The 288358-nt window shown below is 42.6% G+C and overlaps 5 protein-coding genes and 2 long non-coding RNA genes across 11 annotated transcripts in view; 3 read left to right on the forward strand and 4 right to left on the reverse strand.

The window, feature by feature from the left end:
* Positions 1–9464: 9464 nt before the first annotated feature.
* Positions 9465–13727, reverse strand: LOC119565881. Its single transcript, XR_005224985.2, has 3 exons — positions 12324–13727; positions 10779–10888; positions 9465–9598 (listed from the first exon to the last, which is right to left on the reverse strand). It is a non-coding gene; the product is annotated as an uncharacterized LOC119565881 (long non-coding RNA).
* A 150-nt stretch (positions 13728–13877) lies between these two features.
* Positions 13878–176542, forward strand: UBAC2 (UBA domain containing 2). 4 transcript variants are annotated; one of them, XM_037896392.2, is made up of 10 exons: positions 13878–14009; positions 45084–45211; positions 47743–47862; positions 48496–48602; positions 82081–82111; positions 121402–121525; positions 124504–124551; positions 138885–139015; positions 158539–158661; positions 172730–176542. In XM_037896392.2, exons 1-10 carry the CDS (start codon positions 13979–13981, stop codon positions 172835–172837), a joined length of 951 nt encoding a protein of 316 aa, XP_037752320.1. In that variant the 5' UTR covers positions 13878–13978; the 3' UTR covers positions 172838–176542. The 4 variants fall into 4 exon arrangements, with proteins under 4 accessions (XP_037752320.1, XP_037752311.1, XP_043390988.1 ...); XM_037896383.2 differs by lacking the exon at positions 82081–82111 and having other exon boundaries at positions 138770–139015; XM_043535053.1 differs by lacking the exons at positions 13878–14009; positions 82081–82111 and adding an exon at positions 21762–21789 and having other exon boundaries at positions 138770–139015.
* Positions 27743–31732, forward strand: LOC122463716. Its single transcript, XR_006287307.1, has 2 exons — positions 27743–29093; positions 29677–31732. It is a non-coding gene; the product is annotated as an uncharacterized LOC122463716 (long non-coding RNA).
* Positions 49968–55350, reverse strand: GPR18 (G protein-coupled receptor 18). The gene is made up of 2 exons (XM_007066233.4): positions 55140–55350; positions 49968–51360 (listed from the first exon to the last, which is right to left on the reverse strand). The coding sequence occupies exon 2, from the start codon at positions 51332–51334 to the stop codon at positions 50342–50344; it is 993 nt and encodes a 330-aa protein (XP_007066295.3). The 5' UTR covers positions 51335–51360; positions 55140–55350; the 3' UTR covers positions 49968–50341.
* On the reverse strand, positions 92984–107855 carry GPR183 (G protein-coupled receptor 183). Its single transcript, XM_007066232.4, has 2 exons — positions 107607–107855; positions 92984–96313 (listed from the first exon to the last, which is right to left on the reverse strand). Exon 2 carries the CDS (start codon positions 96307–96309, stop codon positions 95203–95205), a length of 1107 nt encoding a protein of 368 aa, XP_007066294.1. The 5' UTR covers positions 96310–96313; positions 107607–107855; the 3' UTR covers positions 92984–95202.
* A 14402-nt stretch (positions 176543–190944) lies between the features above and the next one.
* Positions 190945–198392, reverse strand: LOC102936517 (G-protein coupled receptor 183). Of its 2 annotated transcripts, none has more exons than XM_037896408.2 (2): positions 197937–198392; positions 190945–194581 (listed from the first exon to the last, which is right to left on the reverse strand). In XM_037896408.2, exon 2 carries the CDS (start codon positions 194565–194567, stop codon positions 193500–193502), a length of 1068 nt encoding a protein of 355 aa, XP_037752336.1. In that variant the 5' UTR covers positions 194568–194581; positions 197937–198392; the 3' UTR covers positions 190945–193499. The 2 variants fall into 2 exon arrangements, with proteins under 2 accessions (XP_037752336.1, XP_037752337.1); XM_037896409.2 differs by having other exon boundaries at positions 190945–194578; positions 197937–198345.
* An 82069-nt stretch (positions 198393–280461) lies between these two features.
* The window catches only part of TM9SF2 (transmembrane 9 superfamily member 2), a 63760-nt gene continuing 55863 nt past the window's right edge, over positions 280462–288358 (forward strand). Inside the window, exon 1 of the mRNA XM_037896410.2 lies at positions 280462–281059. Within this exon, the coding sequence (XP_037752338.1) occupies positions 280841–281059 (219 nt within the window). The 5' untranslated portion in view covers positions 280462–280840. The remainder of the gene's footprint in view (positions 281060–288358) is intronic.

Consider the following 288358-nt stretch of genomic DNA (forward strand, 5'->3'; position numbering starts at 1 on the left):
AAATTGGTTAGTCTCTAAGGTGCCACAAGTACTCTAATTACAGCCCTTTTGCAAGAAACTTAAAACAACCTGGGACATGTCCTTTGGCCATAATGTTGTTCCCTATGCTTTGATTCCTAGTATATCAGTTATACATTTGGAGTGTCTATAAAGTATTTTATAACTTTTTAGCCATAATGAAACACTTTTAAAAACAGGTGTTGTACTTAAAAATGATGATAAATTTGTAACTTATGGTGCAAAAAACCAAAATACACATCTCACATTTCAGTCAATTGTCACTTCAAGCTGAACCCACCAATTTTAATTTGATGACAAATCTGTGAAGTGGGAAAGTATCACTCACTTCTGGGGGAGGCGGGGAGAGAGAGAGAAAGAGAGAGAAAGCTCTCCCAGAGCTTGGAAGAACAGACTTCAAGTCTGCCGTGTTCTAAGTGCTATTTAAATTCCCATGCAATTCACTACCCTTATTATTGACTACAGCCATGAACCCCAAACATAGGAGACAGGTAGGGAAGAGGAAATGAACATTCCCCCACCCCCATTTTTAAATAAAGTAGCAGAGACTCTATTAAACCACACTGCAGACACAAAATCCAAATCTCTAACATGACAAACCCCAATGTTTTCCACTGCTCCACACACTAATCACTATGGGCATGTCGACAACTACAAAGTTAAATCAGCATAATTTAAATCAACATCCTGCTGCAGTAATTACGTCAGTCACGCGTGTCCACACCATGCTCATTGTGTTGGTGGAGTGCATCCTCACTAGCAGCGCTTGCATCAATGCACTGTGGGTAGCTATCTCATAGTACAGCTCGCCTCAGGGGGCTTTGGGAAGGGTTTGCAATGCCTCATGGGACCAAAACATTGTTGCAGCGGTAAATGGGAACATGGCTTTGACCTCTCATGAAGCAGTTTTTTCCCTCACTCCCTCCACTGATTTCAACGGCAAACAGCCCATATTTTTTCACGCCTTTTTTCAAAAGGCTGGCTTAGCCATGTGTATGCCAAAGCCCAAGAAGCATGGACCCTGCTCAGCTGTGCACTTTTGTTGTGAGCATTACACTTCATGTCTTATCCTGCAGTATTTCCAAAGCTGAGACAGGAGCCGCCACATGGAACATTGCAATGGCCTTCAAGCAGCCCAGCTGCAAGCCATACAACGAAACAATTCCCGGTTGCTGCTGGCAGTCATGCAGCAACTGAACATGGTGAAGTGCCGTTTCTGATCCCGAGAAACAAGCACAGACTGGTGGGATTGCATCATTATGCAGCTATGGGATGATAAGCAGTGGCTGCAGAACTGTCGAATGCGGAAGACCACTTTCCAGGAACTGTGTGCAGAGCTTTCCCCAGCTCTGAAGCAGAGCAACACTAAAATGGGACCTTCTCTGACAATGGAGAAGCAAGTGACAATCGCGTGTGGAAGCTTGCAATGCCAGACTACCACCAGTCAGTGGGGAATCATTTCGGAGTTGGTAAATCCACCACAGAAGCTGTTGTGATCAAAGTGAGGAGTTCCATTAAATGACTTCTGCTAAGAAGGGTAGTGATTCTGGGCAATGTGCAGGACATAGTGGATGGTTTTGCCATGATGGGGTTCCCTAACTGCAGCGGGATGATAGATGACATGCATATCCCTATCTTGGCACAAAACCACTTTGTCAAAGAGTACATAAATTGAAAGGGATACTTTTCAATGGTGTTGCAAGCGCTGGTGGATCACCCGGGGTGCTTCACTGACATGAATGTGGGATGGTTGAGAAAGGTGCATGATGTGTGCATATTTAAGAACACAGGTCTGTTCAGAAAGCTGCAAGTAGGGACTTTCTTTTCCAATTGCAAAATAACCACTGATGACACTAAATGCCAATAGTGATCCTGGGAGACCCCTTGCACCCATGGCTCATGGAGCTGTATACCAGACACCTGGACAGTAGTAAAGAGTTGTTCAACAATAGGCTGAGCAAGTACAGAATGGTGGTGGAATGTGCCTTTGGATGTTTAAAGGGTCACTGGCGCAGTCTGCTTACTAGGTTTGACCTCAGTGAAACCAATATCTGCATTGTTATCAGTGCCTGCTGTGTGCTCCATAATATCTTTGAGGCAAAGGAAGAGAGGTATCCACTGGGGTGGGGCGTGGAGGCGGATAAGTTATCTGCTTATTTTGAGCAGCCAGATACCAAGGCAATAAGAAGAGTCTGGTGAGAAGCACTGCGTCTTCGGGAGGCTTTGAAAACCCCTTTCATTAATGACCTGCAGTAATGTGTGCTGCTTATCTGAATTGTCTCTTCCCATAGCATCCCACCATTGCATCAGTTTCCCTGTCCCGCCCCTAACCCCCTTAACTCCCCATGCTAGGAATAAATAAAGAGTATTTCATTCTCAAAACATTAACATTTATTGCACAAACATAAAGAAACTCAAAGACTAATAAAAAATGTAACCTTGGACAAATGGTGTGATAAAACTGAGACGGGAGAAACCAAGTTAGCTTGTCTGTAAAAGCACAGTAGTCTTGCTCATCCACGGTCATCCAATGGCTGCTTTCTGTTCTTAATATCCTCCCCTGGTGATGAGAGGAGGGGATATTGCACTTCCTCCCCCGCCTCCTGGAACGTTTTGGGGAGGGAGATTACAGTGATGTTTGCAGTCATTCTGCAGGGGCTGCAGAGGGAGTCTAGCCTCAAGCTGTTTCTCCCGAAGCTCAATCAGACACCTCAACATGTCTGGTTGCTCCTTCATAATTGGCAGCATCTCATCCTGCGTGCCACGCTCATGCTCCTAGGCTGCTCTCCATGTCCATGTCCAGTTTTATAGACCGTGAAATCCTCCAAGCTTTTTTGCTCCATGTCTGCTGTCCCAAAGGTGTTCATTATCTCATTGAACATGTCATCACATATTCGGTTTTTCTGTCTTCTAACCTGGGAAAGTTTCTCCGCCAGTGTGTAGGATGAGTTGAAGGCCAAGATTTCCACTGTAAGGCATGCAAAGCACAAGGCAACCACAGTTGCTATTTAAAAATCACTCCCTTTATTCCATTGAAGTGCAAGCCAGAACATAATCAGAATCCCTAGCTATTCAATGAACAAGTTTGCTTTTCCAGCCATGGCCCAGTGGCACGGGCAACAGGCCTTGTGCTGCAACTTGTGGCAGCCTGTGTTGAGAGCACAGGTAGACAGGTGGACAATGCTCCCTCCCCTTAGCAACAAGGATGGTGTATGGAGACCAGAGACCAGCGTTGAGGCTCCCAAAGTGCGGTCTTTGTCCAAGGTGGCTCCATGGTGTGTGTGTTGCAGGTGCAGGAGAATGAAGGACCCCTGACTTCCCTTAACACTGCTGGTCGTAGTTGCCCTGGACTTGCAGATTCTTAGGTCAATGCTGATACCTGCCACTCAAGCTACCACCATGTTAGAGAAACCATGGTTGAGGGACCCGGAACACACCATGGGTGGGGGATCACATGCTCTATTGTTTGCGGTACAAGCACTTGTAGTGAAAACTACCACTATTTTCCCTAGGTGACCCTATGGGATATCAGTCTCCTGTGTCTGGGTACAGACCTGGTCCTTATGCGGCTATGCTGTGTGCTGCAATGATGCCAGCAGAATTAATACTGGAGTGGCATGGGAAATTGTCCTACCATGGTGGAAGAAATAAGGCTACCCTCCCCAGAAACCTTCTGCAAAGTATTGCAGAGTACCTCCATGACAGTTTCCTGGAGATCTCCATGGAGGATTACTGGGCCATCCCTGTGCACATAAACAGTCTTTTCTAGGGGACACCCTCTGCATAGCTGGAGTGGCCACTGGGAATGAGATAATCACTGCACCTCACTTTTTCTTCATATTAACAATAAAATATAAGAGCATGTAACCCCTAGAGTTTGACTGGAATTTCATACTCACCTGAGTGCCTTCCACAGTATCAGACTCAGCCATGATGCTGTCATGCAACTGGCTGGACTGCTCCGAGGTTAAAAATAGCTCCTAGCTCTTGGGGAGAATGGATTCCCTGACTCGCCTGTCTCCCATTCTCCTCCTCCTTCAAAACCTCCTTCTTGTTGTTGCCTGAGGTGGTCTGGGACTCCGACTCCGGTGAGGTAGCCATGCCGCTTGGTGGGGTCACCGCTGAGAACTGCATGCAGTTTATTGTAGAAGTGGCATATCTGTGGTGCAGAACCAGAATGACCGTTCACCACCCTTGCTTTCTGGTATGCCTGCTGAAGTTCTTTGATTCTCATGCAGCACTACGGCGTGTCCTGGGTGTAGCCCTTTTCCCCCATGCCCCAAGTGATCTTCTATTATATGTCAACATTTCTCCAGCTGGCTTGGAGCTTTGCCTGAACAGACTATTCTTCCCACAGATCAATAAGATCCTCCTGTGAACTCCAGGCTGGAGTGTGTTTGGGGTGTTGAATTGCCATGATCAGCTGGGCTGGCAAGCTCTCCATGCTGATCAACAAGAAATGGGAATTCAAAAGTTCCTGGGGCTTTAACAGGGGAGGGGCTGTTTCCTGTACACCTGGCTGCTGTCGAGCGGAGTTGAAAACGATCACAAGAGCGGTCATAGTGGAGCATTGTGGGACACCTCCTGGAGGCCAATTCAGTTGGCTTAACCAATGCCGCGTCTACACTGCTTCTCTGTCGACCCATCAACATCGAATTAAGCGTTATGGCTCTTGTGGAGGTTATAGGCCTGGAACTTAACTCATCCCCATACTAAACTAGCCTTGACCAGCCTTGGGTGAAACTCAGCGATTTCACCATTGAAATTAAGAAAAAAATGCTCTGTTCCTGCTAAGGCACCCTCACCTCAGGAATGCCCCTAACAAGATATAACACCCAGGGTTGTAAAGTAGAGACACCCAGGTACTGGAAAGTTTTAGGGAGGTTACAGAGGGACCCAACAAATGGTAAAATAGATAAGATAAGCTTTGACCAGCAAATTTATGTTGACCTTCTGCACAAATAATAAGGTCATAAATAAGTTCCAATTTGGGCATGAAAGATAAAGTGTAAAAAACTTAGGCAGGAAGGAGGATACATAGGTGCCAGTGTGTAATTGGTTAAATTTGTTGTTACTTAGGGGGACAGGATAATCTGATAGTTTTAGTGCATTTGAAGGAGGTAGCTAGTTTTACCCATATAACATGGGTAAGTGAAAAATAATACTCTTTGGGAACCATCTCCGGACTGCAGTTCACCATCAAGCTGCTAGAATTCTCACTCCTCTGTACGAGCACGATGTGTGGAGCCTGACTGGCTATCAGGTGAAATGTGTCTGTATATTGGGAGTGGTGAGCATAATAGATTTGCTTGACATATATATTCTGTATGTGTGGCTCATAAATAGATGTTTAGAGCACAGCTGTGTAAGGCTCTTTCCCTGGGAAAAGGTCCCGCAGAGTCCTGAGCCCTGTGGGCAGCGGTGGGTACTTAAAATTGACCAGGTTTCTTCCTGAGCCTTGTGGGTAAGGGTAGGTGTCTTACACTCTGAGCCCTCAGAAGAGGGTGCCTAAATTAACCTGGTCATGCCTTCAGCCCTTGGTAGGGTACAGGCAGAGAGCCGTAGATTCTGCGGGTAACAAGATGGAGTAATTAAGTCAACGTAACAATTGAGTTATGTCGGCGGAATGGACCTGGTAGTGTGGACACATATATTATTAGGTCGACGTAAGACAGCTTCTGTCAACCTAAGTTTGTAGTGTAGACCAGGCCTATAAAACCACCCTCCTCTTCCGCAGCCAGGAATAGTATTTAGCATTCCTGTCACCAATATTCTACTACTGACTAGTAAACAGTTTTTAACAGTGAGTTACACGTATGTGTCAAGTCCTCCTCCAGTGGCTGGTCTACAAAGGACCTAGCAAATACTTCTACACCTCAAAAATAATAAGGATCTAAGCTAAGGATCTGAAGGTCAAAGGCTTCAGATCCTGCTGCTGATCTGTGTGGGAAGATGGTATAGTTGAATATGATTCGTACGGTGAGAAGATCACTTTGAAAAAAAACTCTGAGAAATCTGTGAAACACCAAAATACACATTTCAGTCATTGTCACACATTTTGCTTGTTTAAGCCACTGTTCAATGTGTGTTGTGTTCCCCTTTGTGCCCAGTACACAGAGGATACATATAAGTCTGTGCTAGCTCTCTGCTTGAGACCCAGATTCTTTAGCACAAGCTAAAATGATTTTTAGCTTTGGAAATCGTAGTTTCAATCCCTGGTGCTGACCATCACACTTGCAGGTGCCCCACATTGGCATGTTGAGAAATGTACTTTATATTGAGAGATTTGGGGCACACAGGAAAGGGCAGCGCATTGGCAAAGCTGCTGGTGTAAAGCAGGCAAGCTTTAGCTGCTCCTGGCTGTAACCAATTTCTGGAAGTCCATGAGAGACTACAGAGTGTTTCAGGAAGTGAGTGATGTTCCCTCCAACTGAGAGGTTATGTTGTCATTGCTAAACTTGGAGGATTGTTCTTGGTGCTCTTGTTTTAAATGGTGATAAAATGTTATAGACACACTGAGAATTACTGAGGCAGGCCACAGCCTCTCACACATTTCAGAAGGGTTGACATAGTCAGGATCGGCTGTAGTAGTTTCTCTCTCTGATTCCCAGGGAGGCACAGCTCCCTTTCTCCCTGACTCTGAGGAGTTATCCACTGAGCTACCCCAACGCTTTATAAAAAAAAAAATTAGGAAATTAACAAACAAAAGCCATGTTTAGTGACAGTAAAGGTTGTGGCAGGGCACACCAGCTCTATGCAGAACTTTACAAGCACAAACATAAGAATTTAAGGGGAAGACTTGTGCATACTTTTCTCCTTTCATGTTTCCCACAACACTATCAAAAACACCTGCCAATGCTCCATAAGGCTTTCTTTCATCTCCAACAGATACTTAAAAGCAATATCTACCCCAACTTTTATCAAACTTGCACTCTAATGCAAAACCTAACACTGACCTCCTCCCTGGTAAGGCAAAATAATGCCCCAAATGCCTGGAATGTGTGTCAGTCAGATGTGCTGATCTGTTGAGATAGCTGACATAAACCACATGAGATCACTGTTAGGATTTTGCATTAGAGTTTTAGTTCGAACACCAAGTTGAGAACCTTTGCTTCAGACAATCACAGCAGCAATAATATTTCCATTCAATTTCTGTGAGAGAATGATACCACAACTCACAGCATTCACCTCCACAAATGTTCCCCCACCCCACACACGCGCAGAGCTCCAATCATATGGTGTTAGCACAGAGACTTTTATTTTTTTTAATCCTCTGTGATGTACAGCAGGGATAGCTGAACTGGCCCTTAGAGCTTAGATGTCTTAGTATTTACACTTGGTTCAAAAACATTGCATATGTAAGGGAAAAACAAGCTAGAAAATGTTCAGCTAGCCATGTTAGAAGGGTTAACAATATACTTTCTAATTACATTTTTTGGGGATACGGTAATTTAAATGTTTATTCTGAATCTACCAAATTGTTCACACTAGCTAAATATAATACGTAAATGATGAAATTTAAACTGACACATGGGCAGTGACAAACCCCTTTAAGCTTGTACTGAGTGGCTTAGCAGATAAGTACTAGCTTTCCTGTTCTGGGATCAATTCCAAGAGAAGTGTTAAGTCCAGTAATTTCAGACACCTAATTTAATTCCAAAGTGGACAATACATTTAAATAATGTAGAATATCTGCTTAATTCATATGTGATCATACAACACCACAAAACTCAAGAGAGAGAGATTATCTAGCTAGGCTTTTTAATAGTCTCCCATCACCAGGGTATCTACATGCAAAGTCTAAATTACCACTATGGTTTGGTCTACAATTGAAAATTTTACCTGTATAACTACGTCGGTTAGGGATATATGGGTGTTTTTTTTATTTTATTTTTTTATTGAAACGGACCAGTATAGTTACTTCCTTTCCCATATGGGAATAGCTATGCTGGTACAAACCACCTTTATACCAATGAGGAGTCCGGTGGCACCTTAAAGACTAACAGATTTATTTGGGCATAAGCTTTTGTGGGTAAAAAACCCCACTTCTTCAGATGCATGGAGTGAAAATTACAGATGCAGGCATAAATATACTGACACATGAAGAGAAGGGAGTTACCTTACAAGTGGAGAATCAGTGTTAATAAGGCCAATTCAGTCAGGGTGGATGTGGTCCACTCCCAATAGTTGATGAGGAGGTGTCAATACCAAGAGAGGGAAAATTGCTTTTGTAGTGAGCCAACCACTCCCAGTCCCTATTCAAGCCCAAATTAATGGTGCTAAGTTTGCAAACGCATTGTAGCTCTGCAGTTTCTCTTTGAAGTCTCTTTTTGAATTTTTTCTGTTGAAGGATGGCTACTTTTAAATCTGTTATTGAATGTCCAGGGAGATTGAAGTGTTCTCCTACTGGCTTTTGTATGTTACCATTCCTGATGTCTGATTTGTGTCCATTTATTCTTTTATGTATGTCCAGTGTCCAGTTTGGCCAATGAAACTGGCAGAGGGGCACTGCTGGCACATGATGACATATATCACATTAGTAGATGTGTAGGTGAATGAGCCCCTGATGGTTTGGCTCATGTGGTTGTGTCCTCTGATGGTATCGCTAGAGTAGATATGGGGACAGAGTAGGCAACGGGGTTTGTTACAAGGATTGGTTTCTGGGTTAGTGTTTCTGTGGCGTGGTATGTAGTTGCTGGTGAGTATTTGCTTCAGGGTGAGGGGGCTGTCTGTAAGTGAGGACTGGCCTGCCTCCCAAGGTCTGTGAGAGTGAGGGATCATTTTCCAGGATAGGTTGTAAATCATTGATGTTGTGCTGGAGAGGTTTTAGATTGGGGCTGTATGTCATGGCCGGTGGTGTTCTGTTATTTTCCTTGTTGGGCCTGTCCTGTAGTAGGGGACTTCGGACCAAATTCAGTTGTATCTTAGGGCTTGGCTGTAGACAACGGATCATGTGATGTGTCCTGGATGGAAGCTGGAGGCATGTAGGTAAGTATAACGGTCAGTAGGTTTCCAGTATAGGGAGGTGTTTATGTGACCATCACTTATTTCACTATAGTGTCCAGCAAGTGGATCTCTTGTGTGGACTGGTCCAGGCTGAAGTTGATGGTGGGGTGGAAATTGTTGAAATCCAGGAGGAATTCTTCAAGGGCCTCCTTCCCGTGGGTCCATATGACGAAGATGTCATCAATGTAGCGCAAGTAGAGGAAGGACGCTAGGGGACGAGAGATGAGGAAGCTTTGTTCTAAGTCAGCCATAAAAATGTTGGCATTTTGTGGGGGCATGCGGTTACCCATAGCAGTGCCACTGACTTGAAGGTATAAGTTGTCCCCAGATCTGAAATGGTTGTGAGTGAGGACAAAGTCACAAAGCTAAGCCACCAGGTGTGCCGTGGCCTCATCAGCGATACTGTTCCTGACAGCTCTGTAGTCTATCCTCACGTGGAATATTGGTGTAAAGAGCTTCTATATCCATGGTGGCCAGGATGGTGTTTTCAGGAAGATCACCAATGCATTGTAGTTTTCTCAGGAAGTCGGTGGTGTCTCGAAGATAGCTGGGTAGCGTAGGATCTGAGGAGAGACTTCAAAACAGACTTCAAAGAGAAACTGCGGAGTTAAAATTCATTTGCAGATTTAACCCCATTAATTTGGGCTTGAATAGGGACTGGGAGTGACTGGCTCACTACAAAAGTAATTTTCCCTCTCTTGGTATTAACACGTCCCCATCAATTATTGGGAGTGGACCACATCCATCCTGACTGAATTGGCCTTATTAACACTGGTTCTCCACTTGTAAGGTAACTCCGTTCCCTTCATGTGTCAGTATATTTATGCCTGCAACTGTAATTTTCACTCCATGCATCTGAAGAAGTGGGGCTTTTTACCCACAAAAGCTTATGCCCAAATAAATCTGTTAGTCTTTAAGGTGCCACCGGACTCCTCATTGTTTTTGTGGATACAGACTAACACGGCTACCCCTCTGATACTTTATACCAATATAACTCTGGCCACACTAGGAGGACTACTAGTGGCACCTTAGAGACTAACCAATTTATTTGAGGTGCCACTAGTACTCCTTTTCTTTTTGTGAATACAGACTAACACGGCTGCTACTCTGAAACTAGGAGGAATGTGCTGCTTTAACTATATAAGTATAGCCCTCAAAAGATAGTCCTCTTCCAGTTTCAGGTGAAATAATTTAGTATCCACTATATTTCTGTAAGGAAACTTCCACAGAGTTATTTTACAGCATATATGTGTGTAGTTTTCTCTTGAGCAAAATGTGCTTTTTATATCTACTGATCTAAAGCCAAAAAAAGGATGGCATAATAATTCAGAAATACAACATTTTTCATACAAGTGTGCTAGAACATATTTTAAAGATTCAGTAATATGTTTACAGAATTACACAACAACCTTAAATAATGGCAAATGGGTCAAAAGGCAACTTGTGACACCTGGGGGAGTCTCTAGCTTTTAAGGTGGCAATATTGACCACTGTGGAGGAGTTTGGTATGTTATGTGCCAGCACCATTACTAATTCTATTTCACTTTGCTTGTAGATTATAATAAATAAGGCCCCAATCAGCAAATCACTTAAGTACTTGCTTACGTGCATTCCTGTTCAACAAAACACAGGCTTAAATCCTTCAGAGATGTAATTGTATTGATTTCCATCCAACTCCTGAACTGAATGTTAAGAATCATTTGCCACACATTAAAATTGTCTGGTGAAAGAAAAGTTTCTCTCCACATGCCTACCTTGCAGGAGCAACAGTCTAGGGGAACCTTCAAAACTGAGCCTGAAGTCTCTGTTATCAGAACTGTAAGCCTCAAATTGGATTTTCTCTTGTCTCTCCATACTGCAACTCCTTACAGAGAAATAAAAACAGATGTTTTTATTTAGTGCAGCAATGTAGTGTTCTCTACCCCATTCCATACAGGTATTGCGAAAATTTCAGGCTATAATCTCATTTTCATTAAGGCCATTTTACAATATTTTGGCAGCATAAGATGCACAGTCTTTAACTTTTTATAGAGTCTTCCCATGACTGCTTTCAAACTTTAGTTATTTACAGCTAGTTCAGTATCTTATAGGAAAATTTAAGGAATGTATCTAATATTATGGTCTAAATTTCTAAATTTGGTAGTATTTGAAAATATATTACCTTGAAACTTTTTAAGTTTTTGATTAGTGGGTATTTTGTGCTGTACCAGATGAGATCCATTCTCAGTGCTGTATAGTGACATGCTAATATAACACACAGGTTTCCATTTTTATTGCGCACACAAACCCACACTTTCTTGCTCCCTTTCTACCATCTCCATCAGTCGGATACATATGTGTACATTGAACACAGCATAAGTCTTGTTCTCAGACCTCTAAGGATATATCTACACTCTACACCCGTGGCTGACCCAGGCCAGCTGACTCAAGCTCGCAGGGCTCAGGCTAAGGGAATGTTTAATTGCAGTGTAGACTTCCCAGCTCAGGCTGGAGCCTAGGTTTTAGGACTATGCAAGGTGGGAGGGGCTCAGAGCTCAGGCTGCAGCTCAAGCCTGGAAGTCTACACAGCAATGAACTGCAGGTTTTTATTTGCAGAGTAGACATATCCTAACTTACTCTCCAGCCTCTGAAAATTGCAATATGGTGGACTGTAACCAGTAGAAAAGTCTGATAGAAGTCTGATACAATAACTTCTTTATGTTAAATAATTACCTAGGGCTATTCTAACATGAGTAGTATTTCCACAACCCCTTGGCAACTTCATTCTAACTTGGTGTCATAAAAATATCAGCTTTTTGGTGATACCAAGTCTGAATGAAATTGGTTACAAAAGTCTGCAGTGTTGTAATTGCCTCAGCTTCAAATGAGACAATTACAAATGTTAATTTTAACTCTATTATTTTAATAAGATTCATCTTGAGAATGACAGAATTAAAGAAAATATTTTCTTGTAGAATGTGCATCAAGGATGAAGCATTATAATGGAAAGCCCAAACCTATATATTAATAATCTGGTCCTTTATGGGTGCAGTGAAATAATCTCAAAATTTCAAAAATCTATTTTTTTCTGTATTTTTTCAGGTCTGTGAGTACTAATCTGCATAATTCTCAGGCAGATGTAAAGGTCAAGTAATTCTTCATGAACCCTCCTGTTTCATGTACCATGTGCTGGGTAATGACAAGAAAAAGTTCCATGCTTGTAAAAGGAAACTGGCTCTATATTAAGAGAACTATTTGCAGAGATGCTGCAACCACAGCTAATGTTTCAGCCACGTGCATACAGAATGAAGTCCTGGTACCTCCTCCAAACTTTTTTGTTCTGCAACTTGAGCTCCTCCTTCCAAGCTCCATGCAGGTTGCTACAATTTTTATATTGCAAATCAGAAGAACTGAAAAAAATAGTTGAAACAGCAATTAATTCAGTTTAGGGCTGTATTTAGTCTGCTTTGGGGATCAAAAAGAATCCCCTGTACCAAAGATACTAAGCTGTAAAAATACAATTCTGCTGAAATCAAACAATTTCTTAGATATACTTCTTCTTAGTTCCAGTACATTCAGCAACAAAACAAATAAGGACAACAGCATTTTGCAGTTTATTTAGCAAACAACTTCACCAGATTATTTGTGTCCATTAAGGAAGTAACAGATCTGGCTTGGTGCGTCAGCCTCTATCAACAACAACAAATTTCTACTTATGCCTGTATTATCATCTTTGTCCTCTCATTTTTCAAAGCTATCTATGAAACACTTTTTCTCACTTACTTACCATACTATGAAAAGGCTATCAAGACTGATAGGCGAAATATTTGACTTATATGTTGATTACAACGGGAAGCATGAACACCAGAACATAACTCAGTGTGTCTGATGACAGGGAACAGGACTTTTGTACAATTCTACTTTGCTGTCAGCAAACTAAAACAGGGAAGACATCTGGGCATACCGCATAAAGTCCAGCATTCAAATGTACATGCGCATGGTTGCAATTACAGACAAAAAACTATCCACTGTTTACTTATTGAAGTGATAAAGCAAGTAGTTTTATTAAGTATTTTCTATTTATTATAGGCATTTGAATGGGGAACTGATTTTTAAAAATCAAATTTCATATTATGTGGTAAATTACAAAGGGTATTATTGCATCCTTCATTTTTTCATTTATGAAAAGCCCAAGGATGAAGTTAGCAGGGCGGCACCATGAACAATTTACTTCCTCTTTTGAAGTACCACAAACTAGGCTCTTACCAACCACTGCCTTTTTAAGTTTAAAAGAGGCCTATTCCGTATGTAAATATCTTTCCATCTTCAGGCTCTGATCATGTGAGAACTTAATTTGACTTCAGTAGGGCTAGTCACAGTGCATTAAGTTAAGCACCTGTGTAGCCTTTGCAGGATGGGGCCTTCGTCCGTGCACACATCTGCTGTCTAATATATTAAGTACAGTTACAGCCAGCTTGCCGGAGCCTCTAAAAGCCGGCGCCCTCCCGCCCAAAGCAAGGGTGCCTACGGCAGGGGCAGCGGCGGGGAACTCGTCCCCCTCGGGGAGTGGCTGGGCGTTGGGTCCGCACAGCGCAGGGGAAGGTCACAGACCCAACGGTTAGTAAGGGGGGGGGGGGGGAAGTAGGCCCAGGGCAGGGGCGATTCAGGAGCGTGACCCCAGTGCGCGGGCCGGGGAGCAGGGCGAGAGCGGGGGCGACGGCGGCTCCCGCCCTCTCCGCCTCTGGCGGCCTGCGGGGAGGCGGCGGGACCGGAAGAGGGCGCCGGGGATTCACTGACGGCCCGGTTTGGCCCATCCCGGCCGCCTTACAGCTCGTCCCCGGGCCCCGCCGAGCCTCCTCGGGCTGGCTCCGACCTCCTGGGGCTTCTCGGGAGACTCCCCGGCGGGCTGGGCCGGTCGTCATCGTCGCCGCCCCTCCTTCTCCTCCTCCTCCTCCCGCCTCCAACCCCGGGGACCATGTTCCCCAGCACCGGCTCCAACGGGCTGTGTAAGTATCGGGAGCCCCTGGCCCGAGGGGCGGGGCCGGGGCGCTTGGGGCGGCGGCGCCCCCTCTCGGGTGTTGCTGTGTCGGGGGCGCTGCAGTGTCCGCGTTCCGGGGGGAGGGGAGGCGCCGCGAGCCCCGCCCCCCCCCGCGCCCCCGGGCAGGCGGGAGTTTCTGGGGTGTCTAGAGAAGGCGCCCCCGCTTGGGGGCCTTTCCGCTCCGCTCTGCGTCTTGTCCCCGCCGTGGGCACTGGAGCTGGGTTTCACTCTGTGTGCGCGATCACCCGTGGTTCCCCTCGCAGCACCAGCATCGGTGGAAACAGCCTCCTCTCTCCTCCCCGCAGAGATGCTGCTTTGAAAGCGGAGCACAGTTTGGTTTAATTGTCCTAATCTAGTTCTCCGTCCCCCCGTCCCCCCCCCCCCCCCATTTCCTCTTACTGAAGTTAATTGTGTGTTACCCACCATCTGTATCACAATAACGCCTATGCCAGGAAAACTAGCTCCCATCTAGTATTGACGTGATCTTAAAACACTGGGTGACCCATGGCTTAGCCTGGATCTATATATGCCAGACAAGCTGGTTATAGACTACTTTTGCAGCCACATTTCAGCTTCATGTAAAGGGACTCTCAACTTACAAAAAAACAAAAAAAACCCACACTTCTTTCTGCAAATAAAGTAACTTACTGTTGTTCAGAGTTGACAAGGAGCTGACTGAGGAGATATCTGAGCCATTAGCAATTATCTTTGAAAAGTCGTGGAAGACAGGAGAGATTCCAGAAGACTGGAAAATATATATAGTGCCCATCTATAAAAAGGGAAATAAGGACAACCCCGGGGGGAATTACAGACCAGTCAGCTTAACGTTAGTACCCGGAAAGATAATGGAACAAATAATTAAGTAATCAATTTGCAAACACCTAGAAGATAATAAGGTGATAAATAACAGTGAGCATGGATTTGTCAAGAACAAATCATGTCAAACTAACCTGATAGCTTTCTTTGATAGGGTAACAAGCATTGTGGATAGCGGGGAAGTGGTAGATGTGGTATATCTTGATTTTAGTAAGGTTTTTGATACTGTCTCGCATGACCGTCTCATAAACAAACTAGTAAAATACAACCTAGATGGAGCTACTGTAAGATGGGTGCATAATTGGTTGGAAAATTGTTCCCAGAGAGTAGTTATCAGTGGTTCACAGTCATGATGGAAGGGCCTAAGGAGTGGGGTCCCGCAGGGATTGGTTCTGGGTCTGGTTCTGTTCAATATCTTCATCATGATTTAGATAATGTCATAGTATACTTATAAAGTTTGCAGATGATACCAAGCTGGGAGGGTTGAAAGTGCTTTGGAGGATAGGATTTAAAATTCAAAATGATCTGGACAAACTGGAGAAATGGTCTGAAGTAAATAAGATGAAATTTAATAAGGAAAAATGCAAATTACTCCACTTAGGAAGGAACAGTCAGTTGCCACACATACAAAATGGGAAATGACTGCCTAGGAAGGAGTACTGTGGAAAGGGATCTGGGGGTCATAGTGGATCACAAGCTAAATATGAGTCAACAGTGTAACGCTGTTGCAAAAAAAGCAAACATCATTCTGGGATGTATTAGCAGGAGTATTGTAAGCAAGCCACAAGAAGTAATTCTTCCGCTCTACTCCACACTGATTAGGCCTCAGCTGGAGTATTTTGTCCAGTTCTGGGCACCACATTTCAGGAAAGATGTGGACAAATTGAAGAAAGTCCAGAGAAGAGCAATAAAAATGATTAAAGGTCTGGAGAACATGACCCGTGACGGAAGATTGAAAAAACTGGGTTTGTTTGGTCTGGAGAAGAGAAGACTGAGAGGGCACATGATAACAGTTTTCAAGTACATAAAAGGTTGTTATAAGGAAGAGGGAGAAAAATTGTTCTTCTTAACCACCCTGACAGGAAGTTTTTCCTCAGGTCCAACCTAAACTGCCCTTGCTGCAATTTAAGCCCATTGCTTCTTGTTCTGTCCTCAGAGGTTAAGCACTGGAATAAATTGCCTAGGGAGGCTGTGGAATCTCCATCACTGGGGATTTTTAAGAGCAGGTTGGACAAATACCTGTCAGGGATGGTCTAGATCAGAGGTGAGCAAACTTTTTGGCTCGAGGGCTACATCAGGTTTGCGAAACTGTATGGAGGGCTGGGTAGGGACAGATGTGCCTCCCCAAACAGCCTGGCCCCTGCCCCCTATCCATCCCCTCCCACTTCCCTGTCCCCTGACTGACCCCCTCGACCCATCCGACCCCCCCCTGCTCCTTGTCCCCTGACCACCTCCTCCCGGGACCCCCTATCTGCCCCCTGGGACTCCGTCCCCTATCCAACCCTCCCTGTCCCCTAACTGCCCCGACCCCCGTCCACACCCCTGACAGCCCCCCCGCCCCGGGGACTCCCACACCTATCCAACTGCTCCCTGTCCCGACTTCCCCCTGGGACCTTTTGCCCCATATCCAACGCCCCCCCCCGCCCCCTTACCATCCTGCTCAGAGCAGCAGGAGCTTGTAGCCCTGCCGGAGCCAGCCATGCTGCCTGCGCTGCCTGGCAGGAGCGGCAGGCCAGAGCGCTGGCGGCGTGGTGGCATCGCTGTGGGGGAGGGGCCGGGGGCTAGCCTCCTCAGCCGGCAGCTCAGGGGCTGGGCAGGCCAGTCCTGCAGGCCATAGTTGGCCACCTCTGGTCTAGATAATACTTAGTCCAGCCTTGAGTGCAGGGGACAGGACTAGATGACCTCTCAAGGTCTCTTCCGGTTCTATGATTCTGTGAAATTAGAGGGGGCAGGTCTCTCAGTTTCACTGTGCATTTGACTGCACTTTGTACAATTGGTTCCACAGTTTCCTCCTGTGAAATATCAGCTATTTCCGGCCTTGTAACTGACTGTACATGGGTTCAGGAGTCCACCAATAAAGAGTCTGTTGCCCTGACTAGGCAAGTTCCCCTGTTGTTTGTGTGGGTCTTTCATGTAATAAGGAATAGAAAAATATTTTTGAAAATAGGAAAATGTTATAAAAACTAGTGTAATTAGCAGGGTAATTTAGGCATAAATGTAGTCTTTAACTTTTTTAAAGTGACTAGATGTCAAGTTATGTTAGAGAGACAAGGTGGATGAGGTAATATCTCTTATTGGATCAGCTTCTGTTGGTGAGAGAGACAAGCTTACAAACTTACACAGAGCTTTTCTTGAAAGCTTGTCTCTTTCACCAACAGAAGCTGGTCCAATAAAAGATACTATCTCACCCACCTTGTCTCTCTTAATATTTTGGCACCAAAATTGCCACAACACCACGTCAAGTTGATGTGTTATTTTAAACAAGCTCAGAGAAGATGTACGTTACAAAAAATTAACTGTGTTTAAAATGACAGTAAAGAGTTCAATTAGCTGACACAATGTGGATTCTGACATTATACTCAATGTAGACTAGAGCAAATTATGGTCAGGACTGTGTCATCTAACTGGATTCTTTACAACCCTGTTAAATGATACACACGTTTTTTAATGAAGACAAGCCCTTAGTGTGAGCAGATAAGTATTGCAGTTGATTCGAAATACAGAATATCTAGGCTCAGTAAACTGGCACTGCGGGGTGTGGGGGAATTTTTCCCCCCGATGATTCTCTTACTGCTTTACTTATTGAAAAAACTGAAGTTGCGAATCACAGATGGAGGGCAGACAAGAAGAGCCTTCACATGTACTTGTGTGTATGCACATGTGTGTGTATGCACATACACGTATGCATACAAAGAAGGTATGTGTGTATATATATGCACACATACTTATTTTATGTACACTTTATGTACTTTATGTACTAATCTGCGTTAAATTAAGAGCAGTAGTATGCACATATGTTTCTCTTAGATGGTGCACGTTAGGCTATTGATTTAGGACTGGTCTACACTTAAAAGTTTTGCTGGCATAGTTGGTTAGGAGTGTGAAAGAAATCACACTTCTAACTGACATAGCTATGCTAGCAAAAGCCCTAGAATAGATGCAGTTTATACTTTCAAAAAAAGGTTTTAGTCATTTATTTTATGTAATTTGCGGGCATAGCAAAACAACTCTTTTGTTGTTATAAGCTGAGTCTCCTCTAGAAATCTTTGCCAGTATAGCTTTCTACAGTAGACAAGGCTTTACAAAAAACTATTCAGTGCTTGTGATTGCTGATGGTGATGTTCTTGCATTTGTCACAACAATATAAGGTTAAATTTCTGTTTGAAATCGTCTAAAGCAAAAAATAGTTATCTTTAACCAATACTGCAATGCTGAAGTTTTTAATGCACAGCTATTAGTTATCTGATGAAGTAAAAACATTTTTAAAGACCACATTAGAAGTGCATCTGCTAGTGAAAACACTCATGTGGGTGAATAACTTTAAACCCGATGAATAAAATTCCTTCTGACTTTCAAAAGCTAAGATAATCTTGGACTGAGAATATGTTAGACTCAGAACTAACTTTCTGGGAAAGTAGCAAGTGAATGAAAACAGGGGGTTATAATGAAAAGACATTCTGAACCAAAAATGGAATGTTATGCCTATGACACTATTCACATATTAAAGGCAAATCCACATTACAAATTCTGTCAGTTTAGGAATGTGGTAGTTCCCTAATGTTTTGGAGTTGCCTGTGTAGATGAGACTAAACCATGTATTACTATTTTATCAAATTATGTTACCACCTTTGTCTTTTTATGGCCATGCATACAATTGAGATTTTTAGAGAAAAAAATTCACATCAGTGACATCTCTAGTGCAGTAAAGGCATAGACACAGTGGTAAAAATGTCAGGAGCTGCTGGAGCCTTCTCTAGTTTAGAGTTATCAATGGTGAGAATTTTTTTTTTTTTAATTCCAAGTGTACGCATGGCATAAAAAGACTAGGGTTCTAACAGTTTGGTAACATGGCTGTTCTGTTTGGTATAGATCAGGGATTGGCAACCTTTAGCACACGGCCCATCAGGAAAATCCTCTGGCAGGCCGGGACGGTTTGTTTACCTGCAGTGACCGCAGGTTCGGCCAATCGCAGCTCCCGTTGACTGCAGTTTGCTGTTCCAGCACATCCCTCTGCCCATGCCGCTTCCCACAGCCCCCATTGGCCTGGAACGGTGAATTGTGGCCAGCAGGAGCTGCGATCGGCCAATCCTGCGGACGCTGCAGGTAAACAAACCGTCACGGCCCGCCAGCGGATTTCCCTAATGGGCCGTGTGCCAAAGGTTGCCGATTCCTGATCTAGAGAACCTATTATACCAGTTCTTTCCAATCTATTTTCTTGTGTCAATAGGAGTCTAGAAAATGTTCTAAGAACCACACTGTAAGGTTCTGGCCATTCCCCACAAAGGACCCACTGCTACACCCAAAGTCTTTTCCAGGCACTTCATTTCTCAAATGTAGGTAAAACCCCTCACATGTGCCAGCAATGCCCCTCTGCCATGTACATTGGCCAAACCGGACAGTCTCTACACAAAAGAATAAATGGACACAAATCAGACGTCAAGAATTATAACATTCAAAAACGAGTCGGAGAACCCTTCAGCCTCCCTGGACACTCAATTACAGACCTAAGTCTCAATTATTCAACAAAAAAACTTCAAAAACAGACTCCAATGAGAAACAGCAGAACTGGAATTAATCTGCAAACTCGACACCATTAAATTAGGCTTGAATAAAGTCTGGGAGTGGATGAGTCATTACAGTAACTAAAAACTATTTCCCCATACTAATTTTCCCCCTACTGTTACTCACACCTTCTTGTCAACTGTTTGAAACGGGCCATCCTTATTATCACTACAAAAGTTTTTTTTTCTCCTGCTGATAATAGCCCACCTTAATCGATTGGTCTCGTTAAGAATTGATATGGCAACCCCCATTTTTCATGTTGTCTGTAATATATATATATCTATGTCTTCCTACTCCTACTGTATTTTCCACTGCATGCATCTGATGAAGTGGGCTTTAGCCCATAAAAGTTTATGCTCAAATAAATTTGTTAGTCTCTAAGGTGCCACAGGTCCTCCTTTTCTTTCTGCTGATACAGACTAACATGGCTACCACTCTGAAACCTCACAAACACAGTTCCTCAGCTGTCTTGGGGCTGTAGTTCTTAGGGGATTTTCCCTTTTGCTTCTCTCAATTCCTTCTGCTTTGGGGCCTATTACAGGATTCCCCCATAGTGTGTTAACTGAGAAACATTGCCTCCCAGTGCTCACTCCCTGGAGATCCTTTTCTTCCAACAGGCTTCCAGGCTCCCCATCCGTGGGGACTTCCAGCTTCTTCTGCTCCTGTTCCCACTACCCAGGCCTCCTGGCTTCTAACCTGTCTCCCTATTTCCAGGGAGCAAGTAGAGAGAGCCCCTTGTCTACTCCCTCTGACCCTTTCCTGACTGACTGTCAGGCATGATTTGCCCAGGTGCCTTCTCTTATAGTCCAACCGGGGCAAGTAGGGGAGTCACCTGACCAGTCTGAAAGGGGCCAGTGTCACACTCAAATGACACACTCAAATATAGTGTTGGCTCATTCACGTGTTCTTCTAAATCATGTTAGAATCTGTATAAATAATGTATAATGTAATGATTTAATAATTATTTGAAATATGTTTCAAATATGTTCCCCTGTAAATCTAAGTGGTTGCTCTGTGCTACAATTTTTTTATTCATTTCTGCGATAGTGACAGGAAGATAATCAATGACTCTTGCTAGACGTAATTAGCGCTTATGAATTGATTACTTTAAACTGTTCTCTCATCTACAACATTAGATAACTGAGTGATTCCTTTTAGATTAAAACACTAATGTGCATGTTCCTTGTATTTTTAAATCCTTTCTTTTTCCTTAACTAATTTAGAGTAAAACAGAATAAATAACAGGAGACTGCATTTATAAGGCTGTAATTCCATCCATGATATCTGTAGACAACATATAACATGGGTGAAGTAGCTTATGTAAAGCTCTAAAGTGAAAATACAGCCCAAGAATCCTCGACCCTCTTACTTTTACATAATGTATAGATTAAAGTTTTTAATCCATGCCTTATTCAGGCTTACTTTTGACCTTTATCTTAATAGTGCCTCTTTTTTTTTCCCCATCCCTCCCACCCTTGTCCCTCCAAGTTCACATGCTGCAGCCTCTGCATTCTCTAGCAGCGGTGTTTGATAACTAAATATCAGACAAAATTGTGTTGTAAATCATAGGGAGAGCATGAAGGGAATTAGATTTTTAGAAAGTAGCATGCTAAAAAAAGTAATTTTTTTCCCAGCATAAGCCCTGGTCATATAGAATAACATAATCACAATATCAAACTTTTAATGAAAGGAAAAGAGGTGTTACGGAAAACCATCAAATGTGGTGGAATGGAGAAATTAATATCCATTTAAAACAAATGAAGATTACATTCATATGTCTGTCTAAGTTCATTGTTTTAAATCTAAATTGAAGACTTGCCCTGTGGATTGTTGATTATCTCTGCTTTAGGGAGGATGCTTGATCTTTGTATTTATTCCTATCACTTTAAATGTTCATGGGAATGGCACTCATAAATAGTTCTTATTTATATTGAATTTCACATCCCAAAGCCTCTGGGTGCCTAACAAAATGTAATTTAAAAATAATAAAATTCAAATAAAATATAACAAAGTAAATGCTCTATTAAAAGTTAAACTACTAATGGACACTCCAAATATTTATTCGTCATGAAGAAGAGGAGATAATGATGAGTTTGCATTTGAATTGGCAGTTGCTGCTGGACTGTAAGCTGCCCACATGCTGTTTCCAAGTAAGCTTGGGATGTAGATTCTATAGGTTTTCTTGGTGATATGAAAGGAAAAGCAGTTAAAATTTGGGAGTATCTGTTGCTGAGAGCATTATGAAAGTCTCAGACATTTCTGGTGGGTAAACTGAAGAGCTTGGGATATTCTATCTACTATCCAAGATCCATAAACCCGGAAATCCTGGGCGCCCCATCATCTCAGGCATTGGTACCCTGACAGCAGGATTGTCTGGCTATGTAGACTCCCTCCTCAGGCCCTAAGTTACCAGCACTCCCAGCTACCTTCGAGACACCACTGACTTCCTGAGGAAACTACAATCCATCGGTGATCTTCCTGATAACACCATCCTGGTCACTATGGATGTAGAAGCCCTCTCCACCAACATTCCACACAAAGATGGACTACAAGCCGTCAAGAACACTATCCCCGATAATGTCACGGCTAACCTGGTGGCTGAACTTTGTGACTTTGTCCTTACCCATAACTGTTTTACATTTGGGGACAATGTATACCTTCAGATCAGCGGCACTGCTATGGGTACCCGCATGGCCCCAGAGTATGCCAACATTTTTATGGCTGACTTAGAGCAACGCTTCCTCAGCTCTCGTCCCCTAACGCCCCTACTCTACTTGCGCTATATTGATGACATCTTCATCATCTGGACCTATGGAAAAGAAGCCCTTCAGGAATTCCACCATGATTTCAACAATTTCCATCCCACCATCAACCTCAGCCTGGTCCAGTCCACACAAGAGATCCAGTTCCTGGACACTACAGTGCTAATAAAGGATGGTCACATAAACACCACCCTATACCGGAAACCTACTGACCGCTATTCCTACCTACATGCCTCCAGCTTTCACCCTGACCATACCACACGATCCATCGTCTACAGCCAAGCTCTGCGATACAACCGCATTTGCTCCAACCCCTCAGACAGAGACAAACACTACAAGATCTCTATCAAGCATTCTTACAACTACAATACCCACCTGCGGAAGTGAAGAAACAGATTGATAGAGCCAGAAGAGTTCCCAGAAGTCACCTACTACAGGACAGGCCTAACAAAGAAAATAACAGAACGCCACTAGCCGTCACCTTCAGCCCCCAACTAAAACCCCTCCAACGCATTATTAAGGATCTACAACCTATCCTGAAGGATGACCCAACACTCTCACAAATCTTGGGAGACAGACCAGTCCTTGCCTACAGACAGCTCCCCAACCTGAAGCAAATACTCACCAGCAACCACATACCACACAACAAAAACACTAACCCAGGAACCTATCCTTGCAACAAAGCCAGTTGCCAACTGTGTCCACATATCTATTCAGGGGACACCATCACAGGGCCTAATAACATCAGCCACACTATCAGAGGCTCGTTCACCTGCACATCCACCAATGTGATATATGCCATCATGTGCCAGCAATGCCCCTCTGCCATGTACGTTGGTCAAACTGGACAGTCTCTACATAAAAGAATAAATGGACACAAATCAGATGTCAAGAATTATAACATTCATAAACCAGTCGGAGAACACTTCAATCTCTCTGGTCACGCGATTACAGACATGAAAGTTGCGATATTACAACAAAAAAACTTCAAATCCAGACTCCAGCGAGAAACTGTTGAATTGGAATTCATTTGTGAATTGGATACAATTAACTTAGGCTTGAATAGAGACTGGGAGTGGCTAAGTCATTATGCAAGGTAACCTATTTCCCCTTGTTTTTTCCTACCCCTTCCCCCCCCCCCCCCCCCCCCTTCCTCAGACAGGTTCTTGTTAAACCCTGGATTTGTGCTGGAAATGGCCCACCTTGATTATCATACACATTGTAAGGAGAGTGATCACTTTAGATAAGGTATTACCAGCAGGAGAGTGGGGTGGGGAGAGGTATTTTTTCATGCTTTGTGTGTATAAAAGATCTTCTACACTTTCCACAGTATGCATCCGATGAAGTGAGCTGTAGCTCACGAAAGCTTATGCTCAAATAAATTGGTTAGTCTCTAAGGTGCCACAAGTCCTCCTTTTCTTTTTGAAGAGCTTGAGTACATTTCCTAAAAGAGATCAGCTGATTCCATCCCTAAGAAGTGTTCAGTTGTATAATTAATCTACCTTGACTGCCAGGTACTGAGAGGTTGAATTTTCAAATATCTAGACCAGGAGTAGTATAAGGTAAGGAAATGGTGATTGTAGGTCTACCTGAACTTATTTTGTTACTGTATAATGGGGCAGTTCTTGTCACACTATAGTTAGGGTGGAGCCAAGCTTTCTGTGTAAGAGCCATTTTTTCAAGAAATCCATGTGAGTATTGTGATTGTCTTGAAAATGGTTGTGCACCACTGGGGCCTTGGGTAAGGTTAGTGGGTCAAATTTGGGATCATTTGATAAAGGGGTTCCTAAGATCCTAATAGGATCTGTTGCTAAAAGTCTCAGATATTTCTGGTGTTGCCAGATGTTACTATCCTTTGAACCTTTTCCTAAGGGTTCCTACTGGAACATCACCTGCACTTACCCCCGAGTGAGGCCTGTAGTGCTCTGACATGTATGCTACCAGGCTGCTAAAAATCCCCACAGCAAGAATAGATTGTTGTGCTTTGCTACTTGCACAACACACACCAAGCTGTAGTGTAGTATGCATACTGACAGGCAGTTATGCAAGTAATAAAATCCCTCTAAACCTAAAGCATCAGATTATTGCTTTGTTTAATATTACTTCATATTTTGTTCAGTAGTACCAGGAAGCTAGTGTGGAACATGTTAGACCCCATGTTTCCTGCAGTGTATGCGAATAGTAAGAAAATGATATGTTCTGTGGTTGGAGACAGAGGGGGATGCCTAGATGAGTTTCTGTGTGTTGGCTGAATTTAGCTCTGTTCCATTTTCCATTGAAAAAATTTCTTTAAAAACAAAATGCTGTGCCTCCTTCAGCTCCTTACCAATTTAATCCTGCCACTTGGTAGCCTTGGTTGTAGTCTACATCTTTCTAAACAAGGAACAAATGGGAGGGGACTTGCTTCTAAGCTTAGCAGTATCTTTTTAAAAATGGTTAAAAATGATCACCTCTTCAGGAGCCAAATCTGTTGCCTCTGCAGCACTCCCAAGTCGAGCTGGTCAGAAATTTTCCAGTGAAACATAGTATAGTTGGAAAATGCCCATTCGTTATAGTTATGGATACAATTTTCTCATGGAGGTCACAGATTCCATATCTTTAAGAGATGTCCGTGAGTTCTTCGGTTTGGCTTCAGCCTCAGGAGGCAGGGCAAGGGGAGGGAGTGCCACCTCTACCCTGGGACTCATCTCAGTGGGCCACCCAGCCTGTGGGTCAGTGTCAATGCCTCTTCGTTACACTATAATACTTTATTGTTAAATTGTTACGCATTTTTTGGTCTCCCTGACCATACCCTGATTTTGTACATTTTTACTATGACTGTTCTGTGAATTTTGCCTAATTTTACTGTCACAAAATTGTATCCAGAGTTATAGTAAAATGTTTTGCCAGATCTGTTACAAATTTGACAAAACTTTCACAAAATCATTGGCAGGTTTCTGTTGGAAACCTGTCAGTGTTCCAGGGTCCACACCTCCAGGTGGGAGCTGGTAGGGTTAAGGGAGCCTGCCAGCTGTGAAATTGACATTTCTGCCAGTTCCACCTCTGCTATTCAGTGTTTAGCAGCCCTGAAATGGTCAAGAATGTCAGTTTTACATTTCATTTCAGGAACAGAATATTTCAGTGTTTCTTAAATGAAAAGTTTGGGGATATCTGGTTTTCCAGGACATTTTTGGTAAATTTGCTTTTGTTCCAAAATTGGAATAAAAGCATATTATTAAATACGGAAATTCCCTGTGAACCAAAATTCCCAAATTTCAGACAGCTCTACTTCCAAGCCCTTCTGACCTGGGGAACACAAGAGCAGGATGTAACCTAGATGTCTGACATGATAGTGCACATGTTAACCATTAGGTCACTATGCTGCTCCCCACATTTATAGTTAATTCACAAACTTTGGCTGAAAAAAACTGTTGCAACTGTGTCACTTCTCACTGTTTGCATTTGCCAACACTATAGTGAATCAGTCATCAAAATATGCTGTAAAGTGGTGACACCAGCAGCACCTGTATTCTTGTAAAAAGAAAAGGAGTACTTGTGGCACCTTAGAAACTAACAAATTTATTTGAGCATAAGCTTTCGTGAGCTACAGCTCACTTCATCAGATGCATGCAGTGGAAAATACAGTGGAGAGATTTTATATACACAGAGAACATGAAACAATGGGTGTTACAATACACACTGTAATGAGAGTGATCAGGTAAGGTGAGCTATTACTAGCAGGAGAGAAAAAAACCTTTTGCAGTGATAATCAAGGTGGGCCATTTCCAGCAGTTGACGAGAATTCCAGTTCTGCAGTCTCTCGTTGGAGTCTGTTTTTGAAGTTTTTTTGTTGAAGAATTACGACTTTTAGGTCTGTAATCGAGTGACCAGAGAGATTGAAGTGTTCTCCGACTGGTTTTTGAATGTTATAATTCTTGATGTCTGATTTGTGTCCATCGATTCTTTTACATAGAGACTGTCCAGTTTGGCTAATGTACATGGCAGAGGGGCATTGCTGGCACATGATGACATATATCACATCGGTAGATGTGCAGGTGAACAAGCCTCTGATAGCGTGGCTGATGTGATTAGGCCCTATGATGGTGTCCCCTGAATAGATATGTGGATGCAGTTGGCAACGGGCTTTGTTGCAAGGATAGGTTCCTGGGTTAGTGTTTTTGTTGTGTGGTGTGTGGTTGCTGGTGAGTATTTGCTTCAGGTTGGGGGGGGGTGTCTGTAAGCAAGGACTGGCCTGTCTCCCAAGATCTGTAAGAGTGATGGGTCGTCCTTCAGGATAGGTTGTAGATCCTTGCTGATGCGTTGGAGAAGTTTTAGTTGGGGGCTGAAGGTGATGGCTAATGGCTTTCTGTTATTTTCTTTGTTGGCCCTGTCCTGTAGTAGGTAACTTCTGGGTACTCCTCTGGCTCTGTCAATCTGTTTCTTCACTTCAGCCAGTGGGTATTGTAGTTGTAAGAACGCTTGATAGAGATCTTGTAGGTGTAAGTTTCTGTCTGAGGGGTTGGAGCAAATGCGGTTGTATCGTAGAGCTTGGCTGTAGACAATGGATCGTGTAGTATGGTCTGGATGAAAGCTGGAGGCATGTACGTAAGTATAGTGGTCAGTAGGTTTCTGGTATAGGGTGGTGTTTATGTGACGATCGCTTATTAGCACTGTAGTGTCCAGGAAGTGGCTCTCTTGTGTGGACTGGTCCAGGCTGAAGTTGATGGTGGGATGGAAGTTGTTGAAATCATGGTGGAATTCCTCAAGGGCTTCTTTTCCATGGGTCCAGATGACGAAGATGTTATCAGTGTAGCACAAGTAGAATAAGGGCATTAGGGGACAAGAGCTGGACACAAATCAGACACAAATGGACACAAATCAGACATCAAGAATTGTAACATTCAAAAACCAGTCGGAGAACACTTCATTCTCTCTGGTCACTCGATTACAGACCTAAAAGTCTCAATTCTTCAACAAAAAAACTTCAAAAACAGACTCCAATGAGAGACTGCTGAATTGGAATTAATTTGCAAACTGGACACCATTAAATTAGGCTTGAATAAAGACTGGGAGTGAATGTGTCATTACACAAAGTAAAACTATTTCCCCATGTTTATTCCCCCCCCCCCCACTCCCACCCCACTGTTCCTCACATGTTCTTGTCAACTGCTGGAAATGTCCCATCTTGATTATCACTACAAAAGGTGTTTTTTTCCTCTCCTGCTGGTAATAGCTCACTTTACCGGATCACTCTCGTTACAGTGTGTATGGTAACACCCACTGTTTCATGTTCTCTTTGTATATAAAATCTCCCCGCTGTTTTTTTCACTGCATGCATCTGATGAAGTGAGCTGTAGCTCACGAAAGCTTATGCTCAAATAACTTGGTTAGTCTGTAAGGTGCCGCAAGTCCTACTTTTCTTTCTGCGGATACAGACTAACATTGCTGCTACTCTGAAACCTGTATTCTTGTAGTGTGACTATGCTGTATGCCTGAAGCTAAGGAACTGGGAGCAGGAGTCACTTTCTGAACCAGGGTATTTCAGTTGGCCATGTAATATTTTGTGGCAGCGATAGGTTTAGTTTTTGCAGGGTCTGTGGGAATTATGTCTTTTATGTCTTATTCCATCCCTTTAATAATAGTAGGACACTTCTACTGTCTTGAACAAATTCTGGAAAGTCATTAGCCATCTCTGAGTAATTTCAGTTCTGAACCGGATCTTGGAGCCATATTCCTGTCTGACTAGTGGAGTATTTCATTGATTCAGTGTGTGTCAACAAAGCTCTCTTACTATTTTTATGAAGGGTAAGGCCCTGATGCTTAGGTTAGTGTAAAATTCAGTGGACTTACGCTGATCTGGAGTTTTTCATCCAGACTTCAGTGCTTCACTGCCTATTCCGCAGTTTCTTTTGTTTTTGGCAGAAATGTTTTGATTTATGCCCCTGGTTTATGTGTGTGTGTGTAAATTTTACTCAGAAATGAAATACTTTCAGAGTTTTGTTTTAGGAAGACTAGAAAAGTGGATTCATTCCAAGGAAAACTTTCAGTGCTTTCCCTTTCTTCCACAGTCCTAATGAGAACCCCAAGCATATGGTAGCTAATTAAACTTGTGCTGCTTGGGGATAGTTAGAATATCATGGAACTTTTAATGAGTAAAGTGTGATAATTTCTCTGTGATTCATTGTAACTGTGTAAAAATTTTTCACAGTTTAAATATAAAAATGGGTAAAAATGACTATTAAAGGCAGTGGAAACTAAATTTTTAAAATTAGTTTCCATTATGACATGGAGACCAGTGGAGTTTCCTATACTGAATTGTATGGTGTGCGACTATCTTCTGGAATAGTAACATGGATGTTTTTTGTGTTGCATTTAAATTACAGTTGGGAGTGGAGAGGAGGGGAACGGAAATTTATCTTTCTGCTTGGAAAAAAAGTGGGGAAGATGCTCTCTGAAGAGCCCATTCATTTCTGGGAAGCTTATGTTTAGTGATCCTACCAAATATTTGGCTGCAGTTTCTCCTTCTTCATCTCAATGTGTAAGCCGTGACTAAATGCTGCTCTGACCTGATGTTTGAAGGAATTGTCATTTGAGTGGAACTGTGGGAGTGCTATTGTGTTTCAAGACCTCTGAGCATCATCTCTGATGTTTGTAATCCCTTCTGGGCAAAAATGAGTTAGACCAAAGGTTATCCTTGCATCCAGAGGTGGCAGGTTTGTATAATTTTTTGTGGTGCCCAGAACAAGTCTTAAGCCTCCCCCCACCCCAACCTTGTAAGCCGATATATATTTTTTAAAATAGTGTAAAAATGGACTGGAAACAGTAAGCGTTTAACATTTTCCCTTTATTGCATAATATTACTATTGTAAGAAAAATTTATTTAACTAAGAATATCAATATAAATTAATACTCTTTTGAATACGGAAAGAACCAAGCACTCTTGGATCAATAACCCTCAAAAGAAAAAACTTTCTAAAACTAAAACAAATATAGCCCCTTCTTTTGCGATGTTCTTCAGGAAGCAGCAAACACTTTTTGTTGTTGTTTGGTTCCTGAAATGAAGTCATCCAGGAGACTTGCAATGTCCAATTCAGAGGTAGAGTTCTTATGAATGTGCAGAAATGCCAAGTAATTTAGACGTTCTTGTCACATTGTCATTTGCAAATAATTTTTCAGTCTGCGTAGGCAACTGAATGATCGCCCAACGGTGCAGGTTGTAGTCAGAATTATGTAGAATAATTTCAGGAGAATTGTAGCTTCTGACAATATGTCACTCAAGCCTTCGTTTTGTTTCAGAAATTGCTTCACTTCGCTCACCGAATTAAGCTGGCAATTTCTCGATCTGCAAATATCACTCAACATTTCTATTGGGACAATGTCCTGTTTCGAGCCATTTGCTGCATCAGTTATATGCTTCTCCAATTTTACTGTGAATGTAAAGCTTTCTGTTGAAAACCTCTGTTCAATGGCAGCTTTGCAAGCATCAATGATCCCGACATATATTCGATGAAAATACTCTTTGGGTCACTGAAGGTGTGAGGGAAGGCTTCCATGGTCGAGCCATCTCGGTGGCTTGCATTTTCTCAGGAGTGTAGGATCATCTAAATAAAGATTTCTTGCCTTCTCTACTGTTGTTTCCCAGAAGTGATTGTATGATTAGTCGGTGCCCATCCCACTCAACACCTCTTGCAACTGGCCAACTTTCTTCATAACACTTGCCAATGACATGTTTGGGCTTTGAATTTTTGCATTAACTTCTTCTACAGGATCCATGGCTTTCACAAGAACTGTTATTGTAAAGTACGTTGAAAAAGATTGAAGTTGCTTTGAGAATCCATTACATTTTGAGCCAAATTCATCGGAAGAGTAACTAAATTCCTTTAGGCAGTTCATCATGGCCTCATAGTTTTGGAGCAGTGATTTAATGCTACTGATCCTTAGTGTCCATCTTGTTGGGCACAATGGTCATAAAGAAGGCTCCCCTTTGCTGTGAAAGCTGCCATACACTTTGGTGACTCCCTGAAGGCATTGATGAGATCTTTCACCTTCAAAAACATATCACGACATTCTTGAATATTATGCAGGGCATCCTGCGTGGCAAGGTTAAGGGAATGTGCAGTACAGTGCACAAATTCCACTCTTGGCTCTCGATCCTTCACTCTGGCTTGGACCCCAGTAGATTTGTCAGACACATTACTGGCTCCGTTGTAACACTGCCCCAGGCATTCAGAAAGGGCAAATCACACCTGAGAAGTGTATCTTCCACAATTTTGAAAAGAGAAGCAGTATCCATTGCAACAGTTTGGTAAAACCCAATAAACTCGTAAATCTCCCAGTCTTCACTAGAAAAGAACCTTAAAGAAAAACTTATTTGTTCTTTTCTTGACAAATTGGTAGTCTCATCCATTACAATGGCATAAAACTGTGAAGACTTTATCTTTTGCACAATTCGCCTTAGTGCCATCCTTGCCATCATTTATATTATTTCGTTAATAACCTCATGTGACAGCCACTTGTATTTTGTGCAACTAATCCACTGTCTCAGTTCCTCTGAATCTGTACTGCCTAGCAACAAGAGCTGCATCAAATTTGTATCACTCTCATTATGTCCACCTAATACTATTCCTTGTTGAGCTAGGTACTGAACACTGTTCAAAATTTTGTGAAGTGCATTTCTAGCTGATTGTGATTCTTTTCTCTAACTGGCCGACATTAGTGCAGAAACATTGACCTGCGATTGCAGAGCAGAATACTTCATTACTGCTTCCTTGTGACAGCTGGATTTCCGTGTGATGTAAAACCATGCAGTGCGTGTCACCAATCTTGAAATCCGGATGAAATAAACGGTGGTTCGGCTTTCGTAGAAAATATTAAGATCTTCTTTTCAGAACAGTTTTTGCAGACTGAGCAAAAAGCTCTGTCTAATTTGCTATTGTACTCCAGCCACGTAAATCTTGATAGCCAAGATTGCTGAAAACTCCTTTTCTTATCTTGGAGATTTGCCACATCTTTCTTTTGTATAACTTCAGTTTGAAAGCTGCGTGTTGAGCTCAGGCCATCACTTGAGGAATTATCCTTTTTCTTCTTTTTCTCTGGGTAACTTTATTAAGAATATATCCATTGTTGATTATTACTGGTCCTACAAATCAAGAATTTGTTGCTGGGATAAAATGAAGCTAAAATGCGCCGGCACCACAAAATTACAAGGGCCAATTAAATGTGGAAAGTCAGAAGTAGCACTTGCCTGCTTCAATATATTATATTTTGTTCTACCTGTATACAACCAATTATATACTTTAAAGGATGTAAAATAATGAAGTATTGTGCTAAACATGATCATGCCCCAAACTGACCGCCAGATTTAAGTTGTGTGGTTTTTTTCCCCCCAGGTGAGGGCTCTCGGGTGGAGCTGGGGATGAGGAGTTCACAGTGCAGGAGGAGGCTCTGGGCTGGGGCTGAGGGTTGGGGTGCAGGGTATGCAGGTTCTGGCTGGAGGTGCGGGCTCTGGGTGGGGCGGGGCTGGGGATGAGGAGCTTGGGGTTTAGACAGGTTGCCCTGGGACTAGGGCTAGAGCGGGGGACTCCCCGCAACCCTCTCCCCGCTGGCATCAGCAAGCTCCGGGGGAGGGGCTCCCCTTCCCCACCCCTGGCAGCACACTCACCTCTGTCACTGCACGTGCTCCTAGGGCCCCTCTCAGGTCTAGGAAGCCCCCTCACCTCCCCTATGGGTGGGTGCCGGTGGGGAGGGGTGCTGCCCTCATTTGTGGCCTCTGCTGCTACCCCTCACTGTAGCCTCATGGGGGATGGGGCTGCCCCTTGCACAGAGTGGGGAAGGAGCGGTGACTGTGGGCGGGGGAGGCGCAGGGTGTCACAACACTAACCCAAGCTGCAGCTGCTCATGTCCAGGAAGCCCCCTCGTCTCCCCTGTGGTGGGCGAATGCTGGGGGGTGAAAGAGGGCTGCCATCACATGTGGCCTCCTCCCCTGCTGCAGCCCGCTGCCCCTCATGTAGCCTCACGGGGGATGGGGCTGCCCCTTGACAGTGTGGGACAAGAGTGGTGACTGTGGGCACGGCGGGACTGTGGCGGATCACAGGGTCAGACACTCATCGAAGCCCCAGCAGCTGCTCTGGTGAGTGAGGTCCAGATGTCTCCTGGCCGGAAGCGCCCTTGGCGTCACCTCCCGGTGGGTGCTGGGAAAGGGGAGGGCTGCCATCATGTGTGCGTCTCCTCCCCCTCCTCAGGTGTAGCAGCAGCCAGCTGCCTCAGCCTGCCGCCAGCGCCGCTCGTGTGCTGTAGCCTAGCCTTAGGCAGCAGCAGCCAGCAACGCAGGAGAGAGGAGAGCAGCGCGAAGCGGCAGGGCAGCTGCCTGCTTTCAATCAGGCAGGGATGCTCTGGGACCCCGGGGGAGGGGCACACGGGGGGAGGGGGCAGCAGGCAGGGGATGGGGGATGCTCCAGGCAGTGCCGGGGGAGAGATCTGGCTCCAAACATTGGTGGAGCCGGGCCCCTGGGCCCTGAATATTCCTGGAGCCCAGGCACCATGAGCCCATATAATTCACCGCCTCTGCTTGCATCCTGGACTTTCACATGGCATTCCACACACTCTACTTCGAACACTAGCCTTAGTGCCATACCTTACTTCTATATTTGGGAGACCTTGAGTCCCAGATGTACTTGTTTATTTAGATGAAATGCTGTGCAGTGTTTCAGAGCCACTGTCTAGACCAGATTCTTGGGGAGCACGGGGGGCATGTTTTTGTTTTATTTTTACCCTTAAATGCCTTGCTTCACATTTCTTTTTTGTTTAACTTTTACTGGTGGGTTGGAAGAAAAAGTACATGTATTTTCTTAGTAATTGACATTAGTGCTAATTGATGGACTTACTAGCTGAGAGAGTGGTGGCATGCCATAGGAGCAGCAGAATTGAATCATAGGCCATGTCTACACTACAAACTTTGGTTGATGGAAGTTACATTGGTGTACAGCTGCTGCAGTTTGTGTACCACTCAGGTGCATGCATACTTGGCTGCTTGCATTGGAGCTGTGTGTAATCACCAGGAATGTTTGTGTGCAAAGTGCAGTGGACGATGGATAGATATGACAGTGCGCCACATGCCACCATCCAGTGCAATACCTTTTGGGACATTTTTGCATTGTTGTGTGGGTTAGTAATGACTCGCCCCGGGATCCCTAGGAGCTAAGGGTCAAGTTCTCAGTGTGCAAATTCTTCTGTCGCATAATAGAATCCATATTCCATAATTTTCATGCTTTTTTTTTTTAAATCTCTCAAACCCATGTGGGGCTTTTTGGTCTCTGACAGGGGTATGGTGCTCACGTAGCTCTGTGCTACTCTCAAGAATGCTTCAAATACAAGACGTATGATCCTACAGTATTTGCAGACCTGCAAGAAGTACTGCAACAACTAGTTTCAGAGTAACAGCCGTGTTAGTCTGTATTCGCAAAAAGAAGAGGAGTACTTGTGGCACCTTAGAGACTAACCCATTTATTTGAGCATAAGCTTTCGTGAGCTACGGCTCACTTCATCGGATGCATACTGTGGAAAGTACAGAAGATGTTTTTATAGACACAAAGCATGAAAAAATGGGTGTTTACCACTACAAAAGGTTTTCTCTCCCCCCACCCCACTCTCCTGCTGGTAACAGCTTATCTAAAGTGATCACTCTCCTTACAATGTGTATGATAATCAAGTTGGGCCATTTCCAGCACAAATCCGGGTGGGGAGAAAACCTGGATTTTTTTTTGAAGATAGTTTGCTGAGGAACATAGCAAAGAACAATTAAAGAGTGCTAGTGTTTTCAAGGAGCAGTTGCAGATGGTAGAGCACAGCTTCTAGGCTTGAGAAATGAGCACTGGCTAATGGGATCACATTGTAATACAGGTTTGGGATGACACGTAGTGGCTTCAGAACTTGCAGATGCGAAAGGCCACATTCCTGAATCTGTGTGACAGGTTTGCCCCAGCCCTCCGGTGCAGGGACATCAGAATGAGAGTTGCACTGACTGTGGAGAGGCAAGTGGCAATAGCAGTTTGGAAGCATGCAATGCCATGTTGCTACGACTCTAATTTTGGAGTTGGAAAATCTACATTGGGTGCTGCTGTCATGCAAGCGTGTAGGGCTGCTAATCGTCTCCCGCTATGCAGGACTGTGACTCTCAGCAGCATGCAGGACATAGTGGATGGATTTGCAGCAGTGGCGTTCCTGAACTGCGGTGGGGCGATAGATGGCGCACACATCCTTATTTTGGCATTAGCACACCTTGCCACAGAGGGGCTACTCTTCTATGGTTGTGCAAGCATTTGTGGATCACTGGGGATGCTTAACCGATAACGATGTGGGCTGATCAGGGAAGACGCATGCCATTCGCACCTTTAAGAGCACAGGACTGTTCGGAAAGCTGAAAGCAGAGACATTCTTTCCTGACCAGCAGATTATCATTGGCAATACTGAAATGCCAGTAATGATTCTGAGGCATCAAGCGTATCACTTGTTCCCCTGGCTCATGAAGCTGGATACTGGCTACCTCGACAGACCCAAAGAAAGATTCAGCTACTGGCTCAGCAGGTGCAGAATGACAGTTGAATGTGCTTTTGGTAGACTGAAGGGACACTGGCAGTACTTACTGACTAGACTGGATTTCACTGAGAACAACAGCCCAGTGGATTATAGCTGCCTGTTGTGTCTTGCATAATATCTGAGGCAAAGGGGGAAAAGCTGCCACCAGGCTGGAGGGCCGAGGTTGAGCGGCTGTGTGACTTTGAACAGCCAGACACAAGTGCTGTTACAAGAGCCCAACATGGAGCTATGTGGTTGAGACAGGCTTTGAAAGAGCGTTTTAGCAGTCAGCCACAGTAATGTTCTCTGCTGCTTTGATGGATTTGTTTGTCTTGTGTAATCTACAATATGTATTTGTTTCAGAGTAGCAGCCATGGTAGTCTGTATCTGCAAAAAGAACAGGAGTACTTGTGGAGCCTTAGAGACTAAATCTAATAAATTTGTTAGTCTCTAAGGTGCCACAAGTACTCCTGTTCTTTAATATGTATTTGTGAGTCTTTGCCTGCTGGTGTCTGTTCTGTTGGGCCTGGAGCTTTGGGTGTTTCTGTGAATTGTGTGGTGCTTGCTGTACATTTTTAAATATGGCTGAGTGTTTTCATGAAGCTATGAATTTTGTGGGTTTTGGTGTGCATTTAGCTGTTTGCCTTGACAATCACTATGCATTCTGCAATATTTGTTGTGAACTAAGAAAGATAATTTGATTATCCCCAAAATAGCACTTGGAGTAGAGAAAAACAGTGTAGAAAATCCATGTGCGAAACCCCCCACATGCAATGTTATGCACATTTTTAGCATAATTTAACTAGAGTGAAAATTTTAAAATTAGAAAGTAAGGGTTTATGTCTGTTTGGCGTATGTGTAGCCACAACAGACTACATTTGTTTTCTCAATCGTGGTTCTCACAGGTCTGTATATGTGAAGCTCTGGTTTTCCTTGCTGTCCCCTGGCGTGGAGTGGTAGGGGTAATGGGGGTGTCCCACGTATGCCCCCAGAACACCTGACCCTGATGAGGAGAAAGAAGAGGACTAGGAATGGCATGGTCTGCAAGCCAGTAGTGCATCAGACTACGAACCAAGAGCTACAAGGGCCAATATGACCAACAGCTTGGAGAACAACAGAGGACAGGAGAAAGGCAGTGCTAGCAGGACAAGTAGTAGAAAATACAAGAGAACATGAAGGTTCTTCTCAGGCAGCAATTCCAAATGCTGCAGACCCTGGTTTGACGTACAGGATCAAAAGTCCCAAACTCTCCACCAGTTGCAGTCTTTGGAGAACTTCATGTTTGCTGCTCACTACTCCCCACAACATACCATGTGGCATCACAAGTCAAAGATGCCATGCCAGAAGCTGCTGATAAAAACAGACAGTTGTCCCATGGATTTACATCACATGGGAGTTTCCTTCCCCTTTATCCGGTTCATCCGCCCTCACGTGACGGGTCTGTTTAGACTTTGGTGGAGACTTGAACAGGCACTGGCTCATGGCATGACTGGGGTTCCTTGCCCCCTTCCTTCTCTTCCTTGCTGTTTGTGGCAGGGGTCTTGTGCTGCTCCTCTGAGGTATCGAGAATCTGTATGGTATTTTTGGGGTCTCCACCAAGTATGGCAAGCAATTGGTTGTAAAAGTGGCAGGTCTGTGGTGCAGCACCATATCTACTGTGGTGCTCCCTGGCCTCGTGTTATTCCGCGCAAAGTTCTTTTGCTTCCACACTTACTACTGCTGATCCCTGTCGTATTCCTTTGCATGGGAAATGTAGGCAATCTACTCATAGATGTTTACATTTCTACGGCTGGCCCTTGGTTATGCCTGCACAGCCTCTTCTCCTCACAGGCCCAGGAAATGCAGTATTTCTGATCTACTCCAGGCAGGAGAACATGTGGCTCCTCTCTGTGTGCGTGGAGGCAATATAGTTGGTTGAGTAGGTGCACACTACATAAATGATCTGCTAGGTGTGCTTGCTGAGGTAGGTGTTCCAAAAACATGCAGGGGGCTTTCAAGGTGTGGAGGTGGCTTCTGGGCTCTATGACTCCAGGGCAATAGAGTTTAAAATTGTGTCCATAGAAGTCAGTCACAGGGAATGGGGCGTTGTGGGGTAGCTGCTGGAAGACTGCTAGAGTCAACACAGGTCATGCTATGTCTACGCTCACACTGTGTCAAGCTAAGTAGGTCAGTCATAGCTTTACACCGTTCGGGATGGTGGTTTTACTACATTGCTGTAACATGGTGGTTTTACTACATTGCTTACGTTGGCTGAGACAAATTTAAGTGTAGACATGTACAAATAGGTTAATACCAGGCGACTTACATCGACTTCACTTCGTAGTGTAGACCAGGTCTGAGACTGTTGCTTCACCAATTTCCTATAAGCAGTCATTGTTAAGGACTGTCACAGGTTGGCTGGCCCCAGTAAATGAAGTAGGTCCAGCTACCTGTGCCAGGACAGGTACTCGCATTTGGCCAATTAAGAGGGCAGGGCAGTACTGAGGGGCTATAAAAGGTTGGGGTGAGGTCCAGTGAGAGAGTGTCCGGCTGAGAGTCAGTCAGAAGACTAGAGCAGGTCTGTGGGGTAAGCTGCCGAATGCAGAAAACTGTCTGCAGGCCTTCGCTGATAAGAGGGAGGAATTGACTTGAAGAGTATATGTTTGGGACCTGGGAGAAGGCTGAAGGCAGAACAGCAAGAGCCATTTGCTGGCTGGCATCCCCATGCCAGAGGGCTGGAGAGGACTGAAGGCAGAAGCCGTAGCAGATGGAGATGCAGATGCAGGCTAGCTCTGTAAGCTAGAGAGCTGGAGCCAAGGGTCAGAGAGGGCTGAAGACAGGGGAGCAGCAGAGGCGCTTGCTTGCTGTCAGTCCAGGGCTGGAGAGCTGGACCCAGAGGAACAGTGGTGAGTGAGGGATGCTCCCTTGGCAAGGATGATCTACCAGCAGAGAGGCTGTGGGGTTTCCTGCTGGGAAGATCAGGGTTGCACTCAGATTGGAAGGGCTGTGGTAGCTGTACTGGTGCAAGGACAGGAGAGCGCTAAACTAGAGAGTCGGGGTGTGGTGAGGGATGCGAGGACTGCATGTTGCATGTATTGTTTGGAATATGCTGATGGAAATCTGGACTATGGTTGTGGGACTTTTGTTATCATATATGTGCATGGGACTTTGTAATAAATGAACCCTACAAGGACAATCTTTGTACTTGGGCGGACCCTTGCACCTTTTCTCGGGACTCTGAAGGAGGGAAACTGAGGTAGGCGAGCTTGTCATGGCATGGTCTGCCACTTGAAGGTGTTCCAGTCAGGCCTGCCCTATGGAAAGGATATTTGGTTATAAACCTACATGTTGCTAAATGGCAGGGCAATATATACTGCCACTGTCCAGCTGGTTCTCTAACATTTTCAGTAAACTTGTAACATGGTTAATCTAGAAGTGTTTATCTTTCTTAATAGTTTACTTGGACCAGGCAATGATGACATTTTGAGGACTTTACAGAGAGCTGAGGTTACTGTTATTCATGTGATTTTCCCTGTGGGTGACTGTCATATTTACGGGTTAGTTGCTACTGTGGTTTTTTCACTTTGTGACATCTGTAAAAATAGCTAAATGCTTGTTTCCTCTATGGTAAGGTTGAAAAGTCTGAAGTGAAACCTAAATGCAGAGCAATAGTAAAAATATTTATCTACACTTCATGCAGATAATAAACACATTCAAAAGTTACTTTTGTGGCACATTCAAGGGCATAATCATTTGATGGTAAAATACTTACTGTGCATTAACTTCATTATAAAAATAGTTTGCCATTATGGAAACTACTTCTCTCTTGAGAGTTTTTAGTTCCTTTTTGCACTACATATTACATTGAACTGTGAAAAGAGTGTTAAAGTTTGCTTTAAACTCACAAAATTATTGAAATTCAAAGACAAATATCAAACCATTACCGGAAAATATAAATCACAATGGGAGACCATCTTTAACTACTGTCTAGCCAGCTATCTATCAGTTGTTACCTAGATTTTTGGTAACATCAACTTTAACGGTAAATTGTTACAGGGTTTTGAGAACTTTCTAATGTTTTTAAACTGATAAAGTAATCTAAGTATTCATTGTTAAAGATTAGCTCACTGGTATCAAAATGATAGGTGGGTGTTTTTGGGTAATGGTTAAAGAATGTCCTCCATTTTGACTAATAGTTGTACATGTTTGATCCTTGCTTTTGAATTTCAGTTACTTTATGGAGTGCATAGCTTACTGTTTCACATTGCAACATATTTTTAAGAATAAGATATTGTTTGTATCTCCCTGTGACATAAAAACTGTTTCACTATGTTCTTTTGCTTGATGTTTTCTCTCTTTTCCTTCTCTCTTCCCAAATTAAAATGCATGGCAGGAAAAGAGGAACGCTGTCCTTTTTCTGACAGTGGCCACTACAAGATACTTCAGTGGAAACCCCGTAATGAAAAAAGCTAGTATGAAAGATCAGTGTTAGTAAGTTAAGAAGTCATATTTGTAATAAAGTAGAGTTAATATTGATAGAATAATTTATATATAAGCTGCCTCTTAAATCTCTGATGCGAAGTGGAGGAGGAGCTGGATCAGGTTTCACCTCCAGCCAACATAAGTAACATGCAACAACACTTAATATCACCAATTGGCTGACACTCAAAGCTATGAGGTTCATGACTAAAGGATGTAGAAAGAACCATGCTGTTGATAGTAGTCACATATATGCAGTAGAGTGGAACAGATTGCATGTAATTTGGGGTTCTTCCATTTCTTGAGGTTCATTTTAGAACTATTCTGGATTTATGTGCTTAATGTACATTTTTTTCTCTGTGTGTTACCTGTGCAGAGGAAGGAGATCGTCTGTATCAGGGGTTCTCAACCTTTTTCTCTCCGAGGCCCCCCATGACATATTCTAAAAACTCCAGGGCCCGGCGGGGGGGCCCTTGGCGCACAGGCCTTTGGCAGAGGCGTAGTTTGACTTCTGTTTTCGGGGGCTGGAGCCAGCGGGGCTCAAGCCACCTCCACATGGCGGGGTCCAGAGAGGGAGTGCCACCTCCACTCCGTGACTCAACTCAGAAGGCCATCCAGACTGTCTGGGTTGTGGGGAGGGCATGCAACCAAAAATTATAACTCAAAGGAGGGGAGCTTAGCTCAAAAAGTTTGAAAACAGTTTAGGGTGCAGGGAGGAGGTAGCTAGGGGCTGAGTGTGGGCAGAGGGGTAGCTCAGGGTGCAGGGAGGTGGGTAGCTAGAAGCTGTATGCAGGCAGGGGATAGCTCAGGCTGCAGGGAGGGGGGTGGCTAGGGGCTGTGTGCAGGCAACGGGGTAGCACAGAGTGTAGGGAGAGGGGCATTAGGGGCTGTGTGCTGGGAGGACTCCCCTGTGGTCCCTGTTCCCGGAGGGGTCTGCCAGCCACAGAACTGGGTCTCCCCACCAGGGGGGCTCTTACTGGCTGCCTCTGTGGGAGCAAAGGGGGCTGGGAGCTGAGGAGCAGTTTCAACCTGGGGCACCAGCAGAGAGGAGGGAATGCTGTGCTTTGGACCATGCACAGAACCATGCACCAGCCAGAACAGCAACTGCCCCGCACTGTCTGGCTCCAGCTTCCCGCCTCCGACCGGACCAGGGGGCAGGGAGAGGAGATGTGGGGAGAGGTGTGGAGCTGCCCCTGGACTGCCTTGCACTTGCGCTGCAGTTTGAATGGGAGGTGGGGGAATGCCCTCTATGTCCCTAACTCTGTCCATGGGCTCAGGGCTTCTGCCCCAAAGAGAGCACCCGGGCTCAGGGCTCTGGGATTCAGCCCTGTACCTCCCAGTTTCAGCCTTGCGGGGGCACTGGGGATTGAGGTTTCAGCCCCCATGCCTCCCGGCTTGAGCGCCATGGGGGGCACCAGGGATCGGGGCTTCAGCCCTGCGCCTCCCAGCTTCAGCCCAATGCAGGGGGGAGAAAGGGGGGACGCCGGGGATCTGAGCTTCAGCCGTGGGGCCCCGCAGCCCCCTTTAAAGGGCTTGCAGAACCCCAGGAGGCCATGGACCCCTGGTTGAGAACCACTGGTCTGTACTATCTTCCTCCCCACTCATCACCATACTCTCTTTCCAGATATGCACCTTTCTAGTGTGCAGCAGGTGTTGTAGTTGGGGCATTCTCACAGTGGATCCATCTTGGTGCCTACTAGACATTTTTCAGGGTATATTGGTATATTCTTCCCCCCCCCACCACCACTATTTAGTAATTTAATAGGGGCCTTGTCATTCCTTCCATTTGAAGGCTTTCTCCCCCACACCTTCTCTGCCTCATTCTCCTTGTCCTGGCTGGGCCTGGCAGGGGGTGAGAGATTCCTCCCATTCACAGCCCCATCTCTCAGGGCAGTGGTTGGGGATCGGAGGAGGATGTGCCTCATGTAAAGGGTGAAGGTGGAGGGGAATGGGGCAGCAGTGACCCCCAGCCCTGGGAAGGGCAGAGATCCCACATGTTTGAACCAAGATCTGGGGGATCTTTACCCCATGTGTGTGAGCTGCGATTTGGCGCTGCCCTTCTATAGAGGTGGTCTGAGCCTTTCTATCTGCCCTTCGTGTGTGAGCCAGGATACTAAATGCCCAATGGAAGGGGAATGACCATTCCCACTGAGACGAATGGGAGCAATTCAGATGTCTGAGAGTTATTGTTTCAGGCTGTATCCATCTTTATCATGTGTTCTCATTTGGCTGAGAATAGCTCACTGAATGTTCACTTCACACCTCTGTGCGCCTCCTGTGCCTCAAATGAATGTGTACAGCCTTGTTCCCGGATACTAGGCCCTGATTTAGAGTAGAGATGATGCTGCACTCTCCTGTTCCTTCCTGCTTCCAGCTGGTACATGCACTCCTCACAGCCCCGTGACCCCTCTAAATTTACATGGGGCGGGTAGGGTCAAGTGGGAGTGTGGAGCTGGTGCGTGTATGGAGGGTTCTAAGTGGGGTGGGGGTGGTCAGATCAATGGTATGATGAAGCGAATGTTAGAGGAGCCAAGGTAGTGCTGGGGGAGTCTGAGCAGTTGAAGGTAATATGGGAGGGGTCAGAACAGTGGAATCTGGGGTGAGTAGGAGGGGATCTGAGTTGTGCAGTAGGAGTTGGTGAGGTTCGCCTCTGTCTCCCAAAAGTCCCCACATCCACGCCTCTCCATGTCTGTCTCCTGCCCACCAAAAATGTCTCTAGTGACTTCATGCTAGTCCTTGTGCTGCTGTTGCATCCTCCCCACAGCTCTTCAACCTGCACACCCTGTGCTGTCGCCTGCCTCTTCCTGGGGAGGATGGTTGAGGAGGAAGAACTAGTGTGTGCTGGACATGCAGAGAAATGGGAGACAAGGAGATGATGCAAAGCCATGGAAGAGATGGCCATGCAGCCAGTGCATTCTGTGGGTGGGGTAATCCTTGCTGAAGAGCCAAAGGCAATGGAGAGGGAGAGCTGGGCTGTAGTATGTGGGAAGGTGCCGAGAAACTTTTTTTTTTTTTTTTTTTTTTAAACCAAGGAAATTAAATGCCCCAAACCTTCATTAACACGGAGTTAAGGTTGCCTGGTGGTACCTCATGTCCTTCCAGAATGTGGAGAGGGCTAAGCTTAAACCTCTGAAAACCAAAAAATGAAAAGTTATAGTACATGCCACAATGCATCCTTAATTCTGTCCTAACCACATATTAGCAATGTACTGTCGTAGATGCTACAGAACACCCAGAGAACGGAACATCTGAGCACTGCAGGATAAAGTTGAACAACACCTCTTTGTCTGAGCAAAACTTGAGTTTAGGTCAGGCCTAACAAACAGGAGCTGCCTACACTCAAACACTGTGCCCACTCACACAAACCACCTCAGACTTGCTATATCTTATCGTCCCTTTACTCTTGTGTACCTCTGCACTCGCTCACTCACTCTCTTTCAACCCAGATCATCTTTGCAGACATGGAGTAGTACAGCGTTGCCATTCACTCCTGTCCATGGCTTGTTCTTTCATTAAACCCAGCCTGATTATGTCCCTGTGTACGATGTCCTACAGTATAGTCGGTCAGACTGATCTTGGTTATGTTTGCATTATTTTCTTTGGCATCCTATCACCTGTTTTCAGCAGTCTCTGCACCATCATAATCTTTTAAATTTATAGCCAGTCCTGTACTCTGATTTCACATTCTACTGTCCTTTTAACTTCTTCATTTGTCTTAAAAATCATTCCATTTTACACCTGCCATGTTTTGAAGAACTCTCATCTGTACTGCCTCCAACCTTCTGTTGTCTTTTTAATTTAATGCAGTTGCTTCCACGACTTCTCTTGGTAGCTTAACCTTTGCATCACCCTTATTTAACCCAGTGGCTATTGCCAGTTTATGGTAGCCAGAATTAAGTTTGTGTTGTAGGGGTACTTTAAGTCTTTTGCTAATTTTCAACAGGTCAGCCACTCTCCGTTCTGGAAGGGCATGAGGCACTACTGGGCAACCTTAACTCTGTGTTACGATGGTTTTGGGTAATTATAGTATCAATTCCCCCTTTTAAAGCATTTATGATGGGATTTTTTATTAGAATGAAATATTTTACATAATTTGTTTAAACCGTGGTACAGTGCAAAAATAAAACACTCTATCTGCTTCGAACAACAACAAAATGTCTGTCCTACTTGTGGATTGTACGTGGTGAGATAGGAAGACGTTTCATATTGCTTGTTAGGTAGATTACAACAATCCCATTCTATGTATTTGACACACTTGGCATATGGTTTAGTAATCTTCAGATTATTAATTTGGGGAGAGATTAGTAAAAGTACAAGTGCAAGTAACCATTGTAGTATTAATTTAATTGGAATATATAGGCCCAAAGAGTCAGAGGTGTTAACAAGATCCGGTCATTATCCAGTGTTAAACAAGGTTTGGTATACAGAAACCTCAACTTGCTTAGTACCACTGCAAACAGAGCATTAGAAATTAAGACTTTATTAAAGATACAGAAAAGAAGGAAAAACAGTTAAAGCATAGGACGTGTAAAGTATAAATAAGGCTTTCATTTTAACAACATCCCTTGTTCCCTTTCCCTTTAGCTGACAAGAATATTTAGAAGGGAAAAAAACTGGTTTGACAGTTTCTTGGGATGGTATTAAAGATGCTAACAAAGACATCCTTTTGGGGAAAAGAGAAAAAATTAGCAGAGCTGGGCTGGAGCCTTCATTGGCGGTGATGGTGTTAAAGTCTGATCCCATTTCCTAGAAGACAAATCAAGACAAATGCACACAAAAGGGGAGAAAAAAGAACAGCAGAGAGAAAATGCAGCTTCTGTCTGGTGGTGACTCTCACTTCAACCTCACTGCTGGAAAAACGCAGGCACAGGATATGATCTTTTCAGCTGCTCAGAAACATGACAAACTCACTCCAGAATCAAGCTATTTAGGGCATTGCCTTTAGCTGCCTCTTCTGACTATAGGCTTTCAGAATATACAGTGTTGGGCAGCTAAGCTAGATTCTTATTAATCAGAAGACAAAAGGAGAGAGATAGGAAAGAAAATAAATTAGGTGGGGAAGGAAAAGGATACATGGAGTATGGGGAAGAGAGAAACTTGCACATCCCACATGGAGTTTGGGATAGAGTTGGAGCTGGTAGAAAGGGCGGTATCATTGTGGTTCTTCTTTCTGGCCTGGGTCCAGTCAGAACATATTTCAGGACCAGGATTAAGAAGGGCCAGGGTGGTAACCATGATGGTGAAGCTCACTCCAGTAGCCAAATTTTCTTCCGAAGTCTCTTTCTTTAATGACCCCATAAAGGAATAATGCGTGGAATAGCCCTTCCCCTCATTATGTTGGCCACCATTTAGGCCTAGTTTCTGACAAACCGGTTTTGGTTCATTTATTTCCTATTCCGCGTTTTCCTTGTTTACTAAGCATGATCTTAACACAGTCCTTGAATTATATCCGCAGGCCTGTTTGTTTGGACTAATACAATCTTTCTGTCTCCCTTTCGTACCTTTTCCCATCAATATTTGTCATTGTAGGTTATTGTGACATCTTATGAACTTTCATGCTGATTCCAGTGCTATTTCATCCTCCTTTCACTTGTTTTATTAAGTTGCTTTTTAAATCTGAGGTCTCTCACTCTGAGGATTTGTTGTTGTTGTTTTTTGTTTTGTTTTTTAAGATAAAGCACCTCTATCAAAGAGTCTTTTGTTAGTTCCAAGTGCCCTGTCGGTTCTATTGACTCTGCTCTTCCAACATTATCAGAAGTTCTTCACATATAACCTACAAGCTGTAAAAGAGGATTTTCAGGTAAATTTTAATTCATTTATGTAGAAGGGGAAGGGATTTCTAAATATTAACTCTGTCCTCCTTGATTTCCCCAGTGTGTTTCTCCTGTAGTATTCTCCCCCCCCCCCCCCCCCCCGCCCCCATTGTCTTGGACTCTGGGCTTGTTTACTTGGGAAGTTAGTTCATAAAAAGATAGGGTGTGAATTTAAAACACAATTGTTTAGCCAAACTGCACAAAGGCACTTTAGTGCAGAATAAGTGTGTCCACCTGGCTAGTTAGTTAGCTGCTGTGCTAACTTCCTCTGTAGGCAAGTCCTTAAATCACCAATCTGTTACCATTACTACTCCCATTTAGGCCATATCGCCACCCATGAGAGATTTTTTTCACTTCTGCTAAAACAAACCGTCAGAGTACCTCTCATTTTCTTCTTCTGGGACGCTGATATTATTTCATCATCTGTCTTTCAACAGAGGAGAATGTGAGCCTTGTATAACTTGAGCATAAATTATGGTCATGTCTACACTGCCACTTATGTCGACAAAACTTGTGTCGCTCAGGGGGATGAAAAAACACCCCCATCCCCCTGAGCAACATAATTCTTGCTGGCATAAGGGGTAGTGTGCACAGCACTATGTTGCCAGGAGAGCTTCTCCCGCCAACACTGCTAGTGCCGCTCGTTGAGAGGGTTTTTTTATGTTGACGGGAGAGCTCTCTCCTGTCAGCATAGACTGGCTACACAAGAGATCTTACAGCAGCACAGCTGCATTGGTACATCTGTGCCACTGTAAGCTTGCTAGTGTAGACATGGCCAAACACATTTAATAGTATATGATACTTTGATGTGAATAGGAATAATTTTGTTGTGTTCATCGATTTATTTTGTGGTGGAAGGGAGTATTGTAATCATCTAGCCTGATCTGCATAACGCAGGACATAGATTTTCACCCAGAGATTCGTGCATCTAGCCCAATTACTTGAGCATCATTTTTAGAAAGACACAAAATCTCATTGTAAAGACTCCAAATGAGGGAGAATTTGCCATAAGCTTGAGTAGTCTGCTCCATTGGCTAATTACCCTCACAGTTAAAAAAATGCAACTTATTTCCAGTTTGAAGTTGGTTGCCTTCAGCTTCCAGGCATTGAATCTTGTAATGCCTTTGTCTGCTTAATTAAAGAGCCTTCTAGTATCAATATTAATCTTCAATACAATATTCTGTATTTAAATAGTACTACTGTAAAGTGCTCTTCATTTTTGGAGGCTGCATACCATTGCTCAGCAGAAAAGAGCTAACAAGTGACTCTTACTATCTTCCCCAAATGTGTTTGTCTTCAGACCCTAAAAGGTCAACTGAAAAGCTCCCCAAAACGTGCCCTTGACTGGTTCTTCACGCTGCATAAAGACTGTTCTAAAGGACTTTTGTTTGTTTTTGTTTAGTTCCAGTCTTTTCTGCTTGTTTAAGTTAAAAATACTAGGTTGTCACTGTCCTGTTTTTTTTCTGGAGGTTTTCCAAAGAGCTTTGAGAGACCTGAACAGTAGTATCACATGAGATTATGATTTAGTTATCCCCGCTACTCCTAATCCCACTCTGGGCAGGAGGAGAAGCTGAATAGATTCCTTATGTCATTGCCGTTTTCAGCCTGGTCTGCATTTAAAATTTAGGTTGACATAGCTATAGCAGTCAGGGGTGAGAAAAATCCACATAGCCGTAGCTATACCAACATAACCCTCAGTTTAAATGCAAATAGGTTGATGAAAGAACTTGGGGAAGTAAAGTTTCTACAGCAATGGAAACCCCCCTTCCATCGCTGTTGGTTACATCTATGCTATGCCATGGATATGCTGCTATAGTCCCTGAAGTATAGACATGGCCTCTTTGTATTCAGTTGTGGGGAGGGAGAGCTTCATCCCAGCAGCTCAGATTACAGCTTCATGTAATATCACTGTTCAGGTCTTCCAAATATCTCATTAAGGTCCTACGTAAAAAGAGGGAAATGAGGACCTGATGTTTCTGATAGTTCAAGTATAGGAATCAAGCAGAATAAAATATTGGAGAAAAAGTTTTTTACATTATAAAGGAACAGTAAGGGCAAACCCGTATTTTGTTTAACTTTTGCTTTGCAGTTCATCCTAAAGGGAGTCCTAAAATCCCTTGATTTTCTTTATGCTGCTGAAAAATAGTTAATGGTAGCAGTTCCCTGTTGAAAGGAACCATCTTTTTCTGTTATCAGCACTGCTATATGCAAGTATTTGGGGAAAGCATGGTATATTAGTATTTGTAAATGTGAACTATCGAAGATGAGTTGATTTGATTTGAATAGTAAGATAGTTTAAAAAAGAAAATCTTACTTGAAAATGTTTTATTTTTTTAAACAAACTTTCTAATATCTACTAATCATTTTAGAAAAATGATTAAAGAAATATGTGGACCACTGTATTTACTCTGACTGTTGTCACTAAATGTTTCCTCCTCTTTTGTATTATGTTAAACCTAAACACAAATCCTCTGAAGGATGGGAGAGAATTAAATATCTTGGTGCTTTTATATTTTAGATTTGGAGACTTGTATTTGGGAGAACAGTATGTCTTGATCTGAAAGATGCATTCTGCAATAGCTTGCTCATTTATAACTTTAGGATATTTGAAAGAAGATATGGCAGCCGAAAATTTTCAGTAAGTGCCACTTCTATCATTTTCAATACCCACAATGATTGCTAAATCCTCTGGTCTCACATTATTGTCAGATATTTATCTTGTTGTTGTCTTTGTGGAGAGATACTTTGTTTCATATTATGTAAGCTAACCAATTTTTTTGACTGGCATGTTGGATTTTAAATATTATGTTAAGGTTTATTCTTAATTGAGATTTTATTTCCTTTAATCAATTAATGTATTTTTAATTGGTATTTTTACCCGTAAATCACAATTGAATAACCACAGAACATTTTTAGCATTTTTTCATGTTATAACTAATGGCTCAATCTAAGAAAAAAATGTTGGTAGGGTACAGCAAGTTTTATGTGGTCCGTGAAAGTGAATTTTATTGAACAATCCACTTCTTTATACTTCTTGAAGATGAGAGAGACTGGTCTGGTAAACCCATGTTGTAAAATTGTCCTGTAATGCTCAAGGAAATAAACTTAGCCTAATTGAACTATTAAAATAGACTTTTTCAACTTTAAAAATTAGAGCTTCTGCCTCAGAGCTTTATGTCATCCATATGTTTAATCTTATAGAATTAACTAGCTCCAGTTAAATTAAATAATTAATGTTTGGGACTTATCTGTGTTGTTTTTTTCTTTTCAGTCCTTTTTATTTGGCTCCTGGATGCTGTCTGCTTTGTTTGATCTTCTCCTTGTAGAAGCTGTGCAATATGCATTTGGCATCACCATCAGCAGTTTGCCTTCTGGATTGTAAGTAGTTCTTAATGGGCTTGGCTTTGTCTTAGATACTATTTCAAGGGATTACTTAGCACAGATTTGAGTAAAATAACCTACTAATGTAACCCTTCAAATGCAGTATATCCTTTTTGTAAAACGTAAATGTTCTTGGCATTAATATTCATTTGTATAACACTATTTTCCAAATATGACCTGCAGTAGAGTTGAAATATTTTTAGTATTACACTTCCACTTTGTGATGACTTTCAATTCCACAACATTGTCTTTTTCTCTGTCTTGGAGTAACTAAAAGGAGTTACCTTGCAGTGCTGGCATCTTTTAAGCTTTACCCAGTACAGTGTTCTTGAATATTTGTTTTTATTTCACACTGTTTTAAGTGTTAACTATGCTGCTGAAAGCACAAAACTAATGTTACTGTAACTCACTTTTTAAAATATGCAAAACTGTATGCATTTCATACTGGAAGGTACTTCATTAGTTCACATTTCAAAACTTTGGAGTTTTATAGGACATTATGTATATGTGTATTGCATTTCATATTTGAAGAGTGAAGTGTTTAAAGCTTAAGATTCTTTAGGAGCTCAGTTTCAAATAAGCTGCTTTTGAGATTTGTATAATAAAAAGAACAGAAAACTAGATGGCTAACTCAGTATTTGCATTTAGGTTCACGCTTTAGTATGGTCAACCTCACATAGTTATGGGTTTCCATATGCTGCATGCTCTTTGGTATTAAGAAAAGATTTTATAGTCACTGTTTTCTAATGTCAAATGTAAGGGCTTTCGGTTTCTGATCCTTAGTATATCTGATGAAAAAAACATTAGACATTCTCATAAGCATGTGGAAAGTTATACTGTAGGTAGCCCACTAAAAAAATGTGGTTTTTGTTAGACTTTCTAAGGTTAGCTATTATCAGGGTCTTGTAGTGTGTCAGTATTCGGAAAGATTAGAGGTGGGATGTACACTATTTGTATGTCTGTATAAATGAAATCCATTATTCGGGAACAAAGTATATACTATCTGTTTAAGCTTTAGGGTATTCCAGACATTAGTGATGTTGTATATTACACTTACAGGAAATAATTAACAATTTGAATAATTTATCTCTTCTACTATTCAGTGTACTTTTTATTTATGATTACAGAATTTCATTAGTTTTAGGGTGTCAAAATACAACTACATAAAATCTCTTTTATGTAAACCAAATGTAAATATCAATTAAAGAAACTTTCTCTTCAGTTCATGTTTTTGTTCTCCTGGAAAAATCTGAACTTATGAATATAATAGATATTTTGATTTTATATACTATCTGGCATGTAAATATAAAATCTTAATGCATCATGTATAAGCAGATATGTTAACTAGTGGTCACACTAAAATTCTGCAGAGCTGCATGTGCTTTATTTAAATTGTATATACACTAGCATGGACATTGACTCTTTTACACCTGGAAATATTTACATTGATTGAGAGGCAGTACATCATGGACAATATATTTATTTGCCTGCTTCCCCCAGACGGTAGATCATAAATATCTTAGTTCTCCTGGATTTACTGTGAAAAATGTAAAACAGATTGATGAAACATTCATATTTTAACTCATTGGTATTCCACTTGTCCCACAATTATGCTATCACAGATCTAACGGGTTCCAATATTGCAAACTCCAGAGCATTCTTGAATACAACCAAGTTGAAATGTCAGATTTCAGTGAAAGTCACTTGGCCACATTTATAAGCATCTTCTGATTTTTTTATATCATTTCACTGTTTATATTACTTAGTGACCTTAAACTCCCAGATCGAAAACTCTTCCTGCGCACGCTTCTAAGATAGTTGCGATAAAGCATGACACTGATGACTCTAGCCTGAAATTGTTTAGAAACAATGTAGTACAGAATAACATCTAAGCACGTACTGAGATTCATGAGAAAGGTGGTAAAGGCTGCCCACGGATTGTAACTCTGGTCTTCGTCTTGCAGCATCAGGAAGGCAAAACAAATGTGGAAGGGCACAAAGCAGACAAGCACTTGCACAATCAGAGTAATTATAATTTTTATAGATCTTTCTTTAGCTTTGGGTTTCAGTTTGGAAGTCCTGCCGTGGACAAAATGGTAAATAATGACTAGATAGCATCCAATCATGATAAACAGGGGAATCAAGAAAAAAAAAATCAAACGAGAAAAATTTAACATATTGACTTCCTTTAGATGGATGATATCGAGCATCTTCATGCAGGTAGTAAAATTTGAGGCTTTATCTGGATCCAAATATAAAAATAGCAGAGGGGAAGTTGATGCAAGGGTCATTATCCAGATACCAATGCAAGCTAGCAGAGCTTTCCTTGTATTTCTAAGTTCTTTGACGTGTTTGGGCTGGACAATGGCCATATATCTATCAACACTTATAAAAGCAAGCAGCCACAGAGCAATGCTTGGATAAAACACAGTGAAAGCACCAAGAATCCGACAGAATATATCTCCAAATGGCCAAGCTTTCTTTGCATAGTAGGTTATCCGAAAAGGTACGGACAATATAAAAATTAAGTCAAGTAATGCGACATTCATCATATAGACTGTTATAGTTGTTCTTTTCTTGGTGGTGCAGCTGAAGACCCATAGTGCAGTGATGTTCACTAGCAATCCAATTATGAATATAAAACTATAAAAGACAAGTGATGCAATCCTGTACTCTTCTGGGTGCCAGTTTCCTGGCATAATGTTTTGATTCTGATGGTATTCATTCATATTTTTTTCCTCTTAAAACATGATCCCTAAGAGCAAATGAAGTAAATAATGAGTAATTAAATTACAATAAAAATTAGAGTTGGAAATTTGTATAGAAGCAAAACAGATTGTTCTTATTTCTTGACCACAATTATTTTTTTAAAACTCATTTAAAAATAATTGCAGTCAAGAAATAAAAATACATTATTGTAACTCCCAAAACATGCTAGGCTTACTCTATCAAAATAATGTCTGCCCCAAAGAGATTACATATAGTATCAAACTTGTAGGGAGTGATGTGTTATTTAATACAGTAAATTAAAATATAATTATAGATTTAAAAAAAAATTAACTAATTAAAAATGTGTCTTGTAAAAGGATTTCCTAAATATAATGAGAAAATTTGAAGTCAGGGATTGCTGAATGTTGTTATGTTTCGCTTTTTGTTTGTTTGTGTTACTGTAGCATCTAGCAGTCCCAGCCAGGGACCAGGATCCCACTGTGCTAAGCGCTATACAAACACAGAACAAAAAGACAGTCCCTGCTCTAATGAGCTACAGTATCTGAAGTTTGCTGTTTTAAACAGTTGCAAATTAAACAGAACTCTTCTACTTGTCCTTAAATTTTGTAAGTAGCCTTTTCTAAAGAAAATACTCCTCAAAAGTATATTTGTTTTAAAAATTAATTACTAAAATTGAGTAATAAAAAGAACAAATAAACATGAAATTTGGTGTAGTTCCTATACACAAGGAAAAATATCAGTTGTGAATTTTAGCTACAAACTGCATAGTTCCCAATAGAACATATGAAAGGCATGGAAAAAAAGAAAAAGGTAGCTTAATACCTACTTAGATTCTAAGTATAGTATCCATACCCAGGGTTTGAAAAAAATTTGCCAGATACATACTAGTGAGAAGACTACATTTATAACTTTTATTTTAATACAAAAATTCGCAATGGAGAACGAACCATGCAAATTTCACGGCAGTGTCCTTGTGGGAAGCTGCTGGGCAAAGGGTCAGCATTTTTTGTATCAGCCTCTTTGTCATAAGTGTTTGAAAACTGAAGTTTCATGCTGCTACCTCAGCTGCTGAAAGAGAACAAGAAGCTTTCTTTCTTTCTCCACCCTATTTTGGTGCAGTGGTCTACTATGTGACGTCCTTAGCCTCTTGGTGGTTGCCAGTGTGCCTGTGCTACTGTACCCCTCCCCCAGCTTCATAGTTCCTGAAAGGAAAGAAGAATGTGTTCTCCTGTTCCTGCAGCCTCCTGGCTGCTATGTGTATGGCAGGGTTCTCTATTACTCGACCCTTGACCCAGCCTCCTGACACTTGGGGGGTGGGTGGGTGGCCTGGGATCACTGCTACTTTATTCCTCCCCCAATACCCTTTTTGTGCATGTGTGTGTGTGTGAGAGAGAGAGAGAGAGAGAGATCTCCTTGCCCCCAATAATTGAATAGTTCCCAGTTCCTGACTGATACTGCTCATGGTTTTCCCAAGCAGCAGAGGAATGCAATTTCCATGAGGTGTCAGTGGACATTTTAGGCTTGTAAGTAACAAAAGCATTTAAAGAGTAATTTAGTTCACTGTTACTCTCTGTATTTTTTTTTTTAATCTTTATCTTTTCACTGTAATGTCTGCCATCTACTTTACTTACTAATACAGAGCTTCCAGATTAGACCCATGGTTTGTTTAGTCCAATATTCTGGCTGAAAATGGCCAGTTACAGATGCTTTTGAGGAGACTGCCCTTATATTGAACAATAATGACGTGACCTGTCTATATGGGAAATTTCTTCCTAATCCCTGTCAGTTAGGGTTAACTTCTGCCTTGAAATGTGTGGTTTTATATCTCTCACTTTTTGTTGTTGTTCTCTATAATGGAACTGTAGTTTATTTCATTATACACACAAATAAATCCTATACTCTTGGTCTCAATGAAGTTTTCTCATTCATACAAACTGTTGCTGATTATTTGAGGATGATTTAGTCATTAAAGTGAAAATGTTAGTGTAACGGCAATAAAGTAAAATGGACTATTACATTCGGAATGGAAAAATTATGTAGTGTATTGTGGTGACAAGGAAGGAGATTTGGAGGGAGTTTCAGAAATGCCTCTGAAGTGGTCAGCCCAGAGGATGGGTCAAATTAAAAGGAATATTTTTAAAAGATATTGAGGCACATCAGAAGAAGGATGGGACACATCCCAAAAGTGGGATTCTGTTAATGTGCAGCATAGTGATGAAATCTTATCTACCGATCAATTAATTCAATTTTGATAATGTTTTCATAAAGATATTCTTTTCCTAAGAAGTTACCAAAAAAAATAACAAAAATTTTGTTAATAAAATATAAGTATAAATATGAATCAGTATTATGGGAAATATACCAACATGTTTGGGAACTGACTCCTGAAAACACTCCCAGCAACAGTTACATTTTTGTTTTTGTTTTAGGCAGTGTGTATCCTCAAATTTTTCATTCCTTCTTTCTCTTTATGGGTTTTAGATTTCTCTCTTTAGTGATTAAGTGCCTGTGATATACTTCTGAGCTCCTACACCAATTTTATAAATATAATGATTGCAGTGTACAATAGTAGTATATGCATAAATCTGCTCATCCATACTCCATGTTGCTTGTGGCCTGTAGCTTACTTGTAGGGTCTAGTTAGTTTATTAGATGTGCCATTCTGAGACATGTAAATGAGGGCACATATTGTAACGACGAGGGTTTTTTTAATTGTTGTTGAAGACCTAATTCCCAACCCTATTTGGTTTAAAACGTGTGTCAGGAGTCTGGCATGTAGATGCTACACAGGTAAGAAATACCTACGTATATTGGGGACGGGGGCGGGGAGGTTTGATGTATAAATAAATGCAACTATGACTGAAATCAAGCCTTTGCTGCATGCATGGATATCCATTAATACCATTGAGAGAGCAGTATATGTAGATCTTCATTGTGTGCATTTGAGCTGAGAATTTTGCCCCCATTACTATATTTAGTGATGGGAATATTTAGCTGTTTAAACTGAATAAGTGGATTTATCAAAAGGTCTTAAAGGAGGTCACTGGTTTCCAAATGATATGATTTAATGATTAGTGGAGGTTTTTAGGGTATTGTGAAAAGACTTTCCTGTTGCTGATCCATACAAGTATTGTCATTCATTTTTTATATATATATTTTTTAAATTGTGGGTGGTGTGTGAACAACTAGTCAAGATGATAAGCTCACCTGCGTGCTCTTTTTGGGACTTTCAGGACAAAGGCAGAATTGGTTCTTCCTGATTTTGACTGAGAGCTAGTACACTTATACATATAAAATCTATATCTATAAAGAGCTAAGCTACTTTTGGAATGATTGCTCAGTTTTTTGGGGTTCTTGACGCATACATTTTTTTTTTTTTTTTTTTTGGTTACCATCTCTCTGCCTCCATCAAATGTCCGCATAAATCTTCAGTAGTTCGGGTGTATTTATGGTAATCAGCAAGGTCCGGTATGTTTGCCCATTCAATATATGCAAATCATTTTACTATCTAAACTACTTAGCATCAACATTGATTTTTCCCTGTTACTTATGGAAGGGTTCAATTAATTATTAAAATACTGTGACTGCATGTGTTGTTAAAAAAAAAAAATCTGTTTGCTTGAATTTACAGTCATATAATGCAGCTGTTATTTAAAGTCCTTATTAGGAGTGGAATTAAGCTTCCTTTTATTAGTTGTAGAACAATTCATATTTTTAAAGAAGGAAGTCAATCTTAATAATAAATATTGACATCTAAGTTACTTTTATGCTCAACATGAAAATAATTGATCAAACATTACTTACCTTTATGCACTATAAAGTTACTTCAGTGATGCTTGTTTTGTACCCTCTGATCTGTAGAAGGTTTAGACTTGCTTCTGTCTGTCCAACTTAAACTTACTAAAATAGAAACCCTCCTGCATAGTCAGGAAATGATGACGTAATGAAGCCAGCTCTGGGTTCTCTTATTGGTTTATATGTATTTTAAACATTTTTTGTTAATTTGTATGTAGACCGATCATGTCCTTTAACTTGCCAGGTTTGTCGGCTGACAGAATTCTAACATTTTTCAGCAGGTATGCTTTTATAATATTTCTGTCTTTAAAATCAGTTTCTTTGCAGAGCATATATAATACAACTAACTCTCTTTGGCTGAAGTGTTTTGGGAATATCAAAAATATTTGGATAATTGATGTTTATTGAATACATTATTTGCATGAGGGAAATAACCAAGTTTTGGTTAAAAGGATGTTTCTGATAAATAGAGTTTTAAATATTTTGCACAGACCATAATCTCCTCTTGTGGAAATCCCCATTGTACTTGCATTGCCTTGAACTGGTAGTCAGCCTGAAAATGAAAGAAACTCATTACATTTGAAATATAAGCTTGAATTACTTGTATGCATTGTGTATCTATATCTATATATTCTTGTTGGCAAAGTAATGGTGCTTTAATATCTTTATAGCTTTCTAAAATAATTCTAAATATCCATCATCTGAGAGCTTGCCAGAAAAACACTATAAACTGTTCTTACACCTGGGGATCAATTTTTTAAATAAAAGGCACATGAAGGGAAACATCAGTATTTTCAGTATTTCCTTTGACCAGAGAAATGACAAATTTTTTATTTGATTAAAAAAAAAAAGATAATGTTATGAGGCCTTTAGTATGTCCCATGTTAATTATACTGCTTTATCAGGGCCAGATAAAATCTGTTTGGAAATTTTTTGTATATTTTTAGATATTTGGCAATTATTGTATGTATTACAGTGACACTCATCATATAGTGAAAAATTCTGTAGTTCTTAATCTTTATTCTAGCAAATCTCTCAATAATGTCAGTAGGAGTTTCTCAGAAGTAAGGATCAAGACAGACCTGCAGGATTTGGCCCTTAGTGAAGTGGAATCAAAGTCCTAATTTGCATCACTGCATTCTATTAGAGACCTAGAGTCCTGTCACTTCTCTATGAAAATGGGTTGTTGGCCTCAGCCTGAATTTAGTGGATAGGTATTTACATCACTCACGTCAGCGTGCATGGTTGTATAGTCAGAGAGTGAGATATCTGTAACTGTTTCGTATGGAACTAGTTTAGAGGAACTAATCTTGAGCTACGCATGTGATAATTTCAAAGTCATTCCAAATGAAACAAGCATTAAACTCTAGCCAGTCAAACCCCCCCCCCCCCCCCCCCCCCCTCAGACACCTAACACATCCCAGCTTCTCAGGATGCTGCAGCTTTTGTTCAAAAATGATTTTGTGGTGATTGCTTGTAAAATTGTATCTTTTAAGACACTGCTTAATCATAAAATGCTAAACATCTGAAGAAACTAGTGTGTTTTAAGGGTTGCAAGGTGGCAGTTGGTGTTGTAGTTCAACAATGTTAGAACACTGAAGTTCACTTACAGTGGAGTGAATCACCTGTGTGATATCTTCAGACTGAGTAAAAGTTCCCTGAAATGCTTTTTCTTGGTCTCCAGCATTCATTATGCCGCGCTGGATCCTATGCAGAACTCATGGAAGAGAGTATCCAGGGCGCCGAGCTCCTCCTTCCCCCCACAAGAATACTTTATTATTTGAGAAGTAACATACAGTATACCATATAAACAAATGGAAAATGCAGAACAAGTGCAGAATTAATTCTGGCTCTGGATGGAAAACAGTTGTGTGTTTAGTTCGGGGTGGGAGGAATGCTGTGCAGTGAGCTCCCTCAGGTTGCTGTTCATGTTAGAGGAAAATGGCTGGCCTTGCTCTCTCTCCTGTTGAACAGGAGATGAAGTTGAAGATGCCATGTAGTTGCCTCATTGGACTACCAGTGAAGGGTATAGAGATCTTGTTTCAAGTTATCTTCTTCCTCTATGCTACAGTGCCAAGAGAAGGTTAAAGGGATGGACTTTAATTGGCATCTCTTGTGATGGTGACTTTGTTGTAGGGTAGTGACTGACATCTTGGCTCAGGTTGGCTACCTTAGCTATGTCTGGGTGTTTTCTCTAACCTGGCTCCTGTTGACACACACAAGTCTCTAACCTGAATTTAGTGGTGCTTTCAACTCGGCTTCCTGGCCCATCCTGGGATAGGAACTGAAATCCAGATGCTGCTATCATTTGGGCTGGTAACCAGCCCACTTTATAGTGAGGATGCAGGCAAAACGACTCAAGTGCTGATAGTCCTCCAATGCCTTCCCTTAATTCCCTGCATGTACTCAGAAGGACAGACTCATTCTCCCATAGTTCTCTGGGAAAAAGTCAGAGTGGCTCAGTGTACTGCAGCACCAGGCACCATGGGATATGCCCCCAGAAACCCTAGTGAGCCCTAGGTGAGTGCAGCACCAGTGAAGACAGTTACTTTGGTATGGCTTTGTGGTGTGGCTATTCAGTCCTGGGCTAGGCTAGTGTTGGGACTAAGATCAGGTTGCCAATCTTCCAGGTTAACTCTGCAGTGAAGACATACCCTAAATGTGGTGATGTGCTAAGAGTGAGAGGGTTGGTGGCTATGTTTTACCCCCCAGAGGTTCTGCTTCTGTTGTGAGAATTACTTGGTTTTGGTTCCTTCTTTTGGTCGACTTTCTTGTCAACAAGAAGAGAAGAAGCGCATACTTTGGCTGCCTACCCCTACTTCCAGCTCCTATTAAAATAAATGCCCAGTATTATGTGTTTCATGGAATCATAGAAATACAAGGCATCAAGTCCAGCCTCTGCTTTGAGGCTGGACTAGGTATGCCTAAACCTTCCCTGACAGATGTTTGTTCAGCCTGTTCTTAAAAACATCCAATGATGTGGATTCCACAACCTCCCTTGGAAGCCTATTCCAGTACTTATCTATCCTTAGAGTTAGAAAGTTTTCCCTAATATTTAACCTCAATATCCCTTGCTGCAGATTAATCCTATTCTTCTCTGTTTTACCTTCAGTGGACATGGAGAACAATTTATCTCAGTCTTCTTTATAACAGCCCTTTACATATTTGAAGACTGTTATCAGGTCCCCACTCCGTCTTGTTTCCCTTGTCGTCATGATTGTGAAATTACTGTGAGGGAAGAATATGGTTTTGTTGGGGGTTGTCTTTATGCGGTCATTCTCACTGGAAGGAAGCAACTCATGGTTAGTTTCTTTCTCTCCCTGTCATACTGCTGTATTCCTAGCATAGTAAAAGGGGAGTAGTTTCATAATGGGTTAGTCACCTGGCCTGTTTGTTGCGCTGTGTGAGCTTCACAGGGGATACAGAGAGTTCTGCATCTGAAGAGAGCAGTTATCTACAGCTTCAGCCTAGTAAGAAACAAGCTATATCTTGCATGTTTTCCTTCTCTCTCAGTTTACCACCATTAGGCTTAATGTGTCCCTCAGAAAGAAAGCGGAGACTCAAACTTCTTATTCAGGCCAGTTCTTCAACTGTGCAGGAAACGCCTGTCTCCAATATCCCAATCTGTTAACTATTACCAAGCTTGTTGTTGTGGGTGAGTTCACGTACCTTCATTGGGCACTAACCACAGCCTTTACTTGTTGAAAACTTAACCTGAAATCTGTTTAAGTTTATATGATAGTGGGGCAGTAAACACCACTGTAGTTGAGATTAGTTTACTGTTTAACAGTTGATTTTTCTAAATGCATTATAACCCACATGCATGCTCAGATCATCTTGAAATTTGCTGTGCCTCATTAGGGCTTGAGATAGGTGTGGGGTTAGTGGTTAAATTTGGGGTGGTTTGAGCAAGGGCTTCGTAAGATATAGTGCCCCTTACAAAAATCACATGACATCAACCTTTTACAGTTCTTATGTTTTTTTGCATACAGCTGGGGCTCAAACTGTTGCTCTGATCCACCCCAAACTGATATCACACAGTTGGGGTTCAAGTCTGCTGTTGTCCAGCATCCGCTGCCCTTTTGGGGGAAGCAATATTTCAAAAGTTATTTGGGATGAAAGTTGTCTCTCCAGGGTGGCTCAAGTTTGGACAATGAACCAGAGAGTGATTTGTGCATACTTTATAGGTGCTTTATAGGACTGCTTATCTGTGGCAAGCAAGAGATACACATGACAGAGTCACTGAGTAGCTAAGGGCAATATCCTGCAGCCTTTGAACCTGAACCATACTCACCGACTGTGAGTTTGAGTTCTGCCGTTGGCAGATTTCTGCGAATGTCTGCCGTACGTGTTTCTGCTTTCCACCTGCATTCTGCTTTGGGGGTGGAGAGAGCTGGAAAAGAGCATCAAGTACCCATCCACCCTCACTATGGATATATTGGGCTCCACAAGAGTTTGTAAAAATGCATATGTAGCTTGGCAGACACCTGAAAGACTGAGACCAGGATTGGCAAAAAATAGCGGAATGATTTTATTATAATAAAAAACATGCCTCAAGTTTAAAAATCAGTTTGTTTTCCTATGTATCCTTATAGATAGGGTGACCAGATGTCCCATTTTTATAGGGACAGTCCTGTTTTGGGGACTTTTTCTTATATAGGTGCCTATTACCCCCCACTCCCTGTCCCGTTTTTTCACAGTTGCTGTTTGGTCACCCTACTTATAGATATAGTAACATTTGCTTATATAATCTTCCAGCTCCTAGTGGATAATCAGTTAGGCTGAACTCTTCTGTTGATCTCCTTTGGAACTGAGCAATAACAACTGTATAGCTTTGCAATGCATTGAGTAACAGTTTAACATTTTTCTGGGGTATATAGCACCATCTAATGACTGAAGTATTATCTTCACTAATCATCACAACTTGCATTGCTAGACAAAATATCTTTGCTAGTTCTGTCTCTGATGGATTTTATTATGGTAACCACAAGTCCCTTGGAAAAGTCAATACTCCTGACACATAAAGTGGACTATAACCCTAAACCTTAAATAGCACTAGTTATTCAATTATGTACAGGGTATTTGTCATACTATTAACAAAATTTTAATTGTATTTTTCATATTTAGATTTTACACTATTTTATATTTGATTTACCAAATCAATTGTAAATTTACATGTGATGAGTCTTTATGAATACATAAAAATTTCTGTAGGCAGGAATATCTTATCCATGTTCTAGAATACCCCGTGATATTTACAGGGTAATATTTGACTTAAAACAAGCCAGTGTGTGCACATTTTGATCCCCGATGCCTTCAGTTCCATCCACTCCCCCCATCCTATATTATCTAATAATAGTCTAAACATCTCTACATGCAAATATATTTTAAGTCTATTTTTTTGTTTTCTATTACAAATAAACTTTGGAAGACACATGATATTTAACTTAGGTCTTTTTGTATACCTGACATTCTTAGAGGCTTAATTGAAGGCATACATTCATTTAAAACTAACCAGTATCTAATATGTATAAATACAGATGGTACCCTAGAGATGTAATTTTACAATATTAACGGGAAAATGCATCTCTTTAGAATTAGGTTTTATGTCTTAATATATCATTTAAAACTTTGCCATGAATTTTCTTAGAGTGTGCTCCTGGAATGTAATAGGATTTAATCAACCTTTCAAAAGAATTAAAATCCTGAGACACCTCAGATTAAAAAAAAAAGGTGCCATCTAGCTTTATTTCAGGAAACTCATGTAGCAGAAATATATGCCGATAGAATCAAGATGATGTGTTAGGTGTTGAGTATCATTCATCATTGAATTCTAAGAGCAGAGGCACATCCATTTTAATTCATAAAAATATGACTTTCAATATATACCGTTTTGATGTGATCACAAAGGAAGATACATTCTTAAAGGCTGTTTCAACTCAAAAATGTTAATTCTAAGAAGCATTTACAGTCCAAGTGGAGGTAATTCTGAATTTTTTAAAGACATTGCAGACATTCTTTCCAATTAAAAAGGCATTCCTGTAATACTGGGAGGTGATTGGAGTGCTACACTAGATAGACATCGGACAGATCCAATTACATGAGACCCAGCTTTCAAAGCACAATAGGCCAACCCTCATTTATTAATGAATGAATTTTTTTAAAAAATATGTTGAGATAGGGACACCCCAAGGAGGATCACTGTACATTACGTTCTTCTTACTCCAGAATTGACTTTTTCTTGTGTCTTCAGAACTGATTGCAAGATGCCTAGAAGTAGCTATTGATAATAAATTAATTTCAGATCATGCTCCAGTTATACTTACCATAGATGCTGGTTACACATCATTAAAATCTTCTAGGTCAGGGGTTCTCAAACTTCAGTGTGCTGCGACCCCTTTCTGACCACAAAAATTACTAGACAACCCTAGGAGGGAGGACTGAAGCCTGAGCCCACCCACTCCCTTCTGCCCTGCGCACGCGGGATGGGAAGGGGCAATGGCAACCACCGAGCCCCACCGCCCCAGGCGGAGGAGCCAAAGCTGAAGCCCAAGGGCTTCAGCCCCAGGCGGAGGGCCTGTAACTTGAGACCTGCCACCCAAGGCTGAAGCTCTTGGGCTTTGCCTTTGGCCCTGGGCAGTGGGGCTCGGGCTTTGCCTTCGGCCTCAGGCTCCAGCAAGTCTAATGACAGCCCTGGCGACCCCATTAAAACGGGGTCATGACCCACTTTGGGGTCCTGCCCCACAATTTGAGAACCGCTGTTCTCGGTGGAAGCTGAGCACTCTGCTACTGAAAGATGCAAAGTTTTGTTCCACACTTGATTCAGTCATCTCTAACTTTATACAAGAAAATAAGCACTTATTTACCTCAGATACGATCTTTTGGGAAGCTCTGATAGCTACCATAAGGGGTGAGTGCATAAAGTATGCCTCCCAAAAGAAAAGAGGAACTCATGTTACTAGACTCTCTGGACAAGGAACTAGATGAGTTGCAGAGAACGCACAAGACTGAGCCCAATAATCAAAATCTCCTACATTCTCTAATCAATGCCAAATATAACTATAATGAATACTTATCCAGCCAGGTTGAATTTGACTCAACAGGGTCAAACAAAGGTATTAAGAATGGGGAGATAAAGCAGGTAAAGTATCTGCCAACAATATTTCTTCCTTATTACAAGAAGATGGGAGTGTTGTCCTTGAAACAACAGATAGAATTGTTTAAATTGATTAATTATATCAAGCTTTATATAAAGCAGTCGACCAATTCGATCATTTCATCGAAAACCTACCTTTTCATACCCTATGTTCAGAACAAGTGTAGTTTATGGATAAAGCTATCACAACACAAGAGATCAAACAGGCTATAAATATACGAATTCCAGCAAAGCTCCTGAGATTGATGCCTTTCTGGCAGATTTCTACAAAACATTTTGTAATCTGCTATCTTCTATTCTTTCAAAAGTCTTCACTTAAACATTCCAAAAAGGAACCATGTCTTGTGACATAACTACTTTAATTACCTTCATATTAAAGAATAACAAAGGTGGTTGCCGCCCCATATCTCTATATAAAACAGATTGCAAAATAACTGTAAAAATTTTAGCGACACGACTGAATGCCATCATCACATCATTTATACACACATGTCAGGTTGGTTTTATTAAAGGAAGATTGGCTGTTGATAATATGAGAAAATTTGCTCACTTGATCCAGCAAGCTCAGATATCAGATGTTCCCTCCACAGCAGTGGTTCTCAACCTGTGGCTCCATTTAGCACACAGCTGTGGCCCAAAATTGGTTGCTCCGGTCTGGCAGGGAGCAGGGGATCGGAGTGGCATGTGGTGCGGGTCTGTCCCTGAGGGGAAGGGGCAGGCTGGCAGCCCAGGACTGGATGGATCACTGTGTGTCTGGCGCAATGATTCTCAATCTGCGGCCCACGTAACACATTGCGGACCGCATATGTGGCCCGCAATGGTAAATAGGTTGAGAACCGCTGCTCCATAGCCTTATCTCTAGATGCAAAGAGAGCTTCTGATTTAAAAAAAAAAATCAATCGGATCAGGACCAGTATTCCTGAATTGAGTCAATGTATTATACGATTGTCCCCACACTTCATTATCAACTAATGGAATTATTTCTCCCACATTTCATCTAGAAAAAGGGACATGACAGAGCTGTCCCCTTTTGCCCCTCTTTTTTAATGTCTCTGTTGAACCACTGACAGTGTACATATGCCAGCCCTCAGCCATTGAAAGTGGGACCATAAACAGGAAAGAATACAAAATCCGTTTATATGCTGGCAACATTTTTGTACCATTGAAGAATTCATCCTCCTCAATCCCATCATTACTGAATGTAGCTGATATTTTTGGAAAGATCTCTTGCAATGCATATATCCAAAAGTTTCAGCATTTTCCATCTCAAATATGCAAGAAAATAACTTATCTAAGTGTTAAAATTTGTCCTAATCTTCCCAAAAGTGTTTCTATAAATATGGACTATACATTAAAATAAATTTCCAAGGATGTAAAGAGGTGGTGTCTCCTCTTTCTATCCTTTCTGGGGAAAATAAAAATAGCAAAAATGAGTATCTGTCCAAGATTGACTTAAACCATTAGCCTTTTATGTTTCAAGGTCTTTCCCTTGCTCAAATCAATAGGCTTATCATGAAATTTATATGGGATAAAACACAGGCTTGCTTGTCACACAAGACCCTTAAAAAATCCAGGGGAACTGGAGATATGAGGTTGCCAGATTTGTATCTATATTGTGTAGCATTCCAAATGTGTCCTATTGTAAGGTGGTTCCCCCTCACTCTCCCCCCCAGTAACTCTGTATATGCACAGGCCTGGTTTGAGATTGAAAAAAGCTTTGCTATGCCATTTGGTTCCCTCTCTTTTTTTTTATGTATCTTAAGAGGCTACCCACATCCTTAAGGAAAAATCCAATCTTTGCATCTACATGGGGCATCCTGCAATGCATTAAGATGATTACTGCATCATGGAAAGAGCAAGGTTACAACATCTTAAGACCACCCCATCTGACAAGGGCTCAAAGAGGTTGGACCCTTTGGGAAGAAAAATATTCTCCTCTGTGAGCCTGCAATTCTGTATCACTAACTATCAGACTTCATTAGTGAAATACTATTTTAACAATTACTCTAGATTGGCAGACTTTAAGACAAACCTCCCCTTGAAAGACAGACCCCAATTTCAATCCTTCATTCAGGAAGGCAGACTAGCAGCAGAAACATCCCTGCAAGCTGAGGTGGATGCAGTGGACACAGCATCTAGAGACCTAGCCACTGTTATGGTTCGGAGGTGTGATTCTTGGCTTCACTCTTTGAGGTTCCCCAGGGAGGTGCAGAACACCACAGAGGATTTACGATTTGACTCCAACTTGTTCAGTGATAATACTAATGAGTCTCTGCACTCATTGAAGGATTCTAGATCAGTGGTCTCCAAAGTGTGAGGTGTGTCCCCATAGGAGGGCACAGAGGAACATTCAGCGGGGCAGGGAGGGAGTGCCACTCAGCCCTGCTGTGCCCTCATTCCGCTCCAGCCCCAGCCCTGTCCCCAGTTGAGGCCCTGGCCTCCGGCCTCGGCCCACGACCACAGTCCGGCTCCGGCCCTACTCCCAGGAGCGGCACCTGCACTCAGCTTTTGGCTTGGCTCTGCTCCTGGCCATGGCCCCAGCTGCAGCTTCGACTCTGGCCTTGGCTCCTGGCCCCTGACTCCGCTCCTGGCCCTGGCGGGGGCATGGATAGATTGCATTATGGGTAAGGGGGTTGCAACGTAAAAAGTTTGGGGAACACTGCTTTAGATCGATCCTCCTCCTCTTGGGAATTTACACCACAGCTCCGAAGAGAGAAAGCCACAGGCAGGCATATAGGCCAAGACTGCTCCCTCCACAAACATTCTACTACTGGCATCCAGCTGAGCCTTCACGCAGGCATCATAGAATTTAGAGACCTTGATTTTTGGTCCACTCTCTTATCACAATCTCCACTGACTGGTCTCTACTTCCGTGGGTTGTCCTTATTTCCTTTTTTATAGATGGGCGCTATATTTGCCCTTTTCCAGTCTTCGGGAATGTCTCCTGTCTTCCATGACTTTTCAAAGATAATTGCTAATGGCTCAGATATCTCCTCAGTCAGCTCCTTGAGTATTCTAGAATGCATTTCATCAGGCCCTGGTGATTTGGAGACATCTAACTTGTCTAAGTAATTTTTGACTTGTTCTTTCCCTATTTTAGACTCTGATCCTACCTCATTTTCCCTGGCATTCACTATTTTAGATGTCCAATCGCCACCAACCTTCTTGGTGAAAACTGAAACGAAGACGTCATTAAGCACTTCTGCCACTTCCACATTTTCTGTTATTGTCTTTCCTCCCTCATTGAGTAACGGGCCTACTCTGTCCTTGGTCTTCCTCTTGCTTCTAATGTATTTGTAGAACGTTTTCTTGTTACCCTTTATGTCCCTAGCTAGTTTGATCTCATTTTGTGCCTTGGCCTTTTTACTTTTGTCCCTACATACTTGTGTTTATTTGTTTATATTCATCCTTTGTAATTTGACCGAGTTTCCACTTTTTCTAGGTTTCAGAGTAGCAGCCGTGAAGTGAGCTGTAGCTCACGAAAGCTTATGCTCAAATAAATTGGTTAGTCTCTAAGGTGCCACTAGTACTCCTTTTCTTTTCACTTTTTCTAGGACTCTTTTTTTGAGTTTTAGATCATTGAAGATCTCCTGGTTAAGCCTGGGTGGTCTCTGGCAATACTTCCTATCTTTCCTAGGCAGTGGGATAATTTGCTCTTGTGCCCTTAATAGTGTCTCTTTGAAAAACTGCCAACTGTCTTCATTTGTTTTTTCCCTTAGACTTGCTTCCCATGTGATTTTACCTACCAACTCCCTGAGTTTGCTAAAGTCTGCCTTTTTGAAATCCATTGTTTTTATTGTGCTGTTCTCCCTCCTACCATTCCTCAGAATCATGAACTCTACCATTTCATGATCACTTTCACCCAAGTTGCCTTACACTTTCAAATTCTCAACCAGTTCCTCCCTATTTGTAAAAATCAAATCTAGAACAGCCTCTCACCTAGTAGCTTTCTCCACCTTCTGAAATAAAAAATTGTCTCTAATACATTCCAAGAACTTGTTGGATAATCTGTTTCCTACTTTGTTATTTTTCCAGTAGATGTCTGGGTAGTTGAAGTCCCCCATCACCACCAAGTCCTGTGCTTTGGATGATTTTGTTAGTTGTTTAAAAAAAGCCTCATCCACCTCTTCTTCCTGGTTTGGTGGTCTGTAGTAGACCCCTACCATGAGATCACCCTTGTTTTTTTACCCCTTTTATCCTTACTCAGAGACTTTCAACAAGTCTGTCTCTTGTTTCCTCAGAATCTGCAGATACCTCAGTCAGATTATCTCCTGTCATTGAAGAACTTGGGTCTTTCCTTTAGCTCCTTGGAATCCATTTCACAGTGATTAGTGCCTTCCTTCTTCCAGTAGATGGACGCTCCATTTTTATTCACTCATCAACAGATTCCTGAAGGGCCTAGTTAGGACCTGTCAGTGGTTAAACCAAACACCTCAGTGGGACCTCAGTCTTGTCCTGTCAATACTCACCACCACTTGAACTTTTGGCCACATGCTCTATGTCCCACCATGAAGGTCACATTTTTAGTTGCTGTTATTTCAACCAGAAGGGTGAATGGGATGGAAGCACTCATGGCTGATTCACGCTTTACCATTTTTCACAAGGAGAAGGTCTCCCTTCACCCTCATCCTAAATTCATCCCTAAATTAATTTCTGAATTCCATGCCAACCAACCTGTCCACTTAGCTGTGTTCTTCCTGAAACCCCATGCTTCTGTTGAAGAGAAAATACTTCATTCTCGGGACCAAACCAATCAGAAAATCATCAAGACTATTTCTTGCTATAGCAGAAGGTCACAAGGACAAGAAATATCTTTTCAGAGAATCTCAGAATAGATTTCTGGTTGCATCATCATGTGTTACCAATGAATGCATATGCCTCCTCCAGAAGGGGTAAGGGCACACTCCACAAGGGCACAAGCTGCTTCCACAGCATCTCTACAGGAGGTGCCGATACTGGACGTATTCAGAGTGGCTACCTGGAGTTCTATTCACACATTCACAAAACATTACACACTAGTTCAGGTCTCTGCTGCAGATGCAGTTGTGGGGACTGCAGTTCTTCAAGCACCTTTACTGCTGACATCCTCAGACCTGCCTCTGGTTTGAATACTGGTTGTCAGTCATCCATGTGTGACCTACACATAGGGATAGACATTTTAAGAAATAGAGTTTACTTACCTGTAACTGGAGATTCTCTGAGATGTGTGGTCCATGTCTGTATTCCACTACTCGCCCTCTGCCCACCCTGCTTCAGAGCCTATTGGCTTCATGGTAAGAACAGGATCTGGAGTAGCATCAGCCCACACTGCCTCTTATGCCCTTTGTCTGGAGCATGAGGAGGGACATTGCTTATTAAGACTCTCCAGACTCGAGCACATGGCACGCATTCATACCTATGTGTGGAATACAGATAGGGACCACACATCTTGAAGTACCTCTAGTTACAGATAGGTAACCTCCATTTATTCTGAAACAAGAGTGATCAGATGGGGATGTATTCCGGAATGGTTTATTCCACAATATTCTGAAAAATTAATGTAGACATGGCCTAGGATAAAATTAGAATTTGGTGAACATGAGCTACCTAAGCCCAACCTGCACTTGTCTACTTAGCCTTCTCCAAAAAATCCCCAAGAACTTCCCATATGTTAACACTTTTTTATCTTTGCCCTGGGGATTCCGGAATACATCCCCATCTGGTCACTCTTGTTTCACAATAAATGGAGGTTACTGTGATGTTGCACTCCATATATTTATGGAAATATGCTTATGTGTGTAAATATAATGTAACTGGAATATGCTTTACACAAAAGGTCTCTTGTAAGGTATCATTACAAAGCTTATGATCTCCTGAGTATGTTTATCCTATTTGTTTGCATGTGTTATTTCTATGTCTGGAGTTAGGATAATAAGATATAAACTTGTATTACTAATGTAAACATGTTAAGTGGAAGCCATTATGTGTGCCTCAGAATCCATGAACTGTGAATGGGTTTGTTTACCTTCAAGCCTTCCTGTGTAGGTGTCTTCCAGCTACTAGGCTATGAAGAAGGAGGTTTTACAGTGACATGTGATCATGTCACCTGAACTGGAATCCATCTTAAACTTGGTGCTTTTCCATTTAGAAGGAAGGATGGGGATCGAGAGAGACAAACAATTCCCGCCTTGTGCCAAAGCTATAAAAGGGGGTGGAACAGAACAAAGGGGGCTGCAGTCATGAGAAATCCCCTAGTTACCACCTGAGCTGGAACTAACACGAACTGTACTAGGGGAAAGGATTGGGCCCAAACTAGGAAGGAGTCTAGTCTGTGAAAGAAGCTTATTGGAACATCTCTGAGGGTGAGATTTACCTGTATTCAGTTTCTTAATGTATTAGGCTCAGACTTGCATGTTTTGTTTTATTTTGCATAGTAACTTATTTTGTTCTGTCTGTTATTACTTGAAACCACTTAAATCCTACTTTTTATTCTTAATAAAATCACTTTTGTTTATTAACCCAGAGTAGGTGATTAATACTTGGGGGAGCAAACAGCTGTGCATATCTCTCTACCAGTGGACTAGAGGGTGGACAGTTTATGAGTTTACCCTGTATACCTGTATAAGCTTTATACAGAGTAAAACGGATTTATTTGGAGTTTGGATTCCATTGGGAGCTGGGTGTCTGGGTGCTGGAGACAGGAGTACCTGCTGAGTGGTTTTCAGTTAAAGCCTGCAGCTTTGGGGACATAGTTCAGACCCAGGGTCTGTGATGCAGCAGGCTTGCGTGTCTGGCTCAACAAGACAGGGTTCTGGAGTCCCAGACTGTCAGGGAAAATGGGCTCAGAGGTAGTTTCAGCACATCGGTTGATAGTCCTAAGGGTGTCTCTGTGACCAAACCCGTCATGGTGGTGTAGTCAAACAGGATCTGTGCACAGCTGATTGCTTTGAGACACTGGTGGTGATTTTAAGTGAGTTTTGCATGTGGTGGCTGGAGAACAGACAGAGTGGTTACTGGTTTGTTATTTTCTGTTTGTTTATTTCGAGTGAGGGAAATAAGTACAAGAAAGCAGGAAAATGACTACCAGTGAGACAGCTACAAAACTAGAGCTGGCCAGACTGAAAGCGGAAGACAAGGCAAAGGACCATGAGTTTCAAATGTGGCAGGCAGAAATGAGGCTCAAAGAAGCAGCTGCAGCCACGGAAACCATGGAGGCCCAGAAACAGGCTCAAATTGAAACACAAAAAGCTGCCCTGGAGTTAAAAGACAGAGAAATAAAGGCCCAAATTGAGACACAGAAGCATGACCTGGCTGTAATGGAGTGGAAGAGACAAAACCCTTCAGCAGCTGGCTCTGCTTCTCCCAAAATCCATAAATGGGAGCGGTTATGTCCACAGTATGATGAATCCAGTGATATTGCTGAATATTTCATCACCTTTCAGAGACTGTGCACTCTCCATGCAATTCCTGAAGATCAAAAAATCACCACTTTAGTTGCAAAATTGACTGGGAGAGCTCTGGACATATTCCGTAAGATGCCTATTTATGATGCTTCAAACGATGGTAAATTTAAGGAACTGGTTTTGAAACAGTTTCAGATTACACCTGAAACCTACAGGGTTAAATTCAGGAGTCGTAAGAGGGGATCTGGATTGAGTAATGTGGCTTATGTAAATGAAATGAGAGATTTGTTTGGGTGAGGGGAAAAGGCATTACAGGCTTTGAAGAAATGTGTGATTTGGTTACTTAGGAACAGTTCCTGAATATGTGCAGTGATGATGTAAAACAGTATTTGTGGGACAAAAAGGTCAATGCAGTTGGGGAATTAGCTGGGTTTGCAGGCTCTGACGAGCAGTCACAAGCTGCAGTTAAACATAAACCACCGACAGAGGGGTACAGGGTGGGTGGAAAGCAGAATCACCGTTTTACCCCGGGAAAAAGGAGGCTGGGCGTTCACCTCCCCATCCACAGTTACTCGGCCCAAGTCTCCTGTACAAGCAGAGAAGCCCAGAAAGTGCTGTCACTGTAAGTCCACTGAGCACCTGAGGAATAAATGTCCTTGGCTGAGTGGGAACAGGCAGCGTAACTCAAGCTGCTGCTTCTCAGAGCATAGGGGTATCCCAGGTTGCTGCCTCTTTCCACACAGGATTTGTAAAGGTTGCTTCTACACAAACAAGCACTGAGCATGTGCACGCTGTTAAGTTTAATGGCAAAGTGCTCCAAGGATGGAGAGACACTGGTGCAGAAATTTCCGTGGTCGGGGGGACCTGATCCAGGAGAAGGATTTGTTACCAGGAAAAATGGCAGAATTAGAATTGGTGGGAGGTTACAAAGTCCTTGCACCTTTAGCTATGGTACACATGGAAACTGGTGATTTGCAGGCTAAACTGACTGTTGCAGCAGTGACACACAATTTTGCACTGTTTCTACTGGGGAATGATTTTTTTGATGTGGCAGAATCTGTCCCAGGGTTTGTTAGCAGCAAGAAGGACTCTTGTGCTAAAAGCCCCGAGGGGGAAGGCTGAAATCACATGTGCTGCTGGGAGAATAGGAGAGGGTCTCTTTAATTCCTCTTTAAATTCACATAACATGAGAACAAAGATGAAATAAAAAATTAAAAATTAAATTCAGACTATAAGAGCGTTAATATTTCTGTAGTAGTGGAGAATGCAGCTTTGGGGGCAGGGATGGTGCTAACCAGTTCCTGTAGCCCTGGGGCTCAAGGCGTGTCTCTAGGGGAAGGGCTGGATAGAGCCATCTCCTGTTCTGTCTTCCTCGGGGAGAGGGATGTTCCACCTTGTAACAGGGAGGCCTTCCCAGCTGCTGACTGCCAGGAAGTTGCAGGTCAGCAGGGTGGACAGGTCCTTCACTAGGGTGCACAGAGATATGTATCCCAGAGATGGAAGACTGGTGACTGCTGCGGTGGGAACAGACCCCAAGGACTCTGTAGCTGGAAGCAAGCCCAACCTGAGTGAAAGGGGAGGGGGGATTTTGCTGGCCAGTGAAGGGTCTGTCATAGCTGGTAGCTGTGAGCCCACAGCTGGATCAGGGTCACCTTCCTTTTTGGAAGGAGTGTCTGCCTCAGAGGGGAGCCCAGAGAGCAAAGTCCAGAGGGAAGGTGAGGGGGGACAGGAGGGTCTGCCCACCTTTTGTAGTGAGGCTTTTCCCCAGGAGGAGGGTGAAGGATCTGCATCTAAAATGCCAGACCCCTCACCTGTAAATCAGGTTTTTAGGGAAGACTGGGGCTCAGATCTCCTGGAGGGGAGAGTCCACCCCGCTGACTTTTTGGGAACAGAGAGTGGGGTAACCAAGGGAATCTTACCAGTCCAAAGCACTCCATTGAAAAATGTTGTTCCTGCTACCCTTGTGAGAGATAACATTGCCTCTTCAAGGCTGGAAGAAGGAAAACTTTGCATTTGGGAAGCTTCACAAAGGGGTGGGGTCCAACAGAAAGAGATTCCAGAGGGAGGGGCTGAGGGCAGGCATGGTTGCAGTGTACGCTTTTCTTGCCAAAACCTCAAACACATGCCTGAATTGAGCGCCTTCTACAAAGAGGCAGAAGAATCTGTATCTGAGAACCTACCATGGTACACAAAGAGATTGAAAAATGGAATAGACACTGAACAAGCCAAACTGTGAACAAAGTCTGTCTGTCATAAATTGACTGTTAATTTTGTGTCTTTTGCTGCTTCATCTTTGGATCAAGACAACGGAGTTAATACTAGTGGTAAACCCTTTAAAGATGTGGAACCTACCTCATTTATGGAAAAAAACGTTTGTACATGCTAGGGATGGTAACAGACCGTCCCACAAGCATGTTGCTTTTCAGCTTATACCTGTAAACATGCTTAGAGCTTGGCACAGCAGCAGAAGCATAGCAGGCCAACACTGCTGTGTGGAAGGGGAAACTGAGGCACGCTGCCTCATGGCATTGGTGGCTAAATGCCAAGACCCCTACACTTTAACCGATATTGCTACCTGAATACTGTTAGCAATACTGCACCCCAACATGTTTTCAGGCACCCAGGGACCAGGAACCCAGAACTTTGCTAGGACACCTAAGAATGGCATCATAGGGTTTAAAGGTACTGGGAGGGTGTGTGACCAGAGACAAACTGGAATTTTACATGTACTGCCTCTGCCATGGACAGTGTCCAAGACTCCGGCAGTAAGTTCAGGAGGAGGGTGTGACATTGCACTCCATATGTTTGGAAATATGCTTATGAGTGTAAATATAATGTAATTGGAATATGCTTTATGCAAAAGGTCTCTTGTAAGGTATCATTACAAAGCTTATGATCTACTGAGTGTGTTCATCCTATTTGTTTGCATGTATTATTTCTATGTCTGGAGTTAGGAGAATAACATATCAACTTGTATGTCACAGTGATCACTCTCCTTTTAGGTTTATCACATAACATGAGAACAAAGATGAAATAAAAGATTAAAAATTAAATTCAGACTATAAGAGCATTAATATTTCTATATATTATAGTTAATTTGTGACTTTTTTGTTCCAAAGAAGAGAAAAAACAGCCTGGCTAGATTTTAAATTGAAATGAATGATGATAGAACCTTTAACAGTATTTGTAATTCTGTAATAATATTGGCAATCAAACCTCACATTTCATGATATAACCTAATTCCCGGTGAGAAACAGAAATTCTCTTCACTCTCTGCAATGTGCAGCACTGCACAACTGTTTAAACTGGCTAGGTGCATAATGGGGATTTTTCACCTTTCTGAGAGTTTGGAAGTGCCTGTGTCATGCTATGGCAAGTTAAACGGACTAGTCCACTGGTCTGTTATACTGGATAGTGGTCAGTAGATGGCAGCATTTATGTGATCATTAATCCAGGGGTCAGCAAACTTTCAGAAGTGGTGTGCCAAGTCTTCATTTATTCACTCTTTTTAAGGTTTCACGTGCCAGTTATACATTTTAACGTTTTTAGAAGGTCTCTCTCTATAATATATAATTAAACTATTGTTGCATGCAAAGTAAATAAGGTTTTTAAAATGTTTAAGATGCTTCATTTAAAATTTAAATTAAAATACAGATCTTACCAGTTTAGTGTCATCCTTGCCTTGCTTTTCCTTGCTGAGTTTTCCAATGTCTGGCATATATTTGGATACTTTAAGCTGCACACAGTCTTCTGAGTGATCAGTTGTTAACCAGCTTCGAGAGGGACAGAGGACAGATTTCATGTGTGAAAATACCTGTTCACCCAGGTATGTTGCAAACGCAATTTTCTTCAAACAGTTAAATTTCACTGGCAGGGATGTCCAGCAGGTCAGAATAAAGGCCCCATGATCTCTCTCTGTAGCTTTAAGTGCACTCTGCAGATCTCCAATCTTTGATTCCCACAATTCTGAGCTTTTTAACTGAATGAGCTGCATTTCGAAATCTTCAACACCCATCTACTGAAATACAGACAAATCCAAGTTGCTTTCATTGAACTTTTCAGGTTTAATTAGAAAATAAATCGTTGGGCCAAATCACTGGAAATCTTGAAATCTGTCAGAAAATTCTGATTCCAATTCTTGCATGTATATGCCAATCTCGTTGACACTGACAGTGCAATATGTCAATAGCTCTTATGTGTTGGAAATAGTGGAAAGTCGAAGTTCGAATATCCCGAGAAAAAACTGCTAGTTTTACAACAAATGCCTTCCAGGTTTCATAAAGATCCAGAACCATTTTCCCTGCACCCTGCAGACGGAGGTTGAGTTTGTTTAGGTGAGCGGTGATGTCAGTTAGAAACATGAGGTTTACACAGCCATTTGTCATTATCCAGTTCGGGGTAGTTTTGTCCTTTTTCCAACAAAAAGGCCTTGATTGTATCAAAACAGTTTACAAAGCGCACCAAAACCTTGCCATGGCTTAGCCACTGTGACGGGGCAAGGCCAGATGGCTATAGAAAAGTAGTGGGAGATAGATATATTAGCTCCAGGCTAAACAAATCCCTGGTACCAGGATAAGTGAAATGGCAGCTGCTCCAGGTCAATTAAGACACCTGGGGCCAATTAAGAACTTTCCAGAAGGCAGGGAGAAGGCTAGGTTGATTGGGACACCTGAAGCCAATCAGGGGCTGGCTGAAACTAGTTAAAAGCCTTCCAGTCAGTCAGGTGGGTGTGCGTGTCAGGAGCTATGGGAGGAAGTTGCACTGTTGGAGAGGCTGAGTAGTACACACCATATCAGGCACAAGGAAGGAGGCCCTGAGGTAAGGGCGAAGTGGAGCTTGAGGAAGTGAGGGCTGCTGTGGGGGAAGTAGCCCAGGGAATTGTACATGTTTCTAAAAGGTCAGCTACCATAGCTGATACGATTAGGGTCCCTAGGCTGGAGCCCAGAGTAAAGGGTGGGCCCAGGCTCCACCCTCCCCCTTTTGCCCCCGATTAATCACTGAGACTGGGAGACAACAGAGACTGTGCAAGGAAGGATAACTTCTCCTCACCTCCCTCGCTGGCTTATGATGAAAATGGCTCAGTAGACTGTGACCCTTGCCTCTAGAGAGAGAAGGGTTATGTGGAGGGTCACAGTGAGCCTCTGAGGCTAGCGAAATCCGCCAGGAAACGCAGGACCCACAGAGGCAAGGACAGAATTTTGTCACACCACCAAATGTTGCTGTAAAGTGGAATGTCATTATAAGAACTGTCCATCTCTTCTAACAGTACTTGAAACTGTCTGTGAGTCAAATCAGATCGAGCAACAAGGACATTTACAATTTGCACCACTGTATTCATCTCATTATTAAGCTCTGATTTAGAAATTTTAGCACACAGGTTTTCTTGATGGATGATACAGTGAAATTTGACTGTTGGGAGGCCAATTTGATCTTCAAGTAACTTTACAAATCCCTTCTGTTTTCCTACCATGGCAGGAGCATCATCTGTTGTCACACAAAATATTTTTCTGATGTCAACTCTCATTCTTCAAAATGGTTTACAAAAGATTCCGCTATATCTTCCCCCTTTGTTGTGCCATGCAGAGGTTTTAGGCAACAAGGTTCCTCTTGGATTTCATTGGAAGCACAATATCTTGCAACAACTGCCAAACGTGGAACGTCGTTTATATCCACGCTCTCATCAACGGCAACACTAAATGCTGCTTTGTCTTTGAATATAATTGTCTGCTTTTCGTTAATGTTTTCTGCCATTTCGCTTACGCGTATCTCAACTGTTCTGTCAGAGACAGGCAGTTCTTTTTTTCTAGATATGCATCTTTATTTGGAAAATCATTGAACAAAACCTCCAAACTGCTGAGAAAAACTTTATATATTCCCCATCTGTAAACAGCTTTCCAATTTTTCAATGCACTGTGCAATCTTGTAACTTCCTTCTGTGGCTTGATTTTTAACTTACACTTAAGCATTTAACAACACTGCTTTGCATCTCATATCCTGCCACTGCCTTTTTGATCAGTCTTGTCTGCTTAATCAAGAAAGGTTTTCCTCGTGCTTCGTTTGAAAATGTCGTCAAACACTTGATGTGGGACAAACAACACTTTCACAACAGAAAGCACAAACAGCATGGTCCTTCTTTTGAATAAATCCAAATTTGTCTGTCCAAGAAGGCTGAAATGAACGGACATCTAACTTTGCTTTCTTAGGAGCTGACATTTTGTCAAATGTACCCCTCAACTTACAGTGGGGGGAAAAATTGCGACAGACGGCACGCACAACGTCAAATGCAATGCGCTGTTCCACGTGATGTGATAGTGATATAAGCAGCAAATCAGGACTTAAAAATATCCCAGTACAATGGCACTGGAACAGTTTTCAAGGTGGGCTACTAAGCTGTGCCCCCTCTTGCCCCTGTCTGCACCCCTCACTGCCCCAGGCTGGGGCCAGTGGGCCACAGCTGGGGGTGGCTGCAGAGCCCCGGGCCGAGACCAGGAGCAGAGCCCCGGGCTGGCGGCCGGGACCCCACTGTGACTGTGCTCCCCATAAGGCTTTATGGAGATATGCTTATGAATGTATATATGACATAACTAGAATATGTTTTATGCTACATATGCCATGTAACATATCTCTGTAAAGGTTATGATCTACTGAAACTATTAATCCTATTTGTATGCATGTGTCATTTTTGTATTCGAAGTTATGAATATTGGCTGTGTACTGGCTTGATTTTTAAGTAACCTTTGTAAAGCATTTGGTCAGCTTCTTGAGAAAGGAATGTGCAAATCAAGAAGCACTTAAAGTACAATGGATCTTGGAATGCTCCAGTCCACATAAGAAGTCTTCCTGGAGACATTCAAGATACTATGTGAGCAATGGCTTCTGCCTGTAAAAACTGTGAGTTATGCATGGGCATGTGACTTGCCCAGGTGACTCCAGAACTCCATCTTGGAGCTGGACTTTGCATAGGAGAGAGGAGGGGGTCTTCACCCACAAGAGACAGTCTATTTAAGCCCATGGAAGACCCCTCCATTTTGTCTTCAGCTGGCTAAGAAGATAGTCTCTCCAACCCCAAGGATACCTGAAAGAAACTGGAACAAAGGACAGTAACTACAGGGGTGTGAGTGCTTGCTGGACCCAGACTAGAAGGAGGCTAGTCTGTAAAAGAGAGCTTACTGGAACTGGTGAGGTTTTTATCTGTATTCAGTTTGATTAGACATAGACTTGCGGGTTTTATTTTATTTTGCTTGGTAATTCACTTTGTTCTGTCTGTTACTACTTGGAACCACTTAAATCCTACTTTCTGCATTTAATAAAACCACTTTTTACTTATTAATTAACTCAGAGTATGGGACGGCAAACAGCTGTGCATATCTCTCTATCAGTGTTATAGAGGGCAAACAATTTATGAGTTTACCCTGTATAAGCTTTATACAGGGTAAAACGGATTTGACCCCATTGGGAGTTGGGCATCTGAGTGTCAAGGACAGGAATACTTCTGTAAACTGCATTCAGTTAAGCCTACAGCTGTTAGATGACGTGGTTCAGGCCTGGTCTGGGTTAGCAGCAGGCTAGCGGGTCTGGCTCAAACTAGGCAGGGCACTGAAGTCCTAAGCTGCCAGGGCAGGAAAGCAGGAGCAGAAGTACTCTTGGCACATCAGATGGCAGCTCCCAGGGGGTTTCTGTGATCCAACCCGTCACACCCACGATGGCAGCAGAGTCCCCGGGACTGGTGGTCGGGACCCAGGGGTGGCAGTGGGCTGAGCAGGGGGCTGGCGGTAGGACCCTGGGACCAGTGGCCGGGACAGTGTGAGTGCCACTCAAAATCATCTCATGTGCCACCTTTGGCACATGTGCCATAGATTGCTGACCCCTGCTCTAACCTTTCACTGAAAGGGAAAATTTTTCACTGAGCTGAATGAAATACCCTTAGACATATGCTGTGTGGTATTAAGCATACTTCGTTTTACTAAATTGAGATTGCACATATTAGCTGCAAATCATTAATAATAAAATCAGCTAACTTCCTCTCACCAATGTAATAAATACTCCAGTTTTTTGGTTTTTATTTTAAAATATGGGCTTAGTTTGCTGAAGTATGTACAGGTATTCGCTGCTCAAAAATGTACTGCAGATTCAAGATTGACTGGCAGTGCCTTGTACCCTTGTAGCATGTGAAATGCACCTATACTTAAACCTCTGAAAACTAGGAAATATAGATTTAAGGTAATGTCTATCACACCACACTTGCACACAACCTTAATTTGCCCCCCTAGAGTTAGCAGTTGCCACAGGAACTAAATCAACCCTGACATCTCTCTAAAATAACCTACCAGTTTCTGTATTATGTTCAACAAAATGCTATGTCATTATTCCTCTTCATACACTCCTGCTGACTCTGTGGACTCTCCCTCTGTTAGGTGTACATGTGCTGATCCAGAGATTAGTTGCAGCAAGGTACCAGAGCTCACAGTACCATCTGAGGAGAGGTGCAGTTGCTGCTAGAAGGATCAGGGATCCCTTTTTTCTTTGCTGTGCTATGTTGGAGGCTTGAGTAGGTAAACATAATTGCCTCTCTTGGTTCTAAAAATCTAAGGGTATGTCTTCATAGCAAAAGATCTGCACAGGCTAGCCCACCTGAGCTAGCCTGAATACAGCTAGCTAGAGAGGGTAACAATAGCAGTGAAGACCAGGGGCATGCAGGCCTCAGGTAGTACCAGCCCGGCACAGACCCTGGGTATGTACTTGGCTCGCTAGCCTGCTCTGAAGCCTGCACTGTCCTCACTGCTATTGTTACCTGCGCTAGCTGGATTCAAGCTAACTTAGGTAGGCTAGTCCGTGCACAGTTTTTAACAGAGGAAGTATGAAAGTTTCAAATAGTCTATAGGGTTACTGGGATGCTAGTATGGCTGTGACAGTGACCTTCCCATGCTCACATGTCACTAGGCATGTCCAGAATTAAATGGAATATAAGAGTGCTTCACCTCTTTCTTACACTCTTGGTACTGCCATTGACATAGAGATGCACCCTCTCTGTCTTCTATGCTGCACTGTTGCTCTTTTCAGAGAAGCCACCATGTTAGTCTGTATTCACAAAAAGAAAAGGAGTACTTGTGGCACCTTAGAGACCAACCAATTTATTTGAGCATAAGCTTTCGTGAGCTACAGTTCACTTCGTCGGATGCATAAAGTGAAAATACAGTGAGGAGATTTATATACACACAGACCATGCAAAAATGGATGTTTACCATACACATTGTAAGGAGAGTGATCACTTAAGATGAGCTAATACCAGCAGGAGAGTGGGGTGGGGTGAGAGAAAACCTTTTGAAGTGATAATCAACGTGGGCCATTTCCAGCACATTTCCAGGAGTTAACAAGAACGTCTGAGGAACAGTGCACCCATAACTATTTTACATTTGGGGACAATGTATACCTTCAAATCAGCGGCACTGCTATGGGTACCCGCATGGCCCCACAGTATGCCAACATTTTTATGGCTGACATAGAACAACACTTCCTCAGCTCTCATCCCCTAATGCCCCTACTCTATTTGTGCTATATTGATGACATCTTCATCATCTGGACCCATGGAAAAGAAGCCCTTGAGGAATTCCACCATGATGTCAACAATTTCCATCCCACCATCAACCTCAGCCTGGACCAGTCCACACAAGAGATCCACTTCCTGGACACTACAGTGCTTATAAGCGATGGTCACATAAACACCACCCTGTACCGGAAACCTACTGACCGCTATTCCTACCTACATGCCTCCAGCTTTCATCCAGACCACACCACACTTGTCTACAGCCAAGCTCTACGGTACAACCGCATTTGCTCCAACCCGACAGACAGAGACGCACACCTACAAGATCTCTATCAAGCATTCTTACAACTACAGTACCCACCTGCTGAAGTGAAGAAACAGATTGACAGAGCCAGAAGAGTACCCAGAAATCACCTACTACAGGACAGGCCCAACAAAGAAAATAACAGAATGCCACTAGCCGTCACCTTCAGCCCGCAACTAAAACCTCTCCAACGCATTATCAAGGATCTACAACCTATCCTGAAGGATGACCCATCACTATCACAAATCTTGGAAGACAGACCAGTCCTTGCCTTCAGACAGCTCCCCAACCTGAAGCAAGTACTCACCAGCAACCACGCACCACACAACAGAACCACTAACCCAGGAACCTATCCTTGCAACAAAGCCAGTTGCCAACTGTGTCCACATATCTATTCAGGGGACACCATCATAGGGCCTAATCAATTCAGCCACACTATCAGAGGCTCGTTCACCTGCACATCTACCAATATGATATATGCCATCATGTGCCGGCAATGCCCCTCTGCCATGTACATTGGTCAAACTGGACAGTCTCTACGTAAAAGAATCAATGGACACAAATCAGATGTCAAGAATTATAACATTCATAAACCAGTCGGAGAACACTTCAATCTCTCTGGTCACTCGATTTCTGATCTAAAAGTGATTATCCTTCAACAAAAAAACTTTGAAAACAGACTCCAACGAGAGACTGCTGAATTGGAATTAATTTGCAAATTGGATACAATTAACTTAGCCTTGAATAGAGCCTGGGAGTGGTTGAGTCATTATACAAAGTAAAACTATTTCCCCTTGTTTATTCCTCCCCCGCCCCCGCGCCCGCAAATGTGCTGGAAATGGCCCACCTTGATTATCACTTCAAAAGGTTTTCTCTCACCCCACCCCATTCTCCTGCTGGTAGTAGCTCATCTTAAGTGATCACTCTCCTTACAATGTGTATGGTAAACATCCATTTTTGCATGGTCTATGTGTATATAAATCTCTTCACTGTATTTTCCACTTTATGCATCCGATGAAGTGAGCTGTAGCTCACGAAAGCTTATGCACAAATAAATTGGTTAGTCTCTAAGGTGCCACAAGTACTCCTTTTCTTACTGTTGCTCTTGGAAGTTCCAGCATTTTGGTGACCCATATCACTATGCACTACAACAGTGGTTCTAAACCAGTGGTTCTCAGGGGTCCACCAAACATAGGGTGACCAGATGTCCCGATTTTGATAATGATCACATAAATGCTGCCACCTACTGATCACTATTCAGTATAACAAGCTAGTGGAATAGTCTGTTTAATTTGCCATAACACAATGCAGGCACGTGAAAAATCCCCGTTATGCACCTAGCCAGTTTAAACAGTTGTGCAGTGCTGCACATTGCAGAGAGTGAAGAGAATTTCTGTTTCTCACCGGGAATTAGGTTATATCATGAAATGTGAGGTTTGATTGCCAATATTATTACAGAATTACAAATACTGTTAAAGGTTCTAACATCATTCATTTCAATTTAAAAGCTAACCAGGCTGTTTTTTTCTCTCTTTTGGCACAAAAAAGTCACAAATTAACTATGATATATAGAAATATTAACGCTCTTATAGTCTGAATTTAATTTTTAATCTTTAATTTCATAGTCTTTGTTCTCATATTATGTGATAAAACTAAAAGGAAAGTGATCATTGTGACATACTGGGGCACAATCCAGACTAATGGGTAGCTGTGTCACTCCTGCCCTTTACAATGCCTTGCTGCTGTAGCCTCCAACTGGATTGCTCACAAACAGCCTCCAGCATATAAATCACTCCCAAAGATGTCTGTGTGTGCTGCAGCCAGCCAGCCACACCTTGGCTCTTACCAGCCTTAGTTATGCTACAGGGTGACCCCAATACACCCCTAGTCCCAGATCTTCACCCAGAAGTGTATGTATTTGTACAACTCAGTCCTCTCCTGGACAGTACAAATATGTTAAGTCCAATGTTCCCTCTAATTTTTTACATCCATGTGTGGAATTAATTTTATGTGCCCGCATATGGCGGTGATGTGTGGTGGGGGTGAAGCTGAGTGGTTCAGCGTGTGGGAGGGGGCTTGGTGCGGGGAGGTGAGGGCTGTGGCTGGGGGTGCAAGCTCTGGGGTGGGGCTGGGGATGAGGGGTTCAGGATGTGGGAGGGGGCTCCAGGCTGGTGCAGAGGGGTGTGGGGGTGAGGGCTCCGGCTGGGGGTGCAGGCTGGTCTGGGGCTGCAGTGGGGAGAGAGGACTTCCCCCCCATACCTCCCCCCCCGTTCTCTCTCGACACAGCAGCCAGGGCCCGGGGGAGAGCCCCTGGATTAGATAAAATAATAAAACAAGTTTATTAACTACAATGAGAGAGATTTTAAGTGAGTGTAAATAAGAAATGGTTACAAGAAAAGTAAAGATTAAATGCAACTAATTAAATGCAACAAGATTAAATGTAGCTAAGTTAACAAACTATATTAGATTCAAAGCAAAGTTTTCTCACCAGTCTTACTGACCAAACTCTTTAGGTCAGGATCCCTCCTCCAGAGTCCAACAGCTGCTTCCTTTGTCTTTTTCAGGTGCAGAGAATGCAGTGGGCAGAAAGAGGAGGTGTGTGTGAGACTGCCCCTTTTTGTAGTCCTGTCCCCCCTTTGAGAAGCATTTTCAGCTGGGAGCAAGGTGACAGGCAGGCTGTGTGGAAGGAAACTCCCTGATGCTTCTTTGCTAAAAAGTAGATTTTTTTTTTTGTCTCCTACCCCCTTTCTTGCCAAAGAATGGCCACTTAGCAGGTAATGGTCCATCAGCGTTGTTTACACCTGGCTGAGACATCAGTTTGCCCTTTGTCTTTGAGGAACTGGTTTGGCCACTCCCCAAACTTATCTGGAAAACATACTTTTAGTCATGATCTCAGTTTATGTTTATAACTTCACATATAATGTTGCTGTGTGCATTTTGCTATTATATTATTGTTCAGCAACTTATGAGTTTTTAAATATCTCACAGAGTATACCTTGTACAAACATTATTACAATAGTCTGTAAGTTGTGAATGCAGGGGTGTATTCTGTTGCAGTCACTTTTTCACTGTACCTCAGTCAAGTCAACTCTTCCTTGTCAAGCTTAATAATCCTACTTTTTATACAGTCATATGGAAGGTCCACTGTACTTGTAACCAGTTATCAAGTCCCTACTGTATGTCCCTCAAGGTGATGCAAACAAAACTGGACACAGTACAGTGACAACTCTTATGACTTTTTTTTCCTTTTGCCAAAAGCTTTGTAATAAATTGGCTCCTTGAAAGAGGAGAAAACATACCTGGCAAGAGAGTCTTTTCACTTTGGGGAATGGTAAGGAAGGCTTCTCTTTTTCACTTGCTGTTATAGTGGATTTCTAGAAGGCCATATTTTCAGTTCAGCTGCGGGTTAGTTGTAAGGAGACTAGCTTTTCTTGCTGGTAGTAAGCCTGGAGACAGGGATTTTTCCTTCTCTTCCTCTGTGGGGAAGTGTAGTAACCTTGTTTGTTCTTCATGCATAGCCAGAGCAGAGGAAGATTGGGAGGTGGAAATCCCCTTGGAATGCAGAAGGAAATCCTCAGTTCACTTTCAAAGGCTTGGGATAAACTTTTCTGAAAAGATGATAGTTTTAGATTTTTTTTTGTTTAAACTTGCCTTAATGTTGATGGTGCCCTCTATCATCTTATGTTTGAGGAAAAATAGCACAATTAAAATAAGTGCCCCATGCTGAAGTCAAGAATTGCATCATGCTGACAAGTTTCTCTTTGGTGTTCACTGATCTGTCTACCTTCTTGTTTAGAATCTGATATCCTTGGATGAAGCAGGTACATCATTTCTCTCATCTCATGGTCCTCACAGACTGAGCTTTCTAAATGTCTCCTGACTGAATTCCTTACCACTACTCCTTCCCTCTTCCAAATTACACAGTACTGCTAGGTACCTGTTCTTGGGGAAGAACTCCTCAGAGCAGGAGTAACAATAGTCTTCCCATTCAGCTCCTGTGTTTACCATATTTTTGTAAAATAAATGTGGCTGCTTTACAGAATGCGAAGCAGTTGATTGGATGACTTCATAAATAAGTTATTGAATAGCTAACTCTGGAGCACACAAGAGGAGAGACTACTCTTGACTTACCTATGTAATAGACAAAAGTTGGTTCAAGAAGTAACTTTTGTTTAACTGCTTAATAACAGTGAGTTCAGTGGAGCTCCAGGTAGGAGTAGTTGTATGACTGGGGCTTTAATGAGCAAATAGCTAAAGACAGGTGACAAAGAACAAAGTTATTAAGTATATGAGAAGCAGCTAGCAAGATAGCAGGTCCACTAGACTATTAGGAAATTTGAAACCTGTCCTTCAAGTCTTTAAACTACTGCATCCGATGAAGTGAGCTGTAGCTCACGAAAGCTTATGCTCAAATAAATTGGTTAGTCTCTAAGGTGCCACAAGTACTCCTTTTCTTTTTGATCAGGAAGGGAATTTGAAGACTCAGTGTATGTGTAAGTAACAAGGCCTTTTAATGTTTATTTTGTTCATTATTTTTGCTTGATTTGTTTTTATGCTCACAGTTATATCTCTAAAAAAAATGAACACATACTTTTTGAGAAGTCATCACTTTGTTCAGACAACTTCTATTTTGATATTTGACGACAAAGAATAGCTCTGCGATGGACTTTTATGATGAAGACAGTTGCAAAGAAATCACCGAGCTGCTCTGCAACATCCTTATTTTTCTTGTTTGAAGTTGCAGAGGAGCCAAATGATTTTGTTGCAACAGTCTCCGGGACTGCAGAGCTGTTAGTTGTTGGCTTTAAAAAAAAAGTTTCTTTTTTTAAAGATAGATAAAGATAGATAAAGATAGAAAAAGAGAAGATATTTTATTTGAAAAAACATGATGCTACAAAAAAGCTGTTAATTTTCCATTGCACATATAACAGTAAGTGTAAAACCAAACCCACACTGTACAAAAACAACTTTAATAGGAACAAGAATTTGCAGTATTAAATTTGTAAATTATCTTTATGAACAGTAGTTCAGAGTTTTCAGTTTCATTTTATGGTAATATGGAATATCTCCTTGGTTATAATGTAGTAAGTAATGAGGACTGGATTGTATTCATCCAAGAGTTACGAATATATTTTAAGAATGAAGTGACTTAGCTATCAAAAATAATGCATAAAATATCATTTATTGTATTGCAGGACTCGAGGATAGATAAATACATTATGTTGCAAAAATGCTCTGTGATGATCCTGCAAATTGCAGATCAGTGAGTCTTATATGGGTAAAAAGTACCAAGTTGTATGTAGGATGATAAAGTGATGATACATCATGATAAAGTGCCAGATTGTACAAAACACAACAGCGTATCTGTTTAGTGACACAGTTTACCAAGAAGATGTCTTCCTGTTGCTTCGCTTTGTACTAGTGTCTTATTTAATGAAGAGTAGGAATAAATAGTCTATTATTCAGTTTGGCAAAAGGTTAACAGGTGATTGCACCAATGAACTGTAATAAGATGTTTGCTGTTCAGTATATTTATTAGTGATCTGGAAAAGGGGTGAACGGGAAGGTAGCAGAATTTCATGTTGACAAAATTATTTAGTTATTGAAAGACAAGAGAAGATTGTGAGGAATTTAAGAAAGTTAAGTGAATGGGCAGAATGTTGGATTAAATTTATTGTTAGCAAATGCTAAGTGATATATACTGAAATAAATTATGTGAACTAGGGATGTTGATTAATCGCAGTTAACTCATGTGATTAACTCAAAAAAATTAATCGGGATTAATTGCACTGTTAAACAATAAAACACCAATTGAAATGTATTAAATATTTTGGATGTTTTTCTACATTTTCATATATATTGTATTTTGTGTAATTGAAATCAAAGTGTATATTATTTTTGATTATCATTTTTACACTGCAAATATTTGTAAACAAAAGAAATTGTATTTTTTAATTCACCTCATACAAGTACTGTAGTGTAATCTCTTTGTCGTGAAAGTGCAGTTTACAATGTAGATTTTTTTTTTGTTACATAACTGCACTCAAAGACAAAACAATGTAAAACTTCAGAGCCTACACGTCCACTCAGTCCTACTTCTTGTTCAGCCAATCGCTAAGACAAACAAGTTTGTTTACATTTACAGGAGATACAATGTCATTATTTACAATGTCACCAGAAAGTAAGAACAGGGATTTGCATGGCACTTCTGTAGCCGGCATTGCAAGGTATTTATGTGCCAGATATGTTAAACATGCACATGCCGCTTCATGCTTCGGCCACCATTCCAGAGGACATGCTTCCATGCTGATGACGCTCGTTTAAAAAATAACGTGTTAATTAAATTTGTGACTGAACTCCTTGGGGGAGAATTGTATGTCCCCCGTTCTGTTTTACTCACATTCTGCCATATATTTCATGTTATAGCAGTCTCAGATGATGACCCAGCACATGTTCATTTTAAGAACACTTTCACTGCAGATTTGACAAAACGCAAGGTACCAGTGTGAGATTTCTAAAGATAGCTACAGTACTTGATCCAAGTTTTAAGAATCTGAAGTGCCTTCCAAAATCTGAGAGGGACAACATGTGGAGCATGCTTTCAGAAGTCTTAAAAGAGCAACACTCCTGTGTGGAAACCACAGAACCCGAACCACCAAAAATGAAAATCAGCCTTCTTCTGGTGGCTCAGATAATGAAAATGAACATGTGTCGGTCCACACTGCTTTGGATCGTTATCAAGCAGAACCCGTCATCAGTATGACGCATGTCCCCTGGAATGGTAATTGAAGCATGAAGGGACATACGAATCTTTAGAGCATCTGGCCCATAAATATCTTGCGATGCCAGCTAGAACAGTGCCATGAGAATATCTGTTCTCACTGTCAGGTGACATTGTAAACAAGAAACAGTCAGCAATATCTCGTGCAAAATGTAAACAAATTTGTTTGTCTGAGTGATTGGCTGAACAAGAAGTAGGACTGAGTGGACTAGCAGGCTCTAAAATTTTACATTGTTTTATTTTTGAATGTAGGGTTTTTTTACATAATTCTACATTTGTAAGTTCAACTTTCATCATAAAGAGATTGCACTACACTACTTTCTTTTGTTTTTTTACAGTGCAAATACTTGTAATAAAAAATAAATATAATATGAGCACTACACTTTGTATTCTGTGTTGTAATTGAAATCAATATATTTGAAAATGTAGAAAACATACACAAATATTGAAATGGTATTCTATTGTTGTTTAACAGTGTAATTAATCGCATGATTAATCACAATTAATTATTTTAATTACATGATTAATCTTGATTAATTTTTTTAATCGCTTGACAGCCCTAATTTGAACCTGTCATACTCTAATATAACTTTAACCTCTCTGGGTGAGTCATTGTCAGTCAAAATGTCTGCTGTGTAGAAAGCGGTGTCAAAGTAACCATACGAGATGTTAGGCTGCATTAAGAAAAAGATAAACAAATGTTTTCCAATCTACGTGTTGGGACCCCATGGAGATCACTGAGGGCTTTGAAGAGGGGTTGGGAAGTTTAAATTCCATTTTTACAATAATCAGAAGCATAGCATTGTATTGTGGTATGGATGTGGAGGAGCACATGCTGTATAGTTGTGTAGGGGGGATAGAATGAATGTAGCAGGGCGGAGTGGTGGAGCACTTCTTGCATAACAGAGAATTGAATGAAAGAGGGAAAAGGCAGAATACATGAACATCAAAAGTAGAGCTGTGAGAACAATTAATTTTTTGGTTTGCTGGGCAAACTGGAAAAAAAGTAGGTCTGTGTTAAACAAAATGTTTCATGTTTTATTTTTTTAAACCAATTTTTAAAAAATAGAAATTGAAGTACAATTTCAGATTGAAAAATGGAAACATTTAATTTTGAAAATGTCAGAACTAAAAGTTTTAAATGTTTTTGGATTTTTTTAACTGAAACATTTTAGTGAATTTAACACAAATTCACAAATGTTTTGGTCAACACAAATCTGATTTTTTCAGCAAAAAGAACTGTCTGAAAAATTTCACCCAGCTTTAATCACAGGGGGTTTGCTGAGCTGTCATATTCTAGACTGACAGTCATATCTAAAATTCAGAGAGGACTCTCCTAGATTAATAATTTATAGCCCTCGCCACTTCAGTTTCCATACTATATTTTCTACTCCTGGGGGAATTCTGCACCACTGCACAAGCAGAGAATTAATGCCCCTGCAGATTTCCGCGCCCCCCCCCCCCCAATAATTGATTCTGACAGGAAGGCGAAGGGAAGCCTCAAGAGGGGTCACGCCGCAATTACGCCTTTTGCCCACCAGGGACTGATGTGGCGCCAGAAGAGAGGGCAGCTGGCTCATGGGCTGGAGCAGCCAGCCATGGAGAGGGAGAGGGCAGAGGCTGCCTTCCTCACAGCACTCTGCCTGTGCAGCCAGGTGGGGGGGGCACAGGATATGTGAGGGACAGAGTGGGGCACACGGAGCTGTTTTGGGTTCTCACAGACTGGGGTTCAGAAGGGCTAGTGGGAGGGGGACAGACTGGGGAAGAGGCACAGGAACTAATGGGGTGACAACATTGAACGAGGCAGTGAATGGGAATGGGGGTGCAGGGTCACATGGGGACAGGGGAGAATGGGGGTGCAGGGCTACCTCGGGACATGTGCTGCTGTGCCTGACTGAATGGGAGAGGATAGGGATTAGCCACTCTCCTGAACACCTAACAATCCCCCCCCCCCCCCAAAAAAAAAAAAAACTTGTTCCATACTTCTCCCACCCACACCCAACAACCCTCCGAGTTTGCTCCCAGGCTCCTTCCCAGCAATTACTTCCATTTCCCTTATCTCCTCCATTACCCCTGACTCCCCCAAGCCTTTGCACTGCTTCTGAGAGGTGCAGGAAATACATTTCTGTATTGTAGTTTAAATGAATTATTACTCAAAGTTCTGTGTTAATATGCTTAGTAAGGAATCTATTTGTCAAAAAACATTTCCTGAATCTTTTTTGTTGTCTATATTGTTACAGACATAGTTGCTGACAGGTATTTTGAAATAACTTACCAAAATAATTGAAACTGGTGTGATTATATTGTGTTATTTTCACAAATAAAATATGGAGACTTTTTAATTTTTTGGTGCAGAATTCCCCCAGGAGTAATTTGCTTTTTATTTAGTAGAGTAGAAAGTACCAAGCACTTCGTTATTAGAGATCTACAAAATAAGGACAATCATTCAGAGCAGGGAGAGATTGGGATAGGTGAGAAAGAAGAAATCTGCAGAAGGATGAATGTCTGGAGTCATTATTATTATATTATAAAGAACTTATTTAGTTCTTTATGGAGGTGAACTATATGCCTTTTTGCACCAGCTTTGCTAAATTTGGCCTAAGGTCTTAACCTTTTTTTTTTTATATATATATAGTAGATATGAGCCAATAAAAGGGTTCCATGTATTTGGACGGTTATAAAGGGTTATAAATCTTGCTACCTACAATAGCTATATCAATGCTTATGCCTTAGGATATAAATGAATCAAGAACTACTTGGGATTAGGAAGAAAATACTCCTAAGGGGAAAATTCCTATATTATGAGGCATCCCTCATCTTCCTTTGAATCATTTAGTACTTACCACTGTTTAAAGCAGGATAGCAGACTAGATGTCATGATCTGGCATGGCAATTCTCATATTCCTAGCTGTCATGTTCCGTTGTAATGATGCATGACCTCCAGTTTGTGAGGAAATAAAAGTGTTATGGAAAGATGATATACAGCCTTAAGGGAAAACTTTGCATATATGAACTTTTAAAAAAGGAATGCTAATTTGGAGAAAAAAAATCAAGCTAATGATTATCTTTTCCCACACTTTTTCTGCAAAAATTAGAGTACAAGTTCATCAGCTGAAGTTAAAATATTGTGTATTGATATATTATTCCAGGTAAACACTGACATCTAAAAATGTTTTAGTTAGTCAAGTTTGTTCTCTCCCCTCATGCTCATTTTTTGGGGAGGTGGAGGAGTGGGGAATGTGCCTCCCTGCTGTTAAAATTTAAACCACAGGATTATCATAGTGGATAAGCAGAGAGATTTACAGCAGAAGCAAAATGTAAGTTATTAAACAGGACAATAGATCCCTTTATGACTCCAATTCTTTCAAAAGATTAGGCTGAACTAATTGTTGCCCACGTTAACCCAGGTAGTCACAGCAGTTGGTCACAATCATTATTTCAGTTACACACACTATTTTTGTAACTCTAATAGGTTTGTAGTTAGTGGAGCTGTGTGACATTTGGGGTTTTGATTATCATCCAGAGTTAGATACACAAAACCACAAAGTGAAATACTACTAAAATTGCTTGTTTCACCTTTTATTTGGGGTGTCAAAATCGTGCATTACTGGATGCATCCGATGAAGTGAGCTGTAGCTCACGAAAGCTTATGCTCAAATAAATGTTAGTCTCTAAGGTGCCACAAGTCCTCCTTTTCTTTGTATGTTGGTTGCTATCCTCTTCCTTGTTCCAAACAGGCATTGGAATCTGTTTACTTTTTTACTGTTTTCTTGCAACCATTTCTTTTCCAGACAACTTCAGAGGGCCGTCTGCTGCCCTCTGATACCTCCTGAGGCTTTGGGGGTTCACTCCTCTGTTCCCCACACTCTGCAGTGTGCCGGCAACGTCACTTTTTTCCTCTTTTCTCACTTCACTAAATCCTTAGAAACTGTCTCCAAAAGAGTATGCTACCTGCCTGAATCCTGCTCCCTCCCCATATTCTTCAATAGTAGAATGCTAAACAAAAAAAGATTACAGTAAACAAGTGGCAAGGGTTCTGTCTGTTCCTCCTGTGCAGTAATATTTTGTAGCCCTCCTCCTCGGTTTGTAATGTGGCCTGCTGCTACTCCTCAATATTATTTCCATTTAAAATGCCCTCTGTCTGGCCTCTGTTACTGCAAAGTGAGTGAAGGTTCAGCCAGCAGCAATGGACCAGTAGATGGAGAAACAGACAGTAACTCATACCCAGCACTTCCAAAGGAGAGGGGCTAATCAGGTTAAAGCTTGGAGGGGTGATGTTGTGAAAATAAGCAATACAATATGTTTCAAGCAAATATGTTTAAAACTGTGGAAGTGCACTTGCTTCCTGTTCTTGTCTACTACTACTGCAAAGTGACATCTTGATCTTTGTGCTGTTCTGAGAAACAATTTCGAAACACAGACCGCATCTCATTGCTGTTGTAACCTTAGCAACTCTTATAAATCACATAAGTTATCCAATAAAGACTCCCCTCAACCTAGATAATTCATTTAAAACTGAACATTGATTAACACCTGTTTTTTTCCATAAAGACCTTAGAGGAAAGTCCAAATGAAGATAGAATTTAGCAACCCCAGTTTAAATGAATTACAGTAATGTTTTTACCTGTAACAAAAAATAAGTCATTAACATTTGTAGAATTGCAATTCTGATCATTAGTAACTTGATTATATACTAAATCATGGTTAAGAGTAATTAAAGATGTCATTTATTACATTAATGAAGTGAATCATATAAAATATCTTATTATGCCAATACATTCACATGGCTTCATTCTTTTCTCATTTATACTGGTATGAAACTAGAATTACTCCTGATTCTCACCAACGTGAGAGGAGTATCAGGATTTGAGTTTATTGGCATAGTCAAGTTTTCAGATAGCAACATGAAATGGAAATTACAGTGGAGGATGTATACGTCTCATAATATTAGTTCTTTCTGCAGCATTTGATAAATTGACCAGAGTATATTGTTTTGCTTTGGAGACATAGCAAAGGTTAATATGATTACTCCTGCACTGGGTGATATCCTTCCTTTCAGGCCACATTGTGAATGTGATGGGCAAAGTCTTGTCTCCAACAGACCACTTGGCAGACTCTATTTGATCACTTATCTTGTTCTTTGTCTATAGTGAAGCTGCTAGGAGAGGTCATGAGACATTGTCTCAACAGTCAGCAATATGCACATGACACCAGCCTCTGTTTTACTTGCATTGCTGATAGCAGTGTTACATAACTATTCTCGTGCCCGGCCAAGATTAGCAAGTGGATAAAGGCTGGCTGAAGCTAAATCAAATCAAGACAGAGATGATTTTGATGGAACGAGGGATGCCTTTTGAAGAGCTGGAAAACTGTAGCATCTTATGTTTTTGAAGGAGTCTGCCCTCAGATTACCAAATAGTTTTGTTCTCTGGGAATTCTCTTAGGCTCCTCATTCTTTCTGGACATGCACAGAGTTAAGTTTGCCATCTGTGGCTGGTAATAAGGCTTACACCCCTTGCTTTCTGTTACTGACCTGGCAAGTGATCCATGCCTTTGTAGCTTCTAGACTAGATTACTACAGCTCACTGTATTTAGGAATTAGTACACTACTGTTAAAGCTCTACCTGATCCAAAACACAGCACAGCCCACCTCAGCAGCAGTAGCTGCTAAGAACACATCACCATTGACTCCCCATAGGACATTAGGTACGTTTAAAGATGACAAATGTGATTTTAAGGCCCTCCGGGCATTTAACTAAACCACTTAAAAGAGTGATGCCTCTTGCTAAGGAAACACAACTTCCTTCCAGAGTTATGCCCTTCAGAAAAGAAGAAACGACCAACAAATTGTTCTTGTGAGAGTGGGGAAACAGAGCTTTTTTGGCATCTGGTCCAAGACTAAGACCAGAGGAAGTAAGGATGATCACAGACCTTACTGCCTTTATAATGAGTATGAAATTCACTCCTTTAGCTTTGCCTTTCCACAACATCAGCAACACGTACGAAAAGAGGAAGAGGAGAAGCTCTTGCATGCACACACTAAAAAATACTCTTGCAACCTCTTTGGGGGGGAGGAGGAAGAATTCTCATCCACCTCTTGGGCTCTTTCTTATTTCTAGTTCATTTGGGGGCATATTCAGATGTGTGGGTGGGGGCTAGAGAAGAATCTAAATAGACAGAGAACACTGAAAGATTTTTCTCCCAATACATTATATTTCAGTTTGATTTCAAGGTCTACAAATTGTGTGCTGCTTTTCATCTGAATCTAGTCTAAATTAGAATTAATTATACCCTTCTTTACATAATGCATTAAATTACTATGAGAGAAATCATTAAAACAAACAGTTGTTACTCACGGTAAAATGCCACCAGGAAATTAAGTTTAAAGTAGGTATTTTAACAGACCATGTAATTCAGCTCTAGGTCTTTATTTTATGGAAAGATGGTGTCTCATTAAATATTTGAGAAAATGTATTAAAATAAGGAAAAAAGAGTTAAGGGGCACATTATGTAAGACTTTTCTTAAATAAACTATTATGTAATTGGACCAGTGCTGCAGTCCTTATTTACTCAAGGAAAACTAGCATTTTGACATGAAGTTAGTTGTTTAGTTTTAATATATATATTTAGATTTAAAAATAACAGAATGATAGATGTGAGAACATAGAGAAAAGAGGGAGTTAATATTTTAATACTAATTTGTGCTTTGATTTTATTTGTTAAAGAAACAGAGATACATAAATGATTGCTTATATGGTGACATACTGTTTGTGTTCATGACGTTTTACAGGCAAATATACAGAAATGTCTTGCTCTGAGGGTCTTCCAATCTAAAACTAGACCAAATGCATGCCATAAGTAGAAAGATAGACATTAATAGTATGGAATCTGTAGTGGTAAGGGGGTGTCACACACCCAACAGGAATAAGATGTTACTAAAACCCATGTTTTCTGTTACAACATTAAACAGTTAAGTGTGATTTTGTGACAAGTTATTGCTGACTTACTGCCATGTTAACAGCTACCATTAAACATCTTTTTAACTTTTTAATAAAAAGACAGGAAAAGAAGAAAAAACAGTGGAAGCATTTACAACTTAAACAATGAAGTCTTTCATTGTAACAGTTTTCCTTGTTCCATTTCCCTTCAGCTGTATAGTGTCTTTTATGGTTGGAAATCTCCGGTTGATAGTCTTTAGATGGTATTAACTGCACTTTTTTGTGGGGAAATGAGCAAAAAGTTACTTTAGTTGATCCTGAGCTGCTGCTGCTGTGCTGTTCAAGTATGGTCCTGCTTCCTTTAAGGGAAAACATGGTGAACTCACATATAGGGGGAGATAAAGAATAGCAAAAATAGAAAATGTAGCTTCTTTATCTGGTGATGACTTGCAAATGCAACCTCACTGCTGAGGAAACACAGACACAGCACATGGTCTTATTGCCACTCTGAGATCTGGCAATCTTTTACCAGCGTTGGGCTGTTCAAGGCATTGTTTTTAGCTTGCCTTTCTTGTTCACAGGCTCACAGCAGTGTTGCAAAGTTGTGTTGCCCAGCTAAGGCAGAGTTTTATTAGACAGAAGACGAGAAATAGAAAAAAAGGAGAAATAAGGTGGGAAAGAACATGACACATGAGGAAGGGTATGATGGCAGGAACCAAAGACTGGCATCCTAGCTGTTGTTCAGGAGTCAGCTAATTCTGGGGTGGGGAAGGTGAGAGCAGAGATGAGCGTATAGGATAGTGGTCATAGGTGCTGGAACTAGGGGTGCTGAAGCACCCCCGGGCTTGAACTGGTTTCCATTATATACAGGGTTTACAGTTTGGTTCAATGGCTCTCAGCACCCCCACTAGAAAAATTGTTCTAGCACCTCTGATAGTGATGTCATCTGTTCCCATTATGGCTTGGTCTTGTCAAGGCATGTTTCAGGTTCAGAACGATGAAAGCCGCATGGTGTTGTGGTGCAACCCAGAAGATGGTGTGGGCAGCAGCAACCATGATGGTGAAGCTTGCTCCATCTTCTGCTGTTCTCATATAGTAACCCTCCACATAAACAGTGTCCAAGAAGAGGTGGTCACTCCTCCCATTAAAATGAACAAATTTAACACATTTCAACTATAAACATTTCTTCCCATTTCTAGAATCTTTTATCTTGTTATTGCAACCTGTGACTTTAGCAGGAACCTTGAAGACCCTTGGATAGTTGTGGGAAACAATGCTCTCTTTGTTCTTTAGATTTACTTACACATGCAAAATTTTACAAACTAACAGTGTCTTAACTCTTTTTCACTTGTATTCTCACAAAGTTATCCACGATAAATTTAGATAAGATGTTCATGTTCTGAATACTGTAATCCAACCCTGCCTCCAAAAGGTTCTAAATTACACATTTATAATTATCCATGAAAAATATAAGCTTTATTTTCCTTCAAAAGTTATTTCCTTTGTTTTATGTCTTTACCCTTGCCCTGTCAGTCCAGTGCACATAACACACCATATTAGTAATGAGTGCTTAAATTGGAGATCAGTCAGATGTTTATCCCTTTTCAGATGTGTTGGTTTTTAGTCACTCTGAGCTATTAGCTTTTTTTAGTTTATTCCTTTCTCAGAGTACTAGTATATAGTGTGAATCAAGCTTTCCTAAAATCCAGGAATGGAAAGTTGCAGGACAATACTGAATGGTGGAAATCTCCTGGAAAACTCATGAAGCCAGGTCAAAGTGATTCAGCTTGGAAAATGCTAATTTTGAGTTTTCTTGCTTTCACATGACCATTTATTTTTTAGTCCAACATCGCCTTTGATTTCCAAAATACTGTGAAACAATCTTACTTAATTTGCTGCGCAGGAAGCATAAACAGTATTTACTGAAGGCCCAGTAAACTTGCATTATTGGAATGTTTATTTTCAGTTTATAACTTTCCATTTGAAGGTTTTGAAAGTATAGTCATGTGTGTTTCTCTCATCTCGCGTGAGCTTTCTTCATGAGCTGACCTGACGGCACTTGAAACTGATATACTAACTTGACGTTTCAGTATTTTCATTATCCTCCTCTTGTATCCTTTACATGCAAAGAAATAGATGAAAGGATCCATGCAGCAGTTAAAATTCATCAGAAACACAGTGTAATGGAGGGACTTCTGGAACGTTTGCTGTTCGTTGCACAAAGGATTATATTGAAGCTTCTTGATCATGTGTTGGATAATTGCAATGTGATAAGGAGTAAAACAGATGACAAACACAACAATTACAAAAATGATTGTGTTGATGGCCTTTTTGTTTATCCCTGATTTTTCAGTTAATGGGTTTTCCTTAGCAGTTTGAAAAAGTTTGCAACTAATTTGAGAATAACAAAATAGTATAATTTCAAGGGGAATGATGTACCCTATTAAACAGGCAGCAAGAAGTATCCACGGTAGATGTTGAATTTTTTCAAAGTTTGGATATTCCATACATGTAGTCCTTCCTCTCTCCTCATTTGACATGGACTGTATGAGCAATGGAAGTGTTTGGCTAAATACAAGAAACCAGACAAATATACAAATATACTTGGCATGTTTAATTCTTCTGATTTTGTTGTATCGAAAAGGGTGGACTACGGCAAAAAACCTGTCAATACTCAAGCAAGTCATAAAGTTTACACCTGCATATGTGTTGATATAAAATATGAGAGCAGTTAGTCTGCAAAGTGTTTCTCCAAATGGCCAATGAAATCCTAGTGCATAGTATGCTATTCGTGTAGGCAAGGCAGTAGTAAAAAGAATGTCTGAGAGGACAAGATTTATGGAATAGAGGGTAGTAGAGTTGATTTTTTTTCTGTTTTTAAAAATGACAACGAGGGCAAGTCCATTTCCAAGCACACCAAGAATTAAAATAAAGCTGTAAAACACAGGCAGTAAGATCCTTGCTGTATTTTGATGTTCATACAGGTCGCAGGTGGAGTTGTTTGTCTGAGGAGTTGTGAAAGGTATCGTGACAGTGCCCATTTTCACAACTGGTGTTTCCGTAGGAAATGCCATAGCTCTACAAAAAACAAAACAAAAGGGAACATTCTGTAATAAATACAAACCAACTTCTTCCCCCTAGCAGCAGCCAACTGATCTTGCAGCAGGCCAACATTGTAAAACCTGAAACGAAACTTGCTTATGATGAAATCGTTTTTTTTAAGGTGGTTTAAAAAAAGTTCAGCTCTCTTGCTTTGATAAAAGAAAACAAAACCATGCAGAAAGCAAAACTTGGATGAATTGGGGAATTCCTGGGTTAGAAGAATATCATTTTCTAGAAAATAAATGTTTGAGGTTAGAGAGAGAACTTTTAAAGAAGCCTGGGGGAAAAAAGCAGCCCTCAGTTTTGTTTAAAAGTAAAATGACACATAATCATGTGAAGTCACCAAAGGTCAGGTAACTACAGAAACCTTTAAAAAGTTGTTTCTGTGAATTTTAGGGAGTTTTTATTTGTTTTTTGTTTCTTTTTAATTTGCTAAGAGGTTCTGGCAGTGATATGAAATTTGTGACTTATATTAACATGTAACGAGAACTTAATTTATAGAGACCAGGCTTTTACAACGTTAGTATTGCCTATAACAATTGAACTGAAACCTTCCAAACCTTCTTCAGTGGTTCTTGGAACAAACATGTAATCTAGGTATAATATATCATACTTGTTGACTAAATGGCAATACAGCAAATTCAGAATAGCTTTAAATATATTATTAAAAATATGAGAAGAGAGGATTGATCTAGAAGGCCTTTGGGACTCCAAGTCTGCAACTCTTGGTTTTTGGGGCCTGTAAATATAAAAGCTAATGTAATAGAATCATAGAAATTAGAGATGGAAAAGACCTATAACATCATTCAGTTCATCTCCTTGTGACTGCAGAATGTGCACTATGATGCTTTTCTAGTGCTTTGTTTAGTCTAATTGTAAATGCCCTAAGTGATGGGGCTTCCACCATTTCTCTCTGAGAAACTGTTCCACAAGAATTTTCTCTTGCCATGCAGACTAAATTTTCTTAAGGTTTTCTTGTTCCACCTAACTACACCTAAGTGAACCACACAAAATAATTCCTCTCCCTCCTTGGTACCACTACCCTTAAAATGTGTGTGTTCTTTTGCTATGTTCCTCCTTAGTTGTTGCTTAGTGAAATTATGCATAACATTTTAGCTCAGTTTTTTTAAAGCAGATTTCATTGTGTAAACACTAGAAGATTGGTTTACATTTTTGAGGCTGCTAGTGAGATTTAAAAAACAAAACTCCTCTAATTTAATGAAGCCGCCTTTATGTGAACATGCCTTACTCGTTACTCATAGGTGATCTGATTATTATAACTCATTTCTTTCCTCTCCTTTCCCCCTTTTTGTCATCTGTAACCCCCATGTGTCATGCTTGAATTTAGTTTAAAAGTGCTTCAAGAATGGTGCCTGTCTCCATTTCCATGAAAGTGCATAGCACACTTTTCTCAGTGTAATTAATAATAATAATAGAAGGGTTTGAAAGTTAGTCTTCAAGACTGCAGTCTCCTTCGCACTTTCTTTGTAGCCACTCAAGGCTGGCTGTTGGGGCCTACGAATGCCTTGGCCACAGGATATAATTGATTTATGCGGGGTAGTGTTGCTGGCGGTGTTTGAACTTTCACGAGCTCTGTCCTGGCTGGTTTCCAATAGCTGAGACAGCTCTTTTGTTGAGAAGCCAGTGTGACCTCGTGGGGCTGAATGTTCAAGACTGAGAAACCGTTCCCAGAGAGTAGTTATCAGTGATTCACCATCAAGCTGGAAGGGCATATCGAGTGGGGTCCCACAGGGATTGGTCCTGGGTCCAGTACGGTTCAATATGTTCATTAGTGATGTAGATAATGGCATAGAGAGTACACTTACAAAGTTTGTGGATGATACCAAGCTGGGAGGGGTTGCAAGTGCTTTGGAGGTATTGTGTGTCCCCTTTGAGGTATTATTCAGTAGACAACATTTAAAAACAATTTCAGACTTCTGTGTCTGAATAAATACATTATATAGAAAATATCAGAACACATTTCTAAAATGTTCCAGATTATTAATTTTACAATGTACAGTTTCCTTCCAGTAAGATGCAGAAGAATTAAAAGATTGATATTCTTCACTCTGACTCTTTGATCAGAATGTCCTATTTATTTCAAGTTGGTCACAATTCAGTTTACTTATAGTACATACTGGATCATAGTATTAGCCTGGTCACTGAGTCCTGGCTTGATTATCAGCAGTTTATACAGTCCTCCATAAAAAATAAATCTGTAGATGTGTGGATCACATATTTCAGATCTTAAATTAAGCTATAAACATCTCCATATAGTGCCTAATGTCAGGGTAGTTATATTAAGCTAGATCATCTTTGAGAGAGACTCTTCCAGGTAATATATCATCTCTGTAGTTGTACTATTACAGAAGACTGAGAGAGAAAGAATGGTCAGACAACTGGTACTGATAAATATTACTGGTAAGCAGTGGCAGCTGTTTCTTGAAGATTCATCGTAAAATATGTGCCGGATATCAGAGATCAGAATGCTTAATTCTGGGTTGGAATTAAAATCTGAAATGGATTTTAATATCTTGGTTAAGACACTTGGCTACAGCTTTTCTGGGGTTTAGTTTGCCCTGTTTGAGCCTAGGGATTGCTGAGCTTTTTCAAGTGATAAACTTGAAGTAACAGCTTCTTCATGCTTTCAGTGGAGAGCCTAATTTGAATTTGTGTAAGTAAGCTTCAGTACTTTGAATAGGAAAACCTGGTGTAAAGTAATGTCCATTATTTAGTGTTCATGAAAGCAAACTTACATTAGTTGTTGGTTATGAAAAAGCACTTGCTAAGAATTGCTGTATAATTATATTTCTGACTTTAATTTTATTTGAATTGGTTATGGATCATCCAGAGCATTTTGGCATGGTGTGAGTGGTCATTTAATAATGCATTTATCTTCGTGAGGATTGCTCTGATTTCCTTTCCTACTTCTTCTCTCCTCTCTTGATGAAATCTATCTAATCTCCTGGGTGCTTCTAAAAGCATTTAAATACAGGAAACTGGTGTTTCTTATTTCCATCTCTTGTATTTGATCTTTTCTGGCCACACCTTCATCATCCCACTATGGTACCCCTCTTCCACCCAGCTCTCCCTCAAGTGACTAGACGTTACCTATTCCAAAAGAATATATAAAATCCTTAACTTGTGATAATCAAGCACATTGCAGTATGGCAACAAACTAAAACATATTCACGGAATAATTGTGTCCTACTTTTTATTCTTGAGGAATTGTGGGATTTGTACTCTTGATGTAATAATCAAAAATGAACAGTCTGGCCTAAAACTAATCTATAAATATTTCTAATATACAGAGTACATACTATACAGATACATATAACTGCAATATAGAAAAAATAGTTTTTTCCTAGTGAAAAATACTGTTTTTTCTAAAAGGAGTACTTGTGGCACCTTAGAGACTAACCAATTTATTTGAGCATAAGCTTTCATGAGCTACAGCTCACTTCATCGGATGCATACTGTGGAAAATACAGAAGATGTTTTTATACACACAAACCATGAAAAAATGGGTGTTTATCACTACAAAAGGTTTTCTCTCTCCCCCCCCACCCCCCCCCACCCTACTCTCCTGCTGGTAATAGCTTATCTAAAGTGATCACTCTCCTTACAATGTGTGTGATAATCAAGGTGGGCCATTTCCAGCACAAATCCAGGATTTAACAAGAACGTCTGAGGAACGGGGGGGAGGTAGGAAAAAACAAGGGGAAATAGATGACAAATCAGATGTCAAGAATTATAACATTCATAAACCAGTCGGAGAACACTTCAATCTCTCTGGTCATGCGATTACAGACATGAAAGTTGCGATATTACAACAGAAAAACTTCAAAACCAGACTCCAGCGGAATTGGAATTCATTTGCAAATTGGATACAATTAACTTAGGCTTGAATAGAGACTGGGAGTGGCTAAGTTATTATGCAAGGTAACCTATTTCCCCTTGTTTTTTCCTACCCCCCCCCCCCCCCGTTCCTCAGACGTTCTTGTTAAACCCTGGATTTGTGCTGGAAATGGCCCACCTTGATTATCACACACATTGTAAGGAGAGTGATCACTTTAGATAAGCTATTACCAGCAGGAGAGTGGGGTGGGGGAGAGAAAACCTTTTGTAGTGATAAACACCCATTTTTTCATGGTTTGTGTGTATAAAAACATCTTCTGTATTTTCCACAGTATGCATCCGATGAAGTGAGCTGTAGCTCACGAAAGCTTATGCTCAAATAAATTGGTTAGTCTCTAAGGTGCCACAAGTACTCCTTTTCTTTTTGCAAATACAGACTAACACGGCTGTTACTCTGAAACCTGTTTTTTCTAAGCAAGAATAGACTTTCATAAATTGTATCTGTAGCCTTTATTAAAATAAAAATTGAAATATAAATGTGACTTCTGCTGCTATGTTACAGTGTAATATTACTTGCATTCTTATGCTGAACTGAAGCTGTTAGTAGTCTGTTATTGCTCAGATATCAGGCTGATGTGCCTGGTATAAAAACACAGATGTACAGAGAGAGAATCTTGGCTGGATTGGTCTTGCCTTTTCTTGGTAACACTGGACTGGCAACCATTAAGGGGAAACTGACTTCCTAGAGGAAGGTGTCTAGAGTATTATTAATTAGTCCAAGAGTGGTCTTTCCCTGTTCCTTGATATCCAGGCTGCCCTGTGTTTGTTTCTTGGCAGTAATCATTATTGCATAGCTCATTATGTGACTAGAGTACATGACTCCTTCTCTCAAACCTCTATCACAATCCACTAGGTGGTAGAAAAGGGCAGTAGTGTTTTACGTGTTCTTGCCTGACTAAAAGTGGAGCAGATCACTTCTTCAGTGTTCCAAGCCTCAGCCTAATTAAGCAGCGACTTGACTCCCACATAGGCTGCCCAGATAGCAAGTATGAAAAATTGGGACAGAGTATGGGGGGTAATAGGAGCCTATATAAGAAAAAGCCCCAAATATCGGGACTGTCCCTATAAAATTGGGACATCTGGTCACCCTACTCCCACACCTTGGTATGATTGCATTGTGCTCCCACTGAGCCATTGGTTCAATTCAGCATTGTGCACTGAATTGGTGATTTACCCCAGTGACTTTGTCTGTCATGAATCACGATATGTCTTTAAGCAATCTCCAAAAACTGCTACTGGAATGATTTTATTTAATTATATTGTTAAACCAAATGACCCCCCTCTTGTCACCTATGTTGAAATAGTCCTTCCGTCTGGTTAATTTTTTAGGAAAATAATAGACATGAACTGTGGTTTTACAAACTGTGTTGTACCTTAGAAAGATGTATCAAGAAAACGGTATCAGAGAATTTCAGCAAACACTTTGATGCCCTTGGCATATCAATGGTTTGCTTCCTTGCTCTGCATATTAGGCTGATAAATGTGAATAGAACTTTAATTGTTTGTTAGTGTTACACCTGCATGAATTGTCAATTCTCAATTTTTTATCATGCTTTTCTCGTCAAGTTAATTTAATGTAGAAGTTTGAAAAACATAACTATTAAGTTAGCACTTTAGAACACACTGTCACAATTCCTAGAATACAGAATGGATATTTCATGCTACTGGAAGTCATTCTTTTTCTAGTGTAGTGAAGAAAGTTAGTGATATGGTTGTTTTGATTTTTAGTTTTGTCTGAATGAGACATTGCATGAGAATGGGTATATGCGGGTGCATTGTGGGCTGCAAATAATTTGATTGCATTGATTCATAGATTAATAGATTTTAAGGCCAGAAAGGAACATTTAATAATGTATAACACAGGCCATAGAATTACACGAGTTACCTTTGTATTGATCACAATAACTTGTGTTTGACTAAAGCATATCTTCCAAAAAGCATCCAATCTTGGTTTGAAGATTTCAGGAGATGGAGAATCAACAACTTTGTTTAGTATTTTGTTCCAGTGATTAATCTCCCTTGCTCTTTAAAAATATGTGCCTTATTTCTAATTTAAATTTGTCTGGATTTAACTTCCAGCCATTGGTCTGGATTTAACTTCCATCCATTGGTCTCCCCTAGATTAAAGAGCCCTTAGTACCTTACTTTCTCCCCATGAAGATATTTATGCACCATAATCAAGTCACTTTCAGTCTTCTCTTTGATAAAGTAAACAGATTGAGCTTTTTAAGTCTGTGACTGTTAAGGCAGCCCTCAAATCATTTTTGGCTCTTTTCTGCACCCCCTCCAATTTTTCAATATCGTTTTAAAAATAGGGACATCAGACTTGGACACAGTATAAAATCACCTCCCTACTTATTCCCTTGTTTATCCATTAAGGATTGCATTAACCGTTTTTGCCACAATATCACACTGGGAGATCATGTTGAGTTGCTTGTCCACTATTAGCTCTAAATCCTTTTCAGAATCAGTGCTTTCCAGGATACAGCCCCCTATTCTGTAGGCATGGCCTGCATTCCTTGTTCCTAGGTATATAAACTTACATTTGTCTGTATTAAAATGCATTTTGTTTGATTGGGTCCAGTTTACCAAATTATCCACATCGCTCTGTATGAGTGTCATCTGTAAATTTCATCAGCAGTGATTTTGCATTTATTTCCAGATCATTGGTAAAAATGTTCACTAGCATCAGACCTAGAACTGATCCCTGTAGAAACTCATTAGAAAACCCGCCATTTGATGATATTAAAAAGCTGCATTTTGAGATCTGTCAGCCAGTTTTTAATCTATTTAATGAGCACTTTATTGATGTTGTACAGTGTGAATATTTTAATTAGAATGCCATGCTGTACTAAGATGCCTTCCATAAGTATACGGCCTGCTCTGCACTTAAAATTTAGATTGACAAAGCTACATCACTCTGGGGTGTGAGCAGATCTAACCCCCAGCATAACCAGCGTTAGGTCAGTGGTAGAGTGCAAGAATTACATACAGCGATGGAAAAATCCCTCCTTTCACTGTAGGAAGCATCTACATTACAACGCCATAGCTATGCTGCTGTAGCACCTGTAATATAGACATGGCTTAAGTAAATGATATCTGTGCAGTTACCTTCATTCATCCCAGACTGAAATCCAGTTTATTTGACAAACACTATTTTCCATAAAACCATGTTGACTGGCATTAATTATATTAATATCCTTCAATTCATTATTAATTGAGTCTCATATCAGCTTTTCCATTATTTTGCCCATGATTGATGTCAAACTCACCAGCCTATGACCCAGGTCATCCTGTTTGCCCTTTTTAAATATTAGCACTCTTTCATTGAATTAGACGGTTGTTACTGAATGATAATATAATATTTTGTTCTATATTTCTGTTGTAGCACCCAGAGGTCCTGGCCAGGATAAGGTCCCCATTGTGCTATTTCCATATATTAAAAAAAAAAAAAAAGCCATGACTTCTGCCTTGAGAAGTTTTTAATTCAAAATCCCTGATCCTGCAAGCACTTATGCAAATGATTAACTATACACATGCATGTAGTCCCATTAAATTCAGTGGAACTGTTCATGTGCATAACATTAAATATATGCATAAGTATTTGCAGGATTGGGGTCTTAGATTGTATACATTTGTACTGTATACAAGAGATGCCACTATTTCTTCCCCATACTGGCCTAGCTGACTGAATTTTTCTTTTTGTTCTAGAGTAGTAGCACTAACAAATTTATTTGATCATAAGTTTTTGTGACCTTTTCTTTTTGTTCTCTCCTTTTGCTATAATATGGATGAATGAAAAGAATCTATTATCTATCTTCTCACCAGGGTATGGCATGTATAAATGGCTACAACCACATATAAAACATTATCCATCAATTGAAGTGATCTGTGCATCGTTTTGTCTTTATAATTTTTATTGTTTGGAGGAGAACAAACGCTGTAAGAGTGGAAAGGCAATTGTTATTTACTCTATATATAAGACTGGTTTATTTACTTTAATATGGCTCACGTGATATTTCTTTAACAAAAAGGCAAGGAATAATAATAATTTATTTTATAATTGGTTAAAAAGAGAATAGAAGGAGGGTGTGAGGAAGGGAGAGAGTCCAGCCACGAAATTCTCTGCTGGCTTGACTCCAATGATCTGTGGTTTGAGATTTGTCGGGAGACCTTTTTCAGGATGGAGCAAAATTAGACACTGTAGTGATGTGGGATTTTTGTTTGTTTTTTGTTTTAATTAGTGTATTGCTCTTATTCTTATGAAATTTCCTAATTTGCCTGCTTCTTGCAAGGGTGACCTACAAGAAAAGTTGAGAGAAAAGTTTTGGGATCTGGGGGCAGTCTTAGCACTATATTGAAGACAGAGAAGAAATAATATGAAAGGTTTGAGTATATTTATTTAACCTTTGTCAACATGATGGATTTCTTTTCTTCCTTCCTTCCCCGACCTAGGCAGAGGGACTCGCTCACACCCCATTTTAGCCTCGGACATCTTTTTTTGATCAGCCATTTTTGCTAATCAAAATATATTAGTTTTAACGAAGTTATGAATGTTAGAAAATTGCATGCTAAATGAGTGCAAGAGAACATTTTAGGAGAGAGATTGGTGTGCATCAGCAGCTTTGAAAATGTGTGAGGTTTCAAAACAGATTGAGGGGCTGCAGGAAAGCTTGCCCTAGACCATTCTGCCTCTTTCCAACACCTCAGCCTTCTTATGTAGTGTTTTTAATGTATCGTATTGATTTCAGATTTCTCAGGGCTGTTGAGCTGTGCCCAGAATACAGTGGTATGTCTAGATCCAGTGAAATCTGAACTCTATGACTGAGGAGTGGATGCCTAAGTTGCTGCCTGGGCATGGTAAACAGGTCCATAGCCACGGTGTTTCTGTAGGAAATTTATATTTATTTCCTGGGGAGATTTTAACTGTACATTGGATAATGTTTTATGACAGTAGTCTTTTGCATTCTAAAGTAATAGAAACTTCAATTAAATTTCTGTAAACAAAAGGGGAAGAACAGAAGTACTGCTTGTTCAACAAGCTAATGAAGGTGCAGTAGGACGTCTAATGTCTACTGCCTAGTTATTGGTCATGTACCATTCCACTTTTATATTTTGAAATAAAATCCAAATATTAGCTTATTTTTTTTTGTTCTCTAAAATAAATATTTAAGATTTGTCTGCCCAGCATTCATTTGCCACTCTAGAGTGATAAATGAGTGATGGGCAAAAAACATGTTGGAAAGGAAACAAATTTCATTTCAGCTTCCAAAGGTAACTTTTAAACCACTGGTTTCAGAGTAGCAGCCGTGAGCTGTAGCTCACGAAAACTTATGCTCAAATAAATTTGTTAGTCTCTAAGGTGCCACAAGTATTCTTTTTAAACCACTAGTGCATAAAAGATTTGAATAAGTCTGAAACGTCCTGGCATTGTCAGGAGAGGGGAGAGAGAGCATGTGTGTGTGTGTGTGTATGTGTGTGTAAGGGAGAGAGAGCACAAGCCCAAGTGGTTTCTCATACACACATCCCATTTTGTTGTTGCAGGAAAGATGCCTGTAGTAGTGGGGACAGTGGGCATTAAAGGTATAGGAAAGGAACTTATCTGTTGCATAGTGTAACAGAGGTTCCCAAACTGGTGGATCATTTGCTGGTCCACAGAGAGCTAGCTGGTTACATGGTGCTGGCACTCCTTGTTTTCATTGATTGTATTGGATTAAGACAGCTTTGAAAATATATTAAATACTTCTGTAATATTACTTTTGCATGTAAACAAGTGCTGTAGTTTTCATAGTGATGCTCTGTGATTGTGAACAAGGGGAGGATAGTGTGTGTGGTCTGGCTGAATGGGAGAGGAGGTGTCCACTTAATGAATTTCTCTCTGCATGTGGTCTTTGTGGGTTATGAAAAATGTGAGAGTCCTCTGGTGTAACATCTATAGTTGTTAGCATGATTTAGTGCATAGACCAAGCTGATGTTGAGACAACTAAACTCCTTTCATTTACTTAAAATTTTTAAACTGAATAAGGAAAGAACCAAACAATGTAGCAGTGGAAAAAACTCTGAACCATTTAAAATAACACTCCTAAAATCAAGTAACATTTCAAATGGCAACTTGTGCTTTAGCACTGAAAGCACTTCCCTTATAATAAATACATTATTGATGTGTAATCTGTCCTGGTGCAGTCTCTGTTTAATCTGTTTTATTTATTAAAAGCTACATAACTGTAGTGACTGGCTGTTAAAGAACAATTATCGAGAAGCTTACAGTCTCTCTATTCAAAGGAAGCTGATTCAAGTGCTAGGAATATGAACTGTTGGGTTAATGATCCATATAGCTACCAAAGCTCACCTTTTCTGATCTTTTTGCTGTCCATGTGCTCAAAGATTTGTGGGTTGTCTTTATTTTGTTTGAAAAGTTAAATGAGAATTAAGAGTTGCTTAATTTGAAAAGCTTTATTTTTTTATGTTCCACTGCAGTATAAAAAGTTATCAGTCTATTTAAGTAGGGGATATTTTTAAAAATCCAATAGCCGGTAACATTGCATTAACTTCAGCATATGAAGATATTTTGGGGCAAAAAGTTTAAGCAATTGCATTTTGGAAAAAGGAGTAATTATACAGAAAAAGCTTTGAAAGACAATATTATGTCAAAAGATGGAGAAATTCTTACATGCACCCTGGCAAATTATCATTGCTATATTGTTTTTACGTATGAGTAGAGTTGTGATTGAGAAGCATTGAGCTGAGAATAGCCTAAAGACTGTTTCATAGCATGGAAATATTTGTGATACTACAAGCTATCTGCTGCCGCAGTACAAGTGTGGTTTCAGAAACTCTCAAACTATTAAAGTATCTTACAGGTTCATTGAGTGACTTATGCAGAGAGAGAGAGAGAGAGAGAGAGATTGACTTAGAAATATGAAGTCTTTGTTTGACACATTGAAATAATTACTGAAAAATATTTTCTTCCACATTACTCTCTACATTGGTATGGTTTAAATTACATTATTTTGCAAAAACTGTCAGTCCTAATGCTGCAGTCAACTTTTGCATTTGTTTTTCAAAAGGCTATATTCTAAATAAAACATTTTAATTCAACCTGTTTATCGCTGGACCCAAAGATGAATTAGCACCTGGATTAAAAATAATAACAGATAGTCTCTCTATTGTAACTTGAATACACTGTCTTAGTGACATAGAATTTCTCCTGTTGACATTTCTCTCTCCCACCCAGAAAGAATATATCCATTCAGCCACATGAAAAAATTCAGTACAACACAAGAATACATTAACTTCCTGGAACTGTTTGTTGTTTTTCAATTAAAACAGCAAATTATTTTTCAGTACTTACATATCAGTGGCTTTTTAGATCCTCTGTGCAGCAATTGTATATGGCAGTGTAGTTTAACTATGAACATTTCCTCTTTGCTTATTGTTTTTAAGAGTGATTACGTGGGACTGTCCTTTTATGGAGTGGTGATATTTTCCTCCCCCTTGTGCTTGAATTATTTTTTCTGTACTCTGAGGTTGATTCGCTACCTGAGTTTTTAAGGGAAGTGAAAAAAACCTATCTATTTGAGGTGTCTTTCTGCTTCTTTTTAAATTAATCTATTCAGAAAAGAGTAACTAGAAACAAAAAGCCCCTAGAAGTTATGTATCACTAACTTCCATAGAAGGGACTTTACCAAGATTTTTGCTTAGTTGAATCTTTAACCAACTAAAAATTCCAGAAAGAAAAACTTTTCATGTTACTTTCAAAAGAATGAATGCATCTTAAATTTGTGTGTGGCAAAGAGCTCTGTACTTAAGAATCAGTGCTTATTTTAAAATGTTTTGAAAATTATTCAACTAAATGACATGGTGATAGGTACTATATAAAAATAGTACTCTCAGTGGTACATGTTCATAGTATCAGTGCTTCGATATCATAGCAGATTTTACAAAGATATTCTTTGAAACTGTCTATAGTAGAGTAGACAAGGTGCGTGAGGAAATAACCTTTATTGGGCCAACTTCTGTTGGTGAAAAACAAGCTTTTGAGCTACACAGAGCTCTTCTTAAGGAGTATCTTGAAAACTTCTCTCATCAACAGAAGTTGGTCCAGTAAAAGATATTACTCACCCACCTTGTCTCTCTAATATCCTGGGACCGACACGGCTACAACACCGCATGTAGTAGAGCAGTGGTTTTCAAACTTTTTTTCTGGTGACCCAGTTGAAGAAAGTTGTTGATGCCTGCGACCCAAAGGAGCTGGGGATGAGGGGTTTGGGGTGTGGGAGGAGCTCAGGACTGGGGCAGAGGGTTAGGGCGTGGGGTTGAGGGCTGTGGAGTGGGGCCAGGAATGAGGGGTTCAGGATGTGGAAGGGGGCTCTGGGCTGGGGCCGGGGTGCAGAAGGGGGTCAGGGATCTGGGCTGGGGGTGCAGGCTCTGTGGTGGGGCCAGGGATGAGAGGTTTGTGGTGCAGGAAGGGGCTCTGGGTTTTGGGGGGCTCAGGGCTGGGGCAGAAGATTGGGGCATAGGCTTGGGCTTATCTCGGATGGCTCCCGGTCAGCGGCACAGCGGGGGTGCTAAGGCAGGCTTTCTGCCTGTCTTGGCACCGTGGACCGCGCTGCACCCCAGAAGTGGCCAGCAGCAGGTCCGGCTCCTAGGTGGCTCTCGCCTGCAGGAACTCCCCCCCTCCCTCCCCAGCTCCCACTGGCCAGGAGCTGGTGCTCGGGGTAGGGGCAGCGTGTGGAGCCCTGTGGCTCCCTTGTCTAGGAGCCGGACTTGCTGCTGGCTGCTTCCGGGGCGCAGCGTGGCATCGGAACAGGTAGGGACTAACCTGCCTTAGCCAGGTAGCACCGTCGATGGGACTTTTGATGGCCCGGTCGGCGGTGCTGACCAGAGCCACCGCGACCCAGTGCCTTACATTCTGCGACCCAGTACTGGGTTACGACCTGCAGTTTGATAACCACTGTAGTAGAGTAAACATTCTAGTCATTCTAGGGACTGTGCCTTCTCATTAAGTTTGCAAATAATAAATAACACAGGTATAAGATACACATGTGAAAAGTGCCACAAATAATTAAATAATTGTAAAAAATTAAAACTGATCCCAAAAAATTGGCTTTATTGGTACACATTAGGAGGCATGAAAGGAAAGGTGTTTCAGACTTTTAAGGTAAGCTATTGTCAGCTTTGTTTCTGGGTAAACAGTTTTGTTTTGTTTTTTTTCCAAATAGTTAAATCGTCTACTTGCTAACAAAGTTATTGAGATCAATGACAGATGGAAAATCCTGTCACTTGCTTTTACGACGGATCTAGAATTACCTGGGATTTCCCCCAGAAACTCCTACTGATCAGTTCTGCAAAAACTGGGCTGTGTTTAGTGGTCTGGTTTAGTGACCTGTTTTTAAAATCTGAGTGAGTAGGCATAGTTAGGAAGTAGATTACTAAAAGGTCTGATCCTTTAAGATACTGAATGCCTTCTCAGTGATGCTGAGCCCCCTCAGATCCATGGAGCTGAGTAGTTGGTTAGGCCTTTCAGCACCTCATTAGTTAAGGCCCTTGTGGTGTATTTCTGTTCCAGCACCAGATTCAGAAGAGCTTTGGAGTAATGTATCTTTTTTTAATTTGTGGGGGTGGGGGAAGGGCAGGGATGGAGGAGTTAAGCTGCATCTTTACATGCTTTACCATAGAATAGAATTCATTTCTATGAGGAATTGAGAGAGAAACTAATGTTTAAATTACACAAATTACACGTGACTAGACAGAGCAATACCGCCACTCTATCTGTGCCCAGCAGTAAAAATACTTAGTGTGCCACCAGAAATGTATAAATATGGGTGTGATACTTGAGCAAGGGCTGACTGTCTTTTTGTCCTGTGTTTGTACAGCTTCTTAGCACAGTGGGTCCCAGTGCATGATAAATAATAATGTAAAAAGAATTGGAATATTAACTGTCGTCCTTTTCAAGGTTGCTTTTGCCACTGAAAATGTCACCAGCCCTTTCTCACACCTGATCTGATATCATCATGCATATCTTTGATAAATTAGATTACAAGAATGCACTTTCTTGGGCCGCACAGAAAGCTTATCCAGGGTCCCCCCGGATAGCATGATGTGACAGTATGGTAATTGTTGGAGTGGAGGGACAGTGCTGGAGTTCTTCACTACTTGGTTTCTGTTATTATGCCACTCCTGTCACTGGAGTATCTGACTGCCAGTTCCAGAGTTAGGACATTGAAACAAGAAAGTGAATGTCCACTCACTAAGCTGCTGTGAGGAAATTCAACCGCTGGATCCAGTGTGGCAGGTGATGGTTGTAATATATAGCACACAAACCACCATTGCTCTTTAATAGCACTGGAAAAAACACAGATCTATACAAAAATAAACCCTACACATGTTCCCTGTCTCATCTTCCTCACCACTCTAGAACATTCCGAAGATGGTCCCAATTTAATGAACTTCTGTATTGACAGCCCTGTACCACTACCGCTTGGAATTTCTGTCCAACCTGGAGGTATAGAGACAATGGAGAAGGCAGCCAGCTCCCAGTTTGCAGTCTGATAAAGACGCATACAGAGAGCTCAGACAGAATTCGTAAGCTGTACAGACAATTCCCAAATCATCATTGTAGGTTGCTTGTTTGGGTGGTTTTGTATGTAGGAGGGTTGCATGTAAGCTAGTGTGTTTGTGTTCTTCGGGAATGCAAGGTCTAAGAAATATACTTTGTATTTTGAGCAGTTTTGGTACTTCTGTCTATCTACTGACTTATAAAGGCCTCATTATTTTAATATTTGAGCACCTCACAGGTATTAGTGAATTTATCCTCACAGTGCCTCTGTGAGGTAGGCAAGTATCATTATCACCCTTTTGCAGAAAGAACTGAGGCACAGAGCTATGAAGTGATTTGCCCAAGGTCACACAGGGAGTTTGTGGCAGAGACAGGAATAGAACCTAGGTCTCCTGAGTCCTAGTCTAGGGCCATAACTTTAAGGCAATCCTTCCTCCCAAGATCAGGTCCTCTCCTTTGAGGAAGAGTTATATAGTCAGGGGCCAGTTCCAAGTGATTCCTATCTTGTGTATAGGTGAGCTTCACTCTTCTGGGAACGGTTCCATTAGCCTGAGGATCCCAGTGGGTGAGCTAGTCTTTAGGTTTTCTGGATTCTATTTAGCATTTTCAGAGTAAGGACTGACCCCTTAAGCTTAACCTTGTGCTCTGTGGGTAGCCAGCAGACAGCGGAGCATTGAGGTGATTTGCTCTTGGTAACTTGTGTTACTTAGGAGGTGTAGTGTTGCGTTTTGCATTAACTGCAGTTTTCTCAGGGCTCTTGCTCTCAAGCCCAAATAAATTTAATTGGCATGAATGTTTTAGCTTATGTTTCTGCATGGCACTCTGTAGACAGTACGTACTAAAGAAAAATGTGTAGTAGTTAGTAATAGCAGTAGTATAATGGGTTATTCCAAGTGAAATCACTTAAGAGTTATTTCTGCAAACTTTACTCCCACGAAACTTCCATTAACTATAGTGGAGATTTTTGCAGAAGTACCTCTGCATGATCAGCTCCCTAATCTTTACTTTATTGGTTGTAAAACCAGATCTCTCTCTTCCCAAACTTTGCACTGACGTTTGCTAATTTTAAAAGTATTTAATTTTCAACTGTTTAATTTTTTTTTAAATTTTGAGTATTGTCTTTTTCTCTTGAAGAAAAGGATAAGTAGGAGTGCCTGACTGATCTTTTCTATATCAGCCCATAGTTTATAAACCTCTGCATTACAGAATATCCGTGGTTTTGTTTCCCTGTGTTCCATACAAAATAGGTTGAGTCACTTTAAACTTTTAGGCTATGAAAACCCTCCTTTCCATTTTTTAAAAAATATAACACAAATAACATAACATGTATAGCATATTGCTTTTCTCTAAACCTTTGCTATGTTTGTTTTGCAGTGAGGGTATCAAAATTGAATGTATTTGTCTAAATGATGACCGTGTAAATGTAGAGCATTGGGTTACAAATGTAGAACATTGAATGTACTTGTCTAAGTGATGACCGTGTAAATGTACAGCATTGTGATGACCGTGTAAATGTACAGCATTGTAGGTCTGTGAGCTGGATATGTTATCCATGAGGCATGTTCGAAGTTTATTCTGTTCATATTCATATCCTAAGCTTTCACTTTTTTGAAAATGTAAGTTTCTAACCCTCATGGCTGCAAAGGTAATGTTCCAAATCTGAACAGAACATAAACTCAGTTTGTAGATAGTCTGAAATTTTGGCTCTGAGAAATTGTCACAACCACTCTCCCACCCTCCCCCTAAACTCTAAATCCTAATGATTACACCTGAAAGGTCAGCATAAATTTTATAGCTGATCATTTTGTGGATAGAATGGGGAAAGGGCTGAGAGTGAATCCACTTGGGAGGGGGTTTAGGAATTACTGCAGAAAAGGAAATGTAGAGGGAAGAAAGAAGAGAAACAAAGAGAGAGGAGGGAAAGAAAATGAAGATGGTGAAGGAGGAGAAGGAAAGGCCAAAAACAGCAGTGGCCCTAAAGGAGAGCATGTTTTCCCACTGAGTGATATTGACTGGGATAATACCTTATTGAAAAATTACATTAATTCAAAGTTTTAGATTCAGTCCTGTAATTTACAAGATGTGGGTAGATTGTTATGCCTGTAAGGATTGAAGTGGACACAGGCATCTACTTATGTGTTATAAATTTCAGGATCTAGGCCTTAGTCAGCTATAAATACCATATTCAACCTTTGATTCATGTGCTCAACTCCCATTGACATCTTTGGAAGAACAGTTGTAGATCAATGGGAGTGTATAGTCCTAAATGTATGCCCCAGCCATATAACATAATTAAAAGTGCAGAACATGTCCCTTTGCACAAAATGAGTTTGATACCCCTGATTCAGAGTGAGTTTAAACTATTTCTGTATTGGTCTGTATCTGTAGTGAGCTGTTCACAATGTCACGATTTTGCTCCTCTGAGAAACTGAAATTATTCAGAACCCATGTAAAGTCCAAATGGGTGTAAGTAGGAGGTATGTATTGAAATTTTATAAACTAAATAAAATAAAGTTTGAGTAAATATCAGAAGTTCCAACAACAGGGAGTCGTCTCCCAGTGAAATTCTGTAACAAATGTGTTTTGAACATTTGAAATGGAACTGGCCAAGGCAGTCAAAAATGTAGGAACCAGTCCATCATTGTTAATGAGATGAGTGAATAAGCCTTTTCAATCTCACATTGCTGTGAAGATCATCCTCTCTATTTTATGTAAACATGTATTACTTAAGCAAAAAAACAGACCATGCAATAGTTGTTTGCTAAATGCCGATTGCAGCTAGAGTGAAGAAATATTGAGGTAAAATGACTAGTCAGTTATGGTATTGTGTGCAACTACTTTTGCTGTTGGGGCAAAAGTTTAAAAAAAACCAACCGAGTTTGCTGTAGATCTTCTAATAGATTGATATTAGCTATTGTGTCTGTTAAAAGGAATTGAACAGTCGAGTGCGGGAGGGTTGATTCTGCTCTCTGTTGCGCTGGATTAGGTTGAGGAAACTCCACTGAATTTCAGTGGAATTAATCTGACATAGAACTAGTGTTACAGAATGGAGTTAGAAATGAATAAAACTGGGCATGATAATAGTACAGAACATAATGATGGTGTTAAGAAAGTAAATCAGAAGCTCTAGTATAAAAACATGAGCATGGCAAATGAGATTGGAAAGAAGCAAATTTAAAACTGGTAAGAGGAAATATTTTTTACACAATGGATAATCAGCCTGTGGAACTCAGTGCCTCAAGATATTCAGACCAACATTTTAGTAATATTAAAAAAATAAAGAGACATGCGGACAAGGAGAGCATCTCATCTGTAGTTACGTTAATTATGATTTTAAGGGGCATCACCCCAAATCTTTCAGGGCATAAACTAGTTGCTGATTGATTGCTGTCACCAATAATTGATTGTCTGTTTTCATGTTTCTTGCATCATCCTCTCAGTTATCTGGAATCTGGCCATGGTCAGACACAGGATATTGGATTAGATGTGTCACTGGCCTGATCTTGAGATGACATTTTCTGTTTCTTTGTTGCAATTTGCAGTGGATATTAACCTTTAAGGAAACTTTTAATGTTTTATTATCTGCGTTAAAATGCAGTAGTGGTCATGGGAAATTCCTTTCTGTAATTTCCCTTCTTAAGTGTAGTCTTAATTGTAAAGCGTATGTGTGTTTTGAGTCATTATTTAGTACAGAAGGAATAAAACCTGAAAAGTACACTACAGTTTTGGCAAACTGTGAAGATATTTGTTCAAAATACAGGGAATTATAATTTCACAGGTCAGGGAACATTTGGATGTTATATATGATCACTGTTCTGATAATACTACTTTTGCATGCAATTTTATGATGGATGTATGCATGTATACTCCATTACCTTGCTGTGATTATGGATTCCTTAGATAATAAGATGTGAAATTTAAAGAAAAAGTTGGCAAATGGAAAGGTATGTGGGCTTTTGGGTTTTTTTTTTTTGTTTTTTTTTGGAAAAAGCTGACAGGTACAGAGGAGCACTGGGTTTGGACAGACACTCCTATAGGGGAGGATCTATTAACAGGGATTCTCTATATCCTAGTAAAGAGGAGAGGATAGAAGTTGATAAAGTACAGGTAGGAACTGAAGAAAAATAGTCAAATGAAAAAGAATCCCATTCAATTACACCACATGAAAGCAGTCAATTAAAAAGTGACACATTTTATAAATGTTTGCTTACAAATGCTAGAAGTCTAAATACTAAAATGGGTGAACTTCAGTGCCTGGTATTAAATGAGGATATTGATATAATAGGCATCACAGAAGCTTGGTGTAATGATGACAATCAGTTGGGTACAAAATGTATAGGAATGTCAAAGTAAGTTGTGCTTGTGGGGGAATGGCATAATATGTGAAAGAAAACAGAGTCAAATATAATAAAAATCTTAAATAAATCGAACTGTACCATAGAATCTCTATGGATAGCAATTCCATGTTCTCATAATAAGAATATAGCAGTAAGGATATATGACCGACCAACTGACCAGGATGGTGACAGTGATTGCAAAATGCTCAGGGAGATTAGAGAGGCTTTAAAAATAAAAAACTCAATAATAATAATAATAATTAATAAAAGGGATTTCAACTATCCACGTATTGACTGGGTACATGTCCCCTTAAAACAGGATGCAGAGATAAAGTTTCTAGACACCATTAATCCTGGAACCCACAAGGGGAAAGGCAATTCTTTATTTAATCCTAAATAGAACACAGGATCTAGTCCAAGAGGTGAATGTAGCTGAACTGCTTTGTAATAGTTACCATAATATGATTAAATTTAACATCCTTGTTGGGGGAAAAATACCATAGCAGCATTTAATTTCAGAAAGGGGAACTGCAGAAAAATGAGGCTAGTTAAATGGAAATTAAAAGGAACAGTCGCAAGAGTGAAATGCCTGCAAGCTGCATGGAAACTTTTTAAAAACACTATATTAGTGGCTTAAATTAAATGTATACCCCAAATTAAAAAAGCATAGGAGACCAAAAAAATGCCACCATAACTAACAGAGTAAAAGAGGTGGTTAGAGGCACAAAGGCATGCTTTAAAAATTGGAAGTCAGATTCTACTAAGAAAAATAGAAAAGAGCATAAACTCTGGCAAGTCAAACGTAAAATATAATTAGGCAAGCCAGAAAAGAATTTGAAGAGCAATGAGCAAAAGACTCAAAAACTAACAGCAAATTTTTTTAAGTAGATCAGAAACAGGGAGCTTGCCAAACAATCAGTGGGGCCCCTGAACAATTAAGTTTCTAAAGGAAAGGAAGATGAGGCTATTGCAAAGAAGCTAAATGAACTCTTTGCATCAGTCTTCACTGCAGAGGATGTGAGGGAGATTCCCACACCTGAGTCATTCTGTTTAGGTGACAAATTTAAGGAACTGTCCCAGATTGAGGTGTCAGAAGAGGAAGTTTTGGAACAAACTGATAAATTGAATAGTAATACGTCACCAGGAGCAGATGGTATTCACCCAAGAGTTCTGAAGGAACTCAAATATGAAATTGGAGAACTTCTGACTGTGGTATGTAACCTATCACTTAAATCAGTCTCTGTACCAGATGACTGGAGGATAGCAAATGAGATGACAATTTTTAAAAAAGGCTCCAGAGGTGATCCTGGCAATTACAGGCCGGTAAGCTTAATTTTAGTACTAGGCAAATTGGTTGAAACTCTGGTAAAGAACAGAATTATCAGACACATAGATGAACACAATTTGTTGTGGAAGAGTCAACACAGCTTTTGTAAGGGAACTCATGCCTTACCAATCTATTAGAATTCTTTGAGGGGGTCAACAAATATGTGGACAAGTGTGATCTAATGGACATGGTGTACTTGGACTTTCGACGTCTTTTGACAAGGACGCTCACCAAAAGCTCTTAAGCAAAGTAAGTAATCATGGGATAAGACGGAAGGTCCTCTCATTGACCAGTAGCAGGTTGAAAGACTGGAATCAAATGGTAGGAATAAATAGTCAGTTTTCAGAATGTAGAGTGGTAAATAGTGTCCCATAAAGCTTTGTACTGGGACCAGTATTGTTCAACATATTCATAAATGATCTGGAAAAAGGGGTAAACAGTTAGGTGTCAAAGTCTGCAGATGATACAAAATAATTCAAGATAGTTAAGGGCAAAGCAGACTCAGAAGAATTACAGAGGGATCTCACAAAACTGAATGAGTGAGCAACAAAATGGCAGATGATAAATGAAAAGTAATGCATATTGGAAAACATAATCCCAACAATACATTCAAAACGATGGAGTCTAATTTAGGTGTTAACACTCAAGAAATCTTGGAGTTGTGGATAATTCTCTGAAAACTCAGCTCAATCTGGAGTGACAGTCGAAGCTAACAGAATGTTAGGAATGATGAGGAAAGAATAAATAACACAGAAAATAATTCCACTATATAAATCCATGGTACGCCCACACCTTGAATACTGTGTGCTGTTCTGGTTGCCCCATTTAAAAAAGATATATTAGAGATAGAAAAGAGAAGGGTAACAAAAAATGATTAAGGATATGGAACAACTTTCATCTGAGGAGAGATTAAAAAGTCTGGGACTATTCAGCTTGGAAAAGAGACGACTAAGGGAGAATATGATAAAGGGCTATAAAATCATGAATGGTGTGGAGAAAATGAATAAGGAAGTGTTATTTACCCCTCCATGAAACCAGGGGTAACCCAATGAAATTAATAGGCATCGGGTTTGAAACAAACCTAAGGAAGTACTTCTTTATACCACACACAGTCAACCTTATGGAACTCATTGCCAGAAGATGCTATGAAGGCCCAAACTATAACTGGGTTCAAAAAAGAAATAGATATGTTCATAGGTCCATCAATGACTATCAGTATGATCAGGGATGTAACCCCATGCTCTGGGTGTCCCTAAGCTTCTGACTGCCAGATGCTGGTACTAGATGAGAAGGGGACAGATCGCTTGGTTAATTGCCCTGTTCTGTTCATTCCCTTTGAAGCACCTGACATTGGCCACTGTCAGAAGACAGGATACTAGGCTAGATGGACCATTAGCCTGGCCTAGTATGACCAGTCTTATGTTGTTCTGATTATTCTAAATTACAGCATCTTAGATTTGTTGAACAGCCTCAAGTTTGCAGACTGTCAACTTTATGCATTCATAACTTTAAAATAAGTAAACTGATTTTCTTCCAGTTTGTCTTATTTTGTAGATACTATTGAAACTTAAATCAAGACTGTACTGTAATTTTTAAAGTAAGTTTGTATAACACATTCTAGTTTCTTTTATGTATTGTGTGATTTGATATAGTGTATTATAAGGATTGTGACAAAGCTCTGTCCTTGCTTCCGTGGGTCCCACATTTCCTGGCAGATTTTGCTAGCCTCAGAGGCTCACTGTGACCCTCCACGTACTCCTTCTCTCTCTAGAGACAAGGGTCACAGTCTACTGAGCCATTTTCATCATAAGCCAGCGAGGGAGGTGAGGAGAAGTTATCCTTCCTTGCACAGTCTCTGTTGTCTCCCAGTCTCAGCAATTAATCAGGGGGCAAAGGTGAGGGGGGAGCCCAGGCCCACCCTCTACTCCGGGCTCCAGCCCAGGAACCCTAATAGTATCAGCTGTAGTAGCTGACCTTTTAGGAAGATAACATGTACAATTCCCTGGGCTACTTTCCCCACAGCAGCCCTCACTTCCTCAAGCTCCACTTCACCCTTACCTCAGGGCCTCCTTCCTTGTGCCTGATATGGTGTGTACTACTCAGCCTCTCCAACAGCACAGCTTCCTCCCACAACTCCTGACATGCACACCCACCTGACTAAATGCAAGGCTTTTAACTAGTTTCAGCCAGCCCCTGATTGGCTTCAGGTGTCCCAATCAACCTAGCCTTCTCCCTTCCTTCTGGAAAGTTCTTAATTGGCCCCAGGTGTCTTAATTGACGTGGAGCAGCTGCCATTTCACTTATCCTGGTGCCAGGGATTTGTTTAGCCTGGAGCTAATATATCTATCTCCCACTACTTTTCCATAGCCATCTGGCCTTGCCCCGTCACAGGATATAAAGAGCGAATAAATTTTACTGCAGAAGTGCAAGGTAGCAGAGTTAAATAAGGCTGACACTCCAGAAACAGTGTTAAAATACAACAAAGAATAATAAAAATCTGTATATTTTGAAAATAAAACTTTACATAGTTGTACTGAAAGCTAATAAATAAATGAAGTTTCTAGACCTTCTATCCAGAACTGGAAAATGTCTTTCCCATACCTTTACATACATAATGTTTCTGCAGAAGTTCTTTTCAGAAGCTTAAAGTAGACACTGATTTATGAAGTATCATTAAAAATCTTATCACTCATGTTAATAAAGATGTGAGGGTGCATAGATTCTGATTTGCAGGATATGTCCATTTGGATTGTTCCTTTTAGTTACTGCCTTACAAAGGTATTTTGTTATTCTTAGGGTGAAGCAGAGAAGTAATTTTTCAAGGGTACAGGGTATGCTTATTCTCAAGTGTGGGTGAAGCTACACAATTTATTTCCATATGATATTTTTGTATTGAAGAAAGACATTTTGGAGAAGGGAACTGTTGCTTCCATTCTTGAGCCTATATTCCTAAATTAGGTATCCAAACTACTCTTTTCTCTACAGTGATAAGACAAAACAATTTTCATGCACTATTGGCAGTGAGTGGTCTTGAGAGAGGGAAGGACTCTTCTTTATTTTTCTCTTCTTTCTTATACCTGATATGCTGCAGGGTACATTGGATCCAATGGAAGTTATGCAATCAGTCATGTAGAATGAGTCTTTATACATATTATACCTTTTAGCCCTGCTTTTGAATTCTTACAACATAAACAATTCAGATTTCTGTTAGGATGTTGTATATTATGTTTATATGGATATCTTTTCTTTATATGTGAGGGAAAATGTGTAAAACTGATCAATGTATTTTGTTCAGCATCTCTCCTTCAGTTAGAATTTTATGTCATGTATTTTTGTCATATGCGTAAAATAGAAGATGTTAAAAATTGCCTTTTATCCCCCATAACCAAACTAAAGAACTGAAACCTCCAGAGAGGATGAAAGGGAGGTCTTTAGCTGGTAGAGCATAAACCAAAGGAAATATTCATAGCCACAATTTTTTGAGCAGCATGAAAATTGTATTTCGACCATATATATTGAATCTTCTGTGTTGGTTGTTCATAGTAGTTTAACTCATAAGTACATTTCCACCATTATTAACCCAATCAGTGAAATGAAAGTGGAGTGAGCATGTCAGCAAATTATTTGGGTCCTGACCATGCTGCTGCTCTGCTTATAGAACTTCCATTGTGTTCCATGAGAGTTCTCTTTGGGAGGGTCTGTGGAAATAGGAGCTTTGATTATAATTCAGCAAGCCTGTGAGTATTCCTGTCTACTTATTTAACACAGTTGTATTTATTATTTTATTAATGAATTTTAAAAGTATAGACAATAGAATGACTTGTAAAGAACTGCTATTATCTGTGTATCTAAATTCCACAGTTCCAAAGCTTGTTTCCTACAAGATGCACCTTAACTCTAAAAATCCTGAGTTTCTAATTGCTGCTGGTTATTTTAACTACATTTTTTTAAAGTTTCTTTTTACCCTTAAGATACAGATCTGTATTTTCAACCTTAACTTCAGCATAATGAAGTTTTAGTCAAGTAGTTTGTGTAGATTTTCTTTCTATATTTGAAATGTTTACTAAGTTTTGGGAAGTGGGGATCAGGTTATCTTTAAGAGCTTCCACACTCCACAGAGTGCTTGGCAACATGAAGCAGCAAAGCTGGGTAGTCAGGAATATTTCTCCGAGATTTGCCTTTTAGGGTTTACAGACTCTGTAGGCACTTTGAGTTATGGATAACAGGGCAGCCCTGTAGAATGCACTGTTCTCCTCTCTCTCCTGTGCCATATAACTCTTTACTTGCCACTCACCTGTTTGGAGCAAAAAAGCATCTTGTTCCTGGAGTAAGGTTTTGTTATTTTCTTTCCTGTTGGTGATCTATATAAAAGTTCTGCCCATGCCCCTTGTGGGTGAACTGAGTGAAAATTTTGTGTCTCTTTCCCCCTCCCCACCCTACACATGGGAAGGTGTGTGGTTTCCTTTGCTTCTGCCTCTCCCATGCTGTGGAAGATGTTCAATTATTTGCTGATGCCTCCATCACTGCGTCCCTTATCATTTATCTATTTTGACTGTCTTTTTTTAGGGCAGACCTTGTCTGTATCTGTGTAAAGCATGTATTACACTTTGGGTGCTACATGAATAATGGCAATATGAGCAGGATCAGTCCTCAAAATGTATATAATATCTTTACGGCAAAGTGTGTATTTTTCCAGATAAAATGTCCTTGTTGCTAGTTTGACAAATAAGGAAAACAAACAAACAAACAAAAAAGAATGACAACTAAATTTTGGGGAAAATAACATACAAAAGTGTCAATTGCATAATGTATTTAAGAAATTAAGATAGGTATTAAGTTATTTGGAATTAATTTGTTAATTGAGACCTTTTGAAATCATTTCTAATTACTGTCTGTGTTATATATATATTTTTTTCTTTCACAGCTTGGGTCCTGTATTTGCTCTGTTTGTACCATTTTTTTGCTCCATTCCAAGGATGCAAGTGACACAAATATTAGGCCAATTTCCCATCACAAACAAGACATTGGTCTATATACTGGGTTTACAGGTACAGTATGTGCTTCCTTGTTCACCTTTCATTGAAGCAGTTTATAATTTTGCATGCCCTCTAGCTAATTTTGTAATATTTCCACCCATACATTTCATCTTAGGCCCACAATTTAAAGGTATTTAGGTGTTGCTGTGCTCAGCATTGCAAAGCCTAACTGATTTAGGAGCTTAAATCTCATTTTAAAAAGGGTTTTAGGTTCTTAGGAGCCAAAATCCCTTTGACAGTCAATGCGATTTAGGTTCCTAAATGCCTAAATAACTTTTGAAAATGTGTCCACTGCAAGTGTATGTGGTGGGTCCTTTGTTCAGTTGGCTAGAAGAAAAGGGGTTGTTGCCCTTCAAAGGGCTCCCCTCTGCAATTGGTGGTAGAGATGGAGGAAGGGAACGGTTTACCTGGAGAGATCAGGAAGTGGCTGGACCAGGTGGGGAGGTGGGCACTGCCCTTCCAGGTGACCAGAGAGGGAGGGCTTTGTACTCCAGGGAGTTCCAGAGAAGACTTCTCTGACTGGGATTGGGTTGGCAACACCTACCCTCCTAACCATAGAATCAGAATGGGCCAATCCCCCTCTTTTTCCTGCCCCCTTAATCCTCATACAAGGGGAGGTTAGCCGGGCCCAGGTTGGAAAGGAGGTCTGACAGCAGCCCTCTCAAACACATGGAAATTATTAAAGAAATAATGATGACTTACACACTACAATTTATTGCTGGCTATTCCCAGATATTTTACATAAATAAATTTGCTGCCTAATTGAACTACATCCATTGGCTCCTGTGTTTCTTCCAGCATGGCCCAGACAATGAGATTGTCTCCTAAATCAGTTAGGCATTGCAAAACTGAACATATCAACGCCTAAATACCTCAAATAATCTGGGCCCTCAGGCCTTATAAAACCACCTAAAACAAGGAGGACAAATATGTACAGTAGGGATTTCTAAATGCCAGTGACCTACTGTAGTAGGATGAGATGAGCCAGTATGCAAGATTACTGCTATTTCATTAACTTCTATGTCTGTCGTTCCCCACAAAAAGGTGTAAAGTCCAAGTTATGAAATCTCTTATTTTGATTAATCTTTTTTACGTTAACAAAAATACTGATAGCTCAACCACTGTATTGATGTGACATTAACTGAATTTTTCTTATTTCCTTGTTTCCTGCCATGTGAAGCAGGAAAGAAAATATATATATATATATATATATATATATATATATATATATATATATATATATATATATATATATATAACTTTAATGTAACTTCACAGCAAGATTCTGTGAGTGTTTGATGGCAGCAAGAATCTGGTTGATTAACGATTTTGATAGCTATATTTTATTTTCATACACAGCATTACCATCTGACAAATAAAATTGGTAACTTGTCAATAAGAATCTGACATTAAACTTATGTGGATCATAATATCAAAAGCATAAGGAGGAAAATTAATGAGAAAATATTTGTTCATCTACCGAATACCTTAGTAGCCACAAAAAGTTCTAAAAATGAATGGGTGATTTATGTAACAGGAGACTTGCACATTTATAAGAAACTATGCCTATTTATACACATTCTTGAAGACTCAAAAATATCTCAAACTACCAATGGAAAGTACCAGTAAATGTATAAAACATGGTTAAGTGTGTTTTGGGATGAATAGGCCAGTTTCAGAATACTGACTCATGTCCACTTCTCTAACAACCCTTCCTCCCTCCTGTATGTCCTTGAGCACTTGGAGGGTTTTTCTGCATTGTGCTCAAGCACCTCATTCTGCCTTGATCCCTCTGAAACCTTATCTGTTTGTTCTGTGAGAGAATCCAGAATGAGGCCACTTTCTCCAGAATCTGTCTGCAAAAAGGGTGACTTGAGATGAGATCATAATTCACGAGTGAAGAAAGGGTAAATGAGTGCTCCACACTCTTTGTGTGGCAATAGCACTTGTGAATGCAACAGGGAAAGTTCGAGTGAAGTCAGAGCGGTTGGCAGCAGCAGTGACCTATTTGTTAGGAAGCTAAGGTAAGAAAGCAAAAGCCAGTGATTAAGATAGGAAAGGACTCAGTGAGGAGATGCCTTTTTCATATGGTTTTGATGGAGGCAGAAGAGAGAACCTCCTTTACCACTTTCAGTCTGGTTTTCAGCCCTTTCCTTGCACTGAGGCTGACCTTCTCCAGGTGACTAAATATCTATACCTTAATTCAAATAATGGATCCCCTCTCTTGTCCTATGCAGTTCTCTTATGGACTCACTCGAACCTAACGCTATGATTTCATATCCACAAACTTCCCACTGGGGTAGAGTAACTTCAGTTCTTAAAACTTGACTTCCACTCCGGGCCAACTCCATGACTACACAATTAAGAGTTTCTCCTTTAACTTATGCTGCCTCCTCTATTTGGGATTCCTTTCCCAGTCCCTCTGAGCTGCTGAGTCACTTCCTTTGTTTAAACATGTCTTTCAAACTTGTTTTTCTCTGTAGCTTATAAACGGACTTCCTGTAAAGCATTATGCTGAACTTAATAATGCTAAATGAAAATAAAATGCATAGTATTGTGGGAAAAGAACAGCTGACAGATCCCGCCTGCTTTTTCCATCTCTTTTTTAGTTCTGGAGTGTGCCACTGCTATTATGGAACTGAATTTATGCAAAAATGGATGAGTCTGACTGTTTAATTTGAGGAGATAGGTTTCAGAGTAGCAGCCGTGTTAGTCTGTGTCCACAAAAAGAAAAGGAGTACTTGTGGCACCTTAGAGACTAACAGATTTATTTATTTATTTCAGTGGATGCATCTGATGAAGTGAGCTGTAGCTCACGAAAGCTTATGCTCAAATAAATTTGTTAGTCTCTAAGATGCCACAAGTACTCCTTTTCTTTTTGAGGAGATAGACACAAGTCCTACCATAATACTAGGGGATAGTAAATCAGACAACATCATCTGTGTAAATATTAATACCCATATTAAAATCATTACTCTTATATCTTCCAGCTCGTAACCTCTGGTTCCTACATCTGGATTATAGCCGTAAGTGGACTGGTAAGTATTACTATTTCAAAAATGGTGTGTGATGTTTTTGAGCACTTTGATAAATTTATGTTCCAACCTAAAAATAACCTTGTATCTTATTGTAAAAGTGTGGAGGTTTTTTATTTTTACTAATCATATTCATGCAAATTATCCAGTTTCTGAGCAGCAGCAAATTATGAACAATAATGGAAATAAAAATTCTAGTATTAAATTCAGAAGTACCAGGACACTAGCTAGACTGATTCTAAAGGCAGATTGACAATAGAAGTGTCTTCTTTATAAAGAGTAACCAGACTATCTTGGCTAAAATTTGCAGGTTGGCATCATTTTCTCAGAGTATCATTTTAGTGCAGTGTGTGTAGCTTTAGACACATCATGATTAATATTCACAATACAGTAGAAATGTTAATTCTAATAAAGTATTGTTTATATACTTTATTCACCCACGTATTTTATTATCTGTTTTTAACAGACTGTAGGCTTTCATTTTAACATTCAGTTCTCTAGCCTTTTCATTGTGATGATGTAATTTCATGCTTTGCCATCATTGTAGAATGTGTATAAAACAACCGTTTGTCACCATACAGGAGCGGTAAGAAAGGTGTGAAATAACTTTCCCCACTTTAGCTCAGTGAGGTGTGAAGTCTGCCCCTCTGCTATTCTCTTCACCTTAGTTGTTAACATTGCAACACTTTTAAATGATGATACAGTTTACATTGCAATCAAGATGCTTTTTTATGATCATCCTGTGCTCCCAGAAGTGAGACACTGAGATTCTTCTTTTAAACTTTGTATGTCCTCAAAATTTTGTTAGGCATGACACTGAACTTTCACTGTTAGAATATGCTTCAAAATATCATTTAGCTTTTCATATCATTTTAAGTCAACACCTGGTTTATAGCTATGAAACAAGTCATTAGTACAAATTGATATTTTTCAGTCCATAATACTTATGCGAGACATGCTTTGCCTGTGTCATCGGCTGAAGGACTGATCATAAGATCAGTGTTGTAATTCAGAAAACAAATACATCTCTTGTATTCCAGATGTCTCTTGCATAACATAACCATCACTCCTCTAAATATAGGCAGTTGCTTCCTTTTTACTTAAAAAAAAAAAAAAAAAAAAAAGAGAGAAAGCGAGAGAAAAGTGGTAATTTTGCAGCTCAGAAAACAGTTGAGAGTAAAATTTTATTACGTTAAATGTAAAGTCTGCATTTACAGTGGTTCATATTTCACATTTAACACTGCAAAAACATTTTATAACATCTGTGTGTATATTTCTGCAAGGTATTTAATATTTTGATTTGGCAAACTATATATTTATGTTTTTGTCACAATAGTACTACTCTTGATTTTGTGTAATTGACTAGTTAATTTGGGCCAGATTTCAGAACTGTGCATGCAGACTTGCACATGCAAAATGTCATGTATTTGAGTATGTATTAATTGCAGCCAGTTAGATGTGTAACTGATCATTTGCACACAGTTACTGCACTTGAGTGCCCATTGTGTTAATTAAAAAGACAAATTAGGCACCCAAATGCCTGAACATAGTGTGATTTTGAAATCTGGCTCTTGTTGAAATTCTGCTCTTATCAAGCATCAAAATGTACTCTGCTTCATTTCTGAATAGTTGTCAAGTTCTCATATATTTTGTTTAGGCCAATAAGTTCTCTTTTACAAGTTAAAGATCAAGTACAAAACCAAATGAGTCCATTCAACTAAATGATGACTAATGATATACACGTGCAAGTTACCAAGCAAAAGGGATGAGCTGGGTCCCTTCTAAGGGAAATTTCTCACTCTGGGTCAGCCCCCAAAGAGCTACAAGCACAGGTGCACTTCACACACAAATTTCCCTCTTTCCATGTGGTAGTGCTACCTATGCAATTCTGTTTCTTCCTCTTCTTGCTCTGTCTGGATATTATTTGATTGGAGCTCTTCATATTTGAGATGGAGCAGGGGGAGGATATTCCTCTCTGCACCACCATTCCCTGCAAAACTCTTAGGTTTCTGTGCAAAAAAACCAGACTGGAAGTAATACAACTTTGAGTTGTTCCTCCTCCTGTGTCCCTTCTCAGTGGCTACTGAATAGTTTGAGGGGGACCCAGTAGTGACAAAAATACACATATCTACAAATATATCTATTGATATGGCATGTATAGTTATTGGAAAATTTTGGAAAGTTTGTAGTATGAAGTTGGATTGCTCCCAACATCATTAATAACGGAATCACAGATTTGGTGTAGTATCTCCTTGTGAGTTGGATATACGTTTTATCATCAGAATCGAAGGGGAAAAAAATCCTGTTTCTAGCTTGGCTTCAGGTACATCTTTCTGGATTGTTGAATTTGTGTCAGTGTAGAATACACATTAGAGGCTACTTTTTTACTCTACAAGATCAAAATAGGTATTTCTCAGTACCATTGCTTGTAATTACTATGAAAATACAGAATCCTGCTCACATCTCTTGTATACCAGTATGTGCCTGGTCATTTCAGCTATTGAGAGGACAGAATGCTATGCAAAGAATGTCACTAACAAGTTTCATGGAAGATCCTCTGCAAACAGTATGATATAGAAAAAAATATTGTAAACACTTATACAGTGTTGACCTAAAAATTAACATATAATGCTAATCTGTCAAGAACTTAGAGACCTCTTTTTAACTTAGTTTCTTGTAATGGGCTTTGTCAGGGGTATGAAACGTTTGGTGCATCCAAAAAATAAATACTTAGGGTATGTTTTCAAACCCCTGAGCGAGAAAGTTTCAGTGCTGTAAAGTGGCAGTGTAGACAAGGCTTTAGATGTTGTGGGGGTAATAATGTTTTCCACAGAACTGAGCCTTTTGAGCCCCCAGGTCTGTGTAAGTTCAAACTGCTTTATATGAATAGACATATTTCTGGTAGCAATTTATATAATCAAAACAGGCACCTGCAAGCTATACAGGTGATACACCATACACTAACTTTTAACGTTATAACATGGACTTTTGTCTTTGTTATGTTTACTTTCAACCAACAGTCTTCTCAACAGGTTTATCCAATCTCATTGCCCAACCTAGTTAAGCCTGGAAACAAAAAGGTTTCTTGTTTTTTTTTTCATACACAAGCACAGTTTCTTAAAATGGCCTGTCTACTTATATGCTGCATTAAACACGCAAAAATCAGCTTCTCTCTAAAGAAGTACATTTCTGATTGGCGGTCAGTTTATATTTCTCATTGTTATACTCTTGCAGGATTGAAATATAAGGGGCATGTCAAGGCTCACTCAATATTAATTACAGCATAACTGCGTCAAGAGCTAAACTCAGGTTGGTACCAGCAGATGAGATTTCCTAACCGTAACGTGGAGGTCCCTCTGTACATATACATAACATTATCATCACATAGTTCCACATATCAAGGTTTCTGCTATCTATGTTGCAAGGGGCTGTATTTAGTAGGAAATTGAGTCTGTTAGAGCCTCTTCCCTTTTTGTGGTGTATGTGTTGAAATGTCTGTCTGTCTTTTATACCCAGTGTAACGTGTGCCAATTTTGTAGTAGTTTGCTTTCTAAATAGGCTGTACTATACATATCTCAGTATCTGGGATAGTCTGAGCCTTCTCTAGGCCATAACCAAATTGGGTATTGTCTCAAACTCTGGGGCATTGAGTTTTAAACATTCTTAACTGTAAAAGTACTGAATTTCCTTAAAATTTGACTTGCTTTGTAGATATCATTGAGACTTAAAAACCAAACCTACTCTGAAGTCTGTGTGTACTCCGTTATAATTTACTAAATTGAACGTTCTGATACAGCTTTATATTTATATTGTACTAAATATTGTATGTTTTGACAAAATGATATAAACATTGTATTTTAAGGCATCAGCACAAGGGGACAGATTAAGGTAGAAAGTTCTACCTTAACTCTGCATTTTCTGACTTCTGAATGCTTGATTTCTCAATCTTGACATTGCATTAATAGTATTCTTTGGCATGGACTACAAATAAAAATGATTAAGTATTTAGGGATGGGCGTTGGGTTGGTTTTTCTGTTTATTTAATCTATCTATTTAGTAACCAGTGCGCCAAGGCTTCTTTTTCTAGTGGTGTTCACACTAGTGGTTGGTCTGTCCTTCTTGAAGGAGACTGGGAATGGTGAGAAGCAAAACATTTAATCAACGCTTTCATGTTTTGAGACTTCTTACTGTGGTAGTAAGAATGAAATGACCAAACTAACTATTTGAAGAGACCTGGGGAATGGTTAGTTCTCAAAATAGTTTGACTGTGATGTGATGTAATGCACTTTCCCTTGCACTGAAGATGAAAGCATAAACCTTACTAAGGGCTTGTCTACACTTGCAGTGCTGCAGCTGCGCTGCTGTAGTGCTTAGTGAAGACATTACCTGCACCAAGGGAGAGCTTGGGGATTAGGTTCAGTATAACTACATCTCTCAGTGTTGTGAGAAATCCATACCTCTGAGTGACATAGTTATACTGGCATAAGTGTAGACCAAGCCTTAGACTGAAAATTTGTCATGGCTTGAAATTACATCTTGAACAGTACATACCTAAGGCAAACAAGACTTTTTAGCCTGGGAGGGAAGGAGATACTGTTTTTCAACACACTTGTTTTATTAAAATTGAAGTATACTTGCTTGTTTATGCTCTCCATAAGAAGAGGAATTATTTTTCCAAGTGGGGTTCAAACACATTTTTAGTACTGTCTAGTGACATGACCACACTTACAATGGGCCTTCAACAAATCTAAAACTACTGCTGAAATGGAGGCCTGGTTATGGTACAAAATGATACCCTAGGCTGTTTGTGCTATTTAATGTGTGTTTAAAATAATGAATCTACCCCCACAAGTAAGTGTTGCCCCAAATCCTTCCCCACCCTGAAATCAAAATATTTCAAAGTTAGTTATATATGGGTATCTTGGTGCAAAATCAGAACACATCTAGCTATGAATTTCCCTGGAGTGCTCTAGGACTTATGCTTAAGATAATTCTACTTGCATTTAGGTAGGTATTCTATGAAACCTTTTAGGCTTAGGTCATTTACAGAAGCATCAGCTGAATAACAATACGTCTAGGTTATCAAAATGTACAGTAAAGTACACATTAAACAAAATTTGATTTGGAGTCTGAATTGGCTTTAACGGTGCAGCTCAGGATGAGGGTATGTTCTAGAAACTATTTGTCAAACATTTGCCTTCAGTACTTTGGAGTTACACTGATGTAACAGAAGGCACAGTATTGACACTATTTTCCAAAGTTAAATGGTATTGTATATCGCTGTGGATAGTGCACTGAAAACTAAGGCAGCAGATTTCATTTATGTATAGTACGGGCATGAAAAGGTATATATGTGGAGATTCATATTTAGGGCTCTGACATTCAGATTCATTTTCACACAATTCTTTCATTCTGTTAAAGTTTAAAGTAGGCCAATATGCAACAGTAATGTGCACTAGCCCTTTTTTTTATTTGTGTATATTATTCTGGCTTTTATTCAGGAGAGTAGTTAAGCACATAGGCAATGTTGCCAACTCTTGCAATTTTATCACGAGTCTATGATATTTTATGTAGTTCTTAAAGCCCCAGTTGTTGGGGTTTTTTTCAGGAAGTTTTTAGCCCTTACGCTTGTGGCCAAAAGCTTGAAAATGTGAAGCAATGTGTATCTGAAAGCTTCAGAAATCAAAAAAGAACCTCAAATTTACTATTTTTAAAGAGATCATGATTTTTAGCCAGTCTCATGATTTTTGAATGCTTGAGGTTGGCAATACTGTATATGTTACTTTAAGCATGAGAGTAGTTCTACTGAAGTCAGAAGATCTACTCTCACTTGTTTAAAGTTATGTACATGCTTATGTATTTTTCTAAATGGGAATGGCTATTTTTAAGCAGTAAAGAGTGATTTATGTGATCTTCAGCCTCTGAGAGATTTAGAGCAGTGAACTTGTCACTTAGCATTTTGAACACAAACAGAGGAGTGGAAGGGATGGGTGAAAACAATGTATGAAATAATTGAGTGTGAGAGGAGGAAGCAACTCAAAGGTCAGGGAAATGAAAAAATAAATGAGGGGAGCGTTGGGGGAAGTGGAATAACCAAATGGGAAGTACATCAGGGAGAAATGTATAGAATAATAAGTCATGGAAAAAGTTGAGGGAGTCAGGTCTGGGGAAGGAAAGGCATCACAACCTTAAAAAACACACACATGTTTTGTTACAGTGCCAGCCTCTTGTTGGTTTTTCTGTTTTATACATTATAAACATTTTATATATGAAAGATGTCTATCTACTTGAGAGAGGAAAGTCAACAAAGAGAGTGAGAGTGTTAGAGTTGGAAGTCAGCATTGGAAGACTAAAGGATAAAAGGGAAAATAAGGCAGATGACAACAGATACAGTCTCACGTCCCAAGGAAACACCTTCTAGTCATCAAATATCTGTTGTAATTACATCAAAACAAAAATGAGGAGCCCACAGAAATGTGCATTTAGGAAAACCTGTGTTGAATAGACAACAAGATTTTATGTAAGGAAGGCTTGGCCAAGTGGTATGTGGATAGTGTGCTGTGCTGCCATAGAAGAAATCCAAATTAAACTACCACTTTTGGTCTCAAATTCAGGTTACGAATGGATGACTGTGCTGTGGAGGCAGTACATTCAGCTCAGGGATTGCATTAGGTCTTTCAATAGTGACCCCACCAGACACTAAAGGAGTTACATTAATGGACTCCAAAGAGAATGGTCTCCAGAAGAGAACAAGCTCACGTGTCTGAGAAGTTAGTGGCTGCAATAAGGGTGGGGTGAAAGGAAGGGACATGTGTTAGGAACAAAATAAATCCTAGCTGAGATACAGGCCAGTTATTAGATGGAGATGGTAAAATTGTTAATGATAATGCAGAAAAGGCAGGTGCATTCAGTAAATATTTCTGTTCTGTATTTGGGATGTAGCAGGATGAGGTAATCGTACCACATGAGGATGAAGAAATACTTTCCATTCCATTAGACTAGGGAGGATGTTAAACAACATTTCCAAGGGATATACACTTTTAAATCAGCAGGCCCAAGATAACTTGAAACCAAGGTACTAAAAGAGTTGGCTGAGGGGACCTCTGGCCTGCTGATATTAATTTTTAATAAATCTTTGAATACCAGTAAAATTCCAGAAGATTGGAAAAGTGCTAATGTTGTGCTGATATTCAAAAAGGGCAGAAGGATGATCAAGGTGTAACTATAGGTCAATTATCTTGACATGAATTCCAGGAAAAATAATGGAAAAGATGATACACGATTCATTTGATAAAAATTAAAGGATAGGAATATAATTAATGCTAGTCAGCTGGTCATGTCAAACAAACCTGATTTCATTCTTTGAGATTACAAATTTGATAAAGGCAACTGCATAGATGTAATACACTTTCACTTTTGTCAGGCCTTTGACTTAGTACCACACAACATTCAGCTTAAAATGTTATCATTATACAATATTAATAAAGCACATGTTAAGTGGATTAAGGACTGGCTAACTGATAGATCTCAGAAAGTAGTTGTCAATGGGGAATCATCAAATCTGAGGGTTTCTTTATGGGGATCCACGGATTGGTATTAGGCTTGATGCTATTCAACATTTTCATCAATAAATATAAAATCACTGCTGATAAATTTAGCGGATGACACAAAGATTGGCAGAGTGGTAAATAATGATGAGACAGGCAGTCACATGGAGTGGTTTGGATTGCTTGGTAATCTCAGCCCATTCAAACAAAATGCCTCTTAATATAGCTAAATGCGAAGTCATACATCTAGGAACAAGGAATGCAGGTCATACTTAGAGAATTGGGGACTATATCCTGGAAAGCAGTGACTCTGAAAAGGATTTAGGGGGTCAGAGTGGAAAAACATGGCATGATGCTGTAGCAAAAAGGGTTAACGCAATACTTGGATCTATAAAAGGGGGAGCAGTGAGTAGTAGGGAGGTGATTTTTACCTCTGTATACAACATTGACGAGACAGATACTGGAATACTGTAACTAGTTCTGGTGTGCACATTTTTAAAAGAATATTGAACAAAAGAGACACAAAAATGATCTGAGGGCTGCCATACAATCACAGATTTAAAAAGCTCAATCAGTTTAGTTTATCAAAAAGAAGACTGAGAAGTGACTTGATTATGATGTATAAGTAGGACCTGGTATTTTTTCCCCATGAAGATAAAGGTCTCTTTAACCTAATGGCTGGAGGTTAAATCCAGACAAATTCAGATTAGTAATAAGGCACACATTTTTAACACTGAGTGTGATTAATCACTGGAACAAAATACCAAGCAAAGTGGTAGATTATCTATCTCTTGACGTCTTCAAATCGAGACTGGATGCCTTTTTGAAAGAGATGCTTTAGTCACACACAAGTTACTGTTGTAATTCTGGTCTGTGTTATACAGGAAGTCATAGTACATAATTAAATGTTCCCTTCTGGCCTTAAAATCTTTGAATCTATGTGAACGCGGATCCATTAAACAGAAAAACTCTCAATGAGCAGAACTTCGCACACTGGTCTATCCATTGCTTATTTCCCTTAGTTTTCCTTTTTTAATGGATTTCAGATAAAGCTAGTTAAATTGTAAACATTTCACTTAGTAAAATAACACAGAAATGTGTCTGTCACGTAGAGTGTCGTCTTAGAGCTTCTGTGTTTGTTTTACCAAATGTAAAAAAAACCACATCTACTTCCTTTTTCTTAAAGGTCTAATGTTTTGGGAGGGCGGGGGCATTAGGAGGTAGCTGACTTTGTGTGTATGCGTGTAGGGGGGTGGATTTAGAAAGAATTTATGTTAAGGACTAGCTGAAAGACATAAAGTTAAGAAATTGTAAAAGATAATAAATAATTAAAGATCCTTTCAGAGTAAGGGCCCCACATCTTCAATGTGCCAAATATTTTGCAACATGGTGAGTGTCCTGTCAGCATGCTGTAGAAGTGGGTCCTAAAATTGTGTTGGAAAATGTTGTAAGTTATGATCAAGCTACCAGAAAAATATCAACCCAGATAAATTTTACTTTGACAGATCAAAATCCCAAATGTTTTATGTTCCTACTGTTTTTTGTTTTGTTTTAGCAACTGCCAACAGTGCTTTCACAGTGATTTTCCTTTTTAAAGTTTTTAAACTTCTGAATACTTGTTGCTATGTGGGCAATAGCCTTTCAACAATGAGACATCTATTGTTTAAGGTCAGATACATGCAGTTTGATCACTGAATGATCTGTAATTAACATAATTTACTGGTAAATTAGTAGACCTGAACCACTAGAGATTCTCAAAAAGTCAGTAACAAAAATAAAATCTTGTTTTACAAAAAGAAAAGTAACTCAAAATTTCTATACCTATACTTTTTCAAGTCTTGTTTTTAACATGATACAAACCAAGCTCTGCATGTGAATTAGCTGAAGAGGAAGTTCTTTGGAAATATGTGACATTAAAATGTGGGCATGACATTAAACCAAGCTGCATCACAAGATATATTCACTGTACATAATTCCACTCTTGAAGAGTTTATTGGAAATATGCAAATAATCTCTTCCTCAAAAGATTAGACTTCATGAAAATATTTTAGAATGAAGTGAGTGATGTGTTAAAAGGTGCGCGCACATCCAGCTAATAGCTTTATAACTGCAGTAGTAAATCATGAAGGATCTGAAGTGACACTAACCAAAAAATTAACAAATATGGAAGTGGTAGGATGAATTAAAACTGTGTACATTTAAACAGTGTTTTTCACAATTGAATGGATTCGTCCATGCATTTATGCTTTTTGAGACATTTTAATGTCCTGCAGATCAACTATGCAGGCTCACTGTGCTGTAGAGAACTCTTCCTTCAAATTTTATAGTTGCCAGGCAATATACTTTGGACACAGGAGGAAGGATGACCCAGTTGTGGGGCACTATCCTGGGACGTAGACTTTCTGTATGACTTTGGGCAAGTCACTTAGCCTCTCTGTGCCTCAGTACCCCATCTGCAAATTGGGGGAGGGAGGAAGATGGGAACTGCCAGGATAAAAACCACCTATTGAAACATCATGAAAATGACACCCAATGACCAAGCTAGTCACAGGTTATACACACACACACACACACATATATTTTGGACACACAAGCGGTATATACCACTCTTTTTCCACTAGGTCCCTCACCTACTAGTCTTCTCTCTCACACTGTGCTTTTTGTTCTGTAGTTTAGTATAGAGCTTACATTATGGTAATAACCATTTACTATAAAAATTATATAAGTTTATATAAAATTTTGTCAGGATAGTTATTTCTAACCCTCTTTAGTGCACTCTTGCCCTTCTGGGACAAAAACATTTAAGGTACTGAAACTCTACATGCTGCCCCTTGGTTGTGTGCTGTTAGTGACTCAGAGCTATGATTGTATCTGAAATTGGCATGGAGATTGTTCTGTTTGTGGTTAAAACACCATTAGTCATACTGCAGGATTTGTCAAGCCTGATATAGATTTTCCTTTAACTGTCATCACTTGCTTTGTTTTTTTGTTCTTGTTGCGGATGGTAACGTTATGCTGTTACCTACTGAACTCATTTAAGTTATAGCTTGTTTTGAAAATCAATGGTTTTTAAAAAATGGACAGATGAGTGCTCAATAGTTTCTACTAGTTGTTCTGGATAGTAAAGAAAAATGTTGAGCGGGTACTCATATTATGGTGCTGATAGCCATAGACTAGTTTCTGACTGACATTGGCAAGTTTCTGGTGTAGGTTTAGTTCCCTTATAATAGATTTTTAGTAGAGATGTGGGACATAGTTGAGAGGAAATAAAAAAGCTCCCATTCCCATGCCCAACCTTGGTCTAGGTTTGGAAGCCAATCAAAACCTTTCTTTGAATACGGGGAACTTCATTTCAGTTCAGCCTAGATATGAGTCCACAGTGTAACGCTGCTGCAAAAAAAGCAAACATCATGCTGGGCTGTATTAGCAGGGGTGTTGTAAGCAAGACATGAGAAGTCATTCTTCCACTCTTCTCTGAGCTGATTAAGCCTCAACTGGAGTATTGTGTCCAGTTCTGGGTGCCACATTTCAGGAAAGATGTGAACAAATTGGAGAAAGTCCAGAGAAGAGCAACAAAAATGATTAAAGGTCTAGAAAACATGATCTGTGAGGGAAGATTGAAAAAATTGGGTTTGTTTAGTCTGGAGAATAGAAGACTGAGAGGGGACATGATAACACTTTTCAAGTACATAAAAGGTAGTTACAAGGAGGAGGGAGAAAAATTGTTGTTCTTAACCTCTGAGGATAGGACACGAAGCAATGGGCTTAAATTGCAGCAAGGGCAGTTTAGGCTGGACATTAGGAAAAACTTCCTGTCAGAGAGTTAAGCACTGGAATAAATTGCCTAGTGAGGTTGTGGAATCTCCATCATTTGGGATTTTTAAGAGCTGGTTGGAAAAACACATGTCAGGGATGGTCTAGATAATACTTAGTCCTGCCTTGAGTGCAGGGGACTGGACTAGATGACCTCTCGTGGTCCCTTCCAGTTCTATGATTCCTTCGGGAACACAGGATATGGGATTTCTATGGGTTTCCAGGGCTAGATACACTTAGACTGCGTAAGTGGTGATCAGGCTGGTTTTGTTAAGGAGCTAGCAGGTACAGGTAAGACTCCCTCGCTCTGCAGACAGATGGTAACAAGATGACGCACTGCCCTTGGTGCCCTGTGAAGCATTACAGTCATTTCAGCATTTGTGACATCACAAATGTCAGTGTTTGTGACATGCCTTTCTGATCTGTTATGCCACAAGCAATAAACTGTGATAGCGCTGTGTGACACAGACAGAAAGAGACCAGTGATGGCACAAGAGAACTGTAAACGTGATCATCACAACAAGGATGTGCAAGGATTATAACCACCCCACATTCATTCAATATTTACTTGCTTGTACACTACTAACCTCTGTATGGAATGTAGAATTTATTGCTGCAAGTAAAGGAAAAAGTACATGTGAATCAACTTTGTTGCATTTTTCTGATTACATAAATGTCTATTGTTCATTCATTGAGAATGAGAATTTCATTGAGAATGCACTAGAAAAAGAGACAAAAGGTGGAGAAAAGGGAGGTATTCTTCTCGGGGGAAGGGTGGTCCTTGAACACTGTACCACAGTTTACAAGGTTTACTTTGGACCACCACTCAAGTCATATGCACAGCACTTGAGTTCAGATATAAAACATAAGGAAATAAATATTTAAGAAAAAATAGAGATTCAAATAAAAAGCAGTGAGAGAGATGGGAACAAAAGGTTATATGTAAAACAACATACCACAATGCATATTCTAAAGCCTAAATTTAACTAAGAAGTTATCCTCCAGTCTAAATAAGTTTATCTCACCCAAACTTCTCTCCAGTGTTCTCCACCAAGCTTGGGTAGAGATCATTTTTTCATAAAGCAAACTGTGCATTTACTTCCTAGATGAAGAATACCAGGATGTCTCTTTGCTCCTCCAGATATACCAGAACAGACCTTTGATGTTCACCTGAAGATTAACTGTTTATTTCTTCCTGTTGGATTTTTTCTGAAGTCTCCACCATCTCTTCATTAGCATTTATCTTAGAATGCTAGCAGACTCCTTTTGTAGGACTCACTGCACAGTGGTTCCCCCCTCGCCCCCCGGAGATAAGTGTCTCCCATAACCTGCCTAGAAGAATTTGTCTCAAGACAGACTACTTTTGAGTGACCTGTTTTTAACTGTGACCTAGAAAACATAAACTTTAATATATATACATAATTCTTCACATATTCTCCATACATACATCTCACAATGATTATGATGACCGGTGACTTTCATTAGAGACCTTACATGACATTCTTTTGGTGAACCCTCGGAATCTCTGTACTACATCCCAGTGCCCTCTGCCAGTTGGCATCCAGAGGTTCTTGGGTCATGCAGACACTAAGACTCTCTGAAGGAATGTGGCCCCTTCTGTTGAGTCATCTTAGCTGCAGGGGCTAAAGCTCTGTAATGGAATTCAAGGTGGCTATTATGATGACTTATGCTGTGGGTGGGTCCAGTTAGTGCCAAGTGGGATGTAAGGAGCTAGGACAGAGAGGTAGCCTTGGAGAAAACCGTAAAAACAGCCATTCTTATAGATGAAACACAGGCTGAAGTTCATGTTGTTTTTGGGGTAGCAATAAAGCAAAATTCCAGAGAGGAGGTAAATGTGGACCCTGTAGGCTGTGCACTTTGTTGAAAGTGGGATAGGGACTTGGCCCATTAACAGGGTATTACAGAAGGAATCTCATAGGAAGAGGAAGTTTCTCATTAGACTCATTAACCTCTCTAGTGCTGCCATTTAAAAAATTAATAGGGTTTTGATGAACTTTAAAAAAAATTGTTAGAAAAATTGCTAGATTTAATTATTTTAAAGTAACAGTCTGTGTACTCTGAAAGAGGTAACAATTTAGTTATGTGACCTATGAAATCCCCACTATTAAAGCTTAAACTTGACTATATCTGTTCTTCTCTATGTGGGGGTGAGGGGCATGGAGTTAAGCAGAAATGCCACCCACCTGTCTCAACGGGTAGGGGAACTTGATGGACTCAGCGGTGAAAGGGAAGGAGAGAGACTCTTGGAGGCACTAGGTAGCTCCTCTTTCCCTCCCCCTTTTGGAGGCTCTGGCACTCATTAGTCAGCAGGGGGAAGGAGGAATGCTGATTGGCTCACATTCCCCAGCTCCAGGGATTTAACGTGGCGCATAGGCCATGGGGTACTGTTGGGTGTTTTTTAAAGCAAGTGCCCAAAATCTTCACAATACTGTGTTATCAAGGTCCTATCTCCCCACATCCACTTTAGGGCCAGCCAGGATCATTTGCTTTACCAGAGATCAAAAGCTTTAACTATTTGAATTTTGCCTATAGCAAGTCACTGAGCTGGTATTTGTCTTTACCCCTAAAACAAAGAAATAAGAAATACACTTGAGTCACAAGTAATGCAATCTGCAGACTTTTAAAAATAATAATTGGTGGTTGTAGTGGAAGTGTAGGGTGAAGAAATCCCACAGTGCTATATCCGTATTCTCTGAGACATGGATTCTCCACTGAAGACTCTGGCTAAATACACCAAATGAAATGTGACTTGAAAAAGTGAAAAAACAACATACCTCTGTCAGCCAGTTAAGGCTTTGTGTTATAACAAAAAAAAAAATTCATTTTGCTTTTGCTTTCAGATTTCTGGGATGTGCTACAGCAGTAGTGTGCTAAAAGTTCATCAGGTGCTTTGTGTTCCCAGCTGGCTGGCTAAGATATTTTCTTGGACTCTTGAACCAATATTCTCATCTGCAGAACCATCCAACGAGATTCGAGTAGGAATGGGAGCAACAGTGGATATCCAGAGACAGCAGAGAATGGAATTACTGGATCGTCAAATCATGATGTCTCAGTTTGCACAGATGAGACGGCAAAGACAACAGCAGGTATAGATAAATTATTTGTAAGGTGTATGATTATGCTGAGTAATGGAAATATGGAGGGAAGGGGGTTTTGATTAATCATAATTTGTGGATCTAGTTTAGGAACAAGTATAGTCTTGTTTTTTAAAAAATTCCCTGTTGGAATTATGTAATTACTATTTCATAGACTTCTGTAATGTTAGCGAACATTTATGTAGGTTTTATATTACTAAAGTTCATTACAAGACATGAAATAATTTTCACAAAACAACTTAGGGGTAGGTAGGTGACATTGCACTGTTTTACCACTAGCAAAATGAGCCTGAGATATGAAGTGATTTATCAAAGCCCACAGTTGTGAGGTTATGCGGGGACTAGAACCCAGGACTGCAGGTTGCTTGATAGCCATTACCTCTGTGCTGCTACGCAGCAGCCATGTTGGACCTCTGTACATTGTCAATAGATGATCCTGCAGAGATAAAGACCACAGGAAGTAGTACCTCAGGAGGCTGTCCTGACAGCTTCTTTCATGGCTCCGGATTGGTCCAGGCACCGTTTTTAAGCCCAGAAGGAGTTCCAGGAAATGTCTATGCAAAAAGGTGGACTTCCCTGCCAGCCATAGCAATGGACCAGCCTCTCGGCTCACTCTCAGACTCCTGGCCCTGGCTGTGACCCTTGGCTCTGATTCCTGGTTCCTGACTACAGCTCTGACCTTTGGTGCTGTTCCTGGCCTCTGACCACTACTACTTGGACCAGTAGGCCTGGCTGACAAGGGTGTGTGACAGAGCCACAATTAAAACTCAGCGTGTCCTGTTGTTCCAGACCATGCTGGCAGTCAAAAAAGTTACCATCCTCTTCAGAGAGTTTGAAAATCTGCTCTGTAGTTAGGTGTTTTGCATGGGTAAATAGGAGGGATTACATCACCCGTATTTTACAAGGCTTGTTTCTTTATAAAAGCACAAAAAATTCTCGATCTCTAATTTTCCTATAGACGTCAACCACAGTGCTTTCCTGTTACTGCTTTTAGTGCTTACATTTTATTTGCCTATTAATTAGATTGTTAGTCTCTTTATTTTTCTCAGTTTTGATGGCGTGGACAAGGGCAGATGCTCATCTACTTGTCCATGTAAGACAGTAAAATAAAGCAGCTGGTGCCTCGAATTGCATTTCTCCTAGGGGGCATATATTGGCAGTCTAGTAATAAAGCCAGGTGAACATGTAGGATCCATATGAACCTCTGGTTTCTGTAATTTAACTACAAGCTACATGAGAATGAATAATTGTCTGTGTGAGAGCTGAATTGCATTTTATCCCTCTGAATTTTAGTACATTCAGCTTCTATGTTATGTGCTAGGTGGTGCTAGTATGGAAAGGAAAGGAGGAGAAAGATCTGGCCTGAATGAACAAGATGCACTAATGTAAAAGGTTAAAACTAGTTGCTTTAAAAGTGTGGTTTGCATTAGGGTTGAAAACACTGATAGACTTCTCTTCTATCTACTATTGAATTTAATTTAGCCTAAAAGAGTCAATAGGATGACGTCTGTCTGAAGATGTGGGGAAAACATGAGGGGTTTGGCCCTCCTGGCATTTCTGGGTATCATTTTCAAGGGAAGATAGTTTATATGAGAGTGATCTTAGTATTTAAAAAGGAGAATAACAACTGAGCTGAGGGAATACACTAAATAAAATGCTAGATAAAATCACAGCTTGGGTTGAAAAGTACTCCTGGGTAAGCTAGTCTTTCCCTTTGCAGAAATGTACTGCAGGGTTGTCCTGTACTGTGTGTTAACACTATATGAATTTTACCTAAGGCAATTTACAACAGCTCTAGTGTCAGTCCCTCATTTACCTTCCTGGTAACATAATTCTATTCTTCATAGTTAGCTTCACTTTAATTTTATTAAATTGTCTTGTTGTACAACCCCAACAGTTGCAAACCGTTTTCTCTGCCCTGCCAGCAATCACTTTTAACATAGTGTTTATTGTAAAAACTAAACTAGGAACTGTTCAATGCTCCAAAGTTAGTTGTTGTAAGAGAAACTAAACTGAAAGTGGCTGTTTGGCCACAAACAGGGGTAGCTAAACTTCTGGGAAATAAAAGGAGGCAGAAAGGACCCAAGTAATCAGGAGAACCTTAAAAAGGATTTTAAAAAATTAAAAAGAAATAGTAAATACATTCAAAATAGTAGGTGAAAAAATGTGTCCTTATTGTTTTGTCCTGTTCTTCTCCTAAGAACTGTTTTCTATTGTGGAAGAATGCACTGAATAATCCACCTCGTACCAAAAATAGTTTTTGAAAAAGTTTTTAAAAAAACAAAAATGAACCATATTTTAATAGCATATCTTAATTTTTCTTTGCCCTACACTTCCGCTATAACCACTGTTCCCATTACGAGGTTATTCATGCACTTCAGTCAAATAAGAAGGGAGTTAGCCTTTAGCTTACCACTTCATAATGCACATGACATGTTCACCAATACCCTACTCATATCCTTGAGCAGAGGTGAAAGTAAGCCTGTACGGCCCAGTACAGCGTACCGGTAAGAGCCGGTGCGCCGTACCGGAACCGGCTTTCCCAGAGGGCAATTTAAAGCCCTGGGGTAGCTGTGGCAGGGATTTAAAGGGCCCCGGAGCTTCAGCTGCTGCTACCGCCCCGGCCCTTTAAATCTCCACCTGAGCCCTGCCTCCGAAGCCCTGGGGTAGTGGCGGCAGGGCTCTGGCGGGGATTTAAAGGGCCCTGGAGCTCCAGCCCCCACTACCGCCCCGGGCCTTTAAATCCCCACTGCCGCTACCCCAGGGCTCAGGCAGCAGGGCTCAGGTGGGGATTTAAAGGGTCCCGGAGCTCCAGCCGCCGCTACCCCCCCTGGAGCCCTTTAAATCCCCGCCTGAGCCCTGCTGCCCGAGCTCTGAGGTAGCGGCGGTGGGGCTCCAGAGTGGATTTAAAGGGCCGGGGCAGTAGCGGCGGCTGGAGCCCCATGGCCCTTTAAATCCCCGACAGAGCCCAGCCGCCGCTACCCCAGGGCTCGGGCAGCAGGGCTCAGGCGGGGATTTAAAGGGCTCGGGGCTCCAGCAGCTGCTACCACAGCAGAGCCCCAGGCCCTTTAAAGCTCTGCCGGAGCCCAGAGCCCTGGGGTAGTGGTGGCAGCCAGGAGCCCCCAGGGCTCCTCAGTGATTTAAAGGGCCCGGGGCTCCTCTGCGGTAGCGGCAGCTGGAGCCCTGTGCCCTTTAAATCGCCCCTGAGCCCCGGGGTTCCCAGCCGCCTCTGCAGCTGGTAGCTCGGGAGTGATTTAAAGGGTCCCGGGCTCCCAGCCGCCACTACCGCAGCTGGAGCCCTGGTCCTTTAAATCAAGATTTAAAGGGCCCGGGGATTTAAGGCTCCGCCTCTTCTGGTTGAGGCCACGCCCCCTGCTTAGGACTCCGGCTTACCGGTGAGTCCTCTAACTTACTTTCACCCCTGTCCTTGAGTCCCTTATTGCTATATTAGTGAATGCCCAGCAAAGTCAACGAAGGGAAGGCAATGGAGTTAATCTATCAAAACTTTAGAAAGGTCTGGTATGCAAAGCTAGTAACCAGTTTTTCTTGACTCATAGAATTTACTGGATGCCAGTCAAATCACCAAAAGCAGGGCTCAGAGATTCCAGTATGTGTTGAAGCAAAAATGAAAAATGGTCCAATTCATGATTGAATACCTGAATGTTTTAAAATTTGTGTTGAACCAAACTACATTCATCTGCAACAAAAAAAGCACCTGTCCAATATTATTAACGGTTAACATTTGATAGATATGCCTGATCTGCTAAATATATATATAGCAATTTCACTCAATTTAATAAAATCACTAGAAACAACGTATCTTGGGTGTTGTAATGATTCTTACTGTGTAATATAGTAACATCCTATTTAATAGAAAGATCTGATGGCTATATTCCTGTATAATGTCTCTTTGAAAAAAAGCTTGTTGCTGTAATGATTGTTTCTGATATTTACATAGCAGTGATTTATAAACTTGTTAAAACTTCCTAAATAAATAGAAGATTGAGGTCTAACATTGTCCTCAGATTATGTTGTTACTGTTATGCAAACCCATTGCCTTCAATGAGGTTGCACAGGTGTAACTGAGTGTGTAATCTGAAGACAGTAAAATTGCACAGGTGTAACTAAGTGTGTAATCTGAAGACTGTGAGGTTGCACAGGTGTAACTGGGTGTGTAATCTGAAGACAGTGGGGTTGCACAGGTGACCTGACGGTTAGAACCTAGATAATGAGTACTTGTGGCACCTTAGAGACTAACCAATTTATTTGAGCATAAGCTTTCGTGAGCTACAGCTCACTTCATCGGATGCATACTGTGGAAAGTATAGAAGATCTTTTTATACACACAAAGCATGAAAAAATGGGTGTTTACCACTACAAAAGGTTTTCTCTCCTCCCACCCCACTCTCCTGCTGGTAATAGCTTATCTAAAGTGATCACTCTCCTTACAATGTGTATGATATCATGATAGCTTTTGTAGTGGTAAACACCCATTTTTTCATGCTTTGTGTGTATAAAAAGATCTTCTATACTTTCCACAGTATGCATCCGATGAAGTGAGCTGTAGCTCATGAAAGCTTATGCTCAAATAAATTGGTTAGTCTCTAAGGTGCCACAAGTACTCCTTTTCTTTTTGCGAATACAGACTAACATGGCTGTTACTCTGAAACCTAGATAATAATCTACTGGTGATATACAAACTATAAGAGAATCTGGTTCACTCTTCCTGAGCTGTATTGGCTCTGTAAGGTTGACAGTAGTAGAAGGTAGCAAATACATTTAAAAAAAGAATTAAAGTCAGCAAATATGGCTCTGAATACACACTGGGAGAATGCCAATTTGTGAGGTAGTCTAGAGCAAGCACATTGTTATGCTTCCCCCAAACCAGCCCAAGAGGAAGATTGACTTCTGGACTCTCAATCCCCCTCCTGATTTCCCTGTTACATCAGGAGTGAGTAAACTGTGACAGGTGTGACCTGTTGCAGCATATACACCCTTACATACCAGTATAGCTACATCACCAGGTGCATTGGGGAAGTGGAGTCAAGGTTCCATGCACTTCTTGACCCTACCTGCCCATTCCCACCTATTTACCGAAGGTGGGGAACATAGGAGTTCTGAGTAGCCGATTTTCCTCTGCATGCAGAAAGGTATGGTGCACCAGCTCAAGGGAGTAAGGAGTTACCTTATGCTCTTTCCCTTACCCCAGCAAACAGGACAAGCTGTGATCTATCCCTAAGAAGGTATCGTTTTTATAATCACTTTTCATAGCAAATCTGTACTTCAGTTCTCTAGAAGAAATACAGAAACTGTTGCAATGAGCCCAGCAAGTTGAGACAATCCAACGCAATAAGACTGCAATTTAGGTGGGAGAAGAGGTTCAACTTTAAATCCCAAAATTTAGGAGGAGATTTAAGGGGGAGTTTTAATTCACCTTTCTTCTTTAAGTTTGAATACCTCAAAGAATAATAAACTGAAGGGAAAAGGGAAAGAAAGACTTGACCAAAGCAAAATTAGCAAACAACAGGATAATGCAGTAGCCTGAAGAGTAAGTCCCAAAGGGGTACAATAAAATAATTCTGAAGAAAAAATAAGAGAAGAGAGAGAGAAATTGAAAAAATAGAGTGGAAGAACTGAAAAAAAGAGAACATCACAGTGGAAGAGACTGGAAAAAAAAAGTCTTCAGCTGCTGGCAAATACGTTTGATTACTCTCTGCTACCCCAAAAATTAGGAGTGTAAAAGATTTTCTCAACTCCTTATTCTTTCCTTCTGTGTTGTTCAATGGTTTGTTAAAGCAGGATTTTCTTGGAGCACTTTCTATGGAAACAGGTTCATTGGCATTTATTCTTTGAAAAATTTCCATTTCCTTTCCCATTCTCTCTAGCTGTTATGCCCCAAACCCAGGGTAACATGGAGTGCAGTGGAATAACTCATAGAACTTCTGTACTCTTGGACACACAAACATTTGGAGGAGTAGAATGAATCCACAGTAGGGTTTGAGCTTGGATCATCCAGATTGCTACCTGATGTACCTGGGTAGAAAGCTGGCTAGATTGTCGGGCTCAACGGGTAGTGATCAATGGCTCCATGTCTAGTTGGCAGCCGGTGTCAAGTGGAGTGCCCCAGGGGTCGGTCCTGGGGCCGGTTTTGTTCAATATCTTCATAAATGATCTGGAGGATGGTGTGGATTGCACTCTCAGCAAATTTGCGGATGATACTAAACTGGGAGGAGTGGTAGATACGCTGGAGGGGAGGGATAGGATACAGAAGGACCTAGACAAATTGGAGGATTGGGCCAAAAGAAATCTGATGAGGTTCAATAAGGATAAGTGCAGGGTCCTGCACTTAGGATGAAAGAATCCAATGCACCGCTACAGACTAGGGACCGAATGGCTCGGCAGCAGTTCTGCGGAAAAGGACCTAGGGGTGACAGTGGACGAGAAGCTGGATATGAGTCAGCAGTGTGCCCTTGTTGCCAAGAAGGCCAATGGCATTTTGGGATGTATAAGTAGGGGCATAGCGAACAGATCGAGGGACGTGATCGTTCCCCTCTATTCGACACTGGTGAGGCCTCATCTGGAGTACTGTGTCCAGTTTTGGGCCCCACACTACAAGAAGGATGTGGATAAATTGGAGAGAGTCCAGCGAAGGGCAACAAAAATGATTAGGGGTCTAGAGCACATGACTTATGAGGAGAGGCTGAGGGAGCTGGGATTGTTTAGTCTGCAGAAGAGAAGAATGAGGGGGGATTTGATAGCTGCTTTCAACTACCTGAAAGGGGGTTCCAAAGAGGATGGCTCTAGACTGTTCTCAATGGTAGCAGATGACAGAACGAGGAGTAATGGTCTCAAGTTGCAATGGGGGAGGTTTAGATTGGATATTAGGAAAAACTTTTTCACTAAGAGGGTGGTGAAACACTGGAATGCGTTACCTAGGGAGGTGGTAGAATCTCCTTCCTTAGAGGTTTTTAAGGTCAGGCTTGACAAAGCCCTGGCTGGGATGATTTAACTGGGACTTGGTCCTGCTTCGAGCAGGGGGTTGGACTAGATGACCTTCTGGGGTCCCTTCCAACCCTGATATTCTATGATTCTATGATTCTACCTCCTTTTGAATTATGGTATAAATTGTTACTGATAGATTGATACTGGTATCTGCATATAATAGTCTTTCTTTAAAAATTGTAGTTGTTATGGTAGTTAAATGATTGGTCTTGTCTTGGTTGCTGGTTACTATGGCTACTGTGCTTAAACAACTTATGTTTAAGTTATGTCAATTGCTAGCTATTTCTTTTCTATAATTACCACAGCATTGTTATGTCAATTGCTATTTCTTTTCTATACAATAACCACAGCATTTTCTGTTTGTTTTTTCACGCCCATAATGCTGGCTGTTGGTGAACTTGCTCCATAGATGAAGAATTCTTTAGCTTCCACCCTCTCCAAAATTCTGAAAGATTAATATAAATTTTATGTTGTATATAGTCACACTCTTGAAAATAAATAAAATTGACTAGCCTACAAGTTCTCTGATTGACACATGCTACAGGTGTATCAGAGTGGGGGCTCATTGGGACAGTCCTCTCTCCTGGGCAGTCTGGGCCTTGTACTCCCCATCACAGCTCTCCCCCCGATCCCATGTGTTCTTTTCCCTTATCTGCATGTCTCTTTGTCCCCATCCCCAGTCTTTCTTCTTTGGATCTTTCTTCTCCCCAGCTACTCTCTGGATCACATTCTCTTTTCTTTTACCTCCTTTCCCTGAGTGTCCTCCTCCTGCCACAAAGTCACTCTGCAGAACCAGCAAGCAGGGGAAGTTCTTTTAGGTCCATTGGCTGGTGCCTTCTGGAGCTTTAGGATTGAAGGGGTGGCTGCTTCTACTTCTCTAACTCTTCAGCCTCTCTCCTCCTTCTATTCAAGGTAGGGTTCTGGGATTTTAAGGTCCCCTCCTACGGCTACTCCATCTTCTTGCTTTGTTTTCCCTCCCTTTGCCAGGTCTCCTCCACCCTCATATCTTCCATTTTCCAGCCCCTTAAGGTTCCTCTTGCTGGGTACCAGGCTCAAGTGAAAGCATTGGTTGGAAGAGGGGAGGAGCTATCGCATCCGTACATCAGCCTCTGAACAGAGACTGGATATGACTTTCATTTCCCACTGAAAAACGTGCAGGCAGACAGGTGGCTGAGCTACAAATAGCTGGATGAGGAGCTTCTGCCTTGCAACCAGCCACTGGTGACACTGTTTCTGAACACAGAAATAGGCACATAAGATGTAGCAAAGAGGTAGAAAACGGCAAAGTGGAGGCCCAAAACTTGCAGGGAGCAGCTGGAGACTGTTTTTTCAGCACACAGTGCAGCATGTTGAGGTTCAAGCGCAACTTGGTCGAAACCAGGTTTATTATTTCCCCTCCTTAACCCTTTTCTGTCTTCACTTTTTCACATTACTGTGGACAAGACCGCCACCCTTCCTACCATTCAGACCTGCACGCCTTAGCATGTCTTCTGTCTCTCCTTCCAGCACATTCATATGTTAACAGATCTTGTGCTTTCTTCTCTACAAATTTTCTGAAGTCTGATCCCAGCAGCTAATAACTTCTTCACACCTCATTTATAATCCTTCTTGGTTATTGTAATCTCATCCTCTCTGATACCCATCTTGCTTTAATTCAGTCATTCCAAAAGCCTGATGCAAAGATTGTCTTGCTTGCATGTGATTTCCTCTTCAAATTCTTCTACTGATTCTCACTTTGCATCCTGTATTAAATTTAAACTTTCTCATTCTCTCCCTGCACAGTAACACTCCACGCCTCATTTCATGGATTTTATCATTCCCCGATGTGCTCTTCACTCACCCAGCCTCTTGGCCTTTTTCATAGAATCATAGAATATCAGGGTTGGAAGGGACCTCAGGAGGTCATCTAGTCCAACCCCCGGCTCAAAGCAGGACCAATCCCCAATTAAATCATCCCAGCCAGGGCTTTGTCAAGCCTGACCTTAAAAACTTCTAAGGAAGGAGATTCCACCACCTCCCTAGGTAACGCATTCCAGTGTTTCACCACCCTTCTAGTGAACAAGTTTTTCCTAATATCCAACCTAAATCTCCCCCACTGCAACTTGAGACCATTACTCCTTGTTCTGTCATCTGCTACCGCTGAGAACAGTCTAGAGCCATCCTCTTTGGAACCCCCTTTCAGGTAGTTGAAAGCAGCTATCAAATCCCCCCTCATTCTTCTCTTCCACAGACTAAACATCCCCAGTTCCCTCAGCCTCTCCTCATAAGTCATGTGTTCCAGTCCCCTAATCATTTTTGTTGCCCTCCGCTGGACTCTTTCCAATTTTTCCACATCCTTCTTGTAGTGTGGGGCCCAAAACTGGACACAGTATTCCAGATGAGGCCTCACCAATGTCAAATAGAGGGGAACGATCACGTCCCTCGATTTGCTGGCAATGCCCCTACTTATACAGCCCAAAATGCCATTGGCCTTCTTGGCAACAAGGGCTCACTGTTGACTCATATCCAGCTTCTCGTCCACTGTAACCCCTAGGTCCTTTTCTGCAGAACTGCTGCCGAGCCATTCGGTCCCTAGTCTGTAGCGGGTGCCTGGGATTCTTCCGTCCTAAGTGCAGGACTCTGCACTTGTCCTTGTTGAACCTCATCAGATTTCTTTTGGCCCAATCCTCCAATTTGTCTAGGTCCCTCTGTATCCTATCGCTACCCTCCAGCGTATCTACCTCTCCTCCCAGTTTAGTGTCATCAGCAAACTTGCTGAGGGTGCAATCCACACCATCCTCCAGATCATTTATGAAGATATTGAACAAAACCGGCCCCAGGACCGACCCTTGGGGCACTCCACTTGATACCGGCTGCCAACTAGACGTGGAGCCATTGATCACTACCCGTTGAGCCCGACAATCTAGCCAACTTTCTATCCACCTTATAGTCCATTCATCCAGCCCATACTTCTTTAACTTTCTGGCAAGAATACTGTGGGAGACAGTGTCAAAAGCTTTACTAAAGTCAAGGAACAACACGTCCACTGCTTTCCCTTCATCCACAGAGCCAGTTATCTCGTCATAGAAGGCAATTAGATTAGTCAGGCATGACTTGCCCTTGGTGAATCCATGCTGACTGTTCCTGATCACTTTCCTCTCCTCTAAGTGCTTCAGAATTGATTCCTTGAGGACCTGCTCCATGATTTTTCCAGGGACTGAGGTGAGGCTGACTGGCCTGTAGTTCCCAGGATCCTCCTTCTTCCCTTTTTTAAAGATGGGCACTACATTAGCCTTTTTCCAGTCGTCCGGGACTTCCCCTGATCGCCATGAGTTTTCAAAGATAATGGCCAATGGCCCTGCAATCACATCTGCCAACTCCTTTAGCACTCTTGGATGCAGCGCATCCGGCCCCATGGACTTGTGCACATCCAGCTTTTCTAAATAGTCCCGAACCACTTCTTTCTCCACGGAGGGCTGGTCACCTCCTCCCCATGCTGTGCTGCCCAGTTCAGCAGTCTGGGAGCTGACCTTGTTCGTGAAGACAGAGGCAAAAAAAGTATTGAGTACATTAGCTTTTTCCACATCCTCTGTCACTAGGTTGCCTCCCTCATTCAGTAAGGGGCCCACACTTCGGTGTCTTTCCCTCAGTAGGAGCGGGAACTGCAAATCTGTCATCCTCAAGAATGAAGTTCATGAGAGCAGGAGACAAGTGTTTCTCAGCTACAGGGCCAAGACTATGGAACTACCTCCCAGAGGGGAAGAATGACTGCATTTCTGTCTACTTTCAGAGAGAAATGCAAAACTCACTACTTAGGCCTGCCTTTCCTACAGCAACAATAACTGAAAAGACGATAGTCAAATGCATGCACCAGCTACCACCAGGGGAATCTAGAGCACATGAAGGACTTTATTCTATTTTGTGCAAATAAAACACTTGGGTGCCTCCAATCTGAGCGTGAAATAAAATCTTAAATACTGTAGCTCACAACCACCCTGGTTCGGGGGCATGCACTCATTCTTTTAACCCTTTTCATATGCTATTATTGCATTGAGTGCTGTAACATATAGGGCTTTAGGAGCAAACTGTAAAGAATTCTAATAACTGTAGTTAATATCAATTTGTGTGGCCAGTGGTGCTGCCTCTTTACTTATCCAGCTGGATAAAAATTTATTCTCTGACCTCTCTTTTTAGCAAAAGTTTTTTTCCGAAAAGGGGCTTGCTACTCAAAGCTTGCCAAGTATAAAAACTCTTTGGATGCTACCGAGATTGGCTTCTTTTGTGCTTGCTTCTAAAATGCACCATTTTAAATAGAAATGTTCCCAAAAGTAGATAACTCAGTTTTACTCAGATATTCTTACCTGTTTGTTCAAATGTGTCCAAGTCCATAGATGTAGTCCAGAAGTATGTCCCCACTTTTCTGATTGCAATTTACTGACACGTTTCCATAAATTTAAAAATTTAGGCTCTTAATTCATTAAAATATTAAATTTTCTGGGTACTGATGCAGGTAATGAGCCTGCTGCACTTTCTTTTCCTGACTTCACTCTTTATTCTAAACCTTATTCATGGAAACTGACAAACCCATAAGTATAGAAGCACTAGTGGGTGCTACTATAGTACATAGAAAATATTCTAAATTAGTAGCCAGTTGTCACAATTACCAGGATTACTGCACCTCTACCTCTCCTGGTTTCTCTACATATGTCTAGCTTACCAGGTGTCTAGCCATCTACCACATGGGGCTCCTGGTAGGTGTAAGATTCCACTAGACACCCCAAAACCTCTGTGGTCTGGATGGCACAATCTGATCCCTTAACTCACAAACCAGTTCTCTCTCACTGCTTTGGGGAGAGTGTCTTCAAATCTTGCTCAGTCTTTGATATGCTCTTGCAGGACCCAAATAGCTTTTTAGCTGTTTATAACCCTTTGATCTGTTAGCTTCCAGCATTGGCTAAACAAGGCTTGCAACTTTGCTGGAGATAGAATGTAGAATCCTCAAATCTAACAGTTTTCCCCGTTGCCTTTCAAGTGTGTTGTGGGATGTTCCTATCTGGGAGCCACTGTCTTCCATTCCAGGTGACAGCCCCCATTGAATTAAAGCAATATAGGCATATAATAAACATTACACTAACCCTAATATAGCTGTACAGTCTATCTCAATAACTAGGTCACATACAATATTCACAAAATTATTATATAGCAGGTCCTCATCTGCCATACCAATCACTTCTTTCTTTCAACAAATTGCAGGGCTTTGCCTCACGATGTTGATGGGTGATAATTGGATTTAATTTATGGCTAGGTTTTTATGGTCATTCTTTTGCTAAGTGTTTAAACCTTTCCATCATCAGATTTATTTAGGAATGCGTATTTTCTGCCTTGTACAGTGCTGTGTTTGCTGCTCATTTGTTTTAGTAGATATGTATAGGTTCCCAGCGCTTAATAAGTTAATATCTGGAATTTAGATTGGATAGAATAGTTAAGTTTGCCTTTTCCTTTTTATAGAAATATAGTTAGAGGAATCAAGAACTTCAGCATCAAATCATGCTGTAACTATCTTTCTACAGCTGTTACCCCTGCAATTATGTTTGCAGTTAATAAGCTTTTTATACAGGATATGGATATTATCTGTATTTTTCTATTTCCTGTAACTTATTTAGTTTGTATTTTTCTGGAAAACGTGTCAGATTTGATATATAAAATTCAGTAATAGCACTGGCTTAAGAAGCACAGTGTAGGCAAGTGTTATGCACGCTTCCCCAGACAGCTCTCTTAATTCTGACCTGCAACCCCCTGGCTATTCTGCTTGTGTGCCTCTCTTGAGAAGAGACTGCCATTCATGTCGGATTTTGCGGTGGCTTTCTGACCAACTGGGCAACCAGGATGAGACGGCAAAGTTTATTTCCATCTGTAGCTTAAGACAGAATTTGAATCCAGGTTTCCAGAGCTGAAAGGCTAATGCACTCATTCACTGAATCATTTACAGGCCCTGTATATGCGCACAGCAGTTGTACACGTTTATTGCAATGTATTTTGTACTTTGTTTTTACATTTTCATTGGTAGTGTCTTACAAAATGTACTCCTCAAAGCACAATTGTAGAATCTACTTTTTTAGATTCTTCTTGGTCTTTACTTCTGTTAAAAGAACAGGTTTTGTATACAGGAAGTGAGTAGAGGTGAGTTTAAGTATCTAACCACCAACCTTCAACAACATGTAGCATCAGTCAACATCCTGACTGCCTCACATTTCAGGATTCAGACCAGGGCACAGCCCAGAGACACATCTAGCAGCACTAAAAGATGACCTCCTTATGACCACAGACACAGGTAAAATCTCCCTGTGCATACTGCTGCATCTGTCTGCAGCCTTTGACACTCTAGTCCACAAGATGCTGCTGATGCATCTAGCTGACGTAGCAGAAGTAGATGGCCCAGCACTACAGTTACTCCAATCATTTGTCTCCAGCAGAATTCAGAGAGTGGTGGTCGGCAATTCCTCCTCCTCCTCTTTAAAGGCCCTTACCTGCAGGGTCCCCCAAGGATCCATACTATCACCTCTTCTCTTCAATATACATGAGGCCACCGGGGCAGAGAATGAAATGCTGTGGTCGCAGCTGCCAACAGGATGGGCACTCAACTATGTCTCATTCTCAACTGATGCAACCACTGCCACGGCTACGATGTCAGAATGCATACAGGAAATCAGCTCTTTGGCGCAGAAGAGCTGGCTCCGAATGTACCCTGGCAAAACCCAAATGATGCTGGTTGTAAAGAGAAATGCTTTTAAGAGATAGCCAAGATATTGTCTCCCTCATTTGTCAAAGTGGTGCCGTGCCTCAAAGTCCTGTTTGACTGCACACTGAGCTTGGATGACTGGGAAGCAGCAGTTCCCCAAAATGCCTTTTTTCACCTCCAACTTGCTAGGAAAAGTCATCCCTTCTTCCTGGACAAGGACCTGGCCACAGTGGTCCATGCATTTGTCACCGCTGATCTGGATTGCTGTAACTCACCATTTGAGTGTGAAGATGATGGACAGACTCCAAAGGTGCTGCAGAATGTGGCTGCCTACCTTCTCCATGACTTAGGCCACTGTGAGCATATCAGGTCCATGCTCAAATCCCTTCACTGGCTCCCAGCCAATTTAAAGGCCTTGGTCCTAAGTTTCAAAGTAATCAATGGATCAAACCACAGCTACATCAAAGACCGAATGTCAGCCTATGAATCTGTGTGACAGTTGCATTCGTCTGGTGCAACACCAATCCATAACCCAGGATGAAGCATGTGAGCACTAGAGACAAAGCATTCTTATTCAAAGGGATATGGCTATGTAATGAACTTCCAGAGGAGATCAGGCAAATTCAGTCTGACCATTTTTAGGAATCACTGCAAAACTTTCCTGTTTCAAAAAGTATTTTTAACATAAGAATGACAATCACAACAGTGACACTTCCTTGTACTCTAAACCTCTACAGGCTTAGAGTACAAAAAAATCAAAACCAAGATCCTACCCCAAGCAAAGTTTTGACCCTGAAATGGGAGAAGTGCCAGAGACTCCATGAAGTTCACCAGAAACTTTTTGCTATTGTTATTCATGTAAGGTACTCAGATACCATGGGGGTGGCAGTATAAAATTCTTAGCTAGAGTTAATGACACTATTTTTACATCTGTCTTAAAACAAGAAATATTAAAACTTTCACTCTATAGCAAAGCCTATAGTCTCTTTTTTCCCCCACCCGGGATTATTACCCTCTCCTTGAATGAGGTAGTAGTAAAATTCAAAATTTGTATGAAGTTTTATCAGAAAGGAAATATTTGAGACATTACTTTTAGCACATTAGAGGCCTTAATTTAAAAAGAAAAAACTTACATAAAACCAGTGGGACAGTCAGAATATCTGGCCCTGCACAAAATATCTCCTATTGTGTAGATTATGAGTACGGGGCAGATTGTGTGTTATTTAAAAAATGAAATGCAAAAGCTGTTTCCTTTTTTCCATCTCTCACTATGTGGTTACGTCTTTAGAAAAGGTGTAGAGGTCAGATATTAGGAGGTGTTTCCTGTTTGTGCAAACAGATGGCAAGTTGGCATTAACTCAGGCACATGCATTGCATTATCAAAATATCTGAGTGCTTACAGAGCTTTCAAGAAAACTTCTAAAACACATTTTCTTTCTCTATCTAAGTGAATAGGATTGACAGATGTTTAATTGCTATTTAGTTGACAATTAGTAGCTGCCCAAAATATAACTTTTTTTATTTTGCAAACACTGAGTAAAATGCACTTTTGTGCTTTTTTTATTGTGTGTATGATCTGAGTAACTAGATTCATTACTATAAATGACTCTACCTGAGTCTATACAAAAAGGAGTGTATGTCTTTTATGTGCAACATGCATTGTCTTGTATACCGCAGAAAGATGAGATACCAGGAAAGTGGTTTAACTAGTTCACAACTTAATTAAGTAACATATCTGGGAACTATCCAGCAATGACTTGTCCTGTGCAGACCATCCTTCATTTGTAACCTGTACCACCTTGCGGAGGGATGCTGTGAGCCCCTCATCCCTTTAATATGCTCCCAGAACTGTTGCTGGGACCCCACCACTCTCCTGTGACAATCGAGAGGGTTGTCTCCTTGCCGTTCCAGCCATTTGGAGCCCCAAACCCATTCCCCACCTTCTCTAGGAGATGCCTTTTCCTAATCTGCTTCCAGTTCCGGTTTATCAGGGAACAGGACCCCCGATTGAAAGAGTACCTGCACTGGGCACCTGCCAAGTTGTGATAAAATAAATTTCACAACCTGATATACCCACTGGGTCCCTGGGGTGCTGAGAGAAAGGAAAAAACCAACCCACACTGCCCAGGTCAATCTGGCAGTGAGAAAAAAATTCCTTCCCAGCCCCCAAAGGGCAACTAGCACGATGCTCACAGCAAGGCCCCCAAACCTGCCCCTATTCTAATCCCAGTGGGCAGAAGGAGGAGCTTTCATTCCTAGTGAGGAATGGTGCCCTGGGCATGAAGAAGGGTTCATAAGACCTCCCCTTGTTTGTGGAGCCGTTAGACTTTTGCTACATCTCTCTATCCAACCAATCGCCAAGGAGCTCCCCCCCCCTCAAACCTGTGAGGAGGCTGAGCAGGGTGTGTGCATTCCTTAAAGTGTCCAAGCGTTTACTTTCCCCTGCTGGCCTAGACAAAACCTCTCCCAGCTACGAGACTGTGGTGGGGAAGGCACTGTCAGCAACTTGATCATTTCTGCCCTAACATTGATTTTTAATGGTAATGCAACTTAATTGTCTTCTCTGCTGTGGCCTAAGAAGCAAGCCCTTACTTTAAAACAGTTTCTAAATAATGCAGGTCAACCCTAAGAGAGAGGGGGTGGCTCCTGACATGGGGAATAGACCTTCTACAGCTCCTTTCTTCATAGCATCCAATTCTAGGGACCAGTGTTTGAAAGCTGATGGCGACATCCTGCCTACTCACTGTGACAAACTTTCTGCTGCTTCGAGACCCAGATTGGAAAAAAAGCCATCCCACGACTCTCGGAGGAATAGGGTGCACAAGTAGGGAGGTCAAAGGGAAAGTTTCCTTCCTTCCAGTAATTCTTTCATGACTTCCATCCACTGATAAAGTAGAGCACTAAAACCGGAGCTAAGAAAACAGGCACAAGCTGGTAGTCCTATCTCCCCTGTAGAAAACACGAGCAGCAGCGGCTTTCGAGAACCATGAATGGGGAAAGGCAGGGGGAGATTTCACATACATCTTCCTAGGGACAGTCTTGAGATTACCATTGTCCAAGATACCTGGGAGATCTCAAAAAGTTGTTGGGATTGACTCTGGGTGTGAGCGGTGTGGCACGGTTAGAATTGCCTGGTCTGAAACCTCTTACGTTCTCCCTTATTTATCATTAAATTTGAATTTAGTTCACATAATAAACAGCCAATTCACAAGCTCTGCTTGGATGTCACCAGACAGTTTGGAACAGATGTCAATGTCAATGAGAGTGGCGGAGAGGCCAATTGCAAATCTACAATGAAATATGATCCTTTTGCATAGAAATTGTGTGCTAATAATAGATGACCCTTTAAAAGATGAGACGCTCCATTCAGTCAGGTCAGTCGACCATAGTGCAGATATTCCTCTGAAGTGTACCTGGATATTTGCATATTAAGTATGTTAGGGGGCATAAAATACACTGCAATTTAACATTTGCCATAAAACTGTGTATGAATGTGGGGGGAGGGTCTGAAAATGATTTCCTGTAAGGCAAGGCTTGGCAGTAGTCTTTTTTTTTTCTCCCCTTTTTGTCTATTTTTAAAAACTGGCATATGTGGGATTACTTGACTTCATGATGATTTTTCCATCCTACCTGCTCTGGGGCTGGATTTAGTTAAATTCTCAGCTTTTTATATAGTGCTAAACCTTAAACACTTTACAGATTTGCCTGATCGTATTATTGCTGCATTTATGATATTCCCTATAATTAATAAATAAAGAATACTGGATAATGGGACCTAGATCCAAAGGCCAGTGAAATGATTTAAAGGCAATTTAAAGCTGTGAAAAATTACTTATCTGATCTGATGTAGGTATTTCTAGGAAATGTGTCGCTGTGGTATCTGCTTGAATCTGTTCTTACTACATTATCTGCATCCGTAGTTTAGTAAGATGTCTGTTGCTAAAGTGATGCTCTAAATAGTTAGTACAGAAACTGCTTTTTTAAAGATTGAAAACACTTTGTTTTCGTGTGTTGCGGGTGCCAAAGAGAAGGCTCATTTCTGAGAGATAGGGTGTCCCTTTGCAGTGTCAGTTGACAAATAACATGTACTTGTGAAGATTTTGTAGACCAAATAGAATAAATAAGTAATTAACCATGCTATAGGTACAGTTGGAAAGGCAGCTACACTTATTTCAGTTGTCAGATAGACCAGTACATTTATAAATTAGCACATTTTTTGACTGTCTGATGCCTTATGATTTCCAATGCATAGAATAAAAATGTCATAACATAGACAACCTTCTTCAATACATCAATTTTTCTTGGAATACATTGTTAAATACACCAATGTCTTTTTGTCCCTTGATCGTTTAAAGGAAATAAATACAAACGAAACTGAATTAATTCAACATTCTGGTTAGATTTTAAGTTAATTGCCCCAGCCCAACAAAGCTTAAAGGGAAAAGCAGAGCTGAAAAAAAAAAACTCTTTTTTTAAGAGGAAAGTCTTCTGAGAAAGAGTTCTAGGCCCAAAATAGAGCAGCTGCAGGAAGGAAGCCCAGATCCCATACAAAATGAAAGGAAGAAGGACTTTCCACAATAGTGAGAGAGAAGAGGGAGGGAGACACGGGGAGTGAGGGTGAACAAGCTGCCTTATAGACACACAAGCATCAGGAAAAAACACATAAAATAGAGAGATTGTAAAGGAACAGATGTTTTTTTCATGGGCAGTGGTTCTAATATTACCCATAATCTGTCAAAAAAAACTTTGCTGATACATCACTGTTACCTCTGGGCAATTATGTAAATAACACTTGACGTTACTGTATGTATTCGTTACACTGTAAAAAGTAAGCACCTTACAATTTCTTTTTCAATTCTTTACAATTCTGTTTGGTTACATTTACATTTTAAATTAAATTTCTGTTTTTGTAACACACTTTGTTCAAAATGCATTTACTTTGGAACAATGCCAAAATGTGAAACGTGATATTTAATAGAGTAAATCTAGGCAAGGAGGAGAATGTTTTCAAAGTCATTTCAACTGTATTAGATTCATACAGGCACTTAGATAGTACAGTGATGGCTGTAGAAAACTTTTACATGGCAACTGTATCATAGACATTCTCAGTAGGCTTTATCCTGAGTTTACCTCTGTGATTTTGTTGGTGCCCTGAGAAATCCACTCATTGCCTCCTCCTTAATCTCCTGCATTTTTTGCCCTTCCCATCTGTGATGATCTATGTTTCAGCCACTATCCTTCTGCCCAGGGAGAACTAGACTTCAGAGTTATCGATTCCAACCTTTAATCGGTGAGCAGAGCTTCTGTTAAGTAATACAAAGTGCTCACACATCTTGACGTTATGGGCTTGATCCTGCAGTCAGTGCATGGAACTCCAGGCAGCTACACAGAGCAAGTGAAAGATCAGGTTTTATGTCTGTTGCAACAGAAGCAGTCAAACCTCTGTTTACTTGGGGAACAAGAGACCAGAACTCAGAGTTGCTCTCCTTCATGGTGGTGGGCTGCAGCTCCTTCAACACATATGGAATGCTAACATGAGCCTTAAACAGGAAATAAATACAACAGATAGCTCCTATTTATTAGTATATGTTTCCTTAATGTAGCAGAAACATTTTGATTAATTAGTAAAGCAAGAAAATATATCCTTTTGAGTACTGTAATTATTAAAGACTATGATATTATAGAAGTTATTGTTTGAAATAAACATTTTATTCAATACAATTGACACAAAACTGTCAGTTTTTTATATCCTTTTTGGGTTAAAGGACTAATAGTAATAAATATCTGGTTTCAGGGCAGGGTGATTAACTGGAATCGACTCTTTCCTCCTTTACGTCGTAGACATCATGCAAATTATCAAGATAATCGCCAGTCTGAGCAAGAGGCACCTCCACCTGCTGAGGTTTCTGAGGAACAGGTAAATATTTTTGTATTTTAAAACATAATTTAAATGGATGAGGGGTTGGCTACATGTACTATTTATCATAATCTGTAACATTATACCTGTGGTAACCCTCGATACAGTTAATATGTTGGTAGCTCAAACGAGAACACTAAATGACAGTTACAACATAAAGACAGATTGAACTAATGCAATTGCATTTATGGGATTAGAGCTGCAAATTTATTTTAGAATTTCTGGCTTTGTATATAGCTTTTTTTTAAAAAACAACCAGCTAGTTTTACTATTCAAATATGGTAAATAAATGGAGAATGGCAATTGGTTCGCATTATTCATGTTGAATATGGGTGGAGCTATTATTAGGGAAGTTTTGATTCTCCTTCATTGAGCTTGCCCTCTAAAATTTCCACATGCCGTCATGTATACACATCAAGCCACATAACACAAATAAAAATTTTATGCCAGCTGTGAATGGCTACACATGTGCAGTATAAAACTCAGTAAATACCATTCTGTTTCATTAAAATAAGACAGGAATTGCTATGTTCTTGGAGTGCTTGTTCATGTCCATTCCAATTAGGTGTGCGTGTGTCACGTGCACAGACTTTGGAAACTTTTTCCCTTAGCTGCTCCCATCAGGACGGTGGGAGTCCCCTAGAGTGGCGCCCTTATAGCATTGTATATAGTACCCTGCTGGCCCAACCCCCCTTCAGTTCCTTCTTACCGTCCCTGACGGCACTGGAACTTTCTCTCTCTCACTTGCGAGTTATCCCTTAGCTAATTTGGTTTTTCTAGTTAGAGTTGTTCTTAGATAGTTATCAAGTTAGTTAGATACAGTTTGTAGTTTTAGGTATCTGGGAGTTAGTTCCAGCACCAGCCTTGGGTGCGGCGAATGCCGCAAGCCCAGGATTTCAAAGCGTCTATGCCCAACAGCGACCCCCACGACTCCTGTCTCTGGTGTCTGGGAGAGGTGCATCAGGCTGAGCACTGCAAAATCTGCAAGGCCTTCAAGCCACACAGTAAGAGACTTTTGTCTTAAGCAGCTGCTCATGGAGGCCGCGCTGCAACAGTGGGCCCAGACCGCCTGGTACCAGGCTCGGGTTCCTCGGTCAGAAGTGTCCTGGCATCGGTGCGTGATCTGGCACCGCAAATCACCGGCACCAAGGCAGGCCAACCAACCGCTCAACCTCTCCAGCACCGGCTAAGTGTCATAAGAAGGGGGAAAGAGGGCGCTCCCCTCAAAGAGCAACCAAGATGCTTAGAGAGGCTCCTGGCATGCATAAACAGGATGCAGGCCCCCACCAGGAACGGGCACCGTCGACTCTGGCACCACAAGCCCTGTTGAATCTGGTGCCCAGCGACTTCAGTGCCAATGAGTGGCTGGAGGAGGTCCTGGAACACCCCTCCATTCCTGATACATTTGAGGCAGCGAAGAACCTCATCGAGCTGTCGGCGCCAAATCGCTCCCATGCAGGGAGAAGCCTCCAGCACCGCCCAGGCAGGTGCCGTCCAGAGGGAAACCAGCAATGGTGTGCCACTCAAGGTCACCGATACAGCACCGTTCCCGTTCAAGCTCGGTGTAATGCCACTCCCCGGCACCCACGACCCAACGCAACGTTACGGCACTGGAGGCCGATGTACCCACGGCACCCTCGTCAGTGACTAGGCACCGTTCCATGATGCCGGCGGTCGCCCAGCACCGGAGCACAATGCCAACTACCTCCCCAGCACCACATGAGAGACGCCAGTCCTGGGACACCTTGTACTGTTCGCGGTCCCGATCATCTTGGCACCGGTCCCCGACTCGCACCTCATGGCATCCTGTGGCCGCTCAAGGATCGGCACTGCCTTGGTCCTCTCCGTCGGCATCCTCCGGCTCCGAAGCCAACTCCAATGGCTCTAATTACAGCAGGCACCGAACCGTGAGCAGCAGAGAGTCCCACACAGTGTGGCAGCCACAGTGGCCACCTCTAGGACAGTGGCCTTTCTGGACCGCATGGGCCTATCATCAACAACAGGGCACTCTTTCTAGAGCGTCTAGGTCTGGGCACTCTACGCGACGCCACTCTAGGTCACCATATAGGCACACCTTGAGGGTGAGAGAGGCCACACTCTCTAGACCGCCCTCGGATCCCCAAGAGCAGCTGACAGTGACAGGTCCAGTGCTCGCGCTGTTACCAAGACAGGCAACGTCTCAGGAGGTGGCAGCCTCGTCGGGCCCTGACGCAGCCCAGGACCAGGAGGACTTACAGGAAGGTCAGGACAAGGGCAACCAACAGCAGCTCACGTCCTCCTCTTCCCCAGACGAAGCGGTGGTAGGTACATCAGTTTCAGGACCGCCACTGATCAACCATAGGGCCCACCAAGAGCTTCTCCGCAGGATTGCCCTCAACATGGGCCTCCAGGTGGAGGAAACTGTCGAGCAGGAGGATACGGTGGTGGACATCCTGGCTCCTGGAGGTCCCTCCAGAGTTGCGCTCCCTCTGATAAAGACCATACAGAGCAACTACAATACAATCTGGCAAACCCCGGCCTCCATCACACCAACGGCCAGGGGGGTGGAAAGAAAATACTTCGCCCCATCCAAGGGCTACGAGTTCTTGTTCTGCCACCCTACTCCTACCCCTACTCTGACTTTGCGGCCAGAACCATAGCCTCAGGAGTGGTCATGCGGTGTTCAGCGTAGCTACAGGTGTCTGGCCTCCCCCCAAGATCCAAAACACCCTGCAAGACCTACCCTTGGAGGGCTTGGGCCTCTTTTCGGAGCAAACTGACTCCAGGCTACACAGCCTTAAGGGCTCTAGGGCCATGCTGAAATCTCTAGGGATGCATACACCAGCAACCCCGAGGAAGCCCTTCAGGCCCCAGCCTCTGCAGCAGAGGCAGTACCAACCTCACCCCAGGCACAACCCATGTCACAGACAGGACAGAAATAACAGGTGTAGGCCGTCAAATAACATGCCTAACCCAGACCAGAATAAACCCCAGCCAGGGAACAAGCAAGGGTTTTGAAGGCACACTCGAGGACAGCCTACCAACCCAGTTCCAGGATCCATTCCCCTGATTTTTAAACCGGCTATCCCACTTCTACCGTGCATGGTCCTGTATAACATCGGACCGCTCAGTCCTACGCACGGTACAGGTGGGATACTCCCTCCAGTTCTCCTCCTTCCCCGTCCCTCTTCAGGGACCTCTCTCACAAGCAACTTACTTATGCAGGAGGTCCGTTCACTCCTCGAGATGGGGCAGTGGAGAAGGTTCCCCAGGAGCTAAGGGGAAAGGGATTTTACTCCCGTTACTTCCTAATTCCCAAGGCAAAGGGGGGTCTCCGACCCATTCTTGACCTTCACAGACTCAACAAATTTATGGTCAAGCTCCGGTTCCACATGGTCTCCCTAAGCACTATCATCCCGTCACTGGATCCAGGAGATTGGTACGCTGACCTCAACATGAAGGATGCCTGTTTCCACATTGCCATCCATCTGGCACACAGACGCTTCTTCCGGTTTGTAATAAACCAAGAGCACTACCTGTTCACGGTGCTCCCGTTCAGTCTGTCCGTGTGTTCACCAAGTGCGTGGCGGTGGTGGTGGCCTTCCTGCGAAAAAGGCAAATTTGAGTGTGCCTGTACCTTGGCGACTGGCTACTGACAGGACGATCCACGGACCAGGTACAGTCCCAAGTGACAATTGTCACCTTTCACAGACTGGGGCTCCTCCTCAACATACACAAGTGGTCACTCATACCTTCCCAAAGGATAGCGTTCAGAGGGGCAATCCTGGACTCAGTACAGGTGAAAGCGAGCCTTCCAGAGCCCAGATTTCAAGCCATAGAGCAAATTGTCAGGACAATGTTACAATACCCCACCACGAATGTAAGGAATTAGCTAATAGCACATATGGCAGCCTGTATATCCATGGTCAAGCATGCCAGACTGAGGTTCAGGCCCATATGGGCATGGCTCGCAGCATGTTACTGCCCGCCTTGAGATCCCCCTGAACCTGATAGTAACAATACCCGGGCAGGTCCGAGAGTCCCTGTGTTGATGGCTGGACTGACCAGTAGTCTGTGCAGAAGTCCCCTTTGCTGTGCCCCATCCTTCTCTGACGCTAATAACGGACGCATCAGATCTGGGCTGGGATGCACACTTAGGGGATCTGAGAACACAGCGTTTGTGGTCGCAAGATGACATACCCGTCCGTATCAACCTGAAGGAGCTTGGAGCGGTTTGTCTGGCCTGTCAAACCTTTCACACCACTTTGCAAGGTCACAGCGTGAGAGTCCTGACAGACAACACCACTGCCATGTTCTACATAAACAAAAAGGGCGGAGCTCGCTCCTCACCCCTCTGCCACGAGACCCTTCTCCTCTGAGACTTCTGTATATCCCAGTCCATTCAGCTGGAAGCATCTTACCACCCCGGGGTACAGAACGAGCTGCAGATCACCTCAGCAGCTCCTACGGGGCTCACGAGTGGTCGATCAGATCAGACGTCATACAGTCAGTTTTCCAAAGGTGGTGTTATCCCCAAGTAGATCTCTTTGCCACCAAAGACAACAGACAGTGCCCTCAGTTCTGCTCATTTCAAAACCACAGCCTGGGTTCAATTTCCGACGTGTTCTTAATACTGTGGGGCGAGGGGCTGAAGTATGCCTTCTCTACAATCCTGCTGGTCCACCAGGTCCTGCTCAAAATTCTCAGGGAGAGGGTGATGGTAATCATGATTGCCCCGTCTTGGCTGTGGCAGCATTGGTACATGACTCTCCTAGAGCTGTCTGAAGACGCCCCGATAGCCCTGCCCCTCTACCCAGATCTGATCACACAGGACCACGGGTGCCTTCTCCACCCGAACCTACAGTCTCTGCACATCATGGCTTGGAAACTCCATGGCTAAATCCCATGGAGAGCCAGTGCTCTCAGCCAGTGAGACAGATTCTCTTTGGTAATAGGAAACCTTCTACCAGGGCAACATATCTGGCAAAATGGAAAAAGTTCTCCTTCTGGTGTGAACCCAAACGTCTTCCACCGCTCCAGGTTTCTATCCCAATTGTTCTGGACTACCTGCTACACCTCAAGCAACAAGGCCTGTCTCTTTCGTGTATCAGAGTGCACCTGGCAGCTATCTCAGCTTTCCATCCAGGGGAATCTGGGCATTCGGTGTTCTCAAATCCCATGGTGTTGCGCTTCCTTAAGGGACTGGAGGGTGTACCCATATTCTCGTCTTCCAGTCCCAACCTGGAATCTGAACCTGGTCCTCTCCAAACTCATGAGCCCACCATTCGAACCCCTGGCCACTTGTTCCCTCCTCTACCTTTCATGGAAGGTAGCGTTCCTGGTGGCCATTACGTCAGCAAGGAGGGTCTCTGAGCTGAGAGCTCTCACCTCTGAACCCCCTTACATGGTGTTTCATAAGGACAAGGTGCAGCTTAGACCGCACCCTAAATTCCTCCCCAAACTGGTCTCCCAATTCCACATGGGACAGGATATTTGTCTGCCAGTGTTCTTTCCAAACCCCATACGAGCCCATAGCACCACAGCTTGCACATGCTGGATGTTCGAAGGGCCTTCACGTTCTACATAGAGTGCACGAGGTCTTTCCACAAATCAACGCAATTGTTTGTGGCCATAGCCAGTAGAATGACGGGCCTTCCAATTTCTGTGCAACGCATATCGCCCTGGATCACAGACTGCGTTCGCGTGTGCTATGAGTTGGCCAAGATCCCAGCCCCAGCAATCATGGCCCATTTGACCAGAGCGCAAGCGTCTTCGACTGCCTTTCTGGTGCAGGCCCCATCCATGAGATCTGCAAGGCACCTACCTGGTCTTCAGTGCATACATTCACAGCCCATTATGCCATCAATCAGCAGGCCAGAGATGATGCAGCGGTTGGCAGGGCTGTCCTTCAATCAATCGTTCTGTGACTCCTACCCACCTCTGATGGTAAGCCTGGAAGTCACCTAATTGCAATGGACATGAATAAGCACTTGAAGAAGAAAAGATGGTTACTTACCTCTCGTAATTGTTGTTCTTCGAGATGTGTTGTTCATGTCCACTACAATACCCATACCCCTCTCCCTCTGTCTGAGTCAACGGCAAGAAGGAACTGAAGGAGGGTTGGGCCAGCAGGGTACAATATACACACTGCCATAAGGGTGCCTCTCTAGGGGTTCCCCTGCCCTCCTGACAGGAGCTGTTAAGGGAAAAAGTTTCCAACATCTGTGCACACAACGTGCGAACACCTAATTGGAATGGACATCAGTGGAGTAAGGGCAGGGGGTGGGAGCCGGAGTGAGGTTGGGGACTCGGGAGAGTGGGGTGGGAAGAGACAGAGAGAAGGCAAGGCCTTGGGGGAAGGAGCAAGGTAGGAGCAAGGGGCAGGGCCTCAGGGCAGAGCGGGGGTCGAGCACTTCCTGGGAAAAGTAAAAGTTGGTGCCTATGCCCAGAGGTCTAATGAACGTTTCCCTTTTCCTCTCAGAAAGCTTTTTCCTGGGGTGGGATGTAGTAGAGCAGTGGGTCCTCCAGCAGGGGATCACGAAGACCTGGTAAACCCTATCTAGGGTGACCAGATGCAGGGCTGGCCTTACCATGAGGCGAACTGAGGTGGCTGCTGCCTCAGGTGCCAGACTGTGGGGGGGCGCCACTAGGACCCGGAGTGTAGAAAATTGTGTCTGCTGCTGGTGCATATGTATTCTCTCTGCTCTAGAGGCACAGAGATGGTGGAGTGCTGTGCTGGAGGAAGGAGGGCACAAGAGACGTAACAGGCAGGCAGGAGAAAAGATGAGAGGGAATAACAGAAAGCAGCAGGAGCTGCAGGGAGAGAGAGAGGAGGAGGAGCCTCTTATGTACCTCTCTAGCATCCCCAGGAGCCTGGACTGATTAACACCAGCTTCTCTGGGAGTTTCCTGTTTCCTGCTGCTTCCCTGAGCCCTCTTGAGGAGAACAGGCAGTCAACTGAATTAGTAGGAGCCAGTTAGGGTCTTAAGATGCTGATATTTTCCCTCACTCAGGCCCTGCTACCAGCCTGCTTATTTGTCCCCTTCAATTGAGTGTTGAGAGCCACTATAGCTGGCACAGAAGAGCAGTCATGAGTGAAAGAAAAAAATGACCCTCTGGGGCAGCATTCAGACAAAGAAAGAAAGCAAAGGAAGCTTTTCTATCTAAGCAGGAAGGAGCTCTCCTGAGATATATAGACACAAATGTTCACGGTGAGCTTTCCGGCCCCAGTGAGGATGTGAGTGGTGAGGAGATGCCTGATCTTCCAGTTAGCCAGAGTGCAGTTTTGCAGCTACTGCACCATCCATATCTCCATCTCAAATGGATGTAACCATGCACATTCCTGAAGAAAAGTGTAGATCACAGAAGAGTGTGGTGGAGGTGCAAGAAACAGCTGCTGCTGCTGAGTTTAGTTCCATAAGTCTAGATGATCCAGGACTGTGGACCCACTTGAGCAGTAGCCTGAGGGACTTCCTTGTCCTGCATGGGCTACAGCAAGTGAAAAACTTCATGTTCCCCAAAGACAATGAAAATAGAAGTTTCCATCCAACACATTACTGGCGTGAAATCCCCAATGGTGACAAAGTGAGAGTACTCAAAAACTCAGAATGCTGCATACTGTTTTTGTGGCAAACTCTTCCAGTCTAATATTCCAGCCACATTGGGTTCTATAGGAACAAAGAACTGGAAAAATCTGGCTAGAAATCTGGCATGCCATGAGAAGGCAGGAAGTCACCACAGAGCATTCCATAGGTGGAAAGAGCTTGAGATGAGACTAAGGTTAAAGGCGACCATAGATGATCAGCATCAAGAGAAGATTGCATCAGTCTCTTTACTGGCAAAATGTTCTGAAAAGGCTCGTTGCCATTGTGAGAATGCTTGCTACCCAAAACCTAGCACTGCGCGGCACTTCAGATCAGCTGTATGTGCTGATGCTATACTCCAGGAGCATCTAAGAAGAGTCGAGACACCACTGACTTCCTGAGGAAACTACAATCCGTCGGTGATCTTCCTATAACACCATCCTGGCCACTATGGATGTAGACGCCCTCTACACCAACATTCCACACAAAGATGGACTACAAGTCGTCAAGAACACTATCCCCGATAATGTCACAGCTAACCTGGTGGCTGAACTTTGTGACTTTGTCCTTCCCCATAACTATTTTACATTTGGGGACAATGTATACCTTCAAATCAGCGGCACTGCTATGGGTACCCGCATGGCCCCACAGTATGCCAACATTTTTATGGCTGACTTAGAACAACGCTTCCTCAGCTCTTGTCCCCTAACACCCCTACTCTACTTGCGCTATATTGATGACATCTTCATCATCTGGACCCATGGAAAAGAAGCCCTTGAGGAATTCCACCATGATTTCAACAATTTCCATCCCACCATCAACCTCAGCCTGGTCCAGTCCACACAAGAGATCCACTTCCTGGACACTACAGTGCTAATAAACGATGGTCACATAAACACCACCCTATACCGGAAACCTACTGACCGCTATTCCTACCTACATGCCTCCAGCTTTCACCCTGACCACACCACACGATCCATTGTCTACAGCCAAGCTCTGCGATACAACCGCATTTGCTCCAACCCCTCAGACAGAGACAAACATCTACAAGATCTCTATCAAGCATTCTTACAACTACAATACCCACCAGCGGAAGTGAAGAAACAGATTGATAGAGCCAGAAGAGTTCCCAGAAGTCATGTACTACAGGACAGACTCCAACGAGAGACTGTTGAATTGGAATTCAGTTGCAAATTGGATACAATTAACTTAGGCTTGAATAGAGACTGGGAGTGGCTAAGTCATTATGCAAGGTAACCTATTTCCCCTTGTTTTTTCCTACCTACCTCCCCTCCCCCGTTCCTCAGACGTTCTTGTTAAACCCTGGATTTGTGCTGGAAATGGCCCACCTTGATTATCATACACATTGTAAGGAGAGTGATCACTTTAGATAAGCTATTACCAACAGGAAAGTGGGTTTGTGTGTGTGGGGAAAAAAAAACGGGGGTGGGGGAGAAAACCTGGATTTGTGCTGGAAATGGCCCACCTTGATAGTTGTTGGGGACACTGGGACATGGCCACTAGGTAACTCGAGGGGATGGAAGACCACGAGTGTTGATGAAGCCCCCTCGCACTAGGCCCAGGTGTCCTTGCCCCCCCCCCCCCCCCCGCCTGGAGGCACTCACAGCAACTCTGCGTACTAGGCCCAAGTGTCCTTGGCCCCCCCGCCTGGAGGCACTCGCAGCAGTTATGCTGAGGATCTGCAACAATATGTTGCAGAGTCAGACTGCCTGAAACTAAACAAGGCCAAACAGGGCAGATATGGAAGAAAAATGCTGAATAAAGCAGCTTTATGTATGGTTTAACAAATGATACAGAGAACAAGGGAACTAGCTGGGAACTGGATTGGCTGGCTATATGGATACTTAGGGCAGCTTGCTATTGGATAAGTATGCTGGAAAAAAGGATGTATAAAAGCCTGTGTAACTTCCTGCTCTGTGTGCAGGATTTGAGATCTTATTCTCCCTGTACCTTTTTGCAGCTGCAAATAAACTTTTCTGCTTCTCCACCCCGTTGTGATTATTGGGTGTAGCACACCGGGTAGCGAACCAACTCCAGCTGTTGTTTAGCCTCTCGGCACTGGGTGCCGGCAACATTATCATACACATTGTAAGGAGAGTGATCACTTTAGATAAGCTATTACCAGCAGGAGAGTGGGGTTGGGGGAGAGAAAACCTTTTGTAGTGGTAAACACCCATTTTTTCATGGTTTGTATGTATAAGAACATCTTCTGTATTTTCCACAGTATGCATCCGATGAAGTGAGCTGTAGCTCACAAAAGCTTATGCTCAAATAAATTGGTTAGTCTCTAAGGTGCCACAAGTACTCCTTTTCTTTTTGCGAATACAGACTAACATGGCTGTTACTCTGAAACCACCAAAGAAATGTACACACACCACTACCTTGGAAAAACAATTCAAAATGAGATCATACAGTTACTGGCAACAAAAGTCAAACAGAAGATTGTGGCAGATCTGAAGTCAGCAAGATATTACTCTGTTATTCTGGATTGCACTCCTGACATCAGCCATACGGAACAAATGATTTTAATGGTGCGTTTTGTAACAACACGAGAACCTAGTGAAAATGTCCCTGCAGTGGTGACTGTCAGAGAGCATTTTCGAGAATTTATTGACATTGATGATACTACAGGAGCTGGTATGACAAATGTGCTTCTTAAAAAGCTGGAAGATACGGGAATTGCGATAGCTGACATAAGAGGTCAGGGCTACGATAATGGTGACAACATGAGAGGAAAGAACAGAGGAGTGCAGACGCGGATCCGAGAGTTAAACCCTCGAGCTTTTTTTGTCCCATATAGTTCTCATTCATTGAACTTGATGGTCAGTGATGCAGCATCAGCTTTTAGTGAAGCTGCTGAATTTTTTTAATGTAATTCAAAGCATCTGTGTATTTTTCTCTGCATCAACTCATCGATGGCAAACTTTGAAGCAGCATCTGGGAACATCCTCTCTGACACTGAAACCGCTGAGGGCCACACAATGGGAAAGTCGAGTGGAGGCGATAAAGCCTATCAAACACCAAATTGGGAAGATAGATGTTGCCATTATGAAGGATAATGCTATGACAGGAATTGTTCGTGGGAGAACAGTGGCAGAGGGAAATGGAATCACCAGAAACATACATAACTTCAAAATTCTGTGTGGCTTAGTGTTGTGGCATGACATACTGTTTGAAATAAATGTTGTAAGCAAGAGACTCCATGGTGTTGACCTTGATATATCTGGAGCAATGGAACAACTGTACAAAGCAAAGTCATACCTACAGTCTTACCAGTCAGATGAGGGATTTCAAAACGTTCTGAAGAGTGCACAGAGGTTGGCAGAGGAACTTCACACTGAAGCTATTTTCCCACCCATTCAAGAATACAAGAGTCACCGAAGAAGAAGACATTTTGATTACAAGGCATGGGATAATTCCATAAGAGACCCCAAACAACAATTCAAAGTTGAATTCTTTAACGAGGTGCTAGATTGTGCAATACAGTCAGTTGAAGAACGTTTCGTGCAGCTCAAGGAACACAGCAGTATATTTGGGATGTTGTATAATATTTCAAAACTCCTCACTATACCTGAGAAAGACCTACACCAGCAATGCAGGGACTAGAGACAGTGTTGACACATGATGACATGCACAATATTGATGTGAGTGATTTAGGGGATGAACTGAAAGCCCTTTCAAGATACATTTAGGCGAGATCAACTCCAAAGGTTGTTCTGGAATATACGTGCACAAATAAGATGACTGCCCTCTTTCCAAATGCTTTAGTTGCTCTGCACATACTTCTAACACTTCCTGTAACAGTTGCCAGTGGAGAAAACTTCAGCTTGGAGAAGCTGCTAATAAAAACACATCTACGCTCCACAATGACACAGGAGAGGCTGGTCGGCCTTGCAACCATCTCAATAGAGCATGACCTTCAGGAAGCAGTTCAAATCTTTGCAACCAAGAAGGCACGGAAAGCACCACTTTGATTATTCAAACAGATAAAAATGCCAGTGTTTACTATGCAGACAAGAAAAGTTACATTTGCTGTTCAGGCTTTTGAAAGTTAAGTGTTACTTAACATTTTTGAACAAGGCATTTTAAATTGCTAGTTCTCCTTTATTGGGGTAGGTAGCAGAGCAGTACCATGAGAGGAGTAAAACAGGAAGAAGTCAGAATTGGGACCTTTCAAAGTTTTGGCCCAAGCGAGGGGGCATGGGGGCATCATTTGAGCTCCCCGCCTCAGGTGCCAAAATGTTGTGGGCTGGCCCTGGCCAGGCGTCCTGATATTATCCCATCCTGATCGATATTACAGGTTTTTTCTTATATAGGCAGCTATCCCCCCCACCTGGGAGGAAAAAAAGTATTCTGATTTTTCACACTTGCTATCTGGTCACCTTTCCCCACACAGGGACTTTTAGATGCTGCTGGTTGTGAAATCTAGTTTGATGTGAGACTATTGTTGCAAAGATGTCAAAAGTAGCATAATTCATTCTTCCCATAAAGATGAGACATAAATGTTGTATTTAAAAGGGACACTCACACAAAAATTATCAGTGACCTATTTGACAACCTGACAATTTATTAGTTTTCAAAACCTTTAGTAATATATGCATAGATTAAATCAGAGAAAAATATTTTTGAAATCCAGGATAAATGTTACAATACTGAAAGTACTGCCAAAAAACCAAAATGCAGCTTTCTTGCCAACATCCAGTCAAAATTATGTTCAGAATATGCACAGTCTACATTTCCAGATACAAATGCTAGATTCACTCTATTTACACTATTTAACGTTTATATCAATGACCTGGAAGAAAACATAAAATCACCACTGATAAAGTTTTCAGACAGCATAAAGGTTCGGGAAGTGATAAATAATGAAGAGGACAGGTCTGGATAACTTGGTAAACTGGGCACAAGCAAATAATTTGCATTTTAATATGGCTAAATGTAAAAAATACACATCTAGGAACAAAGAATGTAGGCCATACTACAATGATGGTGAGTCTTTATTCTGGGAAGCAGTAACTCTGAAAAAATTGGGGAGTCATGGTGGATAAGCAGCTGAACATGAGCTCCCAGTGCAACGCTGTGGCCAGAAGGGCTTAATGTGATTGTTGGATGCATAAGCAGAGGAATCTCAAGTAGGAGGAAAGAAGTTATTTTACCTCTGTATTTGGCACTGTGGTGACTGCTGTTGAAATACAGTGTGCAGTTCTTGTGCCCACAATTCAAGAAGGAGGTTGATAAATTGGAGGGATTCAGAGAAGAGCCATAAGAATGGTTAAAGGATTAGTTGGTGATAAATAGATTCTAGGAGCTCCATCTATTTAGTTTAACAAAGAGAAAGTTAAGCAGTGATTGGATACAAATATTTGATAAAGACCTCTTCAGTCCAACAGAACTGTATAACAAACTCCAGTGGCTGGAAGTTGAAGTAAGACAAATTCAGACTAGAAATAAGACATAAATATTTAAAATGAGGGTAATTAACGATTGGAAAAACTTACCAAGGGTCATGATGGATTCTTTATCACTGGCAATTTTAAAATCAAGATTGGATTTTTTTTGTTAAGATATGCTCTAGTTAAAAAGGAATTATTTTGGGGAAGTTCTGTGGCCTGTGTTATACATGCGGTCAGACTAGGGACCACAATGTCTCTTGGAAATCTATTAGTCTTGTGATGCAGGAAAATGCGTATTTGCTGCTGTGCCCTAGAGGGAACAGGCAGTTGCACTGATACCTACCCATCTCTCAATGTTTCCTTCTGGGGAAGGGCAGTTTTAATCTTCAATGCAGGCTCCATAGGGACCTGCCAGTGGAGGACGAATCAAAGTATCTCCCAGCCTGCTCGTGGCTTCCCACTTCTGGGGCTATGCTGTCTGGTTTCAGGCCTTATCCCCCAGTAAGGGCGTAATAGTGAGTGCTTCTGCTGCCATGACCATTTGGTGAATTTTGCCAAAAATTTTAATTTACTGTCAGCTGTGATTGGAATAAAAATAAAACTATTTCAAAAGAAATCAGTCAGATTTTCACTTATAACTAAACCCAATAAAAAAATGTAGATTTTACAATTCCTCCAGCTTGAAACTGGTATGATTTATCCATTTAGATATTGAATCTATCACACTGTGTTATAACATAGAACAAAACTGGATTTAAATGCAGTGCTGTTTGAGTCAGCATGTATAAAAGAAAGTTGGCATGCAAAAAGTTAGCCATCAAAATTATATTGTAGCATGTAAAAGATGCTTCTCAAGTACCTATTGACCACTGGAATTACTGTTTTATTGCAAACTGTATTTTATCAACTGCAGTAATGTTTTCTGGCTGATCCAACCATGCCATATCAGATAAGTGATATTTAAAAAAAAAGACCTGTCATTGCACAGACTGTTCAGTAATAAACCGTACGGTTTTGCTGCTATATGATAACTTTAAAAGGAAAAATGAATAAAACTGTGATTAAAGGTGTTCTTTTTTATTTCTCTTACAGGTTGCACGACTTATGGAAATGGGATTTTCCAGGGTAGATGCTTTGGAAGCTCTGAGAGCTTCAAATAATGACATTAATGTAGCTACCAACTTCCTACTGCAGCACTGATGATCGCTTCTGATAAAAAACTTTAGTTGATATGTTTATCTACCAGCAGAAAGAGGATCAAAGCCACCTGCTGGATAGACTCATAAAGAGCAAAAGCCAAGAAGAAGAAATGTCTACTATACGCAATATTTCAAAGTAGTGTTAACGGATGACACTGACTGTTCCTAAACCCCCAAATAAAGTGGTGGTTACTGTTCTGGTTATTCTTTAAAAGTAACTTGAATCTCTATATGTTACATGATATCATCAAAATTTATTTTAAAAAATTTGGTGTCTTTCTCTTTTAAATCAGAATTAGAGATATTATCATTATTAATAACTAGGAAATACAGAAGCAACTCAAACTGCTGCAAACAGCTAAATTTACCTATCAGGAAAAATTACAATTCTATTCTTTTTTCAATTTCTTTGCTTTAAAACTGTAACTCTTATTTAATATTTTACAGTATTTTGATTTTTGATCACAGTAATGAGAAAATGTTCAGATGTGGTGGGTAATGTTATTTCCATAAAGAATTATGGGACTAACATGTCATTCATCAAGAAGTTTTATTAATGTTTGTAATATTTTCTCTCTCTCTCTCTCAAAATCCTTTTTAAATAAAAGTTGTCATTCAATACCATAATTCATGTAGGATACCAGAACTGTTATGTGCGTATTGCAGGTTACATTAAGTGACCGGTATAAATTTAAACTATACAAATTGTGTAGGTGACTATACAGATCAGACAGCATGAAAATACTTGAATGGAAGTGGTAAAAGGGAATTAGCTGATTACAATAAAATCAGGCCTGACATCATTAATTTGATTTGGGCAGATTTCCATGGTAACATGATGGATGTGTTTAGTTTAGTGATGCTGTGTGTTTGTTTTGGTTTTTTGAGCAGCCTATACATTTCTTTAAAAAAAAAATACAAACCAGGCAGAGGAAAAGACCATTCTTCTGGTTCTGTCTGGTCTTAGTTTTCCACTGTTATAGATGCAGACCACCCTCGGTGTACTGTTGGAGGCTGCACTTACTGTCAGTCACTGACTGGAAGCCTAGCCTTTGGAAGGATTGACTCAAGCCAACAGGAGTCTAATGGCAGGGGCGCAAGAAATGGGTTTTAGAGTTTAAAATGATAAATACACATATTTCACCTCTTTTTCAGAAGTGCTGTGCCTCCTCAGCTTGGGAGTTACTGGGTACTTAGCACCTCTGCAAATCAAGCCAGTTATTATGGAGGTGCCAGTTCTAGCTCCATAATTAAAGTTAAGTTGAGTTTTGCACTTAAATGTGTAATATACATGTGTAACATGTATTTTATATATGTGCGTACTTTATGTATTATACATATATGACTGAGAACAGGACTGAAGATGTCGTGGAGAATGAAGTGGTAGGAGTACGAAGTTGGAAGGGAAGAAGAGAACAGAGGGGGCAGAGAGAGAGGAGGGAAAACTATATTTTAGAAATCAAAATGAGAGGATAATTGGGATTTCTGAAAATGGCAGCTTTACAGTATTCTGCAAAATGAACAGAAAATAACATCAGATTTTGTTCACACTTAGGTACATAATGTACTTACAATACAGATTATTGTGCTCATGTCTTAATTTCCATTGGACTGATTCAGAGATTTGAAATGAGAGACCATTATTTTATCTTGTGAATATTGTAACGTGAGGTATTTGCATGCAGCTACCGTCTTTTTGTGTACTCTTCCTGCGTTTTTAAGTGAAAGATTATTTTGTTCACATAAAGATGACTGGCATTTTTCCTGCATGGGTTAAGGAGATGTCTGGAGTCTGCTAAGTCTGAAAACTGCCTGGATCATAAAGAGAAGCCCCGGAACCTTAAAAAGAATCTGTTCAAAAACAGTATGCTGATTTGCAGCTCACTTAAAACTTTTGGAGTATACGTCTAAGAGGTCATACTTTTTTATTTTAAAACACGTCTAAAGTCTCCCCATCATTATCAGAATAATTGTATAATAGGTGGCCATAAACGGTGATAAATAATTGCAGATAGAATCAGTTACCCATGGACAGAATTATTTGTTTATATCTTACCCAGTGTAAAAGTAAAAAATTAAATATAACAGATACCCTTCCAGATACTGTCCTACTATAGAAACAAGGGCCAATAGAGCTGCATCCAGATTCTATACATATTTTACACTCAGAATTTGCAAGTATGTAATCAGAGTGCAGTTCAGGACATTACTAGAGTATTTGCAGATTAATATTCTGTATGTCTAAATATTTTATTTTTGTTTTATATTGCAGTGGTATCCTGGTCTCCCAATTCAGACCTAGGTCCATTGTGGTAGGCACTCTATGAATGTATAAACATATTGGGTGAAATCCTAGCCTTGCTGAAGTCAACGGCAAAACTCCCATTTGACTTCAAAGGGGCCAGGATTTCACCCAGGGCCCCTGTCTTAAAATGCTTGCAGTCTTCTATTGTCTTCATACAAAAACTTTTTTTTTCTTTTTGATCCCAGACTCTACTGAAGAAATTTTCAAGGTGATTCATTCAGCAAAGTGGGACTTGTAGAAATTAGAGCTGGAAAAGGTCTGTTGGGTCACCTGCTGTAGACCATCTCCATGTATGTGCAAGATAGTTCCTTAGAGCATATTTACTAGTGCTTTGTCCAGTCTAATTTTAAATGTCTGAGATGATATGGTTTCCATGTTGAGTGCACTCCAGACGTTTTTTGAAGAGGCAAAAGAAAGAGTCTGCCCTTTCCCTTTAGCAGAAAACAAATCGATTTTCTATAGGAAAAGGCTGCAAGGATGAAATCCAGGCCCTGTTGAAGTCAGTGGCAAAATTGTCATTGACTTTATTAAAACCATAGTCTCACCTGGAGGGTATGTCTACACTGCAGCTGGGAGCCTCCGAACCTAGCTAGACAGACTTGCACTAGATTCACTTGAGCAAGCTCGCTAAAAATACCAGGGTGGACGTGGCTCTAGCCACCCGAGCTCAGACCTAGTGTGTTGGGTGGGCAAGGAGCCTGAGTGCCGCCTAAGCCTCAATGTCCATGCTGCTGCTGTTAGTGCACCGACTCGAGTCCCGCTAGCACAAGTCCAGCTGGGCTGGAAGGCTTTCTCCCAGCTGCAGTATAGACAAACAGCCTAAGAGTCTCAAGCAGTGGTCGCTATTACAGATTTCACTAAGGCTAAGAACATTCTTTAATGATGAAGCTTCTGTTGATCAGAATAATTTATCAGAGTGAGATCTTTACCTGTTGTATGGTATTTGGGAAATACACATAGCTTTCCATGGGATGACTGCAGAACTCTACAGTGGGAACGGCAGGTTCCCAGGGTCTTTCCTTTGTTTTAAGGTGCAATATGGTGGAGCTCTCTCCAGAAGACATTGTACTTGTCAGAAATGTCCTCCTCTCACAGTATAGGGGACAGAGATTACTACCTCTCAAATGATTAAATTTACAGTAACATTTAGCTTCTTATATACATAGCTGTGGTTTGTAGTGCCTATTGATGCCTTAAGAAACTAATTATTTAAGCAAAAGATTATGTGCAGATATTTTTGTACAAAACCAAGCAAAATACATCCTAGGAGTCCGAGACACTTGGCAAAATACTCAGCCATCTTACATATGTGGTTATGATGCTGTATATAACTCTGGAACGTTTTATTGTGGCTATAATATGGGTTTGTTAAAAGAAAATTAAAAAGATGCATTCCAGGAATCCTCTCTCTTTTACTGTATGTGTGCATTTATTGTACTTGTGTTTAACTATATATCAGAGGTGCCCAAACTTTACAGCACTAGGAACCACGCTTGACACTTCGCAATCTAGTTTGTCTATGAACATGCACACTATTTTTTTGTATTTGTACCTACCTTGATAAATGAATAGAAATCAATTGTCAATTCACTAGAGAGAAAAATCTGGCATTGATTCGCTGGATTTTACCATATAATTTCAGGGAGAGATGGCCATTGTGTAAGGGGGCACTAAAACTCAGTGGGGGTGTTTTGGTTGGCTAGCTCCCAGTACCAAAAGAAAGGGGAAGGGATCAGTGGGAAATCAGGACCCTGAGACTGACAGTCCCCAGGAACAATGGGGAGAGGCCGATGCTCCAGGTCAGCCTGATTGACAGGGCAGACAGGCTAATGAGGGAGTCAAGAGGCCGGGGGGGTCCTGTCCTCTGTGTGAGCTGGAATTGCCTGGGTTAGACAGAGTGGGGCCGAGCTAACAAGAGAGCAGGGGTCCAAGCTGAGCTGGGGAGCAGAGCTGTGCCAGCCAGAGGGGCCAGAAAAGCAGCCCAGGAAGCAGGTCAGTGCTGGAAGCAGTGTCACAGAGCAGTCCTGTGCTGGGAGCAGAGCTGTAGCAACCAGAGCCAGAGGGGCCAGAGAAGCAGCCCAGGTTGCTGGAGGCAGAGCAGCAGCAGCAGCTGTGCTGAGGCAGAGTGGAGGTGGGGCTGGAGCAGTCCAGAGCTGGGTACGGTGAGAAGCTGGGGACAGCGAGGGGGACCCTGGGCAGCAGGCCAACGCAGGGAGACACCCCCAGCCAAGACGCCTTGCAGGCAAGACTTGGAGGGGGATCGAAACACTGACGGAGTGGGGGCGACTCTGGGAAGAAGGGCCCTGCCTCCTAGTGCCTGAGGGTGTGTGGGCACCACCAGAGCAAGTGTCTGACCCACAGCATCCTGGCAGCACAGCGAGGGCCTGAGAAGGGGCCTGGGACTTGTAAGGAACAGACTGAACTTCCCTTACATTCCAGAGACGCTGGTTGTGATGTTCCTTGCCACAGAGCGGGGTTCTGTGTTTTCCTTTAACCTTTCCCATTTTTTCCTTTTTTTTTTTTTAATTGATTTGATTTGAACTGTATGTAATGATCAGTGCGTCAGGGGAGCATCCAGTGTGGAGAGAGCACCCCAGAATGGGGACACCCTCTTCCCTGTCCTAAGTGACCAAAACGAGGTTGGGGGTCGAGCCCCCCAGGAATCCTGGGCCCAGACTTGTTGGGGTTCCAAGGACTCTGCCACACAGCAGAGTGGAAGGGGAGCCCTTGAAGTCAGGCAGGCCTTTGGGTAAAGGAAGTGGGAGCCAAGGACTCAGATCCTTTCGCTAGCCCATTTCACTGGGGTAGTGTATAAGCCATGAAAATTCCCCACAATAGCGGGACCATTCCCCCGCTTACACTTGGACTAATATTTTTTTAGAGCTGATCAAGAATTTTTCAACAAAACATTTTTCCATCAAAGTTAGATTTGTCAAAACCAAAACTTTTTGCAGGGAAGAGTCAATTTAACACATTTCCCATTTAAAAATGTGTAGAGGAAAGTTTCAAAAGTGTCAAAATGCCCTGTTTCAAAATTTTCCAAATGAGAAGTTCAATTTTTTGTTCAAGGTCACGTTTTGTTTTGAAATTTAAGTGATTTGTATTAAAAATTTTAAAAAATATGAAAAGGTCAAAATTGAAACATTACATTTCAAACTGGTAGAAATGAAACATTTTGTTGGCCCCAAATTTATTTGTTCTAGTTTCTGAGCATTTTCAAGATTTTGACTTTTTCTCATTCCAATTGGGACAAAAAGCTTTTAAATCTCAAAATTTTTCCACAATGAGAAAACAATTTCCCCTCAAGCTCTTTATTTTATACATCCTCAATTATCTGGTAGTAGTATATTAGTGTTTATTGTATACATTAGCACTTCAAGTTTACTTTTTGTAAGGATTAAATTTTAAAATGTATTTTAGCTTTAGAAAATGGATTTCTACTCTTGGTCTAAAGCAGGGGTCTCAAACTGAATTTACCTTAGGGCCACTGCCAGTCCTCAAATCCTCCCAGTGGGCCAATAATGTCACTCATACCAACCAGAACCCGCCCCTCAAAACTCTGCCCCTCCCAAAACTCCGCCCGCCACCTGCCTAAGGCTCTGGGAGGGAGTCTGGATTTGGGAGGAGGTCTGGGGTAGGGGATTGGGGTGCAGGCTCTGGGAGGGAGTTTGGGTGGGGGAGGGGGTCTGGGGTGCAGACTCTGGGAGGAAGTTTGGCTCTGGGACGGGGGAGGGGGTGCTGCGCTTACCTGGGGCTCCAAGTCGGGGCAGGCCGGGGGGCCTCTGCATGCTGCTGCCCCCAGGCACCGTCCCTGTAGCTTCCCATTGGCCGCAGGGGCGCTCGAGGCGGGGGCAGCGCTTGGAGGCACAGTCCCATCCCACCCCGGGGCCGCAGGGAGGGGCCAGCAGCCACTGGAGCAAGTAGGCAGATGCCACTCAACTCCCCTGCGCTGCCGGGGCCCCTGGGGGGGAGGGGGCGCCCGGGGGTGGCATAGGGTGAACAGATGTCCCGATTTTATAGGGGACAGTCCTGATTTTTGGGTCTTTTTCTTATATAGGCTCCTATTACCCCCCACCCCCGTCCCGATTTTTCACATTTGCTGTCTGCTCACACTAGGGCAGCAGGTGGGGCCAAGGGAGAGATCCGTCCCCAAAGCTGCTGGAGTTCCACGGGCCACATTGGGGAGGTTCATGGCCCGCGGGCTGGGAGTTTGAGACCCCTGGTCTAAAGAGTTGCAGCCAAATAATTCTCATTTTGAAAACTGCTTTGACTGTGGTTGCAAAATCAAACAGCTAAAGACTCTCAAAGTACAGCCCCTTATTCAGAGATGAGCTGTTAAATTACAGAAGTTCAAAGCTAAATCTTGTTTGTCAGATCTGATGAAAATTGGTGAAACAGTGTGGCTAGTTCAGTGTTCAAGAGGAGCCCTCTCTTGTTTGACAGAGGAATGATTCAGTTTCACTCCATTCCTTTGTGTGTGGGGTGGTAAAAAGACAGTGAGCACTGAAATCACAGCTTACACTGTTCCACAATAAAACAAAATAGCAAAAAGAAAGTAAAAAACAAATCTTAGGTTTCCTACAGTGTTGTTACCCCTACCAGCGTGGGTACTTTTATGGCACTCTCTCCCAGACTGAAGAGAGAGAGGCCTGTTACATAGATGGCCCAAGGCCACTCCCCCATGCCCAGCAAGCCAGTGTTCTTCCTGCAGAAATGTGGGAGACTTCTCAGTCCATATGCCATCAGAGGGAACTACAGTACTACCTTTGTTTTCCATCAAAGTTAGATTTGATTTACCTTTGTTTGGGATCAAATTTCCTATACAAAGGACACAGAAGACCTACTCTTTTGTCCCTTGCTGTTTTTGAGGATTTGTTTGGAGTGTAGGGGTGATAAGCTGCCACCTTTGCCACTTGCATATGCACCTCAGAAAAACTGAAAATATTTCCTTCAGTCGCCCCCACTCACCTGCCCAGAATAGTAGTGTAGGGGCTCATTACTTGGGGACAAGGAATATACATTGTGTGTAGATGTGTTTTTGGATGGCAGCATTTTATTGTCATCTCACAAGAAATGTCGTCTCTAAATCAGCAGTTCTCCAACTGTGGGTCAGGACCCCAAAGAGGATCATGACCCTGTCTCCAGAGGTCTCCAGGGCTGGCTTTAGACTGGCTGGGATCCAGGACCAAAGCCGAAGCCTGAGCCCCACCACCTGGGGCTCCAGCTTAGGCTTCAGGTTATAGGCACCCTGCCTGGGGATGAAGTCCTTTGGCTTTGGCCCCCACCCTGGGCAGCGGGGCTTGGGTGGGCTCAGGCTTTGGTCCCCCCTTATGGCGTTGTGTAGTAATTTTTGTTGTCAGAAGGGAGTCCTGTTGCAATGAAATTTGAGAACCCCTGCTCTAAATTAAATATTTTTAATTCAAAACATCTGAAATGGTGGGATAAATGTGTGTTGTACAGAAGTTATTTTTCCAGAGGATAATGTTATCTCATCCCCAGACCTCCCTGTTCAAGCTGTGCTCTCAGCTATTAGCTTAATAGCATGAACCATCACCTCCAAGATTCAAACTGGGAAGGGGGCAGGGTTGAAAGGTGGTCGTACTTCTCTAAGTTCCACTCATGCAAGCTGCCAGAGTGAGGAATGGTTCAGATGTTGTACAGATGTTCAGATATGATTGTGCATGCTGTCAGTGCTCCACTGGGTTCCAGGGCGGGCTTGGCTCCCCCTTGGTGAGTCTTGCTAAGTAACTTGGGCTTTGACTGCAGGGAAGTTGGTAATATCTCCAAAATTTCACCCACTCATGGTGCCAATAAGATATTCTGGTGCAGATCTATGATCCTCTCCTTCCTTACTTCCTTTTATGAGCAATAAAATCATTCAAATGCCCAGAGACAATGATTTAAATGTCAGCATTATTAACTCACACCTCACGGTGCCGTTCTCATCACTGAACTATTTTTCCAGACTCAGGAAGATATTGTTTCATTAGTTACACTTGGTTCACATTTTCAAGGTTTTCATTGCAATCATAACAGCTAGAGATTTACTATTAAAACGGTTATATATTATTATTATTACACTGCTGAGATTCTGAAGCACAAAATTGCAGCATGGGAGAGGAGTCAATATGCTACACCACTGCATAACGGCCTAGTTGAACCCTACCCATCGCCATTAACTAGTCACCTTTGCTTCCTCACCTAAACAGGATAACTCTCAGGTGTATTGTATAAAAATCAACTGCCTGTCTGTCAGTCACTAGTGAAACATCCCAGCTCTAAATTAATTTGATCAGATGACAAAAAAGATACTCTCTTTCTTCAACCTTCTGCCTAAATAGCTATAACACCTTCTTGGAGGCCCTGTGGTACTGCAAAGTACTTCTTGCCATTGTAATTTCTCCTTAGGTAGCCCTCGCTTTTATATTTCTCTCCATGACCACAAAGATTTTGGAGGGTCCCAACTTCTTTTTCCTCTTTTAAAAAACTCCTTTTGCTTCATCTGCTAGTCTACTATGCATGAGTTCGTTAAGTCATCTTTCATTTTAACTGTATCAAAGCAGTACAAATCATGTAACGCTCTTCGAGCATGAATTCCTCCAATGCATTTGACTCCTCCTCATTTTCAATTTCATCCTATGAATACTGAGAGTCTGGGTCAAAAACAGCACAAATGCTACATCTCCCTGCCTTAAAGTCTGTTCTGGATTGATGTCTAAAAAGGCCAGTGAGAAAGCCAAACTGGATCTGCCTCCAAGCAGCTTACTAGTTGACAGCTTCTTACCGGCTTTGCTGTCATAGTTGCATCAAGTGCAGGAAAAAAATCAGGAAACAGTTAGATTTATGTTGTGTTTGAAGTTGTTGGTGCATAAGAGTCATGCACATGGACTCTCGCTGCACAAATTTGCTAAAGGAAATATCAATTTGCACAATGTGTGCATATAAAATATATACAATTATATAAGTCTATACACACACCCAAAAATCTATGCTCTAACCTAATTTGAAAAACTACAATTTTTTCCTTCTTTCTATTAAAACACAATTTAGTATTACAATAGGTTAGATCCTAACAAGTTAGTTTCGAAGTGTCCAACTGCAACTGCAATATGACTTTATAACTTACAATTGTAAATTAATCTTAATATGAAAGTCATCAAATATCATTAATAATTGCTAATACTTTTTGAATACAGACTAGTAAATTTTAAAATTAAAGGGATACTGTCAACTTTAAAAATCACATTTTGTAGGAGGATTTTCAATAGGGGAATATTTATAACCCCAAAAAAGGGAAAGTGGTTGTAAAATCACAAATTTAGCCGGTGGAAGGTCTAATATCTGAATCTACTTTTTCTCTTTTTTTTTTTTTTATTTCATTGACTAGATTTCATGTTGATGGCATGCCTTTTAAAACTCTTACTTTTTTTTGGTCATATTCTTGTCTGGATAAGAATTAAAGTTGATATAATTGGGATATTTTCTGGATGTGAGACCTGGGTTCTTTACAAGTAAATTTTGCAGTCTGCTCCATGAAAATCATGTTTAAGATATTTTGAATTCATACTGAGTAGCAATCATGGTTTTGGTAAGAACCTATTTTTCTGTCAGATTGCTATGATTAACTGTAAATTAGCGATTTTAAAAATGTTAAAAGAAAATGTACTCTGCATTCTCCAGTTAAAGAATTCTACTGTACTGTGCTGTGACTTAAAAGATTCAAGCATGACCACTAGGTGGCAATACTGTTTTAGGGCTTAGTTCTGGAGGCATTGAAACATACAAATAATAGTTGTACTTCTATTTCAGGTTCACTACCTAGAAGAAACAAAGGTTTTAAAGGTAAACTGATATCTATATTAGGTTTTAATTAGCTCTTTCAGCATTCCACTCCCCATTCACCTTTACACATTGCTTCAGACCTTTGCAAAGCTTACAAGCTTACAAGAAATGGAAGTTTGGACAAATGACCAGGGAAGAGTATAAAAATATTGCTCGGGCATGCAGGAGTGAAATCAGGAAGGCCAAACCACACCTGGAGTTGCAGCTAGCAAGAGATGTTACGAGTAACAAGAAGGGTTTCTTCAGGTATGTTAGCAACAAGAAGAAAGTCAAGGAAAGTGTGGGCCCATTGCTGAATGAGGAACGCAACCTAGTGACAGAGGATGTGGAAAAAGCTAATGTACTCAATGCTTTTTTTGCCTCTGTCTTCACGAACAAGGTCAGCTCCCAGACTGCTGCACTGGGCAGCACAGCATGGGGAGGAGGTGACCAGCCCTCTGTGGAGAAGGAAGTGGTTCGGGACTATTTAGAAAAGCTGGATGAGCACAAGTCCATGGGGCCGGATGCGCTGCATCCGAGAGTGCTAAAGGAGTTGGCGGCTGTGATTGCAGAGCCATTGGCCATTATCTTTGAAAACTCATGGCAATCAGGGGAGGTCCCGGACGACTGGAAAAAGGCTAATGTAGTGCCCATCTTTAAAAAAGGGAAGAAGGAGGGTCCTGGGAACTACAGGCCAGTCAGCCTCACCTCAGTCCCTGGAAAAATCATGGAGCAGGTCCTCAAGGAATCAATTCTGAAGCACTTAGAGGAGAGGAAAGTGGTCAGGAACAGTCAGCATGGATTCACCAAGGGCAAGTCATGCCTGACTAATCTAATTGCCTTCTATGACGAGATACCTGGCTCTGTGGATGAGGGGAAAGCAGTGGACGTGTTGTTCCTTGACTTTAGCAAAGCTTTTGACACGGTCTCCCACAGTATTCTTGCCAGTAAGTTAAAGAAGTATGGGCTGGATGAATGGACGATAAGGTGGATAGAAAGCTGGCTAGATTGTCAGGCTCAACGGGTAGTGATCAATGTCTCCATGTCTAGTTGGCAGCTGGTATCAAGTGGAGTGCCCCAAGGGTCGGTCCTGGGGCCGGTTTTGTTCAATATCTTCATAAATGATCTGGAGGATGGTGTGGATTGCACCCTCAGCAAGTTTGCAGATGACACTAAACTGGGGGGAGAGGTAGATACGGTGGCAGGTAGGGATAGGATACAGAGGGCCCTAGACAAATTAGAGGATTGGGCCAAAAGAAATCTGATGAGGTTCAACAAGGACAAGTGCAGAGTCCTGCACTTAGGACGGAAGAATCCCAGGCACCGCTACAGACTAGGGACCGAATGGCTCGGCAGCAGTTCTGCAGAAAAGGACCTAGAGGTTACAGTGGATGAGAAGCTGGATATGAGTCAACAGTGTGCCCTTGTTGCCAAGAAGGCCAATGGCATTTTGGGCTGTATAAGTAGGGGCATTGCCAGCAGATCGAGGGACGTGATCGTTCCCCTCTATTCGACATTGGTGAGGCCTCATCTGGAGTACTGTGTCCAGTTTTGGGCCCCACACTACAAGAAGGATGTGGAAAAATTGGAAAATGTCCAGCGGAGGGCAACAAAAATGATTAGGGGACTGGAACACATGACTTATGAGGAGAAGCTGAGGGAACTGCGATTTTTTTAGTCTGCAGAAGGGAAGAATGAGGGGGGATTTGATAGCTGCTTTCAGCTACCTGAAAGGGGGTTCCAAAGAGGATGGCTCTAGACTGTTCTCAGTGGTAGCAGATGACAGAATGAGGAGTAATGGTCTCAAGTTGCATTGGGGGAGGTTTAGGTTGGATATTAGGAAAAACTTTTTCACTAGGAGGGTGGTGAAACACTGGAATGCGTTACCTAGGGAGGTGGTGGAATCTCCTTCCTTAGCAGTTTTTAAGGTCAGGCTTGATAAAGCCCTGTCTGGGATGATTTAATTGGGGATTGGTCCTGCTTTGAGCAGGGGGTTGGACTAGATGATCTCCTGAGGTCCCTTCCAACCCTGATATTCTATAATTCTATGATTCTATGAAATAAGATAATAAAATGCTCCATTCGTACTGATTTTGCAAAAGGATGCTTACAGAGAAGAAATTTCTCTCTACCTCCATCAAACCACAGCATAGGAATGTAAAAATGATTGGTGGAGAGTTAGACTGGCAGCTTATAAAGTCACATAGGGAGTAAGAAAAGGAGTACTTGTGGCACCTTAGAGACTAACCAATTTATTTGAGCATAAACTATTACCAGCAGGAGAGTGGGGTGGGAGGAGGTATTTTTTCATGCTTTGTGTGTATATAAAAAGATCTTCTACATTTTCCACAGTATGCATCCGATGAAGTGAGCTGTAACTCACGAAAGCTTATGCTCAAATAAATTGGTTAGTCTCTAAGTTGCCACAAGTACTCCTTTTCTTTTTGCGAATACAGACTAATGCAGCTGTTACTCTGAAACCTGTCATAGTGAGTAAGGTGGCTGGGCACAGGTATTTAGACTTTATAAGTATGGTATGTATCTTGTTTTAAAACAGCTCAATTTTTTTCCCTGCAAGTGTGGGGTTTTTATATCTTTATGCTATACATATAACCCTGTGGTTTACAAATTCCGAACATTGTTCTTCAGATGTTATCTCTGTGCTGCTTTAGTATGAGTGCTTTTGTATGCGTCCCTGTGCAGGTATCCTGTATCTAATCTCAGAATCTCGATGGTAATTTAAGGTATGTTTGCACTGAAAAATGTCAGGCTCAGAGCAAAAGCTGAAGAGATTCAGTTACATATAGTGGCTGATAAGAATAAGGATTAAATCAATTCTTAGTAAATATACTTACCCTACAAACTGAATAGCAGGAAATAGATTTCCACAGAATAACTGTTGTGCTAATGTGTTAACTGATTATACATTTTATGAGTGAATTATGACATATGAGGCAGATGAATGAAATACAGAAAAAGTTTATTGTGCCTAAAATTTTGTATACTCTTTACTATGTTGTTTTAAATTAATTTGCAACAGGATCATTTTTAATTAAAAAAAAACAAAAACACTTGGGCTGAAGCAAACCAATTGAAATGCAAAGGTTTTGTACAGGTTTATGTTGAGGCTCTATTATAGACAAGAGATCCCTCTTACCCACCAAAACATGTTCCAAACAGCTATTTGGGGTGGCTGAATCTCTTCCTGGACTACCTGAAGTCCACAGCAGGATCTAGCACCACTCACTACAAGGAGTTTTTGTTCTCTTTCTCCATAAAGATCAGCTGCAAGGGAGCAAAACACACAACTTTCACAGCAAGGACCATGGGACTCATTCCTACAAGATATATGGAGGAGCAATTTACGTATACACACACACACAGGCACACAACATACCAATTCATTCACAAAATCCATACACTAATCAATATCTCTCTTCTAAGAAGTGGAAGGGAAAGAGAGAGAGAGATGGTGATTTCTCATTTATGCATTTCAGTAGCTGGGAGGAGCTTAGTTGCCATGCAGCTGGAGACCGGATAAGTACCTCATTAGATATTTTCTGCTTTCCTGGGTGAAAACTATAATTTCTGGACATGACTAGAATGCAAAAAGTTTACCATATAAGTGTCAAAATGTAAACCTCCCAGTCTTTTACTTAACTGACGCTGAACTGCTCTGTTCACATTAATAACTATTGTGTGATATAAGAAATTGATCCCTCCTCACTCAGGGAGGCATTTAACATATTTATTAGTTCATTATTATAGAGGCATTTACTGTGGCTCCTTAGTTAGGGTTGTGTCCTAAGATGGGCTTAATTTGGGTCATAATTTTAAATGCCTGTTTTTCTTTACGTGGAGGTAGCTCTTCAGTGTGAAATTTCACCTAGTGTTAGCGTTTATGCCCTTTTGATTTTCCAAGTATTGTTTTTCTGATTTCTTTTCAGAAACTTTTAATAAGATCTGTTTGAATTTGGTCTGCTGTTGAAATTTGTCCATGTCAGGTTGATCCTTTCTCCCCACTTTTTTATCCACTGATATATTCTAAAAAACTTTGCCTCTCTGCACACAAATGGACATACAAAAGAACCTTGAGTAGATCTGGTACACTCAATAGTCTTTGAGTAGAAATTATTAGAAATTAAATGCCTTTTTTTGCTGTTATTCAACCACTGAAAACTTATGCACCATGAATAGCCAGTGCATAACATCATAAAAGCTGCATTCTTCTGTCGAATTTTATTCTACAACAAGAAGTTTTATGTTCAACTTCTGACAAAGGAGATTTTAGTTGTCAAAGAAGTGCAGCTGCTGATGGATAATGTCTTTTTTTCCATCAGCTCACACACTTTTCCTCCTAGGCAGGGGATGGGAGAAAGGACAAACCACAAGTAACAGATGTTAGCTATATTGATTATGTCATTTCTGAAGGTGTTCAGATACCACAATGATGAGAGCAATAAAAGAACTTGAGTCAGATAAAATAGAATAGAGAAGAGCAACAAAAATGATCAAAGGTTTAAAAAACCTGGCCTATGAGGAAAGGTTAAAAAAACCTGGTTTTGTTTAGTCTTGAAAAAAGAAGACTGAGTGGGAACCCAGTAATAGTCTTCAAATATGTAAAAGGCTCTTATAAAGAGAACAGTTAACGATTGTTGTCCATGTCTTCTGAGGGTAGGACAAGAAGTAATGGTCTTAATTGGCAGCAAGAGAGATTTAGGTTTAGGAACACTGTCTAAGTATAAGGGTAGTTAAGCTCTGAAATAGGCTTCCAAGGGAGGTTTTTAAGAATAGGCTGGATAAACACCTGCCAGGGATGTTCTAGGTTTACTTGGTCCTGCCCCAACACAGGAGGCTGGACTTGATGGCTTCTCAAGGTCCTTTCCAGCTCTACATTTCTATGATGCTATACTTCTGTGGCACAGCTTCAGAACCAACCTCCAGGGCACCAGGGTCCTTTGTCGAGTCCCTCACAAGGCATTTGTAGACACCATAGGAAATTAATACACACCTCTAGTGATAACAGCTTTTCATCATGTCCTCTACCAAACTACCCTATTCCAAGATACAAAAGATCTACAACTATTAGTGCTGGAAGGGCGTAGTTTGGTAAACGGAAGTGTGCAGGAGGCATGCAGAATTGAGAGATCTGGGTTAAAGTTGTGCTGCATGCTCTTTGGTGTATGGTCGTTGCGGTAATGGTAAGAAGTATTGTGTGGCTGTGGGTGGAGTAGAGGATATGTACAGTTGAATGGCGTAACATTTCTTGGGTTTGTGGGTTTGTGCCAGGTATGTTATGCATCTAGCCACCTTGACTGCTTCTCAGCTAAGTGTTTTTGTACTTTAGTTATTTATTAGTTATTTGTTGAGAGCAGACCAGGATGGCAGTGCTGCGTTACATTTTTACAAATGAAAAAGGAAGACACAGCATGAATCCCAAAGCTCGTACCATCTGAACAGAGCTGGCTCTTGAATGGAATGATTTATGGAACTGATCCAAAGCCAATCTTTCCATAGATTTCAGTGAGCTTTGAATCAAGCCCTAGGATTAAATTGTGATTACTATGGGATAATCTTTATATTTACAATATGACAGGACAATTCATTGTGTTATCACACCATTATGTTACTTATTGTGGCCAATGTAATACCTTGAACTCTTGACATGTAGTATATGTAGTATTCCTATCCCTTTCCTTTTGTCTGTTTGAATCCAAGCTCTTTGGGGCAGAAATAAATAATAAATAGGTGTTGTGATGTTATTGACATAAACTGTGACTGTATAGATCATTGTTGCAACCACTGTTATATATTTGCAGCAAATATTGTACAAAGGTTGTCATGTGAGGTGTCTATGGAAAGGTTATGATTTGCTGGTTATGATTATGCTATCTGTATGTGTGTATCATTTTTGTAGTTGAAGTTATTAATATTGGCTATGTACTTGTATCTCAATGTGTTTTGAGTTTTAAGTAGACTCAGTGAAGCATTTGGTCAGCTTCTTCAGAAAAGAATATTCTCAGTAAGTGCCCAATCAAGAAACACTTAACTGACAGTGAACTTTGGGAGATACTAATCCACATCTGAGCTTTCCTGGGAACGTTCAAACTAACATGTAAACAATGGCGTCGGCGTGTAAAGAACTGAGTCATGCATGGACATGTGACTTGCCCATGTGACTCAAAACTCCATCTTGTAGCTGTGATTCTGCAGAGGAAAAAAAGGGGTTTCTGCCCACAAGAGAGAGAATATAAAAGGCCAGGGAAACCCCTCAATTTTGTCTTCACCTGGCTCAAAAGATAGCCTCTCCACCCCAAAGAGATGCCTGAAAGAAACTGGAACAAAGGACAGTAACTACAGGGGTGTGAGTAATTGCTGGACCCAGACTAGGAAGGAGTCTAGTCTGTGTGAGAAGCTTATTGGAACATCTCTGAGGGTGAGATTTACCTGCATTTAGTTTCCTACTGTATTAGGCTTAGACTTGCGTGTTTTTGTTTTATTTTGCTTGGTAATTTACTTTGTTCTGTCTGTTATTACTAGGAACCACTTAAATCCTACTTTTTTATATTTAATAAAATCTTTTTTTTGTCGAGTCCCTCACAAGGCATTTGTAGACACCATAGGAAATTAATACACACCTCTAGTGATGACAGCTTTTCATCATGTCCTCTACCAAACTACCCTATTCCAAGATACAAAAGATCTACAACTATTAGTGCTGGAAGGGTGTAGTTTGGTAAATGGAAGTGTGCAGGAGGCATGCAGAATTGAGAGACCTGGGTTAAGGTTGTGCAGCATGCTCTTTGGTGTATGTCTCAAGAATAACTTGAGACAATGAAACTGCTTTTGACCATTTTGAATGGGACAGAAATAGGGACCTGTTTTTTTCTGAAAACCTTTAAATTGTGTTAAAATATTCCACACTTGACAATCCAACATATGCTTAGTCCCTAATATTCAAAATAAGTTTACAATCTTAAATTTGAAAGTAGAATGAAAACATGTAGCTCCCCTCATGTCCAAACTTCTTTTTTTAGCAGCTCACCACTGCTAATTATTAGATTACATTCACTTGTTACAGGAATTGTTGTGGACAGTTGCAGTTCTGATTTGTCTTTTTCCACAGTACAGACATATCAAGCCACTAGGTAATCTGAGAAATTTTGCTTATTAATTAACCCAGAGCAAGTATTAATACCTGGGGGAGCAAACAGCTGTGCATATCTCTCTATCAGTGTTATAGAGGGCGAACAATTTATGAGTTTACCCTGTATGAGCTTTATACAGAGTAACACTGATTTATTTGGGGTTTGGACCCCAATGGGAACTGGGTATCTGGGTGCTGGAGACAGGAGCACTTCTTAAACTGTTTTCAGTTAAACCTGAAGCTTGTTGGGAGACATGGTTCAGACCTCTGTCTGTGTTTGCAGCAGGCTAGCGTGTCTGGCTCAACAAGACAGGGTACTGAAGTCCCAAGCTGCCAGGGAAAACAGGCTCAAAGGTAGTCCCAGCACATCAGGTGGCAGTCCCAAGGGGGTTTCTGTGATCCAACCCGTCACAGGTGTGTTGTAATCTCAAATGTTTGCTCCAAAACAGGACATTCAGCTGTAACAAAACTCCAGTGACTCCATCAGCAAGGTACAAAACACGGAGGAAAGTGCTGTCCTTACCTCACTGATTTTATGAGCTGAGGCTCAGTCTTGCAAGGTGCTGTTAGCTTCACTTCCCGTTGACTTCAGTGAGAATAGAGAGTGCCCCTTGCACAGGGTAATCATCACCTCGGTTTGGTTTGGTTTGTCCTTTAGATCATGATCCTCTCAGGTGCTGATTGCAATTAAAAAAAATAAGTGTCTAATAGTGCTTCTAATTTAAGGGGATTAAATTTAGTAGGTTTGGTGGAAGAAGTGCATTTTAAGGAGGGTTTTTGTGCAAGAGCAATACATGGACACCAGATCTAACTACTGTTCCAACAACTGAGATCATTTTAAGAACACCTGGAAGCTTTATTACATGCAAAAATAAAGTTTGCAATTCACAAGACAAAGTTTTTATTTGAAGAAGAAAATGCAATGAAGAACAGAACCAGTCTGAAAGACAAGGCTTCTTTTGGGGAAAAAAAATATTATCCTACCCATCACAAAGAATCATGGAGCAAAAGTCTTGTTTGACAAAGGAAAGTGTGTGTGAGGTTTTCCAAGAATTTTTAAAAGACTCTTTATTCCCTCAGCCTTCTTATAGTGTGTGCATGAGAGAAAATGGGTGCATTGGTTTGTGCTCTCTGTTGTACCCAACTATTTGAATGGATTTCCAAAGTAATTTAGTCACCAGATCTTATACAGAATCTGAAATTTCTAATGTAAAGTCTTAAAAAGCAGCTAGACATATACATTTTTAAAATATTGATGTTTGATAAAAATTGTAATGTTACTCTTCCACCTCCTCAGGAGAATGGTCATAAACTAACTCTATGGAGGAACTTCAAAGATCTCAATCACCCTCCTCCTTAAAAAGGTTAAAGATGGGCAATGTGCAAAGCATAAACTACTATCTATCCTCCTCTGTTCAGATTCTGAGATTGGGCCAAAATCTTTCTAGGGGGCTTATCCTCATAATGGGCATTTTAACTGGATTAGTTTAGACTTGGAAAAAAGACTGAGTGGAGACCTGATAACAGTCTTCAGATATGTTAAAAGGCTGTCATAAAGAGCACAGTGATCAATTGTCCTCCATGTTCACTGAAGGTTGGACAAGAAGTAATCTGTTTAATCTGCATTGAGGGAGATTGAGGTTAGACATTAGGAAGAACTTTCAACTATAAGGATAGTTAAGCACTGGAATAGGTTACCTAGGGAGGTTGTGGAATCTCCATCATTGGAGTTTGTTAAGAACAGGTTAGACAAACTACCGTCAGGGATGCTCTTAGTATACTTAGTCCGGCCTCAGTGTGGGCTGGCCTCATTAAGTCCCTTCCAGATCTACATTTTTATTCTTCTTCTGTTAATGATTATATATGTCTAGAACCATACGTAACCCACAAACTCTTTGTCTCTATTTCTTTGTCATGCCTCTCATTTGCAAAGACATTTATAGCTTAAAATACCTTCCAACAAAATTAGCTGGCCAGTTTTACATCAAACAGAATGGAAAGTTATTTTGTCAGGTGAGCTCCTATCTTTGATGAATCCGTGACTCCAAATAATTTATAAAATCTACATTCTTCAGAATATTGCACTATGTTACCTCCTATTACCTATGGTTTGTCTAGAATAACTTGAGACAACGAAACTGCTTTTGACCATTTTGAATGGGGCAGAAATAGGGACCCGTTTTTTTTCTGAAAACCTTTAAATTGTGTTAAAATATTCCACACTTGACAATCCAATGTATGCTTAGCCCCTAATATTCAAAATAAATTTACAATCTTAAATTTGAAAGTAGAATGAAAACATTTAGCTCCCCTCATGTCCAAACTTCTTTTTTTAGCAGCTCGCCACTGCTAATTATTAGATTACATTCACTTGTTACAGGAATTGTTGTGGCCAGTTGCAGTTCTGTTTTGTCTTTTTCCACAGTACAGACATATCAAGCCACAAGATAATCTGAGAAATTTTGAGTCAGTTTCAGTTTTAAAATATACTGTAGATACTCTGGGATTATACAGATGAGGTCAGACTTTTGAAAGAGGGACATTCCTGCTACTGATTTCAGCCATCTCCCAGAGTCCAGTAGATGCTAATAAGTACAATTTCAATCACAAGACAGGAAAATGGAAGACTGGCTTCATGTCAAATAGCTGTAGAACACTGGGTGCGATTAGTTGTTTCATCGTGCTGCTTCATCACTTTAATTGAACTGGATTAATACCTGAATATTTACTATTTCAGAGCATCATTCCAGATTTAACAAACATACAGACTTTTTACCATTTTCAAGAAGCTGTGCTCTGTATAAAGCACAGTTTTGTGCATGCCATTTCCAAAGGACTATGAATATGTTTTAATTGTTTATTTTAACAACTATTGAGAAGATGAGGATCTCACTCTGTCCATTTGTTTGTACAGTTTGTATACCTACTGAATTCCAAGCCATAAACTTCTATAAGAAATACATGTTCAAATTGTAATGAATTTCTAATACCATGCTGTTATAACAAGTTTCAGAAATCATAAAATGGTGACTGCTCAGACTTCTGATATTGTGTGTGTGTGTGTGTGTGTGTGTGTGTGTGTGTAAAAAAATATATATCTTGGTCTAAGACCTTGTCGATACCCAACTCTTTTCTTAAGATTTTGACCCTTCTCCTGCCACAGGGTCAGCTCCATTGAATGGTGGGAGTATAAGTGTGGAAGAGGTGCTGGTGGTTTTACTGCCATCTTGTTCTGGCGAGTGTTAGATGATACAGTGGCAAAGACACCAGCAACTTGTCTATACTTATGCTCCCACCTTTGCTGCCACCTATGGAATTTCTCCAGTGCAACAATGGGTAATTTTAAGATAAGAGCTCTGAGTAGACATGGACAAATTGAAAATGTTATAGCTAAGCTGAGGATGAGCAAACTCCTTGGTTGTGGCTGTTGCTGTTGCTTTCTGAATATGACTTTCCAGTGGAGGAGGATGGAACGGAGCCACTGGTTCTAAATAGTCTTAGGAGTCTTCTCTTATACCCTCTAAATGCAAAGAAGTAAATTATTGGATCAATGCAACAGTTCATGTTCATAAAAGCCACTGTGATTTGAAGAGACATCTTGAAGGCTTTCTGTGCTGAGCAAGATGGCTGGTATAGTATCTTTCTGACCATGAACTGAATGATATTTAAATGGTAAGGACTAAAGCAGATCACAACTGCAAGGAGCACAACCAGTATGATTGTGAAAGCCTTTCTGTGGTGCCCATTCTTATCTGTCAGGGGGTTTTCTTTGGCTGCTCTGCACAGTTTTAGGTTGATCTGCACATAACAAACTAATATAATCCCCACTGGTAGGCAGAATCCAATCGTGCAAGCCCCCAGAAGGATAAATGGCAACTTAGGAATTTCTTCAAAGTTGAAATATTCCATGCAGGTCAGCTTATCTCCTATCTTCTTGGTCATGGGCCTGAAGAGTAATGATATTGTCTGCAGGAACACAATGAACCATATCAGCATGCAGATATACTTCACTCTGCTCACTTTCCTAAATCTGCCAAGCCGCCGGGTGTGGACCACGGCGATGTAGCGGTCGACACTCACACATGTCATAAAGTAGATGCCCACATACGTGTTCATGTAAAAGATGAATGCCGTCACCCTGCAGAACCAGTCTCCAAAAGGCCAGTTGAATTCTAAGATGTAATAAGCAATTCTTCCAGGCAGAGCAAGCGTGAAAAGGGCATCTGACACAGCAAGGTTGATTAAGTAGAGATCAGTTGAGTTGATTTTCTTCCCTCGGTGGAAGGTGACATAAAGGGCAAGGACGTTTCCACAAGAGCCAAAGACCAGCAGGACAGTGTAAAAGAATGAAAAAATTACTTTCGCTGCAAAGTGGTGGTTATACACGTCGCAGCTGCTTTCATTGCTGTAAGCGAAGACCGTTAGCTGAGATGCAACAGTAGCAGCAGTGGTAGCCATTCTGTGGACTTCTCCTTGGCAGAAGAAAAGACATGACATTAGCAGCTTACTAATAATGTGCACTATCTGTTTTGACAGATAACAAAACTACTTAGGCTTTGTACTTTAGTAGACTCTCATACTTTAGTAGACTCTCATACAAAAGAAGTGAGAGTTCTCATTTGAACAGCGAATTTCCACACTCTGAGTACGTTCTGAGCCATGATGAGCAGGTTTAGTCATTTGGGAAACTCAGTTCCTAGTGATCTTAGTGTAACATTCTGAACAAAGACTGTGACTTATTTTTTTCTTCAGAACCCTTTAGCTTGGAAACTAATAGCAGGGGGTGTTGTGTCACAGTGTGTCAGAAGTTGTTGCTGCCTGTTAAACATGTCTGGTGGATGAGACATGGTATCATTATAGAGAGGGAGATGTGGAATTTCAAATAGAAAATTACATGATAGAGGAGGGGAAATTTAGAAGGGGAAGGTCAATAAAATAAAACTTTCTTTTGTTTTGACAGCCTGTGCCAGAAAAGGGAGCAAGGAGAAAAGTATCCATTTGAAGAACCATATCTCTGTATTTATTTGTGGCTGTTTAAAAACCTTTTACAATTACAAACTGTAATAGCTATAGATTATATCAACACTTTTCCTCAGCTGAGTGTATATGGCCAAATCCTGAATTCTCCACTCAGTTTGAATGTGGTCCTTACTCACCCAAGCACCCCAAGACAATAACGTTGTTCTGTCTTTAGTAAAGTCCCTGATTTCCCATTTGCTGCTCTAATACACCAGGGCTCCAGGTTGGCTTGGGAGTCAGTAGCTTCTACCTATACTTTTAGGCGTCAAATAAAACTAGTTGGTATCATTTTTCCAACACATAAAGGTAAGGAGACAAATTCAAATGTTGGTTACACCCAGTCTCCTTTATTTGCACTCAAAAGTAAGGCTGTTTACTTGCACACATTATAAAATGAACCTTGCACTCCCTTTTCTTTGCTGTTGTTTCCTCTCACAATAGATACTGCTGAAATAGGATGGGTCCTTACCTGCCTTTTAACCAGCACACTGAGAAAGTTGCCTTCTAACTGCTTATTGTGAGGGTCTCTGAAATGGGAAGTCATGTCTCCAAACTGCTATTATTCTTTGCGTATTGCTGCTAAAACATAATTACTGTAATTGCCATACTGCAGGGATATGTATTTTTTTGGTCCTTAACAATTGATTGGGTCCCAAGCCCACTGGAAAGATCTACATCGCAAACTAGTCATTGAACAAAATATCTTATATTGCATGTGCTTTCGCCTTGTGTTCTCAGTAGGCAGAGAGGGGATTGAACTGAAAACCTACAGCTAACCCCTTCCCCCCCCACACCCCGAATTTTGGGCCAGCAGTGTTCAGAATCTGAACCCAGATTTTTCACACCTCTTTTATCTTAGTAGCGTGCTAGCTCAAAACTCCAAATCTGTGCACCCCAAACTCTGAAGGTTGTAAATCCATATCCCAGTTTTGTAAGTTCCGCCCATCTCTAATTTTATGGTAGCAAATGTGAGGCATTAATATTGTTTTGTTTACTGTTGTTACTGCAACAGGAGGCAGCATGATCAAGTGTATTGGGCACAGGATGGGGAGTCTTGCTACCTGAGTTCTTTTCTTGGCTCTTCCACTGACCTGTTCCCAGATCTTAGGGAAGTGGGTCACTTCGCCGCCCTACACGTCTATATCTCCTCCCAGCATTGGTTTGGCCCATCTGTTACCATGACCACAGTGTCTTTGGGTCAGAGACTGTCTCTCACTACGTGTCTGTGTAGTATCTAGCACAATGGATCTCAGTTGGAACTCTAACTACTATACAAATAAATACGAAAAATAAATCATCTCTCTGAGTGCCTCCGTGGGTGGGAGAAGGGTTGTTTCTTATGTTCCTTCTCTTTAGCTCTGTTTCCTTATCTTTCTCCTTTTCAACAGGGAACTCTTAGGCACCGCTATTTTGTTTGTATTTACCCTTCATTTTATTCTCTCTCTCCTGCCTTTTTGTATATTTAAATGTTGTCTCCTCAGTACTTATCTGGCATGTTACATAATATTAATGCTCATAGCACCCGTCCAAGGTAGGTAAGTATTATTTCCAGTTTCCACATGGGGAAACTGAGGTACACAAACTTGCCCAATGCCCAACAAGAAGTCTATGTCAGAGAAATGCATCTTTAAACTTGAATTCCACCCTTCGCCTCCCTCACTGTGCCAAAGCACAATGGCTTTACAATAGCACGTGTCTTTCGAAACCGTGTCTTGTCACAGAGGGTCTGTGCAGCAAAACATGAGCTCAGTGTGGTAGACGATACACAGAATGTGACCATTTCCTGACTTTGGTGGGATTCAATTAGATCCTTTTATCATGTCACACTTGTGGTTTGGTTTTCTGGTCTTATCACTTGCTGATGGTGCCGCCCGGGGCTGCTGGGGAGCACCTCTGCAGCCAGGATGCCTGCTGCTGCCACTGCCACTCGCGTAGTGCATCCTTCCTCTGCCCCCCTGCTCCTAGCCTGACTCCTCAGGTAGATGCCTCAATTCAATCAATAGTGAGTAGGTGTGTATGTAACAGTGGCTAGGCATAGCAAAGGTAGGCACGGTGCAAGCTAACCACGCTGCTCTGCCAAAGCAACAGCCTCTCCAGAGCAGAGCTGGTGAATCGTGCTGAAGGCTATCGAACTCGATGGTTGTGAGGTGTGGACAAATGTTCAGACCATCCTGAGATGGAGCCCCGTACAGGCCTCCAAAGCCGACTAAAAATTCCCTGAAACATTTTGAAAACACGGCAGATCAGAGTTGACACTTTCCTGGTTACTTGGGAGGAGCAGTGTTGTACAGTAATTCACTTGCATTGTGGAATAGCACTCAAACTTCTTTCAATCCACATGAAGAAAAAGTCACTCAGAAAAGACAGAGCGTGCATGCACACACACACGTGTGCGCGCACACACACACACACACACACCTCCAAACAAAGATCAAACTGGGAGAAATGCTCTAGCAAAATCCCATGTATTCTAGCCTGTCCAAATTGAGCAGATTAAACTTTCCAGCAGTGTTACATAAATCATTTTGTAGGTAAATTTACCTCTTAATCACAATGGTTACAGTACAGCCTAGTAGAAAACTTGTTTAAAGACATTCATTCTGCCGAAAATAGACACTGTACTGTCTTATTAAAACTAGATCTCTGTCTGTTCCCAAAAAAGCTAAAATACAATTAGTTAATTAGAGATGCTTTTCAGATAAGGTCCTATTTAAACAACCACTTAGTCATTTTTTTCCTTGCACTGCCAAATTCAGTCTCTGAAAGCACAACACCTGTAAGAAAATAAGACAAGGAGAGCTGGCTTACCAGGGGCTGATGAGGTGGTGGCCAAGAGGTGGTGGTGGCTGTTGAGAAGCTCTTGTCTCAGCTCTTTCTCCTGTGCTATATTAGTGGTACATTTATTAAATGTAATATTCTTCTAATAGTCCCTGAAAAAATCCCCTTCTAGTGCTTCAGTAAAAACCCTTCTGTGCCTTGCAGCGAGCAGGAACAGAGAGAGAAGACCAAAAACGAAGACTGCTCTGCCTTTCCTAATCTAGTCAGCATCGTATGGGTGGTGACTGAATGAGATCCATGTATCACTTGTCAGCCGTGAGATACCTGCTTCCTCCAGCAAAAAGTAGCTTCGTCTGTGTACTCCCCTTCCGCTTCATGCTGTGCAGAGGGCTGAGCCTTACGAGGCAAGGTGGTGCTCTTTCATCTGGCTTCTCTTTGTAGCACAATAACATTTATGCAGTTCTTTGTTTGCAATGAGAAAGGAATGAAAAAACCCAGCAAATTCCCCAAGCTGAATATTTTGAAGATCTCACCATTCCCCCCCCACTCCCACCTCCTTTTTCATATATTACAAGAAATAGATTTCGTTCTTGCTCACTAGTTAAGGAAGTGATTTATACCAGAACACTAAACCACAAGTATGTATTGTTTAGGGTGACCAGACAGCAAATGTGAAAAATCGGGATAAGGGTGGGGGGTAATAGGAGCCTATATAAGAAAAAGACGCAAAGATCGGGACTGTCCCTATAAAATCGGGACATCTGGTCACCCTAGTGTTGTTAAAGGCTTTAAACTCACCAAAGTGAGAAAAGACTAAAATACTACATGTTATCTATAACACTGCTTGGGTTTTGCTTGTATGTGTGCTGTGTAAGACAATGGTTGGAGACGTGCTGTATTTAGAAGATCAATGAAGTGAGTTAAAGGTGGAACTTGTGCCTTTATGCTGAATTTTCTGATAGTTGTGTTCTTAAATCACACCCTTAAATGTGATTGCCCCTAGAATTCCCTGATTCCCCTGACACTGCTGTGAGATGCCATTAGGACTGTGAGTCAGTAGAAAACTCTAGTTTTACACCAATGCAAAACCTGTGTGAAGAGAGAATCGGGATCAGTAGCTCTGGTTTAATCTGAAAAAATGGAAGAAGCACACACATGTGCATGTCCTTCAGATGCAATTGGGTTTGAGGTTCTTTCAAGGGATTCAAGTATGTTAGTAATTTTCCTGACTATTCGTTCACAGCACAAGACCACTACAGGGTCCATTCTTTGTACTAATAAAAGTGTGCAGTCTGTATTAACTTACTGCACAGTGTGACAGGCATTTAGCTGCAAATGGTGTAGCGTTCTTGACGTGAATAACTTTTTGGGAAATAACTGTGCTTGCCCTGTAGTGGCCTTTAAAATCTGTACATCTTAGCCATTTTTTATTTTGAAAATACCAAAGGATGTCAACATCGTTCTTCGAGTGCTTGCTCATGTCCATTCCAGTGTGCGCATGTTAGAAAGTTTTCCCTCATTGGTAGCCGTTGGGTTGGTTTTGGTGCCCTGTGGAGTCGTGCCCTCATAGCACTGGTATATAGGGCCTTGCAGACCCACCTCCCCCTCAGTTCCTTTTTACTGTCCATGATAGTTGCTGGAACTTCAGCTTGTCCTTGTGTTCACGCAAGTATTTCTCTAAGTGGACTTTAGTTTTCTCTACCTGTATATAGTTAATTATAGTGGTTGGAATTTAGAATTTAGTTTGTTTAGTAGATTGGAACCCTGCTTACTGGGGTTCCCACTTACCTAGCATCAGGGTACGCCTTGGTCCTTGGAGTTTAAACTGTGTGCAGCTTGCCACAAGCCCAGGCCCATTAGTGAGCCCCATTCTAGCTGCCTTTGAGTCCCATTGACCGGCATGCTGCAGGATCTGTAAGGAGTTCAAGCCCCATACCAAGGACAGGGATCAAAGACTCAAATTCCTTCTTATGGAGGCAGCTCTCCATCCCCCCTCAGAGCCGAGCCATGCTGACTCAGCACTGAGTGCCTCCACCTTGGTGAGAAGCTCTCTGGTTTCTCTGAGGGATGGACAGACAGTGCAGCTCTGCCAATCCGGCACCGAGGAAGGACTCTTCTTCCACGTCCTGGGACTCTCAGCATCATCAGGCATTTCCGGTGCAGAGGAGGTCCACGGGATCCTTCTAGGACCAAGGAAGAACAAGGCCCTGTACCCATGCAGGCATCTTCATCTTCCTCACCTGACGAGACGGTAGCAGGGACTCGATTGAGCCCTCTCAGGATGATTACAGGGCTCACTAGGAGCTCCTCAGAACAGTTGCTCAAAGCCTGGGGGTCCAGGCAGAGAATATCTCTGAATTCTCCCTGCCTTGATGGACATCATGGCCTCTTCCAGTCTGTCAGGAGTGGCATTGCCCCTGAATGATGCCATTCTAGAACTTATTGAGGTCCTCTGGAAGACTCCAGCCTTGCTGCAACCCACAGCAAAGAGGATGGAGAAAAAGTACTTTGTCTCTACAAAAGGGTTCGAATTTTTACATATCTGTCCTCCATTGGGGTTGCTAGTGGTATCAGCGGCCAACAAACAAGAGAGACAAGGGCAGCAAGGACCTTCCCCCAAAGGCCAAAGATGCTAAAAAATTGGATCTCTTTGACAGGAATGTATACTCTACCGGGAGGGCTCCAACTACAGATTGCCAACCAACAGGTGCTCCTGAGCTGCTACTACTTCAACTTTTGGGGCGTGATGTCCAAGTTCAAAGAGTTGTTACCACAGGAGTCCAGAGTCAAACTCTCTGCTCTAGTAGAGGAAGGGAGACCGGTGACAAAAGCATCCCTTCAAGCAGCCTTGGACATAGCGGATTCTGCTGCTCAAACCGTGACTTCCGCTGTGGTCATGAGAAGAAGCTCATGGCTGCAGGCCTCGGGCCTCCCCTATGAGGTCCAGCAAACTGCCCAGGACCTCCCTTTCAAGGGCACATCACTCTTTTCAGAGCAAACAGATTCAAAGCTCTAGAACTACCCTAAAATCCCTAGGGTTGCACACACCAGCTCCTATAAGGAAGCATTTTAAGCCCCAACCATTGCCCCATTTCTACCAGCCTCAGTCAAAGCAAGACTACAATAAGAGGCAGGGCAGGAGTTTTAAGGAGGCCTCCTCCCCAGTTCTCATAGGCCCATGGGTCTGACCCCGCCAGACAATCATTGGGGTCTAAACAAAACTTTTGAGGGTATGCTCAAGGACAGCATACCAGGACAGTGTCTGGATCCACCTTCCCCAATTTTTGTGGACCAGTTATCGCACTTCTATTGGGTATGGGCCATATCACCTCAGACTACTGGGTGCTATGCACGATAGGACTAGGATACACCCTGCCATTCAGTTCTCCTCCTTCCCACCCTCTCTCCCCGTCCCTCTTCAGGGACCCTTCTCACAAGCAACTTCTAATCCAGGAGGTGCAAACACTCCTGCAAATGGGAGTGGTAGAGAAAGTTCCTCTGGAGCTAAGAGGGCAGAGGATTCTACTCCCACTATTTGCTAATTCCGAAGGCCCGCGGTGGTCTCAGATCCATCCTGGACCTGCGAAACCTCAACAGATTCATGAAGAATCTGATTTTCTACATGGTTTACTGGACCTCCATTATCCTTTCCCTGGATCCAGGGGACTGGTATGCTACCCTCAACTTGAAGGAGGCTTACTTTCATATCTCAGTCTTCCAAGGTCACTGGAAATTCCTCCAATTCATTGCGAACCAGGTACACTACCAGTTTATCCAGCTTCCATTCGGCCTGCAGTTGTCGCAGCCATCTTTAGGAAGCAAAAGGTTCAGGTTTATCCTTATCTCAACGACTGGCTGATCAAGACCCACAGGCGCTGACTTTTCATTGTGCTGGGAGGTAATCGTCCCACGGCTCTGCCCCAAGCCCCACCCCCACTCCACCCCTTCCCTCAATGCCGCACCCCCACCATACCTGTCCCCCCTCTTCCCGCCCCATTGTGCCCCCTCCCCTGAGCACGCCGCATTCTTGCTCCAGCCCCTCCCTCCCCAGCCTCCTGCATGCCACGAAACAGCTGATTGCGACGGGTGGGAGGCGCTGGAAGGGAGGGGGAGTCACTGATTGGTTGGGCCCACTGGTGGGCAGGAGGTACTGGGGGGAGGGGGAGATGCTGATAGGGGGCTGCCGGTGGGTGCTCAGCACCTAAGTTCCCTGTAAGCTGGGCAGCCATGAAGCAGCCTATTTAGCGCCGCGCAGGATCTTAGGGAACCTGCCCTGGACCAGCCCCCTACCTGATGCAGGAAGGGCACCCCTCCCCTGGCCCCAGCACAGCCTGCGGCCCAGGCCTGCCGCGGCCAGGGCAGCACAGCCAGAGCAGCAGGATCAGGCCCAGTCGTGGCCAAATTGGCAGTCGGGGCAGCGTGTCCTGGCTTGACCCTGGAGGAGCCCGGCCTGGCCCCAGGTTTTGTCGGGGCAGCCCTCCCCCAGCCCAGACCTGCTGGGGCTGGGGGAGGGGTGCCTATCCTGCAGCCCCAGATCTCTCACGGCGGGGAGAGGTGCTCCTACCTCCCCCAGCGCAGGTGCGGCACCCCAACCCTCTGCCCCACCCCAGAACCCCTCATCCCCGGCCCCACCGCAGAGTCCACACCCCCAGCCGGAGCCCTCACACTCCTGCACCCCAACCCTCTCCCCAGCCCTGAGCCCCCTCCCACACTTCGAACCCTTCGGCCCCATCCCCACCACATTAATTTTGTTATGTGCACCAATATAAAGATGATGTGTCACACACCACCTTCATATTGGTGCACATAAAATTAATTCTACACATGGGTGGGAAAAATTAGAGGGAACACTGCTCAGCACCCACCATTTTTTCCCCATGGGTGCTCCAGCCCTGGAGCACCCATGGAGTTGGTGCCTATGGTCAGACCAAGACCCAAGTGGAGGCATATGTAAGTTTAATACTGTCAGCCTTCAAGAAGCTAGGCCTGTTGATAAACATGTAGAAATCAATACTCTCACCAGTTCAAAGAATTGAATTTATAGAGGAGGTCCTCAACTTGGTCCAGGCCCAAGCCTTCTTTCTGGATACCCAGTTCCGGGCCCGAGGCATGTTCATAGAGAGTCTCAGAAACCACCCCACCACCACGGCTGGAAACCACCTAAAACTCCTGGGGCACATGTCCTTGTGCATTTACATGGTGCAGCATGCAAGATTATGACTCAGACCTCTCCAGACTTGGCTAGCATCAGTGTATCAGCCGGACTGGGATCGCTTGGACATGGTTGTCACATTTCCCCCTTCAGTGATCACCACGCTCCTTTGGTGGTTGGACCTGGGGACAGTAGGTGCAAGTATCCCATTCTCAAGACCACATCCATCAATATCTCTAGTCACCGACACATCTGCTCTGGGTTGGGGGTGCTCATCTAGGGGTACTCAAAACCCAGGGCCTCTCATCCCAGGCAGAGCTCTAGCTACACATCAATGTGAGGAAACTCAGAGCAGTGTGCCTTGCCTGCCAAGAGTTCCAGCCCCGCCCTGGAAGGCAAGTGCGTGTCGGCGCTTACTGACAACATGGCAGCGATATTCTGTATAAACAGACAGGGTGGAGTTTGCTCCTCTCACCCGTGCCATGAAGCCCTTCACCAGTGGGAATTCTGCATAACCCACTCAATCTACTTTGAAGCCTCCGATTTTCTGGGGGCACAGAATGAATTAGCGGATCGTCTCAGCAGATCCTTCACCAATCACAAGTGGTCCATTTGCCCAGACATCGTGAAGGATGTTTTCCAGAGGTGGGGAGCTCCCCAGATAGATTTGTTCGTGACGAGGCACAACAGGAAGTATCTGCAGTTCTGCTCCTTCCTGAATCACAGCCCAGGCTTGCTCAGAGATTCATCTCTTCTCTCTTGGAAGGACCATCTCTTTTATGCATTGCCTCCCATTCCGCTTTTACACAAGGTTCTGCTGAAGGTCAGAAGGAATGAGCCTGATCATGATAGCCCTGGCCTGACCAGGTCAGCATTGGTTCACCACCCTTCTGGATCTCTCGGTGGAAACACCAATCAGCCTACCTCCATTTCCAGATCTGATCTCCCAGGACCACGGCTGCCTACGTCACCTGAACCTCCTCTGTCATGAGTCCCTTTATCTCATAGCCTGGACAGTCCATGGTTTGAAGGGTCCTTTTAGGGAGCAGCAAGGGCTGTCGGTGTTCAATCTGTAGTCGTTTCCTCACAGGCCGGGACAGGCTGTATCCCCAAGTACAACAACCAATCCCACATTGGGATCTCAACCTGGTATTATCCAGGCTCAAGGGTCCCCCATTCAAACCTTTGGCAATCCCACATTGGGATCTCAACCTGGTATTATCCAGGCTCAAGGGTCCCCCATTCAAACCTTTGGCAATGTGCTCTCTCCTCTACTTGTCTGGATGGTGCCTTTCTGGTGGCCATTACTTTGGCTAGAAGGGTCTCGGAGATTAAGGCCCTTACTTCAGAACCTCCTTGCATGGTATTCTTCAAGGACAAGGTCCAGCTGCGTCCTCACCCAGCCTTCCTTCTGAAGGTGGTTTCACAATTCCATTGTAACCAGGACATTTTTATGCCAGTCTTCTATCTGAAACCAATGCCTATAGCCAAGAACAGAGACTTCACTCACTAGATGTCAAATGAGTTCTTGACTTCTATGTAGAAAGGACTAAATCATCTTGGAAAACTACTCAACTCTTTGTGGCAGACAGGATAAGAGGTCTTCCAATCTCATCCCAGAGAATCTCATTGTGGATCACTTCTTGTATCTGCACATGCTACGACCTAACAAAGGTCCCTGCCCCAACCCTAACGGGATATTCCACAAGGCCACAAGTATCTTCAGCTGCATTCCAGGCACAGGTCCCAATCCAGGGCATCTGTAGAGTGGCTACATGGTTGTCAGTCCACACTTTTGCATTGCACTATGCCATCACTCAGCAGGCCAGAGATGATGCTGGATTTGGCAGAGCAGTGCTACAGTCTGCTCATTAATGAACTCCGAACTCTACTCCTAGATCTGCTTGAGAGCCACCTACATTTGCATGGACATGAGCAAGCACTCGAAGAAGAAAAAACAGTTAATAACCTTCCATTAATGTTGTTCTTCAAGATGTGTAGCTCATGTCCATTCCAACCTCACCCCCTCCCCCATTGGAGTTAGCCAGCAAAAAGGAACTGAGGGAGAGGCGGGTCGGCAGGGCCCTATATACCGGTGCTATGAGGGCACGACTCCAGGGGGCACCAGAGCCAACCCGTCAGATGACACTGAGGGAAAACTTTCCGGCAGCAGTACATATGGCAGGCGCACACCTACATGGGAATGGAAATGAGCAACACATTTTGAAGAACAACAGTTATGGAAAGTTAATAACAGTTTTTTACAGGCTATTCAACTACAATATTTAACTTTAAAAGGAAGACAGTTTTGAGTAAACTCTCAGCTGATATAAACTCACAAAGCTCCCTGGAGGATCTGCCCCTTTTGAGTACATGTCTGGGGATTGAATAATGAAAATGTGTTAAAACCCAGTCAAAATATTTTTGAAAAATGTAATAAACATAAATGAATGGCTGAGAATTTTTGCATGCCAAGTTTCACCCTGGAGAATATTTTTAGCAAATTGCAAACTCCTGAAAGAGGACTTGTAATGGAAATACCGACAAACTGTTGAGTATTAGGGGATCATAACATCTCTTCCCATTCTTACGGTGAAATGTATACCTATGCAAATAGTCAGCACAAGACTTGTGTACTACCTAAGTCCCATATAAGTCTTCAAAATAGGGTTTCAGTGGGATTTATCTGCTAAGTAAGCCTTAACACTAGGCTACTTTCTTCAGTTATTCTAGTCCAATTGTGGTTACTCCTAATTATAGTGAAGCTAATTAGTGCTTCAGTTTCCCCATCTGTAAACTGGGGATAATAATCCTGACCCCTTTGCAAAGCGCTTTGAAAACTACTGATGAAAAGTGCTAGATACACGCTGGGTGTTATTAATTTTATTATTTTAGGAAGTGTGTGTCATCAACAGACCAAAGCAACCAGTACGTTCAGAATGACAGACAGCAAAATATGTTAGAGAAAAGAGAAAGAAGCAGCTAAAAGAGGCCGTGCAAATGGAGAGGAAACTTCACACAGCACTAAGTGAGTGCTGCACTGGCCTGTTCACACAGAATAAATCACTGTGATGAGTGGTAATTCTTCAGAGATAGGACATGCTTTTGTGTTCCAAGGGAAAATTGACTTTGATTTGACAATTCTATTCTGCATAGGAGCAGAACATTTGCATGTATGAGTGACAGCATGGTCTACTGGCTAATACATTAGACTGGAAGTCAGGAGACTTGGGAGGTATTCCTGGGTGTTCTACTGAACTGCTGTTTGGGCTTGGGTAAATCACTGCACCTCTGGCTATTTTCCTTCCCACACTTAGTCTGACTTGCCTATTTAGATTGTAAGCTTTCTGAGGCAGAAACTGTGTCTGTGTTCTTTTGTACAGGACCTAGCACAACAGGGCCTGGATCTCTAGGTGCTGCCATAATACAAAAAAATCAAAATAATTTGGGGCAGGGCTTGTTGCTTTACTAATCATTGTCTCATTGCGCCCAGGGTTGTGGCTAATTTATCTGTGTAGTGAAAATTAAAAGAATGAGGGGTTGGAGGAGCTGCTGCACACTGTATAAGGTGCGTGGAAGCTGAGGTGTGAGCTCTGAGGGCACTTCAAGAATGCTCTCTTTAGGAACTGCATATCTTTTAAGGGGCAAGGGAGAGGATTTCTGTACCATTTATAAGGCAGGCTGAAGGGAGACATCTTAGGAACCTGAGGCACCTTAGGACCTTTCCAGCTGAGGAGAGCACTTTCCACAGTTGCATACCTGTGAAAGTTTGCAGGAGAAGAAATCTCCCCCATGGCTATGCTAAGGTGCATGCGAGCCGGGCATTCGTGTGATGGCTAGCGAAATACTGCGCTTCTAGAATTCTTGACAGGTCAGCAGTATTTTGAAATTCAAACGAGTAAAGTGCCTTCTCTTTATGTTTGTCTTATTTCTGTCCTTTGTCTTTAAAATCCTCCCTGCAACGTAGGAAATTCTAGACAAAAAATTACATGGAGAGAACATTACGATTGCATGGTAAATACTCGAGTCATGAAATGTCAAAGTGAAGATTACAAATGCAATCTTCATTCTGCCCCTTTGTGCACATACAGCATGATACAGTTGTTAATTACATGCTCCACATTGCGTTTCTGAAATGCAATATGTCATTTTACGTACACACTTAGATGCCTACATGTAACATCTTTTACTACCAAGTACTACTCTGTCTATGCCAGGATCCATGAGTCATTTATATAAAAACTGAACAGTTAATGGTATTCGACACAAATTAATACAATGCAGGTTATCTGTTACCACTCAGAGTAATATCGAAAATTTGCTGCAGTGTATATTGCCTCTACTTTATCTTCCTAACTAAGATGTTTTTGTAGTTAAATGCCTCATCATGGTATTGAATCTAAGAAAGAGTCTGCTGGTGGTTGATTAACTGCTGACTAAATTCTGAAAAACCTATATCTTAGTGAGAAGGAAACTTATCATATACAAATTCTGTCAATAAATATATTATTGTTTTTATTTGTACAGTGCTGTAATGTGTGAGAGACACTTTACACGGCAATGACAATACTGTAAGAATAGAAGGATAAACAATTACAATGATGTTGTACAATAAATTATCTGTTAGATTATATTTCAGAAGAAATCTGTGATATTATAACTAAAGTCTATTTTATACCATACACACCCACCAGGAAACAGAGCTATGGGTGCACTTGAAACCATAACTTTGGCACTTACTGATTATCAGGTGATTAATTGTGCAGCCTTAATGTTTTGTTCACATAATGTGTTTTCAAAAGGTTGAAATTCTGGCACCACTGAAGTCAATGTGGGTTTTGCCATTGACTTTGATACAGCCAGGGTTTCACTCACATTTCACAGCATAAATTGTGCTTTCCTTACTCAGGCAGTTAACATTGATAGAGTAAAGAGAAGGTTTGGTTCCATAAGTCAATGGGAGACAAGGAGTCTCAGCAGCTTACAAAAGTTGCTCAGTACCTTGCAAGACTGAACTTTGAGTAATGACAGCATGATTTCTCTTGCTCTCTGTAGAATATATAACTTTCATTTTGTGATACTGTGCAGTGGTAATTCGTAGTAGGAACTTTCTTGACATATGAAACCTTCCTGTTATAATTCAGTTATTCTGTGCACAACTAATATAAGAAAATATGTTTTTATAAAAGATTGCTACAAACCTGTGACGTGGACGACCTACTGACATTGTAACAATATTGATGTTAAACAAAAGCTCGTAAAGTTAGACATTTTTAAATTAGCAGGTCCAGATAACTTGCATCCAAGAGTTTTAAAAGAGCTGGTTGAGGAGATTACTGGACCATTAATGTTGATTTTCAATAAGTCTTGGGACACTGGGGAAGTTCCAGAAGACTGGAAAAAAGCTATTGTTGTGCCAATTTTAAAAAAGGGTAAACAGGATGATCTGGGTAATTATAGGCCTTTCAGTCTGACATCAATCCTGGGCAAAATAGTGGAGCGACTGATACAACACTCAATTAATAAAGAAGTAGAGGAGGGTAATGAAATTAATGCAAATCAACATGGGTATATTGAAAATAGATCATGTCAAACTAGATATCTTTTTTTTTTTATGAGACTACAAGTTTGGTTGATAAAAGTAATAGTGTTGAAGTAATATATTTAGACTTCTGTAAAGTGTTTGAGAAGGTGCCATGCAACATTTTGATTACAAAACTAGAATGATATAAAATTAACATGGCACACATTAAATGGATTAAAAATGTAACTGTAAATGGGGAACCATCATTGAGTGGGTGTGTTTCCAGTGGGGTCCTGTAGGGATTGGTTTTTGGTCCTACGTTATTTAACATTTTTATCAATGAGCTGGAAGAAAACCTAAAATCATCACTGGCAAATTTTCAGTTGATGCAAAAGTTCGTAAATAATGAAGAGCACAGGTCACTGACTCATAGTGATCTGGAGCATTTGGTAAACGGCGCAAGCAAGCAATATGATTTGTAATAGGGCTAAATGTAAATGTATACATCTAGGAACAAAGAATGTAGGCCATTCTTACAGGATGGAGGACTCTACCCTGGAAAGTAGTGACTCTGAAAAAGATTTGTGGGTCGTGATGGATAATCAGCTGAACATGAGCTCCCAACAAAGTGCTGTGGTGAAAAGAGCTAATGAGAGACCCTGGGATGCATAAACAGGGGAATCTTGAGTAGAAGTAGGGTGGTTATTTTACCTCTGTATTTGGCACTGCTGGAATACTGTTCTGGTATCCACAACTGAAGAAGGAGATTGATAAATTTTAGAGGGTTCAGAGAAGAGCTATGAGAATGATTAAAGGATTAGAAAACATGCCTTACATTGATAGATTCAAAGAGCTCAATCTATTTAGCTTAATAAAAAAAAAGAATAAGGGGTGACTTGATTACAGTCTATAAATTTCTGCATGGGAACAAATATTTAATAATGGGCTCTTCGATCTAGTGCAAAGATGTAACATGATTCAATGGTCAGAAGTTGAAGCTAGATAAATTCAGATTGGAAATGAGGGTAAATTTTTGACAGTGAATGCAAATGGCCATTGGAACAATTTACCAAGAGTTGTAATGGATTCTCCATCACTGACAATTTTTAAATTAATATTGGATATTTTTCTAATAGCTATGCTCTAGGAATTATTTTGGGGAAGTTCTATGGCTTGTGTTCTATGGCTGGAAGTCAGACTAGATGATCACAATGGTCCCTTCTAGCCTTGAAATCTATGAATCTTTTATCTATGCTGCTAGTGGTATTGTTTAGTCCCACAATCATTGATTACTGAAAATGCCCCTTTGTGCTTGCTGAACACCACTGTGAACATTATGCTCCGAAGTACCTCTCTTATGGAGCAGTGTGCCTTAGATCAGAAATCAGATGAAGATAAGATAGCAGAGATGAAATTGTGGTTTTAGCCTGTGTTTATGAAATGCTTTCCTTTCAACAGGTGCAGGAGCAAAACAAGTTATCCATGTTTCAGATGGTATGGGAGGCACCTTTGTCAAGGGCAAGGAAGGTCCTAAGGCTCATGTGTTTGGGAACACTCAACCTAGAAAGTAGAAAAACGAACTAAATGATGAGCAGAAGGAACTGTTCACGAGCACGTACACATACAATGTTGCCAGGCACTGAAGTAAAAGAGGAATTGCAAAAAAAAAAAGTTTTCTGCTTTATTAAAAAAATAAAGCAAGTCAAAGGAAGTGGCTTCTTCTTTTGAACAAAACATGGTCCTATGTGCCGATCAACAGGTACTTTGTTATAATAGTGAAAGTAAGCTCCACCTATTTGTGGCAGCCTCGCCAAAGTTCATAAAGTAAGGAGCATGTCTCATCATGAATAAACTTTGAGATATATTACAAAAGGGCCAAATTTGGAGCTGGTGTAAAAAGGTTCAGTAACACTGTCTGACTTTTGGAACAGCTATTTGCACATCTGACCCTCCTGCCTGTGGTGAGTCACTTACTGAAAAGTGATACCATTTATTATACTGTGAGAAGTCCTATGAAGGACACTGTAAGTCAGTTTCCAACCAATTCAATACCAATTTATCATTAAAAGAACTTCAGTGGAGATGATAGGATATGGCTCAAGATGATGGCCATGTACTCGGGTATTATGCAATGGTCTGACTGTTAGTGATCTGAACCTTTTGCCTCCAACTAGTTTTATCCATGTTCCAATTACTCTGATCTGATTTTTTAGCCCTTCTCTGAACTTGCGTAAGACAGTTACATTCTGCTACCTACGTTTTTTGTTGTTTCAATTTAGTGTGTGGTGTATTGAACACTGTGTTAGAAGTATAAGCTATATAACTTTAATTTGTAGGAGTCCTGTTTGCAGGCTATGGAATTCTGGGAAAGCCATGTGATCTGTATCTGTCTGGGGCATGGGCAGGCTGGAAAGAGCCAGCCTGGAGCAAGGTGAATTGCATTGTGCCCATCTACTTTAGGCAGCAGCCAGCTACGTCTGTCTCTCTGTTGTGGTTGTTGTGGGTTAGGGTCCAGGATTCTAAGAAATAAAGTAATGCTATGTTGCAACCTTCCAGAAGAGTACTTTGTTCTATTTTCTCTGTGTGTATGCTGTGAACGTAACATAATGCAATATTAACTGTTGCTATTGTTCATCGCCTGTGGCTGTGCTTTATTGGTGGATGAAGAGAGTTTGTATAATCAGCTAGAAAAATATATAAAGTGCTTTGAGATCCATGTGTACTGAAGACTATATGTAAACATAAGATTAGCTTTATTGTACAAGTGGTTCCAGGCTGTAACTGTAAATATCAGAGTTGGTCCAAGGTACCATGCTGAGAAACATATAAAGACTTCCCCTACATTTGGATGTGTTTTGACCCAGGATTTTGATTCAGACGACAATGAATTAGTTCAGACCATTGTAGTGGACAATCATGAAGTTCAAACAGGATTCCCCAAAACTCAGGGGTATTTTGGATCTGGGGGAATTGGCTCATACTCATCTCTAGCTAACTTGTCAAATATTATGGTAATACTGTGTACAAGAGACAGCTGGAAGTATGTACAAGATATTTTCCATTTTGGGGCATGGCTACACTTGCAGACCGCAGCAGGGAAGGTGCTCCCATGTGTTCACACTGTCAGCTGCAAGCACAGTGGCATGGCCACATTTGTGACACTTGCAGTGGTATTGGGAGTGGTGCATTATGGGCAGCTATCCCACAGAGCACCTCTTCCCATTCTGATGCTGTGGCTTGTGGGGTGGGGGTGTGGGGCATTCTGGGTCCTGTCTCAATGCCCCGTGATGCATCGCTTAGCATCCCAGCAATCCCTGAGCTTCCGTCCACATTTAGCGCCATCTTTCAACGTTTTTTGTACTGCGCGCTCTCTCTTCCCTTTCGGTCTGCAGGAATGGAGACTGAACTTGTGAGGAATATGCTGATGGGTCTCTCCAGCACGTCACAAATTGCAGTCGAGTTACTCCTTAAGCTACAAAGTGACAGTGATGAGTCCGACGATGATGTCAACTCGCATAACTCATATGACACGAGATGGCTTGTGGTATTCACGGACATGCTCACCACCGTGGAACTCCGCTTTTGGGCTCTGGAAACAAGCACTGAGTGGTGGGATCACATCGTCATGCAAGTCTGGGATGAGGAGCAGTGGCTGCAGAACTTTCGAATGAGGAAAGCCACTTTCATGGGACTGTGTGAGGAGCTCGCCCCCACCCTGCAGCACAAGGACACGAGATTGAGAGCTGCCCTGCCAGTGGAGAAGCAGTGGTGGCTATTGCAATCTGAAAACTGGCAACTCCAGACAGCTACCAATTGGTCGCTAACCAGTTTGGACCATTGGAATCGTGTTGATGTAAGTTTGCAGGGCCATTAATCGCATCCTGTTCAGAAGAACCGTGACTCTGGGCAACATGAGTGACATGGTGGCTGGCTTTGCAGAAATGGGTTTTGCTAACTGCAGAGGGGCGATAGATGGGACGCATATTCCAATTCTGGCACCAGACCACCGAGCCTCCAAGTACATAAATCGGAAGGGGTATTTCTCTATGGTTCTCCAGGTGCTTTTGAATCACTGTTAGCATTTCATGGACATTAATGGAGGCTGGTCCAGAAAGGTGCATGACGCACGCATCTTTCGGAACACAGGCCTGTTCAGGAAGCTGCAAGCCGGGACTTCCTTCCCAGACCAGAAGATCACCAAAGGGGAAGTCAAAATACCCATTGTGATCCTTGGAGACCCCGCTTACCCTTTAATGCCATGGCTCATGAAACCCTACACAGGGAGCCTTGACAGCGGCAAGGAGCGGTTCAACAACAGGCTGAGTCGGTGCAGAATGACTGTTGAGTGTGCTTTTGGCCATTTAAAGGGCCACTGGTGCTGTCTGTATGGGAAGCTGGACCTGGCCGATGACAACATCCCCACGGTTATCGCCGTGTGCTGTACCCTCCATAACATTTGTGAAGGGAAGGGTGAAAGCTTCACTCAGGCATGGACCGTGGAGGTTCAACACCTGGAGGCTGAATTTGAACAGCCAGAGACCAGGGCTACTAGAGGGGCCCAGAGCAGGGCTGCAAGGGTTAGGGATGCCTTGAGGGAGCAATTCGATGCTGAAAGCCATAATGTTTGGTGCCCTGCATGCGAGTGAAGTGCAGTGGTTCCAATGCTAGTAGGCATTTGTGTTTGCTACGTATGATGCACTGACTTGCAGTCCTGTTGCTTTCCTGGGCTACAGTATCTTTTACTTAGTGCAATAAAGTATGTTTTCAAAGCCAAAAAATTCATTTATTGAAAAGAAACACAACTGCTTGGAAAATAGAAAGGGCATGACACATCTGTGCTGTGTGGGAGGAGGAAGGGGGCGGGGTGGGGAACGGGACAATCACAGATTTGCATATGTCCTGTTATCATACTCAGCCTTCCTGTCTGGAGTGCCGTGCAATGAGTGCTGCGCTTCAGGCTGGCTATACTGCATGGTGATGGGGGTTGAGTGCAGTGGGTAAGGGTTGTAGTTTGCAGGGCTGGGTGGTGAAGCTACAGGTGTTGGAGGCAGCTGGTGGTGATAAGAACCCGGATGTGGGGGAAAGTGGGTTGGCGGTGACCTGGGGGCACAAGGGAAAGAGTTGCGGGACAAGGGCTGTGGGAGTGGGGGGCGGGTGCGGATGTGCTCCGTCTGCAGTGCTACGAATGCCTGCATCGAGTCTGCTTGGCGCTCCATAATGCTTAGGAGCTGCCCTGTGCTTTGGTGCCGGCGATCCACATTCTGCTGGCAGAGCCTCCTTTTGGTCTCCCGCCACTCCTGTACTTTTTGATTTTCAGTAAGGGAGTGCTGCATGGCTGCGTGACTTCTTGCAGCAGGGCCTCTTTGGTTTTTCGTGGACGCTTCCTGATTCTTTGGAATCTTTCAGCCATTGATAACAAGGACGGCTGGGATCTCAAGGTTGCATTTATAAAGCCAAAATGCAACACTTAACAGAGGCAGCATTGTTCAGACAGAGCAATGATTCCCCCGTACTTAAAGGCAAGTACAGTGTACACAATAGCAGAAATTGCCCGTCCCAAAGCGAGTGCACATAACCCACAGGAGCCCCAAAATGGTGAGTAAGCACAGGGGCAAGGGGGACTGATTGTTTCATGGCTGTACTGTCCTCTGGGTTTCTGTGCCTTGGGGAGAGCTAACAGCTGCAGGGGGCCCCTATGCTGAACACTGTCCCCACATTTTCCACAGGAGTTTGTCCTGGAAGATATCTCGCTGCTGAGGGTGACCTGGGAAGCAAGGGAGGGTCTTCTACTACAATGCAGCTTCCACCCTGGCCCTTATGCCGCTTTCCTGCGTGCAGCAATGGTCTCCCCGCCCCTCACGGCACAGTGGCGTGGACATGTTAGCCTGGGACAAGGAGCACAGTAGCTCTCCCAAGGAACTGCGCAAGGGCATTGCCCAGCTTCTGCATGAGACCTTTGAAGAGATCATTGAGGCCCAGTACCACAATGTGAGAGAGCACATCAATGCCCTATTCTGCATCTAGGCATGCATGCAGCCCTAACCCTTCTTTCTGCAACTCTCCTTGCTCCAAGAGCCCACATCAAACAACTACCTTCCCAAAATAAAAGCCACTTACCGGGCACCTGCTCTGCTGTTTGTTCTTCCCCAAGCACTGCCTGCTGCGACTGGCTACCTTCCTCCTGGCATGAAAATAGCTCCTGGCTGCATGCATCTAGGGATGCCGGGCTGTCCCCCTCCTCCTCAGCACCTTCGCTCCCGCTTTCCTCCTCCTGCCTTGTTGAACTCTTTGCTGCTACGGCCTCTGAAGTGTCCATGGTGGTACTCGGAGTGGAGGTGGGGTCACCCCCAAGTATCGCATCCAGTTCTTTGTAGAAACGGCAGGTTGCAGGGGCAGCACTCCGCGCTTTGTGGTAGGCATTCCGCAGCTCCTTCACTTTAACCCTTCATGGCAGTGTGTCCCGGTCATGGCCCCTTTCCATCATGGCCCTTGATAACTGCCCATAGGTATTGTAATTCCTATGGCTGGAGCGCAGCTGGGACTGGACAGCTTCCTCCCCCAAACAGCTTCCCCCCCCCCAAGCACCTCGCCATTGCTCCATATTGGGGATCGCCCGGTGCATGGAGGCATGGTCACCTGGAAAGATTTGCTGAGAGCACTCCACACCTTGCTGAGCAAACAGGAAGGGGATTTTCAAAATTCCCAGAGAATTTAAAGGGCAGGTCTGATGGTTGGTCACCTGAGGGCAGGGCAGTAGAGTTCAAAGTGATGACCAGAATGGCTAGAACAGGTTGTGGGACGCTTCTGGAGGCCGATCAGAGGACACTAACAGACCAGGGTGTCCACACTGGCACTGCGGCGCTCCAGACGGGGCGCAGCAAGCGTTATGCTTCTTGTGGAGGTGGAGTACCAGGAGTGCTCCAGCCGCCGAGTCCAGGCACTCTACGTGACTTGCCAGTGTAGACACCTCAGGAGTTAGGGTGCCCGGGGCTGACTTAATATGCTCTAACTTGCAAGTGTAGCTAAATCCTTAGCCTTGTCTCTTCTTTCTCTTCCTCTTTCACTTTTTTACTTCTAACCAAAAACTTTTGCAGTAAATCTGGAGGCTGGCCAGAATCAGAATCTCAAATCCAAATATTTTAAATTTCAAAGGGAAAGGACAAGGGTTTATCAGATTTGAAATTCTGGATCTGTGACAAAACCAAAACTCGAAGGTAGCTGTTTTTCAGATCTAGTTGGGACATTGCAGAAATAGTGGGAGGACAGTATCTGAGAGATTTTGGCTCAAGATAGTGGAAATTTCCCAAGAACAGCAGCTCTCATTGCCATTTGCTGACAAAAATCCCACTCGAACAGCTCCTGGGATTTTGGCACCATTGAAACCTAATCTGGATCCAAATCCAAACATCACAGCCTTAGACCATCTAGGAATAAAACATCTAAAATAAAGTTTTAAAAGTTGTTTCTATCCATCCTTTCTTTGTGTTTGCAGCAAAACTCTGAAAATTCTGATCAAAATCATAAGATTCACCACCCTGCACTTTAAGCAGGGAGGGGTTTGTCTGGCTGGCCGGGAGAAGAAGGCAACGCTTTCTGGTTTACAGGGGGAGGGGAGAGGTAAAACTCCTGGAAGAGCAGTCGGTGTGGTGGATGACTCACCACCTAGGAAGGAGGGGTTTAAAAGGTCAGTCTGGGCCTGGGCCTGGCCCCTCCCCTGTTCCCTCGGATGCTCCCTGCGTGGCTTGCTGCAGGACCACGGGGAAGCCGATATGTGAAGCAGCCTGGCTCCAGAAAAGCAGCAACCAGGCTAGTGAAGCAGCCTGGCTCCCGCAGGGGCATAGAGAAGGGTGAGCTCGGGAAAACAGGGGGCTGTTACCCCCCCCACCCCCCTGGCCCCAGAGACAGGGAAGGGCAGGCAGAGGCAAATTACACAGAAAGGGGACAGTGGAAAGAAGGGCAGCTAGCACCCCCCTGCCCCAGGTACTTCCACCCACGGGCAGGCTGGAAGCTGCGATCTCGGGGAGGAATTTGCCAGCGATGCTAGTCAGCGTCTGATCCAACCAAGGTGCTGGGCGGGGAGTGAGGCAAGGGAATGTCACTGTTTCATGTACCAGCCACGCCGCAAGTGGCTGTATGAGGGGTTGCCGCTCAGGTGCCTGCACCTGTCCTGGAAAGGGGACAAGCAGGGGCAGCAGCTGCAGCGCAGGGCAGTCCCAGTGGAGCCCAAGGGCTGGAAGGGGACCCAAGGCAGACCATATTGCAGCAGGAGCAAAGGGGGGCTTGCAAGTCCGGAGGCTGCTACTGCCCAGGGCGGTGGGCTTAATAACCCAAGGCATGACGCAGGGCAGCCTCATGGACTGAGGGAGGCAAATGACCGAGGGGAAGCATCTACGCGTGCAGGGGCGGCAGGCTGTGTGCGTTAACGGGGTCGTCAGCAGAGCTGCGCAGCAAATGGTCGGTGAAGTTGTTTCTGAGGTTTTCTCCACAGCATTACAGCGCTTCCAAAGGGCACAAGGTCACCTAGAACCAGGATGTTCTCTTCCACCGAACACAGGGGATGGCGGTAATGCCGATCCCAGGAGTGAGTGTGATCTGACCCACACAGAGATTGGGGTCATGGGTGGCACAGGTGGTATCCGGCCTTCCAGCCTGGCAAGGGGTGGCAGTTGCAGGGGCCACTGCCAGGTGCAGGGACTGTGCTCAACCAGTCACTCAGTGACTTCACCTGAGGGGGACAAGAGTCAGCTTATTGGGGTAGTAAATACTCGGGGCCCAGGAGTGGGAGGTCCAGAAGCCTGGGCAGACCCACCTAGGGGTGGCACCTTCAGTGGGGGCACAGATGGTATTACACAGCTGCTGCAAGCTTCTTTGAATTTACTACAGCAGCTTCAGGCAGCTAGATGTGCGGGGTCTGCACAGGGTCACAGGGCAGGCCCAGCACGGGCTCAAGTTTGGGCAGCAGGACAGGGACAGGCCTGTGGCAAGGGTAGCTAAGTCCGTATTGGAAATGAAGCCCCTGGGTGCATGGGGACTCATTGGCCACCAGGGCATGTAACCTCATGGGACAGAGTAGAGACTCCTGGGGGGCCGATGGGGAAGCAGAGCTCTGTGGAACTCCCTCCGTGCAGTCCTAGTACGGTTATGCCGGGGTGGCTAACCCACTGGGAGTTCACCTACTCAGTACAACTAAATATAAAATCCTGAGAGGCGAATACATGGATATATTATCCTGAGTGCACAGGGAGGTGTTAACAGACAGTAAACATGGGCAAGGCAAGCAAAATAGCAAACTGCCCAAGAGGCCAAGGGTGCCTAGAACATGAGAAAATTGGGGGCCTGCCTTCCTCATCAATGTGGTGTTATAGTACAGGCCTCCCCACAGAGGAGCCCTGCCTTGGTTAAGTATATGGATATAATTAGGCGGCCACACAATATGTTTGGGGGCATGTCCTGGTTTAATTATAATTAGCAGTTTTATTAAGGGCAGCAACACAAACTGGGATAAGGTGGCATCACACACTGTGGTTGCAGTGCATGAACACCAAGGGCGCCAGGGGTTTGTTCATACCGCAACAAGCTCGGGAGGGGCCCCAGGCACGTAATAGTATTTGCTGGGCATTTAATGATGGTGGTTGTTTTCACAACCCCTGTAGATACAGGCATGTTTGCGAGACAACGCCTGCCGGCAATTCTATTTCGACAAGGCTACACCCATGGGCTGTTCAGTCTCCTGGGCAGCTTTTCAGTAATTCAGTATAATGTTGCACTGGGCAGTGGTGCGGTCAGTGGGACTAAACCAAGGAGTGCATTATTTGGATAATTTTTTTTTTTGTTCGCCTGGGGCACCCTGAACTTTGCCCTGTTTTGTGCCTGGCGGGCAGCAGCAATGGCCGGCATAGCCAGGCCACACCATTGCATACCAGTCACTAGACGTCTGAAGGAACACGTGAGGGGGTGGAAAAGTTTTCTGAGTCAATTTAATGGGGTATCATTGTGCAGGTGGCAATGGTTATTACAAAGGGCATTAAAAATACTCATATGTGGCAGGGAGTGCAGGTTTTGGGGTGTTTTATCAAGGCAAATGGTGTGCACAAAATGGCCCACCACCTGGACACAAAAAGGGATTGTGAGTGACATGACCTCCTTGGAATTTTTTCCCATTTTAGTTGTGGTGGTCATTTGGGGATCAGAGCTGGCTAATATAAGGGTGCACTTCTGGTGCAACAACATGGCAGTGGTTCAGGTTATCAGTCGCCAAACTTCCAGATTGCACAGGGTTCTGAAGTTGGTAAGGGCGTTCTACAATGTTTAACCTTCAACATCTGTTTTTCTTCCAAGCACATGCCAGGCATGGATAATGGCATAGCAGACGCCTTATCTCATTTCCAGTTTGACAGATTTTGTGAGCTTGCAACAGGGGGCTAGCAGTGAACCCGAGCACATGCCTTGGGCTCTCTGGAACCTTGGAATGTGATGTGGTATGCGGAATGGAGATTTTCAGCTCCAGCTTACAAGTTGTTTATTTCATTTTCTTTTAAGGAGTCTTGTCAGTTCAAGGATCTTGAGAGTGAGTCGCCTATGCAGCCCTCCATGGAGGGAGGTTATTCCAGTACCGGGTCAAGGACAATGCAGCTGCTGGTGCCCCTCAATGATCACACATGAGACAATGGGTTCTTTCTCCCCAGTAGGGCTGCTAGGCAAAAGACCATTTAGAGATGTCTGGGAACCCGGCTGGGTGTGCGGAGGAGGCTGCCAAGCTAATGGCTGGCACCTCCTTGTGGCGGATGTTCAGTGCAGGTACTCCTTATTAAGGCACAAAAGAACGGAAAAATGGCTTGGAAAAGGAATTAAGGAGAGGTGCTTGGTAACTGAGCAAGCTGGGGGCAGTTGTGGACTCCTGTGATTGGTACAGCAGAGCCAACCTCCCCATCATTATAGTCCACCTTAACCCCTCCTACAAGGGGGGTGGTCGGTAAAGTCCCTGCAAGAAAATTGCTGGAGGGACCTGGATAAAAAGGGCGGCGGGGGGGAGCTGGTGAAAGCCCCTCCCCCTCTCACCCCCTGGAATTGATAAAGTCATGGCAAGGGAATTGCTGGAGGGACCTAGATAAATGGTGAGGAGTTGTGGAAGGCCCCCCTCCCCCACAATTGGCTGGAATTGGTAAGGTCCCGGCTGTGACTCTGCTGGAGGGACATAAATTTTATACCTGCACTGTACGCATTTTATCTGCCGGGTTAGTCCCAGACATCTGTCTAATAATAAAGTTGCGGCCTGATTAAACCCATATCTAATGTCTCCTGTCATTCTTTCGGCCCAGCCAGACAATCAAGAAGACGCTGCAAGAGCTGGCAATGCTGCAAGGTAGTGATGTAGCTGATTTTATTTACATTCCAAAATGTTCCTGCACAAGATCTTGAAAATTGAGTCTGTTTCCCAGACCTCAGGAAGAGCTCTGTGTAAGCTTGAAGGAAAGTCTCTTTCACCAACAGAAGTTGGTCCAATAAAAGAAATTACTTCACCCACCTTGTCTCTTGAAAACTAAAGGCTGCTGTAGTGCAACTCAAACAGATTTACAATGTGGCCCTTAGCCTCTCTCATAGAATCATAGAATATCAGGGTTGGAAGGGACCCCAGAAGGTCATCTAGTCCAACCCCCTGCTCGAAGCAGGACCAAGTCCCAGTTAAATCATCCCAGCCAGGGCTTTGTCAAGCCTGACCTTAAAAACCTCTAAGGAAGGAGATTCTACCACCTCCCTAGGTAACGCATTCCAGTGTTTCACCACCCTCTTAGTGAAAAAGTTTTTCCTAATATCCAATCTAAACCTCCCCCATTGCAACTTGAGACCATTACTCCTCGTTCTGTCATCTGCTACCATTGAGAACAGTCTAGAGCCATCCTCTTTGGAACCCCCTTTCAGGTAGTTGAAAGCAGCTATCAAATCCCCCCTCATTCTTCTCTTCTGCAGACTAAACAATCCCAGCTCCCTCAGCCTCTCCTCATAAGTCATGTGCTCTAGACCCCTAATCATTTTTGTTGCCCTTCGCTGGACTCTCTCCAATTTTTCCACATCCTTCTTGTAGTGTGGGGCCCAAAACTGGACACAGTACTCCAGATGAGGCCTCACCAGTGTCGAATAGAGGGGAACGATCACGTCCCTCGATCTGCTCGCTATGCCCCTACTTATACATCCCAAAATGCCATTGGCCTTCTTGGCAACAAGGGCACACTGCTGACTCATATCCAGCTCACCTTTAGTACAGCTGCGTGGGCTGCAGAGAATACAGGTCTGTGTTCTACCTGAGCACTAGCAGATAGGCCATATTGCATACTGGGACTTGTGATCTCCTTGCCTTTGTATTAGATAAAGGTGACTGCAGTTGGCTCCATGTTATGCAAATTAGTGGCAGCCCTTAGTTAAGTAAAGTTTGGGCACCCCAGTTGTAGAAATACCAAAGACATTCATGTTATGAAATAACTTCTTCCTGTGAGCATGAAAGTTAGTCATTCCTGCACTGCAATAACACTTAGACACTCAGTTTTGATTCTATAGAAATAAGATGAAAGTTTCTCATCATCTGATTCCTGTGGTTTAAAAAATAGTTGAACCCACCTTACAAAGACAGTTAAATGCTTATTAACGGTGGAGGATTGAAGCCCTGCCTATACTAGGGGATTTTTTTTCCCACCAGTGCTGTGTGCCCCGTATGTGTATATATTACATCCAAAAAACTACTTTAAAAGCAATCCCAGGATGCAAAGGCAAGAACTATAATTCTATAATTCTATGAAATTCAAAATGCCAGTATTAAGGTCATCCCTGTGAGATTAGGTGGGATTATACCCATTTTACATCTGAGGAACAGAAGCACAGAAAGATGAAGATCAACACTGCAAATGTGTCCACTAATTTTGATTGCCCAGTTTGAGACCCCTAGAGTAGGATATTCCAGAGTACTTAGCATTTTTATAGCACTTTATATGCATAACTCCAATTGATTTCAGTTGCAATTGTGAGTGCTCAGCAGGGCTGGATTAACCCATCATGGGCAAACATAATGTTTGGGCCCCTACCTTCTCACGAATAACAATAAACAGTCATACAGTAACTCTCTGCACCGGGACTGGCCTTGGTGTGAATCCGACACGACTGGCTGCTCTTCTTTCAGCTGTTCAGGGCGCTGCTCTCCATGACAGAGGGGCAGCTGGGCCCAACCTGAGTAGTGATGCTGCGATGCTATGAACCACGTTGTATGCCACGCACTCAGATTTGGGGAATGTGCTCCAGTGGTTATAGACCGTTCTGCCCCTGTGACCCCTATCTGTTCTATTCTTCTCCTATCTATCTGACCCATCCCAGCTCCTGACCCCTCTCCTTATGCTTCTGTCCCTACTTTGCTTTTGTGTGTCCCTAGTCTACCTACTACCTCCTTCCCTGCTCAGTTCCTCTCCAACCATCCATTTCTGGGCACCAGACTCTCTCTCCTCTTCTCTTCTCCTTTCCAAATTCCCATCCCCTGGTTCCTGCCTGCTCCCCTTCCTGCTACTCTTGTCCAGCCCCCTCCCTCCACTGGCTCTTTCACCCCTCTGACCCTTGCTCGCTGGCTGCTACCCTCCCACTGGTTCCTGCCCCCCCCATCCCCATTCCCCACATCATTTCTGCCCCACCCTCATTTCTCATGTGTCTGCGTTTCAACCAGGCTGTTTTCTCCATTGCCTCCATGCTGCCTGAGCAGCAGCAGGAGAAGCACAAGAGAGACATTGTCCTTGCTCTCAGTTCCTGTGCCTGGCATCAAACCACAGCTGCCCCCTCCTGCCCCTGCAATCACGCTGAAAGTCCTGCTCAACCTCTGAAGCTCTAGGATGGAGCCTGACTTTACAGGTGGAATCTTTGCCAAACTTTAACAAACTGTACCAAGCAATTTTTGTGAGCCTTATTACTTGGCCATGTTTGTGTTCGCAGCAGGGGTACCCCTGCCAAACGTCAAGTGCCCGCATCAAAGCATAGAAGTGCAATATTTTCTCAAAAAATGGTTGGACAGATTTTTTAACCTGGATAAAACATTGTATTTCCCCCTAATCTTGGTCTCAGAAATGGCTACATAATTTTAGTGAAACTTTTCAGAAACATTCACCCTCAGGCATACACCCAGCACAGAAAATTTCAGCACATGCAGTCAAAGTCTGGCAAAGTTAGACACAACTGAAAACAGGTTCTTCTAATGGAAAGTGTTGTGCAACCTTAACAATAGGTGGTTCTATTAGTGTACCTATAATGCTCACCAGAGTAAAATGGGGCATTCACAAACATGACTTACCTGGAGCAAGCCCCATTTTGTCCAGGAGCAGTGGATCTACAATAGGGATTTACACTGCTATATCTACATGAGGACAAATTTCCCTAGTCTAGACAAGCACTAAGCATATGTTGGAAATGAAACAGAATCCACCATTTTAAAAGTGAACTGAAGCAAACTGAAAATCCAGTTAGACACAAAGTTCTCTAGGTACCAAAAGGATTTTGCATGGAAAAACTGGAATTAAAATATTTTTCTGTGCTAAATGGCTAAGAAACTACAGCTCAGAAATCTCTCACTTTTCATTTTTGCTTTGCAGTTCATACCAAAAAAAATTACTTCAAGACTGCAAAGAAACTACTTGGCAGTTCTGCAGTCTGACTTTTCTGGGAATATTGGTTTTATTTTGTTTAATTTAATATTTTTTCCAATAAACTCTAGATAGGTTGGTATTCCTTTGTGTCTCAGAAAAGTTACACTCCTACCTCTCCTTTTTCCTATTCACTACTGCAGTGAGCGACTGAGATCAAAATGTTTAGCATTCCTGATGGTACCAAAGCCTTAATTAGTTGTTGTCTCTTCTTCATGGTCCCTTGTTCTTCCCTCATCCCCCACTCCTCTCTGAGCCACTCCTGTCCTTTTACTTCTGGCAGAACCTTTGTTCTGGTGTTTCCTCCTACCTCTTGCTTTAGGTCCCAGTGGTCTGCACCTTCCTCCAGCTTCCTCCTTTTACCCTAGCATCATGCGCCACTGAACTCTCTCCACAACCTCCCATGCTTTGCAGCTCCTTCTGAATCCTCCTCTTTCCCCGCTGCCAAACAGCAATCACATTTGACCCTTTCTCCAGGTTGCCTGTTCCCCATCCAACTCTCCCCACCTTCCCACTTGAATTTCACTTCCCATCCCATCCACCCCTTCCTCTCTGTTTCCCAGCTGCCACCTCATCTCACTCTCCTTCCACTTTTGTTCCACATAATCTCTCTCTCGTCCTCTAAGTTGTTGCTGGAGTCTAGCTCCTTGTTCCATTGCAATCAACAACCCTCCCGCTCCCCACCAGCTGCTATTTCAAGCACATGGAGCACACAGACATATACACTCCTGACTTATCAACCCCCTTCCTGCACTGACCTAACTGCACTTTCTCTGAGCTTTGAATGAATTACCTATATCTATAAATTTCGGCCTTTTAAACATCAACTCGTTCCTTAAGGTCATCATCATTACTCCCCCCCCGTAAATGTTTATGTACTATAGCCATCTTCTCTATCTTCTGGTAGCTAACACCAGGGTCTTGTCAACGTGAAACACATTGCATCAATTTAAGTAAATTCATTTCAACTTAAATCTAGTTAAACCAGTGCAACTGGTTTGACCCTGGCTTATAATCGATGTACTTTAATTCAATATTTTACCAACACAAGATAAACCAGCTTAAGTAAGAGTTAAATGATTTCAGAGCACCTTCATAGGAAGCTTGTGCCTAAAATCAGTTTAATTAAACTGGTGCAACTTTCTTGTATACACAAGGCCAAGGACTGGGATATGATTTACTGAATACAAACCATTAAAAAGTGATGCTTTAAATTACTGTATTGTACTGTCTAAGCAAACATTATAACAAACTATGCCTTTTAGGGCTCATTTATAAAGATGGCTTCAGTGGGATTTTAACTAATCTTAAATATCCAGGGATGTTATGGGAATTTGGCTAAATATTATGTGAAGACATGTCTTTACTCCCCCACTCTTATGTTCTGGGGCCTGGAGTGTTTTTTGGGGTCCCTCCTGATACTCCCAGAGCTTTAGCAGCCAAATTATGGGTGTTTCCGCCTAGGTTCCATGGGGGAAAGTAGTTTCCTGAGCCTGTCGTCACTTCTAGTGCACTCATATAGGGTGGCCAAATCTTAGCCCCATATTATTATTGTTGTGGGTTGGGTTAAACCTTGTTATTGTGGGGTGGGCTAAACCAGACCTTTTACTGAGGCTGACTGTAAAGAAGTGACTGAAATAATGTGACTGAAAGTGTAGACAGAAGCAAGACAGACTGAGATAGATACAGATGCAATGTGGACAAGCATGGTGTGTGACGTGAGAGAAGCCTGGTGAAGGGGCTTCTGAATCTGGTGCTGGCTAAAGAGGCTTGGGGCTGTAAGCAAAGTAACTCTCTCTCGTTGTTCTGGTTCCTCCTGTGTTTAAGGAAGCTGGACTTTGTACATTCTTTGTCAATAAACAGGACTGCACCAAAAGGGAACTGTCATATTACTGTAATCCCAAGCAAAGAAATTTCTGAACGCCCTATCAAAACTATAGAAGAAAATTGTAAGAGCCCCTGCATTGACATTTTCTGAGCATGTGACAGTTGAGAGAGATGGTTCTAAAGAAGAATGCAAAATTCAGCTTTTCTTGGTTGCGTGAGCCTATGTTCAGAGAAGTGGAGCTGCACTCAGAAATCAAAACCACACAATATAATAAAACAAGGAACCCACATCCCATTCAGCAACAGTGAAAAGCTGCAAACCTGACACTGCAGTGGCTATGCAAGCTGAACATCCATTGACTTCAGTGGGAGCTATCAGCACGGAGCAGTTGCAGAGTCAGTGTTAGAGAGGTTTCAGAGTAACAGCCGTGTTAGTCTGTATTCGCAAAAAGAAAAGTAGTACTTGTAGCACCTTACAAGTAGCTCACGAAAGCTCATGCTCAAATAAATTGGTTAGTCTCTAAGGTGCCACAAATACTCCTTTTCTTAGTGTTAGAGAGCTTATTCCTTCACTCTCCCACTTCCCTGGTCCTTCTCGCATAAAAGAGAGCAACAATACCCAAAGTCCGAAGGTGCAAACAATTAGATGTTTATTGGGGTGAACTTCCAGCAAGCTTAAATCCAAGTTCCTTTTTCCTTATTTTCGAATCCCAACTTACTTCCTGTTTGCCCCTAATTTATATAGTAATATTCTTAGCTATACGTTAATCAATCATTCTACTGAAATTTACCTAACGAATCCTAACATATTGTAACATGATTAGCTAACCAATTATATCCCACCACCTTAATTAGTTTACACCCAGCAAAATTAATTATACAGCAGACAGAAACAATCACAGAACCAGACAGAGACCATGCAAATAAACGATAGCAAAGTGGGAACTATAATGACAAAACAATACAGAAGTGAGGATTTCACAACTACATCTATAAAGACATAAGGGTTTCCCAGCTGTGTCTATTGATAAGTGAGTTCTTACCAGACAGAAAACTATCAAACTAAATTTCCTTTTACATCTTCTAGGCTATTCCCTTTCTCTGGAGATGATAGATCGGATCACGTTGCTAACAGCCACATATTGACTAGTTTGGAATGTGAGGATGTGACCGTTCGCTTCCCAGCTGCTTAGCCAAAGACATTGGCCTAAGAACAGGGCCTCAGACTGTCACAGCGAGAGAAGGCCCTTACACAGATTCTTTCTTGTATACCTCTATTACTAGCTAAATGATAAACATATACCTAAATTCTTAAAGTATAGGCCTTTACAGGCAGGCCTGAATATCTATATCAGGGGTTGGCAACCTTTCAGAAGTGGTGTGCCGAGTCTTCATTTATTCACTTTAAGGTTTCACGTGCCAGTAATACATTTTAATGTTTTCTGGAAGGTCTCTCTCTATAAGTCTATATATTACATAACTAAACTATTGTTGTATGTAAAGTAAACAAGATTTTCAAAATGTTTAAGAAGCTTCCTTTAAAATTAAATTTAAATGCTGATCTTACACCGCTGGCCCACTCAGCCCGCTGCCAGCCTGGGGTTCCGTTCACCTAGGCCGGCAGCAGGCTGAGCGGGGCTGGCGGCCGGGACCCCAGACTGGCAGTGGGCTGAGCGGCTCAGCCTGCTGCCACTCAACCCGCTGCCGATCTGGGGTTCAGTCCGCCGGCTCCTGCCAGCCAGGGTTCCAGCTGCTGGCCCTGCTCAGCCCGCTGCCGGTCTGGGATCCCGGCCCTGCCCACATAGAGTGGGTACCTGCCTTCTCCCTGGTTCTAGCCCATTCTCTTCATCTCTCTCTGCACAGAGCTGAGGGTGGGAGTGCACTGAGCACAGGGCTGGGGGTGAAGGAGCAGGCTGGGGGTTGGGGTGCAGCATGAGCTAGAATGAGGGAAGGGGCTCAGGGTTGGGGCAAGAGGTTTGGGTGCGGAGTGCTTACCTGGGCAGCTCCCATTTGGTGTGAGGGGTGCAGGTGAGAATGTGGAGGGGGTGGAGGGGGGTGCAGGAGCTCCTGTTTGGTGCTCAGGGTGGGGGTGGGAATGTGGGGGGTGCAAGAGTCAGGATATGGGGTTTGAGGGGGCTGGGTATGTTTGGGGGGTGCAGGAGTCAGGGCAGGTGGCATGTGAGGGGGGTGCAGGAGTCAGGGCATGGGGTGTCAGGGGGTTGGGTATGTGTGGGGGGTACTGGAGTCAGGTCTGGGGTTGGGGGGGGTGCAGGGGTCAGGGCAGGAGGCTGGGGTGTGTGGGCGGTGCAGGGGTCAGGGCAGAGGGCTGGATGTGGGCTGGGGTCGTTGGGGTGCTCCCAGCCCCCTGCCCAGAGCGGCTCACAGCAGAGGGCTGGAGGGGATATGCCCTGATTCCACCCACCCTTCCCCAAGGCCCCGTCCCCACCTCTTCTCTGCCTCCTCCCCGGAGCAGCGAGTGCGCTGCGGCTCTGCTTCTCCCCCTCCCGCGCAAGGGCCATCAGATGATCGGTGGGAGGGAGAGGAGGAGGGGCAGGAACGCAGCACGCTGGGGGAAGAGGCGGCGGAGGGGGGAGCTTGCCTGCCCTGCAGCAGCAGCCGGCAGGACCAAGCTTCTTCACCCTGCCGGAGGGGTGGGGTGGGGAGGAGGCGGAGAAGAGCGGGCCGGGGCGGGCAGGATTTTTAATGGCGCGCTGCTGCCTGCCGGGGTCCCGGCCTGGGTTTGGCAACGGGCTCAGTGGGGCCGGCGGCTGGGACCCAGCAGGCAGCAGCGTGCCATTAAAAATCAGCTCGCGTGCCATCTTTGGTTAACGTGCCATAGGTTGCCGACCCCTGATCTATATCCTAACACTCCACCCGCTTTTTTTTTTTCTTTTTTCTTTTGGGATCCTCCTGCCCAGGTATCCCTGGAAAAGCATAGGACATATGGAGACACACTTCCTGATAGGGCCAGGCATCAAGGTGGAAGGTGTTGATGCTCCATCTGTCCCACTGCCCCTTGTGTAGTACCGTGCTCTGCACCTTCTCTCCTAAGGGCATACTACACCTATTCCAATTAGTGTTCCAGACTTCCCAGTATAGTGGGCCCGAGAAGGTTGGGTCCAGGTTGTCTAGTACACTCCGGGGGGAGGGCTTACTACATTACTTATAGGTTATAATTAGTGGCTGTTTTCTAGGGGGTTGTGCCCTCTTGATCATTTCCATATGCAACGTAACACAAATATAGTTAACAATACACCAGCTGCTATGGTAATCCACAGCAACACCAAGAGTCCTGACCACTGCAGTATGGTCCAACATCCTGGCCACCACCAAAAACACTGCTTCTCCTCCTTTGATAAGGTTAAAATTTTGTCAGCGCCATCCTGTAGTGTTTTTTATTGTAAGTGTGTCCAACTGTTGGCGCTTGCAGCAAGTTGGTCTTGTAATCTTTGTGTACTTTTGTCCATATTGTGTGTCCATTGCATATCCACAGTGAAATTTGGTATTGTCCAAACCAATTCAACTACTTGGTATGGCATGGGGTAGTAGGTGCTGGTTCGATTGTTTACAACCATTAAGTCCACTGATCCATTGGTGCACCATAGTCCAGGTGGCAGTGTATAGAAGTTCATAATTTGGTCATACACTGGAAGGATTTTGCCTTCTAGTGTTATATTGCAGGATTGCATACATTCCCAAGAGAATACACCGTACCCCATATGCATTACCCCTAAATGCCATCCCTTTGCAATAGGCAATTGATCCTGCTCCTCCATAGTCATAGGAGAGGGGCACATCCATATTCCTCCTCTGGATATACAACTACTTAATGTGTTGACAGTCCAATTTACCCCATTCCACCCCTCCCCCACCTATTTGCTCGTGGCTCCCAACGCGCTCCCTGTTCCCTAGTTACTCCCATAGGGTTCAAGGGAACCACCTTATTTGCATTTCCTTCCCATGGTATCATAGTAACAATTACACAAGAACTGTCCCCGCAGGTCGGGGATGTTATTTTCCAGGTAGATGGGTATGTTTTTGCAGTTGTGGATAAATATGGGCTAGCCTCCCAATTTAATACTGAAGGCCATTGTTCTGACCAAGCATCTCTCATAATATCCATTAACTGAGCATTTTTAATACCTACGCACACTTCTCCCCATGTTAGTCTTCTGAAGCCATCCCCAACCCATGTCACCAGGTCCCCTGCCCAATGGGTTAATTGCAAGTTTACCTTAACTGCTGTCCTCCATCCTGTGGCAACTGCCGATACTTGCTGTGCCATTAATTCATTAATTTGTTGTTGAAATTTCACATTTTGGCTTACTAATTGTTTGGTTACCCACTCGTCCCCCAGATTCCATGTACCCAGCATAGTGTTCCCCGCTGCCCACAATCCCCTTTTCTGATGACGATTCCAGGTGTGTCCCCTTACCCACCCATTGAATTGTTGTTTCAATCCTTTTACGTACATACTACAATTAGGGTGAATTTGGTCTACCCACCATACCTTGGGGCGTACCACCCATGTAATAGAGTGAAAGGACACGTTAAAAAGTGCTGGCTGCACCTGCTCCCACAATGGCTCCCATACATTTGCACGTCAGGGAATATTCTCGGCTCCAGGCTGTGGCCACTTTAAATTTGGATTCTTCCAACTTGGCATCCATATCACCTGTAGGGTTACATTCTGTAAAATGGTTAACTCATCATATACCCAGCGTCCCAAAGGGGATTTTACGCCTAATGTAATATGTACATAACAATCACACCTTCAGGGATTAACTTCCATGGAAGTACCATTGTGGTTACATATGGTAACATCACACCCTAAATGTGGGCCCTATTTTCCCAAGAGGGTTCATTTGCTCCAGGAGATCAGAGGATTATATTCTTTAGACCCTCTGTAACAAACCACATAGCTGGGTAACTGTGTTTTCCACTCTCGTTAATCATGGCAGCATGGTTATATATATAACCATGCAATATTTCCTGATAAATTTGATATTCTCCACCTGGTTGGGATTCCCCTATCTAATCCATAAACCGGCACTGCCAAATTCCTGTTGAAGTATTAGTGGTACATCTTTCTATGGGGAGATTCTCATAGTCTTCATTAGCTTTATTACCACAGGTTGCATGTGTAGCCGTCCATGTGTTTCCTCCTTTTGACACTTCACATCGTGGAATCTGAATAGAATTTGTAAATGTGACAATTGTGATTAGCACTAGTAATTGTTCCATCCAGGGCCAGGGAATTTTCATCCTTTTCTCCTTTTTGAATTAACCTGTAATACACACATAACAAAATTTACACGGCCCCTTTCCCAATCCCCTGTTTGTAACTTTTTATTTGCATGCAGTGAACCCACTCCCGTCCTCCATTCTCTGTACCCAGTAATAGCAGACTGGGCCCTAATTGGTCAAGGACAAGATAGGGGCCCTTCCATTTAGGAGCTGGGAATGGATGGTGTTGACCTGGAATCTTGTACATCACTAGATCTCCCACCATGGGTAGATCACGCTCCCCAGGCAGGTGATACCATGCTTTGACTCTTGCTGCTCCTTGCTTGTCTCGCCAGACCATCGCCTGCTGTACTTGTTTTACATGTTCGATGAGAGTTAAAATCCATTCTTGTGTTAAGCCGTGTGTAGTGACTTCCCCAGGTACTGGGGTAAGTAGATTTTCCCACCGTTCCATGGGCCTTCCCATGAGAGCTTCATATGGAGAAAATCCTGTGCCCTTTGATTCTCGGGCCGTTATTCTTATTAAGACAAAGGGCAGTAACTGTGACCAGTTTTTTCCTCCCATTTCCACTCCCTTTCTTAGCTCACTTTTAATAGTGCGGTTCATGCGTTCCACCTGCCCCGCAGCCTGTGAGTGATAAGCAATATGGAACAACTGTGTGATTCTAGTGAGGGCTGATACCTCCCCTAACAGATCTGACCGAAAAGCAGCTCCTTGGTCTGAGTCAATCACCTTTGGGACCCCCCAGCGAGTGAATACCTCATTTACCAGTATTTCAGCAGTTACCCGGGCAGTTTGATACTTTGTCGGGAAAGCTTCCACCCACCTGCTGAAAGCAACCACTACCACCAACATGAATTGGTTTTTCCTGTGATCTGGTGGCAGGGGTCCTGTGTAGTCAATTTGTATTCTTTCCCATGGTCCCCTTGGGGCTTGTCTCATTAATTCTCCCCTTAGCACCTTGTGAGGTGGGCTGTGCCTGGCACAGTCCAAACAACGTTTCAGATGTGATTTTAAATTAGCTGCCATTCCTGGCCACCAGCACAACCTTTTTAAAGTTCCCAGTGCCTCCTCAAACCTGGGGTGTCCCCCTGCCAAGCTCCCATGCACCCAACTTAAGAAAGCTGTCTGGCTTCCCTGAGGGCACAGCATTACTGGTCCCTCAGTTGTTAAGCCACAGCAAATCTCTTCCATTAGTTCCACCTTTGGCACATGCCTGTCCCCAAGTTTCATGATGCCTTCCAGTCCTGGGTCAGATTCTTGCAACTCTCCAATTCGCCCTCCCCGATCTGTATCCACCCCGCTTCTTGTTAACACTGCTACAGGCACTCTCTCTTCTGGCTCCCAGGGCCATGGGGGTGCCTCTGTTGCAGCCCGCTTGGCCTCTACATTGGCCAGATTATTTCCTTTGCTTAGGGGTCCTGTTTTCTTGTGTGCCTTTACCTTTACCACATTGATCCGTGTAAAACAGTGACTCAGCTCCTCCACTCGCTTCCACCAGGTAGCATTGATTGTGGAGCCATCTGTTGCCCTGAAAGGATTATCTGTCAACCATCTTAGTTGGGGATTGGTCCTGCTTTGAGCAGGGGGTTGGACTAGATGACCTCCTGAGGTCCCTTCCAACCTTGATATTCTATGATTCTATGATCTCAGCATTAATGTGGCACCACGAAATACATAATCTGAATCTACCACTACCCAACATTCTGGCTCAAATTTGGGACCCACTTCATTTAAAGCTGTTAGCAAGGCTGCCAGTTCTGCTTCCTGAGCTGACCTGGCTTCTAGTGAGAAACCAATGGTGCTGACTGTCTCATTTCCTCTGATTCCCACAACAGCTAAGCCTGCAGTTTTCTGTCCCCCTTGATAACTACAACTTCCATCCAAAAACCATACCAGTGTCCCCTCCTTTACCTGATTGGGGTTAGCCGCCCGAAACACCTGATTTTGGGTTTTACCTGGGCTGGCTTCACATTGGTGTGCGGTGCCAGCCAGATGTAATCCAGCTACCCAGACTATGGGTTCCTTTAACACTTCTGCTTTAATGTTTTCTGCCTGTCAAGCCAGCAACCATTTGGCAATATGCTGCCCACTCACTTATCCCTGTAAGATAGCAGGCTCAATGTTTAAAACACTCAGTGTTGTGTTCGTCCCAGGTAGGGTGACCGTACATCCCATTTTAGCTGGGATGGTCCCTTTCTTTTAAGCCTGTCCCGACTTTTTTTTTTTTCTTTTTTCAAAAGTGGGCATTTGTCCCCTTTGCTGTGACTGACTTGATCAGTTGGTGAGAGCAAACAAGACAAATGCCCACTTTTGTCAAAAAAAAGTGGGGTGCGGTGTGGAGGAACGTGCAGGGGTGGGGGGTGAGTGGAGATGCTAGCCCCGGGCAGGGCCGGGGGTGAGGGGGGCGGAAACAGGACTTGGTGGGGAAGCAGCGTTTCAGCATGCAGGGGGCCGGCAGGGTTCCAGCGACTGGCAACAGCCTCATGGGGGAGAGGGGACACTCAGGGGCAAGCAGCTGGGGGTGTCCCGTTTTCCCTTTGGGAAATATGGTCACCTCAGTCCAAGGACATTAGAGAGACAAGGTGAGGGAGGTAATATCTATTATTGGACCAAATTATGTTGGTGAAAGAGGCAAGCTTTCAAACATAGAAACAGAAGTTGGTCCAATAAAATATATCAGCCCCCAGGCCCACCAACCTTGTCGCTGTAAAAAACTCAGCGCAGAATACTGACACTGACCTTGTTTTGGCAAGTCTATACTTACATGAGTACTCCTTATTATGTGAGAATTGCAAATGACTTCAATGACATTACTCACATGGGTAAAGAATATTGACATCAACCTGCCTAAGTGCTTTCTTTGCCTCTGTCTTCACGAACAAGGTCAGCTCCCAGGCTGCTGCGCTGGGCAACACAGCATGGGGAGTAGGTGGCGAGCCCTCCGTGGAGAAAGAAGTGGTTCGGGACTATTTAGAAAAGCTGGACATGCACAAGTCCATGGGGCCAGATGCGTTGCATCTGAGAGTGCTAAAGGAATTGGCAGCTGTGATTGCAGAGCCATTGGCCATTATCTTTGAAAACTCGTGGCGAACGGGGGAAGTCCCGGATGACTGGAAAAAGGCTAATGTAGTGCCAATCTTTAAAAAAGGGAAGAAGGAGGATCCTGGGAACTACAGGCCAGTCAGCCTCACCTCAGTCCCCGGAAAAATCATGGAGCAGGTCCTCAAGGAATTTATCCTGAAGCACTTACACGAGAGGAAAGTGATCAGGAACAGTCAGCATGGATTCACCAAGGGAAGGTCATGCCTGACTAATCTAATCGCCTTCTATGATGAGATTACTGGTTCTGTGGATGAAGGGAAAGCAGTGGATGTATTGTTTCTTGACTTTAGCAAAGCTTTTGACACGGTCTCCCACAGTATTCTTGTCAGAAAGTTAAAGAAGTATGGGCTGGATGAATGCACTATAAGGTGGGTAGAAAGTTGGCTAGATTGTCGGGCTCAATGGGTAGTGATTAATAGCTCCATGTCTAGTTGGCAGCCGGTATCAAGTGGAGTGCCCCAAGGGTCGGTCCTGGGGCCGGTTTTGTTCAATATCTTCATAAATGATCTGGAGGATGGTGTCGATTGCACCCTCAGCAAGTTTGCAGATGACACTAAACTGGGGGGAGAGATAGATACGGTGGCAGGTAGGGGTAGGATACAGAGGGCCCTAGACAAATTAGAGGATTGGGCCAAAAGAAATCTGATGAGGTTCAACAAGGACAAGTGCAGAGTCCTGCACTTAGGACGGAAGAATCCCAGGCACCGCTACAGACTAGGGACCGAATGGCTCGGCAGCAGTTCTGCAGAAAAGGACCTAGAGGTTACAGTGGATGAGAAGCTGGATATGAGTCAACAGTGTGCCCTTGTTGCCAAGAAGGCCAATGGCATTTTGGGCTGTATAAGTAGGGGCATAGCCAGCAGATTGAGGGACGTGATCGTTCCCCTCTATTGGACATTGGTGAGGCCTCATCTGGAGTACTGTGTCCAGTTTTGGGCCCCACACTACAAGAAGGATGTGGATAAATTGGAGAGAGGCCAGCAAAGGGCAACAAAAATGATTAGGGGTCTGGAACACATGACTTATGAGGAGAGGCTGAGGGAACTGGGATTGTTTAGTCTGCAGAAGAGAAGAATGAGGGGGGATTTGATAGCTGCTTTCAACTACCTGAGAGGTGGTTCCAAAGAGGATGGTTCTAAACTATTCTCAGTGGTAGAAGATGACAGGACAAGGAGTAATGGTCTCAAGTTGCAGTGGGGGAGGTTTAGGTTGGATATTAGGAAAAACTTTTTCACTAGGAGGGTAGTGAAACACTGGAATGCGTTACCTAGGGAGGTGGTAGAATCTCCTTCCTTAGAAGTTTTTAAGGTCAGGCTTGACAAAGCCCTGGCTGGGATGATTTAATTGGGGATTGGTCCTGCTTTGAGCAGGGGGTTGGACTAGATGACCTCCTGAGGTCCCTTCTAACCCTGATATTCTATGATTCTATGATAAGTACTTATATGGCATTCATCAGCATCATATCTGTGACGGGTTCGGTCACAGAGACCCCCTCGGCACTGTCACCTGACGTGCTGAGACTACCTCTAAGCCCATTTTCCTTGCCAGCTTGGGACTCCAGAACCCTGCCTTGTTGAGCAAGACACGCTAGCCAGCTGCAACACAGACCCAGGTCTGGGCCACGCCCCCCAAAGCTGCAGACTTTTAACTAAAAACTGCTCAGCAGGTTACTTGACTCCAGCACCCAGACACTCAGCCCCCAATGGGATCCAAATAAATCTGTTTTACTCTGTATAAAGCTTATATGGGGTAAACTCATAAATTTTCCACCCTCTATAACACTGATAGAGAGATATGCACAGTATTAATCACTTACTCTGGGTTTACTAATAAACAAAAGTGATTGTATTAAGTATAAAAAGTAGGATTTAAGTGGTTTCAAGTAATAATAGAGAGAACAAAGAACTGGTCCTATTGAGTGATTTAGAAACTTTTTTGAAGAGATGTTTTTCTATGTATTTGTTATTCAACAGATATCACGGTCCATTAAACTCTCCTATTAGCCCCATGTCCTGTGGTTTAGAGCACCATGGAAATTAGTTCAGGATTTTTGTGTTCTTGCTGTCTGCCAACATTCATATTCTGTAGCAGATGTCCATGGTTGCTTGGCTACTATAGTGATGCATGACTAAGAAATATTCAATCAGATGGTTGTTTGCGCTTTATTTTTCACTCGTAGTTTATTCAAAGAATTTCACCACCAGACTCTCCAATATCAGAATTTAGCTTGCTGACATTGTAAATACTCTTGACATACAGACCCACCCCTTCACATCTAGTTCTGTTTCTATCTTTCTTGTATTTTCTCTATAAAAACAATTCCTTACTACAATCATATTTAATGTGATGTAACACTTCTACATCTGGTATAGTAACTTACATTGTTGATCAACCTCAAATACATTTCAATAGTTAATATTTGACTAGTAACTCTCATATTATATTTAGAAACCTTTATTAAAAGTGTGTATTATTACTGTCCAAACTTATCACCATTTAAATAAAGATGTACTCACTCTGGAGTATCCAGATGTCCTTATTAGTCAGTGTTGGAATGAGTCATATATTATCTCATAGAAAACGGGCATACAAAAAGACAAGAAGCAACGGGTAATGCTTTCACAGGTTGAGGTAAACGCAAAAGCCCCAGAAATTTCCCATCTCTCCAGTGCACTAGTCATCTGACTACTTGAACTGACCTTAAAAAATCATTTATTTAATCAGTTTCACTAGAGATGACCCAATTGTCATGATCTTATTAGATTTAAAAGAAACCATTCAACTGAGTTAACTGTAACTATAGATTCATTATCCTCAACAGATCTGACTTAAATACCAACTGCAAGTCAGTAAAAATAGCATTTACTAGAATGGAGACAACTGTAGATTTCAATGGCTTGATAGCTAGTTTTTGCTGCTATATGGAGGGGTTAGATAAAGATGCTTATTATATCCCCTTCTTCGACTTTGCGGCTGAATATTTGCAATCAGAATAAGGCCTACCTGAAACTCTTATTTTATTTTCTCCTCTTCTCTGCCCACCCTGCTGATATAACCTATAAGCTTGTCCTGGGACAGCCAGAGCGTACCTAGAGCCCCATTGCCTAGGCTCTATACACAAATCCAGAGGCACAAAGAAGTTAAGTGACTTGTCAAAAGTCAAACAGCCGGTTAATTGCGGAGCCAGGAATAGAAACCAGGCAACAAGACTCCCAATCCACTAAATCCCTTTCTGCTTTCTTTTCCAGTACTATCAGTTTGATATCAGCCTCTCTGTGGTGCTGTATATCCTGCATATGAAGGGAGATGGACCCAGGGATCTAGCAGCGCTTTCTCATCTCCAACTCTAACTTAGCACATGGTAAAATGTAAGATTAGATTAGGCTAAACATGCATGTAGGCTGTTTGTTTTTTAAATCATTTTCTCTAATGCTCTGTTCCCTTTACTAATAAACATACTTGTTGTTAGAAGGCTGTTCATCACTATATAGCTCTGGTCACAGGCTCCCGAAGGGAAGAAATGTGGGTGTCAAGTTGGCGCTGCACAGTACCAAGTGGTTGGTATAGAGGGGGTATTGTACCCAGATCCTGGTCTGAGAGTGGGAGAATAGAAAAAACCCACCCCAAGAGCACATGCACTCGAGAGAGATCAGAAAGGGGACAGAAATGCGAGTAGCCTGTAACCATGACAAATATTAAAACAGTCACTGCCATCAGGCATTTAAAATGTAGAGATCTCATTCTTCTGTCACACTAGTTTTATAGGAGTATGTGGTAGTGGGGATTGTGCCTTTCAGGGCTAAGTTTCCCAGCCAGAGTCACGGCAGGGTGCTATGAAGCTTGTGGTGTTGTTACGCACAGCTGGTTGAAACCGTACACAGAATAAACCAGCTATCTTGCAAGCTCTTTAAGCAATGCACCAAGTGATCACTGAATATCACACAGTATCACCTCCAGGGATTGCAACAGTTATTCCTGATTTACACCATCTCACCATATAGTAAGAGGCACATTAGCTTATAAGGGGAAAGCCATATTTCCTCCCTCTTGCCACCAATATTGCCAACCTCAAAAGATCAGTAATGAGATCCCCTCAAAATCATGAGAATTTTGTTTACAAAAATATTATGTTGTGGTATTTAGTCTGGTTTTTTTTTTTACTTTTGTACTCCCCCTGCCCATCCCAGTATGTATGTGTGACAGTTAGGGCTTGGCTACTTGGGGATAACGCCTGGACTAGCTAATGCAGAATAGCTATTCCATACTAGCTCTCCATGAGGACACTTATTCTGCACTAACTAGCTCTGCCCCTTCTGGCCGAGGCCCCGCCCTTCCACCCCGCTACCGCAGCCCAGAGCCCCCCACTGCAGCTGCCAGCCCCTGCCCCACGCTAGCGACCCCAGCCCCAGAGCGGCCCCACTCTTGGAGTGCTGGGAAGGCGGGTGGCATGGCCGCAGCCCAGGAGTGCCAGGCAGGTGGGTGGGTGGTACGCACAGCCCCAGTGCCAGCCTGAGCCAGGGCCACTGCACAGTGGACCTGGGAAGAGAGGGCCAGAGTGGGAAGCAGGAGGGGATCTGGGGGCAGAGTGTAGGCAGGGGCCACGCCTGGCTGCTTCGGAAGGCACAGCTTGCCTTGATAGCCGCCGCCCATGCCCTTGTGTAGATTAGGTTAATCCATTTTGGCAGTGGATTATACTAAACCGCACATGGGCACTCTTAGTGAGGAATAAGAGCATCCAAACAGGGAGCTAGCACACAATAGTTATTGTACTTTAAATTCACAGCCTAGCTATTTTGTTTTACCTTCCCCAGGAACTTCCTGTGTACACAAGCCCTTAGAGCTGAGGAACACATCACACATGGAGCTGCATAAAACTTCACTCCTCCCAAACGTCAATGGCAACTGGTACCCCGTCCCTCCAAAAAAAACAGTTAGTGTCCCCCTACTTTCTGTGGGCTCTGCTTCTGTCCCTGAGCCCGCTGGTCTCCTGCAAGAAGCCCTTGGTCAGTCAGCTAGGAAAGTCAGTGTCGGGGATTCCCTCAGCACCATGGGTTACCCCTGGAGGGAATCCCCACCCTGCTAAGACTGGACTTTCCTGGCTCTGTCTTTAGCAGGCTGCGGTCTAGAGCTCAGCTGGGTCAGAGTGGGGGCTGGTTGTGCTGGCCCCGCAAGTGCGGAAGGGCCCCTCCCCAGTAACAAAGCTACTACAGCAGAACCTCAGAGTTACAAACACCTCAGGAATGGAGGTTGTTTGTAACGCTGAACAAAACATTATGGGTGTTCTTTCAAAAGTTTACAACTGAACAATGACTTCATACAGCTTTGAAACTTCACTATGCAGAAGAAAAATGCTTCTTTTAACCAGCTTGATTTAAATGAAAGAAGCACAGAAACAGTTTCCTTACCTTGTCAAATCTTTATTTTTAAACGTTCCCTTCATTTTTTGGTAGTTTGTTTAACGCAGTACTATGCTGTACACTATTTGCTTTTTGGTTCTGGTTTTGTGTCTGTGCTGCCTGACTGCGCAATTCCAGTTCAAACGAGGGGTGTGGCTGACCCGTCAGCTTGCAACTCTGGTGTTTGTAACTCCGAGGTTCTACTGTATATCAGATTGGGGGGTCAGTGGTTCCCCTTGATGCAGAGCCATAACTAGGCATTTTGGTTGCCTGGGGTGAGCAAGCATATTTGCACCCCCTACTCGAGGCGATGTGTGGGGCAGGGGCACAAGTGCCCCCTGGATTTTTTGGTTTTACTTCCCCAAGCCAGATAGGCTGGGTGGCCCACTGAGGTGAACCAGGGGGTGATGGTAGTGCTCCCTCCCCAAGCCCTGCCAAGCAGGGCTGCCTAGCCCCACCAAGCACCGGCACCCTGCTATGCGAGGCTGGTCTGACCAACCCCCACCGCACTGCTTGCCCCACCCTGGTTAAAGCCCTACAGCTGTCTCCCTACAGAAAGATGGGCATAGGCCAGCTAGTCACTCCCAGAAGCGTACAGAGAGGAGGGGAGCATGTCAGTACCAACAGGCCCCCTCCAAGAAGGCTCCAGTGGATGGCAGGAGCAGTTTGGGGGTGGGGCAGGGGGGAGCTAGTGGGAATGGGGTGGGGCAGATGCTGTCATAAATATAAAGGGAAGGGTAAACATCTTTAAATCCCTCCTGGCCAGAGGAAAAACCCTTTCACCTGTAAAGGGTTAAGAAGCTAGGATAACCTCGCTGGCACCTGACCAAAATGACCAATGAGGAGACAAGATACTTTCAAAGCTGAAGGGGGGGAGAAACAAAGGCTCTCTCTGTCTGTGTAAGGCTTTTGCCGGGAACAGAAAAGGAATGGAGTCTTAGAACTTAGTAAGTAATCTAGCTATATATGTGTTAGATTCTGTTTTGTTTAAATGGCTGATAAAATAAGCTGTGCTGAATGGAATGTATATTCCTGTTTTTGTGTCTTTTTGTAACTTAAGGTTTTGCCTAGAGGGATTCTCTATGTTTTGAATCTGATTACCCTGTAAGGTATTTACCATCCTGATTTTACAGAGGTGATTCTTTTACTTCAATTAAGATTCTTCTTTTAAGAACCTGATTGCTTTTTCATTGTTCTTAAGATCCAAAGGTTTGGGTCTGTGTTCACCTATGCAAATTGGTGAGGATTTTTATCAAGCCTTCTCCAGGAAAGGGGGGTGTAGGGTTTGGGAGGATTTTGGGGGGAAAGACATTTCCAAGCTGGCTCTTTCCCTGTTATATATTTGTTAGATGCTTGGTGGTGGCAGCAATAAAGTCCAAGGGTAAAAGGTAAAATAGTTTGTACCTTGGGGAAGTTTTAACCTAAGCTGGTAAAAATAAGCTTAGGGGGTTTTTCATGCAGGTCCCCACATCTGTACCCCAGAGTTCAGAGTAGGGACGGAACCTTGAAAGATGCTCTGAGGGGTTAGAGGAGCAAGTGGCTGCAGGAGGTGGGGAGGGCTCAGGGCAGCCAGTACCTTCCTGGAACCCAGAGTGGGGAAGGAAGGATCTGGGTAGTAGGGACCTGTCAGACCTGGTGGGGAGTGGTAAGGGTGGAGAGCAGAAACTGAAAATCGGGAGCCGGTATGGCTTGGGTGGAGGGAGGGGAAGGTAGCAGGTATCTGTCAGGGCTGGAAGTTGCACGCAGGGAGGTCTTAGAGCTGTGGGAGAGATGGGATGGAATTTAGGGGCCAGGTTTCAGGCATCTTCCTGGGCTGGGTCAGTGAGATGGAAGGGAGAGGAGAGAAGCAGGAATGCTTGGGAGCTGGAGGGAAGAGACCATGTAGTCAGTACCAGATGGGGCTGTAGTGCAGCAAGAGGACTAGGGGGAGAAGGAGCTCAAGGGAGCCATGAGTAGGGTGAGCTGGGGGCAGGGAAGCAGCTACTCACTGGGAGCAGGGAGAAGGAGGAGAGCAGATGGCTTCTGTAAACAGGCAGAGGGGAATCAGGTGGTTGCTGGAAGTGGGTGAGAGGAGCATGCAGCTACTTTCTCCCAAATCACGTGAGTGCAGGTGCTCTTCCTATCATCAAGAGAGCTCTTGCAGTAGGGCGCAAAATCATGTGCTTTTCAAGAGATGGCAATACTGTGCCATCCTTGTGGCACCTGGCCTTCTTGTGTATATTGCACCTGAGTACCCACTAGACAATGAAAAGTTGGCTCCTTCGTCGACTTTTACGACTTTGTGCTGATTGTATGATAACTAACAGCTTCAAGCCCTGATCCAGCGAAAAGCTTACTCACCTGCTTAACTCTGAGCATGTGAGTGGTCGCATTAAAGTCAATGGGACTACTGACATGCCCAAACTTAAGCATATGCTTAAGCAGTTTTCTGAAACAAATCCATGTTTCTTATGAGCGTTACTTTTGCTCGACTTGTTTATGTTTGGGTGTTATGACAAGCTGCTGTCAACATTCCTTTTTGCAGATTCATGTTGACAGTGGGGAGAGGAAGTGGTTGCTTTGATCTGTCAATGATCCTCTGCAGGGCAATTATATAATTCTGTAGTGCAGCAGCACAAGACCGGCACTTTATAAATGTAGGGGGAGGAGAAGCCAATGGACCAAAATTAAATGAGCCAAACCAATTTTGTGGAAAAGAAGTATCCCATGTTAGGTGAGGATTTGAACCAGGTGTAAATGATCCTGGTGGCTTTTTACTGGGTACTGTTACACGCCCCCAGTGCAAAACCTAGCCATAAGAGAGCTCTGTAATCTCTCTCCAGCATAAGAAAGGGAAGTACTGCCAGAGGTGAGAGGGGACCCCGCTCAGGAGGGAGCTCGAGGCTGCTGGTACTGTCTGTAGTACTGGGACCGGTGGTCTATGCCTCCCATAACTAAAGGCCCTGCCCCCTCAGCTAGGGGGGGAGAAACCACAAAGCCCAGATTACAATTAAGTTCTTGGGACAACACCTGAAAAAACAGGGGCTGGAGTGAGGTCAGGGGTTAAAAATGAGGAAGCCAGAGGGGGGCACCAAGCAGAGAACCCTAGACAGTGCCCATTGTTCCTCAAAGCCATCTAAGGAGTCGGTGGATAATGCCCAGAAGAACGCTGCCTGGAGATGTGACTGAACCAGGGACTGGGGATAGACCCCATAGTCGCAGAACACCCCACCCCCCATCCAGCTTCCTCTTCTTGGTATGATGGCTGGCCCCTCTTGGCCAGAGCCAGGAGGAGGTTGACGAGGAGGTCCCCGGACTTTGTGGGGCCATGACTGGGGTGCTCTAGGATCAGGAGGAAAAGCACAGACAGATGCTCGTTGAGAGGTTCTGGGGGAGCTGGAAGAGTGGATGCAACTTGACACACCCTATGTAGAAGTGTGCCAGGGTCTCCTTGCTGCAAAAGGGACAGGCGTCGGGGGAGTTCATGAACCGTGCCAGGTACACGCCTGTGCTCACAGCTGCATGGAGGAGCTGCCACCTAATATCCCCTGTGGGCTGTGGAACCAGAGAGGAATACTGGCTGACCTACCGGGGGTCCTTGCCCTCCTCAGGTGGCAGCAGGTCCCACCACTTGGTGTCAGCACAGGACATGAGGGTGAGGAAATGGCTGGTATGCAGAACAAGAACGTACAGATGTTGTCTGGGCATGGTTCAGAGGCGGAACCATTGGATGTCAAGCAGCCAGCTCACGTGGTGTGTCAGGGGCAGCCAGGGAGGTTTGTGAAGCAGGGGCCTGATGAGGAGCCCCAGAGGACCAGGGTTAGGGGTGGGCAGGGAGCACCCTCCCACAGGTCCTGCTTGAGGAAAGCAAGAGAAGCAGGCGGCAGGGTTTGAAGCACATAACAGGGGTCATGCAGGGTAGGCTGCTGGTGAGCAGGAGCAACAGGCCAGAGATAGCAGCCTGGGAGTTGACTGGAGGGGAAAAGGCTGAGCAGTTTAGGAGCGTGGACTGAAGAGCTGAGAGATGGGAAGCAGCCTGTTGCTTGCAAGGGAGCCATTGGCAGTCATGGCTGATGGACTGTCAGGAGTAGCCTGCAAACAGGGGGGCTGAATGAGACTACAGGTGCCAGACATGGGAACTTGACTCTGGCTGGGGATCTTTCTTTACTGTAGCAGATAACAAAAACATTCACTTCTCATCTGTATTTTATCATTATCTTACACTGTTTTGTGTCTATAAATACAACAAATTGTTCAGTAAGCTGTGTGACCATTTCAGCGTAATATTTCGTCTCTCAACTTTTGGGCAGCAAAAGCAAAAATAAAGCTCTTCCCTAATGCCACCAGAGCTCAGCATTTAAACAAATGATTGTGAGTGAAATTATGCAATTGGTTCCACCCTTTTTACAGGACTAAGGCTACAGAAATACAAAGAAAAAAAATCTATAACAGCAAGAAATAAATAAAATCTGTAAAATATAGAATCTCTTCTATGTTTAAGTGCAGGACTTTTAACAAGTAGGGGCATATCCCCAATCTTTACAAATACTTACTCTGTGACTGGGCTGTTTAAATAAACATGTTATTACTCAGTATGGTTAAGGGAGGCAGAATTGAGCCTTTATATTGTAAATTATTTGAGACTAGGGGCCTTATCTCCTCATTGCTCTTTACAGAGCCTGGTATGATTGGTGCTCAACAATTAACAGTCATTAATAGAGCTGCACAAACAAACAAAACCTAATTCTACTCCCTGGTTGGAGATTTTGTTACAGATTCAAAACACAAACCAGATTCTCTGAACTTCTCAAGCCTGGGCCAATTTAAGAATGAAGCTAGGCCATTTTGTGGTTTGTGGAGGAAAGCCAAAAAACTCCTCTTCTTCTGCCACAGCCCCTAGCATCATCAGCTTTTCAAAACGGCTGAGCACTATGGCGTTACCAGCGCAAAATTGCTCAGTGTTCATCAGTTCTAATTGACAACAATGGGCACTGAGCACTTACGGAAATCTGGCCACTTCACTCAAGCACCCTGCCCCTTACTATACAAGGAGTGAGTTAAAATAAATGCAAGCAATACAATCATTAAGATATGCACCTGCTTAAAGAGGGTAAGTGTGTGATCATGTTGTTAGTTTTGTTTTACCTTATCACTTCCCCCCCTTACTTTTGTTTGTTTATTACTCTCATTTGTGCCTAAAATTTAGGTTGTAATCTCTTTGGGGCAAGGACCTGACATTTCCTTATTCTGTAAAATGCCTCACCTTTTTTGGGTAGTGTACAAATAAAAAAAAAAAAAAATTAAGTGACCGTGATAGTTTCAGGTAAGTTTCTACCTTGAATTTCAGGGTTAGGTCAAATTGAACTCAAAACGAAACTGAGAAAAAAGCGTGGACTTGCCCCTATGAACTTAAACCTCGGACTTTCACACAGCTCTGCTAATTACTAGAACAAAATTATTCTAATATGTAAAGGGTCAGGGCCAAATCCTGCTGTCAGTGTAAATCTGGAGTAACTCCATTAACTTCAGTGGTAGAACTGAGATCAGAATTTGTTTTCAGGGGACTTACTCCACATTTACTGCGGTGGAAATGTAAACAAATTTTGATCTTCACGCTTAAACCACATACTCATTTTCTATATATTCATTCTCTTTCTCTCTCTCGCCCTTAAGCTGTAATAGTGCAGGAGCTGGTTTTCTGCTTGGTAATATCGAGCGGTCTTTCTCACACAAGAACTTCTTTATGGAAGTGTAGAATTAAAGATCGCCTGCAAGAAATATCTGGGAGGCTAGGGGGTGCTTGAAGAGCAATGGGAGCAGAAAAGGGTGGACTGGTTCGGGCAGTGTCAGAGAGAGCTGAGGGTATAACCAGGACTGCTGAGAAACCAGGGAGCACTCCAGAAAGCCAAAAAACAAGGAGGGTTGGGGACAAATGAGCAAGAACTAGTCCATATGATATGAACAGTGGGAAGCTGGCAGTGAACTGACTAAATCAGCATGCAGTTAAGGAGTTCTCTACCTGTAAGAAGTCTCTCATGAGGGTCCTTTCCTAATCCTGCATACAAAATGGCTTCAGAAACTTGGCTGGGTTCTATAAGTAAATGCTAATATCTGCAGTGCTGGCAAGCAAGACCCTAGGTTTGGGATGCATAAATCATTTTCCCTGTTATGTGGCCCATTAAGAAGTTGCACTGCTTGCATCACATTGGAGCATTTAAAGGGTGCGAGTTTTTTAATTTAGCAAATATTTGTTTATCCAGAAAAGCTTAATTCAGATGCAGCGTTCGGTTGTCATTGATATCTGTTTTTCACCTAGTTTCTCAGCTGGGTTGACTCAATCAGAGTAGGATAAGTTCAACTGTCTGGCCAAGGTCATACAGTTCCCACACTGGGGGAGTGCGTCAACCTGGATTAGAAGAGCCCAGTGTACGGCAGTCCTCACTCCCTTGGCACTAACTGTAGGACTGAAATTCACTGCTCAGCAGATTGGTCTAACAAATCTTTCTTAAGGCATAATGCTCAGCAAGTAGTGATCAGTTACTCAGAAGTAAGATGCTTACCAGGATGGTCACCACATAGTCTCCTCCAGCAGCGGACATCACACTGCTTCAGCTTCCCTTAGTTTATGCTGAGCTATTTATAACTTTGTTATCTTTTCTCATTCATATAGATTAGTTTCTCATTTTCATATCACTTCTCCACCTGTCAATAGGTAAGTTTTGTGCTCATTCAAAACAAGTTTAGCTTTATGATTACTTGATCTTTTTGTTTTCTCCACAAACATGATTACTCTGCAATTTCTTACATATACACAGTTGTTTCTACTTAAGCTTAAGCTGATAAATGTTATCAGAACAGACACTTAAAAAATCACAGCTGGCTTTTATCCTATGCCTTGGATCCAAATTCTAACTATGAAACAACACAGCATCCCCTGGACTCTGCAAATGCTTCCAGCACTAATTTGCAAAAGTATTTGCACATGTATTCTTGAGCCTTTTGCTTTCTGGACACATTCTATCAAACAATCACTTGCACAAGTGGTCTGGGGAACCAAAAAGTGGGTTGTGAACATCTCTGAAATGAATTCATGGTTTTTATTCATACTTTACTTTTTTGTAGTATTTGCCCAGATATTATCTTGGTGGTTATTGTGGGAAGGTTCTATTTGCTACTTCTGGGGCAAACAAAAAGCTGCTGATGCACTTTCTATTAAGTATTATTAGAGGTTTTCAGTGTTGTAAAGATGAAAGCAGTAGCGTAGGCTGTAAGTTGAAAGAAATGTAGTCCTATTGACAAGCCAGATGCTTTCAGTATGTCAGCATGTTACATGAATACTCATCCATTTTCAGAATTCATGTGATCTTAAAAATAAAAGTTTACAGTTACAATAAATAGTACCTTTCATTCTAGGTGCTCAAGACATTTTGCAATCATCATGAAGTACTAATTATGTCCATTTGACAGATGGGAAATTTAATGCATGGAGAGATTAAAGCCTAGAATCTTCCTTTCTCAATATTTTATTCAGCAATTAGGTCCCAATTCAGAAGTCCATCTGTATTCATCCAAGCATTTAAATATGTGCTTAAATGCTTTGCTGAATTGGGGCTTTAGTCCTGTTGGTTTCAATGGGGCTGCTCATGGAGTGGGTGCTACCTAAAGTGAATAATGGTGGCAGAATCTGGCTGTAAGTGACTTGGTTAAGGTGACACAGATTCAGTGTCAGAAGTGTGAATAGAACCCAGAAGTCTTGAACTCCAGCCACCTGTTGTGAGCAGCAGACCACATTTTATCCCCCCTTCCATGCTTAAAAGTAAGTTTCCTGCAGAGACTCAATAAGCAAACCTTGATAATAAACACTGTGTTTGATAGGAATAAACAACTTAGTGCAGCTTTATTGCACCGTATGTCAATTCAAAAAGATCTGTTTTTAATCTCCTTCTAAAGACATGTGACTAAGTAGATGAAAAGCAGGCTAGAAGAACTAGGAATGAAAAACCGAGCACAACTGGGGGATCTACTCCAGTATGGTAAAGGTAGGTATTTATTAGAGACTGTAAACACCTGAAAATAAACAAGAGGACAGAACAACGTGTGGAAAATGTATTTCACATAGAAATAGTATGAGGGGATGAATTGTTACTGACATAAGATTTCTTCTTGCACAAAATAGATACATCAGGTCTCTTTCACACACTGGCTGAAGCACAACAAGGCGTGATTTGGGGGAGTATTTTACAGCAAGTGTTCATGTAGAGCCAGGCTCTGCATGCTTCTCACTTTCAGTTTGTTTCACTCCTGGCCATGACATCGACAAGCAGTGTGGCAAGATTAAAGAAAGGGGAGGTGAGAGCGAATGTTTGTATGTTTTCTACCTTTCAAGACTTTAAAGTGAAACCTGGAAACCTTTAGTCTAGGTGTAATGCGAAATATTTTCAAAAACCCTTGAAATTACAAACTGGTCAAAGCAAATGTATGTAATAAAAACGCAAGAAATACCATCATAGACAGAGCAATGTGCTGGGAACATGTCACTAATGAGGTGAGGCAGCTGGCAGGAGAAGTTCCTGCCTTGCATGACCCATGCTAAGAGAAACAAACAATTCAGGGTGAGCCATTGTTCGCAACCTTTGGAATGACGACCCCAGTGCAGGTCAGAAGATTATTTTTTAGGGATCACCAACATCTCTATAAAATCTAAACTTCCATTTATTACACACAGAAAGAAAGAAGCATTCCAGCCCTTTGGCTTGCAGAGATACCTTTCCAAATGAAAAGCGCTTCAGTAATTAGAGTTATTGAATCTATTGTACTAGGGAATGTGCAGTTCATGACATTTTCAATAAGACTGTATGAATGTAAATTCCTCCTTTTGGCAATCTATGTCAAAATGCACTTTTAAAAATTGACCATTTTAAATGTATTTATATTTTAATTTTTTTGACTGAAACAGTGCAAAAGATTCTGGGATAGAGACATCCAAGAATCCGGCATATTGGGTTGCAGAAGAAAATATAGGGTGGTTTGGGATCACAAAAGAAAAAAGTGAGTTGTCTGGGGGTTGTGGGTAGGAGAAAAACAAAGAAACCATGAATTAGAGAAACCTTATTAGTAAAACCTGATTCTTTGGTCACCAAATTAAAAAAGAACATTGATAAATTTGCTTTTATTTCATGGGTTTGCTCTCATTTATGTCAATGGAAGTTTTGCCATTGACTTCAATGGGAACAGAATCAGGCCCTTTGTCTACTCCAGACCTGGCTGGTTTATGTTTTCTCTGGAAATATAACTTTTTAAGATGCACTTTTCTCATAAAATGTTAAAAAGTAGAGCAAGTAATTACATGAGGCTATATCCGAAGCTCCAGAGAAGTAATACAAAGGCTGCTTGGCTGGAGACAACTCTCACTATGACATTTTTACTAGTACCATATGCAGCACGACTTTACCTACTTGTTTCATTTAGGGAGCTTGCTTTTTTTTTTTTTTAAAGGAACATTTAATATATACCTAAAAGATACAGCTTCAGAGAGTGAGAACCAGCCTTGTGGCCCATGTGGTCATTGACTCGTAGAAGTTAGAGATGGAAAAGAGCTGTTAGTTCACAGCCTATCCCTTGCAAATACAGGATTGCTGCAGTTTTTCGTGCTTTGTTCAGTGGTTAGTGCTGCTTAGTGTCATGTGAGAAAGGCATTAAATCAGATTTCCTGTGTAATTCTGAGCAATTCCTATGGCCCAACATGGAGTGATTTTGAAGAGGTCAAAAAGACTCACCCAGCAAACCTTGGCCAAGGGAAATTGGGGGTGAATTTGCTGAGGCCACAGGGGCAAAAGCTGAGGAAAGAGGTTTTTCTGACAAAAGTGAAGCTCCGATCCACATGAAGAGAAATTCTATCACCTGAGAAGATATAAATACATATTTGGCACCATCTAGAGATTAAACTAACAAATGCTTCACATAAAGATCAATCCCAGTAATTATAACATATGTGTTTGCCTTCCCATTGTCTTTCACAGTGTTTGTAAGCATTGCATGTAATTGATTGAGCATCTAAGTTACATAGAACCACAAGTGACCCCCAATTACCTGTATTTGAGTAGACCCAAATAAAGCTGAATATTCTTGCATTTGTCTGCATTTTTCATAAGCTTACTGATGGTTTGATGGGCAAATTACAAAGTTAAAATGACCCTAGATATGGACTGTCTATGGAATTTTTACTCCAGGACTTTAAATATTGTGGTAAGACTAGCTCTTGTATTATTTCAGTTCCATAACTGACCACTTGAAGCATTAAAAGTCTATGAAACAATGTGAATACAAATATCTGAAATAAACCCCCTAGATTTCATGCCTGCTCATAAGGGAAATGCTACTGCCCTAAGGACCCCATTTTTCAAAACAATCTCTAAATTTGTATACTCAATTTTGTGTACTAAAACATCCATACTGCTGGACCTCACTGTAACTTTTAAAACCACTGATTTTCCCCCAAACCTCCTGTGCTGCCACCAAGAAGCTTCAGTGGTGAACAGAAACACCCTGAAATAGATTAGATCTTTCCTCTAGGTATCTGAATGTATATACTTGGGAGAGTTAATGGCAGAGTGAAACCCTGTGTTCTCTTGCTTCTTTGATTCATGTTAGAAGTTCAGCTTAACTGAAACACACAGTTTTATGTGCTCATTTCCTTTATCGTTTAACTCTTACTGTATGTTGCTCATTGATGTCGAGGGTGTACATGTTACAATAGGCTGATTTTTTTTTTCATTGTACAGGTTACGTAAGTTTAACAATTACAAATTACTTGCACGCTTTAGGTTTTAAACTTTTTTATAATGAGTCTGGAGGGTACTTTACATAAAAATAGTGACTTTATCTGGAAAGCTCTTTCCATGTTTATTAGAAATGTGGTTGACTTTACCCAGAGGGAAAAAAACAAGGAAACATTCAGCCTCAAAGCCTAGGGAAGTAGTTGCTAATGCAGTCAAAGTCCATAAATTTTAACTACATATAATTTATAAATTGAAAACATAGTATGCACCAGATTTTTAAAGATTATTCTTCACAATTGGGAACCCAGCATAGGTGCTCCGATATGTTCTCACTTGGTTTTTCTATCAGCATAAATTGGGTCTTCATAACTTGCTCATGTTCATTCCGTGTTCTTGGCTAGATGAAAAAAGAAAAAACTATTTTTAAAAACTTTAAAATCTTTGAGTCTGATGTTTCTTAGTTATTAAACCAAACAAGATTTGTTTTTGATCTAGAATTTCTAATGGTGAGAAACTTGTCCTTTCTGGAAACATCTGTTCTGGGATTAAATGCTGAGCTTCTTTCTCTGCAGCAGTGTTAAGAGCCTGATTCTAATCTCACACAATATCAACTCAGGACCAGCGGTTTAGAATCTATCTGAGCTCAGGAGAGGGTGGGAGAAGAGAAAGCTGCCCTCTTTCCCCTTCGACTCCAAACCCCCCAGCTGCTGATCCAGTCCTCATGAGCAACTTTGTTGGGCTAAGAGTTGTACAAGTTTATGAGCTACAATGTTCCCAAGGACAACTCCTACAGCTAGGATAGCTGGAGCTCAAGGATGCTCTGTCTGTGTCCACCAGGGACAGCTAGGAGGGGTAACACAGGAGCTGCTAGTCCTATACCACCCAGGGATTCCCCTATGGATGCTACGGCTGCCTTATGCCAATACCTTAATGGAGCCGATGCGCAGGCCCATTGACTTCTGCAGAGTTACTACTGATTTACGCTGGTATGAGATCAGGGTAATGAATCTGACACCTGAATATTATTTTTCAGAGCCGTTTAAAACGGGAATAAGTTTGCACTAAAATAAAGCATCAAGACTGTTGTACCAATAAAATAAAAACCAGCAGGATCTTATTAAAGGGAAAAAGGCAAAATACCACATTTATTGTGAATACAGAAAGAATCATAGTAAGCAGTTAGTTACAGCTGTAACATTCCATTCAATCTCATCTTTATTCACACATTCATTCATACACACACACACACACAGGTTCTGCAAGGTTGTTATCATAGTAAGCAGTTAGTTATAGCTATAACATTCCATTCAATCTCATATTTATTCACACATTCACTCATACTCATACTCATACTCATACTCATACACACACACACACACACAGGTTCTGCAAAGTTGTTATCATAGTTACCAGCCTTAGAGTTGCTCATGCCAAGCCACTGGCCAGGTGGCCTGGACATGAGGAGGGAGCAGGGCCTTGTCAGATGCTCATCTGATGCTCCTGGAAGTTGGTTTGCAGAATCAGACCCCAAAGTTCTCACTTTTTAGAGTCTATTTTTATAGGGATTTCTTCCTATGCCAGTCTATGGGAATTGCTGCATCATGCTGTTGCTGAATCAATCAGCAGATAGCACATTCCTGATGGCTCCAAGATGTTATCTTGTTCTTTGGTTCTCCCATTCTTGAGGCTGTTGGGTGGATTCCAGTCTGCCCTCCGGGGGTCCTCTGGTTATTTCCACTTCACGCCTTCTTCAGCCGATGGACACTGGATTCTTAGGCTGGCACCTCCCTGATCATTTAGTTATTATCCACACCAAGCATCCATCCACATACATCCTCTATCTCTATTTTAATCACAATTGTTAATACAACAAAAGGGCGGGGAGTTTCTGGGTGCTGTTTCTGTTGTTAGAGTATTGCTTTGAGTCTCTCTCTCTCTGTGAACTGCTTTGAGAACAGACTCTGTCTTAGAATGTACTAACACAATTAGCAGCTTGCAAGTTTCACACATAGAGGGAGAGAAACAGTACCAAAAACCAAGAGACCTCTTAATTAGTAATACCCTGGAATTTAAACTATGGGGAATCAAACTCATTTGTGATTTTAATACAGAACTTCTTTAATATGATCCAACAAGACCACAAAACAAACACTTGTAATGATGCCTTTGATATTTTACCACTGAGTTTTCAAGTGTCTATGGACCAATCCTCATGGCTTCTTTTAAAATAAGGACTCATTCCTGAAGTCCTTATTCACGTGAGTCGTACAAATAGCTCCTCTGACTTCAGTAGGAGGGATTTCCAAGAACAGGCCCTAAATTAACTCTATAAGTTTCAAGGCCCCCTCCCCAGTTATTTTTTTAATTAACATCATTTTTTAATGTAAAAATTATTGTAAGTGGCACGCTAGCTGGTTCAGATGCCCTACCTCACTATCAAATCCCTTTCAGATCTGAGAAGCAGCACATTCTAAGGAATTGAGCTCAGATCTAGCGCCAGATATGCCTAAATCCTGGCTTTCTCACTGTTTGCTGTGTGGCCTTAGGCAAGTGTAAACAAAGACACTAATGCCTGCTGGCCTATGGGGAGTTGTGAAGTTTTGTTAATGTGTGTAAAGAGCTATCCTGTATTACTTTTATTTATTAAGTAACTGGTTTAAACATGGCCCAGACTGTTGGTGTCTGAGGCTGTCTACACTACAGGTGCTATAGTGGTTTAGCTACGGTGCTGTCATTATGCTGCTGTAAACTGACAGCATAGTTGTAGCCTACAGTGCTGAAAGGGTTTTTTTTACCTCAAGTGACGATAGCTAGGTCGACAGAAGCATTCCACACCGGAGGTTAGGTCAACATAGCTACGGTACTTGGGAATGTCACACACACTGCTGAGCACCATAGCTATGTTGACCTATGTTTTAAGCATAGACCAGACTTGAGGTTAGGCCTACACTATGGAGGTGATGCTGTAGCTATTCTAGCATAACCCCATGGTGTAGATGCCACCTAAACTGACAGAAAGGGTTTTCCCGTCGGTGTAGGCATATCATCTACCCAAACAACACAAGTTAAGTCTGCGAGAACATTATTCGATCAACATTGCTATGCCAACCTAACCCCCAGCGTAGACACATCTATGTCGGACCGGGATGTGGATTTTTCACACCCCTGACCAACAAAGAGGGGCCTGAAAGTCACTGTTATTTACTGGCAGTGTGGCACTCTCTGAGAAATGAGTTTGGAGTCTAGGGCTTGGTCTACACTTAAAATTTAGGTCAACATAGCTACAGCAGTCAGGGTGTGAAAAATCCACTACTGTAGCTATGCCGACCTAACTCTAAGTGTAGACGTAGTTTCCATCAAACTAGCTGCTGCCACTTAGGGAGGTGGTATTTCTACACCAACAGAAAAACCACTTCTACCACTGTGTTCTGTATTTATGCTATGGGGTTATGCCAGCATAGCTATGATGCTGTAACTATGCCCTTATAATCCCCGTAGTGTAGACATGGCCTATTTCTTTGAGTTGTGTCCATAAGGTGCAAAATGGTAGCTTTAATTGACAATGCAGATGAGAGACCTAGTTGAATGACCATGGAAATCAACCCAAGCTCCTCTTTCAGCTCCTCTTGCATATGTGCATATCTACACTTGGAGCTGGGAATCTCCCAGCTCAAGGAGACAGATTGAGCTAGCTCTCATCTTGCTAGTGTGCTAAAAATAAAGTTAGCCATGAGAACACAAGTGGTGGGATGGGTTAGCCGCTCTGAGTACCTAACCATCCAAGACCCCAGGCATGTACTTGGGGTAGCTAGCCTCTCATGCTGCTGTGGCTACACTCTACTTTTAGTATTCAGAATTGTCAGTCCATCACCTTTCATCAGCAGTAATTATACTTCACAGTTTTTTTAAATACCAGACAAATATGGAGCAAAAATACAAGAATGATTTGCACACTACAAAGTTACACCCGGAACAGGCTGTCTAGCCTGAGAAATGTTGCTAACTTGCAAAAATTCTGGAACAGAAAGCCTTCAATTTGTTCTTTCCTTATCTCATTGTACTGCATGACATTTCTTTTCATGTGACAGTAAAACTGGCAAATACGGTTTTCTCTTTCTGGTCTGTTCAGGGTTTTACAGATCTAAACCTTATATGAGAGAGTTTTTAAACCACAAGATTATCCTTTTACACATCTTGAGATTTGCCTGGCTAGTAGGATACAAACAAATTAAAGGATCATGTGAGATACTTTTAAACTACAGCCTCTATTTTCTGCTTCTTCTACCCATCATCATGCATCATATGTAAGCAGAAGCCCCAGAGTTACTTTGTTTTTCAAAATCAGAGTTATCTCCATTATAAGAGCCATTATCATGTTGCAATAACTCCTCACCACAACGTTCCCAAAGGTTTTCCATAGGGTTTGCAGCATTTTGTGGTGCGTGCCTCCCTTCCCTGTCTTATTTAAATACCCCACACTCATTCCCCCTCACCCAATTACCCTCCCCCCGACCAATCTTCTCCAAACGGTCAAATTCTGTTTATTTATAACCTGCACAATCTGACTTTGTGGGGTTACACCTGGTGTAAACCAGCACACAATTTAGTCCTATATATTAAAAGCCTGCAAAGGTTTCCAAGATCACTTTGGTTTGCAATGAACTTCTTTAGTTAAAATGAGTAATAATTGCTTTAGTTTTCTAATTACTATTTTATATAAAATCATGACATTCAAATTCTATGGGCTGTTTGGATTAAGAATGAGATCAATCCTACCACATTAATGTTTGGGACAAATTGGCACAAGATTTCTCAAGCCTGTAAAGTAATGGCTGGAACAATATCTCAGACCAGGTCTGACACACAAAAACCCAAAAATCTGCTTCTGGTGTATTTCTGCCTCCAATTGTCTAACTGGTGCTAATACAGTACTTTGGTGGAGTCAATGTTCACACCCAGCAAAGAGGTTTAGTGGTTTGCAAGAGGGCACACTAATCTGATCTAAACCATTTTTAATAGCATTGTTGGAACAGACATAACCATCAACTGTAAAAGCCAGAGAGTACATCCATTTTAAGAGTACAGTACCTCTTTAATTTAACAATTTGTGTTGTTGCTTAGAGATCTAACTTGTAGCTTTTTAATACTATCATTAAAGACAGAGAGATCCTCATTATTGATACAGTTTTCTGTTATTCTACTTGGTTTCCTCACTTGTTTGGGTGAACAAAGAACCTAGTGCAAAGTTTTTCAAACCTTTTCCTTAGTGTAGGTCTGTGATGTTATATGATTAAAATATGACCATGTAGATTATTGTTGCTACCACTGTTACATAATCACAACAAATTTTATACAAACTGTGCCACGTAAGATGTCAATGGAAAAGTTATGATTGCTTAATGTGATTCTATTTGTATGCATGTGTCATTTTATATCTAAAATTATGAATATTGACTGTATATCTTTATTTCAACAGTGTTCACTCCTGTGGTCACACCCACAAGGCAGCTTACTTCTCGTCTGGCCAGCACATTGTGAAGGGACTATTCAAGTTCATTGGCCCATCAAAAAACACTTAACTCACAGTGGATCATAGAAGAGGCGCATCCCTACCTGATGGACCTTCTTGTGGACATTCTAGCTAGAATATGGGTAATGGCCTCTGCTATGACTCATCGAAGCATGCAAAGGCATGTGACTAGATCATGTGACCCTAAACTCCATGTTGTACCTGTACTTTTCCACAAACTGGGCTAAGAGCTTTCTTTGGAACAATGAGTTTCCCTCCACATGGTAGAAGCTATAAAAGGACCTGGAAGCATCTCCATTTTGCCTCTTTCCTGCTCTAATCTCTGGACCAATGTTCCCTCTAATTTTTGACAGGCCGTGTGTGCAAAAAATTTCTTCTGTGCAAATTTTTGAAGCAGAGTTCAAATTTGTGCACCATCAGGCAAATGTGCCCAAGCGAGTAAAATGCTTATACATTTAAAAATTTTAAATTTGCAATTTGTGTCAATTTATATGGGTTTTCAGATAGAGACATCATAAGTAAAAAAAGAAAAACAAGGAGTTTGTGTTTTAAATTTAAAATTTTCCTAAAAAATATCAATAAATGATTATCAGCCAAGAATAAGATATGTAATTACAAATGCATTTTAATTTCTGTATTGGTCGAAATGTCAAAGGCTGCTAAACTAACCTTACTGTTTTTCCCTGCAATCTTTTTCATTTGCCCATTCAATATAAACTCTGTCCAGATCTGTCAGTCCTCCATCCAGCTGGTAACTCTTAATACACACGAGCATGACCAAATGATCTACTTGTAAATGATTCTGTAGTTTGTTTTTTAGAGTGTTCATTAAGCTAAAGCCACGCTCACAGTCTGCACTTGATGCTAGGAATGTTCCTCCAATATCCATCAACTTTGCAAGATCCTGAAACTGTTCGTTCTGGTGAGCAAATGTCACCATATCCGGGAAACTTAAAACCAATTGGCTTTTGATTCTTTCGGCTACTGCAAACTTATAGTCAGTCAGCACAATGACTTCAACAATCTCTTCAGCAAGAAAGTCTTTGTATTTTGAACATAGGGATTTGACCTGATGAATTCCAGAATTGAAGTCACACTTAACTATTGCTGCACAATCAAAAGCGGACCACTCCTGGACTTCATCCTCTGGAAACCTGCCTGCCAAATGTGCACACAAGATCTTTATGAAAGTTATTATGGAACTGGTATCAATTTCATTATTTTCTTGAGAGCTCATATCTAAGAGAGCCTTAACTTTGTCCCTCCATAAGACTGAATCTCCAAGGTACTGTCTTCTGATCTTGCTCAGTTTACCTCGGGCAAGGTGAAATGCTTCAAGAGGTGTAAGGCCCCGTTTCCGGAGCAGCGTGGCTACTGAAGCCAGCTCCCACAAAACATCATTCAAAACTTCTAATGTTATTTGGTATTCCATGGTATTCAGCTTTTTGTGGCAGTATTTAGAAACTGGATCAGTATCTTTGTCTTGCTCAAAATATTCCAGAAGAGGATTATAGTTGCGAATAATTGCTCGAAGTGCAAAGTGTCTAGATAACCAGCGCACTTCATTGAGTGGCCTGAAAGCCACTGACTCACATTCAGAAGCATCCACTATTTCCTGAAATTTGCATTTTCTCCTGGATCACTGACAGAACACTGTGTAGACAGTTCTCATTAAGGTTTCGATGTCTCTTATCAGCTTGACCTCTTTCCATGCATCGGAAATCTTCAAGTCTTCCTGGTGTGCGATGCAATGTTGCTGGACTAAGTGTGGAATATCACGTTTCAGCTGAGCTGCCACGCCATTGAGTTTGCCCCACAGAGGCATCATCAGATGTGAACATCACCATTTTCATTAGATCAAGTTGGTCTTTTTTATAAAACTCTTTGATTGCAGACACTATTGAAACAGCATCACATTCTTGCAATCGTAATAGTCCACCAAAAGAAGTCTTATAGTCTGCAGAATTTATGGATCTATATTTAAAGTAGAGTATCCAGTAACTGTTAATAGATATATCAGTGCTTTCATCATCAGCTAGAGTATGAAACATTGCCAGTGCTATTTCATGCATGAGGTCATTTTGAACAATGCAGTCGATAATTTCAAGAAATTCAAAAGCATAATTTTTACTTCTCCAGCTCGCTGGAGTATGCGCACATACTTTTCCATATGGTCTTTAATATCCTGAACAGAAAGCACTGAGCTGTTCATTTTAATAGCCAATAACACACTGTCAATAAGTGCCTTAATTTCTTCTGGGTTTGAGCGCTTGCATTCAAGATTAATTTGCCTCCTCTTCGTTTCAGCTGGACTTTCAAGAATCATGCTAAGCAATCCGCTCCATAATGTAGGATTTTTGTTTCTAAGTCTTGTTACACCATCTATATGAGACTTACTTGACAGATGACGCTTTAAGAAATCCAACTTCCATACGTCGTTCTACATTCTTCCTGTTGAAAATTCTTTCCCGAAGCTCTGGCATCTCAACAATATACACAAACCACTCCGTTGTCCTCATCATATGTGAATATTTCACGAAGTTTAACAAGCATTACACTATGTGACTTTGGTGTAACCGTCTCTATAGTCTCATCCAGCCTTCCAGATTTAAATGAAGTCACTCGGGGGGAGGAACAGAGCCACACAGCTCCCCTGCCCTACACCCCCTGAACCCACTATACCCAGAGCCCCCCGCAACCCTCCCCCCACATTTTCACCACAAATGCAGTGCTGTGCACACCACCACCCCTGCCCAGTGCCCCCTGCCCACAGCCCCACCACAACTGCCCAGCACCCCACACAGAACCCCCCGACTCGCTAGTTTCCCAATACACACAGATTTCTCCTCCCTCCCAGTGCCCTTCCCCACAGCCCCACCACCACAACTACACAATGCCCCACACAGACCCCCACTGCCCAGTACCCTGACCCACACAGATCTCCCCCACTGCCCAGCACCCCAAAACACACAAACCTCCCCCACTGCCCAGTGCCCTCCACACCCTCACAGCCCAGCATCCCACCACAGACTTCCCAGACACTCACTCCATCTCGCCCTGCCCCCTTCCCTGGCCGCACTCACCAGCCCTGCTGGGAGGTCTCTGGCTTCTAGGGTCAGAGCGGCGAGGGTGGGGGTGTGTGTCTCCAGACTCTCCATGTGCTGCGCCCGCCACAAGTGAGAGCTCTGTGGTTCCCATTGGCAGGGAAAAGCGCCAATGAGAGCTGCTGGAGCTGCGGAGCAGGGCTTGCAGGTGCCGGCAGTGCACAGAGACCCTAAGAGCCAGCAGGTTCCTCTGTCTCCTAGGGTCAGGTCAGGTCAGGCCGGGGGCTGGGGGGGGGGGCCTGATAGCTCTCTGCCTGCTGCTGGTGCCTGCAAGCCCCTCCCCTGCAGCTCTGATTGGGCAGGAGGGAGCCGGTGCAGCACACTGAGACCCGCTCTGTCTCTGTGCCTAGCGGCTGCCCGCACTATAAGCTTCTGCCAGCGGGCGGGTGAGTGCGCCGCCATGCCAGCCCTGGGACTTTGGCGGTGATGGTGAGCGGTCCCCGATATCAGGACGAAGGGCATCCTGACTGATGTGCAGTCAGGACGCGGGACAAATGTGCGAGCGGTGTTTCGCTGTGTGCGTGGGGTTTAGGATCTGTGTGCGCACACACATGTGCACAGCTTAGAGGGAACAGTGCTCTGGACTATGGATTTATACTATTGGGAGCATTCTAACCAAGGGACTGAGGACCTTCCAATCATTGGGAGAAACCAGAGACTTAACTTAAGCCAGCAGTTTATGCCATCACTGCTTTAAACCTGATCCAAGAACTCTTCAATTATTGTATGTATTTGATCCGTTTAACCAATTTTGACTCTCACCCCTTTCTTACTTTTTATAAATAAACCTTTAGATATTAGATACTAAAAGACTGGCAACAGTGTGATTATTGGCTAAAATCTGAGTTATATATTGACCTGGGTATGTGGCTGATCCTTTGTGATCAGAAAAACCCTTTATTTGATTAAATTGGTTTTAAATAACCACTCATCATTGAGTTTAGTGTCTGTGTGTTGGATCTAGGACTGGAATACCTAAGGAGGCTGCATTTCTGACTTCTTGTTAGCCAGTGTGGTGAGACAGAAGTTTACTTTTGTTGCTGTTTTGGTATATCTTATGGAAGAATAACCACCAGTTTTGGGATGTGTCTTCCCTATTTCTCAGCAGCTAGTCCTGAATTTGGTATTCTCAGTTGTGACCCACTGAGGCACAGTAACAAGGCCACATCCACATTTAATTGTCTTGCTTCCTTCCCAAACTCCCATTCACAGTCACACAATTGTTATTGTTTCACATAAACATTAGGCAAATATTGCTATATTTATTGTTAACTATGATAAGTGTTTTGCCCTTTTGGGAAAAAAAATCACACTATCTCCTTTTTGCTCTTCGTTTCATCTTCCCTTGACCATATGTTCTGTTTCTCTCTCCTCATCTGTCCCTTCCACATGCTTGTCTGTTTCCTGGTCTCTTTCTCCACATTATTCCTGCCCATAATTCCCTACCACGTTCCTCTGGTTTTCTCCCCATGCACACGTTGTTCAGCCCCTCAGCTGCCTAGTTCCCTACTACCCACTTCCCTTGGCATTGCTCTCTCACTGGTGGCTTTGGTCTCATTGTCAAGTCCTACTTCCTCTGGTGTAGATGGCTCCTGGTAGTAGCTGGCAGCTCTAGTCTCACTTCTAGTCCTATAGGGTATGTCTTCATTGCAGAGTGTACTTGAGTCTGGGTGCCCAGACATTGGCACCCAGGCTTTCCAGGCCTGTCTGTAGAGCCACACATGACTCATTACTGCATAGTGGTGTCCACACTGGTGCTGCAGTTACCTAGGTTTGGCGCTAGGATTTCTGGAGGCATATCCTAGAGTTCTTAACATCACTTACCTGAGCCGTCCTAAGAATTGTTTCATAGTGTGTTGTGGAAGAACTTGTCTGTCCTTCCAAGTACCTGTGCAGAAGTGTTCCTAGTTCACCAACATATTCAAGATGCTGAGATGCTTCCAGCTCTGCATGTTCCTCACTTCTGTCAATTCCAGCCAGTGTCAAGGCATTGATCCAGTACTGGTTGGTGAGCTGTTCCTGCTTTGCGCTGCGCTGTTATCATGGCTAACTTGGAAGATAATTTCCTGACATTCTGAGTGCATGTATCTGCACATGGCAAACTCACCATTTTCCTTGAGGACCTGATTAACCTCTTGAGCTTTTGGTGCTCAGGACTGTGACCCAGATAATATTAGATGTTTAAGATTCACTACCTAGCAAATAAAATCCTCAGCACACAACACCTAAGAGTCCTACCAACTTACCCATTTTTGTCAGGTAAGAGCTTTAAGATACTATTTCAAATGTTTAAAAGAAGAATAGCATTTATCTGTTAGATTTTGCTAAACAGAAATCTTCTGTACCCAGTTCCTTTACTGGCTCAAGCCCTAACTTCAGTACAGGCAGTTTTCTCTTAATGTATAACATTTCAGACAGACCCCAGAGACAGTCAATATACTGAAGCAATAATTCTTTACAAACATGATGAGTGGAATTCTCAAAAGTGTTCAGCTTGACCTAACTCTCCCATTTAATTCAATTTACCATTGACATGGCATACATTGAATTCAATGGAAGCAGAGATAGGCCAACACTGAGTGTGTTTGAAAATTCCACCCTATGTCACTCGATTTCAGGAAGACAAATTTGGTCTTACAATTTGCATTATACTTAGTAATGCACTGCACGCCGATCAATATATGAAAATACATATAAGTTAGTGATGGGCTAAACCCAGTTATTAAAGCCAATTATTTATCCATTCTGTTCCTCTAACTTTGAAACTTTGAAGGTTTAGATAAAATGGAACCCACATTTAAACCATCCTTGCTGTTGATTTTGATAACTAAAAGTAAACCAGTCAAATTTTGCAAAATGCACACCACCCCAATTTTGATTACCTCTGTTCCTTCAGTAGGGACACATAGGTGTAACTTAACCTTCAACTGGCATCCAATAGACAATTACTTAAGTAATTGGAGTCAAATATGCAGATGTATCTAATTTGGGGGGGTTTTCATTTCTGGATGCCAAACTTTGGGTGACTATCACTGAAGTCAATGGGAACTGCGGATCCTTGACATCTCGGAAAATCACACACACATTTTCGCAAGTTTGGCACCAAAAAACTGAGGACTGCAAAATTAGTGAATGCTTCTGAAAATGTTGGCTGTAGAAAAATAGTAAAAAGGAATTTCTTATCTGGTAATTCCATCAGAGGCAAAGACGTTGTCCCGACTTGGCCAAAAGTGGAGGAAACTGTACTCCCTCTTCTAATTATGATCATGTCTTCATATCTTAATTTTAACATAAAATGCATTTTGGTAGTCCACTGAAACTTAATTCTAGGTTTACAATTCCACCAACGAAAGGGAGATATATGTTTTGGATTAAACATATAACAGGTACTGTGTGGGCACTGGACGAGCAACCTTACTGTTTACTGTCCTAACAATGTGCCTCAACAGTAATTTTGTGGCCAACCTCTAGAGTTTATAGAATAGGTCAGTTTCCAGGTCACTTTAATGTGGTGTATTGAAATCTGTATTAAAATTATAAACTATCACTTTAAATGCTCAGGCAGTTTTCCTGGTCTTGCTTGCAGGCTAGGGCACTCTGTAGGGAAACATTTAATCTGGGCGTAGCAGAGTGAGTCTGCAGACAGGCAGTTTAGAGTAAGGTGGGGTGAGTTGTGTGTTTTAGGGCGTAGCCTGCTTTATCTCTCTCTGTTTTGGGATTCTTATGCATTATCATTCTGAATTCTAAGAAACAAAGTAGTATTACATTACAACCTTCCAGAAAGAGTATTTTTTGAGGTTTTTTTAAATCTAACTTCCCTGTTTGTATGCCATGAAACATAACAATTAGCCTCTTAGATAACAAAAGTGCCCACAAATGCTAATTATGAAAGTGGGTTTTTGGACACTTGTACACTGGGAAATGAACTGAGACTATTACATTCATTTCACATAGACTATTAAAGAGTTAACAAATGGCAATTAATTTTGGATTGTTTTAGTGCCTGGACAAAACAAAGCTTTCCCGTTGTCTCAGCCAAAAAAATACTCCACTTTCCCTTGTAAAAATGGTTTCTTTATTTCAGTCTCATACTGCTGCTATTAATGCTAATTAAAATATAATTATAACATAATTGACATGCCCTGAGCTAAACTATCTCCAGGGTATGGGAAGAGTCAAGCAGAACAAGCAACATTACAGACATCTTCCCTCCTTCTTGTTCTATGGTGGTGATGGCAGGTTTAAAATCCCCCTGAGAGTCCACAGAAACCCTTCAAGTAGAAGCTGCTTAGATGATGCATTAATTCAGCACATCTTGTGAAGATGACTACTCCCCAGCCAGAGTCACTATTTTTTGGTCTGGACTAAGTTGTGCAGCTTGCCTCCTCTGCTCTGTAGGAGCAGTCACTGTAGCTTTTTTATGCCATTTCAACTTCCCCTTTGACATCTGACTTTGTGCTTTGGGGGCTCTGAATCATCATCTCCATGACAGGAATAGGCCCTGGGGTGAATTTAGCCCTAAATATACAGCAATGGCAGAGTAATCTCTTTATCACCTTTTTCATCTTCTTGGATGTAATTTAGCATCAGGCTTCACCCAACACAGCAGCACCTAGTTTGATTTGTCTGTTTTATTTAGATAGTCATTTCTCTTTTCTTCTCTTCTACATTTGGCATGTCAGATGGTCAGATGTATTACAGAATTCCAGAGGTGCATGAAGTAATATAACATAGGAAATATCCCTCGGCTTTCCTCTACTCACATCCAAAACTAAATATAAGTAACGAGGTTAAATATTCATTTGAAGTCAGTCATAAACTTACAGAGATTCTGAATCATCCAACTGAACAAGGATTCATGGTGAATGCCATAAAACTACGCTAAGAAAAGTGACATTACCAGTTTGGTATATGTATGCTGCCTGACTCATCCAAGTGGGCACAACTAATATTTACCTATTGAGTGAATGCAAAGTGCTTCTATTCAAAAGGACATGCTTCCCCTACGTGGGTTTGAATACTATAGCAATGACAGTACACTTAAAAGCAAAAAAAGACATTTAGCCTTTCAGCTGCCACGACTTTATTTTGTAATATTGCTTTCCACTGCTTGGGGATTCTCTTTTGAGTCTTTGAAACCTTATCCTGTGAGGGTGCTGTGCAACCTCAACTCCAAATGAAATTCTCGTAGACTATGTGGGAAACTGGAGTTTCATGTTTGTGGAATGTATGAATCGTTGCTCTAATTTTCAATGTTAAAATTTTCCTGCAAAATAAATGCAACATATTTTTGCACTCTGACAGTGTTAAATTCCAGTCCCCCATTAAGGTATAATATTGTATCAGAGACTGATGCCTGGCATCAGTTAGAGCAATATATAAGGAGAAGGAATACTTACCCTCCATCAAAACCAGCAGAGAGGATGTGGAGTTGCAAAGTGGAGGCTGCAATAGCCTAACACTTGTCCCTTTGATTGCTGTGTGTGTGGGACAAGGACAATAGACTCTGTGTAGCAGCAGATTCTCTGGCACTGCTGCTATCTGCCCTTTGCATGCTGATATGCAGAAAGCCACCACACTGCTGAGCTCTCCACAAATTCTATATGCAGCAGAACTAAATCAGTTCCACTGCCAAGAGAACTTCAGTGAAACTGGGAAAAGATGTCTCTAAGTGCCTGATTTTGATCATCATTAATGTGCCCTCATTGTGCCATCATTAATGTACCTTTACAGAAAGGCCAGTGGGTCCAGTGAATGGGATGATTTGTAATTAGAATACATCCAGTTTACTTTTGCTGTTTGCCAACAGTATTGTATTTCCAGAAATTTTCACCACAAGCCACCTAATTCTATAGTTACCAAATGCCACCATGCAATAAGCTGTGAGGGTTTGATTCCACAGCCTATTGGCAACTATCCTCATGGACTCTTCTGAGCAGCTGTTGGACATGCCATGAGGAGTGTATGCCCATAACCTCATTTTCTGACCTCAGGCATTCAACTTCCATAATCTGAACTGATCAATGTTCAGGGGTCTCAATCTGATTTTTGTCATGAGTTCATTTCTCATTTAACCGCAAAACTCCTGAATAGACCCAGGAGTAATTTGTCTACACTGAAAAATTACATTATATTAGAATACAGACTTGAGCAGTCATAGTAACTAACATGAAATTAAACACTCAGGGTAGACAGGGACTGTCATGTTTAACATCATGTCACCAGGTCATGTGGTTGACCCTAAAGCTCATGACTGAGAGCTACATTCTCTCTAACATTGTGTCAGTTACCACTACTCCTCAAGATTGCATGCTAACATGATGTAATTTTCCAATGTAGACAAACCCTATGTGCGAGGAGAGCCTGGCTTTGTATTCCTTTCTCTACCAAACTTGTACAGTATTGTCAGCTCTTGTGATTTTAACAAGAGCCTTGCAATATTTGTTGTTTTTCTGTAAGTCCCAGATCTTGGAATCATAAGTATCTCAGCTTCCATTTAAAAGAAAGTTTCTGGCCCTCCTGGTTGCAGAGAAAAGCTGAAAAACATGAACCATGGGTATTCTGAAGGCTCAAAAACAAGAAGGCAAATAAAAAGAACCCAACATTTATTGTTTTTAAAATATCATAGGTATGGAACCAATCTGATGATTTTTTGAGGTTTTGACTCATGATTTTGGAATGCTTGGGGCTGGTAGTACTGTTTACTTTTCAAAAAGATGAGCAAGGTTACAAGTTCACATTAATTGAATCTCTTATATTCTTCTGCTCTCCTCATTTTCTTTCTGTTGGAGTTTAGGAATTATCATTCTCTTTCCATCCTGTGTATGGTATAGTCATATATAGATATGTGGTACCTTTGCAGTATTTGCTGAGAATAAGAGGGACGGTTGGAGTACTCTCTGCCAAAGTTAAATCAGCTGGGAGCGGTTTTATTTTATGCCAACTGTTAAGACACTTTTCTACCATCATGCACTACCTCTAATTACTCCATTTTCATTCCCACCACTTACACGCTACCTGTTATATGGGCTTATCCCACTCTTATCCCAGTTATGTCAGTTCTGACTCCTGTTTTTATACCTTGGCCCCACCTACATGAACATATGCCAGAAGGTGCACTCAACTGCACTAGCTCTCAATGTGGCCCTATGTTTGTATGATAAGAAGTTCCAGGGACTTTATACCTAACCTAATCTTACCACCACCTAATTAAGAGCCTGTTCCAAAGCCTAGTGAAGTCAATAGGAGTCTTGCTGTTGACTTCAGTGGGCTTTGGATACATCCCTAAATCAAGTATATATGTTAGGGTGCATATTCCTGCAGGTGCAAACTGATGAAGCCCTAAAATCCATCTAACCTGACAACTCAAAATACAACCAGACAACTGTAGATTTTTACACAGATGTTTGACTCCTGAAATAATAACCAAAGGGGATAAACCTGTTATGGGCCCTTCTGAAACAGCTGAGATGAAGGGGTATTCAGAAGATGACCTAATGCATAAAATTGGGTGTCAAGGTTCCTCCCCCACTCTGAACTCTAGGGTACAGATGTGGGGACCTGCATGAAAAAAACCTCCTAAGCTTATCTTTACCAGCTTAGGTCAAAACTTCCCCAAGGTACAAAATATTCCACCCTTTTGTCCTTGGATTGGCCGCTACCACCACCAAACAAATACTGGTTACTGGGGAAGAGCTGTTTGGACACGTCTTTCCCCCCAAAATACTTCCCAAAACCTTGCACCCCACTTTCTGGACAAGGTTTGGTAAAAAAAGCCTCACCAATTTGCCTAGGTGACTACAGACCCAGACCCTTGGATCTTAAGAACAATGAACAATCCTCCCAACACTTGCACCCCCCCTTTCCAGGGAAATGTTGGATAAAAAGCCTCACCAATTTGCATAGATGACCACAGACCCAAACCCTTGGATCTGAGAACAATGAACAATCCTCCCAACACTTGCACCCCCCCTTTCCAGGGAAATGTTGGATAAAAAGCCTCACCAATTTGCATAGGTGACCACAGACCCAAACCCTTGGATCTGAGAACAATGAAAAAGCATTCAGTTTTCTTACAAAAAGACTTTTAATAGAAATAGAAGTAAATAGAAATAAAAAAAAAAAAATTCCCCCCTGTAAAGTCAGGATGGTAGATACCTTACAGGGTAATTAGATTCAAAACATAGAGAACCCCCCTAGGCAAAAACCTTAAGTTACAAAAAAGATACACAGACAGAAATAGTTATTCTATTCAGCACAATTCTTTTCTCAGCCATTTAAAGAAATCATAATCTAACACGTACCTAGCTAGATTACTTACTAAAAGTTCTAAGGTTTCATTCCTGGTCTATCCCCGGCAAAGACAGAATATAGACAGACACACATACCCTTTGTTTCTCTCCCTCCTCCCAGCTTTTGAAAGTATCTTGTCTCCTCATTGGTCATTTTGGTCAGGTGCCAGCGAGGTTACCTTTAGCTTCTTAACCCTTTACAGGTGAGAGGAGATTTCCTCTGGCCAGGAGGGATTTTAAAGGGGTTTACCCTTCCCTTTATATTTATGACATTGGGTAATCCCCGTCTGTGGTAGATGGGGATTCTCAACTATTTAAAGGAAAAACAAGAACTGAATATGAAGATAAACCCAATGCTCTGTCTAGATCTCAAAAACCTCTCAAGCTTGCAAGATACTGTAGCCAGATACTCTGCAGTATGTTAAGTCAGTTGTTCAATGAGCTGCTAATGGAACAGAAGGTTTGGCTGTGCTCCTTTTTTAGGGAATGGTGAATTTGCTTGATAGAATACATAAGTTTGGCAGGAATTCTCTTCTAAAACCATCAGGACAGTCAAAGATTTCAAGCTATTATGCAGCAAAATGGTAGCACAGCCCATGAACTAAATGGAAGAAATGAGGAAACGTTATAGTTTGTAAAAGTATTTTGACTCTGAGCTTTATTTTGCATTGTTTTCTTTATTGTTCTCCATATACTTATATAAACTTCATTCTTAGAAACTGAACCTGTAGTGTTTGTACTGCAGCTAGACAGTCTTTTGTAAGCAGCAAATAAAATCAGTAGGTCATAAAAAAAAATCTTATAACTTGCCCATTACTAATGGGGTACAACTTCTAATATTGTTGAGGTTTTTTAGTTCTTTATATGTCCTTTATTGCCATATTAACTAGATTAAAATTTGTTTCCCCATGGAGAGACTGGAGATAAGCCCAGTGATTCCCAAGGTAGGTATAAACCAATAAATCAGGAGGTAATTGAAATGGCTTACAAAAAAGGAATAGTAAAAGTCGATCCGAAGAGTTTATAATAATAAAAGGGTAAATATTAAAACATTTTCAATTAGCTGAATTCTTCAGGTTTTTTTGGCCACTGTATGTTCTTGTTTTATGTATTTTATTACAAGGTTCTCTCATGAATAAATCTCAGGTCGTTCTTTTGCATTAGTTTCTGCTGATTTCTTCCATTTTGAAACAGTAACATTTTCTGTGTTTTTATTTCATGCTGTTTTGTATAACCTTAAAGTCTCTCCTGATAAAGCCTGTGAGGCTTGTTCTGTTTGTTCTATAAAAACTCCTACAGACTTAGGACTACATCATAACCTCTGCTGTGAAACCCACAACTGGGGACTCTGAGGGAAAAATCATCAAGAGGATTCTCTGTGCAGATCCTCACTAATTGTTCCATGCAGGAAGACCGGTTTGACCCTTAACAGAACAAGCTGTAGACAGAGCCACCCAGGCAACCTGCAGATTCTGAAGACCATGGTCATCTATTGGAGTTGCAATACTAGAGATTCCCATGGTGTGGCTTCCCAGGGGAGAGTGGCTGTTTTGAAAAATATAATATAACCCATGAATTCTGCCTCAATTTCACAGAGCCAGAGGAGGTGAATTATGATGTTCAGCATAACGTTCATGGAAAACATGACACCTTTTTACTGGGTCTCCAAATCCTGACCCTTCTTTCATAGCAGAAATTTACAGGTTCTTCTTGGGTCAGGGCCTTTTGCGGTTGTAAAGGAAGTGGTAGGATTTGGCCCTAATTAAATCACAAAACACACCACAATAGCCATTAATAGGCACATCTGTTGGCAGTGTCATTGGAGAGGCCAAGGACTAAATGGGCATAGAGTTTGAAATATCCTTTCATACAGAGAAATAGCGAGATTCATTAGTGGGATAATGTGTGGAGGCTTGCATGGCTGTTGTTGGTACATTTATTTGATGGAAAAAGAAGTCTTTAATCACCAAGGTTGTCAAGCCAGTTCCTTTCAAAAGCACTAAATTCATATAAAGAAAGCTTCTGTGAAAATAGCATACAAGTATGATCTTTCCTGTACATTTTTCTTGGAATATTTTTCTGTAGGTGCTCATAAGACTTATGTATGAGACTGTGTCATAGCATCTCAGGCTTTAGGACCTTCCGTAGTGGCACAAAGTTATCCTTCTGTTTACATCACATTGCAGCCATTTCACCAAGATAACAGGCTGATTGGCTTTATGAAGTAGGAGAAAGAGCTCAAGGAAGGGAACAGAAGAGGTTCTGAGAGTAAACCAGCCAGAAAAAAAATTTGGGCAATGGCCTGCGTTGACCTGTTTGTACATATGGTTCTCCCTTAGAGTGGTTACTTTTTTTATTTCTAAAGCTACAGAATATAAGGAAAGCCCAGAAAATAGATGAGTTTTCAATAAGAATCTTTCTGGATGTACTGTGTGGGGAACCACACCCATTCAGAAAGACACATTATATTGAACAGGAAGTCAATAAAATCCTCTCTCCTCCTTTACAGCTTCCTGTTAAGTAATCTTTATCAAAATACTGCAATTATTTTGTGAAATTGTAAACTTTATTCCTTGCAGTAATATCCTTGGGATTCCAGATCTTTGACCAGATAATGTATAATACAGAAACCATTCTTTTACCATAGAGTAATAGACAGTAACTAGAAATGAGTCATCCTGGTTGCTCTGAATATTAAGTATTAAATAGACATCCACTACTAGACTGGGTATTTAACTACCTAGCCTACTATTGGCTTAGTTTAATTTGTGACCATCACAAATGGCTCTTGACTGGTACTCAGTTTCTAAACAACCCTAACTGTTGTCCTTAGCAAAAACCTTAGAGGGGAGAAATCAGAGAGAGAGAATAATTATTAAGCAGAGGCAGCCTTGTCTGGTTAGAAGTCAGGAAACCTGGATTCTACTCCCAACTCTGCAACTAGTTTGCCATGTGACCTTCAGCAGATGCTGTATATCATCTGTCTTCGAAAGGCAAAGCAGCTGAAGCATATAGGTGAATCTGAATGTAAAGAGCTCCATTCACTAGAAGTGTACCTTCTTGTGGTGAGGTCTGGGAATTAACTTTCATCCCATATGGTACCCTCTCTTGTTGGTTGCTCATGCTGTGGTCCCTCTCTCTCTCTTCACAAGTCTAAGTGCTCCCTCTTGGTGACTCAGCTGTCCAGCCAGGTCACTATACAGTCCCCTCATCCAGAGTATCAAAGTTCCACCAGAGAAGCTGTCCGGATGCCACCTCAGACAATCTTGCATTCTGCCTCTAGCGCTTGTGCCACTTCCCAGTGGCTGGTAGGGAAACCCAGGCCCACTCACAATTCCGGGTTCCAGCCTAGGGGCCCTATGACTAGCAATCTAGCTCAGCTCACTCTCTGTTGTTGTTTCCCTGGACTCCTTCCTACCCAACCTCTCTATCTCTCCATTTACCCCTGGAGCTTCCTTTGCTCCCCATGCCTATTTTAGCCCCTCTCGGTCTCTTGCCAGACTCCTTAATATAGGGCCGGATCCCAGGGCTTACTCTTCCCCTGAACTTCCTCCTTGTCCCTCACCACCTCCCTTTCTCTCTAGAGTGATTGCAGACCCCTTCTCTGTCGCTTTTTCTTTTTTTCGCACAGCAGCCTCATCATATGAGGCTACGACCAGCACTTTCTTCATTCATTTTAGCCAAGATGATGATGATTTATTATTATTACTTAATATCCTTTCACTTAGTCTAGTATCCTGAAGGAAATTAGCAAGGATCTTTTTGCACTATTCCATTTCCTGACATTCTCACAAGTCCTTTTAGGGAAAAATCTTTGATTCCAAGCCAACTCAATTTTTCAAAAATAAACTCTTTTCCATAGCATATTGCCCACAATGCCATGGAACATGATCAACAGTTTCTTTGTTGGAGGACAATGGAGGAGTTAAGAATACTGCTAGCTCAGCAGCAGCACAGCTCTGCTGAAACCTAGAGGGTACTAGCAGAAAGGCAACAAGAGGCTCAGCTGACTTCCCAACAACAGCAGGAGGTTCTTCCGCTGCAGCAGCAACAGCTCCAGAAACACCCACCTCAGGCCTGGCAGGGAGCCCAGCAACCACTACAGCACCCAACTAAGCATGACCATCATAGACATCAAAAGGGAAGGGTGGGACGGGCCCGCCAAGGGGTTGCAGCTTGCTGGTGAGGCTGGAACTGCAACTGTGGCTTGCCAGGCTAAAGGAACAGCAGCAGTGCCTGTTACAGATCCTGCAGGAAAGAAGCAGCAGCAAGGATTACAGGTAATGAATAGATAAGAGAGTTTCAGTGGGCTGAAGGACTGAGGCCCAGCCAAAGAGATGTTATGATTGTGGACAGATGGGACACTTAAGTAGGGCTTGCCTCCTGGGTGAGCCAGGGGGAAAAGACAGAGTTGCTGGGGCAAACTACAGGAAGAGCCACAGAAAATCCTCCAGGGCCGAAGAGGTAGGACGCCCAGTTGATGATATGCTATGCTTGTGGGCAATTTGGACATATTAGAAGGACCTGTCCTTATGTAAACCATGATAAGAGTGACACATGGTATGAGAGGTATTGCCTAGGCCCTGAGGGATACTCTCCCTATTGTCAAAGCAACAGCAGCACTGTTATGTTTTTCTTGTGGGGTGACAGGGCATTTAAAACAATATTGCCCACTTAGAGAAATCAGTGGCAACAAGAGGGAGACCACAGGATCAGGCAAACCTAGGATAGACAAAGGAGGGACAGTGGAGATGTGCAGGGCCAGAGAGCATAACTGCATGTTGGGATGGTCAAGGGCCTGCTTTTGCCCATAGTTCTGGGGAGAGACTGAGTGAGTTTCTCAGCCCTCATGCAGGAGGGAGTAGGACAGCAGCCCAGGACCAACTGGGAAGGATGTAAGGATGCCAGAGTAAGGATGGAAAAGGGGGACCAAGAGGGAGAATATGATTTTCCCCAAGGCTTGAGGGACCAGCTTAGGAAATGCCAACAGGAGTTGGACAATGTAAGAACCTCACTGCGGAAAATCATCAGCCAACTTGTCTAGGTGGAACAAGAGTTGGCCCGGGAGGAATTGGCCCAGGAAGAATTGGCCAAGGTCCAGAGAGGGAAAACTCAGCAGGCTACAGCAGGGACTCAGACAGAACCCCAGGCTACTGTGGGAACCCAAGATGGACTACCCATTGAACAAGCTAGCAGACAAGACCTCTCCAATAGAGAGAGGCCCAAGAAGGGGGCTGAGGCAGGCAACAGGACCCCAGGATGGGGAAAGAGGTAGTGTGGGCTTATTTTTATGGCCCCCCTCCTAGGGGTTGACAAGCTGACAGAGTCACTGAAGTTAGCAGAAAGTGAATTGAAGTTACAGAAAGGATAGCTGGCCACAGATTTCCAGCTCACTGAGCAGGAAAAACAATGCTTACTCCTCATAGTTCATGAACTTGAGACTGAAGTAGAGGCTCTGTATGCAGGGGCGGACAAACCTAGGCATGCAGAGACCTCAAAGTCCAGGAGACTGAGATGAGGTTAAGAGATTGTTAAAAGCTCTCCAGGCAAGAGAGGCCTGAGCGAGAAGACCCTGGTCAAACCAGGACAGAAACTGGAAAAGGTCTCCAGGCAAGAGGGGCCTAGGAGAGAGACCTTGACTAACCAGGATAGAGACTGAATAGCTCAGCAGGCAGAGAGGCCTGGGAGAGAAGACCCTAACTAAGAAGGGCAAAAGACTTGATAGAGGGAGATATAATCCTCAACAGAACCCTGTAGGTAGGTTGGCAAAGTGGGTGTGGCTGCAGCTGTGGCCAATCAGGCCACAGGGGGCCCTGGTAAAAGGGCTGAGGGTGTAACTGGGTCAAGTCTCTCTCTATCCTTGAAGGAAGAAGGATTTGGCTGTCTGGGAGCTCAGGGTACAGGGAACAGAGTAGTGCTGGGGAAAGGCAAGAGGAGCTGGGGAGCTCCAGCCTGGTAAACCCCCAGGCTGCAGGCCTTGAGAGAGGCCAAAACAGGTACTGGGGTTGCAGAGGTGCAGCTTGGGGTTAGGCAGAGGCAGCTAGTCCAAACCCCCCTTGCCAATGATGAGTGGCTATTACATTGCAGTCTTCCCCAGGGGAATGGGTGGGCTAGATGACTGGCAGTAGCCACTGAGGCAAGGTGGGTGTAGAGGGTTGGGAGTTCCCTTGGAGGGGAAACCCAGAGAAAGGGGGTACTGCTGGGGGCAGAACCCTGAGGTAAAGGGGCACCGGGGTCTGGGAGGGACATGGGGCCTTAGGCAGGCGAGACACTGGCCAGCAGAGGGTGCTCTGAGGCTGGAAAAGGGCTAATTCCCAGATGACCATCAGGAGGTGCTGCACCAGTGAGTTGCGCTTCGCTACAAACCCCCACCCCCAATCCTTTCCCCAATTTAGTTGGGTGGTGTTTGAGTGACTACAGCACCTGCTTCTTTACTGCTTGTCACTAGCATGGCATTGTAAGACACAGCTCAGGGAGGAGTGTTAAAGGGGCACAGGAGTCCCACAGTTCCATGCTGTACCCCAGGGATCCATCACAATCACCTGGATGCTAATGGCTGTAGCAAGAGATACCACTGCATAACGCGTGGGCTAAGATCCTTCATTGAGTTCAGCCAGGAGAGAGGTACATGGTCAGTTATTAGGCAGAAGAGCTGCCCACACAAGTAATATTTCAGGTTAGAATCATAGAATATCAGGGTTTCAAGGGATCTCAGGAGGTCATCTAGTCCAACCCCCTGCTCAAAGCAGGACCAACCCCAACTAAATCATCCCAGCCAGGGCTTTGTCAAGCCTGACCTTAAAAATATCTAAGGAAGGAGATTCCACCACCTCCCTAGGTAACGCATTCCAGTGTTTCACCACCCTCCTAGTGAAAAAGTTTTTCCTAATATCCAACCTAAACATCCCCCACTGCAACTTGAGACCATTACTCCTTGTTCTGTCATCAGCTATCACTGAGAACAGTCTAGATCCATCCTCTTTGGAACCCCCTTTCAGGTAGTTGAAAGCAGCTATCAAATCCCTCCTCATTCTTCTCTTCCGCAGACTAAACGATCCCAGTTCCCTCAGCCTCTCCTCATAAGTCATGTGTTCCAGTCCCCTAAGCATTTTTGTTGTCCTCCGCTGGACTCTTTCCAATTTTTCCACATCCTTCTTGTAGTGTGGGGCCCAAAACTGGACACAGTACTCCAGATGAGGCCTCACCAATGCCCAATAGAGGGGAACGATCACGTCCCTCGATCTGCGGGCAATGCCCCTATGTATACATCCCAAAATGCCATTGGCCTTCTTGGCAACAAGGGCACACTGTTGACTCATATCCAGCTTCTCGTCCACTGTAACCCCTAGGTCCTTTTCTCCAGAACTGCTGCCGAGCCATTCGGTCCCTAGTCTGTAGCGGTGCATGGGATTCTTCCGTCCTAAGTTCAGGACAGCCCATTTTACTGCCAGGTCCTCCTTCTCAATGACCAAGTAGGCTACCTCCTGTGGGAACAACTTCCTGCTAAGATGGAGAGCAGCATATTCTTCACTGAATTCCTGAGATAACACTGCCCTGAGTCTGACATCAGAGGCATCTGTTTGGAGAATAAAGGACTTCAAGAAGTCTGGCTAGGATAGAACTGGTTCCTGGGTCAACTGGCCTTGAAGTGTCCTAAATGCCTCATCACAGCTATTGGTCCACCAGACACTTTTGGGGCCATCAAAGGGGCAGTGATGGTGGTAAAGTTTGGGATAAATAACTGATAGTACCTCACTAATTCTCAAAACTGCCAGTCTTGCCTCTTGGTGGAAGGGATGGGGCAGCCCACTAGGGCATGGACTTTGTCCACCGAAGGTTATAGCTATCCCCATCCCTGAGCGTGCCCTACACAGATGATGTGATGTTATCTGGTTAAAATATGACCATATAGATCGTTGTTGCAACCACTATTATATATTTGCAGCAAATCTTGTACAAAGGTTGTCAAGTGAGGTGTCTATGAAAAGGTTATGATTTGCTGGTTATGGTTATTCTATGTGTAAGTAGAGTCAGAATGAGCTCTACCCTGACAGCTGGTGGTGAGCTGGGAAAGGACTTCAGGGCTGATCTCGTTTGCATGGGCACACCTACCCTACCTAACATGATGAACTGCCTGTCCAAATGGTCACTTTGGCTGCTGTGGGATTCCCAATCTCTTTGTTATTGGGATAGGAGTAATAAAGGGTTGTTATGTGAATCAAGGACAGTAGAACTGTACTTTAGCATTTTATGATGGAGGGACTCTCCCTCAACTAAGCAGCACTCGCTAGGCAAGGGACATGGGTTCCAAATCCCAGTGAATTGAGAGAGGCTGGGGACAGGTGTGTGTACCTAGTAGTGTGGACCTGCTTTTGAGGGCCCTAAACACTACTTTGATCTCTTCACTGTGTAATAGAGCTAATTTTGGCTCTATTAGGAGTCTTGTTACATGCTGCAGAGCTGAAATCACTGATACCTTGGTCTAAGCATTAGACCTACCAGCACTGAGGCTCCCCTACTACCAGCTTAAAATCACTGAGAGCTGTGTTAAGGGGGGCCATGAAGACAAGTTGGTGAGCGGACAGCAGGACAGCTGGCGGGGTGGAGCAGATAGCAGGGTGGCTGGCGGAGAGGCGCAGCTGGTGGTGAAGACTGCAGCAGAACCCCATGGAGAGGTGTGGCACTTGGACGTTGACCCAAGCAGCGGAGCATATAAGATGCCTCCCTCACATACCTCCCTCCACTTCCACCCAGGCTGGGAGGTAAACTCTGCAAATGAACTTCTGAACTCTGGGGGGCTGCACTGACCAAGGACAGAAATTGGGGTGGGGGGGTGACTTTTGGGTTGCTGGACTTAAGACCTTGAGGGGAAAAGGACACTGCCAAACTTATTTGGGGGTGGGTCTTTTGCTCATGCTTGGTGTTATGAATCCTGTTTCTGGTGTTTCCCCAACATAATTCCGCATTGTTTCCCTCCTTTATTAAAAGACTTTTGCTACACTCAGACTCTGTGCTTGCAAGAGGGGAAATATTGCCTCTTAGAGGTGCCCAGGAGGGTGGTTTGTAATTGTCCCAGGTCACTGGGTGGGGACTTGAGCCGGTTTTGCATTGTGTTATTGAAACGGAACCCCTAGATACTGAACCCAGCCCTTGTTGCTGCCAACTCTGACGGGCAGAAGGGTTACATATGTGTATGCATGTATCATTTTTATATTTGAAGTTATAAGTATTGGCTCTATACCTGGATTTCAAATGTTTGCTGCTGGGGTAATGCCCACAAGGTAGCTAGCCAGTACATCTTGGAGGGACTATTCAAATTGAGTGGCCCATCGAAAGAACATTTAACTGACAATGGACCATGGGAGATGCCTATCTACACTTAATGGAATTTCCTGCTGTGACTAGACAAAATGCATGGACATGGGACTTGCCCATGTGACTCCAAACTCCACTGTGTTTCTGTAATTTTCCACAGTAAGAACAATGGGAAGCCCTCCACATGGCAAAAGCTATAAAAGGCCCTGGAAACACCTCCATTTTGTCTTCAATCCTGCTTCTTACCTCTGGAGGAACTTTGCTACAAACTGAAGTTCTGAATAAAGGACTGAATGACCCATCCAAACTGTGGAAGTATTCCAGAGACTTGACTTAAGCCAGCAGTTTATTCTATCGTTGCTACAAGCCTGAACCAAGAACTTTTCAATTACTGTATATAATTCTTTTAACTAATTTTAACTGACTTTTCTCTTTATAAATAAACATTTTAGATACCAAAGAATTGGCATCAGCATGATTTTTGGGTAAGATCAAAGTTATATATTGACCTGGGTTTGTGGCTGGTCCTTTGGGATTGGAAGAACCTATTTGATCGGACTGGTTATAAAGAACCACTCATCTCTAAATCCAGTGTTTTTGGTGGTGACATAAGAATTGGAATGCCAAAGGAAACTGCTTTTATGACTTGTTAGCCAGGGTGGTGAAACAGGAGTTCACTGTTGTTGCTGAGAGCTATAGTCTATGGGGGATTAGCCACCAGTCTTGGGGTGTGTCTGCCCTATTTCTCAGCAGTGTGTCCTGAATTTGGCATCCTGAGTTGTGACCCACTGAGCCACGGTTACAGATGACTTCTTGGGTGGCCAGTCAACACTTGCTTGAGTTGGCCATCAAACCTGCCTCTCTGAAAACCTGCAATATTGCAGCCATATGCTTCATATATTTTTTGGTCCAGCTCTTGCTGTAGATGATATCATTGTAGGTGGCTGCGTATATGCCATGTGGCCATAGCACTCGGTCCATCTGATGCTGGAAAGTGGTGGAAGCTCCATAAAGTCTAAAGGGCATGGTTTCAAACTGGTATAACCCCCACAGTGGGGGGGAAGGCAGTTTTTTCTTTAGATTTAGGTGTCAAGGGGATTTGCCAGTATCTCCATCAAATCGAGGGTGGATATATACTTAGCAGCCCACAGTTTTTCCAGTAGTTGGTCAACCCTAGGCATGGTGTACAAGTTGAATTTTTAAATGGCATTCATTTTCCAGAAGTCAATACAGAACAGTATTAATGCATCTGTGGATGTGGAGAATTCATTTGCTTCTCTTATGAACAACCCATGTATTCTCTCTCAATGCCTCTGGAGTATATTATATCCTGGTATATTGAACACAGTTTACTTATCCCACACTTCTTGCACACACTACATCAGGCTTTCTCCATTTCAAAGATGGCTTTCTTAAATTTCTGTCCATGCATTATTAAACCTATATGCATTCCAGTAAAGGATCATTAAGACCATGTTATTTAAGATGTATTATTGCTTTCATTTAAAATGGTGTGAATATGGTCTATCTTCAGATATATTTCTGCTGCTTTTGCTACAATTTTAATCATTTCATTTTTCCCCAGCTGTAAGGTGCAGTTACTTTTGTAATGACCACTATGAGTTTCTCTTCAAGTAACACAGCATTTCCCATTTTACTCAGTCTCCTTCGTGACCAGAAATGTTTTCTGCTGGCCGGAACATCATTTCTCTTATTATTTTTTTCTTCTATTTTCTGCAGTGGATATCTTATGGTAGCCTCCACATAGGATACCTTTTTGAATGTTAATTTTTTTTAATTTCTGTAGCTTCTGCTATTGCACATTCTTTATAAGCTGCACTGTGCTTTCCCCCGCAATTGCTGCATTTAGGTTCTGTTCCTTCTCTACACAGTTCTCATAAGAATGATTTATTTTTCCCCCCTCCACATTTACTGCCCCCACTGTTCCCTTACAAATGATTGCTGTATGTCCAAACCTTTGACAATTATAGCACTTCACAGGAGGAGAATATATGGTTTCTACCAGAAAGACTAGTATCTCATTTGGACCCTATCCAGCAGTGTCCCACCTTTAAGTATTATCATACAGCCATAGATGTCTGGTTTTCTCCTCTCTCCTACTAAGTAGAGGGTTTTACAAACAATACTTTATCTTCCCTTGTATTCTTTTTTGATCTCCTCCTCAGACAATCTTAGTAGCACTCCCTACATAGCCCTTCTTGCTTCTGTCTGGAATTTAGGCAGTTGACAAGCAAGTTTCTTTTTCCCGAAAAGATACAAAAAGTTAAAAGAATGCAGGATGAAGATCTAGTGATTGAAAGTACACATAAGGAGCAAGCTGGAAAAAAACTTGCTAAAATTGTATGTCACCAACACTGCTTTAATCCGGTCTGTCATTTTCAGGGGGTTAACATCTCCTATTTTCACATCTTCTGTCACTGATTTGACAACTTATAAAATGTTGACTTTATCTTTTTTTTATTATTTTCTATGTATTCCTTCAAATCATCACATATCAAGTCTTCCCCTTCCACTCCCCCACCCCCCGTCCAATCTGAGATGATGCCTCAGCCCCTGCTGCTTTTCCTTCATTGTCCAAGGCAACTTTCTCTTTCCCCCCACTATGTCAACTGGCAGTTTGCATTCAGTCTTGTTTCAACTGGGGGCCAGTTGCAGCCAGCCCAGCCACCAACAGCTACGTCTCTGACCAGCCACCATACTGGCTTCCAGCTCAGTCAGGTCAATTCAGCCTCAGCTCCAACTCAGCTGGTCCTCTCAGCCCAAACAACCCAAGTGCCAGTCAGTATTCTTTTCAGCCAGCCTCAGACCAGTTTAGGCCCTACTGCTCTCACTTCCTAGTTTTTATAATCTGTGTCAAGCTGTCTAGAGTGGCTCAGGAGTATGAGTACCAACCTCAGGACAGACTGTTTAAAAAATCATGGCACACCTCAAATTGATTGTGCATCTATACTTAGATTTTACCAACCAAGAATCAAATGTGAATTCCTCAGGCACTACAACAGCCTTAACATGAAGTCAGACAGTCCCTTTGGGTAAGCTTGCCTTTGTGATAGATGGTCCCTTACCCCAAAAATCACAATGTTCAAGTCACTCCCCCTACCAAAGGACCGGTCATTTACTCCATCAGTTGCACCTTAGATCTAACACCAAAGATGATGCTTGTAGCCAATTGGATAATAAATTAGTTAAATATTTAGTTAAGAAATTACCTGCTATAACCTAGTAAATAGCTTAACATACACACACAAATGAGTTACAGCCTTAGGTTTCAAAAGGTGATAGTAGCTCCTGGGCCATGCAAGCTGTGTGGGTCCTTTAGGGCTAGCATAGGTTACACAGCTGGGGATCCTTTGCTTATGCTTAGAAATCTTTACCACTCAGACTCCAAGCAACATAAAGAGATACAGTTCCTTCTTGTCAAGGATTTTTATTCCCTTTCCTCAGAGGTCAAGCTGATGGCATCAACCTATACATCTCCCCTTCATGGGCATAGGGGAAGCAATCAAGAAAATCTTTTGTCCTCTGATGCACCACAATGTCTTGTCTGGTGTCTATGGGCCTCCTTTTGTTGGGCAGATGACACCGTATGGAAAACCATATTTCACTCTTGGTAATGCTTCTCTCCCGGCTGTAGAGCTTTACAGTTTCAGAGAAAACACTTATATCTATATTCCCATGGGAAGAAGTAGTATTTAAGTGAGATTAATGCATGCAGCAATTTACAAGCATTTCATAAAGTCTAAACGCATTTTTTATAAATCCAATACCTATTTTAACAATACTAACACAAAGGTGAACCAGATTGGTTTCCAGCTATACCTTTGTCAGTATTCAGTGAGCTGGCCTGAGCTGGTACCTAATCTGCCAGTGTCACAATTCTATCCTAGCTCCTGGGATTCTTCTAATATTGGGCATCATCAATTCCTGGCTCCTCTCCAGGTGCAGCATGTAAGGTTAGTTGCCCCTTTTGCACCCCGTAACACTATGGCAATATGTTAGGTAGTGTCCTGCAAAATCTCTGGAAGATCTGATTTATGTAAGATTGTAGGCCAGGGATTGTGTGTAATTCCTACAGGGAGAGTGCCCACAGCTCCTCCAGGAACTAAGAAGTGGGGAGTGATCAGGCAAATTCTTCCAGGCTGTAACACCTGCAGAGAGGTACCACCACTTGCAGAAACTCTGCTTCAAACTAGATTCCCCAGAGACCCACAAAGAAAGGACTTTTAGATTAAAAAAAAAACCCTGACTTTAAACTGACTCAGGGTCTTCTTTCTAATCCAGCAAATGCACAGGACCTTCTGTCCACGGGGGCAATCCTTTTGGAAGGCTTAGAAGGACTGACCCCTGGCAGAGCTCAAGGTTGGAGCTGGGCTGATCTCAGACAAAATTACTCTTCAGAAGACGACAGGCTTCCTGATTTGAAATCTCAAACGGGCCTGGGACGACGAAAATTAAAACGGGCTCCGTGGAAGTGCCCCCCTTTATTTGTGCTAAACTGTCTTTAGGGCCCGGCTGCCCCATGACATCCCAGTATTAGGGGCTTTCTTATGTATGCAACTGTACCCCTGCCCCTGAGAAGCGTCCGGGGCGGTCACGCTTGCTTTCTGGTCACCCATCTCGTTAATTCGCACTGGGCGTGACGCAGAGACAGGGAACGACAAACAGTTCAGTTCCCTCCTCCCCCCGCCCAGGACACACCGACACGCCCAGGCAGCCGCTCCGCTCCCGCGCGTAATAACGGACAAGCCGGGCAGGGTGACAAGCGAGCACCAGTAAACGCCGGCGGCGCCCGGCCGCCCCGCCTCCCCCCCCCCCAGCGTGTGAGCGGCGGGCGGGATGAGCCTGTTACTATAGTAACTGGCCGGGGATGGGGTGTGACCCGGAAGTAGTCTCTCAGCCCCCTCCTTCCCACTGAGGGAGGGGCCGGGAGGTCAGCGCAGGGTGACGTGTCTGAGCCGGAAAACCGGAAGTCGCGGCTGCTGAGGGAACTGAGCCGCGATGCCGCTGCGAGGCCCACTACAGGCTGCCCGGCGCCCCCGCCCCGCCGGGCCGTCGCCGCTGCGTGTCCCCGGGGCCATGGGTCTCCCGCGGCGGCGGCTGCTGCTGCTGCCTGTGGCGCTGCTGGCGGTGTGCGCGCCCCGCGGCGGAGCCTTCTACCTGCCGGGCCTGGCGCCTGTCAACTTCTGCGAGGAGGGCAAGGCGACGGCCGAGTGCAAGGTGAGCGGCGGGGCCGGGGGCCGGTGGGAAGCCCGGGCCGGCCTCGTCTGCGCCCCACGGTAGGGCTGAACGTGGAACGCCGGCTGTGGGGCTGGGGCCGGCGCTGGGCAGCGGGGGTCGCTCCCCTGGCCTTGCCCCCTGCTAAGCGGGGCGAGGCGAGGCTCCCGCAGGAAACCTGCTTGGCCCCCTCCAGCGTTTGGGATGGGGCTAGGGTTGCCAACCCTCCAGGATTAAAGATTAATCTTTAATTAAAGATTGTCATGTGATGAAACCTCCAGGAATATGGCCAACCAGAATTGGTAACCCTAGGTCTGGCTGAGGTGACCCCTTGCCAGGTACTTCCTTTCCTTAAGGAGGGTCTTAATAAAGTGTCAGGCTGGTGACCGGCTATGTGCTGGGGGGGCTCCTGCCAGGGCCCTTGGGTGCCTCTATCTCAGCCACATATAGGGCGGCATCTAATTTAGAGCTAGACTCCTTTGTAATTGCCCCTTCTCGGTAAGGGTTAATTATTACTTGCAGTTAAACTAAACAGTACAGCCTTTGAGATCTCCCCTCATTTCACTGCAGTGCCAGTGGAATTGGTGGTGCACTGTGAGCTCTCTGGGTGATTGATCCTGGCGACCTAATGCTTGCCGCTGTCACAGCTCTGCTGGGGTGTGAGATTTTCCCCCCAGAAGTTCCTGTGATCCATGTCTTTTGTAGATTTTTTTTCTCTCCTTAACATGCTGTCTCTACTTCATTAGTATTTCTTCAACACTAGTGTTGTGCTTGGTGCTCTGCAAGACTGCTTTTAGGGTTGCCAATCCTCCAGGATTGTCCTGGAGGTTGCAGGACTACATCCAACCAAAACAGGCAACCCTACTACCTAACCAGCTTACAATCAGGTGCAATGGGAGACAGCATTTTTACTGGCATAGATTAGTATTTGCAGACGTACAATGCAGAAGATGTGGCTGTCACCACCTTGATCACTTTGATTGCATGGAATGAGCTGCGGAATTTTTTTTAATGAAGCCATTTTATAGCTGCTAGGAGTTCAGGCAAGGATGATTATGATGGGGGAATATATGAACAGCTTATTTTTCTTGTTTAGCTGTATAAATGTCAATGTTGTATTTCATATATATATAATGTGTGTGTATACATATTAAAGATTTTTAGCTGTCAAATATCAACACCACAGTGGGGCTGTGATGGAAACGGTGCTACCATGATAAGAGTGAGCAGATGGACTACTACTTCAGTATATTATTCAGGAATATATTTTCAGTTCTGCCTGGTAGTTACTAATTTATAAGGGAATTATGCAACTTTCTTCTTTTTTTAACCATTTTGTTTTTCTTGATTTGTTTTCTCCAGCTGTCCTACAGACTTGCAACAAAAATTAACAGCGTTCTGTATTATTATCCATTGAATTCTTTTATTCATTCCCTTCTAAACTAAATCTTAACAGAAGTTAATAAGTTACTGACTTTTTTTTTAAACTGGAACTTTCTAAAATACATATACCTGCTTTGTCTCTTGAGTTCTAACTTCAAACTAACATCTATTATAAGTGATCCTCTTTTTGTAAAATTTTTGTTTAACCTGTGTCCAATTGTAGGGGAGAGATTTATCTTTATTACAAGTTTATGGTGATATCATGAGTTGAAAATACACTGCTCTGTGTTTTGAGATTAGAGTAAGCAGACTGAGGAACCAGTATAGGCCTAACATAGTTTTAAGGTCTTGTATCTTACAAAGTCTCAGGGTTGGAAACTACTGTTTCTTACTTGCTCGGGTCTCTGCTTTCTTATAGTATAAAGCACTAGACCATGGCCCTGTAAGGAAGTAGGGCTGTTATTTACAACTGCAATTCTGATTAGCATCTTTTACATCAAAAAAATGTACATTTATTTGATCCAGTAGCTGCTGAGTCAGTGGATCAGGGAACAAACACATCCCTAGTTGAAGTAACTTTGAAGTACCAAAATAGAATACAAAATTAAATTCATATGGACTGAGTAATTATCACAGAGGTGTAGTAATTTTATATTGTTGATATGCTGTAAAATACAAGCCATTAATAACCAATTCATAAGGTCTAACAGGTACTTCAGTATTTATCTTTTGTAGCATATCTTAGTTGTCAAAATATGGTAGGTCCTCTAAATATGTTGTAAAGCAGGACTGTGCCTTGAAGAGTTTACCATCTAAGACCCCAAGCTTCTAAATAACTCTCTAGGCAGACCCCTTTATCATAACGTGGACATACCCAGACACTCCTGCCGAGCCTCACCCAGTACATCCCGAACCACCTTAGCTCTCCTTACCTGAACCCCACCCCACTGCACCTCAACCCTGCCTCTGGACCCACCCTGCACCCAGGCGCCCTGCCTCCGGACTCCCATCCCTGCACCCAGACCACCCCCTGCTGAGCTCCCTGCACTCAAATCACCACCACTTGCCCCATCCTGAGCTTGTACACCCAGACCCCGACGCCACTGCCCCCCAACTAGCTGCATCCAGATCTCCACCCCACCAAGCCCCACACCCAGACCCCTCCGCTGAGCCCCAGCTACTTTCACCTGGAAGCCCCTGCTGATCCCAGTGCCCCTGCACCTGGAACCCCACAACGACCCTCTGTGCATCCAGATCCCTCCACACCAAGACCCCCAACTGAGCTGCCTGCACCTGGATTGTCCCACACAAAATATTCTCACCCCACACTTGGATCCTGCCTGCCCCACACCTGGTGTGCCTGGCGCAGAGGGGCAGGGCCCCAGGGTGTTTCTGGGGCAGGCCCAGGCCTTGTGCTATGTCAAAGTCAGGTGCATCCTCGCAGCTGAGTCGGTGTCCGGGGGGTGGAGGGACTGCAGGGTGATCTCCCACCTTCGTGCAGCCAGTGGCCTGTGCTAACCACTGCCATGCTGGTGCCTCTGCATTTATTTATTGACAAATAAAAATTCTGTGAACAATAATGCCCTCAGAGTAATTCTCCAGATGTGGTGCATTTGCAACACTATACTTGAAATTGCTAATAATTTTACCCCGCAGTAAAATTATAATATTCTTTCATTTAGTTTTATATCTGTTTACCACACACTGCCCATTTGTTTATTGCTTTCATTCCATATTACATAAAAAAAACCTACACTGAAAGCATGTTAAGGTTGCAAAGTCAGGTACTCAGCGACTAGCAAGTGCCAGAAGTAAGGCTGTTTCCAACTTCCATTCTGCTCCCTCTGTGTTTGCTTTCTGATGCAGTCTATAGTTACAGAATTGTTACTGTTTTTCCCCCACAGGACTCCTGCTTCATTTAGTGAATGGGTAGCTATTCAATATTTCTTTAGTCTCCTCATTCAGTGCATTGTTCTAAGCCTAGTTTAATGCAAACCCTGTACTGAATACAAAATTATGAATTTCCTCTAGGATGTTTCTCAGGTGCTGTCACCACACTGTGCTTCACAAACATCAGTACATTTATCTTTCCTGTGAAATTCGATTGGCGTATTCCCATTTTACAGGTGGGAACTGAGGCTTAGCGAAATTAAGGTCAACATTGTTAAAAGTGTCTACTAATTTTGGGTGCCCCCGGTGAGACACCTTAGGGCATGGTTTTTCAGAGTACTTAACATTTTTATAGCACTGCATGTGTTCAAGGCATAGCTACGATTGACTTCAGTTGCAGTTATGAGTGCTCAGCACTTGTGCATATCTAATGCTTGGTATCTCAAGGTGGGTATGCAGAAAATGAAGACCATGGAATTAGTGGCCAGCTGTGAACATTTTGGTTTGTGAGTGGCCCAACATCACATAGGAACTCTGCTTGTTGCAGGAATAGAATCCAGTTCCCCGAAGTGGCATTCAGCTTCCTTAACCAGAAGGCCATCCTTTCACTTACTGTATTCCCCTGTCTCATTCACTACACATCTTCCAACTTCTGCAACAAATGAGGCTGATGTCCTACAAACAGCCTAATTCACTATCCAGCTATTCATTCCCAGAGTGTCATCTAATCTGTACGCTGAATGAGGCAGGGATACAGGCTGGATGGGTATGTGGTTATGTAATAAGACTGTATCATTTATACAAGGGAGTGGAATTAAGGGTGCACAGGCAACCTTAATTTTGGCACTTCCTACCTTTTATGAGTTCTTGACTTTGCAACCTCAAAGTTCTTTTAACATAGTCTGTCTCCGTTGCCCCTCAGTTCAGACTACAGGGTGCGAACAGCAGTGTGCACCTAAGTGCTGCGCTATAACTCTCCCATGCGGACACTGCGAGTGCAAACGTAAAGGTCCCTTGTTCACGCTAATGTAGTTGTGTTTGAAGAGGCAAAGTTCACATGAGGGATTTACATCTCAGCACTTCGGTATGTGCCCTGTAATCTGAATTGCAGAACAGTGTAGACATACCCATCGTTTCTTGTTTTTGTGAATTTCTGAATTCAAAATAAAACTGAAAAACAGAAATTCTGTCTTGTGAATACCCAGCTTGGGTCATCAGCAGGTTTCAGGTGTTCAGATCCACAGCGTAGATCCCTAATGGCACCATTAGTAGGCTGCTATCATCTATGTGGATGAGCACTAGAGAGGAGATGTGACACACTTTGCCTGTGAACGTCACAGCTATTTGCAGACCGCAAAGAAATATTGAGACACTCTCCTGGGTTCAATTCCAGATTCCGTATGGGGGAGTGTGCTCTAGTAGCCACCCACCTTTCTGCTTCTAACCTGTCTCCCCTCTTAACTATTTACCTCTCCAGCTTCTGCCCATGCTTTCCCTCTATCTTGCTTCCCAGGCTTAAATTCTTGCCCCTTTGCATTCCAGTGTGGTTGCTTTCTCCTCATCTTCAATGCCTGGGTGCCAGCTGGGAGAGCATTCAGAGCATAGGGTAGAGCAGGGGTGGGCAAACTATGGCCCGTGGGCCGGATCCGGCCCACCAGCCATTTTATTCTGGCCCTCGAGTGCCTGCTGGGGAGTGGGGTCTGGGGCTTGCCCCGCTCAGATTCTTGGGTTGGGGGCTGCTCAGCATGCGATATGACCCCCTCCAGCTCCTACATGTAGGGGCAGCCGGGGGCTCTGTTCCGCATGCTGCCCCGCCCCAAGTGCCGCCCCTGCATCTCCCATTGACTGGGAACCGCAGCCAACGGGAGCTGCAGGGACGCCTGTGGATGGGGCGGCTTGCAGGCAGAGCTGCCTGGCTGCGTCTCCACGTAGGACCCGAAGGGGGGACATACCGCTGCTTCCGGGAGCCAATTGAGGTAAGCACTGCCCCGAGCCTGGAGCCCTGCCCCAACCCCAACCCTCTGCCCCAGCCTGATTCCCCTCCGAACCCCTTGGTCCCAGCCTGGAGTGCCCTCCTTCACCCCAAACCCCTCATCCTCAGCTGGAGCCCTCACGTGCTCTCCCCCCTCTCCCCTGCTGCAGCCTGGAGCCTCCTCTTGTACCCTGAACTCCTCATTTCTGGACCCACCCCAGAGCCCATACCCCCAGCCAGAGCCCTCATCCCCTCCCGCACCCCAACCCCAATTTTGTGAGCATTCATGGCCCGCCATGTAATTTCTATACCCAGATGTGGCCCTCAGGCCAAAAAGTTTGCCCAACCCTGGGGTAGAGTCTCTTTGGCACATGTGAAGTCTGCTTAGTGTGTAGGAGCTGTGAGGGGATGGAGCATGGTCAGTACAGATGGAATCTTCAGAGAATTTAGCTGCCACTTTCTAACAAACCTTTACTGTGTGTGAGATCTGTGATTCTCACACCCCATCCTACAGGGGCTTCTAGCTTGGCCAAACTTGGGGGAGTTTTCATGGGAATGGCAAAAAGTGCAACCCTCCTAACAAATTTGACATTCCTGCTGCAAAGCAGCTTTTTAGTGAAACTTTTGTAAGAATTTCTTTAACGTGGGCAAAACCATGTACTTTTTCTGTGCCACATTCTTTGAAATGTCTGGTGCTAAGTTGAAACTTTAAACAAGCAGGAAAAACAAAGCCCCAATCTCTGCCTCTTGCAGGCACCTGGAATGGAAAATTTTAGCTCAAATGGTTAGTTTGGCAAAGTTTTATACAGTAACTCCTCACTTAACGTTGTTGTTATGTTCCTGAAAAATGCAACTTTAAGCGAAACAGTGTTAAGCGAATCCAATTTCCCCATAAGAATGAATGTAAATGGGGGGGGGTTAGGTTCCAAGGAAAAATTTTTTTGCCATACAGTACTATAGTTGGGAGGTGCCCCCCGCCTTACCCCACACAGGCACAGCCCACTGGCACTGGAGGACACTGAGGCAGGCAAGGAGGCTGAAGGTGCTGTAAGCTAGGAGAACCATGTTGCGCAGCAGCAGCTTCCCCTACTCTGCAAGCACCAGGGGTAGAGGGCTTAACCCTCGGCCCACCACTCCACCCCTTCCCCCAAGCCCGCACCCTTAACCCGCCTCTTCTTCTCTCCCCCCCTTTACTTTGCATGCTGCATCCTCGCTCCTGCCCCCTCCTTCCCCCTGCCTCCTGCCAGTGGCAATCAGCTGGCTTCTGGCATTCAGGGGGCAGGAGGAAGGGGGGGAGGAGCGAGGACTCGGCGCGCAGCCTCCCCCTTCCCTCCCCTGCCTCCAGCCCGCGGCAGTCAGCTGGTTTGTGGGGTTCAAGAGGGAGAGGGAGCCTGCATGCTGAGTCCTCGCTCCTCCCCTTCCCTCCTGAACGCTGCAAGCCAGCTGATTGCCAGAGGAGGGGGGGAAGGTGCTAATCTTCGGGGTCTGCCGGCGAGCGGGAGGCGCTGTGTGTGTGTGGGGGGGGGGCGGCTTAGGGGAGCTGATGTGGGGGCTGTCAGCTGTGGACAAAGCAGGCAGCCAGATGACATTATAGCAAAACATTGCACAACTTGAAACAGAACATGTTCTGTAATTGAGCAGGGACATAAGATCGAAACAACGTTAAGTGAGAGGACGTTAAGTGGGGAGTTACTGTAAGTACCTGAAAACAGGGTCTTATAATGGAAAGTATTGGGCAGCCTTAGCTATGGGCAGTGCTTCCAGGTCAGTCTGTAATCATGCGTGTTCTTTTAAGGCTTTATTCAGCAAAAGTTGTCTTTATGTTTGCAAATTTTGCTTCTTCCTGTATTTTGAATGTAATTTGTTAGTGAGATAGTAATAGTTTAAGCAATTAAATCAACATGTATTCGTCATTCTAATTCAGAGGTACCATTCTTGAGCATGATTTTCTGCTCGCTTGAACTTTGGGTAGTCACAGCTGTGCAGAGTGGATATGAAATGCTATCTTTCTGTGATATTGGAGAGCTTTACATTCACTTTGGGCAGGTATAATTAAA

Source organism: Chelonia mydas, chromosome 1 (genome assembly GCF_015237465.2).
Source record: "Chelonia mydas isolate rCheMyd1 chromosome 1, rCheMyd1.pri.v2, whole genome shotgun sequence".
NCBI classification, from domain to species: Eukaryota; Metazoa; Chordata; order Testudines; family Cheloniidae; genus Chelonia; species Chelonia mydas.

Coding starts and splice junctions, on each gene's coding strand:
- UBAC2 (XM_037896383.2), top strand. CDS start 13,979: ATGTTCCCCAGCACCGGCTCCAACGGGCTGT. Junction 14,010..45,083: donor CACCGGCTCCAACGGGCTGT/GTAAGTATCGGG, acceptor TTGTTTTTTAAG/ATAAAGCACCTCTATCAAAG. Junction 47,863..48,495: donor ATGGCAGCCGAAAATTTTCA/GTAAGTGCCACT, acceptor TTTTCTTTTCAG/TCCTTTTTATTTGGCTCCTG.
- GPR18 (XM_007066233.4), bottom strand. CDS start 51,334: ATGAATGAATACCATCAGAATCAAAACATTATGCCAGGAAACTGGCAC.
- GPR183 (XM_007066232.4), bottom strand. CDS start 96,309: ATGGCATTTCCTACGGAAACACCAGTTGTGAAAATGGGCACTGTCACG.
- LOC102936517 (XM_037896408.2), bottom strand. CDS start 194,567: ATGGCTACCACTGCTGCTACTGTTGCATCTCAGCTAACGGTCTTCGCT.